Here is a 237,828-nt window from a genome sequence, read left to right on the forward strand (position 1 = left end):
GGTTTCTTTTCCCAGTTGGGGGTCTTACTGCTTGCACCTCAGCTCCAGGAGCAGGCTCTATCAGCATCACTCTTAAAGGCAGGAGGACCTCTGACTACCATGGGCAATATCCAAGGCACATAGGCAATATCCATCCCACAATCAGGCCACGTACAGCGGAGCCATTCCCCGAGCTCTGACAGCATTTAGTTTCCCATTGGCAAGGGAAACAGCCTTGCTAATGACTAGAAATCCCCACAGCACCAAATAATTCAGAGCCAGGCTCCACAGGGAAAGGGAATGGCATATACAAGCAGTTACCTCATCACGATCTAATTGCCCAAATGGAGTTTGGCCAGGATGCTGGGACCAAGAGCAGTACTCTCAGGATAAGGTTGTAGGGTCTCTGGTGAGTGCATGCACTTGGGATCTTGGCTTTATGAGTGGCAAGTGTAAAGGAATAAAAAGCATGCCTGGCACTGGCCAAAAATGCTCTGGGCTAAGCAAATGGTATTGCAGGTAAATTGCTTCTTCATGGCTTCTTATTTCTAGAAATTAGGCTGCCAGTTCTGCCTCCTGCTAGATCTTAGACACCCCAACTATTAATTGGCAGGGGTAGGTCTTGGTCAATGATGGACCCCAACCTAATCTCCTATTGGCTATCCCTGTCATGATCCTATCAGCTCATATAGATGGATGTGGTTTCAGTGCTCATTATGTGAGAAACTGCACAAATGAGAATAGGGAATTGCACCCCAGCAGACCAGGGAAGTTCATTTCCCTCGGAGGATGGGAGGCTAGACCTGAGCTGCTCTCCAAGCCCCCCTGTACACCACTCTGCTTTCCTGATCTCAGTGGCATTACTCTGTCAGTGCCTTTATCCCCAGGGCTGTTGTTTTGATTTTGTGCCCCTTTCCGCAGTAAGAAACACTGGTTACTTGCTTGAGACAAGATGTGTCAAACTCATGCCAGCCCCAGTCATGAGCTGTTTGCAGGCCCTGCTCTGGCTGTAGGTTCTGAGAGTTGCCTCAGCTAAGCCCTTCTCAGGCAGATGGGAACAGAGGACAAAGAAAAGCAGGGAGGGAAATGACAGCCCCAAGGTAATGTGGGTGCTGTTCAGGCTGGAAATGAGGGCTGAAGCCACTAGTGGTTCCTGCCGATTCCCTTTAAATGGGTTTGGATAAGTGTCCCAGGCATATCATGGTATCTTGCAAAGGGTACTGGGCATTATGATGAAGCTTAGGACTGTCTGCCCCACTGCCCCACAGTTACAATCTAGTAATCACGGACTTTACCCCTCAGCTTTTATAGCTTGCTGCCAAGGCAAACCTCAACCATGGCAGGATCCCTGCAGACCCCTTATCACAGCCCCAATGTTTAAACAACCATATCTGGGCCAGGCTATTTTTCTAGAACCTTTGCTGATTTTCCTAAACAACTTTATGTAAACAGCTGGGTTGGATTTCCATTAGTACAGAGCAAAGGCTTATTGCCCTTTTTTGTTGTTTTATGAGGGAAAAGAAATTTGCAAGAGAAGTATTTTTAAAACTTTTAGTCCTTTTTATCCTCAACTCTAAGAAGAGGCTTGAAGAGCTCATGAGTTATGTCTGTTCTGATTGCAACATAGAATGATAATACCCAGCGAAGAAACAGAGGAAATATGGGATTTTTAGCCACAGTTTTGAATTTTGCTTTTGTATTTCCTTTTTAGCCACTAATTTAATTCAGAGGTGTATCAAACAGTATTGAGAAATAGTCCCTAAGTGATACTCATCCTGTTCAAACAGATGTTACTCCAGGATTTCCTGGGGAAGATTTCATGAGGATCCTCTATTTTTGTTATTCTGTCAAAACCCACCTCTCAGACCCACCAGCAGGGATGCAAGGTGAAGTTCAGCAGGATGGTAATGAAGAGTTATGGTCCATAAAAACAACAGCTTTCAGGCTGTAAAGCTACATCTTCTGTGGCTTATCTTCACCTGCAGCGGACTGTTATTAAGGAAATTATGCCCCACAGCTGCCAGGCTGTGCATTATGGACATAAATAAGTAAAATCTAGAGTCCTTAATTTTTATTTTTGTTGTTTAAAAACAGGGATTTGAGGGAGAAATGGGAAAAATTACAATCTGGACAATGAGATGCTTCCTACTTATTAGTTATTCATTGTCTTAAACTGCAACAATCAGCAGCACAGTGCTAGATATCGCATAAGCATTTAATGAAATGGATGAGCTTCTCTTATCTTTGCATTTTAAATTCTTTTGAAAAGAATTTTTCTAAATCCTTTGGGAAAGGAGACAAGGAGAGTCAGAATGAGAACCAGAGAGACTCATGGGTGAGTTGGGGAGGGTGGAATTGCTAAATACTTGCCTTTGCACACCCCTCTGAGAAGGCTGGTGGCAGAAAGTGTTCACAACAGGGCTTTTATTCTGCTATCACAGCTTTGAAAGCTTGATGTGTGTGCCTGGGGGATGGTGAGCCTGCCTGCCTGCCTGCTTTCCCCCTGTTCTTCACGTAGCAGGAAGGCATGGTACACAAGCACGCCACGGGGGCTCTGGCGCCTATGGAACAACTTAGCTGGAAGGTTAAACAGCCTGTTTGCATAGGAAATGTCAGTCACTCGGCCACTTCTAGAAGTCTGGAGGCTCTGCTAAACTGCGAGGTTGGCCTTTTCCTGCAATGATCTTTTTATTCCTCCAGAAGGTAATTTTATAAGAGCACTATAAAAATCCTCTGACAAAACCCTATGTTACTCATAAATACATCTAAATACCTTAGAAAATCACACCGATGGGGAGAAGCTCTGGCAGCAGCTCCACAGCAAATAGAGGGGTCCAGTATGCCCAAGGGGTATCATGGTTTCCCTTAGGCCTGTGATGCTCTTTGCTAGAAGTTGACTGACTCTGTGGCTATTGACTCTGTTCTTGTGATGGTGAAGCAGGCCAAGCAGACAGAAGAGTCCTTTGCAGTCTCACAGTGCTTCTTCCTCAGAATCCATTGCTTAAGCTGTATTTGCCAACAACTTTAACTTTGACAAATAGCTCCTCTTTTATCTCTGACAAATGCTTCTCTTCAATGAATAAAAACTACAAAAGCAAGAGAAAAGCTATCCCCCTAGGCTTCTCTATTGAAGAACAACCTCCTGCACTCCTCAAATGTCTTTTAATATGAACAGAACAAAAACTAAACACAGCTGTAAGGCAGGAAACAAGCCTGGCTGGGGTGAGGGGTTTTGAATCATGCCAAGTAAAAAGTGATTCCTCCTGGAAAGGCAGAATACCTGATTTCTTTAAAATAAAACAGCTATTCCCTCCCTTTGTGATATGGAAGCCATGGCTCAATTTAAATACGAATCAAACGAAGTATGGAATAGCAGAACGGGTGTCACTTATTCCTATAAGTCAGAAGATGACCATTTCCCAGGACTGCATAGGTCTGTGTAGCTAATCTGAGGCATCAACATCAGAATATACTGGCCTTATCCTGAGGCTACCTGCTGTGCACAGTATGTGCCATCCATATTTGAGAACTGTTAAACAGTAAGAGCTATGAATGGAAATCATACAGAGACAGGGGTCTCTGGGCTATTTGAAAAACATGTTTTTTTTTTAAGTCTGGCAAAGCAAAATTACTGAGGGGATGGGGTGGCTGTCTCATGGCTAAATATTTGAAGACAGAAACATTATTTTAGCTGAAAAGTAAAGATGACAGAAAGATGAAGAACATGAATATGTTGGAGATAGTGGCTGCTGAGGGGTTCATGTAACTTACTAGAGCAACCCCCTAGCTGTTTGTGAAAGAGACAAGGCTGGGGAGAATGGGGCAGTGGGACTGTAGGGACAGGGCTTCTGACCCCAGAGTTCTCTTCAGTCCTGTGGGCCCATGTCCCAGGTTTCTGACTGCCTGACAGCAGGCATGGGGATAGTTAAGGGTAGAATGTAGCCAAAGGACAGTATTTCTGCTGATCAGAAAGATCACTTTTCAGCCTAAGGCAGAGGCTTTCAGAGCACCTGAAAATCCTTCAGCTCATGGATATGTTATGACACCTGCTTTTGCAGGAGCAGCAATACTGTGAGCGTCCATGCTGGCCAAGTGAGGGATCACTAGCAGACAGCATCACTCCTAGCATCCCCCTGGGATCAGATCCCAGGGGAATAACCCCTGTGTGGTCTATCCTTCACACAAACTGTGTTGCCAGCTTTGCTGCTCGCTGCTTGGGCAGATAGAGACCCCATGCTGCAAGAGCATAGCCTGCAGTGCAATCCTGTTGTGTTGCTCAAGGACAAAGTGCCCCAATAGGAACAAGAAATGCTGTATTTGGTATGCTAGGGATAATTGCATGAGAAATGGGTTCAGTTCTATCAACTCTGGCATGAAGCAGTTGAAAGACTTCTCTGCAGAGCAGCTGTAATTGAAAGGTCAGTTCCCATGGAAGCTGCCCTCTTATGCAGTGGGTTTTTTCCCTGAGATGAAAGGATGCTTCTCGCCTCTCCAGCCTTTTGAGCATGGATTTGTCATCTGAAAGATGACAAATCCCTTTGTGCTATCTATTTTAAATAGTTATGCGGTGACAGTGTCCAAGCATCGTATCATTGCTAATGTATTTATAATCAGGATACCTCTTATCTTTTATATCTCCTTCCTCAAAGAATTACCACAACCTCTGTTCTGTGGATGGATAATTAAGGCACAAAGACTAAACCCTACCCAAGTGCCCATGCTATGTAGGGAGGAAAGCTGAATGGCTGCACAGAGTTCCTGAGCATTCAGAAAGGAAAGACTCAGTACAGGGACTTCAGTGGCATGGTGGCAGGCTGAACAGGACAGTTGCAGATTCTCTGATTCAAATGGCAATTAAAATTAAGGCACCTTCAGTAAAATTAATGCCTTCAGTTGGCAGAGCACTGTCACTTCCAGGTGTCACCAGTCTTTAGGAAAAGCCAAGATTGAAACACTGGAAAGAAGATGCCCCAAGTTGCAGCCCCAAATTTGTCTGGTTGTTCAGTGGGAGCTGCTGCCCCTCACTGCCCTCTTCATCTATCCATTCCTGGACCTTTAAAATTTCACAGGGATCATGCTGTTTGAGCATTTTTGAGTGTAAAAATGAACATCCTGGTTCATGTGTAACTGAGGGGATTGGAAGCTGCTTTCCCTGCAAGTTTTGGTGCATGTATACGGTGTTCTTCAGGTAGTGCATCGATTATCTGCTGTGATCTGCACCAGAGGTAGCTGCGTTTCAAGATAATATTGAAATATTTACCACACACCAGACACAATGCAGCATTATGAAAAAGATCCTGTGATCCTCTGTTTTGTAAATGTTACCTTTTATTAGCAAGCACATAGACCAGAAATGCCAGTAAAAGCCATTTCAGTAGTCTGTTATCTTTACAGCCAAATCTGAGAGCTGTTTCCCAATATCAGAATATCAATCAACTTAGTCTACATCCAGCACTCAATTCCTGCCAAATGTCATAGGGTAAATTAAAAGCTTTTTTTTCCTTATCTTTAGAGATTAGCCCCAAAAACAAGGTCTGAGATGTTTTTGTTTTTTTTTTTTTGTGAGTTGCATAACAGGAAAATAGTTTAACAGATCTGAACCCTTTGATTTAAAATAAAGCCCACAGGGATTTGCTACATGTCAAGTTTCAGCTTGAGCCATTCTCCAGCTGCAGAAACACAGACCTCAGAAATGGCACAAGAACAAGAAAAGAAAAAAACACCTTTTACTTAAGACTCCAAATATAGCTAGAGTATTGCTCTTTGTGTAGGGAAACTACAGAGAATAGGCAGGAATAAAACAGCTGGCAAGCTGCAGTGAGTGGAGTATCACCCATTCATTACTTTCCTATCCAACAGCAGGTGAACCAAGACCAGTGGCTGGGGTCTGGGTGCCCAGGGAAAAATTAACTCTTTCTCTGCAGAGAGGGAAAACTGGGTATCCCTCTGGATCTGGCAGCATTTCCCTCTTTCTGAGTTTGCAGAGTTCTCTGTTTAGAAAGGCATATAGTTCCAGTGTATGGAGGTTACTCTAGCGGACTCACTGCATTGTATTTTTGCTCTTTAATTCAGTAGAATTCTCCATTAGAAAAAAAAATACACCGCTGACAGAGTATGGTGCCTGTGCTTCCAGAGCATGCTGTCAGCTGCAGAATTTAGATCACGTCTGCTACAACAGGATTTGAGGCTTTGCTAGTAGTTAAGTATTTGTGGACCTGGCATTCCCTTTTGTGGATTTATAGGAACGGATCTGGAAAGATCATTCATATTTAAGAGGTTTAGGACAGCGCAGGAAGTGGTGTTGCGTATGTTTTTTTCTTCTTTCTATTGCAGTGTTTTTAATCATTAAACTATTTTCATATTTATGACAATAGAGGAAGAACTAGAAAAAATAAGAGGAAAAAATAAGAAAGATTATTTTGGGGAATGCCACTTCAGCAGGGAAAAAACGTAAGGAAGTTGATTTCAAGACACAAGCATAATTTAGAAGAGGGTAATTCTACCTTGCAGAAGTTTCTCAGTAGTGGCGTGCTAATTATTCCACGCTATCTGAAATGGAAAGGAGAGGAGGGAGAGACAGACACAGAAGTATCAACTGTATATGGGAGTTAAGAGTTACACAAATAATCTCTTTTGATTTGATAAACACTTGCGTCTAATTAGACCTCATAACTGCAGGGAATTCGTAACATCCATGATAATCCCTACTTTCACAGTTACTGCTGTTAGTAAGATATCTCATGCTAGCTACAAGATACTTGATTGCCATGCTTGCTAATAGCACATTACTATGATCTTAAAACGCATTATGACATCATCTGCCCTTGATGAGATAATTTCTGTATCATGGTAGCATTTTTAAGCTGTGGGCAAGATAGGGACTTGCTGTACCAGGTGTTGTGTGATGCAGTAGGTGAAAATCATGTCCTCAGAAGGCTTTCATTTTTAAATTGGGATGGGCAGAGCTATGAGGCCTGGCAAAGGGAGGGGAGCAGTCACAAAGGGATTGTGTGGCTACAGCAGAGATTAGCTCATGCATAGTTCAGGAGCTTTTTTCTGCAACAAGACTGCAAAGGAAGATGGGAAAGGAAAGGCACCAGAACAGCTCAGGGACCCCTGAGCAGATCTTTTGCTGATGAAAAGCTCTGAGGCTTTGGGGATGTGGTGTTCTACCCTAAGACACATGGGAGATAAATAGTAAAGGACTTTTTAGAGCAAAATACTAATGTCCCCTGAAGTTAACTGAAATCCAGTGTTGTGCCCAGGTAGGGCAAGCTTTGTTGATGTGCAGCCAAAACACAGAGGTTGGTGTGCCAGAGCCCTTAGAGCCCGCCACTGCTACACCTGAACAGAGTATAAAGAAGCAAACCAGAGCTTTTGATGAATTTAGTAGAATCTCAGCAACACTGAAGCCAGTTCAGGGACAAGAAGAGGAGATTCTTTCCGTGCCTGCCTCAGTGTTGGCACTCGCAGCTCCCTGCACTGACAATTCCCATTCACACTGCTAAGTGGAACTGTTCCCAGTCCTTTGAGACTGGCTCTGTTAACACTTTTAGCACACAGTCTGCCTGTTTGTTTGCAGGAACATCGTGGTTTGTCCTTTCAAGTCGTTCCTTTTGGTATCTCAGAGGAGCTGTATGTATATTTTTGACACATTTCCTTGACTGATACACTTCCGTGAAGCAAACATAAGGGCATTAAAACATGCTGTGGTGGACAGGGCAGAAATCAAATCTCTCCTGTCTGAGTTTTGGCAAGGTTGGTTATGTCTTTGAAACACCTAGCTAGGAGTACTCTGTATGTAGACTTTTGAGTTATTCTAAACATTAATACAGTAATAATCACATTGTATCATAGAACCATGGAATGGTTTGGGTTGGAAGGGACCTTACAGCTCATCCAGTTCCATCTCCTTGCCACAGGCGGGGACACCTTCCATTAGAGCAGGTTGCTCCAAGCCCTGTCCAACCTGGCCTTGAACACTGCCAGGGATGGGGCAACCACAGCTTCTCTGGGCACTGTGTTCCACCCTATATGAATCCCTATCCCCATAAGAAACTCAGCTGACGCACAGCAACAGTCACCCATATACCCCCATGGTAGCAAAAGCCGTAAGCCTTCAGGGCAGACCTTACCATCACGTTCCAGTATTTAAAGGGTGGCTACAAAGATGCAGACTCCCATTTCACAAGGAGTCAGGTGGAAAGAACAACGGATAATGGGCACACATTACTCCTGGGGAGATTCCAACGGGACACAAGGAAAAGTTTTCACAATGAGAACAATCAACAATTGGAATAACCTCTGCAGGGAAGTGGTGGATTCCCCAGCAGTGGACTCTTAAATGTTTGCTGTACAAGGTGCTGGGACATCAAAGCTCATGCTTTGCCTTGAAAGGTTGGACCAGATGATCCTCAAGGTGCCTTCCAACCTGGTATTCCCATGGCAGGGGTTTGTAATTAGATGCTCTTTAAGGTCTCTTCCAACCTGTTCTGTAATTCTATGACAAACCAGAGCCTGTCCCAGGGTGGTGGAGTGTGAATGGTGGGAACGGCTCCTGCAAACACACAGGCAGGTTGTGACTTATGCAATAAGTTCTGTCAGCAAACAAAAGAGAGAAAATCAGGAAAAAAAGAAAAACAGGAAAAGAATAATAATAAGAAAAAGAAGCAAAGTACCGAAACCCCCAACCAAGTACAGCTGCTCCTTTCCTGAGGTACGGACACTGCCGCCCTAGCTCCAGGCAGCGGGAGGGGACCCTGTCTGCCTGCCCGGGGCTTCCCACCGGCACACGATGCTCCCCGGTGCCCGGTCCGGCCCGGTCCGCCGCTGGCGAAGGGGCTCCCGTTCCCGCTCCCCCCGTCGCAGGCCGGGGGTCCCGGCCGGTTGCCGTGGTGACGGCTCTGGCGGCAGCGGCGCCCCCTATGGGCCGCCTCGGGGTGGCAATGGCGGGTGCCCCGCCCCTCCCCTCAGCGGCGAGGACCCGCCCCGCTGTGGGTGCCGCCGCCGCGCCCGGCCCGTGGAGCGGGAGGCATGAGGAGCGGAGCCGGGGGCGGCTGCAGGGGCCGCGGCTGAGGCGCGGCGGGTGCCGCCATGTCGCTGCTCTGCGTGCGAGGTGAGTGCGGGCGGCGGCTGCCGGGCGGAGCGCGGGGGGTGCCCGGTGCCCCGGGAGAGCCTGACACCGGCCCCGTGCCCCGCGGGAGGCGGGCAGCACATGAGGTGCCGTGGTCACGGACGGCGGCTGTGGGAGCGGGGACAGGCTCGGGGTCGGGAGCGATGCCAGGGAGCAGCGGTCCCGCCCGCTGCCGAGCCCCGGGAGGAGCCGTGTTTGACTTTGGAGGTGGTTTGGACGCGAGGTGAGGCGCTGCCGCGGAGTGAAACCGCGCTCGCAGGAGCAGGTTGCTGTCACGGGCTGTAGCAGTTGTCACTGTATACTCACCCATCACATGCCTTACTGTTTCACGTACTCTGCTGGTTAGATTCTCATCCTGCTAGCGAGCTTTGTTCCCTTGCAGAACAGGTTACTGAAAGGCAGCACTTTCTGGATTACAGCGCTAGCGGCTGCTCCCTCCTCTGCGGTTTTCAGTTTCTCGCTCTTTTGTGCCAAAGAAAAGAGTAAAATCCCTGGGGAAAGCCACCTGCCCGGACTGACGGTGCTGGGACGTGCCTCCCGTCAGCGTTCTGTGCTGAACACCGCGGTCACAGGCTGTCCCAGGGAGCCAGCCGTGCCCTGCGGCTTTAAAGTGTAGTGTTAATGTTCTCAACGCCTTTCCCAGGTACGATGAAATAACTGGCACCCGTGTGCTGCTGACAGTTCAGCTCTGCTTTCGCTTGCATCAGGTGGTTTGGTAGCACCTCTTCACTCAGCTGCTTGTCACCTCTTTGAATCAAAACCCCTTATTTTGCTGGTGGTGTTAATGGAGCATCCTTCAGTGTGCATTATTCTGGGGAGAGCGCTTTTAAATTAACTTTCAGCCCTTTTGTTAATCATACATCGTGTCTAAGGAGTTAGAGGTGTGCAAGTGTGAAGTTTATCTTAAAAACGCTTTTGATGCAATTCTGTGTACCCTTGGAAGCACAGTTAGCATGTCTGGTCCAGTTTGTTTTGAAGGCTTTGCCAGAATGTCTTCACTGAAGGTAATTCTGACTGGCTCAGAGATTCTTCTCAGTTACAGGTGTTTCTTCACTTTTTTGGTGGCTTACCCTCAAAGGGTTCTCAGGGTGTCCTTTAAAGAAATGTGGTGTTTAGAATCATAGAACGGTTTGGGTTGGAAGGGACCTTAAAGCTCATCCAGTTCCAACGCCGTGCCATGGGCAGGGACACCTCACACTAGACAGGCTGCTTAAGGCCCCATCCAACTTGGCCATGTGAAGCTGACAGTGTTAAACATGTGTACACCATCTACTAAGAGTAGTGAAAGAATGTGAGCTGGAGGATTGAGTTATTGGAACTGTCCTGCCTTTTCAGGTTATTAATTCTTGGTCTGTAGAGTCTTTGGGACAAAAGCATTTCAGCAGCCTGGAGCGATGTGCTCTCCTGTTTGGCTTTTTCTTTGGTTATGTGTAAAGAGCTAAAAAAAGAAAGTTGAGGTGGCTGGTGACCATGTGTGATGGAGAATTATTGTGAAAATTGCGTCTTTCATTTCCATCTGCTGTGCTAAGATAGTAGAAAATACCAACAGTAATTTAGATAGATGACACTGAGCAACTTTATTGTAGGGATGCAGAATGCAGTCAGTTTACTGAACTTGAAGAAATGTGTTTTCTGAAATAGTTGTGACTGCAAGAACAAGCTGATGAGATCTCACAAGTGTGAACTATGGAACATGAAATGGAAGTGTGTTGAGGTAGAGCAGTCTGAAGAACAAAGCAGTTACCAGAAGAATGGATACAAGAAGAAGGCTTAATTGACACTTCTTTGGAAAAAAAATCCCCATCAGACTGAAAGCCATATCTTTTGTATTTTCCCTTCCCACCAAAATGAACTAACCTTTCTGAGAAAGCAGTGCAGCTACTAAAAAAACAGCTGGAAAAGCTGCTTTTTAATATGAATATGTTAAAAGTGGTGCACACTTAAGACTGCATAGTAGCATGGGGTCAGATGCTGTAGACCTGGGATTAAAAAAAGAAAGACAATTAAAAAATCTTGTGAAATAAATGTAGGTGATTGGGGCACTGTTAATAGCCTCTGAATTGCAGTTCAACAGATAAAGGGAAATGTGGAAAAACCCGTAAGTAGCAGTGTAACAAGAAGCCTGGCAGACAGAAAGATAAATTCACTGATTTATTTCCCCCCCTCCCACTTGAATTACGCACATTAATAGTATTTTAATGAATGGCTAATCTAAAACAGCACACACCAAATGTGTCTGTGTGCTGCCTTTGTGCTTGAAAGAGCTGCTAACGTACATGGCTTCTTGATTCATGGTTTGCAGTACATTTCTTTAACATTTTCTTCTTAGAAAACAGGTTGGTTTGGTTTTGTTTTGGGCTTTGGTTGTTTTTTTTTTCAGAATTATTGAGCTGTATTTGCCATAGAAGTACCAGACAGAAAATCTAAGCTCAGAGGAACTGTGAGTTTGGGCTCACCTGCATGTCTTCAGAGGATGTCTAATCCAAACTAGTCATTTAGGATCCTGCAATAGCAATGGAGAGAAATGTGTCACTTGCTGCAACTTCAGAACTTATCTTGGGATAAGAAGGACTTCACTGGAGAGCTGCAGTCTCTCCCCAGTCACTGTAGGGGAAATCTTAGATGAACCAGGACCAGATGCCCAAGGTTGTTGTGGATGCTCCATCCACGGCAGTGTTCAAGGCCAGGTTAGAGAGAGTCTTGGGTAACATGGTTTAGTATGTGGTGTCCCTGCCCATGGCAGGGGGTTGGAACTAGATGATCTTAAGGTCCTTTCCAACCGTAACTATTCTATGATTTTATGATTCCATGTGTGAAGTGAGCCAGTGATAACAGGCTGTTACAGGAGTAAATTAAAGGACTCTTTTGGAGTAGAAAAATAGGGGAGGGCGTAAGTGAAGTGAAGGAGAAAACAAATCCTGAATATTACATGACTGAGGCTTTTAGGGGAAACTTCTCCGTATTTTGATTCTACTGCTAGAGTGCAAAAGAGATTGCATATACTCCTGTTTAGAGCAGCTGTGTCTGGATTATGTCTGGTAATCTTTTCTTGGCATAGCTTGCTTTATTAGTTTGCGTTTAGTGTTGTATTTGTGAAAATAGTACATATTAAATAAAATTGTTCCCGCTGAAGCAGTCTAGTCTTTCATACCAGTCTTGCATTGTTAAATTTCCTTGGCCTTCTCTTGGAAGTCTTGATTTTACCTCAGATTTCAACTTAATGAAATTTATTCTTCTCAGCACAACTTGCAAGGGTTGTAGCAAAGGAGGATCCTGCTGAAGTTGTATCACCCTGTCATGGGTGCTCTGTCATCGGTTCCTTTGCTCTGTTTCTGTTGTTTTCCTGAGATATCAGACCCTTTCAGTTGCCCACTTTTATTACATCTTACTTGGTCCACAGCTCTTGCTCTCTCAAGATAGCGATGGTTCCCTTCTATTTTACCTCCTCTGTGCTTTATAACAGTTTATGCTGTCTCTTCAGTGCTGTTGTATTCCTAACTTCTTGTCTTCCTGACTTCATTTGTTATACAATTCCCTTGTATTCCTAACTTCAAGTCTAACTTGTCTTCCTAACCTTATCCATCTGATAACTGTACTAATAAAAACCATGTTTCTTTGACTGATACCTTGCCTGTCATCTTCACTGTGTCAATGTCTGAAATCCTTTGCTGTTGCAAGGATATTGGCAGTAGGGAGCTTCCCTCATCCCTGTACATGGTACCCGGTTTAATTCCCTGAGGGCATACTCCTTTTGTTTAATGTGCTTTTGTCTTGGGGCCTGATCCGCAGTATCTGTGTGAGATTTGGCTGCCTGAGGTATGTGGGAGACTGAGTTAGGTGACCTCTTCTGGTCTTGCACTCTAAAACTTTAAATTAATGACTGCTGTATGAAATTACACTGTCTGGATGTCTCAGATGTTATATTTTTTTACCTACTGTTTATTTTGCTGCTGCTCTGAAGAGTTAGAAAAGCTTGTTTATGCAGTTATCATTTTATCAGAACAGTTGGAGTGTTGGAATACTACCCAGTGAACTTAGCTGTGCGTCCCTGTATTGCCAGCAAAATTCATGTTCTAGTGCCTGCCACCAGATTCAACTCTGTTGACATCCAAATGAAGGGAGTGAACAGGGAAAACGGAAATGGATGTTAATAGTAACAGAAATATGGGGTCGTCTTGTGGGGTACTTAGAAATACCCATTACTTAGAAGCTTGGTAGTCAAAACATCAGGGATTTTTTTTTTTGTGTTTAAAGGTTTTCTTTTCCTCCCCTGATGCAATAATCTCAGGCTTACTCTGGTATTCTCTGTAAGGGTGAATGCAGTGCCTCCAGCTCTTTCTGTCTCAAGGGTGAAAGTCTCTAGCTGGAGCTCCCTACATTGCACAGAACTGGAAAAGAAACCTTGCTTGTCTTTATGTAGATCAAAATGGAAAAGAACAGAATTAGACATTAAAAGCAGTAGCAGAAGCACAGGTTATAAAGGTGGGATATTAATAAAAATATAATGCTTCATGAATAATTTGCATTCATGTAAATGTTATGAACTCCTTTTCTCTAGCTATAATTAGTCAGGAAGCTACTGGTCTATGTAGTGTTGGAACAAAATAAAATGCATTAGAAATCTGGATAGTAACATGAAGATAAAAGTCTTTGCTACTAAAGGACCTTCTTTTCACTGAGACTTAAATTTGGGGTTTGTAAAGTTGTAATTGATGGCTTAATTGAAGAGAAAACCTTTAAACTTTCAAGTTGCTTCTGTTGTTAAGTAGGAATGTTTAAAACCTACAAACCACGTTTGGCTTGTGATGCATTCATTTCCCTGTTTCAGACCATTGCTCCTTCAGTTTTGGATGCTGTTGCTGCAAAAGCTTCAACAAACAGTGTGGAGTCTTCGTTTTAAATATTTGGGAACTAGGAGGTACTTGACCCTCCCTTGTAATTTTCAGTGGGATGAAGGAAAAGTGCAGGAGTTCCTGAACTTTAATAGCATCTGCTTTTTTTAACTCGCTTGGTGACCTCTCAGTTGACTCCTTTGCTTGGGGATCTGCCAGGTCAAACTTTAATTAAAGTCATTAAAATACTGTTTTAATATGCAACAAAGTGCTGGATTTAATCTAAATGCTGAAAGAGCCTGTTTTTGTACTGTAACAGCCTGAGAGGTAGTTGCAATTTACATAATGGCGTATAAAGTCCAAGCAAGCGAGACTGCTTTTTTTAAATCCAGGACCTTATTTCAAATATTTGACTTGGAGGCATGTGAAATACGTATGACTGGTGGCGAACGATCCTTGTGCAAGTTTCCTTTGAAATTTCCTCCTGCCTTTTTTTTTCTTGCCTTTTTTTTTTTAATGCCTTGTAATCAAATGTTACTCAATATTTTGAGAAATACTTGAATCAATTGGTGAAAGCTGTTCTTGATGCGTTTCCAGGAGAGCTTAAACCAGAGTAGTGTGCCTTGTAACTCTTGCTTCCTCTCCGGCTTTTTCAGATAGTTCACTGTGTGGTATTGCGAACAGATTGGGAACTACCATAGGGTTTTCGTCTGCCTTTTTGGCAGGTTAAAGCTTGTACCTGGCATTCCTGGGTGTGAAAGTGTGTGAAAGCAACTTGCTGTTCTTGTCTCTTGTTACATAGGACTCCTGTATTTTGAAAGGTTTCTCTTTAGCACCTGAGTTTGCTCTTCTTTGCAGTCTTTATTTTCTGACCATATTTATAAAGCTTCTATAGAAATGAAAATTGCTTTTAGTATTCTTGTGCTGATCTCATCATCATTAAGCAGAGAACCGAAACCTGCTTTATTCCTATTGCCAGCTCCTGCTTATCTTTACATGCATTAGCCATCTTTGCCAAGGACTTTGCTGAAATAATATTTTGCTTGTCTACTGTGACCTGTAAAATTTGGCAGATGCTTTCTATGGTATGGATTCCTATCGTGTAGGTATATCCTGGGTGTTTGGATCAGTTCTATCTGCATTTAGCAGGATTTCGGGTGTTTTTTCTTTTCTCTTAGGCCCTCTTTATACCTGACTAAGCTAGTGTGCATAATGCTGCTTTTATTATTTGCCTCCTCATTGGCTGCTGTGTCCTGCTTGATTTTTTTATAAAGGGCAAATGCCCATTCTAGGAGCAAAAATGTCAAAAAAAGGAAGGCATTTGCTATGGGACCCCCCAGTAATCATGGCTGGTATCTCAAGTGGCTAACCATTGCCCTGTTTCACTGCCTTTCCACCATATTATGTCATTTACATGTTAATGAGGCTGTCCTGCACTAGCGAGTCATACGTCTCAAAAAATTCTGCATGTTGAATCTGTGCAGTATAGATCAGCCTTTCCAAATGGGTATTGAATAGTAGGCATTGCTTTGTCTGAACTTTAACTCGTTAGACACTTCAGGCACTTGCCTGGTGTTCTCTGTCGTCTGTAGGTACATCTCCTCCTGTTCTTCTTGAAGCCTGTTTTCTATTCTCTCAGGATGCATTGAAAACAAATGTCACTGGGCTACAGACTTTGCCATCTGAGTAGCAATTATCTAGCCCTTCTGATTTTTACTATTTCCATCTTGGATGTACTGTCATTTCACTTACCAATGGGCTTGGAAGTATTTGGTCTCACAGGTACTTGCCTCCCCATGGGCACAGGGCATGGATGCCTGTTGCTTCTTCACCATTAGCAGTAAAGTCAATTAATGGGATGGGAGGGCAATATCCTTATTGGTGTGTTTTTTTTTTTCTTTAACATAAGTTTTTGTTATATTTAATGCTCTTCCTTCTTCCTGCATCTAATTTCCTACACCCAACCTGTGTTGACACTATTTCTTTCTTGTTTATTTTACCATGGGTTACAGCTATTTGGGGTGGAATGGACTAAATCTGTACTTCTTGGTTGAGGAGTAGTTGCTTTTTGCCCCCCTAGAAAACTCTGAATAAATGGTTCCTGCATCTAATATCACAGTTTCAGTTTAAATTTATTCTTCTCAATCAATTTTTGAATAAATACCCTCAGCTTTATGAAATTCACCCCTCTGAAAAGTCCCTGTTTTGTTACTGGGGATTGTCTTTGGGCACACCATGTTCTATTTGATTTGATCACAGTGACTGCAGGGAACTTTTACATAATTGTTTTATAGAAGTAAATTGTAGTGTGGATCCAAAATAGTTGTTCTCCTGTTAACAGTTTTTGAGTTGGAATGCTTTTTACAAGTTTTAGAGGAACTGAAGAAGTACTTATAGGCATATGAACTCTGCAGCATTTCTCTGTTTAACTGTGTTTATGTGACTAATGCTGTCTTCTGTGAAGAGTTCACAGATTACAGTTAAATACAGAACTGAAAGGGAGTCGGCTACCTGCATCCAACATGGAAGCAGAGACCTTCAGCTTATGGAACTCCTGTGTTGAGAGAGAATTAAATCAAGGTTTTGCCTCACTCGTGTTGTTTGCAGAATTCACTTTTGCTGGCCAGACTTAAATTTGTCAATGTTTTAACATTGCTGGGCTGGGTGAGTGGGTTAGAAACTATGTTAAAGGGATAAAAACACTGGTTTTGTTTTGTTCCCTTTTTGCATTCCTTTCTCCTCTCAGCTGAACGTCCCATATGAATGGAAAGTGAATTGGACTGGATTGGCATGTTTGATGACAGATAAGAGGAGGTGTCTTTGTTTGAGATAATCTCTAGCCTAAAACTGTTGGAGTGTTTTAAAAGAAGTTTGGCTTCCAGCCTTGACCGTGTCCCTTTAAGGAATACTGGTTTTAACCGTATTACTTAAAGCTCCTGTGACTTAACTCTCTTAATGCTTTACAGCTAAATGCTCTGCTAAACAAGCTCCAGCATTTCCACCACAGAGACATAATTATTAGGTTTAAGGTAACTGCAGATTTACACTTTCGATTATTGACACGCTCAATGTTTATTTTCTTAGCTCAGGACAATGTAGTAATACTCAGTTTAAGAAACATCATTTAAAAAAAAGAATAAAAAAAATAAAATTAGTTACATGACTTCTTGGGTCACCCGTCTCTCCAGATGAAGTCTGCTGCATATACCTAACCTGCTGTTGTCTTTATTGGCCTCTTCCGAGGACAGGAGTTTGGAGCTGAGTATGGTGGCCCATTAAAACTTTCATTCTTGTGAGCTTTTATGGCAGCAGAGCGGTACAGGCCCTGTGGCAGGAATGCAGCTTGTTTGAATAAGGCAGTGTGAATTGATGAAGGGACAGCATCACCTGAAACCTGCTCTGGAGGATGATACAGGGCTGTTGTCCAAGTCCTGGGCTGGGAGATGTTTTTTTTGGCTTGGGAACAGACAAGAGTTGTTGCTTGAACTCCTTCTGTGATAGCAGATCTCTCCCTTCATCAGTTTTTGAGCCACTGGATGCCTGATCGAGGACATACAGCCTTATAAACTTCTAGCATAGGGAGCTGTATGCTTTATTCTGCTCTGTACTGATTGTTGGCATCCTGAGTATCACAAGATTACTTACTGTAAGGCTTTTTTTTTTTAATTTTCAGCAAATCCTTGACCAGATTGTTCAACAACTGCTGTGCAAATTGAGTTCTGTCAGAGTGCTGTGGATTTTTTAAATTGCTCTAAAATATGTTTTAAGGATATTTCAAAACTGTTCCATATAGAATCATAGAATAGTTAGGGTTGTAAAGGACCTTAAGATCATTTAGTTCCAACCCTCCTGCCATGGGCAGGGGCACCTCACACTAAACCATGCCACCCAAGGCTCTGTCCAACCTGGCCTTGAACACTGCCAGGGATGGAGCATTCACAACTTCCTTGGGGAAGTTATATATAAGAATATAGTCAGGAAGTGATGGAAAGGCTAGGCATGATGAAACTCTGGGTCGAATCTCACTCTAGCCATGTTGTAAACTGAAAATACCTGCTTAGCAAACATAGCAGTTTCCAAGGAATCAATCCATTCATATCTATTCGTATATATTCATATATGAATATGTAGTTATTTCAGTTTCTAAAAAGAAACCCTTTAGAGACATTTCCCTTTCCTGGGGGTTGTATAAACCTCAGAACACGTGTTCAGGAAACGTCCAGGGACTTCATACTTCCACTACCTGTGATGATTCATATTTAGTTGTCACAAAGTCTTCTTTTGTGACAACCACAGTCCTTTGAAAATGAAGTCCCTGTGGAGTGTTGTGACTGCCATTATACGCTGGAGATCTACAATCTGTAGATTCTGGAAATCTTCAATAACTGCTTTTTCTTGTGGGGCCAGGAAAACCAGGCACAAATTGAGATAATGCCAGGGTAGCTTATCACCTTGTGGGTGAGGAAGGAATCTGACTGCTGGGTAAACTAATACACACATTTTGTACACCTTGCCAATTTCAGGAGTTATTCTTCATCATGAGAATTCTTCAAAGGCAAGCAGACAGTGTTCTTCCTAAGATTATTCGGCGTCTGTGGAAGGCACGCTTCATGTGGCTCCTCTTTCAGAGTCTGAAGGGCCATAAGCTACTAGAAAGCTGAGACTGGCTTCAGTTTCTGACTTTGGAGCTCTGATGCTGCTGAAATCATAATGCATTTCATGATTAATGAGGTCTTGCTTGAACAAAATAAATACTTGATATTTTATAGATCAAACATCCCTCAACCTTGCACTACTGATCCGAACCTAAACTTGTAGCATGTATCTTGAATTTGGCACACAATGTGCATATGGATTGGTGGGGAGGGAGAAATGGATGTGAAACAGTAATTTTATTTCAGCCTTTTCCACCTGCTATAACTTGCTGAGTGTGGAAAATTTTACTAGATTTTGATACATCAAATTGAGTAAGTGGAGTCTATGTATGCTCCATTTTAGTAGGAGATTTTTTTTTAGGAGATTAACTGCTTATAAACGCTATAGTTATAAGGGCAGACTGGATTGTTGTAATAATCTAATACGTAGGACATACTAGATGTAGGACATAGTATTTTTTTAGTATAACTAGATAGAGTCTTCTAGAAAAATATCAGATTCCAAATTAAAATCGATGAAGGATTTTCTGTAGTTTTGGCAGCTTTATGTCATCATCATATGGGACAAATTTATGCTTTTTAGACTGAACTGGTGTTCTAGCTTCATCATCGTAACAGCAGAAGTTGGTTTGCGTTTCCTTAGGTTGGAGAATATAGTATGAAATTTGTGCTACTTGCTCTGCAAGTACTTAAGGATTTGGAAGGATGGAGTTTGGTAGTGTCTGTTACTTGAGTAGAGAGGTACGTGGCTGTTGCATTCTGACTAATCCAACTAGAATGACAAGTGTTTACATATTTTCCCAGGGCTGGAAAGAGATCAAGACATGCCATGCCTTATCGGACTGCAGTGTTAAATCAGTGTTTTGTTAATGCCTTGCCTGGGTTGGAGGAGCATGGTTTAACAGAGCTCTACCAACAAACCTTTTACTTCTGTTGTAAACTTGAGTTTGAAGTTACTGGTTTGACGCTTTTGTCAAAGATACAAAAGTGTGTTCAGGCTTTATTGGAGCAGAGCTGCAGGTGGTAGAAGTCTGAATACAGATGAATTAACCCCATGTATATGCATTGTAGTCTTTTAATCATAGAGCATCAGGAAAGAGCTGGTGTGATGAAATAGGGATTACATGGTCCTGAAATGACAAGTGACACAGTTACATAAAATAAACAGGGAAAAGCAATTTAATTAGTAGTGTTGAATCTGTTTCCAGGAGGGTGCAAACACGTTAATGTTATAAAGCAGAGTGGGGAGTTTGTGACTTAAAGTGGTATGAACGGGGCTGTTGAGGTAGGACTAGGAATGAGCCCTCAGGGTTAGCAGGAGCCATGAGGAGTAGGGGTTATGAAGGGAACAGAGACGTTGGAGGGGATGTCCTGTTCTGGAAAGAGAGGAATAAAGGTGGCTGGGAAAATTCCACTCTGTTGGTAATGCAGAATTGTAAAGCAGCATTAGTGTGGATAAAGGAGAACCAGCTGGGCTGAAATTGCATTGGGAAGAGCTGATCAGAGGTTTTTCTGTGGTAGCATGAGAGATCTGCAGCACGTAGTCCCAGATTTAAATGTGGGTAGAAATCTTGTAATATGGTTATAGGGAAGCACCTCTGGGTATTGTCACTGTGAGAGACTAACTTCCCACACCAGAGAATGAATGCTCTTGATAATGGCTGGGTACAGAGGACTGTTTTATCTGGCAGTTACGTCATAAGATAGTGACTGGAGCCATAAAACTGATGGAGTTAACTGTAGACTTAAAAAAAAACCCCTGCAAAACTGTAAAATGCTAAACTGTAGCTTTAAAAATCACAGAAGATGCTTCAGGGAAGCTGGGCTTAGAAGTGAACTTGGTTTCAGTGATCACAACCTAAAGTAATAAGTTAAACAGATAAACATGTAGACCAGCAGCTGTTGAGCCACTAACGAGACTGAAGAGGCTTTCTGGTGAAGTGAGGAACTTGGATACGGGGGAAGGCATGAAATACAGTGAAGCTACAGGGGTAAATATTAGCATCTCAAATAACAGAAGAGACTCCACCTAGGAAATAACCCCAGAGCTGATGATACACCTGATCATTGCGTCAGAATCTGGTGAGCAAACACAGAACCTCTGACAGGTGTGGGCAAAAATCAGTTTGTAAAGGAAGATGTATCTTGAGGACCAGGAAGTTCAGGGCTAAAGCTGTGGATTTCACCTCGGCAGACAAGGTGACATGTTGCAAAGGGTATTAAAACAAATAACAGAAGGTGCTTTGGTCACATGGAAAGGAGAGACAGCCTGTCTCGCCAATGAAGGAACTGGTACTGCTGTGCCAGGGACAGGGAGTTGGGTAAAGATGGTCAGGATGTGATTCCTGAACTGTAGGAAATGTCTCTTAAGAGGATGACACTGAAAATAATGCATAGATATATATGGGATAGGAGCAAAACTTTTAACACCTTGAATTTGAGTCTGGTAATCTGTAGCCCAGAGTGCTAAAACATGCAGCACTTGGAATCTGAACTCTCTTAGCAGAAGTTTAACTCCTGCTATAAGCAAGCAGTGGCATTGCCTAACTGGAGAACAAGAAAGGTAGTGTCTGTGGGTTGGTGGGAAGATAAGGAGATAGGTGATGATAATGGATGAGTATAGATCTTCCAAAGCAGGCAAGATGGTGATACTATGCAAGATTTAAAATTTTAAAGAGGGAATAATAAAAACTTTATAGATTGGTGAAAGCAGTGTGGAAGGCCACAGGATATAAAATACTGCGTGGGTTTGCAAGAGGACGGCTGTACTGGGACGACGGCTGTACTGGGACGACCTCTTGTTTCTAGTTGAAAGTGTACATCTGTTTGGACTTTCATAGGATCTTACAAATCACCATACCAGACATTTCTTTCTGAAGAAAGTAAGAATTGACAAAACCCATGTAAAGTGTACAGAGAACTGGTGGGAGAAGCAGATAGATGCCTTCCACTTACGGCATGGTAAGAAAAGGAGGAACGTGTGTGTCAAAGTTCGTTTTATGACAAGTCATAATGGCACAACCAGTTTGGAAGTAGATAAATATATGAAGGATTCAATGACCCTGCGGACAGCAATAATGAAAATATGTTTATATTATGTGGAACAGCTATTGTCCTTAAATGTAAATGATAAGAATTTCTGAAAAATGCAAAGCTGAGTGAAAGGAGAGGTGTTGGAGATGCCTGATGAATCAGCACCATGGTGCTGATAAACAGAAACTAATGGGATATGTGACTTCTGTCCATTAAGACCATCAGGAAATTAAACATGGGTGAGGACAGTGTTGACGTAAGGTACAGAAGGTAGAAGTGTGCCATTAATTGAAGTGCAAACTGGAAGTCAGGAGTGATTCTGAATGTCCTAAGTGGTACAGGTGATGAGAGAGCCAACATTAGAGGTGGTGACCCCAAAAGGCCCTTCCAGTCCTATGATCCTCACAGCACTAACTTTGTTAGGATGTGAATTACTGCTATGACAACTATTTGCTATAGATAACTGAATGCTAAGGTAAAGTTTTGATGTATCATCTTGCTTAGTTATAAATTTTAATGATAAAAAACTCCAAACTACATGTAAGGGAACTTGCTCATACTCAGTTGTTACCTAAGGCTGTTTATTTTAGTTAATGGTTTTGATTCTAATGGAATAGCTTGGTGGAATTTTTATGGAGACCCAAATGCAAGCATGGGTTTCAGGAGAATAGTCTTGTGAATAATGCCTGTCGTGAGTAAGACCCGGTTGTGGTTCAGTTCTCTCTATACATGTTGTGTTAAAACAAAAGTATTGGCAGTTGAGTGCTGATATGTTTGGGAGACTCAGCTCTTTCACGTGCTGTATAACTGCCATGGGGAGCAGCCATTTGGGTGCTTCTCCCAGGTGGAGTTAAACTCGTGTACTTGCTTGGGTGGTGGTCTCCAGGCTGGATTTTATAAAACACATTCTGTCTTTACAAACTTAACTTAAAAAATCCAAACACACCCAAACCATCATTTTCAGCTTTCTTCTTGGGGGATATAGTAAGTGATTAATGTCCCACAACCATAAGCAAAGAAAACCCAAAACAACATAAACAATGCAAAAATGCTGCTGCCAATCTAACTACGGTTTCCTATTTCTAATCAATCTGTGTGTGTCCTCCCGGGACCAGTGTTGTGTGAGCAGTCTGTGAATGCTGAGTAAACTCAGGCTGCCAAAGAATTATCCTGCAGTGTTCTGTTAGATCTTCTGTTCCTGTCTGGGACTTCCATTCAGTTCCTCTGTAACTTGTATCCTGAACAGTTCTTTTATTCATTCTTAATGCTCATAGTCAGCTTATTTCTATCTTCTAGATATTAATCTTTTCTCTGGTTTGTGAACTCAAGCAATTAAATATTTAAGTAACACAATATTTCCTTAAAACTGGTTTTCAAACTAGACCAATCCTGCTTCTTTATTTGGTACAGGAAAACACAGGTGCTGTTTTTTTTTCTTCTGGAAGCTTATCATTTGCAGTAGTATGGCAGGATGATTTTGCTTTTAAAAAAGAGTTACTGAATCCACCACAAATGTGCTGTTGCTTTGATTGAGTTTCTCTTTTGGTGAATATGCTAGACTTCTGAAGTTGAACAATGATATTTGCTAATATCTGTTTTTACCTCGATGCTTTTCAGGGCAAGCTGCTTGACAAGCAGCCCCTGTTTCAGTTGGCTGATTGCTTGCAATCCTGTAACTTAAATCAAAACTACCAGAAAATATCCCAGGGCTATGATTAGGTGGCAGTCACCTCTGCTGTTATTAGTCAGCATCTCTTGTTCCAAGGTGCATCTTGTTTGAACTAAATTTGAACAGGGAGTGTAGAAACCTGAGTCATTCAGGATTCTGTACAGATGACTTCAGTGTTCTTGTTGACTTGAGAAGAGAAGCACATGCCAGCCAAACGGAAAGCACACAAGTTGTTCTGTCTGCAATTCCTGTTTTTTATTCCTCGTTTGGTGCCAAGGAATAAACGTGTCTTCTAGCAACTGTTACCTCGCCATGACCAGGCTGTGTGATTTGACCTAGTAACTCTGGCAAGATTCAAATAACTTAACTGACGTTTTACCTGTATGTACAATGCAGCTGCATATGCTTTGTATCTTGGAGGAAATTGTTCTGTAAAGACATGGGAGGTGTATCTTGTTTTCAAAATAAAAACCAAAACAGCCTAAACAAACAAATTTTTCTACTGATCTGGTTTCTGAATGAGGTTTAGGTTTTCTTAATTTATTTTTATTTTCTCCTCTTTGGCTTTTGTTTGTTATGTTCAGTTTTAGTTGTTTTTGTTTTGTGGGGTTTTCTTTTTCACACTGAAGCTTCTCCTATAAACTAGCTGAACCATTGGTTTGTCAGGATAGGCCGGTTAGCTACTCAGACTGGCTCCCAGCAGACTTAATACATTATCAGTCTGTCTCTTTTCCTGCCTTCTGGTGCAAGGATGTGGCTTTCATTATGCATATTTCCTTAGTCTTTGAAAGCTGGGGACATATGTAAGTTGAAGTCTGGTTTGTGTAAAATTAAGTAGCGTGGGTTTTGTTCCCTTACTCAATTAAGGCATTTCCACTCACTTAAAATAATGTATTTCTGAACCTTATGGAGCTTGAAAGAAGGATAATTTATGCCACTGAAAATTTGAAGCCTCCTTTATTCTCTGGCCAACATTATTTATATCTAAAATTATTCTATATTATTCTATATCTAAAAATTCTGAAAGATTTGATGGATGTATATTTTTTTTTCCTATTCAGAAGTAAAGCTGCTGTCTCTCCTGATCATAAAACAGAAGTTTAGGAGAAATCTGTAGCCTTCAGGGAACTCCTTAAAGCAAAGTGAGCAAAGCATAGTCTATCAGAATTCGTTTTCTCAGAGAATCACAAACTCAGTAACTCACTCCAGTCCTCACAATACACTCCAATAATTCACTCCAGAAAACACCCGAAGTGCTCTTTTAGTAATAAAATGAAGGCTGCAACAGCGTATTTGAGGGAAGAGGCAGCTTGGATTACTGCTTAATTCACCTCTTGGTGGGGGAACCAGGTCGCCTGACAGTGCTGTCCATGTTGCCAGCGTCAGGATTAACCTCTCATAATCTCTGTGATTTGAGTAAGAGATTTTGTTCCTGTCCTCACTGCTCAGTTCAAAGCACCTGCTGAGCAAGAACTTCAGTGTGTCTTCAGCAGTGTGTCTGTGTTGGTCAGCCAAGGTGTTAGAAGATTTCTCCTGTCAGTGTTTTTTAGGAACTGGTGTTGGTGTTTGAATGGTAAATGTAAGTAGATGGAGCTGTCCTATAGAATCAGGGAAGTTGCCTACATTCTTGGTTTCTTTTTGTTTAAAAGCTGTCCTGTTACACAAATACTATCAGATCAGGTTCTCTGTCACCATACTCTGCTTCCCCATCCCACTTGGAAAGCAAACTTTGGACAAAGGCATCGTCTCTTGGTGTGTAATCACAAAACAATACCTCTGTGTGTGTACTTGTTTTCCCACTTCTCAAGGAAAATGTAACTGATGCAGACCAGTCAGTTGGAGGTGATGCTCACCTGCCTGTGCCTAGGTGACTCTGTTTGCTCTGTCAAACAGGTAGCAAAGCATCTTGCCTCTCCTTATGAGTGACAGTCCCTTTCTTCTCAGTGGAGAATCAGATAAGTTTGCTTGTGTTGTCTTCCTACTTTAAAACAGGTGTCAGCAAACATGTACAGCAAAGAAGCTAAACTGTGAAACCAGCTATCTGAAGTGTGTGCTTCTCCTTGCTGTTGAAGAAATATCAGAGTGGAATGCACCTTAGGTTGGCTGTTGGCAACCTTAAGTTGTGGTTATATTGGGAGTAGAGGGGATTTGATGGTAAAACAGGCTGTGTGAAACTCTGCTTCCAAAAACACCACCTCTGGGTCCTAAGCTTAGAAGCTGGGGGCATATTAATGTAGGGAGTAGATACTGCTGTCTTGCTGTTTCCTAGGAACTGTCTAGGTGTTTGTATGGACAAGATACCAGGCTAAAGGGGGCTTGCACTGCAGCCTTTCCCATCGTGTTAAGACTTCTTTTAGTGCAGACTCCTGCGGAAGGTATGCAAAGGGCCCCTTGGTCAGCAAGGCAGGAGACATCTGGTTTGGGACCCAGGTGTGGAACTGTCACTGATACCGAAGTGGCTTTTGGGGAATTACAGCATCCAGTTTGAGCAGTGGGACTGTCAGCCTTACTTAAATAAATGACATTTGGGAACAGTGGATTACAAATCTGACTGACAAATCTGTCATGCTGCTGGTGAGGGAGGGGCAGTAACTGCAAAGCAAACATCTGTGAGATGGCAGAAATGTCTCTGTGAGGAGTATCATTTGTGAACACTCTTGTGTGACTTGGTTGCAGTTCTTGGTGGAGAAATAGGGCAGCAGAACTGACACTTCCAGGCCCTTCCTTGGTGAAGAAAACCATCTGAAGATAGCCTGAGTGCTCCACAAACTGTGTCTCAGAGCATGGGCCTTCAGTTTTGACTTGCAAAGAGATGTTGAGGTGGCAGGTAGGAGTGAAGTTGTGTTTTGGGTAGGTGTTAACATGTCAGCGGGGAGGTTATGAAGAAGCAAGAGCACAATACGTATCTGAGTATGCTGGTCTTGCCTCACTAGAATTAACTTGTCAGTTTGCACTGAGATCATGATTATTGTCAGGTAAGTTGGAAGGTGAGTTAGGAAGTAAAGGGCTTTTTGGAGAGCAGCACACAGACTTGGTGTATCTTTGAAGCACCTTGTATTCCAGCTCAGGCTGTGGGGCTCTTGAGAACTGGAGCTTTCTGTGCAGCCTTTAAGGATGACAACAAGGTGCATTGCTAGAGGAAATACTTTTGTCTGGGCACTGGAAGGCTGTCATTCCAGGAACTCCAGCAAGAAGATGGCTTATGGTTTTCAACTTGTTCTAGTTACCTGAAAGGTGACTTGAGCTTAATGGATTGATCTGCTTTGTGTTGGCTGGCAAAGTGTCCTGTGACTGACTGCCAGCCAGCTGAACTGTGGGACCATGCAGGCAGGAGAAATGGACAAAGATAGCCCTGTAGCCTGAAAGAGCATCTGCAGTAATGGGAATTCCTGAAAGAGTGTCCTGGTGTTGGAAATTCCAGTGCAACATGTTCTACTTTTCAAACTGCTGTCTCCTCTCTCCTGTGCAGTGTTTAGCCACACGAACTGCCTGGAAGTGGAAGCTTCTGCAGTTATTCCATTCCCAAGTATATTTAATGTGAAAGCTGGAAAATATTTTATGGGCTGTTGGCACTCTGGATTAACTGGGAGTACTAATCGGTTTCAGGAGGTTATAAAGTTCAAGGCTTGTATGTTCCTACTTTCCTTACTGCTTCCCAGCATCTGTTTCTAGCTTTTTTTGGCGGTACAGTTAATGAATATGCCTTCCCCCCCACTTTCTTCCTTTTCCTCTCTCTCCAGACAGAAGAAACAATATTGTCAGGCTTATTTCAGCTGCTGTTTACCTGAAATCAGTTGAATGCTTCCTACTGTAACGCAGAGGAAGCTTTTCCTGGGATCAGCTGTAAGTGAACTTCTTGCAGCTTCCTTACTGCAAAGCAGAAGTTTCACTAAATGCTGATGCTTAATGTAATAATAATTTGAGCTGTGGTTTACAAAATAACTTGTCAATGTTTTAAGCGTTTTATTGGTAGAAAGCTCCTGAGGCTTTTAACATGCTGGAATCCTTTTGCAGTACCTAATGGTCATGGTATATTGATTGTATTTTTCCTGTGTAGATCCTGTTCTGTGCTAGCTTTTTAGTAGGATCACCGTATCCATTACAAGTTCAGAGATGAGGGAAGTTCTGGGTTTTGGAAGAGCAATCTGGTGTCTATCCTAATGTCAGGGAAGGGACCAGCTGCAGACCTCTTTAGTTTTCCTCTTGCATTTTGTTCCCTGTCACAGTTGCTTTCTACAAGTTACATATATATAGTTTCAGTTCCATTTTTCCGGTCCTATATTCTCCTAGTAAGATGCTTTGTTTTCAGTTTGTGTTTCTTTGAGATACAGGTTCACAGCAGCATTTCCCATGGCATATCTTCTGCAGTACTGTTTTTGTACTTTTTAAAAATTGTTATATCATTTTCTTCATCTGTGAATTTCTGTTGCTGAAATAGTTCAACCAGTATTTCAGGTAGGTGAGTTCTTGAGCTAAGCAACAAACAAGAATGCATACAGAACTCCTCAGTTCAGGAGCTTGAAAACCTGTGTAGTGTTAAGTCAGTGTGTCAAATCAAATCTGGTAACAGATTAATGTGTAAGCAAGGCCCAGATGTCTCTCTAACTGTCTGAATCTGATTTGTCATTGAACGTGTTTAGAAGATTACTTACATTAACTGCCTACTACATTAAGCCATTGCAGAAAGTAAATTGAATAGGCACCCTTTCTGTTGCATGAAGTACCTTTCAGAGAATTAGGATATTTGAAGAGAAGGCTTCTCTTGATGATGAGGACTGGGTTTTACTGAAAAAGAGCAACCCCCAAAGTGTTTGCCAAAGTGTCTCCAAAGTTGGTCCCCTGTTCCAGATACAGTGTGAGAATATAGTTTTGACTGCAGTGTTTGCAGCTGTCAGTAGAAGGGTGTCCTACCAAGGTTTTTAATTTCCTCTGTTTATCTAGTACCTCTGGTAAGGGTGGAAAAAGTGGAACATTATGAATCTTTGATGCAAGCTTAGATGTGCTGTGCACACTTACCATGTTTTATGCAAAATCTGACCTGATTTTACCACGTTTTATGCAAAATTGGAGCTGAGGAGGTGTAAAATTACCTAGTTAACCAAGGTGACCAGACTTGATGATTGAGCAAAATAGTCAGCTGTACCTTTAATTAGACAATTTAATGAGATACTGGTTCAGCACAGTATATTAACTGTGGATTTGCTCAGTTTTATGCAGACTGGCCATCATGTTGTTGTTCCACCTTCATGTGAAGAAAACAGTGGGGAATACTCCAGATACTCTGCCACTATGCTAGTTGCTCTGATGCCCATGGGCTATGGTAGTAATACAGCTTTATACAAGACGCTGATGTATAAAAGCTAGGCTTTTCTGGGTAGATTTCAGCACTTTGCTCACCAAAGTTTGGCCCATACACGTGGTGGGATGCTGAGCCTGGGGCTGTGAAAATCCTGGCAAGAAACAAAGGCTGGGGTGAAGCTCAGCAAGCAGAACCAGGCGCCAGCTGCAGTGATCCATTGAGACTGGAAATGTCTGTCAGCCACAAGTTATGGGGTGTATGGGCTATGGAGGAAAACGAGGGGAGTACTATCTACCCTGGGGTTGCAACACTTCTGTGCATGCAAGCCCTGAGTCTTAACTGATCTGCGAATTTACAGATAAAGAGTGGAGCTTCTAGTGAGGTTTGGCTGCATGGATGGTTATTGGGATGTCTACATATGTACTGCTTTCCTGTATTTTCTATATGAAGTGGTACTGAAGTTAAATGGCGTTAGTATTAGAGTGTGTTTCCTCTTAGCACAGCAATTTGGAAAACCCTTCCAAGCAGCCACACATGTCTCAGCTGCTATCAGTCACTGTCCAGTGGACAGAAATGCTGGAGTGACTGGTAGAAAGCTGTTTGTTGGAAATAGTATTGTAAATTAAATAAACTTAGTAGCTTTGTATGTCTCTGGACAGGGTAATGAATTTGCAGATCATCTGAGCAGGAAGATGCTAATTCATGTGAATTAGGAGGGATTCTTAATTCATTCTCAAGACATCTGGCAGAATGGAAATCCCTTGGGTAGATCAATTCTCTACCACAGGCAACAGAATAGAATCTCCCTCTTGCCCAACCCCTTTCATCTGAGGCATCCAAGAATGATGGATAGATGCTTTTTAAATGTGGTTGGTTGCTGAAGCTAGCATGCCTCCCCTTTGTTTGATGTGGTTCCCAAGGCTTTCTCAGGTGAGTCAAGTTGTCCTGTGGGCATTTAGAGTGGTCACGTTGAAGAAAGCTCTTTGCTACATCAGTGGGAACTGTAATGTAAAAATGGTGGTTTTTTTTTTCTATTTTTTTGTTGTTTTATTTCTTTTGTCTTTTCATTTTGATGAACTATTAAAAATTAATAAACTCTTATTAAGTCCATTTGATTTATTCTGGGCTACTTATTAAAGCAGATCAATCTCTTGGATCAGCTGAGGTGAATTTAGCGGTGCTAATGGCTTGCTGCTGAAGCTATCTGGATTCCTCCTCAGCTGTCTCAGTCAAACGGGTGATGGATTTTTGAAGGGCTGTTTCAGGTACCAAGTCAGAATAATTATGCCCTTAGAGCCTTAGTTCATCAGGTACTGATGGAAATCCGTGCTATGTTCCTGCTCTCTGGACAAAGTGTTAGCCATTTTGCAGTGGCTCTTTCTTCTGGCAGCAGAGGAGTTCTGTGGTCAGCCCAGCCCTCCCTTCACATCAAGCAACAACAAAACGTTATCCTCTGTTTACTGTGAATGCAATCTCAGCTTTTATGTCTGTAGGTACCCGCTGTGTTTCCATCACGTCATTCACTGGGGCATAAAGTGCTCTTTTCCCTGCTTGGAGTGGAACAGCGTTCATATGTAAATCAGTGGTTTGTTTTCCCTGGCGGAAAAACAAAGTATGAAGTACTAAATGTGACTTCAGTCTCTTGTGTCTCAGTGGCCCCTAGGGCTCAATGAATCTCTGGGCTGCATTAAGGACCCCAGCTCAGCAGTGCTCTGCTACCAAGGAGGAGATGGAGCCGGAGCAGACCCTGCATTGGGCTCTCAGTAGTTCCAGCAGAGGCTGTTGAGGTGCTGCTGAGTGGGGCTGGTGGATCCCTGAGCTTCCTGTGCAATTACCCTTAATTATGCCTTCTCTGAGCTAGTTCAGGGATATCTTTACCTTCTGAATGTATGAGTCTGCAGTGGAGACTTCCTTTTTGTACCTGCCTGAGACTGGGTATACCAAGGTGGCTGTAACATGTCAGCTCTTCATAACAGGCTTGGAAAACCATTAAACTGCTGTTTCATCCAGTTCTTTCTTAGAGTTTTGAAGTCACGAGAAGAGTTTCATGGCACAGTCAGTACTGCTGTTCTGCTATGGCACATGCAATTGCATTTAGTAGTGTACCTCATGCTGGTGGGCTTTTACAGGGATCACGTGAAACAAAACAGTGACCTGAGTTAAAATCAGGGTTCAAGTCACTGCATGGCTTCTGTTTCCTCCAGCCTGGAGATGGTGGGAAAGACAGGGGTTCCTCACCCTCGGGTGGGAGGTGAGGATGTGCGGGGGCTGTGCATATCAAATGTATTGATTTCTCGGGAGGGAGAGGTCCCTGTGTGTCCGGGCTGGATCCCCAGGGACACACCAGTCCTTGTTAGATGTGTCAGTCTTGTGCCACATGCCAGCCTGTCATGGGTTTTATAAACAGGTTTCAGAGGTGGTGACTTTGGCTCTGCAGTGAATACATGCGCTATAGCTGTTGGTGCAAGGTTCAGACAGCAAAATGACTGCCAAGACTCAGCTACAGAATGGACCTGAAGGGCTGGAGCACTGCTTAGCCAGTGCTTCCCTACCAGAAGTGATTCCCCTCTCTTCTGTGTGTGTGCTGCAAGGCACAAAGGCCATGAATTTAGTGTGCTGGCTTAGTCTTGGGCAGTATGAGCCGCTTGCTGTGGTCTCTTGTTTATGTTGCTTAAGCAACCTTTGCACCTAGTGCTGCCTATCACTGTGCACAAAAGTCTGAGCACCTGGGAAAGATGGAAAAAGCACGGAGTGAAATGGAAATACGTACTGATTGTGCTGTTCAGCTGGGGTCAGTTACTGTAGAAGTTGGAAGTGCTCTCGAAAACACATTAACAGAGCATTTATTTCACAGGGAAGAGGAAGCTCTTCAAATTGCTGATTGTGAAAGTGCACCTGAATGCTTTCAGCATTGCATTTCTTTAACAGCACTAATTAAACTGCTTTCTTTCATTCTTCCGATTTCTCCCACAGCCCCTCCATGGCACTTACATGTATAAGGACGTAGTTGTTTTGGTAGTGTCACGAGTGACCAGCTCGTAAGTCATGTGCTGGATTTAGTTAAGATGTAATCTTTTGGCCATCTGCTCAGACATTCCCTGTGTCTGCATCCTTCTGATTTGTAGGCAAATGTTAAAGGTAATCTTGAATCTGCAGATACTGAGAACACCCAGGTTCCCTTAACAATACGAGTGTGCTCCTGCTTAGGAGGTTTGGGCAGTGTGTTGTCTGAACCTCAGTAATCTGGCATGCTTGATTTTAATTTTCTTGCTGGTGTGTGGAGTACCTAATCAGGAAAAGATTTGTCCCTCAGATTGAAAAGTAAGTGGATAGCAAGAAGTTCTCTGTAGAACTGAGTTTAAGAATGCTCTGATACACATTGTGCTGTTGTTTTTCCACACTTCCACAATGATTCTGGACCTTTTTTGCAATCTCTGGCTTATGTTTTCTTTTCCTGGTCTTCAGGAGTCTGTCTGACTCTCCAGCCTTTTGTAACTGACAGCTATAGAGCATCTGGAAATCCTTTTTCTTTCAAGTTGCAGGCAACACTTCAACTTAATTTCTCCTTGGCTCTTTATTTAAAGTAACACCAAAATGATGAGAGATTCACAGAGGAAAAAAATATCTCTGGATGAATTGAATGTTTACGTCACTTTTCATTGCTTTTATATCTGTCTGTCTAATTTGCATCTTGTTATTTCAGCATAACCCATCTGCCTTCTAATAGCTCCTTGAACTGAGGTGTAATAGCTGCGTCTCTGATATGCCTGAGTCTTTTTCAGTGATTGAATGAGTCTTTGTGTGCACAGTGAGAGCAGGTGCATCTCTGTGCATCTGTACTATCTATTGCTCGTACAGGGCGGCGCAAAGCCTAGGTCTCACTTTCCTTTCTAATTTTCCATCATATTCATTCTCACCCTTGTGTCCTTCCCATAGGGTGGTGTAAGAGGTTTATGGTTCAGGGTAGTTCAGTGTTTGCCTCTGAATGGATTGACTTTCTGTGATGCCCAGTTTGGAGAGAGGATCCATTTGAAACTGAATGGAATTTAACACTTCCAGATAGCTTAAAAATGCAGCTTGCCCAGAAGTGCCTATGGGATAAATGGGAGTGAGTCAGGAAATCTCTCATCTAGACCTTTGACTGACTTTTGTCTTCAGGATTTTACTTCGTGGCAATGCAGAGGCAGATGTATCTTGCTTGGTGTTGCTGAGTGTTACAGAACTTCTTCCTTTTGTGATACAGGTTTTATTTTATAAGATGTACTTTTCACATGGCTTGATTTCAGCCTCCCACCCTGGAGTAGCAATGAGTTTTCAGCCTTTGTTGCAGCACTGTAATTAACTGTTAATAGGTCTGGCTTCTTCGCGACTTCATTAGTCCTTTGTGTTCTTTCTTAAGCATTTAGCATAGAGGAGGTCTAAGTAGACGGAAGGAGCAGGTGTGGGTACAAAAGTTTCCCTAGGGAAACTACCCTTACTGTGGTCCTTCAGCAGTGGCATGTTGCATGCCGTGCTGCGTGTTACACCCTACCTGTGAATTCCCTGTGCTGGGAAACAGGGTCTTGGCAGTGTCTGACAGCTCCTTCCAGCTCTGAACTCCTGTTAAGTAGGGAACCCTTGTGATTCGCATGGCCAGTCCTGATCCTGCGATATCATGGGAGCTGCACCTTTGCAGTGATTTTTACACACACCCATAGGAAGTGTTTCCGGTGGGCTAACAAAATTAAAACATGTCCAAGTCTCTTTTCTTGGGAGCGTTTTTGGACACACTGTTTAAACATGCAGATAGAGCAAAGGAGTACCGGTGAGATGAGACTCCCAGGTTTGTGATCCAGCACTTACTTATATGCTTCTGCTGCTAAAGGTGTAACTTACTACATGCAGATTGTCCAGAGGCATGGGGTTCATTCTTCATAGTTACTGGAGATAGAACACGTTGTTACCTGAGTCTGTAGCAGGCTTGTGATCGTCATTCATCCTTGATGCTGTCTCAGATGGCATCCCTGTTTCTGTGTGTCGTGGAATGGCCCTTGCTGAAGCCCCTTGCAGGCACCCTTTTCAGCATGCCAAGGCATTGCCGAGTTTGCTGCCTTTCATCAAATGAACCTCAATACTTAGGGGTCCAGACTACAGACAGCATCTGTCTCTTAGTTTGCATATCATTTGTTGCAGAGACATCATCTCCTCTCTGTGTCTAGGAGCCATTGGCCTACTCTGGCTGGGTTTTTTTTGACAAATAATGCTGAGTTTCCACACTGGGATTGCCTCTGCTTCCCTACTAACTTGATATGAACAGGGAGAGGGACTTGCTGAAGCTTACTGGGCATCCACTTCCCTCAAGCACATGCACTGGTTTCTTTGTCTTCTGCCTCTTGCAAAGGAGGGGAGAGGGGAGGATCAGGTATAAGCTGGTGTCTGCCTACTTGAGGACAGTATTTCATGAAATGACTGTTTTTGTATGGAATCCACAGGCACCTAGAAAGTGGGTAAATTGCCTGTTCTCAGTGGCTAAACAGGCTGGTTGATTTGGAGATTAAAAAGGAATCTGCATCTTCAGTCAGCAGGAACACTTGCCCCCACCATTGTCTGTTTTGCTTGCACCATTAGGTTTGGTCTCAGGAATGCTTCAGGCCCTGAACCTGAGAGAAAATGAACCTGTTTATTATGCACCTAAAGGCATGTCGGCCTTAGCAGTGTATATTCTTCTGACTTCTGCTGAGATGCTCCTGCTTCATCCTGTACATGGTACAGTGTTTCCTCCATGGAAACATCCACCAGCACTGAAAATGCTTGCAAAGAAAATGTCTCAAATAGCAAGGGTGTTCAGCAGCATCACACTCCATGGCAGCTCTGTGCATTATTTTATTTTATTTTTTAATGTGTCTTTCCAGGGCATTTGTCTTGGAAGTTAGACCCTGTGAGCCTTTAGTAAATTTTGTGTGCTCTGTTTTCTGGAGGAAACCTCACTACACCAGGTTTTAAATACTTTTGCTCTCTGGTGTATTGTGCTTCCTAGCTTGTTAAATGTTTTCTTCTTAGTGTTGGTTTTCCCCTGGGAAAACTAGCTTTAGCCTAGAGATGCCTTCTCACACTTTGTAAATACCAGTGAGGCTATGGGCTTGCAAAAGAGAAAGGTAAACAAAAGCTCCACTAGACATGGACCTTCTTCATCTGATGAGATAGGAACCAGTGCTGTTTTAGCCATCGTTTTTGATAAATACTGTCCTGGAATTAAATCAACAGAGGAAAAGTGACATTTGAGTTTAGACTGCTACTTGTTTGGCATAATGGGTTAATTTGATTTACAGACAGCCTTCTACAGAGCTGCTATTTAGGCAGTTGTGGTTTGAATTCTGCTCTGCGTTGTTAGGAGAGAATCTTTGTTTATAAAGAAATGTTAATTTCTTCTAGAGTGTAACTTTGTAAGTGAGGTGGCATGAAAGGACGCCTTGCTAAGCATCAGTAACTTCTGTTTGCAAAGGACTGCTTTTGAAATTGCTGTGTGTTTGCAATACGACATTGCTTCCCAAACAGTAATTCTGTGATCATTCCTTAAATGCATTGAGTTAGAGAGGTTACATGGGGTGCAGACGACGTTTTTCTCTGTTAAACTGTTAAAATGAGTGTGGATTTCCAGCTACCAGGACTCAGCTGGGGTGTTGTCCAATTAATGTGATACCCTGTGACACTTTGACTCTGACTGTAGCAGGGCAAATCACTAATAGCCTCTTTTCTTTTTTTCTCTTTACAGTAAAGAAAGCTAAGCTCCAAGGACCACCAGGTAAGCCATGCTCTACTGCTTGTTCACAACTATGGGGATACCTGTTCCCTCTCTCCTACTCATGTTGCTCACTCCAGTTTCATCTACCTCCTCTTGGCTCCTCCATGTTCTTAGGAGGGACAGAATCTACCCTCAGAGTCCAGGCAGCCTGAGTTAATAGAAGGCTTAAGGCTGTGACCTGGTGTCACAGTGCTAAGGACCTACCTGCTCACCTGACCTGTGATGGGTGAGCAAAGATATTCCTTTACTGTCGCCAATTCCCACCCCACCATGTCCTTTTCCTCTCATCCTTCCTCTGTTAAAGGATGTTAAAGAAACCCTGTTAAAACCAGGATATTAGAATGTCTGCCAAGCAGAACTGGTGCATGCCTGTGTGGATTCAGTACTGCCTCGGTCCTGATCGGGATTGCTGAAGGTGTCTCAGAATTGATTCATTCTGTTATGTGCCAGTCCATAATGGCCCTGCTTGGGATTGAAGTCCCATCTGCTAGGTTTTGTGTCTGTGTAATAAAATAAAAACAAACAGCTGGTGACACCCAAAATTTACAGTCTAGGCAGCTATTTCACTGTGGTTCAGTAGCTAGCAAGGAATCCCTTAGGCAGACACGTTTATTGAATGAAATTTGATGTGCAGTTTACAAAAGAATGAGCAGTTTGCCTTTGGAATAACACCTACTCAGATGTTTATATCTGAAGCAATTACACAGCTGTATTCATGACTTATTTGTTCAGCTTTATTATCTTGATCTAGCTGTCCTCAGTTTATAGTGGAAAGTTTTCCAGATCTCTTTGTCTATGCAACATGTCAGGTCAAGATCTGCGTGTGCACCAACCTTGAATTTCCATGCAAGGAAAGCAGAGTGCCAAGACTGGAAGGAAGATAGGTGCACCTTATCCTTTCTGTAATCAAGAAGCCTGCTCATGGCTGTGTCTTGCAGTCTAGGTTCAAATCAATTGAAGCGTGTGATTTCACTGACAAATCCAGTGTCCCGTGAAGATGCAAGTGATGTATCTAGATATGAGGGAATCTACTTTCAATGACTTCCACTTCTTCCTGAGCTTCTGGATGATGTGGTTTCTCATTCCTTGATTTCCATTAGGGTATTTGAAACTATATGCTGGGACATGCACATTTTGACAGTATGGAAATGGACTGTGATCTGTCCTATGCTGGGAACAAATATAGCAGGACAGTGAAGTATTAAAATATGTACAGCGCTTTCCAGCTACGTAGCACATGTCTTGTTCCAGGCTTGATTAAACTGATAAATAGGTCTGGGGTGGTAACACCTCTTAAAAAGGAATTTGTTCATTCTTGGATACTGATATTCAAACTTTGTACATGTCTGTGCTTGGCTGCTTTTGATTTTATTAGCAAAAGATAGCAGCCATTAGGAAAAAATTCTTCCAGGCTTTTTCTTCAGTTTTAAAATAAAAAGCAAAACATCTAAACAAAGCTTGCTGAAATGTGAGTGTAATCTGGTTCTCATCTATATTGCTTAAACCAGCTGACCTATCAGTTTTAGCACATTTGTCATAAATCACTGAATTTTCTTTCTACTGTGGACTGGTCTGTGAAGTTCTTTGTAGGCTCATGGGTGGAAAACCAGTTTGGAATTAGGAGAGCAGCTGGGTCAGAAGGGAAGAGATGGTACATACAATCAGTCCAACTGCTTCTTGCTTGTATGTTTTGCAAGTTTGTTTTTCAGTCTGCATGATGGGCCTTGTTCCTTCAGACTCTTTTCCTGCTGTCTACATTTCAGTTACAGCATCTTTACACACAAAGTGTCTGTGTTCTTCAGGATTTTAGTCTTTGTCCCTGACTTGCTGGAAGTGCTTAACTGAGTGTTTGTTTGTGTGTGAATTTCTAAGAAACTGTGATTGAAAATTTGATGGTAGGTAAAAATCATCCTAACATGAAGTAAAAAACATTCTGGGTCCCCAACTCAGTGTCCATGCATATGGACTTTTCATTTTGGGTTCCCTCAGGTGCAATGTATGGACTGAAAACCTTGCAATGTTGCACTTATGTGAGGAGATAACTTTTTGTTTCCCATTCCCCAGATAAATTCAATACCTATGTGACCCTGAAAGTGCAAAATGTGAAGAGCACGACAGTAGCCGTGCGGGGTGATCAACCCTGCTGGGAACAGGACTTCATGTTGTAAGTATGGTTTCCGCAGTGATGAGGGGTACTTGTGGTTGAGTCTTTCCACAGCACTGATGTTTATATGGAACTGCTGTTGCATTGTATAAGTTGGAGTACTTAAGTAGGTAAAATGCACAGCCTGGTGACAGCCTAAATGCCTTTATATTATACACACTGACCTATGTATCTGATTTGCTTTGGGCCTCATAGTCCTGCCATGTAGCCGGGATTTCCCAGTATCTTTAGAATGGCCTTTGGTTTTCTTTTGAAGGTGGATGAATGACTCATGTATTGCATCTGCTTCTGTTTCTATAACTTTGTAAGACAAAGCGAACTAGATCTAAATCTTGAGCCCCCAGTGATTTTCTCTGAACTTGGCATGGACACTGCTGTTGTGGGGGAATGATGATGTGGTATTCATCTTGTGGACTCTAACATGAGGTGTTTACACGGTATCTGTAGCAAGAGACCCACATGGGATTGTGTGAGTGTGTTTCCAAATTCAGCAGCAGTTGGTGGAAACTTTTGCCCCTGGTTGAGGAGTTCACCTGCATCAGTGCAGTACTGCCATCATAGCTGTACTCCCATTTCCTTTGTTTTCATGGTGCTCTGTTTTTGGAGCAACGCGTGAGGTGTGTGCTCCTGCACAGAGCTTGGAGCCTATCCTTTGTCCGGTGAAATGTGTGCTGCTGAATGGCACCATCTTCTCAGCTCTTCAGTTCCTGGTCAGACAGAGGCTGTGGCTATCACTGATATAAACCATGCAGGACTGGAGTAAGGCTGGGGCAGGGAATTGTATCTCTCTGCCAAATCATATGCCTATGCTCATCCTATGGACAGGAGCAAAAACATGGCCAGCCACAGAGGAGGTTGCTCACCAGGGATTTAAGAATGGCACTTTGTGTTCGATGATGGCTTTCACAGTTGCTCCTCCTCCTTCCCCTCAACCAGGTGCTGGAACTGCTGTCTGATACGAGCTGGGAGCTTAGCATGCTGTAAGGTCACTGTGCTGCTCTGTAATTAGTTGCTAGGGGATATGAAAGCAGAATATTAGCTGAACTACCTTGCCATTATCATCTCTGCTTTAGCCAGGCAACAGCACAGTTCTGATGCATCTTTATAATAAATATGTTGCATGTGGCAGGGAACATGTTTTTCATGATTCTGTGTTTGTTAAGGTGTCCCGGGCAAAATTACACTGATATTCCAATACTACTATTCGCTGCTTTGATCTTTTTCTTTGTGGAGTTGGAAGAGGCTTTTGAGAACAGTGGTTTATCCCTGAGGGAAGAATGCTTTTGCTGTTTGTGTTTGTGTTTATCTCTATGAGGCATATTAGAGATATATTTTCTACAGAGATATATAGAGATATATTTCTATATTTTCTATTTTCTATAGAGATATATAGAGATATATTTTCTACAACCAAGAAAATGCTTTCTGTCTGTGTTTGTTGTTTTTCCTTCCTTGTGAGACATAACACCGCAGAATTTGGGGCTCTTTGGTTGTTTCAGATTTGCGTATTACCAGACCAGTAAAGCACTTTAATGTATTCTTTGGGGACATTTTCTAATTTTGAAGTAGCTTTAAGAAGACTGCACATTTGCAGCAAACAGTTCTTGAAAGTGCAAACTGATGTTTAGAACATGATGGTTAAATCGGTGTTGAAATTCTTAGAAATGTCATTCATTTCAATTCTGTGTGCGTGTGGAAAGGGAGGGACACCAAATTCGTCAGTTCTTTTGTTCTTCGAAGCTATTCTGAGTCTAGCCAGAAGGTGGAGAAAGGGAGACACGAAGGCAATCAAAGCCACTATATTGAAAACCATTTTATTTTTCATTCTTACGTGGTGGCTGTCCTGTGGAGTTTTATACAGAAGCCTGTCGGGTGTCTTAAGAGCAGTATCTTGCTCTGTCAGTTGAAGTAAAAATCATGTTTTTACTGTGTGTCTGAAAATTGAGAATTTCTTCCATCTCCTTCCTTTCTGGCCTCACAGTAGTCCAGCCAGCAGAAAATCAGTCATTTCCGTTGTTACTGCAAGTCAGTGCAATCAGTTACTGTGTCTTCCAAGAGCCAAGTGGTGGGATGGCAGATCAGCGATGGTGCAGGTACATAGTTGTTAGTTTGGCCTTTATGAGTAGCCATATCCAAACAGAGGAAGCTGGAGACTCTATTTCAACATGCTGGCAGTAAACTTATAGTAAGGCTGTGTAATAGCTTTTGAACTATTTAGACTATGAGTCATACAAGTACTGGACACTCCTGACCTCAATTCCAGTGTCTTAAACAAGAACAGAAGCACTCGGGTTTAAAATAGACACTAATGTGCTTTGCTGTAGCTATAGGGTTTGTCTTGAACCTTGTAAATACAATATTCTCTTTTAAAGTTGTAGGAAGTCTCCAGGGCAAAGCTCAAATAGATGCTGGGATTTCCAGCAGTGCTTTTTTTGGCCATGATTGCAGTCTGTAGAAATTAGCCACTAATATGCTTTTAAATTCCCATGATAAACTTAATGTGGGTACATCTGGACAGATAGACTGCAGCCCTGTGTCCAAGATACTACTTTTGGGGATTAGTGGTGCACTGAAGAGAAGTCCTGAGCTCAAGAGGTAGGAACAATAGTCTTTCTTCATGATAAGACAGTTTGTATTAACAGAGAGCTCAGGATTCTTCTCTACTTTGTTGTTTTCACCAGCGTTCAGGCTCTGTGCGTGTGTGTGTTATGTTGTTCTTAAGTGGGCATGGAAGAGGGAGGCACAAATGCTATGAAGCATTGGGAAGAAGTAATTTGAGGTGCATCCTTTCCTTACTGAGAGGAGAGATACTCGTGAAAACCCTCAGATAAGTATTTCCAAGAACTTGGCACTTGGTGGTTGAGTGGCTGCATTGCCACTGGCTTCCAGAGATTCACATGGCTCAAAGCCTTGTGGTGTCCTGTGAAGGAAGAAGCTAGTGCTGGAGCAGAAGCAGTGCAACACAGCCTGGAGCAATAGGCAGTGCTGCTGCTGAAGCTACACTGGGCTTGGGACTGTTACTTTTGGCGTGTGGCAACTCCACCCGCAGGTAAGGATTGGCATGTTTGGACCTACCCGAGCATGGTGGTGTGGCTGTGCTGCCAAGGGAAAAAAGGACACCTGCTTGGTTAGGACTGGGGTGCCTGATGGCAAAGAACAGCTTGCCTCTAAGTTTTGGCGTAAGATACGCTTCCTTCTCCTGTGTACATAGCTACAGATACAATTCATAGTTCAGGGGTTTAGTTTGCAGTCTTTGTGTAGTTAAACTGTGAGAAATCAGTCATTAGAAAATAGTGTTCTGTGTGGGTATGAGCCACCTTGACCACATGCTTCCAGAAGCTCCCTGTAGCTTGACAAAGCTGTGTGGAAATTGTTCCCTGGTATAATCGTGATGCTAATGCAGAACCTACAGGAGAATTTGACTCTATTCTGCTTTTTTCTCACCTGTGCTGCCTTTTCTTTTGTTGCAGTGAGATCAGTCGGTTGGACCTGGGCCTAATCGTTGAAGTATGGAACAAAGGACTGATCTGGGACACCCTGGTTGGGACTGTATGGATTGCTCTGAAGGCCATTCATCAATCTGATGAGGTTAAGCTGACACAGAGCTTTATTTTGACAGCTGCAGTGTTGATAGTAAATGGGTTACAAACCTGGCTGAGACTTTACTCCTCAGCAGAACTTCCACTTGAGAAGTCAGGAAGGCTGAGTGAGGGGAAAGGGCTGTTGGCATCACATTGTGCTTGTTCTTGAAAGAAGTTGCCAATAGTGACACCAAAACTGGGCTTAAGTAGGGGTCTTTGGTTTCACTTCATGCATATGGACTCAGAAAGCAGGGCTTAATCTGTTTAAGGAATACACATGATTGGCAAATGTCTGAAATCTCAAGGACTGTTTAGTTTGATGCTCAAATTTGTATGAGTTCCAGTTAAAGACAGAGGGTGTCCTGATAATACAAGACAGCTTTTTAGGTAGGCCAAGAGCATATGTACAACATCATCTTAAAGATTCTGGTTGTGGTGTTAGAGGGTCTAATGGTGTTAATATGAATTGAAAAAAAGTAGGAGGTGGTATGTGCCAATGTGTGTAACTACCCTAACTTGCAGCTAGGCAGGACATGTTTGTTTTTTCACTTCAAATTTCAGGATATTTACTTGAAAGATTATTGAATTTGAGCAGGGAGAGAGAGCTTATGTGTTCCATAGAAAGAAAAGAGTGGGATGCCCAGCAGTGTGGCTGTAAGGTCTGGTTGATGCTGAGTTCTTCTGGCTGTCCAGGTACTCCTTGATGCCTTGCCTTTGAGGTCTTACTTTTGCAGTGCCACTCGGAAGGCAGTAGTTCTGCTAGGAGGTGTTTGCGGCTTGTTTTGATAAAGGCCTTTTGGGATATGGAAGAGGAGCTGCTGGTGTGTGCTGAATTGATGTCATTTCATGTTAAAATTGATTACCAGGCCTTGAGAATACTGTAAGGCTTTTTCTGGAGTCTTTTAGCAAATGTGTGAGAGTTGCTGCATAGGGACATGGCAGACTTGTAAATTCACCTGTGGCTCCTGATTCACAGGAAGGTCCTGGGGAGTGGTCTACCCTGGAGGCAGAAGTTGTGATGAAACATGATGAAATCTGTGGAACCAAAAACCCGACTCCTCATAAAATTTTGCTGGACACAAGATTTGAATTGCCTTTTGGTGAGTACATTTCAGTAATTTACCGATGGTGCTGGCAGTGGAGAGAAAGTGTTTGAGAGCAACTTGAGTTTTGTAATCCATTTGTCCTCATTCTCACTTCTATCCATCAATTCAGCACAATCAAATTGCTGGTGTTCATTTCTTGACGGGCTTCTTTCTAACAAGATCAGAATAAATAGGAAAGGTTTAAAGGTCTCCAAGTACTGGAATATTTGGACTAGCAGCAATTTAAGAAACTATTAATACTATTTCAGAATTGTGCTGTCACACATTCTGTTCCTGAGCAGGGAACATTAACTTCTTTGTATCTAGACAAATTTGGCTCTAGAAGAGGTCAGGTGTGTTGTTGCAGCTGGTCTGTGGTGGGTGCACTTAAACCCTATTAGAAGCATGCAGTTCAGTTAGTGAAACATTAATGCTTAGTGCTCCTGAATATTATCATTAGCAGAAGATATAAATAACTTGGTGCTACAAAAAGTGCCTTTCTGGCAGTTGCTTGTGGTTGAAAAGTACAGAATGTGGAAAAGCAGCTAATTGGAGCAACCCATCTCAAGTAAAGTTTTGTGTGATTTTCTCTATTTTTTTCCTTTTTCTCTTTTTCCTTTCCTTTCCTTTCCTTTCCTTTCCTTTCCTTTCCTTTCCTTTCCTTTCCTTTCCTTTCCTTTCCTTTCCTTTCCTTTCCTTTCCTTTCCTTTCCTTTCCTTTCCTTTCCTTTCCTTTCCTTTCCTTTCCTTTCCTTTCCTTTCCTCTTTCCTTTCCTTTCCTCTTTCCTTTCCTTTCCTCTTTCCTTTCCTTTCCTTTCCTTTCCTTTCCTTTCCTTTCCTTTCCTTTCCTTTCCTTTCCTTTCCTTTCCTTTCCTTTCCTTTCCTCTTTCCTTTCCTTTCCTCTTTCCTTTCCTTTCCTCTTTCCTTTCCTTTCCTCTTTCCTTTCCTTTCCTCTTTCCTTTCCCTTCCCTTCCCTTCCCTTCCCTTCCCTTCCCTTCCCTTCCCTTCCCTTCCCTTCCCTTCCCTTCCCTTCCCTTCCCTTCCCTTCCCTTCCCTTCCCTTCCCTTCCCTTCCCTTCCCTTCCCTTCCCTTCCCTTCCCTTCCCTTCCCTTCCCTTCCCTTCCCTTCCCTTCCCTTCTTTTTTTCTTTTTTCTTCTTTTTTCTTTTCTTTCCTTTTCCTTTTCTCTTTTCTTTTTCTCTTTTTCTTTTTCCATTAAAAAAAAATCCATCAAAATCCATCAAACAAATGAACAAACCCCAGAAGTGAGCCATTGGCCAGATTGAATCCAAGGCTTACATAGTTTCTCTTTACAGCTCTTAGGTGACTCCTGGGACCAAGAACAGAGATGGTGTGTTTGGGGATCATGTTATTTTTCTCCTGAACTGAGCGCTGATGTCTTTCAAAGGTGTTTGCAAGGCTCATCTCTCCCCCTCTGCCTGTTGCTTATTCTTTGCTGCCAATCCCCTGGCAGTGTGCACAGTTTCTGTCATGCTCCAAGCATGGGTGCAGCATTTGTGCACCCACTGGCATTTGACCAGCAACTGTCAGGATTGGCCATCTGTTGTGGGAAAAAGTTAGGTCATCTGTTGATCTTATACCCCCATTCTGGATGCCAGGGAGGATGCAGGTTTTGGCTCTGCAGCGCTGCAGTCAATATAAATTGTATCTTGTGCTCCGAGTGCACTAATTGGAGTGTGCAGTCCACTTAATGGTGTAATTCAGGGTGAGTGCATCATTTTATAGATGTAATAGGCACTACTCTTAGCTACAGTCCAGCGCGTGAAGGGGAAAAGGTATCTGACATCTCGGCTGTCTTGACAACTAAGCTGTCTAACGTCGTTCAGGAGCCATCCGTCTTCCTTGTGAAAATGTTCTGGTGATTCACTGCTGCTGTCACCCTGTCAGTGGGACATTTATCACTGAAATTGCTTGTAATGTAAGAGGAGGAGCAACTCGCTTATTTCCTTGTGAGCTGAAACACTGGTTCTTTGGGTGAGTGTTCAGGCTTCCGGGAGAGAGAGAGCACAGCACATGTAGCTAAAAGGCAAAGCTTGTAGCTGCTTCCTTCTCATCTAAGTTTATTCTGACATACTTGCTTGCAAAGTCTCTCTGCTTAAAAGGAAATGGAAGTTCTCATCTCTCCCTGTATTCAGAGAGTATCCAAAAGAAAATTTGCTTTCTTCTCCAGTTCATGTTTTGGAGTGCATTATGTTTGTGATTGGCCTTTTGTTTTTTAAATGCAGGAAAACAAGACTCCTGTAAAACATTGTGTTAGAGCATCTGGGTTTAAAAAATAAAAAAAATATTTAATGTAATAGTCTTTTCTCCATACTACTGTACTCAAAACACAGGACTATTTGTTTGTTTTGGTGTTTTTTAACTACTGTTGTAAAATGTATGATATTCTGTAGAGCACAGAATGCTGAGAAATAGGCTTTAATGCAGAAAACTGAAAACATTAAGTAAATAACCAGCTTTTTGTGGCTCTTCTGTTTTTAACACAACTGATCGTTTAAAGCACATCTATTACTTTATTCCTTTGCTTATTATGCTGAATACTAAAATAACAAGAACTCCACTCTGCTGTATTGAAGGTCTTTATTTTAGAGTGTGAAAAGTTGTCTGTCCAGTGTCCCATAACATCCAGGAAAAAATGGGTGCATCAGTTATCTCTTTCAAGGCTTCTGCTGTTCTTCATTTGAAGACTGCTGTAATTTTTCTTGGATCTTCTCAATTTTCTATCATGCCATGGCAAGGTCAGAAGCAGGTTAAAAACTGGTAGGCAGTACGAGTGCGGGATATTCCTCCAGAAGATAGCATCTATCCATACCACTTCTTCAGCAGTGCTTCCCTTCACACCATGACTGAATGTCTCCTGCCATCACTTCTAGGGTAGAGAAGGACCCTGCAAGATGGGTTAGGCTCTGCCTCCCTGCCCTTGCAGTACTGCGAGACTTGGAGGGATGCTTGGAGGTAGCTCAGCTCACAGCACTGCCTCTGCAGCTGTCCTGATGGATTTGTAGGTCAGTTTCCCTGTAAGGGGAAAATAGCAGTATGGACTCCTAGTGCCCCACGTGTTAAGACTGTGTGGTCGTATGAGCTGGAACTGCTGGTTTAAACCTACATGGAGAGCTAAATGGATCACTGATCTGCTGTGGAAGTTCTCCAGTCAGCAGCTCTGTTGCTGTAGAGGTTATGTTTTAATAACAGCATGTTTGGAGTGCACTTGGGAACATTGCGTATCACATTTTGTTTCCCGGGTGAAGATCTCCTGGCTATTGTAGATACATGAGAAGCAGAGCAATACGTGTGTACATGTAGAGCTTGTGCTGCTTTTCAAGTCTAGTAAAATACAGCTGTCTGGGATGGCAGCTTTAAACAAAGAACAGTGTTCTTGTGTTTGGCTGTTCCTCTGTGCTTTTCCTATCGCTTCTGGCTGCTCAGTTTCATTTAGGTTAGTTGAAGCACAAGGATGCAGTACTCCAGGTTATTCAGTCTGTGTATTTAAAATATCTCACTGTATTTAGGTGGAGCTTGAGAACTTTTTAAGGGATTGTGAAAGATTATAAATGAATTTGAAAACCAGAAAAGCTGAAGTCCTTGGTGTAAAATATGATCAATATGCAAAGAGGTTTAGAAACAGGTTTGTTGTTTGTACTATATTTATCCCGGATTAATTTGCTGCTTCTGCTTCCACCAGGATTCTTTCTCCCTGGTACTTTTGAGACTGGCAACAGCTGATGCTGAAATAAGTGCAGAACGTGCTTATGTGGTAGTGGTAGTACATGATGAAGGCAATGCAGATATATTCCCCCCCCCGAAGTTGTTTTCAGGTGTTTACCCGGCTTGGAGTTGGGACGCAGTCACTTCCTAACAGAGTCTGGTGAGAGCTGTAGTCTTTGCTCCTGGTGTTATAAAATAACCTGTCCTTAGGTCATCCAGGAGTTAAATCTTGCTAATATCCAGATTTCTACCAGGACAAAGAACATCTGTGGTGGCCTTGATATATGCTCCATGTGTCCTGTTGCATGTTCCAGATGCAGCTCTTGCATTGTGTTCAGTGGTGTTGTTAGCATGACATTAGCTTGTGCTGTACAGGAGAGAGATTTGTGGATCTTCTACAGTGAGCATCTGTGTGAGATGCACTATGTTGCTGGGGACCAGACTGTCATCTAGTGTTCTCTGCCAGCCCTATGTTCTTAAGTGTTTAATCTTGCAGAAACAGGATGACTGATAAAATCCTCTTCTATAAAAGTGCAGCAAAGCGTGAGCATTTGAAATGTGAAGTGTTAGTGAGAGTTGATATTAACCCCTAGGGTGCAAAGCATTTTTATGCATGGTAGTCTTTTAAAAATGTCAATAAACCAACTGCCTTCTTGATGGGAGGAAGTGGTTGTTAGTGAAGACAGGCTGGAGCAGCTTTCTCCACTGATCATAATCTGTTTCTTTTCAGGAACAAGACAGACATACCAAAGAAAGGAGACAACTATTCTTCTTGGTATTAGACAGTTTGGCAGTAGGAAAAGGACAGTCTTGTTATTATTTTCCTGATGTAGTGAATGTGTGCTGGCACAGACTTTCCAAGATGCTGCTTTTCAACTGTAAAATTGTGCTGTTCAAAAGCAATTTTACTCTGCCCCCCTTTTTCTAGAAGTGCAGTGCCTGTGTGCAAGTTCCTCACAGGATAGAGAACTCAAATATGCTTTTGGCTCCTGAACTACAGCAGTTTGGGTCTGTGCCAGGCTGTTTTTATAGATCATTGGAGTGAAAATGCTTTTAGTGTTCTCGCCACTCCCAGGCTAGGAGCATGCTGATCTGCATCTAGCCATGAGGTGGAGTAAATGTGCTTTGTTGTTTTATTATCCTGGGAGCTGTACGGAAAGGGGAATGCTCAGCACTGTGAAGTTATTTCAGTGAGAACCTCTGAAGATTCCTGTACCTCTGGAAAGGGAGAAATTGGGTCTGGGAAGAGAGGAAAGCAGGTGAAGGCTTGTAAGAAAGTGGGGAGAGAGGGGGTATCACTTTTACTTCCAGCACTTGTTTTCACTCTTGCCAACCTGGAGTATGCCCCAGCCCAGGGCTTGCTGCCTGAGAAAAAACTCAGGTGACACAAGGTGATGTGCAAGGAGTAGAGCATGGACCACCAAGCCTGAGGTGAAGAAAAGATTTAGGGCTGAAACTCCTGGTTACTGCCAAGCTAGAGATCTCTAAGTGGGAATGTTTAGGTACCTAAGGGGTCTAACTGAATGAAGTGGTCTGCACAGATGAGGCAAATTCTTCTCTAATTCCATCCTCAGTCTGCTAAGTCTCTGTACTGCTCTGTCCCCTTTCTCTGGTTCTGTTGTGCATCCAGTTGTCAGGGCCATGGGTGCACTGATGAGTCTTAATTGCTCTGAGCAGTCTTACCTGGGACCACTCCACCCTCTGCTCATGGGCCTAGGAGCCCAGCTTAGCTCTGAGCCTTCAGTCCTGAGTGATGCTATGGGAGTTACTGATCCCCCACCTCAGCCATTGCCAAGTCTGTGCCTGCTTTTGGAATTCACAGAGCCAGGCCAAGATGTTGACTGACTTCCTGGCTTGACCTCAGACCTGCCTGCGGATGTGGGCTCCTGGTTGAACCTGGCCATAATCTCTGTGCTCACCTTCCTCAGGTGCTGTAGATGGGACCCTGACTGGCAAGTCCTCTGCCCTGCCAACCGTGGGGTACCCTTTGCCTCTCCTCCTTTAGGGAGAATCCAGACCTTACTGCTCCCTAGCACCAGAGGCCTATAGAAGACACTGGGTTCAGCTTCCAGCTGAAGATGGCAGTAGGGACAAGGATAATAAAGCTTGCAACACTTCCATGTTGGTATCAAATTAAGCTAGTGAACCTATCTGCTCATCTCTGCTCATCTCCTCTCTGTTCCTTTTCAGCAGTGTTTCACTGACGTATGGCCTTGCTCCTCTGTTTACTAAGCATTATGTCGGCAGAGTCCTGAGCTGGCATCAGATGGCCTCTGTTTGGAGTAGTTCAGCTGTTTATCTCACAAGCAAAAGTTAATGTAGCAGAGTAACTTGCACTTGTAATCAAAGCTGAGCAGTGACGTAGGAGCTGGCCGCTGGACATGGCATTACAAGCAATCAGTCTGTGATCTCTGCCACAGGGATTTTCATTCTCTGCATTCCAAAGAACTGGCTTCAACAATACAGCTGACTGAGATGACACAAAAATGGATGATGAAACTGAAAAATAGTTATAAACTGTTTCCTCAAAAAATAGAGAATTCTGTCTCATTGGGTGTTTCTTCTGAGCAGGTAACTTGACTCAAGTTCCTAGGCCAGTTGCTGTTTTAAGGTTTTAAACTTTCATGTTTAAGATTTGCTTTGCAATAACTGTACTGGCATTTGTATTGATGAAAAGGGTTTCTCTAAGATCAAGAAGATGTCCTTAAGGCAGCCAGTATCTAGACAGTAGTAGATTTTTATTTTACAGATTTTTATCTCTGACTTGCATAAGAAGCTATTTCAGTGGAATAGCAACAATCCTGCACTGAATATGTGATAACTCCATCTATGAAATGGGTGTCTTGGAGGATGGAGCTGTTGTTCCTATCTTGTATCCAAGGAAGATGGTGCTGCTTGGTGCCTGGGCATGCTAAACTGTGGCCTGTGGGGACAACACCAAAGCCTACCCTGAGACAGCTGCATTTCCTTTAGTGTTCATGGTGATCCATTGCTTCATCCCACCTAGATCTATTTGATTTCAGGCTCCAGAGTTGAGTTGTTTTGACTCTGACCTTTAGTTCTCAGTTCGTGAGGTTTTCTTTCATCTTTTAGAGAAGTGATGTCTTTCAGAGATAAAATTCCATATGCTTTGCTTTAATGTTTGGCTTGCTTCAGGTGCTTGTTGGGAGTTTTTTCTTCTAAATCTCATCAAGTTGTATGCTGATAGTCCTTCAGTTAATTGATGTCTTCTTTCTAGTTAGTTCTGTCCAGATTTCCTTTGAATCCCATCCCTAACTTGTGCAGAGTTTATCTGATAAATATGTCCAGCTGTGATCCATAGCCCTGCTGATCAACAGCATGTATATTTTTCTATAACTCCTGTAATTGTGGAAGACTCTCTTATGTTTCTATTGTTTCTTAATAGCATGTAACAACAAAGCAATATACTGTGCATCGGAAAGAGCACCTAGCTCTGCGATATTATGGCTAAAATAAATTATTTTAGTCTCCCTTCAAGGAAGGAGAAATAGGTTGTCTTTTTTCCTACTTAATGCAGGTTTTCTAGAGCCAGGTTCTAATTTTCCAGCTCCCTAAAACTTTCTCAGGTGTGGCCTGTCTTATCCTCTTTGTCTGGGTGAGACTAGCTGCATAAAAAATATAGTGGTGTTTGTGTTACAGAAGTATAGCCATTAATTCATAATCCAAGGAAATCCCTGCTTTTGAAATCTTGAATTCCACTAAATCTGGCACATTCCTTCTTGTTGTGGAAAGCAGTTTATGTTCTAGCATTCTGGCCACTATTATCTCCAGATGTTTTGGGGTCATTGGTTTCATAAGATGATGGTTTATGGGGCTGAGAGAGGACATGTGTAGGACAGGTATACTATTTAAGTATAAGAAGACATCGTAGGTCCCAATGGTCTCGTTCTTACTTCTCTCAGGAGCAAGAATAGATGTAACTTATAGAGCCACCTTTTCATCAGAAGACCATTACAGCCTGCTTCTCCCATTCTTGCCAATGCATAGCTTACCATATGATTACAGTTGTGTTCATGGGATATGGTTCATTGCAGGAAAACAAAGTTGTTAAATGTAAACTTCTTAGCTCCTAATGAGGCACCTATGAGTGTAAAGAGTTAAAAGAGCTGGGAAAACTTGCTAAACTGGTATTATCCTCATTTGTCAGCTTGCAGGGTTGGTGGTGTCTAGCTGGAGCACTCCCTCCACTTCCTTCCTGTTTGTGCTAAGAAGTTCCTGCATTGGTGTATTTTTGTGCCATAAATAGCCAAATTTCAGAAGTCATTACAGTCAGGAGGATGTTGAGTGGCTAAAAAACCAAAAATGCCCAACAAACATAAAAAATCCCAAATTTGTTTTCATCTTTCCAATGATTTTATACCATCCCATTCCTAAATAATTTACCTAATTGTCTTGGATTGAGAGCCTGGCTGATGTGTTTTCTTTCAGTGGGCTATTTCCCTTGATGCTGTGCACCTCTTGCTCTGTTCCTTGAGCAGTTTGTACCTAACTTAACTTGTGTTAAGCTTTCCAAAGCAGTTCATCTGCACTTCCAAGGGTGCACTTTGAGAGATGAAACCTCTTCTTGGCAGAAGTTTGTGCTTTCTTCAAACCATTTAGGACACTCTATTACCTTAAAGTGTGAAACAGAAAATAATTACCAAAATAAAGGTGATAATGTTTTCCACTTGCTGTCAGTCATCAACTTGGCAAATCTTCTGGAAGGTAAAAGGGTGGTTGTGAGTTCATTTCACAATGAATTGCAGTGTGGTGTAAAAATGGGAATGTGCTTTCATGTGAATATGACTGCCTGTAATACTGATCATTGCCTCAAAAGATTTGACTTATTGCCTGCAAAGGAATACAAGAGACCATTTCTTTTTTGGTATTTAATCTGTGTTACAGCAAGTATGTGTGCACCATGTGCTGTTCAGAAGGAGCCGTGTTCTATTGAGGTTATAAAAACCTCCAGAAGAGGCTCTTGATGTTGCTATGTGTTATCAAGCAGATAGCAAGCGTATCAATGTGTGAAATAGCTTTTAATAAACTAATAGATGAATTGAGTATGAGTCAGTCTGACTTACTCCTTCCTACCTTTGTGCAGTGTGCACCTTTAAATAAGAAAGCAATGTAAGTTCTTGAGCTGTTACTGTCTACAATGGTGGGTTGCTTTTTTTTCATCTGTGTGCTAACACAAGACAGTCCTATAACTTCAAACAGTGTGTGGGATTTTTTTGGGGTGTGATCTTGGAATACCCTCTCTGTTTTAATGCAACTGGTGCTAAATGTAAATTTACCTGGTTAATAATATGTGTGACTTACTTTTTTGGTATAGATATCCCTGAAGAAGAGGCCAGATACTGGACCAGAAAATTAGAACAAATAAATTCACTGGGAGAGGATGAGGTAACTATCTAAATTGAAGATGAATGTAGCCCTGAATGCCTTATAACTTGCTTTTATTCTTTGTATTGGATCCCTGTGATTAAGGTAACTACTAAATGTTCATTATTTACAAGTCTTCCGTGAACTTTTTGTAGTTCTGTTTTCTCAAGTGTACTGTTAGTATTAGGAGAGGAACACTTTTTTTGCATGCTGGAAGTGCTTGAGTATTGAGAACAGTTTTGTAGAATGTGTGTACACTCAAAGGAAAGGTAATACTGTATTTTCCTCTCAGAATAGGGTGAAGCTGTTTTTGACAAGCTGTGGTAGGTTCTCATCATTTGTGAAATCAAGTCAAAAAGGACATTTTTGCAGTTGGCCTTTTCTAGGAAGAAGACAAAGCAAGTTACTGAATCTTTCTTGGAACAAAGGACTGTTGAAGCTGTTAGCTTGTGTCCTAATCCAGTTGTTAATGGCTCAGTTTATATGTAACTTGTAGTATGATTCCTGCTGGCTATGGCTTTGCTTTCTTTCCTAGTGTGTACTTGGCTAAACAGCTATAAACTAGAGGTTGATATTTTTTTTAAGTCAGTCTGTTACATGATTTAAAGATTTCTTTACAGTTCCTACTGTTTTCAAAATAATATTTGATATACCACCCCCTGCCACAGGCAGGGACACCTTCCACTAGAGCAGGTTGCTTCAAGCCCCGTCCAACCTGGCCTTGAGCACTGCCAGGTATGGGGCAGCCACAGCTTCTCTGAGCAGCCTGTGCTAGGGCGTCACCACTCTCACAGGGAAGAACTCATCCTAGTATCTAATGTCAATCTCCCCTCTGTCACTTTGAAGCCATTCCCCTTTGTCCTGTCCCTACATGCCTTTCTAAAAAGCCTCTCTCAATCAGGATTTCTCATAGGCACCCTTTAGCTACTGGAAGCTGCTCTAAGGTCTCCCTAGAGCCTCCTCTTCTCCAAGCTAACAGTGACTTAGGAGGTTTTTGTTCTGGGATCCTTCATCTATTTGTTCCTGCTCCTCAAGTGAGTCATTCAGTTTACTGTGCAGATGAAGAAAAATAGGGTGGGTTTTCTTTTTGACTGAGGACACACCAATATTTGGATGGATAAATACGTACCTGCTTGAGGGCAACCTCTCCTGCCTTCCTTAGAAATTTGAGTGCCACTTCGTGTTGATGCAGAGCTCAGTCTGTGATGTGTCCTGTTGGTGATGCTGCTGTGGTGCCTCTCTGCTACTGCGAACTGAAGCAGCAGCCTGTGCCAGGTACTTCAGTGAAGCACAGGTGCCCTCTAGTGCATCCCTGAACTGGTACTGCTGGAAAACACCTGAGTTTTGTCAGACGCCCCTTTCCCTGGAATGCCATCCATCTGCATGCTAAGTGTGTGCTTTTATTAAATCCTAGTAATAAAACTTGATCCTGTATTCGTGACCCAGTGATACCACATTTATTATGGACCTCCCCTGTCACCAGTGAGAAATGAAAGAATGTCAGAGCACCCGTGCAGGGCCTGACCTAAGATTCATCTTGTCCCATGTCTGACAGCGACCCAGAATGGGGATGTCAGCTTCATTGCATATTCCCCTGATTTGCAACGATTTATAACTCAGGAACTTCCATAACAAGAGGGAGTATCTGTAGCAACACTCAGTAGATTTTTCTTCTGTGGATGTCAGCTGCCTTTTGAATGCATGCAGGTCAGTTGTGTTGTAGCAAACACCACAGGAATTCAGCACCTTAATTGTGCACTGCCTGAAGAAATATCTTAATTTGCTCTGACCAAACAAGCCCAATGTTGTGAAACCAGCTGCAGGCAGGTTTATTTGGAGAAATTGAATGATTGATCCTCATTCATTTACTCTGTGCCACTCGGCCTTAGAGACCTTGCCTTCTTGCATGGCTTTTGGGCTGCAGAGTCTTAGTCTGCATGATGGTATTTAGTACAGGACAACTTTGTGCCGTTATCTTACTTTCTTTTAAAAGTTCAGCTATCTTGGTTTGAATCAGTGGACAAACAGAAGCAGGTTCTTTTGGAGCTGATAGGTAGTATAAAAAAGCTTTCCAAGCTCTGTTGCTCAGTCAGAGATCAGTGTGATCAGACTAAAGCCGTTTATTACAAAGCATCTATCCTTTTTATACTGTTGTCTGCATCTGCTTACAATAGCTTGCTGTATTATAATTGGATACATATTCTTGTAACACACAGCAACTACAGCTACATCTACAGTAGCTTGCTGCGTTATATTTGGATACATATACAATAGCTTGCTGTAGTATAATTAGATACATATACAATAGCTTAGTGTATTATGCTTTGATACATATTCTTGCAACACACAGCAACTAGTATACAATTAATCAAATAAGCGAATGGGAACTTAACCTTTAAACTTCTTAGCAGTTCACTGTTTTGTATCTTAGCACATTCCAGTTTCTTCTTATCGTGCTTGCACCCTTACTCTTGCTTCCTTACCCATGTTCTCCTTCATCCTCGGTTCATGTCGAGCTCCACGTAGCCATTTGCTGACTTGGGAATGTGGCCATTCTTTGCTAAAAATCCAGCCACAGTTTGAGTCAATGGACAAACAGAAGCAGGTTTTTTTGGAGCTGATAGGTATTATAAAAAAGCTTTCCAAGCTCTATGCCTACAAACACTTTAATATTAATTCTTCTTTTTGGGACTGCTGATGGCCATTGGGCTGATGCCTGAAAAAGAGTGAACTACTGCTCCATTTAGATCTCTTGAGTATAATAATTTGGAACCTGTTGCTGTACTGCTGAAATTGCTCATCAACAGACTTCTTCTCACCACTTTGACAAACAGTCAGTGCTGTGAGATCCAGCAGTTCTTGTTTTCGTAGTCCTGATTAACTCGGTGAGTTGGCAGTTTGTTGATGATAAGATTAACCACCTTTCAGGATCGCTTGTGCATTTTAAATATCACAGATTGGAAGATAGCCATGACTGAAGTCTGCAGATTGTCACCTTCCATGTAATGAACTGGTCATTAATCTTTACCAAGTCCAGGCAGGGGCTGTCTGGTGGCTCTCTTTGCACAGATTGCAGCACTTTTGACACTTCCTTTGTTATCAGACCTTTTTTTCATAGTGAAGACTGTTCTCATTATTTTGATCAGTTGTTCTGAATTTCTTACATCTCTATGTAATATGAGACAGAGGAGAAAAACAAAACAAACCCACTGGCATTCCTCTAGGGAATGCTTTGATGCTGTAACAAACAGCTTTGTAAAAAGTCAAAGCTAGTTAATTGAAATATGTCTGTATTCTCTAATTAGTATTAAGTGAGATGAAAAACTCTTCACTTTGGATGTACAGTGCATCACAGGAGAGTTTGTAAGTGTTGGCTGGGCAAACATTGTGTTACTGCCCTGCTGGGCATGCTAATTACCTAAACACTTCAATCTCCTACTGCAGCCTTGCTGTGAGGCAAGGTGAGTTTTGAACTGTTGAAGCCGTGCTCAAGTGTCTAAACATAAACAGGCTTACGAAGTGCTGAGCTTCCCATCGCAGTGATGGTGTAGTGTGGAGAACTGTATCTTTTAGCTGTCTGATTTGAGGTTTTAACAATTGAGAATAGGACCTGTGCTTGTAGTAGAACAGATCTTACTTTTACCAGATGTGCACATTTAACAGCTGGTTTTGGCATTAAGAAAAAAAAAAGGGATGCTTCTGGAAGTATGTTTCAATATGGATATTAAGGAGAATGTTTAATGCTTTACTGCCAGGGATGTTTCCTCTGATGTGTGGCATGCTGTACTCTGAAAGCTGTTTCTTGAAGTTATCATTTACGAGTTATTTGTTTTCTTACCTCTCTGTGTTCCCCTTTTTTTATCTCTCTTTTTTCTCCTTTAGTATTCCTTTCAGGAGGAAGTCAAGAAGAAACCGTTGCCCAGTGCTGCCTCCCAGTGTTGTAAGTTAGACTGCATTTCTTCTGAACAGTGTTTTCTCTTTCAGTGTATTTTATTTCCTTCTCTGGTTAGTTATCAAGCGATGGTATCAAAACAGCTGAACAATATTTTCTTGTTAAAAACACGCAGATCTATGTGAAGCCAGTAACTTTTGTCAGCCATGAAAAACTGTGCCACTCAAAATGTTGGTTAAAAGTTTCTGATGCTAGAAAGTGAAATCTGGCCTTGAGTCTTCAATCTGTGTCAAAATGTGTTTAAAATCACCTAGATTGTTGGAATTTTGAAATACTGGTACAAGTAAGAAAACACCAATTTTTATTTTTTTTAAGTCTAATTTAAGTTAGGCTGTGTTCTCTTTGTACATCATGTGTTGAATATTATTTTCATGACATTTTAAGAGGAGGAAAATAGATGGTGGCATACTGCCTGTAGCCCTTTAAAATGCACCAGAGGCTTGTGTACTTGATGGCGGATTTCTTTGATATTACTTCTCAATGCTGTGATGATGGATGAAAAATATTTTTACTAATTTCTGCTTATCTCATCTTGCATTTTTTTTTTATGCTTCTGAAAACATGGATGGAAAAATAACCTAGGATATACTGTATCTGATGGTCTGCAAAATTAGATTCCTGAAACACTGCTTTTAGCGTACAGTAGATGAAAGCTCAGTGATGTCTGTTGTGAATGTCTTATCTTCTTTTAGCATAACATTAATAAAATTCAAGTCTCATAATTTAAACAAATCCTTTATCCTCTACTTCAGATCCTATGAGATGTGCATACTCCACTTTGCAGGCTGTTTATCCATTAGACTGATTATAGGATCTCCACAAAACAATTAACATTAGGAAATGTTAATTACTGCTTACCTTTTTTTGAGTAGAATTTATTTTTCTGTATACTGTTATTATGTTATCCAGAAACACTTCAACAAAACATGGACATGAACCAGTTGCCTAGAATCAGCAATGTGTTGTGTAGCTGGACAGTTATGTGCAAAGTTATGTGAAAGTACTCTGACAGTGGTACCCTAGCTAATACCAAATGTGTCCTCCCTTTTTTAAAAAGGTGTATACATAAAGAACAAAGCACTTTTTTGTTTGCTTGTGCTTAAGTAGTCAGAGGGGTACAATGGGTTTGTAAAGCCTTGTTAGAGAAACTAGTATTTTGCTAAATTGTACTAGTGTAGTATGGAGAGCATCTACTGGCAAAAGCAGAATGGTCTGATATGAAGTGTCTGAGAAATAAATGTATAATTTGCGGAAATGAGTGCATGCCTTGGGCTTTGCTTTGGTTCAGGAGAGGCTGGTTTGATTGACTGTTCAAGATACTGAGATGTATGAGTAAAATAGGAGGAATGTTTCTGTGTCAGGAAGGTATCTGCATCTGTGTCCACAGCTTTCCATGCTCAAGCTCTTGTAGCTGGTTTCTTCTTTGGAGCACAAGATCAGCTCTTTCCCATAGACATAGTGAAGAGTGGAACTGCAGCTGCCCTTTTTTTGTTGCCTGTTAACAGCCTATATCTTGCTAGAAGGTGACCTTTTAAAATAATTAATTGAAGGCCCCTGGTTTGAACAATTAGTATCATGTAAGAATTAATTTAATCATCATGGGATTAAAAAACTCATTAGAATTGATGTTTAACATTCCATAGCAGTATGTGGTCAATGTATTTAAGAATTTTCCAGTAATTCAATAAAGTTTGTGGCACTGCATGTACTTTTGCTTGTCTACTGCCTGCAAGTATCCAACATCTATAAACATCTAATTATTTACATAGGCAAATATAAAATAGACATTTAATGCAGAAGTATTTCTGAAAAATGAACTCTGCCTATATCAATCTGTGCAGAAGATTGCCTGAATGTAGCATAGTCCTTTGGAATTCAAGAACTCTACCCAGAAGATGCACTGATTGCATCTCTGTTGAAAGCTGATCTGACCTTTGCATATGATACAGGAGCTCAAACCCCTTTTGAATAGGGGTAGGGGTGGGTGTGCTTCCCTAACCTAAAATACAATAAGTAAGTGTTCATGTTTACCATGTGGGCAAATGATACATATATTTTCAGATATAATAAATATATTCTTGATGGTATTTGTAACACTCATCCAGTTTTCCATTATGATGAGATGTGATCACTGGGAGCACAGGACACTATCAGCTGGATAACAGATTAAGTATCTAGAAGGAGTAAAAGACCTCATCAGTGTCAGTAGTTTTTGCCCTACGAGAATATCTTCCCTAATCCTGAAAAAGACAAAATTACCTTAAAACCTGATGTGTTATAGAGCAGAAGTGCAGCAAAATGTTTCATACAGTGTACATGCCACTGCTGTCCTGCTTAGCCCTCTTGCATCCCTTAGAAGACTCTTCTGCCTTCTTCACTCTACTAGAAGAAATCCTACTCCAGCAGGCAAAGTCAGGTTCATTAAATAGGGCAATACATGTCCCTTATATGTTAAAATTAGATTATACTTCTGCCCTGTTCTGTTTCTCTATTTTCCACACATCTGTTCCCTTTCCCAAACCCCCTTTTTCGCATGGTTGTTTCCCCATTTCCTGCATAGATGCAATTTGTGCTGTTATCTCTGCCGAGTAGAGAGAGGAAGAAGGACAGAGCGGGATGTGATAGAAGAGAGCTGGGCCATGTCTGAAAGCCAGCATCTGATCTGTGAGGGTGGGTTTTCATCTCTGGTCTTGTGTAGGCTGCTGCCTTGGCATTGTGCCACAGGAAATCTCAGCCCAGATGAGGTGTTCTAATTTTTCATGGAGATTATGGAGCTTTCAACCCACTTTCACAGTCTCAGATGCTGCTTTGTTCATAGATGAGTCTGACCCATGATTTCTGAGGTAATGCAGGATTTGGGCTTCCTACCTACTCTTAAATGAAGCAGGTGGCTCTGTTTTTATACATGAAGTCTCTTCTAAGCCCTACTCATTTTAGCATTTCCTGTCTCTTCCTTCATCATATTTAGCCATTTCATTTTTACCTCCCCAGCATGTGTACTTCTCCTGCCCCAGAAAGATCACATGCTTCCAATTTCGGTGATCCCAAGCAACAAGCCAAGCACAATAGTGCCCATGAATCCAGTTTTGTTTTTATTTCTAGTAAATGTAATTCTTAATTTCCTGATACCTCATTGTTGGGTAACTGCAGCATCCTTATATGGCCTTTTAGTCACAAAATGAAATTGAACGTAAATAAAAAAAAAGAAAGCAAGCTCAATACCCTGAAACTCAGGAGAGGAGACTTTCTCCCCTCCAGGGATTGGCATGGTAAAGTACCATGGGACAAAGCCCTGCAGGGAAGAGGAGACTGAGAAAGCTGGTTAATATTAAAGGATCATCTCCTCCAAGCTCAGGAGCGATTGTCCCAACATCAGGGAAGTCAGGCAAAAACTCCTGGAGGCCTGTGTGGGTGAACAAGGGGCTCCTGAACAAACTCCAACACCAAAAGGAAGCCTACAGAGAGTGGAAGCAAGGACAGGTATCCTGGCAGGAGCACAGAGAAATTGTCGGAGCTGCCAAGGATGAGGTTAGGAAAGCTGAAGCCCCAACAGGTTTAAATCTGGCCATGGAGATCAAGGACAGCAAGAAAAGCATCTATGGGTATGTCGGTGATAAAAGGAAGACTGGTGAAAATGTGGGCCCTCTCCCAGTGGAAAGGGGAGACCTGGTTACCCAGGACATGGAGAAGGCCGAGGTACTCAGTGACCTGTTTGCCTCAGTCTGCACTGGCAAGAGCTCCAGCCAGACTGCCCCAGTCACAGAAAGCAAAGGCAGGGACAAGGAGAATGAGGAACCCCCTGCTGTAGGAAAAGATCAAGTTTGAGACCTTCTAAAGGAGCTGGAGATTCACAAGTCCATGGGACTTGATGAGATGCACCCATGGGCCTGAGGGAACTGGTGGGTGAAGTGGCCAGGCTGCTCTCCATCATGTCTGAGAAGTGTGGCAGCCCAGTGAGGTTTCACTGGCTGGAAAGGGGGAAGGAAACAAGACCTGGGGAACTAGAGGTTAGTTGGTCTCACCTCAGTTCCCAAAAAGGTCATGGAGCAGATCCTCCTGGAATCTGTGCAAAGGCACATGGACAATAAGGGGGTGATTGGTGATGGCCACCATTCCTTCACTAAGGGCAAATTGTGGCTGACAAGTTTGGTGGCCTTCTGTGATGGGGTGGCAGTGTTGGTGGATAAGGCAAGAGTGACTGGCGTCATCTGTCTGGACTTGTGCAAAGTATCTGACACTGTCCTGTACAACATCCTTCTCTCTAAACTCAGAAGACATGGATTTGATGCATGTACCACTCGGTGTAAAGGAATTGGCTGGATGGTCAAAGTTGCAGTCAACAGCTTGATGTCCAGGTAGGGACCAGTGACAAGTGGCGTTCCTCAGAGGTCAGTGTTGTGAATGGAACTGTTCAACATCTTTGTTGTCGACATGGACAGTGGGATTGATGCACCCTCAGCAGGTCTGCTGATTTGCTGATGACACCAAGCTGTGTGGCGTAGTTGGCACACTGGGGGAAAGGGGTACCATCCAGAGGGACCTTGACACACTTGAGAGGTGGGCCATTGCCAACCTCATGAAGTTCAAGAAGGCCAAGTGCAAGGTCCTGCACCTGGGTCATGCAATCCCAAAAACAAATACAGGCTGGGCAGAGAATGGATTGGGAGCAGCCCTTAGAAGGACTTTGGAGTGTTGGTTGATAAAAATCTGTACGTGAGCCAGCAGTGTGCTTTCGCAGCCAAGAAAGCCAGCTGCATCCTAGACCGCACCAAAAGGAGCGTGACCGGCAAGTCAAAGGAGGGTATTCTGTCCCTCAGCTCCGGGTTCCCCAACACAGGAGGGCCTGTGGAGCTGTTGGAGCAAGTCTAGAGGAGGGTCACAAAGATTTTCCAAGGGCTGGAGCACCTCTCCTATGGAGATAGTCTGAGGGAGCTGGGCTTGTTCAGCCTGGAGAAGAGAAGGCTCCAGGGAGGCCTTAAAGCAGCTTCCAGTGCCTAAAGGGGCTACAAGAAATGTGGAGAGAGACTTTCTACAAGGACATGTAGAGACAGGGCAGGGGGGAATGGCTTTAACCTGATAGAGGGGAGATTTAGATTAGATATTAGGGAGCAATTCTTCTCTGTGAGGGTGCTGAGGCGCTGGCACAGGGTACCCAGAGAAGCTGTGTCTGCCCCATCCCTGGCAGTGTTCAAGGCCAGGTTGGACGGGGCTTGGAGCAACCTGCTCTAGTGGAAGGTGTCCCTGCCCTTGGCAGGGGTTGGAACTGGGTGAGCTTTAAGGTCTGTTCTGACCCAACCAGTCTTTGATTCTGTGACACGATTTTGTTGTCTGGAAATTCACTTTAAATTAAGCAGATAAAAAACCCCCAAAACAAAAAAAACGTGATTACTTTGGCATTTACTGAGTCAGTAAGTTCAAAGACATTTATTGTGGTAGATAGAGACTTATTTTCCTTGTATGCTGAAGATCATTTCTAGCATAAAAGAACATAAAAGTCCATTGTAATCCATAAGTGAGTCACACTGTCAGTATTTAAGATGCATCTCTGACTTGGAGGAGATAGCATGCAAAGTCGATTACTACTGTAAATAGTACCCTGTACCTTTCGTCATGCAGTTTAAAGTCTGGAAGATAACAGGTTTGCTCAGTATGATTATCAGGAAAGATAACCTGAGTGCTACTGAATCAGTCAGTTGTGTTTATTCTCTTTGACTGATAATCTTTCTGAGAATGCTTTGCCCTCTCTTCTCTGCATAGGTTTTTATTTGCACTTTGTTGAGTCTTTGGTGTTGCTCTTTTCACAGTAAGAGCCTGATGGACCACAGTTCTGTCTTTCATGTCCTTCGCTCTGTAAAATTCCTGTCTATTACTGCTGTCAGGGATGTTTTATTATTCTTTTTATTGTGGGTTTTGTTGGGTTTCTTTTCTTCCAGAAGAAAAATTTGTTGATTGGCTCTGGCTTGTGAGTTCATGCAACAAAGAAAGAACTTTAATGGTACAGTGCTATACCAGCAGAAAGAACCAAAGCTAGCCTGTGCTTGGTCTGCTAGCAGATCAGAGAGGAAGAAGCAAGACATTTCCTCTAGGCGAACATGAAGGAACCCTAAGTGCTATCTGGAACGCGTGTGTGTGCACATGCATGCAGGAGAAAGATGCTACAGCTTTGCTGTAGATACATAAGCAGTCTTTTAACTACTTAAAAACTGGCAGAATGTTTAATACGTGTTACAGGAATGGGTGTAACTCGGTACCAGATCAGTCTGTGGCTTTGACCCTTCTTTCTCACTAGTATTTGAACAGCTCTCTTTCTGCAAAATATGTAAGGCAAAATTCAGTTAATATCTACGTGTGCATTGCTGTTTCAAAAGCGCCAAAGGCTGGCTTTGAGAGGTTTCATTCCTGATGACCATTAGTTCTCTTTAGGAGATAGGAGATCAAATGCAACTGATGCATCAGAGTGCTTGTGTGTTGCTCTTCATAGGCTGACTCTAATGCTGAGATTACAGTGTTTTCCATGGCACTGATGAGGAACTTTGTTAAAAAGCCAGATGACTCCCTCCACTGCCCCCAGCTCCCCATCAAGCACTGAAAACATCCACAGTGATTTTGTGCTTAGGATGATGCACTGTGTGTGTGGGCATAGCATCTTTATGCTGCTGTTAGTGTGTGCTTGGGTTGGGGCTATCAAACCCTGCTGCTCAGATTCCCTCATCACAGATGATATGGCTGTGGGATAGGGCAGCAGCACTGAGATCTGGATAGGTTGTGGGTCCAAGACAGCTGGGTAGAGGTCTTGCTTATAGAGTTTGGTTGTCAGGATATGCCTTGCAACATGAATGAAGTCATAGCCAACCAGGGTTACACGTGCACTCCTTTGAGCGTGCCATCTTGTGCTGTTGTTTATTTCTGTGAATTATTCTAGACAAAAATAATGTTGCCTGCCACCCACCAGTGTTGAACTGAACAAACTGACCCATGGCAGCAAGTGTGCTGAAATTAACGTCCTATTAAGAGATTTACTTTTCCCTCTCTGGTAACAATATATACAAAAATGATCTGCTATACTAGATCAATGCTAGGTAGCATCAAAATGCTTTTAAGCAAGCCACAACTTGACCTTCTTAATTGTTCATAGAGATGTATGATGTTTAATGGTGCAGTGGTGGGCAGCCTATCGGCTGTGATTGCTGGGCGGTGATAATTGCTCTCTTTGTTCTGAGGTGTATTGTATACTTCTAGCTGTTCTGTTTTGATGGTTACCAGCCTGCTTCTGCACTTAGAAACAAGAGAAGTAGCAGCTACCTACAGCATCTCTAGACCAGGCCATCGAGGAAGAGATCAGTGATTGTTTTACCCTTCTCAAGGGCAGGTGACACCAAGAATCCTGCTGCAGTTATTGGAAAGCTGTGATCCCATAAAACTACTCGCCACAATGCAAACAGTAACCTTACAACAGTCCTCAAAAAACCCCACAGTGTAATTCAAAACAGGACACATGAATGACCTCTTTTTAAAAAATTAGGAAACTAAGCTGGGCAGAAGGGAAGCTACTCTTGTCTGTACAAGTGAAAGCATTGTATAAGCTGTTCCGTGGTAGTTTGCTGATGGGCTGGGAAAGCAAGCTCCTTGGCCTTTCTGCTTCTGGTTAACTGGCAGCTCCTGTTCTTCTTTGTTTTGGATAAATTCCATCTGAGAGACTTGCTTTCTTGTGACTTTGCAGCACTGACTGCCTGGGCTGGCTGAAGACGCGATAGGTTTGCTCAGAGGAACACAGTGTCAGGGTCTTCCTTTAAAATGTCTGCCTGCGTTTCTAGGCTAAAGCTGCTACTGCAGGACTGGGTGTCTGAGGGAAAGTACTCAGCAAATAGAAGTTAAAAATAAAAGTATTAGAAGATTAAACAGTAACAAGGTTTGACTTGCTTCTGAACTCTACAGACTCTACAGAAAGCAATCTGTGGTTTTGCTGCTGATCCTCTAAATGTCCTTTGTTAATTGTTTCTGGGAGTATGTGCTGTATTCTGAAAGGTGTTGACAAGGAAATAAAGCTTTGGCTTTTAAATAAGCCCCAGACCTAACGCTCTTTTTTACTGAAATGCTGAACACTGCTAATAGTGACCTGTGTCTCTATAAGCGGTGATCAAAAAAACTAAATGGCTCAGTTAATCACTCTAGCTTTCATAATTTGTTTAGTCCTCTTTGTGAATGCTTGTTTTCTTTTTTCCTGGTTAGGATTTTTTTTAAGGACCCTGAACCTTTATTATTCATCCTTTAATGTCATAGCAGTAACAGAAAATTAATTTTAATTTTTTGCCACAATGGAATATAACCTTTAAAAAAGTTAAAGGTTTTAAACCGATAGAAAAAGTGTTGCTCAACTTTGTGCACAAGACATAAATATGTGTTCTTGAGCAATGAGGCTTACACTTAAAGTCCAAGATTGAAAATCAGAATGGAAAAAGGCACCAAAACTTTCAGCTGCTCTAGAACACTATATTCCTCTTTGCTATTGCACTTACATGTAATGTGAGGTGATCCACAGTAGTGCAAAATTGTGTCTCATGAGGAGTGTATAAACCTTCAGTTGGTTCTTGTGTTTACATCTGTTAGCCAAATAGTCTATGTGACTCTAGCCCAGAAATTTGTAAGATGAGACAGCTGTGTTAGGTACTAGTGCAGTGATAGAAATGTTCCCATTTTCTCATTGTAGATAAAATCAAGTGGCACTTTGCCTGATCCTTTTTAATTAATGACTTGCACGAGCTTGTGGTAACTTAGTGGATACTCCTGATGGTTTGATGGTGATCCAAGCCCTCCTTAAATTCTCAGCTCTCAATCTGAATTTGTTCAGCCATAGTAAAGGTGGCCAGAAGGGTCATTTCATTTAGTGAAATAAAAGTACTCTGGTATTGTACTCTAGTGCCTGTTCTTATTTCTGTCAGGTCCTTTTAGCTCATTTCCCTCTTGTGCTTTCTTGCCTACTGAAGAGGTCTTAGCCCTCTTCTGTGGTGTTCCAAGACTCAACTGGAAATGGTGTTTCTTGTTATGAAACACTCTTGGTATACTGCTTACTAAAATCTTGGCTTCATTCTAAAAAGCTATTCTACATTTGTTTTGTATTTTAGAAGCTTATTCCACTGAAATACCACATGTTTAATTTTGGGAAATATACTTCCAGTATACTGGAAGAATGTACATTTTTATGGAATCTGAGATCTGTGAGCTCTGTGTTGAGGGTCTTAGTGAGAAGAAAAGGAGGTTTATTAAACCTAGAAGAAAGAACTGACCAGGATCTTCCCAGCTCTGTTTGTATTCTATAAACAGTAATTTATCAGCACCAAATGCAGTCTGATTTCCTGATCTCAGTTTACTTTTATAAACTTGTTTAGATGCCCTTGTCTTTCCTCAGCATGGGATATAACAGGAGGATTAAATAATTTACCAGCATGACTTTAAGCAGCGGACAGCAGTAAATGATAATGTTCTGATGGGGAAGTATCTTATCAGTAGATCCAGCCACTCTCAGAGACATGTAAACAGAACAAAATGGCACGCAGGCAGTCTAATTTGGCTGCATTAAAAACTTGGAATATTCTGCTTTTCTACAGTGTCCCTGCTGATCAAGGCTTGACAGTGTGAAGTGGGGAGGAGGAGTTCCTCCTTGAATAGTTGCATAATTGAGACACAGAGCGAGCATATGTTATGTTCAGCTAACTGTGGGAACTTAGATGTGCTTTATAAAATGTGTTAACGACAAGAATATTGTAGCTTCCAAGGCACCAGGCTGCTGGCATCGCTTAGTCCTTAATTGGAGGTTTATATGAAACCTCATTTTTTGAGTACTGAAACTTACGAATACAAGATAATGTGATAACCAAGACACACGCTGTTGGGTATTTAAGAGCACACGGAGTAACTAGTCTGACTTGTCTGTATCATCTATTCCGGTGTTAGTGTATGTTGTGGTTTTGTGTTTTTAGAATTACCACTTTCCATGTTCGATCTGTCTGGACTTCTTGGTGTTCTCAAGTTCTTACAGGTTTAAATTTGTTCCTAAAGGTGATCCGGAAAGGATGTTTTCTTAACAAATTGGGGTCATGCAAGTTATTTTTATGGAACAGAAAAGCAACTTGAAAAGGCTAAAAAAAAGTTCTGTTTTCATTAACCTTCAAAATATCAAGACTGGCAGCCCAGGTCTTCTGTGATGATGCTGAAGGACCGAGAGATATTCTGTTAGCTCCTGAATCTTAAATGAAGCAGCATATGTGTTGACTCTTTAATAAATCCATCTTTTATCCAAAATGTTAGATGCTGAAGTGAAGTGGGTGTTAGTAAAAACAAACAAAAGCAGAGTTTTGAGATTCTGGCTGAAAATCCCTTTGTGTTACTGCATGTCTTTCTGTTTGCTTCTGCAGCATTACCTTCCTAGTTACTCTCTAGTTGTAGCCAAGACCCAGCTTCTCAATGTAAGGAAACTTGCAGGGTAAGGAGCTGGTGTCTAAAGGCAGCTGTTCTTGTCTCCACCCATAGACTGTCATTTGTTTTTGTCACTTTGACGACTCTTGTCTATTGGAGGTGGTAATGTTTCTACCAGAAGGAAGGACCTTGTATCTGCGAGGCTTGATTTAGCTTTTGGTGGCATTCTCCTTGTTGCAGTTTGAAACTGTGAGTAATGTTGTGCCAACCGTTGGACCATTTTCTGTCAAGGAAACAAGGGCAAAGAGAGTTTGAGGTGGTTTCAGGGGTCAGGCTCCCTGTTTTCCCTTAAAGAAGCACTCATTCCCTCTGTGTGGATTAGAGTGGTTTGTGCAGAGGCTGTCAGTCTTGGGAGTTCTGTCTTTGGGAAAAGGTATAGGACAGGTACGCTCCATTTCCTCCATAGTTTTTCTGGTCTGCATATTGATTTTGGAAATTTACAGAATCTTCTGATATTTCTTATTCAGTTGCTTTGGGATGTTACATGTGCATTCATTTGTGACTAATTACAAGGGTTTAACTACCAAGTAATCTGAGTGCAACAGCGTTGTGCCACTGCAGAATTACTCTGGGTCATTAATAGTAATCTGGACTGCAAATGCCTGAATGGTGGATTACTTTGCTTCTCATTGTTTACCTTAGGTAGGAACCTTTTGATGGAAGGAGGTGCTGAGGTTGCTATCCCCTTTGGTGCTTGCTTGAGGTTTTCAAGAATGACATACACATAAGCTGTTGTTTGACTTACACATTAATAGGAAATGGTCTTCTTTTTAACATGCCCTATTTAATAGGGCAAATTAAAGCTCATTGCAGAGTTCTGTCAACTACATCCTCTTTTTCCTCAGGCCTTTCTCCATGTCTCTCTCTGATGCTCTTGCTCTTCCTGCCTTTTGTTTCAATACCCTTTCTCACTTTCTTCTGCTGTCTTCGCTTCTCATCTCTCTTTGCCACATGTGTTTTGCCTTGTTTGCTTTGCCAGGTTGGTGGTGTGTTCCTCTTTCTCATCTCCTTTTCCCCTGAAGAACACTCAGGCCTCTGTCAAAGCTGACCACTAGGTAATCCATGGATTCTTATTGTAAAAACCAAGCCTGAGATGAGAGCCTGGAGTACAGGGACACTGAAGTACTGACCTATATTGGGGACCTGCATTGCTCTTTGTGAACCTTTTATGTCTGAGAAGAAAGGAGCAACCTGGTTGTGGCTGTGATGTGCCATTATTTCCCACATAGGGAGAGCAGGTTAAAACCTGATTTCCTTTTTTTTTTTATGATTTTGTTTTTCCTTGGAGTAGTCCACATCTGTGCCTATTTCTATTTTTCCTGCCCACCTTTTCGTCCTCAATAGAGTTGAAACAGCAGGAGAGCCTTTCTGCAGTACATGTACATAGGGACTAAACCCTTGGGAAGCCAAGTTACTCACCAGGACCACTTATTGCTTATTTAAGTACTACTCTGGTGGTGATTTTTTACGACAAAGATTTTTTTTCTTTTTTTTTTTTTCCCCAAAACTCTTTTTTGCAATTTTAGCTAAAAGCAAGAAGTCCATTCTAACTTTGTGACTTTTGTTAACAAGGGCAGGGAAAGGGATTTGTTGAATCTTCTGAGCTCCTTGCCTGTAGCTAGAGATGATAGCGAGGACAGAAAGCTCTTCCCTGTTCTCTGCCAGCATGTGAAGGATTTGTTTATTGCTTGCTTTGCGTACGCATCAACACTCCTGGATGTAAACTTCACTTTTTGAAGTGTTTTTACAGACCATTTTCTAGATATGCTGGTTCTGAAGATTTTCTTGGAGTCGCAAGTTGTGTGCATGCCTCCGAAGTGCTTTGAGGGTTGTATGTAGTAGTTTGTTGCCTTCATCATACTGAGAACATGGTTGTTGATAAATAATAACTTGGCTATCTTATCAACTTGTAGTTTAGCTAAATTTGTTGTTACCTTTAATTCTAACAGTGAGGTTTGCTTACAGGTAGTTTTTCATGCTGCATTACTGGTGTGGTGCTTTTGGGTTAACTTTGTTCTGGAAAGGAGGCAGAAATGGAAACGTGAAGCAACTTTGGACATGACTTGCAAAGTTTAGCCTAGAATTGGATACTGCTCTGAAGTTAACTGATCTAGGAAATAACAGTGCTTTAACTGCTCTTGCTTAGTGTGTTGATAAGTGTTTTGTCTACCTGTGTGAATACATACATGATTGCTTTAGAATTCCTAGAGTTTATAGTGATTTAAATATTCAGAATATCTTATAAACTAACTGGACAGTTACGAGTAAGCTCCAAATAAATTTAATGTTGTATTTATAAAGCAAAAAACATCATATGTTTTCAAACTTGCAACCCGTAAGGCATTTTAAATACATGGAAATTATGCTTGTGGTTTGTTTTTTCTAAGCTTTTTTTCCCCATTCCTATTCTTTGCTGCCATTTGTGTTACATGCAGGCAACTGGAGTTATTTCGGATGGGGAGAGCAGCTGAGTACGTAACAGTTTGATTTCTTGCAAGTTTTCTGATCCTATAGTGATGCAGCATGCTCCGGTGTAAGGAAAGTGCAAATATTCATGCATATAGAAAATCTGTTCCATTATATTTTCTTTCGCTGAGTCTTCGTATTTGTGTATGGATAGTTGTTCATTTTTTCACTGTTCAGCTTTGTTTTGGCCATGTTTTAAATGAGTTGTTTGTGCCTTCTACTGGAATTTGAGGATAAGATGGCAGAATTGGACTTTTTTTCCTTTAATCAACAAAGTTGATTCTAACTTTATGCTTATATATATCTTCTGTGTTGGCCTTCATATCCATGTAAGCCCCAATCAGTGTCTGGAGTAACCGAAAACTGTAAGTGAATCAGTAGTAATTGTTTTACCAAGATGCAAGGATATGGAGGAAGTGATCACAGGAATTCCAAATACTACAACTGAGAGTAAATCTGAAAGCAGAATTTTGGTTTCAGAATCTGAAAGTAGAATCTGAAAGCCTGTTCTAGATCAGTGACACAGTACCATGGCAAAACTGATAGGGGTTTGCTTTAGCTGGTTCTTACCAGCTTTGGAAAAGTACAACTCAGATACCACAGCAGTCGGTGATCTGCAGAGCTAATGCCTGCTTCTAAAGACTGGTGTGACAATTTTTGCAGGGACCACAAAATTTTTGTTAATTTTCTCAGAAGAAGGTGCACAAAACATCTTCACTTTGTTGGAAGTCCTACAGGTTCCAACAGGCAAGGCTTCTGCTCAAGATACAGTGCATGGGTTCTACTGTCTATGGACCCGCAAAGATTGACCAGTCAATCTTAAAAACAAAGGTATCTGTTTCCTGTGTCAAAACCAAGAGTGAGGTTTCACACAGGGGGAATATGCTGAGGGGAGCATGGAAAGAGTGATCACTGTAACTACTGCCAGCAGGTAGGAGATTCTGCTTGGTGCTTTTCTATTTTTGACACAATGGAATTTGGAAAGGACACAATGGGATTTGGAGAGGACACTCTTACTGCAGTCAGGTAACTTAAGTTTAATGTTCAGGTGATGCTACAGTGCATTTCATACATGGACCTGCTCTGCATTCTTGAAGTCTTCCAACAGTGACTTCCCAATTTCTCCTCCCACAACGTGTTTTGTTCTCCTTGTTCCCCTGTCTTTGGTCAAACTACTTGTTCTTTGGGCATCGACGCTGTTGACCCATCTTCTCATGCTGTCATTGTTGGTTGTCTCAATTGTTTGGGTGTGATAACTGAGAACTCACTGAAGTTTTGTGTAGTACTAAAACAAAGATCAGTGTCATAAATAGCTTTCTTCTATTCTCTAATTTTATGTGTTTGAGGGGGAATTTGGGTGCTTAGGTGTTGGTCAGTAGGGATTTAGGAAGGTTGTGCAGAAGTTATTTCTCCTGTATACCTGTGGTGTTGGTGTATGGTGTTTTTGTTTTAAATGGTACTTGTATTCATGGAGATCCCTCCCTTCCTCCCTGCCTCTACTTCATCTGTCTTGTGCTGTCCTCTTTGAAATCATGTTAGTATACTGATAAGGAGGCCTGTGCCTGTGCTGATGATGTTTACTAGTGAACTCCATTAGCTTGACAGTGTAATAAAAAACATACTTCTAATGGTAAACTTAAAACAGTGACTGAGAAGGAAGCAGCAGAAACAGCATGTTGGTAGATGGAAGATTTTAGTGCTTCTTGCAAGAGGAGTGCTGAGCCTTACTAGTTGGGAAGAGGGGGAATTAAAAGAAGGACAGCTTTCCTTTAGTTGTCCTCCTGATGAATGAAAACCTCGTGGTTTAATTTAAGGAAAGGCTTAAAGAAGTAGGGTATATGTTTATACTTCAGGCCATCAGTCCAGCTGTTGACTTTCAGCAGCAGAAAGTATTTTCAAGTGGAGAAAAAGGGTTATGAAAGCTCTTAAACTGAAGACTGGATATTGCTAACTTGCTGTCTAAAAATTATGCAAATTTCTAATGTATTTTTAACTGATGAGGGCAATAGGATGGACTAATGAAGTGTAAAGGTGCATTTAAATAATTCCTGTGAATTTTTATGGTAGATACAGAAGATCTTTAATATAAATTTTGATTACAAGATTTCAGAAAGTGCACATGATTGTCGGAAGTGACCAGTGGTTGGGTAGACAATGGAGTTTTTGGGTGTGAGACTTAAGGAGAAAAGTCATTGGCAACTATTGTGAAAAGCAGTTTAAATGGATGCGGAGTGGGGAAGGTGTGTTGCAAAGGCTCTGGTGTGGAGCTGCCAGGGATCTCTTCTGGACTTACAGTGGAAATCATCGCTTCAGTTAGTACACTTTCTTCTACTATTACACAAATAGACAAGAGCTGTGAAAAGCTCGGTGGCTTATTTTAGAGAAGTAGCGGGGATTTTGAGATACAGAACCTTACGTGAACCTCCTTCTTCCTGAGTGTGCTGCACTTAGTGCTTTTGTCCAAGGTTTTGCTTGCTTTTGTGGAGGATAAAGCTTAGGGACTGGACCTCAGCTCCCATGGCTGATGAGGCATCACGTCTAGAAAAGCAGGAGGCAATTTTAGCAGATTGCAGCCTTGAGAAGAGCTCCTGCTGTGCATTGGGACCTTAAAACAACAAAACCACTTCTGAAAGTGTATTCATCCAGCCATCTGTGATAATTTGCTTTCCTTCCTGTCCTGAAACTTGATATAAAGGAAGTTGCCAGAGGTTAAATATGACCAGTAGAGCTAGTGTGACAGGACTGTGCAAAGTCGTTTTGAGGTTAGTATATTAAAAGCTCCATGTGTTCTGGCCTGCAGCAGTGGTGTAATCAATTCTGGAGGCAGGACTGGGGAGGAATAACATGGTTTCCAGGAGGCAGTTTGCTTCAGAGAAGCTATGTCCTGTCTTGATTTTCCCCACTCGTTGTAAAATCCTACTGTGTGATGTGACTGTCCAGTGGGTTTTCTTCTTAGCATCCTATATGCATGAATATTCAATTATTAAATACAAACAGCATGCTTCTTTCCTGCCCCTTCAGCCTTACCCCCCACTCTCTACACAGTGCATCCAGTGACAAAGAAACCGTTTTCATCCCTTGAGAGCTCTTTGGTATATATGAAATTTCTCAGACTGGGATAAACCAGTTATTGACTTTTTATGTTTATTGTTATGTATGTTCTTATTAATTAACTGATATTCAGGGGCTGAGGATAAGCTGCAATTTTCCTTATGGAAGACTTGGTGTGTCATCTGTTTGAAGAAGATATTGCTTGAATTTGTCACACTACAATGTGTGTTGTGAGGGTTATTTTGCTGAAACATGGTCTGTAATAATGCCTGACCCCTCCTTTTGAAGGGATGCTGCATCCCAAAGCTGCTTCTGCAAGTTCTTGTCAGTCTCTAGCTTAAATAAAGTATAAGTGTCAAGTATGTTAATGAATGGGATCATCGCCATGTGCAGGAATTTCACAGTATACTTTCTTGCAAAGGTAATGTGTGCTGTAAGCCACATATGGGCCAGGTTTTGGTGCCTTTAATCAGGCTGAGCTATGTCTTGATTTGTGAATGCTTCTGTTGAAGTGAGATTGCTCATAAAGTAGGTGAAATTCAGTACGAATCAGAGTTTCTAGAGTTGGGCTTTGTTTATGAGTCAGTTGAGGATTTCTGCCTGGTGTTAACGTCTATGGATGTTGTAGGTGCATATATCAGAGAAACAATGTGCTCCTGCCTCATCGATATTTGTGGTAACTGGAGCCTTGCATCCTTCAAACATGTCATCAGGGGTACGTTTTGTGTTGGGACCTCTAAGAGACTTCCTCATGCTAAAAACCAATAAGGGCTGGAGAAATTCTTTATAAAGAATGCCACCTGCTATAAACATACATTCTGTAAATGTTTGATTAACATTTAAGCTAATCTGCTACATAAGGTCCTTTCCAACCCTAACCATTCTGTGATTTTATGATTCTATTTTTACATGTTGCTTAGAGATTCTGTGCTTCACTTGGGAAATCTTCATTTGATAGTGCAGAGGCTAACAAATCCAGATAGTGCTTCTGAAACAGTCTAATTAGGGAATTTGAAGTCTATTGAGCCTATCAACTGGGCATAGTTGCTGACCCAGAGGAGCTGTTTCCTGCTTCCTCATAATCATAATTGTATAAGTCTTTGCACACCCTGACAGTGAGTTTAGCCCAGTGTTAGTGAGTTAGTGCATTCACTGGTTTTCTGACCCAGATAACTGTACTACAGATTTTTACTTGTTATTGCAGTGTTGTGGTGAGATAAATAGTTTCTCTCTAAATCTGTTATGGTGTCTTCTGCCAGATCTAGAACCTAATTTAGGGCTAATTTAAGCTCCTGCAAGTTCTTATAATGACTGTGCAGCCGCAGCTGGAGTACTTTAAATCATACCAGAGTTATTTAGGCTTTACCTTAAATGCGAGTTGCATCTGATGAGAAGAAGAAATCAGACAAGCTCCAAAATGAGGCATTAGAAGGCACTTTGAAACAGTATTTCTGTCCAAATAAAAGCAATTATTGTGGCTTGGACAGTAATCACTGAAGTGTTCAGCAGTGACATTGCTCAGGTGAGTAATAGCTCATTGTCCTTCTGAAGACGGCTTGTGCCTTGTGATCTACAAATAGATCGGTCCTGGGTCCACAGGCTGGAAATTTCGTGGTCCTTTGGCACCTCAAATCATTTTTGTGTAGCACATCTTGAGTGTTTCTTCTATGTGCTGAACTGTATTTAAATTGAGGGACATTGTACTTTTAATACAGCTGAATAAAGCAGTATATGATTGCTATTCATTTATATTCAATTGACTAGAGACTGACAAGAACTCCGCAGCATTTAAACTACTAAAAAGCAGGAGGCTTAACTCCATTTTCAGTATGGACAATTAAATTGAATTGATTGTGATTAAGGGGGTAGAGCCAGGCTTTTTCAAGTGGTTTGTGTTTCGCAGACGTTTTCTGCTGGAGTTGTTTTCTACTCTCCATCTGCTTCAGAGCACTGATAGAATCTTAGTTGGGAAGGAACTGAGGATATTGCTAAGAACAAATTCTACCTTGGATTAAAAAAATCAAAATTAAATTGGAGGTTTGGGAAGTGCCAGTAGAAGAGAGGTGTTTCCTGGTGCTGCATTCCATCTGCTTGGAATTTCTGCAGTTAAATTCAGGTTTCTTTAAGGATCTGGCATGGAACCAGCACTTTCCCTTCATTGTGCAGCCTGTGGTGGATTGCTGTGTAGGACACACACCATTGAGTAACTTACCAGAGTGGGCTTTAATTTGATTGTCCTTTTTACACAGGCTTTTGGTGGCAGAGAGAGTGAATAATGGCTGATCCTTATTTCCCTTTGTTTCAAGCATGTTAATGGTGCACTCCGCTGCCTTAGGGTGTGTGTATTTCACTTTAAGCTTGCACAGATAACCTTGCATCCTGCACAGCCAAACACCAATGTTGCATTTTTGATACCTTTCCTCACTGTAACTCTGCATTCTCTTTCCCTGAAGGGTTAGCAAGCAGAAGTGTTTCTGCAGGGAGAGGGACTCACTGGAAAGGAGCTTTTTTCCTTTGTGAAGGTTGTCATTAGTCTTTCGCTACTAACTTAAGCTAATGTACCTCTGCGTGTGTTAAATGTAGCAATTTTCCTATGTAAGAAGTAGCATAATCAGTTACAAGCAGAGCTACTTTCCCAGCTCTGATTTTCCTACTGAGTGCTTTTCATTAGTTTCTCTTAACTTAAACTAATAGTTAAAGAAAAACCCAAAAACTTGAAAAAAGGAGGCACTAAACAAAAAATAAATCCAGAAGCCCAAAGTACTGGATAAGGATGTTAAGAAGAGCTACTATTACAGATTAAAGTTTGAAAAGTTCTAGGAAAATGCTCCTTTCTGTAAAGGAATATTGTGGGTTGATTTTTTTTTTCTACCCAACATATAAATGTTGATTTTGGCAGCAGCAAAGAACCTAACATTTTGGGTGTTGGGGAACGACTAAAGAGAGATAACCTCCTATAATAGGAAGTGTGAAGAAAGTGTATGGAGGTGATCACTGGAATTCCTTGGCACATACTTGAGAGAACTGAGGGTTATAACCAGCTACCAGATGGAGACATATCCATAGCAGAAACAGGGGGTTTTGTCATTCTTTAAACTAAAAAAAGCCCACTAAAAACTATGTGGGCTTCAGTGTCCCAAGCACATTAACTTGAGGGAGCCATGCCCTTAACTGCTTTTGTTTCTTAGCCTTTGAAGATGCTGACAGTGCTGTGGATGATCGAGATAGTGACTACCGCAGTGAGACAAGTAACAGCATTCCTCCTCCGTACCACACGACTGTGCAGCCCAATGCCTCTGTGCACCAGTTCACTGTGCCATCACGCCTGCAGCAGCAAGGGGTCTTGCGGGAAACCTGTGCTGACTCCTTACAGAACTACGATCTGGATTATCAGGAGCACGTGGCCATCAGGTAGGCGCTGTCTTCTGGGTGGCTCTTCTTTTCCCATTGATTTTTGCCATAGCAGAGCCTGAAGGTGCGAGGCTAGCAGAGGAGGGCGGCTCAAGGGCTCTGAAAGGAAGGTGTTGCGTGTTTTGTTAACACTGTGAACTAGGAAAAACCCTTTATGCAATGTGTTACTCCAGAACTGACAGTTTAAACAAGTCAGTTTTAAAGATGTGCTCAGATGAGCTCATTTAGTCTTGGTCATACCTCCAACTCACCTGTGGAAGGCCGGAGCACTGGGTAGTCGGTTGCTCTGGTACTGCAGCATGGGTGTGCCTCCCAAGCCACTTAAACGCAGTATAGCAGTTATCCTATTAGGAGTTTCTAAACATGGGTCAGATTTATCTTCTGTTCTAGATTAGCTCCTATTCTTCCGTTAGCGCTGACAAAGCAGCATATTCAAGAAGAAAGTCTGTAACCAATTATTTTATTATTTTTTTATTTCCTTACCTAGTTACCATCTAGAACTGTTGAATAGTAGGGTTTTTTTTCTCTTTTGGTTTCCTTTGAGCTGTATGAAAGATAGTTTACTTGCTTTAAATTAGCTTTTTGACCATACATCAGCAGTTTTGCAACTGCTTACATCATCTTTAAGTATTAAGCGTTACAGCACTAACTTCCCAAGATCAGTGGCTGTGAGCTAGAGCTGGTTGTGCTGGGAACTGTGGAAACTTTACAAAACCATTGTTCCAAATAGTTAGGTAAGTGTAAGGGGAAAGCAGAAGACCTTAAAAGGTCCTGGTTGGCTTGGTAATAATGGGTGTGTAGAACCTGCCATGCTGCTGCTTCTGCCTTTGATGTGGGAGGAAGGGGCAGTTGCTTGAACACTGTGACAGTTAGAGATACATGACTAATTTGTTTTACCATATCCCCCTTGGTAAGAATGATCTAGTTTCCTGAAGCTTGAATCTGCATTCAGTTGTCCTCATGGGTGTATGACTGAGGTTAAGTTTTATTCTTTTTTGCCTTATGGTCTTTAATGGTAAAAGCTGAAGTTCAGTGGTAACACTTAATGTTGTTACCGTTATTGAGATTTCAAGAAGCAGAGCAAATGTGCCAGCAAAATGCGTTTACTGCAGTGTAACATGTCATTCTTAGTGCTCTTTTCCTAGTCCACTAAATATCTTATGTGGGCACATTATTCCCTTTCCCATGCTATTCTGTTCTGCTGGTGTGCAGTGGTAAAGTTGCTGAAGATCTTACTGAGAGCGTGGGAAGTTGAACTGAAGCTTTTTGTTCATGGAAGAGCCAAGCCTAACAGCGGTATTGGGGAAGCTAATGAAGGCTGGGTGTTTTGACAGTTATGTGTCTTCTTGGTGTTGACAATACAAATAGTCTTTCATGACTCACCTTGCTTAGAGGCAGGGGGTGAACCTTTAAGTAATGGATAAATGTGTTTGTAGGACCTTCCAAAGAGGCACGTATGGTTTGAATTGTTAGAGAATACTAAGATGCAACGTTTGGATTTGTTGTTGGTTTTTTTTTTCTGATTTTTCTGATTTCCTGGAAGTATTGCTGTGAAAGGATCTAGCCTGATAAAATTTACTTAAAAACTATGAGCTCTGTAGTCTGCTCTGGTCTAAAATTACTTTCATTCCAGGAAGGCAAGTCCTAGATAGTGATTCTCTGAGCATTCCTGTTCCCATGTGCTTTTTCCACATGCCCAGCAAGATTTTCTGCCACATATTTAATCTTAAAACTTAGAAAATGCAAATAAGCCTTCCAGAGAAGCTACGTGGGATTCTCTTTCTTATCAGAAATGTATTTCTAATGAGAGCTGGCTGAAAAGAAGCATGTGGGAGGATCTTAAATATTTTCAAAACACTTAAGTACTGCACAACCAAATTGTGTTTGCCTTTCTCTCCTAGCAGCAATAAGTGCTGTGGACCAGGCAGGACCTCACGAAATCAGTGTTCCTGGCAGGCTGCAGTTGGTAATTGCTGAGGAAATGGCAGCTCGTAGGAGGCTGTCCTGGGCAAACCCAGAGGCAACAGACAAGGTTCTGCTAGAACTGGACAAAAAGTTGACTTATGCCGAAATGCTTCAATTGAAATTGGATGTACTAAACATGGGTGTTTTTTTTTTTTTTTGTTAAAACATTTGAGTTTGGCTGGAAAAGTTCTGATTGTTATTAGCTGCTACATGTGATTGTGTTCTTTTGGTAGAAATACGTATATTTTATTCCCCCCTCTCCTAAGGATAACAACCATTATTCATTAACAACCCTGGGAGTATGTTTTGCTGCCAACAGCCAGTTTGGCTTCAGAATAGCTGACATCTTCCCCTTGGATTTTTTGTTTTAAAGCACTAACTTTTCTTTGCAATGTTCATTTTGTGTAACCATGTGTCCTCCATGTCTCCCTGCTCTTGCTCTATTTACTTCCAAGGCGATATGATAGCATAGATTCCACTGTGAGTGGCCGAACTGACCTAGAGTCCACATCTGAGTCTAGTCAAATGACAAGCCGCCAGTGCTCGATAGGAAGCAGGCGCTCTCTAGATCGGTCTGATAGGTGGGTTAACCTCTTTGCAGCCTGTGTGCCTGTCTCCTTGCTGTTGCTGCTGTGAAGTGGTCTTGTGATACATTTCAGCTGATACTCAACTTGCTGTTTGCCTTGGCTCTGTTTCAGATCTGTGGTAGTTTAATGCCAGGCTGATGTTGTCATCTTTTTCTCCTCTCTGGTGTTGGACTTCTTGTCATCACTTCATTTCTAGTAAATAGCAGGGGAAACACGGTGGGGGAGGTGCTCAATTAGGGAGAAAAGTAATTTCTTTTATGCCTAAATTAGTCAATTGTTGATTCAGCATTTACAGTTAATGGCTCTTCAGGCATTCATGTAGCTCCCATTGCTTGCAGCAGAGATTTGGAAGGGCTCAATTCAGTAACTATAGCGGCCCTGGGAGTCTTTTAAATTTCATTAGCTTTTCAAGAAAATTATTTCAATTACCAGCCTAAAGTTGCAAGCAAGAAGTGTAGTAAGCATTCTAAACTGTGTACAACAGGGCTCGTTTAAAGTAATGAGTATCTTTCCAGTTAGTGTAAATTGTCTAATAGTGGTGGAAATGAAGTACTAAAGCAGCAGTACTGAAAATGCAGTGAGCTATTTCTCTTTCAGGGCTATCCCATCAGTATCTTGAATTGGGGTGCCCCAGGTACCTTTCAAGGTGAAGACTCTTGTATTAGCAGCATCCATACAATGCCCACATGCCGTTTGCCCTTTCCCTTTCCTTGCCCCACTCATGGGGTCAGGTGTGTCCTCATGCTCCTTAGTTCTCAGCAATGAATGATGTGAGACAAAGCTGCAGTGCATCTTTCAGATGAGCACTTGGATTTTTTTTACATTCACTTCCTACCTGTTTATTTTTATGTAGCTGGCAGGAGCTCTTCTCATGAGATGTGTCTAGAGAGGAAGCTTTCTGGCTATTAGCCTTCATGTGGTTGAACAATTGGGATAATCCTTTTGATCAGCATCTGGGAACTAATCCCAGAATCCCCAGGGTCATTTACTTTGGTTTCTATGAAGCTTCAGATCATTTGATAGCAAAACATTAGCTGCTTTAATTAAGTCTCCCACAATGGACAAGTGTAGATTGCTGAATGTGCTTAGATACGTTCTATGTGGGAAGTATAGATCCTGAAAAGCATCTGAGGCTTATAATGGGCTAATATCCATAGCCAATGTTTTGTTCTGCTTTCTGATCAGTAGCAGCTCTGAGGATCTTCATTTTGTGTTGGTAGGAGCCCCCTGAGGGCATTAGCTACAGCAAGAGCCCTCCCAGCAGAGAATCATAGAATCAGTGAGGTTGGAAAAGACCTTTAAGATCATCAAGCCCAGCCTTTATCTCAGGCCTTCCAAGTCCACCACTAAACCATGTCACTAAGGGCCTCATGCACATGTTTTTTAAACACTTGAAGTGTGGAGTAGCTGGAACTCTTCATGTTGCTGCTGTGCACAGTTTGCATTTTGTCCCCCATCCCCACTTCCCTGGAGTCCAATGGCTCCTGAATCTCTGCTCCTTAGCCACCCTTAGGAGAAACAAAGTGCCTGTGTGCTTTATGAATACTGATAAAGCAAATTCTGCAGCCTAGAGTGACCAAAATGCATGCATAGCATAGTGGAGCGTTGTGCGTGGGTCTAGATCTCAAAGTAGTCCTGTTACTGTAATAAGTGACTTTTTTCAGCATGCCTAAAAAAGCAACAGCAGAGTACTGATACAGCCAAGGCTGTGTGCCCTCACTTGATCACAAAAAGCTCTTCTGCTTCAAACAGGCATTTCTAAATTTTGTGCAGCTGTAACTGGTGGATACTAAGAGCATAACCTATGCTGCTTTTTTTTTGACTGTTTGATTGAAATGTAATGGTGGTAGATAGGCAGGTTTTCAGTTTTGTTATCTCTGGATGTTTCTGATTTTAGTTTTTCTTTATTTAATGCATGGTTTCTCATTACTATTTTTTTTCTGTCCTTTCTAGATAGTTTTTTTTTTAAATGTTACTTTCCCTTTCCTTTTTTTTTCTTTTCTGCCCTTTTCTGCCTCTCTTCCTTTCCCTCCTACCCTCTTTATTTCTCATCTTAGACAAGAATCCCTAGCTAGAAAAGAAAGAGTCAGGATCATTCCATTTGACTGCGAAGATGGAGAAGAAGAACAGGAGAGTAACTATGAAGAACTAGGAAAACTGCTAATAGAGGAATTCTTAGAAAAGAGTCATAAAAATAGAAGTTGGCAGGAAACAAAAATAAAAAAGATGCCAACTCTCTCAAAAAGAGAAAATTTCAACCACTGTGAAAGATCAAGGTGCTGCCAAAATGTGTGTGTGGAGTCAGGATCTGTAGATGTCCCTAGGTATCCTCAGGAATATGACACAATAGATAGGAGAAGGAAAAAGAAGCTGCGATACCATTCTGAAGAAAGTGAACAAATAAACCTGCGAAGTAATGAAGGTCTGCAGTTTCCTGGGGAGAAAACAGTTTATTTCAATGGTGTGGCAACTAGTTCTGAACCTAGTGATGATTTCCCAGTATATGATAGAACTGGGAAATATACCAGTAGCTCTGACAGTAAGGAGCAGTTGCCTGCTTATCCCACCCTGCGTCCATACAAAAATGGCTTAATGGTTAAAAGTGGCAGGCTGCTGAACAAGCAGGGAGTGAACCGTGAGGGCTCACTTCACCTCAGTAACAGTGATGACGTGCAAGTCATAGGCATGCCAGATAACACTTTTGTGCCTGTGGATGTCCTTGAGGAATTTGACAGCAGTGCTTCTGATGAGTTCCCGTACTCGCCTGTTTCAGATGATGAAATGGAAGAACTGGCTTCGCTTTCACAAACATGGTCTGATTCTGATATCAGCCATTTGAGAAACTTCACTGTTAATTACACTGCAGATCTGGGCTCCCAGTTGAAAGCTAGCTGTGATAAAAAACACAAGGCTAAAGGAAGCAAGCATGGTCATCCTATGCAAGACTTAACACTCTCTCCTGTTGAAGAGCCCAATGAGGAGTACATAGACACTATGGATGAACTACAGTGTCTGGTAGAATCAGTTTCAGAATACTTGGCTGAAAAGGAGGAAGAAATCAACAAATTTGGTACGTTGACAGAGACCAGGAAAAATGTTGAGAACATGTCGGTGAAGCAGGATAATGCCGATAATTCAGTAGAGGGTAGGAAGTCTGAACAGACCAAGCATCCTTCTGCAGGGGAGAGTACCAAGGTCAAATCTGAATCTCTCCCAGACCTGTCAGGTGTGAAAAATACAGTGAATTCCCTATTCAGCTCTTTCACTGAAAAGGTGGGGTCAAGCACAAAGCAGCTTACAGCCTCTGTTGAAAAGCTTGTTTCTGCCACTCCAGAGAAAACAGAAACCAGAAACTCATCAGAAAGTGGAATCTCAAATGTTTTTCCTGGTAAGTGCAAAAGCGAGAGTTCGTCTTCTGGAGTGACAGCAGATAATAAAGCTGACACCAAGTTCTCCATTCACTCTTTGCTACCATCCCAGGTGAGTGGTGATAAAAAACCCCAGAATATAAACCCCAACAAGTCAGAAACCACTGAGGTGGACAGTAAGGCTTCCACGCCACGTGATCTCCAGCAACCACAAGGAACAACCACTGGCAGCCAGCAGAACAAACATTCGGTTGTGAATTCTGTTCTAGGTATGTTCAATCCTTTAAAGATCTTCTCTGAGAAGGAAGTGCCAAAACAAGAAGTCGTAAAAGAGGAGCACACCAAAGAGGACAGCCATGCTGTGAAAGTTGATGAGGCAAACAGAACTGAGAAACCATCTGAAGAGATGGCAGCCAAGACCAGCAGCATCATTCCAGAGACACGGACAAATGAGACTAGAAGCGAGGCAGAGGTGAACACAAATAGCACTTCTGTATCTTCTATCTTTGGCAGGCTCACAAACTCAGTCAGTTCCTTCAGTCTGAAAGCCAATTTTGATGGTCTTTTGGCTCCCAAGCAGCAGGATATGACACAGAAGCAGTCAGATTTGCATTACGTTACAAACCAGCCAGATGCCACTGTAAAAGAGGGTGCACCCACTGCCAGGGAGCAGCCACCTGAAAATTGCTTAGGGGATCAGCATGCTACAGGTCATGGACCAGGAAACAAGCAAAACAGAGATAATGTGGAACCTCATTCACAGCCTCAAGATCAGAGTGCAGCAGCTGAAAGCTTTTTCAGTCCGCTCAAAAAGTCTTTCAGTCAGTTGTTGCTTCCTTCTGCTGAACAAGGGCAGAAACAAAGTACATCTGGGCATTTTAAAGGCCATAAGTCTGAGGAGGATGTAAGACAAAATAGTTCATCGAATGAACGCTCATTTCCTTTCTCTGGGAAACTTTCTTTTCTCAGTGGGTTGGGTTTTTCGGAAAAGCAGGAACATAGGAATGATAAAGGAGGCTTTATTCCTTCAGTATTTAAATTTTCTTCTGCAGAAAATCTAGCACCTTCACAGGACCAAAGAACTAATCAGAATCCTAGCAGCATTGCTTTGCATGAAGACAGAAACAGTAATTCAGAAAATGCCATTTCATTAAAATCTAGCTCTGTTCCAGATTTATCAGACCATAAGGAGAAACTTGTACAAACAAAAAACGTGACTAAAGGAAACCTATCTAATGCCCAAATAAATATTAAAAACCACCAGGAGAGTGCCTCTGCTACCTTCAAGGCTTCAGGAGAGCAGCAAACAACTAGAAATACTCAGGAAGAACATAGAAATATAAAAGGAGGATTGATGAGGGACGAACTAAATGAACCAGACTTAAATGACAGCTCAGTTGAACCCACCTTTCCAGCCAGAGGACCAAAAGCTGCAAGTGCAGATGACACGCAGAAGAAGCGCACGCCAGGTTTTCTTTCTGGGTTTCTTCACATTCCTTCCAGTGAAAACACAGACAGTAATCGAGACTTGGCTGCTAACAGTGAGAGTGATGGCCAGAAAAGCACTTCTCCTGGATTATTTTCTGGTTTATTTAAATTTTCTTCAAATGAAAACTTGTCTGAATGTAAGCAAGAGAAGGTAAAAACAAACCCTCTAGGCTTCATGAAGCTTTTTGATAGAGGTGAAGATCCTAGCTCAGAGACAAAACCCAGCAACTCAGGAATGACTTCTGACACTCACTGCAGCACTGGAGAAAAGCAGGAATCTTCCAGCTTCTTGAAAAATCTCCTGCCCAAACCAAAGGAGAAACTGGATAATGTGAAAACGATGGAATCTTCCAAAATGACTGACCACCAGTCCAGTGCAAGAGTGGATAAAACACCTGAGCGCCATGTTCCCCACTGCAGGCATCCTCTGCTCCCTGATGCTCTAAATCTTCAAGACAAGGCACAGGACTTATCTGGAAAGCCTGTAAATGGTAGGCATATCCCTTATCAGGATGAAATTTCTAGAGTTTTCCCAACTGTTTTAAACAAAGGATCAAACGAATTTCTCAATTTGACTAACAAAAGCTATAACTGTACGGAGCAGTACTCGGCTTATCAAGAAACAAGAAGCCATTCTAGCTTTGAATGGGAATATGAAGTGGGGGAGCTGGCTGCCACTCGTGAAATAGCAGTACCAGTTTACTATGTGTTAAACCAGAACTCTGTTCTGCCCCCTCAGTTCTTGGACTGGCCTGAAAATGATGCGGTAGTGAATCTCTGTAAGAAGGATGGGAATGCAAATGTGATGGATTGGCAGACTAATGCCAATTTTGATGGACAAAGTTTAGATTTAAGTGTGATGTCCTATGAGTCATTTGACCAGTTAATGTTTCGAGATGTTTGTTCAGGAGAAAATGATACATGGACTGCTGATTCTGTCAATGATAGTTACCATAACTTTTCACCATTTGAAAGAGATGGCAGTTACTCATTAGAAGAGTTGCCCATGGATTTAAGCTACTCCTCTGGCTGTGATGGAACTATGTGGACTCTAATTGACCAAGAGACTTTAAGTATGGATGAGAGCTTTACGTACTCATCCTATAGCCAGGAGTATCAGGAGTGGCTGATGATGCTTGAGCAGGGTGTATGGTGGCCATCAGAAGATGGTGACTGTGGATATTACATGTACAGCGATAACCAGTATGTGTATTCACTACTCACTGATCCCACTGGACAATATGTCTATGTATGTGCTCCCGAAGCATATTCCTATCCGGACTACTGGGGTTATAATTTTCAGATGGATTCCATTCCAAGTGCTGTGCTAGAAGACAACACGATTGCTGTTTGTGGTTTTAAAGTCCCTCTTGGCAGTGAAGATGAGCTGTTTTGGTTTGCTGAAGAGGAGTCTTTTGGTGATTATACAACAAATAAGCCCCTGGACCTGTCAGTAGCTTTGCAGAGGAGTGATCAGCTAATGAACATGAATTTGGAGACCTTTTCACAAATGTTTGAAGAGTCCATTTGTTATCAGAGAGAGCAGCCCTTAGATTTCTCAGGTTATAAACTTCAAAAACTCAAAGTAGATTTTAGACCTGAAAAGGAAACCCTGAATTATTCAGAGGAATCTCCGCTAACCCTTGATCTCCGAACACATTCCAGAGCAGCTTTAAATAAATCACTGAGTAAGGAAGTTCACACTAAGGAAGCAGATAAGGCTGTCCCTTTGACAGCTACAGGGAGTGGGTCATCAGGATTCTTTGGTTTCCATCTGTTTCAGTCTACTCCTAAAACTGAAGAAACTGTGGCATCTAATGAAAGTGTAATAGAAGCAAAAAAGACTGAGGAAGATAAGAAAACACCAGTGAACAAAGTTAGCTCTTTATTTTCTGCTTTGGGTGGACTAATTGGAAAGTCTTCAGGTCCTGACCCTGAGACATCAGGAGATTCTGCCTTGAAAACAAAAGACACACAGTCAGTATCATCTGAAAATAAAACTGATGCTTTATCACTTGCACCAAATAGGAAATTAGAGGAGGCACAAGCAGGGCTAAAGTTTCCTGTTATGCCAGAACCGAGAAGAAATACTTCATCAGAACTTAATTTGGAGGCTGCTAGAAATGAAAAGCCAGACTTAAATCAGAATGAAAACCTCCGTGTTAAAAAAAAGGGATTAACTAAATCTCCTTCTCTGCTGAGCCAAACTGTTCCAGATGGCAGGCCCATACGAGAAGAGAGGCCTGTTAAAGCAACACCATCTTCCAGGCATCTTGAAGGGCATGCAAGTATTAATGAATCGAGTCGGTCGCAGCAAAATCAGAGCCAGCCAGCCACTGAGCCTGAGGAGACGTTATTTAAGAGCGCTCTGAAGTTGTTCAGCCTTGGAGAAGATTCTCCTGCAGGCTCCACTGCCAACAAACCGCAAGCTTCTGGATTTTTTGACTTCTTTAAAACACAAGTAAGCAAAGCCCCACAGCCGTCACCAGATCTGGGAAGAAGTCAAAGTGATAAACCGGAAAAGATGGTACAGCCAGAACAGAAGGAAACCTCCAGCTTCTCATCGTTATTTGGATCCCTTGGAGATCTCTTCAAAGCGGAGCCTGTGCCTGCTCAACCAACCTCAAGTACTCTTCCAAAAACCGGTAGCAGAACTGAGTCGAGACAGCAGAAGGAGAAGTCTGGGGGTCTTCAGAGTGCCAGCATGCCATGTCTGTCCTCCGCCCAGAAGGAAGGGGTGAGAACAGAGGGCACGGATGGGCAGGTTTCTCCTAGCCCTGGGGTGCAAATGGAACAACGAAGCAGGAAAGCTGAGGAGGAGTCTCCTGAGAGTAAAAAAGTGCTTCCTGGGAACATTTCACAGAAGGCAGTGGGTGTACACCCCAAAATTGGCCAGCTGAGTCAGTCAGCTGTGCAGCAAAGCAGCGTACCCACGGTGACACCAAAGCAGCAAGGAGGAGATCGTTCAGGAGGCCCAGTTACTCAGCCAAAACCAAAGCCAGATGAAGCACGTAAAGAGTCAGGCTTCAGTTTGCCATTCAGCTTTTCTGATATCACTGCTTCGAAATCACAGCCAGCACAGCCAGCCAGTAGGAGCATATTCTCCTTCTTCACGGGATCAGATGAGGCAAAGCCTTCACCACCTGCTCCTGCTAGTGGGAAGCAGCAGGAAACAGAGGGGCTGTTTCATCTGCCCTCCTTCTTCTCCAGCGGTCCAACTGCTGAGAGGAGCATACCTCAAAGAAGTACTAGCTTTAGCTTCTTCAATTTGACATCCTTTTTGGATGAGAAACCACAAGCTGCTCCAAGACAGGAGAATAATAGAAAAACAGCTAAGCCAGTGAACTCCAAGCCGTATGTGAAGCAAAATATTGCCACCGACTCTAGTGTCAAAATTAGCAGTTCTGCCAGGCAACAGGAAGCAAACAATAAAGAAGAAGTTGGTATTATTGCAGCAGTGACTGGCAAACAAACGATCCCAGAAACGATCCAAGAAAATAAGCCAGAAATGCTGGCAGTGGAAACAGTAGAAAGTGTTGCTGAGGTAGCTGAAGGGAGTGACTTAGAGAAGCTTCCACAGACTGATGACACTGCAGTAGGCAATGTAGCTGCCTCTGGTCCTTGCCTTCAGACTCCCAGTGTGCAGGAGGGCTCTCCGGGCCAACAGGCTATTTCTTTAGAAGAAAATACTGCGGGCAGCACAGGGAAAATGGAGAGTGTTGCATTTCCTGTTGATAAAGAAGAGCCTTATTCTTCAAAAGAAGAAACTTCTGAAAAGGAGGATTATAGCACGGCCTCAGGGAACAAAATAGATTCCCAGAGTCTAAATGACTTAAATAGCATGGGTGACATTAAAAATGAAGTGATCTCTAAAGAAGTATGCGCACAGAATGAGTTGTCAGAACGTAAATTACCTGATCAAACTCTTGGTGAAGGGTTACAACAAGCACGAGAGCCACCGTCTCCTTCTAAAATGGCAGAGGCTTCTAATTTGCAAAACAAACCTAAGGAATCTGAGAGTGATAAATCAGTCCTGGATTCTTCAGTTGAAATGTTTTCAAGTTTTATGACAAAAATGAAACCACCCAAAACATTATCTGGTTTCTTTTCCCAGCCTCAAGCTACCGCACCTCCCACTGCACAGAAGAAAAGCTCCTCTTTCTTTGGTTTCTCATCCCTCCCAAGTGGCCCAGCACCAGCTTTCACAAATGATCTCTTTGGCATCTTCAAAGGTCCAAAAGAATCTCCAAAAGAGATGCCTCCAAAATCCACCCCTAAGCCTCAGAGCAGTAGTGTGAAAGATGTCACTGTGTCTGTTCTAGCAAAAGACTCTAGAGAAACAGAAAACACAGCTGCAGCCAGAGAGTCTAAAAGAGGTGTCACGAGCTCTCTGAAGGAGGATGTATTACCTGTTCCAGCAGAAGAGAGCTCCACAAAAGAGTCTCCTGTGAAAACAGAAACTGAAGAAAACAGGAACTCTGAAACCTGTAAAGAGGAACCTTTGATGATCACTCCAGAAACAGCAGTGTCTACTGAAAATCAGTCCCTTGAGGTTATGGAGTTGGACAATGATGCACAGCCTTCTGAGGTGGTAGATACTAAGCCATGCCAGTCTGATTTCAGTAATGCCATCGATACAGTGCAGGCTGAGGCCACCGACCAAAGTGATGGAGATACATGGCAGCTTGATGTGGGATCTTCACATATAACCAAGGAACAGGCTGCTCCTACAAACAGCGTAGCTACTGACGTCCTTCAGGCTGGCTCTACTGAGGAGCTTGCAGTGGAAATGGAAGCCCCAGCTAATAGGGAAGACACAAACCTTTCCCAGTTGGATGAGAGTGCTACACTTGAGTCTGAGCCTGTTATTACAGGGGATCAGGCCAATGCGGGCATTGATCAGCAGGACATGATCAGTAGTAATAGTAGAGAACTCCCAGCTCCAGCTGATGAGCCCAGTGTTCATGTGCTCCAGCTGAATGAAGAGAAGACAAGTGAGGTAGAACAGCAAGCTGCTGAACATTCAGCAGCTGACGAGGTGCCTGCAAAAGGCACTGCTTCCAAATGTGACTTGAAAAAACCTAATAGTGTTCCTCCAGATGCAAACAGTAGTAAACCAGTGTTTGAAATACCAAGCATGCCCAGTTTGCCAAAATTCAGTTTTATGTCATCTGCTGATAGTGGAAAGCCATTTGGGTCATTCTTCTCTCAGCAGCCACCTTCAGTTAATAAAGCAGGGGCAGATCAGGGCCTCATGTCCAGCTTTAAGAAACTTTCTTCTACTCTCTTTGAAGGAGGTAGTGAAGAAAAGGTGGGTAAACCAGAGAGTGCCCAAGGAGCAGTATTTGGGAAAAAGCTAGATTTCTCCTTTCCCTGGCAAAAAGACAACAGGGAGACCTCTGCCAAAAGGGAACCACATACACCACCGCAGGCTTTGTCAAAACCAGATGACAAGGTGTTAGGAACAGTCAGTTCAGATGAAAACTCAGAATCTGCAGTCTCAGATCAACTGACTGATGCAAATACAGAAATAAACTTGTCTTCAAATCAGCCTGATGCTGTAGACAATGAACTTTCTGAAGAACCATCTGGTGCAAGCGCTGTTGATGATACATCCAACAAAGAGCTGAGGGAGAAGATTGATAAAGAGTCAGAAGACCATCAGAATGTGATTTCAGGTGAACTGCAGAAAGAAGATCAGGCAGAAGAGCATGCTCCAGCTGGGCCTGAACTGAAAGAAACTGAGCTTGATTCTGCTCCTGAGGGAGCAGTGCTTCATCCTAGCACACAGGCTGCAGATCTGAATAGTGTGGAACAACTGAATCAGAAAAGGCTAGTTACAAATGAAGCATAATAAATGGTTGCAAGTTTTTGACCATTTATAATGCAATACTGCTGCAGTAGATACCTTGGTGCCTGATGTTTGTAGCCAGTTCCTTCTGCTATTTGTTGTCGTTTGTAGCATTATTGATATTTGTCACTGAGGATGTGGCAAACTGCAGTCAGTAGTTACATATAGGCCTTTAGACCATTTTCTCACCTCTTTCCACTCTTTTTTTTCTGTAAATGTAATTGAATTTCCCATGTTCTCACACTGTGTGTGAGAATGCTTTTCTCATGCTGAATGAGATGCTTCTAGTGCTAATTTCATTGGCCTTTCAGAAGTTACATTCCATGCGTGTTAATTCTGCTCAATACAATCACTTTGCTTTCTTGTTTAGTGATAATTATATTGTATTTGCTAAGAAATAAGTAACAGTATGTAGAGTGTATTGGACGGAATAAGGGTTGTTTTTTTTTTTTTTTTCAAAATGCAAGGTAAAGGCTTTTAATTTTAGAGAGAAATTTGGTTTACTGGTGATATATTACACAGCTAATTAGGTTCATTTCACATTATTGAAGATCTTAAAACATTTCCAGAGATATCAGTGAAGGTATTCTAATGCTTTCTCTTCCTAAAATCTGTGCAAAGGTTTTTTTCATGCAGCTAGGAAAGTCACTAAAGGAAATTACTAGTGTTCCATCAGTCTGTATTCGGTCTTTTGCATGCGTTAAGTTACAATTGCCCTCAAAAATCAAAGCAGTGACTTGCTAAACATATCTTTGCATGGTACAGGAAGTGAAGCATATGCCTGTGGTCATACAACTGCAACACTGCACTTCCAAAACTTCCTATCTAGCTTGAAATTCTCCTGAGCGTGCAAGTGAGAGAAACATTAGTGCTACTTAATTCTTTGCTGTAATTTTCCTGACTGCATGAGAAATTTTGATCCACTGTATTTTGTCTGAGGATTCTGGGAATTCAGTCCTGGAAGTGGTGTCCTGAAATACAGAGATCATGCCCCCGTGGTGAATTCTTCAAAAGGCTTTATTGGAGCCACACTTGTAGCTTCCTACATTGCTCTACTTTTGTAAAAGGTTTTAAGTTGATAGTCTTGACAACCTTGATTTTGACTGCAATCTATTTTATCATAAACATATATATATATATGAAGTTAACTTTAAGTTAACTGTACTTCTCATTAATAGTCTGCTTAAAATGGTTAGGGTAAAGAATTTAGCTGCAGTGAATCTCCAGAAGACAGAAACACTTCCACTCTGAATTGCTATGTTTCCATTCTTATTCCTGTCTGGTTATTAGAATATCTTCACTGGCAGTTTCTAGCTGATGAAGGGTGAAGTAGTAGTTAGTTAGTGAAAACAAGACCACAGGCATCTGTGGTCTATATACTGGTAGGCTGTGTATGAAGTATTTCTACTGCCTGTCAGATTTGTGAGGTTCAGAAGTCTAGATCTACTTCAGGGAGCATAATAGATAAATCTGACTTTATAACACATCTTTTCAGTAATGTTTAGTGTTCCACTCCATTTTTTAGATGTGCAGGTTGCTTTGTGTTTCCCCAAGCCACTGTTTTTTTTTCTGATGGACTTTATTATTCTCTCATAGTCCTGCTGGCAGTAGTAGATATGGCTCCTCTTGTAACGTCAGCCAGGGAAGCTCTCACCTCAGTGAGCTGGACCATTCCCATGAAAGTGCCCATGCCTCTGAGCAAGAAGATGATCACCAGGAAAGAGTCTCGAATCATTCCTACCACAGTTCAGGCAGCTACCAGAAGGATGGTCAGGCGTGGCGCAGGGAGCAAGAGGAACCCCATGGCAAAGGAGAGGAGGAGAAGACCTATGAGACAGAGGAGAAACGTGCAGACCGTTCTGTAGCTCTGGAACTTGAGAAGCCCAAGGATGTTGATGCAGGAACCCATGTGAGGTAAGTGAAACTATGTTAATAAGTTCTTTTCAACTAATTCAAAGAGGATGCCTCTCTCTCCTGTTTCCTGGGGAAGTTACTTACTTTTTAGCCTTCTCCAAAAGCTAACTTAATGTTGCCGATCTGTGAAGCATCTTTATGTGCAGTTATTTATGACACATTGGGTAAGCTTAAACCGTGTTTGCTCTGTATGTAAAGAGGAAAGCCTGCTAGTGCCTTGAAGCTCATGTGCTGTATTTTCCATTTCTGGTTTCATGAACGTAGTCTGCCCAAATACCTGCTTCCGTTGCTCATTTGTGATCAAGCTTATGTGTGAGCAACCAAGAACTACTTGTAGTCATGGTTAGAGCTGCACTAATTCCTTTCTTATGTAATAGGCTACCACAGTTAGTGTTTATGTAGGCGCAGGTTGTAGAATTACATTATGAATAGACACGTTCCTTTGACTCAGTGTGGCAGCTTGCCTTGTCCTTGCACTTGGGCTTTCCAGGTTGTCAACAATATTGAAAACAGGCTTCAAAAGTTGTAATGAGTAAAAAGAAGTTGTAACGTGAGTTGTAATTCAAAAAGTTCAAAAGTTGTGCGTTATAATGAGCTGTTTTTTTACAGGAATTTTGAATTTTGCTACTTAACTTTGGGAGTGACCTTTTTTTCCTTGAGGTAATCAAGTCATTGCAGCCCCTAGAGTAAAGATGGGTATACTTATATAGGTATGATATTTTTATCTGTTTCAGTGAGATCCACAGAAAGATGTCTTTCTGTCTCTACCCTTTGGAGGGTACATCTGATGTCACTGTACTTATATGAGAGAATTAACTGCAACAGTTCATGTGTAGGCATCCCTTACACTTAAAATGAAAAAAGGGAAACAAAACTAGCAAAAGTGTTGAACTGTTTCAACTCTATCTCACTTTCCTCTTCTCCTTACAGAGCAGCAGGAGTCTGGTCCCAGAACTGTTGGCCTATATTTGTTCACAAGGAGGGTTATTCACATAGTCTGTTTCAGGCTAATTTAGGCATCTAACTTGGGTACTCCTGCATTATTGGCTCCCTTTCTCTCCACTTTCTGGCAATGCTTTACTGCCTCCATGGAGTATGCATGGAACTGAGCTCTGAATGTTGAACCTTAGAGTTGCATCTGAGCTAGTTGTGCAGCATGGATGCATGATGCCCTCAGCTATGTTTTGTTTTTATACTGTTAGGAGGGCTGGGTGCTTTGCAGACAGAAAGATCTTTGTTTCAGTGTTTTACATCTCAGTAACATATAAAAGGAGTGCAACCAAAAGCCCAATGTGTGATGAGGTTATGGAGTATAAAATGTGCTGTGGGGCAGTGAGATGGAGCGCTGTTGCCAAATACACATGCCCCCTTGAAACGCTATAGGAAAGGGGTGGAGAGAGAAAGGGCCAGTGAATGAGGATAACCACAGCTGAGCCCTATGGCCAGTGTTTCCACTGAGAAGGGCTTGTAAATTTGTAGCAGTAGGGATGATCAGCAAGAGGCAGTGGTTAGAAGGGATCTGCGACAGGCATAGGGATGTAAAGTCTTCCCTCTGCCTCTTTGGTGTGTGCAGTTATGATACCAGTGTGTTGAGCTAGCTTGATCAGGTATCTTGGACTGCTTTCCTGATGTTCTGACCAAAGTCATCTTACTTCTGGAGCTGGATTGTAGCCTATTTTATATCTTTCAGCTCATCAGTTTCCACAATGGTTCCTGTGTATAAGGAAACCTCTGCTTTAGATTCTTAATTCCCAGAACACGTGCAGGCCTGTGTTGCCTGGAGGCTGTTGGTTACTTCATGTTCCAGAGCTGAAACTGTGATTGCACTGTGTAACATTAAATCTTCGCTACAGATGAGTGTATTTCATACAGTGATTTTCTGTTTCTTGCCTTTAAGCTACCACGGTGACAATGAGCCACCACCATTTCCTCCAGCAAGAGCCCATTGGATTAGAGCTATTAGCAAAGTTCGACTGCGGCTTCAAGAGGTAAGATGGAGTATTGCTTTGTTCCTTCTCTGTGCTACCTGAGTTTTAGATCTGTGGCTAAAGGTTTCATTTCTTCTTCCTTGTAAGACACGTCTCACAGTTTTGATGTTTTGCAGAGAAAAATTTAATCAAGTGTATTGTATAGGACTGCAGCCTGTTGTGATGGTCTTAGAGTTGTCTAATTCTACCAAACAATTTGATGAACATCATTGTGTGGAACTGGAGATGAGTATCAGGAAAAATGTAGTAGCAGAGGAATTAGCTCTGAATTTGTAAATAGTAATAATAATGTCTGGGACTAAATGGTTTGTGTTAAATCGTTAAAAATTAAGACTTTCTCTCAAGGCAACTTGAGGATAGCTTGTTAGCTTACTTGGAGTTATCTGTATTATTTTTCATGTGAAAATGTTCCTTGGGAAACTTTACATCAAATATTTTTATATATACTAATTGAAAGTGGGTGTATAATAAGTCTTGGTATTTCCATCTCATGAAAGTATGATTTAAAAATAAAAAATCCTGATTTGGGAAGTCAAAAGGAAAAGGTTGTGACATTTTCTTCAGCAGTATAAACACTCTTGTTTTAGAAAACAGCGATTAAGACCTAAAAAGTTGTTGTTTTTCTTAAAAGAATCTTCTGCTTTCATCCATCTGTATGCCCACAGAAAGATAACATATGGTGTTCATATTCTATAGATGATAAACTATTGCCTACAACCCAAAATGCAGTTAATGTATTTTATTTAGAAATACTACCTTCAGCTATAGCTCCCCTGTTTTGTTTTCTATAAGGAATTACTTGACAGCATCTTGCTACCAATAGCTGGACTTCTCTTTTACAGATTTGTTGCAAGGTGTTAGGAAAACAAGTTTTATTCTTTTTTCCTTGCATCTGGGGAGGTATCTGAAGTGCCACAGCAGAAATGGTTTATCTGGTTTGTAAATTCTTTCCCGTCTAAGAATTACTGTGTTACTTCACTTCTAAGCAGAAGGCATTTGGTTCAAAACTGTCATACTGACATGGAAAGTGAAATTTAAGTACACCCTTAGTATCTAAGAACTTCTGTTGTGGTTTTGTAGCGCATACAAGCAAAACAGTTTAGTTCTGTGCCTTATGGGAAACAAGGCAAAGCATAATAAGAGGAACAAAAGAGTCAATGATGCGTCTCCCTGTGCATATCTGTCCTTTTCTTCTTGAGAGACTACGACGTCCATGAGGTGGTTCAGCATCATTCTTTGTGTTTCTTCAGAATTGGAAGGAACACATGCTTTGAGATGTCTGTTACAGAGACACTGGTTTACTTTTGATATCATAATATCATGACTTGCTTTGCCTTGACCATGCCTGTTACCTTAAAACAAAATCCGTGCGATACAGAGCTTTCCAGCAGCCTACTCCAGGGTTTAGCTGTCTTTACTGTCCAAAGGCTTCCTAACCTCTTCTCTAGATCTTTCTTTTGCCGTATAAACCCATTTCTCATGCTTAGGCCAAGTATTAAAGGAGCAGAATGGATTCCCTCCCTCTGTAAAATAGTGAAGGGCTATTGCAAGGAGAGGATGAAGCCCCACTTACTCTTCTCAAGTTCACTAAATGGCACTTTTTCTTTTAATCAGCCTGTCTTCTTGCTGCCCGCCCTCACCTTTCCTTTCTTCGTGTCCAAAGTTGACTGTAGAAGTTCAGCATGCTCTCAGCTGAGAGCTTGCTCATGTGTACTACAGAACAATGAAAACTTTGTTCTCCAGGATGTGATCCTGATAACCCAAGATACCAGTATCCTGCTGTGATGGTGCGTTTTTATTGCAGACTAGCACTGATGCATACTTTGCCTCTTATCCTTTCCAGGACTGAGCTTCCTTCTGAAGAAGGGCTTTGTCGGTTTTTCCCTAGACTATATTTGGATTGGATTACAGCTGAATATGGCTTTGCACTTTTCCTTATAGAATTGTGTGGTTTTTCACTCCTTAAGCACATTGCTGTCTGTCTCTTCCTAATCTGTTATGCCTACAAATCCTTCACGTTGTGTGTGAAAAGTTGCTTGGTACCCAAGCTGCCAGGCTGTGCGCTACCAGAGCTGCCTGAGGGACCCCTGCTTTATATATGCTTTGAATTTGGCTACCCCAAGTATGACTTTTTCCCAGCGTGTTTGGATCTGTTTTACCAGGTTACCTAGACCTCAGGATATAAAACTTTTGCTGTTCTTCTCCTACACCTAAGGCTAATTTACCTTGTCACAGAAGGAAGTTAAATGGATTTGACACAGTTCTCCTCTTGAAGAAGAGAACATGCTCGCTGTTATTTCTCTCCTTTTTATGTTCTTGAAGATAATAATAATTTATTATTTGTTCCAGTCTGGAATTCCCAGGGGTGTGTGGGAAGAAGTCACGTTAGTGCTTTCATAGTTGTCCAAGTCTTCTTTTTCCTATTTTTAACCGTAAAAGCTTGTTTTGCCCTTTTCAAATCTTCAAGTGCATTGCCTGTTTTTCAAGTTTTTAGTGCTTTGTGATTGCTAGTGTGCAGCCTAGTACCTGAGGATGAAGTTTCTCAGGGCCAGCTGAATTAGAAATAACTACCGTATTGGTTTGCTTTCAGATTTGGTTTTTGGTTATTTTTTTTTAGTGCATCCTGTTTTTTATAACTTGCTGAACTTTCATATTTCTTTTTTTTCTTCTTTTTTTACAAAGAGCAGTAATAATTCTACCAGCTGCCTGAATGCAGTTGTCCCTGCTAGTGAAGACCTGAAGCAATTAAGGCATCAGATGTTACAGCCTCTTTAATGCCACCTGATGATAGCTTTGTCTTTATGAGAAGCAGCCATGAGGGGTTTTTGTCATACTGTGTGTTCATGGCTAGGTGGGGATTTTTTTGTGCATTGGCCTTTTGATTTCTTCCCTGTGCAGTTATGCTTGTCTTTAAAGCTTCCACAAGGAGAGACTTCACACCCTCTGAAGAAAGGGACAGGTCCCTTCCATCCTCTTAGCTGGGTCAGCTTGTGATTTTTTTGTCTCTTAATGCTATTTCATTAACTTAACAGCTTACTGAACTCCCTGTTCCTTCAAGCCTGTTTCTCATGAGTTCTAGCTATGGATTTCTGAGTTTTTATCAGTTTGTGTTTTTCTAGTTTGTCTTAATTCCTTTCCTCGTATGGTATCAGGAAGACTGTTTTCTCAGATGCATTTGCATCCCTTTTTCTCTTCACTTTAGCTCAAATCCAGAAGAACATCTCTGCTTGTTGCTTTCTCACCTTGTGCATCATCATTTGGTTCCCAGGTCTTGTTTGAATGTCAGTGGTATGGATAGAGACTATCTAGATAAATATCAGGATATTAAAGGTCTCTGTGATAGTAGTCGAAACATCTAATTCTGTCGGCAGTTAGAAAAGGTCGTGTCTCATTTCTGTGATCACCCTATTAACATCTTCCCATCTTCTATCATTACTTAAAAGCTTTCAAGAGGACTATCCTTCTCGTTTGTTCCAGTGCTTAGAGCAGCTGCTTATGTCCTTGTTCTTCAAAGCGCTGCTCTCAGCTCTTTTCCATGTTCCCCTTCCTCAATGTGCAATATAATTTCATTAATACGTGTGGAGCTCCTGCTCATGGATCCAAACTACTGGATTCCTCTCACGTAGACTACTAAAATGGTTCTTATGACTCTTAATTGTTAATGATCTGTCTGAAATTTGAAAGAAAGAAAAGGAGGAAAAAAAAAATACACCCAAGAAATTTCCATATCTGATGGGATTATAAATCCCCTTGGCAATACAGCCTCCTACCTGGGAAGAGATTAATATTCACGTGAATAATATACATGCATCCTACAGCACCATGAGTCAGAGAAATGTCGTATTTTAATTAAGACTTGACGGTTATAAAAAGGCACAGAAATTTGTAACTATGCATGTTAAAAGAAAAGAAAAAAAAAGCTTTTTGGTGGCATGCACTCCCCCCCCCTTCAGTTCTGCTGTTTTGGTTTTTTTCTCTTGTGTTTGTGAAGAAGAAACTTAATTATGCCAGAATCAAACTAGGGTTCTCAGCCCTGGAGGAATGACTCAATAATTCTCACCTTCACACTTAGAACTTTGACTACAAAGGGGGATTAATTGATAGCTCATCTGCTGCAGTCCTTCTGTGAGAGCTTCTTTTCCAGAAGAACAAACACACATCTATTGCATCTGCAACTTCTCTAACCAAAATAGCCTTCAGCTGGGGACTTGGCTCTGTGATTTTTAAAGTTACACGAATCTGAACGTAAGTTTTGTAAAACAGAAGGATTGGCAGAGCGGAGAAGAGCAAAAATTCAATCAAATTATCCAGTTGTCTCTCCTACCAATTATTTTCAATATATTTAAGTATTACGAGAGGGTGTGGGGTCTTGGATTATATCCATTTACATTGAATTTGTTTACAGGAGAAGAAACCTTATGCATAGTTTTCCTCTTTTGTGTCAGGAATTTAAATACATCAATTTACTCATTTTCTTTTCAAAACCAAAGTCAGTGGGCAGTGTTTCCTACTTGTTTTTTCTTCTTCTAGATGCGATTTTATAGTAATTATTTTAATTTTTGTCTTTGCCTGTTAAATAATAGCCTGTTCTTTTTGGCTGCTATGTAACTAGATCATATACTGATGCAGTTCATGACATTGTTTTTCTGGAATATGATAAGCACCAGCAGTGGAAGGACTAAGTGTCTGTTCTCCTTTAGCCTTACAGGTACCTAGTCATACCCTTAGTTTTATTTTCCTGTGCCCCATAGCTTCACAGTCAACACTTCTGATCAAGCACCTGCAAACACCTAAAAACCACCAGGGCCTCACTTTTAAAAGCCCTGGTCCAGGGAGGTTGTGTACTGGTATTTTGGAGTCTGAAGCCCAGTTTTATTTATTTTGGGAAAGCAAGCTGTTGGTGTAAACCACCGCTATTTCCATCTTACACAGCTGTAGGATGCTCTCAAGAGCCCTTTGGACTTCCACAGTTAGTGGGGAGACCAGCAAGACACCAGCTGGTTCCAGTTTTGATTGTTAGTTTGGTTTTAACTCACCTGCCTCACCCTACTCCTAACATGTGAATCCAGGTCCTCTGATTTTAAACCTATGTACTGTACATGAGCCCAGATGGCTAGTGGAGGACACGCCTGCTTTAAGCCAGTCACAAAAGGATTGGAAACTACCCTTTTCCATCTCTCATGAACTGTACAGTCCATGCAATAGTTTACTTTTGGCATTTTATTTCTCTTAAGCTTTGTTGCCTAGGTGTCTTTTTATCAGTCCCGTGAAGATGAGTAAGCTCTGCGTTTTCAAAGCCTCCCACGCAGTGGCAATGAAACAAACTGAAGCACTGTGACTCTAACAGAGAGTTGCTAGAAATTTCTCTTCATACAGGAAAACTGCATCTCCAGTCAAATATCTTATTTCTTTTTCACCTATTTTCTTTATGAAGGTTATCTTAAACCTCCACCAAAATACCATCATTGCTAATCGAATTTCGCAGGGATCGGGGTTGTTGGGGACTTGCAGAGCACCCTTGTGGACATGAAATCACTGTTCCTGCATGAGAGATCTGTGTAGGTAAGGCATGACCCAAAGGTCACTGCTAGCTGTAGGTAGAGACTGTTGTCAGGTGGCTGTGCTCACAAGGGCACTCAAAAATGCTTTCTGCACACCTTATCTATAAAACGCGTAAGTGACTTTCAGATCCCTTCTGGACTGCATAATGGTAATTATTTAGAAAGCATTTGTATTTAAAAATGCAAAAGTACTGGAGCTGTTCTACTACCTCTGCATGCTGTAAAGTCTTATTTCACTGTGTTGCATCCGAGTTTGCAGGCTGGCAAGACTTGTGGGACTCCCCAAAACCCATTTTGTCTTTCCCCAGGCAGTTGTTAGTGCATGACTTCCTGATGCTTGAGCAACTTGTGTCTGTTGCCCCCTCTGGTTCCCTCTCTGCAAGGAAAAGTTCAGCCTACATGATTTACTCAGAGGAGGAGAAGCTTCTTTTATCCTCAGGTCTCTTAAATACAATACCTATTCGCATCTATTTGGAATAAAATGCATGTTTATTACTCCTTACTGGGATTCTTTGATACCTACTATCATTTTTTAACCTGCTTTACAGCGAAAGTTCACAATTATGTTACAGCAGAGACATGTTTGTATGCACAGAGGAAAATAATAATGTGCCTTCATTAGCTGCTGTTGTTATCAGAAAGCTACTTAAAAATCACGTTATCTCCAAAAATCAGTAGGCTTGACCTTTTTAGAGTAGTTACGCTAAAATTAAGAGAAATACTCTCTTGTAGGGTAATGTGCTGGTCAGAAACACTTTCCATAATTGACCCCAGCAGCTATGAGCCTGTTAAATCATTAACAGGATTTTCTGCAAGCTTCTCTGAACATAGCACTCAACTGGTAGTTCTGACACTCAACTTCCATTCACCTCTGCTAAAAAGCAGTTTTGGTGTTGATGGTCTGTATTCCACAGACGCAGGACGTCTGTCACCTCCTGCGACAACAGGTTCCTCCATATCTTCCTGTTGTTCATTGGAAAAATAAAACCAAACAAAATTGAGGAGTTTTCTAGCATTAACAGGAGTCTGCAGGGTGGATACCTAACTTTCCTATAAATGCTGTTTTTACTTTTTCACTGCAAACTTCCTGTGGGCTTGCAAGACCAGGGGTAGCCTCCATAAGAAGGCAAAGAATCCTGACACGTTTTTTCTTTCCCTGTAGTTTTATTTAGGGCTATAGCTTTGCTTCTCTAGTTTTGTACTGTAAACTCTAGACACCTGTAAGTCAAAATTCATACGAAGCCTTTGAATGGGAATCCAAGTGCAATTTACTCTTCTTCCAAGGTTTATTCCATTGATTTGCTTATAAAGAGAGGAAACGTTTATGCAACATCTGGAACACAGTTTACAAACACAAGGTGATCCACTATTGGGTGGATCTTGTACTTTGTGCCAGCACTGCACATTAAGTTCAAGTAGATCTGTTTGGCTGAACTGTGCTTTTCTTCTCTGACTTGTAAAGGTCAAAATGATACTACTGGAAGGCGTGTGGGTAGTCTGCCATTATATGTATTTTTTTTTTACTTGAAACGTTTTGTGTGTGAGTGTTTGACTTCTGGAGTGAAGCTGGATGGAAAGTGCCTGCTGGTTTTGCAAAGTGTGGAGGTTTTTTGGGGTGGGTGGGGGGTTAGACTTTGGGATTTTGACTTTTTGAGAGTGACTGGGATATGACAGATGGGAGAGCCCACTGTGGAAGAGCCGGTATTTTAAGCTATACTACGTCTAGAATGAGGGGGGAATAGGACTCTGGTTCCGCATCTAAACTGGGCAATACTGAGATTTTAACCTAGGTTTCCGACAGCTTGTGAATTTCTTCTAGGAAATCACTTTTCCCTGTGCTCCCTCACCTGTTCGGACATCTTAGACAAGAGAAATACTCCTGTTCAAATTCATCATTGTCCTATAAATCAGATTTTTAATTCTTGACAAATTGGTGTTTTCTAAAGGAAAATGTGACTTGGTCACCTTCCTTCCTCCCCATGGAAGGTGGCACCTCTGCTCGTCAGAGAGCAAGATGTGGGTAGCAGCATTGGGCTGGCAGTGGGGATAGATGACCTATGTCTTACATGGCTGCCAGGTTCCCAATCAGACTGCATACCCAGAATTGCTGCCTTTTTGTCTCTGGCATCATTTGTCTTAGGCAGTCTGGTTGCAGCAATGTCTGTTGTTGTTATCTCCAGAATTGAATTACATGTTGCAGGCTGAAGGAATTATCTGTGTGCCCAGAGCACCTCTGAACCAGGGTGAACTGCAGTAAGCCCTTTTCCGCTGCCTGGTGCTGCCCAGCTTGCATTCACATGTGTACCAAGACTCATCCAAATACTTCGTTGCACAAGTGCTTTTCTTTTCCGAAGCCCTGCTGCTGCAGTTGCCTAAAGCTTTCAGGAAAAATGGAAACCAGACCTGTTTGGAGAGTGGACCAAGTCCTCTATATGGTATATTTCAAAGACTGTATGGTAATACTAAAAATGTTGGAGATGAAGTGATCATTGCTGCCTTAGCATAACTCCCCTCTTTGTTTTGGGGGTGTAATGGCAGAAAGAATTACAGAAGTGTGCTCTACTGATAGAGACTTTTATCTGCTGTGGAGTGGGGCACAGAAACCTGTGGTGTCCTGACCATGGCATGCATGATGCTCATCAATAGAAATGGAGAGAGATTCATCTGGCATTGGAGTAAGTCAGTTCTTCCTGCTCTGAATAGGGGTGCAATGGGAAAGGTGGGTGGGGGGACTCCTACCTGCCACATACGCAGCCATTAAAAATAGCATTGGCTGTTGGGAGAGCCAGACTTCACACTCTTATTTTTAAGGCTCTGTGTGGGAGGAGGGGATATTTCCCAGTGTTGTGTATTACTGAAGCAATCTGTGCAAGAAATGCTGCACCGGAGAGATAGCAGTGGGCTTTGGCTTACAAAGCACAAGTCTTGGGGGAGAGATGAACTAACTAGCACAGGCTGAGAGCATCATAAATGAAATGTTAACCCTTCATGAAGTGTTAGAAAACCCTTTGAATAGCATCATAACTTCATAGAAGAAGGCAGTGGGTCAGAAAAAGGGGTTTAGTGCATGACAGTTTTGTCTTTTAGTGTTGTTTTTCCTTGTTTCTTGTTTGTCAGGCAGCATAGTTACACAACTTGTTTAGATGCATGCTTCTGAGCTAATTTCTGGAGTTGTGTAAGGTTTGTTTAACTGGAGTCTTCTCGTATCATGCATCTGTCTTTAAAAGGATTGCTTTTCCTCCCCCATTGTAAAGGTGGCATTTGGAAGTCAGAGTCCTGTTATTAATGCTTAATGTAATGCCTGAAGCTAGCAGGACTCCAGTTCTGGCTGGTGCTACATAGGTTATAGAATAGAGAAGCACTTGAATTTTATTTTCAATTATTTTAATGTATTTAATTTATAGAATTAAAGCCAATTGAAGGTCTTCTGGTACAGCAAGTGAATGCTGCTCATGAGAATGTAATTCTTGGCAGGTGATACAAGAACTTTCTTTGCATCCAAACTCCTTTCTTGGCATTTGGAACAGGACTTTTAAGCCATGTCATGGCCACCAACAAGCTGTCTGCTTGTATTCACAGTCTGAACAATTTTGTGACATTGTGGAGGACTGACCTGGGCCAAGCTGTGTGTTCATTTCTATTGCTTTGATGGTTAATCGCTGGAACTTTCAGGAGGGCTTTTTGGTGGTCTGGTCTCATTAGAAACCAGTGTGTGGTAAAAGTGGGACAGGTTCTTCCCCTTCTTGGCTTTTGAATCTGTAAAATGCCTGCAGCCTTTCCTGGTGACCTGTGAGCTGGGTTTGTAACATACATCCTCTGCTGAAAGGCTCTTGAGAACATCAAGGTACGGCATATCTGTTCTGCAGGGAGAATTTCCTGAACATATTGGCACCTTCATCCTTTCTGTGATATAAAACTAAAGATAATTTAGGCATAAAGCTGGAATGAAATCCCAAATGTAGCTTGGGATTGTCACCTGTTCTCAAGCATGCAGGTACCAGATGCTAGAATGGCTGTCGTAAGTCTGAGTGCTAATTTATTGGGGTGCTGTAGGCAGCAAGTCTCTTGCCATACAGGGTGGCTTGTGCCTTCAGGCTTGCAGGATGATGTGGTACCAGGTGATCAGTGGTGCTACTCTCTGGCCTATGGGACTGTCCTGCTAAAAACAAGAGGATCCTGTTTAAGCCACTCGTATGCGCTGGATGAGGAAGAGAGAAGGAAGGGCTGTACGGGCTGCCTTTAGGCTCATTTAGTCTGCCCTCACTAGCATGGGTGTAGAAACAATTGGGAAAGAAAGTTGCTGCCTGGAAAATGGGGTATTAGTGCAGACAGTAATTGCATGCTGCTTTATATTCAGTGCTACGCTGTGACATACCAGGTGGGCAGTAGGTCTCATCTGCCTGTATTTCCATCATATGTCTAATATGCCATGTAGGAAGCCAGCAAATTTTTTGAAGAAGATGGGGACTATTGCAAAAATTACAGAGTAAGTTAGAGAAGTGGGAGAGGGGACACTGGAGAAGCCCTGGCAAGGGAGATGCTGAAGGTGTGAGATGAGACCAAGTAAGTATGGCTCAGCTTAGCAGACGGGAAGCTGAGAGTGGATGTTGCTGCCATGTACTAATAGAGCATGGGAGTAAACATTGGCAAGCTTACAGCTATTTAAGATAAAGGTTAATGTTAGCACAAGAACAGAAGGTTATAAGCTGGTTATGAACAAACCCAGGCTAAAAATCAGAAAGTGATTTTCTAATTGTTAGTGAACAGCTTCCAAATGGGTTTCTTTGCCCTTTCTGTTTCTAATTAATCTAAACTCTTGTCTGTTTATGAAAGCTATTGTATGACAGTCACTTGTGGGAGCAAAGAATGGGACTTCATCATCCAGAAAGTCTCTAAGTAGGCTGTGAGAAATGCCCATGGACCCACAGCCTCCATAACTATTTTACACAGCATGGCCTCCCTGTGCTTACGCTGTCCACCTCCCTGCCGCTTTGCAGGACCCTGTGGGTTTCAGAGCACAACCAGAGGTGCGTAGGAGAGGTTATTTGCTACTTAGATGCTGTCAGTGATATAGAATTGTGAAAATCACATTGCAGTCCTTCTTGGATGGCTTTTCCATGCAGTTGCACAATAGATATTAACGATGCTAGACAGGGAGAGGGTTCAAGTATTGTACTTGAAGAACAGTACTTATTAGTGACTCATGCCTGGTAATGAACCTGTCATAGATATAATTTTATTTTCTGACAAATGTTCAAGTGGTAATAGTTTTTAGAAAATATAGTGTAGTTTGTAAACAGGCTTATTCTTAAATGAGATTTCTAAAATTCCTCGTGGAATTTCAGTTGCTTATTTAGACAGTAAATTGCAATTGAACCTTTGGTCATTAAAAGTTTTTAAAAGCTAATGCTGGAAAATTATTTTGTAGGAGAGCTTGAAAAGCAAGGGAGTATCAAGGCAGAATTGGCTTTGCGCCCTAAAAAGGAGATACTAGAGCTAGTTGGGTATTCAGATTTAGCTGTGAACTGATAAATCTATTTAGCCTCACTTTGGTTACTTTAAGAAGTTACATATAGAAATAAATGAAAATTGAGATTGCTTTATGTAAAAGACCAGTTTATTTTAACCGTATTTCCATCTGTTTTTTATTTTTGTTAATGAGTCAATATTCACCTTGTATTTTAAAATAACACACATGTTTTGGAGAAACTGTTATTGAGAAACAGAGAGTGCTAAATTCTATTGCAATTTATTTAAATTTTTCTATTTTTATTCAGTGTATCTTGTTAGTGAAGCAGATTGAAATGCATGCAAGTGTTTTTGTGATATCTCATATAACGGGTACTTGAAGGATCCAGTTTTGTCTACACAAAACTGTATAGATTGGCTGGTGTATTCACTCTGAATTTTGTTATGCCTAATTTAAGGAATTTAATTTAAAGCAAGTACAAGTCTCCTTCATATTTAGTGACACGGATACATGTTACTCATCCTAATTAAATCACACTAATTTTAGCTCACAGTAGTAATAGCTAGTTAATACACAACAGTGTGCAGCTGCTAGAATCATCCCTTTTTAACCCTGTCTTTACATCCACCTCTCCTCATTTGGGTGTGTTCTGGTCAGTCTACTTGCCTATCCTGTCACAGTCTTGTTGAAGGGGCTAATTGGCCTCCCAGACGCTGGGCTTAGGTCAGCTATGTAATCAAAGCCTGCCTTGTAGTACAAATTTCATCCCCTTGCAGATGCTTTCTCAATCCAGTTATTCTCAGTTTTTGTTTGCATTAAATTTCCTTCCCTGTCCCTTCCAGTCAGGGGAGCAGACTGACTGGATTTCTAGACACAGTTAATCCAGGACCATTCTGCAGAGCCTGACAGGCGTTTTTACTGGGGGTGTGAAAGCTGTGTCTGGGCTTATTAATACGAGTATGATTGCTGGAGATCAGCTTTGTCAGAGGTACAGTGGGGCAATGCCCCTTTTTTCTTGTTCAGTGCCTATATTAACAGTGTCCTCAGAGACTGACAGAGGCTTATATGTGGACCATAACAATTATTTATGGGGTATTTTGGCTTGTTAATCAACTGCTGCCTTCTGCAGGGAATATAAATACAGAAGTTATTCCTGCCTAAGAGAAAAGCGTATTATTTAAGGCAGAAGTCATAAAAAGGAAGGTAGGGGAGTAAAATGTATTTTTAACTTGCTGCTTGAATGTTGGTGCATCTGTGGCAAATGAGGAAGAAGGTGCTGGTATAGGGGACAATCTGTCAGCAAAGGTAGCTGGGCAGTGCTCCATCAGGTCATTAGTTGTAACTCCTCTGGCATGCTATTACATGATGCTGGACAAGCCATGTTGGCTTTTGAAAAGGGTTTTTCCGTTCTCTCTCCTTCTGATCCAGGAACTGATTTCTGGTTATTTGATCTAAGATTCTGGAAATGAGCCATCAGAGCAGTAAGAGAAGTCGCTGGAAGCCAGACTTCACAGTGTTTGTTACACTCCAAACTTGATTACTCTGAAAAATGGGGGTTTTGTTGTCTTGGGATGGCTGTCCAAACAGAGAAGGTCTTAACCTGACTCTGTCCTCATTCTTCAGTTGTAATAGAGACTTTCTCACTTCACAGGTATGCTATGAAAACACCAATTAGTGCTTGAATTACTTGAGCAATATGGTGATGAGTGCATAGAACACTCCTTAGCCCCCCTGCATTGAACAGTGGTGTAACTGCATGTAATTTTAGGGCCTGGCTGTGATACAGTAAATACTGCGTGCAGTCATGCTTTGAATAACACGAAGAAAACAATATTAAACAGTTTCTTGCTCAGTGAGCAGTAGAATACCCACTCTTCTTCCTGAGAAAGAGGCTTACCTGCACTGGAAAAAGAATCCACTTTTAAGTTCATACTGGGTGCTACCCTGTAGGATCAAGGCATTGAATTCCTGTAGCCACATCCTTGGATGCTGGACCTGTGTTTCTGCAGAATGCATGAATAGTTGTCAGAGACCATTTCCCTGTTCTCACTGTCAAGCCCAGGTAGGAAAACATGCTCAAAAGCATTTGAACTAAGCTGTTATGTTGTGGACAGCTGGGTTGTCATGCAGACCATCTGTGGGGAGCATGTACGTGTTAGCAGGTACATGTGTTACCTTGTGGTTCCCTACCTGAGACAAGCTCTGGAATGACAGAGGTAAGGAGCAATAAAGCCAAGACCCAGGCAGTATGTGAAGAGATTAACTAGACCATCCATCTTCCTCATAAGCATCTCTGAAAAATGCATTTACTCTTTCTTGTTAAAACCTTCTGGGATGGAGATTTTGTAGCTTCCACACTCATTTAGACTTATGATTAAAAACTTTTCTAGATGTCTAACCTAGCTTTCCACTGCTGCAAGTTAAGCCTGTTGTTTATCTGTATTTACAATAGAAATGCTTAATAGTTTACTTCCCTTGTGCTTGTCACAACTAGTTTGTGTTTGAAGGCTGTTACATCTACCTGAGATCTATATTTCACAGCATCTGCAACTTCTCTTTCCCAGGTTTCTTGATCAAAAGCAATTACTGCTCTAACCAAGAGTATAATTGAGTATAATTTCAGGTTTTTCCACCCCCAACACATGCCTATGCTCAGATGCCTCTGCATTTTAGTGATGCTGATTATTTAATTAGATGTGCAATTAAGACATTGATTGTAATTTTCTAATTTCACGAAATACCAAGTCCTTATGTTCTGGATACCATTAGGAGGAAGAGAGATGTAATTTGAAGGAGGAAGCAGCAGAGGGAGAGTTTTCTCTGCTATAGATGCTTTCTCACTGCCTGTTGACCTAAGGTATTCAAGCTGACTCTAGCTTTAAAAGCCAGATTTACAGCTGTTTCTGAAATGTGGGCATCCAGATAGTAAAATTTTTGAGTCAGCTGAGTTGCAGGGCAGGAGCTCAGATTTGCTACAAGTTCATCTGCCTGTACTTCTGGATTAAAAATGGTGAATGGATGCTTCAGTTAGGAAAGGGCTTCCATGCTTTTGGATAGGCAGCCAGAACACAGGGCAAGAGCTCTAGGGGCATTCACTCTATGATTTTATGATCCTATAATTCAGTTGGTTTGGGGAGCATGTTTAAGGAAGGTGTTGTGTCTGTAATTGCTGGGGCACAGGGAGACAATATGCTGCTCCGGAGCCCGTCACCTGAGAGAGCTCTGCTTTTAGTGTCTCAGTCTTGAGTTTGAAGGCTGGTGTGGGCTGTGATGAGCTGGTTTGTCATTGTCTCGGCAGCAGCTTCTGGAGGGAGCGTGGTTCCTGGGAGGTAAGGCTTGTTTGTGCCCTGAAGTGTCTGGCAATTACCAGATGAGGAACAAAATACCCTTTTCTATGAAGTGCTAGGTGACAGAGCCGATAGTATTTGATTTTGTATCCCAAAAGTTCAGAGTGTGAACACATACATGGAGACAAGAAAGGGGCAAGCAGGTTTAGCTTGTGCATTTGAAGAGCTGTCTCACATCACTCAGAAAAGGTTTTGTTGTGAGTGACACTGATGACTGTAAACAAATAGAATGGAGGAGGATTTTAATCTGAGCTTTTCTAATTTTATGACCAACACTCCCTTAAGGGTTTCGCACCTTAAGATTTCCCATTTCAGACTAGATCTGTTCTAGCCCATGGAGGAGTTTTTTGACTGGAGTGTCAGCAGCAGCAGCTGCTGAGGGAAGGGTATGAGAGGTCTCACTGTAGGCAACTCTAATTTAAAGTCTCTGACCAATCCCTACCTGATAAAGATAAGGCTAAACTGTGAGGTGTAAGAGGTTTGTGTCTCTACAAAAACGTCAGTGCTGTGCTAACTCATAACCTTATAAAAATCCCACTCCTTAAGTCTTACTACATCCTTGGCCTTGGAAATACCCGTTATTCTGATGTGAAAGGCTTTGCTTCTGTTAATTCAGGAATGTTCATGTCTTGGGGTCCGGTGGACATCCTTACAGTCAAGTAATGTTAACATGAGTGTAAACATCTTTCCTATGAAGACCAGTCAGCCAGTGGTTTGGTCTCACCTAGGCACAACAAATGGACTTATCTTGACTGTCTTTGGAAGGTAAGCAGTCCAAATATCTCTGATCTATAGCAGGTTTTTCAGCGTGCCAGTGCTATTCTTGTTATCTTTCTGTAAACCAAATAATTCAACTTTTACAAAAAAAAACACCTTCTGTAAGGAGGGAGAACTTTTGAGCCTTGGGGGAAGATTATCTCCTTCCTTTTTTTTCCTCGAGTGTTTCAGGGCTAATGCCTGGCCAGTTTCCCAGGTGCTCGCAGGGTGCTGTAGGAGGTACCTGTGCCTTTGTTCCCCTCTGAGCATACAGGTTGCTCTTGCACTTTGCCTTACCCTTTCCTAAAGGGAAAAGAGAGAATCAGTGCTTTGAATGACACGTTCTTAAAGAAATATGTTCTTTCATCTGAAAGTGACATCTTAAGCATATGTTTCGTAAGTGTGTTCTGGAGCTATTGTAACAACAGAAATGGCATTGACAGGCTAGTTTTAAATGTCTTGGAATATGCAGTCTCTTCTCTTCCAGGCTTCTGTCTCAGCAGCACCGCTTAGGTTGTGGTGATGCACAGCTCCTCAAAGTGTGGTATTTATTGGAGACAGCTGTCAAACAGCAGGAGGTCACTGCTTTTTCATTAACACTTCATCTTTAGACTGCTGATTGACTGGATCTTCTCGAGGCTTTGAAGAAGATAATAAATAGCATGTTTTCACTGCTGAGTCAGTTGACAGGCTTTATGCTGTGTATTTGAACTTCCGAGGTCTAATGCAGCGCTGAACTCAAAATACCTTACTGAGAACTCTGTAGGGAGGGAGGTAGAGTGGGCAGTCGCATTTGGGACAGATGATTCTTATTTTTGTTCCAGTGTTTCAAATGATTGGGTTGCCATTTGTGAGATGAACTAAACCTAGGTGAGAGTTGGACGCAGCTGCTGTTCCAGAGATGCTCTCTCCATTGACTCTTCTCTCTTGTCTCTTCACATTTTTTCCTCTTGTCTTTTTGTTTCAGCTCTCTATATAACATTCTTACTCTCTAGTTTACTTAGCCACCCAATTTTTTACTTCCCCAGGAGCCAGGATGCTAAAATTGTTCCTGCTCGTCTTCCTGCGGGAAGAAGCACTGTGAGTGTGGGAGAGAGAGGAGCAGGACCTGTGCTCGAAGCGTGCTCATTTTCCTTCGGTTAATCCACTCGTGCTCGCGAAGGAATTGCTTACTTTCTACAATTTTATCAGTAATTTAGTACTTTACAGGAAGTTGGAATGAAACAGATAATGAGGATTAAAAAAGAAGAAAGGGTAATGTATACCTCGCAGACATCAAAGCATTTGGCCTATATAGCTGAGCTGGGCTTTATCAGTTTTAATAATTCCCTGCTGGCTCAACCTAAAATTAAAATCTGTTGGTGAATTAAAAGATTTCAATAAGTATTTAAATTTTTAAGTGGGTATTTCTGTAGTAGAAGGCAAATAACTCGGTGCTTTGAGCCTTAAGGTAAAGCACACTCTTTCTAATCGGTTTATTTCAAATGCATGTCGTGTCTATTTTTCCTGATTCTAATCTACATTATTTCCATAAACAAAACATCCCTGAAAAATAGAGCCTGTCTCAATCTTCTGTGTTTAGATGAGGTTTTTTTTGAACGTTTGAAATGTGCAATCTCCCTTGCTTCTGAGGGCACCCATATTTTTGTACCCACATTTTCCTTTCCAGCTCCTTGTGAATCGTGGTGAGGGGTGTGACACCTTCCAGCCCCTCACTGCCTATCTGTCTAGGAGACTTGCTTGTTTTTAACATGTTTTCTTCAATTCCTGTTCTTATAAGGCAGCATGGGAGTATTGGCATTCTATGTAGCAGTGCTTGGAAATCTGCACAGCCTTTTTGGGACTCGGGAGCTGCAGCTGGAGGATTCTGGGGTTTGCCCCAGTGCATCTTTGACTTGGATGTGCTAATGTGTGGTGTTAATGGCTGCAAGGACGGGCAAAGACGAAGGAGGAAAGAGGGAAAGCAGCAATTGCAAGATGAAACTGGCTCCTCTTGTAGTTCGAACTTTTGAAAAAGTAACACGTATAAAAGCTTGAGAGGCTGTTTAATGGATATTTCAGGTGCTCTAGAGCACTAATGTGAATAAGAAAGTGCTGTCTGACAGATGCTTAATTTTTTTTTTTAACTAATGCTGTGAAAAAGACCCCTGGCAAGATCTTTTTTGCCTTATTCATATGCAGAGCTTTGAAGAAACTAAGTGCCGCACAAATCCGGGATTGCATTTTTATTTTCTCAATTGGGCAGTCTTCATCCTTATGTGGATGAATTTGATACGGAGCTTTAGCTCTGAGCTCAAGTGCTACAATTGGTGTGTTTAGTAGCCATCATTTCTATTGCAGTGGAAGCTAGTGCCCTTAGTTGGGTTGGAGCTCTCTTCTCCTGGTGGGGTGCAACCATGTAATGAGAAACTTGGGGTCAGGCTCCTTAAAATCATTTAAAGCTAAAGCACTTCTGAAGATCTGACCTATGGTCCATTCTGCTGCAGCAAGAGACAGTGCAAAAAGAGGGAGGGCTTCCTGGGGGATTGAAGGATATGAGTGACCACAGAGGAACGCTGACCTTGGGGAGGGTCTGAAAGGAGGCTGGTGGTGTGATTTCTGTGCTGGGCTACAAGGGACAGTGCTGTGGCTACACATGGAGAGAGCAGGGGTAAGTGGTGCTGAGACAAAAATATTGTGAACCGTGGCATCAGTCTACTTGTATGAAAACCTTGTGCTTACATCCATCAGAGAAAAGAGCTGATGGGGACACAGCCTGGCTGCTGCCAGCTGAAGCTTCGGGGATGGAGCTGTGGGACCAGAAAGCAGAAGGTGCTGGGAGAATATCCCATGCAGCGAGGACAGGGCTGGAAGCACAGTGATGCTTGTGGGGGAAGTGGTAAATAAAAGATGATATTGGTGTAGGTAAGAGATTGGAGGGGAAGTATCATTCACAGCAAAGCTGGCTCACAAAGAGGTAGGAGGTATTTGAGCAGATGGGAGGATAGCGGCATTTCCACATCTAAGTCATATAGGCCTCTTCAAAATGCCACCCCACCACATTTGTGGGGCAAATAAACGGTGCCTTTGATTCAGGCGCTTCTTGCAGGATGGATGCCTGCCGCTCCTCACTCCTGGGAGAGAAGTGTTGGGAGAACGTGAGTGGATGTGATTCTGTGCACAGCAGTCCTGCAGTCATTCTTTTATGTAACAATGTGACTTTTATTTTGGGGAAACGTGAGATCAATGGGTGTTCAATCCCCCACACTTGTAGCAGAACTCGTACCAGTGTTCCTTGGAAACTGGATGCGATTTTCTTCAGCGAGGGCGTCGCTGAATCTTGTAGGTTAGTCTGGGGGTGAACGGGAGTTACAAAAATAAACATCTATGTCAGAGTTGGGTGAAGAATCTCCTTGGAGCTGGTTGATTGTGTTGAGTCCTGGGCTTTTATCCCTAGCCTGCCTGCTCGGCAATCCTGCAGGATGCCAGGAATCGGGCAGAGTGCTTTTCCAGCGCAGATCGGCTCGCTGCGCTGTACTGCCTGCTCCCGTAATGCCAGAGGAGTGCGTTTTGTCTTTAGTCAGATTGGCTCCATCAGTTCGTGTTTCCTTCTGAATGGATAATAAAGTGGAGAATCATTCCGAGGCGAGGAGTGAAGCGGGGAGGCTGCGTGTGTGAGGAGCTAGGCAGCAAGCAGCTGACGAGGAGGAGTAAAGTAGCAATAGCTGCACAGCTTTCTCTCTGCCTCTGAAGTACAATATTTTCTGTTGAGTCACAACTGAAGAGAAGGATGAAGTTTTAACTGTACTTGGTACTGCCTGAGAAAGGGAAAAGATGCACTGTGGTGCTGAACTAATGAATCTCTGCTGAGGGATACCCCTGGAAGCCGACAGGATTTCTGCATTTTTGGCTTTTACATTCATTGGCTTCTGCTGTTTTTTGCTTTTTGGATTTTTAGTAGCTCTTTGCATTTTTTTTCTTCGCCCTTCAAAATATGCCTTCAACTTTACGTGATTTCTCATCCTACTGCTGCTGTGGAACAGGATACTCTCGGTGCCTTTAACATTGTTTTCTCTCTAACCTGAGATGGGACACCAACAATATGTTTATAATCTCCATGGGGAAAGTTCACTCTCTGGTGAACCTTTAATAAGATTAGGAATCCTTCAGGACTTGTTTTTTCTATGAGAACAAGCTATTGTATTCTGTAGTTTTCTATTAATTCTATACATTTCCTTTACATTTTAGCCTTGTATTTTATTTTGAACCAGCAAGGTAAGTGAATGATTGGATTGAATGGAATGATTGGAATACTTGCCTACTGCAAGCAGGCAGCAACCAAGAACTGTTCTTTATTTTCAGAGTGCACTCTGTGTGTGTGTGTGTGTGTGTGTGTGTTTACTTTAGTGACAGCTAAACAGCTCCATAGGAAGCTGACTGGGTTTAAACACGTGCTTTGTAGAAACAATTTACTCTTAGTACATTTATTTGTATGCTGTATTTCTCAGTTTTTGTGTTCACCCATTAGTCACTAATTGTAGATGTCTTATTGCTGCTCTAATCAAAGTAGTGTCTGTTTACTTCTCATACTTCTCTGTTGGGAGGGTTTGTTTCTCAGCTGGAATTTGACATCAAAATCACTATGTGAAGAAGAGTTAAAGGGAGAGGGATTTGGGGATAAGTTAGATTTGGTCACTTGAAAAGCAAATAGACTTGAGAGTTTTTGGCTTGATTCTTCATTAAATGTCACTTAAAACAGGCTTGCTTTTAACCCACGGTGTTTGTCACTGGCCTGATTTCCTGTGCCGAGAAGCTTGTGAGTTGATGAGATAAAATGACTGGCATGCAGGAGCGATGAGGGTGCTGTACAAGCTCATGAATCAGAGCAGATGGTGTGACTGTTTCAGATATCTTTTCAGTTTTCATTCCTTTTATATGGGCAGCTTTCCTTTGCCAGTGGGGTGAGCCTTTGGGGGATGAACATCAAGACTTAATACAGTATGCTAAGGTCTTCTGTCCTCAAGATGAAAAGGGGAAAGCTTATAGAAGTAAAGCTGCAGTTTTAGCCCAGGAGGATTTTAGTTGCAGAGCGCTGCAGTTAAGCAGCAGGAGCTGGAAAACCCTAATTATTCCATCAGCTGCCTACGTTACCTTCACCCAGCCTGGATGAACGCTGCTGAGTGTCTGCTCTAAAGGAGTCACATCAGAAGCAGTGAGCAAAATCATATAGCACCAGTCCATACCACAGCTGTGCTCGCACTGCCCTGACAACAGAAGTTGGGTCTCCTAATTTCTCACCGTGTGTTAGTACATGTTGCCTGCCCTTCCCCACCCTGAGTGTCCCTGTGAGCTGAGGTGCTGTTAACTCAAAAAACAGCTCCAGGGAGTAATCAGAGTTTTGAGAATATTCCTAAGGATGAGTGTTTCCTGGAGGTCCTTATCAAAAATGTAGCACACCATTGCTTCAGCGCTGGATTGTAAATTGGATTACAAGTAGAGGAAAGGCACAGCATGTTCTGTCTGTCTAGGCAGAGCTCTTAGCATTTTCATAACGGTGCTCTCAAAACATATTTAAACAGAAGTACTGGGTTTGTACTGGCAGTGCTTTCTCTCTGCTCTCTGAATAGGGGTTGCTGAACAATCAGAAACCTTTCCCCAAAGGCTTAGCGTGCATTTCTACAGTTTTGATCCCCAGGCAAACCAACATGTCAGCATCCTCCAGTACTTGTGTTTCAGTTCTTGGTGCTGTTCCCTTTAAACAAAAAGTTAGTTCTTGCTCCTGGCTCATCTGTTCAATATAATGATTAGTCCTTAGGATCCTGATTTGGGAAAGATCTGTTTTAAGGAACAACTACCCCATTAGGGTGTCATAGGAAAAACATTAATTGATTGATTCAGCTGTGTACAAATCCCCTGTGCTCTGGAAGTTAAGGGGGCTGCTGAACTTAATTGCTTCTCAGTCTGCTCCTAATCTGCTGATAGCTGCTGCTCAGATGTGGAGTGGAATGACTTTACATATGAATGATAGAAGGGGTTATGATTTCTTTCTTCTTTTTTAGAAGTCAATTACTCTTTTTGCCTTTTTCTCAGCACAGGATGGTCTCAGAGCTAGGTAGGTGGCTTAGACTTAACTTGCTACTGGTTAGGCATGAGCCTTCCATGGTGAGCAGCTTCCAGCCTGTGCCTCCCTCAGGGGCAACACCTCCTTCTGTTTCTGGATGCCACCTTTTCTTGGCCACCAGGTAATGACAGACCTCATTTGTTACTGCAACTGGTGCATTGCTGTGCCAGCCACTGCTGTTTTTGTCTTGACAGAAGGATGTGGCTTGCAGAGGGAATAAGCATGTCTCAAAGAATGGCAGGGCTGCCTGGTGCCGAGGCACTGTCTGGGCGCTCCCAAGACAGCTGGAGTTAAAAGACCGAAATATCTCAATCCCTCTCCATCTGTGCTTAGAGAACTGATGTTGGGTGGATGATAGTCTCATTTTGCAGAAAGCTGAGACACGCTTACCAACTTTCATGGTGTCCCATACATTTGAATGGGATACTGGTGAGTTAAGGCAGGGTGTGCTATCTCCTTGCTCTACTAAATAGTGATACTCTTTAATTACATTAATTTAATTTCATGCTCTTTTGCAACAGAATTTTTTACTCTGGTGAATGCACTTGCAACACTTCAGTGGGTGTTTTACCCTCATAATTAGTAATTTTCACTGTTTCTTCACTTTGTAGCTACACCAATAACTTGCTGGTGCAGCGAAATGTTATTCAGAGGCAGTTTTTGCCCCTGTTTAATGCCCTTGTGTAAAAGGTGAGAACTGCGGTCTCGGAGGTATAGGACTTTTTAATTCATTCAGCCAATATTCAGTGTTCCCTGCATCAGTTTTCCACCATGAGGATAACTGGCTGGCCAAACCTGTCCTTTTGACACATCTATCAGACTGCTCTGGAAAGACTTTGAGTGTTTGTTTGTCTAAAATGTGACCAGTGTGAAGGCTGGCTCTCATGGATGTCTGCATTGAAGTGTGGTAACGCAGTTTTTGCCCACCTTTATTGAAACAAACCTGTAGGTACAGTTGAAACCTGCAGACGTTGTTGGAAGTACTTAAAATTTCAGAAAGTTCTGCAGGCAGGGCTGGGATGTGGTTTTGCTGTAATTCCTGAACAAGAACCTAGGCTGAGGTTTGGATGCAATAGGACCGTGAAAGGGTTACCGAGCAACTGCGTAGTAATAGTTTCTTTGCTCACATTGTTAAATAATTCTCATCCTTTTGTAACTACTGCATTTTCAATAGTATAGATGTATTTCCTCTTTAATCCACTGTGAAGTGCCATGTATCTCTCTGTACCTTGCTTTTAGTCAAAATGTCCTGAGGTGAATACATTTTTCAAGAGTCCATTTTGTTCTCTGATCCTGTTGCTCTGCCCAAGATCACTCTGCTCATCACCTTCTTGTTCCCATCACTCATGCCAGGACTTAAAAGTTAAAGTTCTTGTTAATTATCAGGAGAAGGTTTGAAAACAGACACATTCTCAAAAGCAAGTGATGATGTCATGTTTAGGTATGTTCCAACACAAAATTAAATCTCATCATGTTAATTAGAAAATTGCATCCTCATGTCCAGAAGTCAGAAATAGGTGAAGCTGGTGGTAACCCTTCACATGTCTGTTAAGCCTTGTTGTTAAGATTCTTTGAGCAATTAATGTGTTTAAAAATGCTATAATACTCCCAGGAAGAGTGGATGTTTCAGCATGCGGAATGCTGGGGCGATGTTGCTATGGCAGCCTTAGCCATGATTTCTGTTTCTTGTTAATGCCAAAACCTTTTTTTTTTCCTCCAGAATGTCCTGCATTTTACTTATTGATATACTTGATGTTTAAATGGTTCTTTACAAAGCAGCAAGACCATTTATCAGTAATTTTACTGCTTTTTACTAACTGCTAGTGCAGGTAATGCAATACCACTTTGCGTGGCACATACTATAAATACAGTCTAATCTAAAAGACTTCACTCAGTGCCATGGTGGCATGAGTCGATAGCCAGAGAGGCTGCTGTGAAATGTTTTTTTTTTAGTCAGAGTTGATAGGTTTTGTACCTCTTTGCAGGTGACTCTGAACATCATGTCTACCCTGGGGTACCAGCGCCTTCTTAACATGGTGCGGGGTACAGATGTCTCAGTATTTCTGTTCATGGCATGAAAACCAGATAGCCAGTAAAAAGGGTTGTTAAGCACTGCAACAGGTTGCCCAGGGAAGTAGTGGAGTCACCATCCCTGGAGGTATTTAGAAGACAGGGAGATGTGGGACTTCGGAATATGGATAGTGGTGGACTTGGCAGTGTTAGGTTAGTGGTTGGACTTAGTGATCTTAAAGGTCTTTTCCAACCTGTATCATTCTGTGATTCTGTAAGATAAACCTACCTCATCTCTGCAGAGGTTTAAAGGATGTAGTGGTGCTGCTCTCACCACCTGTTCTTCCACTTGACTGCAGCTATATCACTGCTGTGCAAGGCAGTGCTGAAGGCATTGCAGTGCTGCCTTGGTTTTGAACCGTCCTTGCCCAGTGGCTCACAGAAGTGAAGATGCTGCTCAGGGGTGATGGGAGCCATCTCTCTGGTGAGAGCCTGATCTTCCCCAGGATGCTATTAAGTGTAAAGTGTGACTGATCCCCAGCTAAGCAGAGATCTCATAATCGCATTTTATTCCTTCATGGGATTTTTCATGTTCTTTTTTGTCACTCATTGGTGCTGGTATGCCATGGTTTTGCTCCTATTATTAGAGCAAATCATATGTAAGGAGGAGAAATAACTGTTACTCATATATTTCAAGGATATTTTGGAAGTGTGCATGGTGACAAGGTAATAAGCTGTGCATTATTGGTCATAGTTCACCTCTTTCCCCTGTTTAAAATCTTAATTTGTCATCCTGGCAATAGCAAAACAACCTAAATATCCTCAAGTAAAGCCAGCAATGTCTTCCTCCTGCTTAGCTTGAGCCTGGCTTCCTTTTGGGGAGTTGGGGGATATAGAAGTGGTGCATGCCACCCTTCAGTCTGCCAACCCAGAGACAACTGGGCTGAACTGAGCATGGAATTCTCCTGGAGAGAAAAGCCTGCTAAAAAGGCAGTCAGAATGAAGATCATGTAGTCAGTGAGGGCCTGCAGTATCTGGCAGGATACCAGGATGCAAATACTTTTTCTTTAAAGACTTGATTTCTTGTTATGTGCAGACTCCAGGATTGATTCTGGAAGAGAAAAAGACTTCAGCAAGGATTCTGCTCTGTCCAGTGCCTAAAGGGGGCTACAAGAAGTCTGGAGAGGGGATTTTGACAAGGGCCTGTAGGGACAGGAAAAAGGGGAATGGGTTTAAACTGTCAGAGGGAGATTTAGATTAGATATGAAGGACAAGTTCTTCCCTGTAAGGGTGCCGAGGCGCTGGCACAGGGTGCCCAGAGAAGCTGTGACATTGTTCAAGGCCAGGTTGGACGGGGCTTGGAGCAACCTGCTCTAGTGGAAGGTGTCCCTGCCTATGACAGGGGTTGGAACTGGATGAGCTTTAAGGTCCCTTCCAACCCTCCAACACAAACCAGTCTGTGATTCTGTGATTTGCATCCAAATAAGGTTTTTATGTTTTTTTTCCTGGCTGAACATGCATTAATTTCCATTGTCACTTTGCCTATCTGTGCTACAAAGGAGTATGACCCTAACACAGGTAACATCAGAGGAGTAAGGGATCTTCACAGGGAGACAAGTGACTGCAGAGCACTTAGGCTAGAGTGCTGGAAGGGGACAGGAGCACATACGCAACCCTGGGTGGAAGGAGGAACGGAGGACCCTGGCAGGAGGTACAAAGGCACTGTGGAGCCAGCCCAAAGGATGAGGAGGGGGAATACCCAGGTCTGAGTGTGTTTCTGGGGTGGTAGAATATGGGGATTGGAGGGAGGAATCCTGTGGGAGAGGTGCTTCTTGCTTCTTGTCATTCTTGTCAGTGGGCAGTGATTTGCTCTTTAATGGAAATGGATATTTCCGTTCACTGCCACCCACTGCATGGGGAGGTAGAAGGCTTCCCTCTGAGCCGGAGCTGCCATCCTCGTGTTCTGCTCTGGCCTTGTTTCCTGGAGGAAGCTCTTGCTGGAAAGATATTGCTGGTATTGGGAATCAAAGATAGTTTTTCAAAAACCTCCAATAAAGTAAGTATTTCTATGTATCTATATATACCTATGCATACATATGTATATACCACAAACACTACATATATAACTAAAAATGACAGCATTGTAGTGTTTGCACTGAGCTGCCTGCTTTGAAACGGCTGCAAGTTAAGTGTTCAGCAGGAATAAGTGTTCTCCTTAACAAACTGCTGCTGGAGAGCTGCAGCAGACAAAGGAAATGAGGGTGAACTCCTGCTAGAACAGATTTCTTTTTTGTTAACACTAAATTGATCATTAAGCCCCTCTGGTGCCTTGAAACCTGCATGCAAAAAGAAGTGTGGAATGTTGAGCTTTCTGAAGGAATCCATGCACAAGCAGGTATAGGCTTTTCTCCTACTGTTTGGGGTACAATATCTTGGTAAATACTTGAAATTAGCATCTCTGTGCTCCCCTCAAGCAACATGTGTAGGGAGCCATAGCTGTAGAGCTCTTCTTCTTGGCTGCTGTTGAATTCAGGTGCTTGCTCCCTGAGGGTTTGCTTCTTGATACTGATACAAAAGTGTGTTTCTGGTGTTAAACACCAGTTAGCCACTCAGTTGGAAGGTAAACTGTGTAAGTGGGAGAAGAGGCGAGCTTGAGCAAGTATTTCTCAGGTCAACACTGTCCCATGAGGAAATAGATGAGAAAGACCTCAAAAAGAAGACCTGGTCTTTATGGACCAATGGCCTGAAAATTTATAGAATCATAGAATGGTTTGGATTGAAAAGGACCTTAAGATTATCCAGTTCCAACCCACTGCCACTGGCAGGGACAGCTCACACTGGATCATGTTGTCCAAGGCATGATCCAACTTGGCTTTGAACGCTGCCAGGGATGGACCATCCACCACTTCCTTGGGCAACCTGTTCTATATTTTATATAGAAACTAAAATATGTTTTCTTTAAGAAGCTGACAATCAAACAGGGAATTTGTTTAGCCTACATAAGGGCAGGTATTATCTTTGTCATAGAAGTTCAGCTTAAATGCTGGATGATGGAGCTTAAACCTGAAGCACAGATGCAGCCTGTGTTATAGCATATTAATTAGCTCTGATTATAGAGAGTGGTATTTGTGAATGTTGCTTCCTCCAGATCAAAACCCACTCTCTTGTTCCCTGCCCCCAAAATGAAACAGCAAAAATGAAAACAAGATGTTCACCAGGATGAAAACGCTCACTGACAGAGAAATGCTGGTGGTAGTGTGAATGGCTGTCATCTGGAGCTGGAGGATGTGTTAGGGAGGGTTTCTGCACTGCAGCAGTTTGGGATTGGTGCAGGTATAGAAACTTTGAGTTAGTGCTTTGAGATTGTGTGATATTTGAAAGAAGCACTAGGTGAAAGCTCCTGTGAGCTCTGGAGCTGGCCCTTGGGCAGTAAGAATGCTTGGAATTGGGAGGCCCAATGGATTGGGCCTCAATCAAGTGCAGACAGAGCTATGGTAGTGTTTTGTCCTCTGCTTACCATGAGAGCATGAAACATTTGGGCTCAGCACCTGGTTCAGCGATCCCCGGTGGGTGCTATTGGGACTACATGTGTCCCGCCCCCCAGAAGGCTTCAGGGTTGCAAAGACCACCTTGGGAGAGCCAAAGAAGGTGCAAATGGAACAGCCACACATTAGTCTTAAACCCGCTAAAGCTAAAACAAGTTTAAACCCCCTGTTTCTGATCCTTTCTACATGGCAAAAAACATGGCGAAGCAGGACGTGCTTGGCAATATTTAAGTTAGGCTGAAAGTTTTTAGAACTAAGGTAATCATAAAAGTGAAAGACAATTACTATAGGTCTTAAACAAGAATGCGAGTCAGAATATCTGTTTCAGCAGGAGGTCTCCAAACTGAATCAGACATTGTCATCCAGTGACCTTGGCTCCAGGAGGACCTCTGTATGGGTGTCTGTCCACCTTACCCTCTGGCTGATTGTTGCTTAGTGAGTGCGGCAGTGAAGAGCCATAAAAGTTTTAAGTAGTTAACATAGGCTTTTTTTGTTGTTGTTGCTCTTTACAGTGGTGATTTAAATTGGGAAAATGATCCACTGCAGAATCTTGGGGGTTGGAGTAGAAGTGACGTGCAGAATCTTCATGCTGTCAGCTCAGCCTGTTCGTACATATGCTGAGTGTGGCATATTTAACTACAGGTTAACTTAGGAGCTTGTAAGCTTTAAGGTTTTGTTGGTTTTTTTTAGTGTTTTTTTTTTAGTGTTTCATAGCAAAATATTAAGATAAAAATATTAAAATAACAAGTTTTTACACTTAAAATCTGTCATCCAGTTTTCCTGCCACTTCACATCACTTTGTGCAATTCTTGTGGGATAGCTGGTACTGTGCCAAGTTAAACTTGATTTCTGCTTTGGTTTGAAGCAAGGAAGGATGAAGACTATGGACTTGAAAGGAAAGGAAATATGCAGGGATAGAAGAATCACTATACTTGTCAGAATTCTCTGTTCAGAGGGGTAATTAAATCACAGTGCTCAATTGCCAGGAGCTCAGCTTAGTAATTTGCAAACCTGGTAAAAAAAAGGGAATGGTCACATAATTGCTCTTTGATTGTTCCTTTTTTTTTTTTTTTTTTACTCTTTTTAATTTTATCTTACTTTATTGGGTATAAGAAGGAGTGAGGAATGCTTATTTTGACAAAAAAGGACCTGATCTGGGGAGGTGGCCAAAACCAAGATGATGTCTGTACTCTTTAAATAGCACATCCTCTTTCTGTCTGCTTTTATGTGTATGCTGTTTTGTTGGTTTTTTTTCCATTCTGTTGCTTAAGTGACTTTGGCTATTTCTGTCTGAACCAAAATGTAATGTTTTCTCCCCTCTTTTGTTAGCTGCTTCGTGACAGAGTAAAAACTGGATGCGAGTTGTGCATTAGGAAGTGATTGATGTGTGCTTGTGCAGCTTGTGGCACTATGAGAAGCACTGGTGCTGATGTTTGCTAGAAGTAGATTGAAAAGGCAAGAAAATGAAATTGTGCTTCTGCTCAGAAAACCTGTTGTAAAACTGTGGGGCAGGAAGCAATTCCGCAAACAAAAACTCCACTTGTTTCTGCGGGACAAAATGAAGAGGTTTCTTCAAGGCCAGGTAGATGAGAATCCAAACCATGCTCATCACTGCCAGCTCTCCCCAGTGGAGATTGAAACGGACATGTTTGTTTGTGGAATGAAGAGGAGCTCAGCGAGCACTGAATTTTCTGCTGCTGGAGGGGACTTTCATCAGGATGGAGGACGTGATTCCAAAGGAGTGAGCGAAGTGTGTGTTGGCGAGGTGGAACTCAACTGGGATGGTTACGTGAAAATACCATGCTCAGTCCAACAGAACAAGAAGGACTTACAGGGAACTTCTTCTGATAGTACAATGCAGACCTCTTCTGAAAGAAAGGGCAGAGTGTCTGAGGGACAGGACCGTTCTTCCCTGAGCGTTACCATGAGCTGGAGCGAGGTAGCTGAAAGGCAGGATTACTTTCTCCAGGAAACCCCCACCACATACAAGAGTCGTAGACGGCAATCGAAAGATCGCTCAGCTGACGTGGTTGATTATATTGTTAAAGAGCTCCAGGGAATAAGTCGCATCCAGACAGAGATTGCAGAGCTCCGGGAGCATCTCACGTTGATAAAAGGCTCTGTGGATGAAGTCTCCAGCTGTGTGGACACGGTCTTGAGTGAGATAGAAGGCCTGCAAAGTGGTTCCGCAAGCAAAACCCAGGGTACACATGCTCGGGAGTCAAGTAAGGAGGCACACAAGGAAGAGCCAGTGTTGTATTTTTATGGCATCCCAGAAGAAGATGGTGAGAACACACTAGAGCTTATCTGTAACTTCTTGTCTGAATATCACTGTTTCAATGGTATCCAGTACAGTAAGTATATAAAAGATGCTTATAGATCAGATATTGGAAAAGGCAAGCCACTAACGCCAAGACCAGCAGTTGTGAAACTTGTCAGTTGTGAACAGAGAGACTTTATTTTACAGAAGTCTGCCCTTCTGCAAAGCTCAGGGGTCCGGGTTGCTACCAGTGAAGAGCAGAAGCATAAGAGTGGCCAAAGGGGCCACAAAACAGATTCAGTCTCTTCACAGGCTGGCTTCAAGAAGAACCATCGCAGCTCAGTGGATCCTGATGGAGGTGGGCACCTTCGAACGGACTCAGGCCAGGTTAAGAATAAAAGCACGAGCAAGAAAACACAGTGTGTAGGGGAGAGACTTGATTCTGTGCAAAAATCAACCTTGACTAAGAAAAGCAATTTGGTGCCTGAAAGTGGGAAGGAAGCACAGTCAATAAGCTGCAGTGAGCATCCTTCAGATGACAGTCATCACCAGGCCCTTCATGAATCTCTGCAAAATCCTCAGGTGAGCAGTTTGACCAAATCAAGTGATGGAAATTACTGCTGCTCATCTGACTCTTCAGGCCATGCAAGCCAGATATCTGCTTCAAGCAATAGCAGCGAGCACAAGCTTGACACTGAAAGTATCACTGAGAATTGTTCTTCCATTCTAGATAAAGATGAAGGGATAACCACAGAAGAGATTGACATAGATGGTGATAACCCATGCAAACTCACCGGTGTGGAGAAAGCTGATATTCAAAGAGAAGATGTTTCTAGTGGGGTGACAACTATTAGCTATGATCATACAACAGATGAAATGGCTGACAGTAGTGACAGTTTGAAGGATATGATCCAAATGGACCTGAATGATCAAGATCCAACTGATCAGGTCTTTAGGGATGTCCTGGAAAATTCCCAGTATTTCCTTGACCATTCCCGGGACAACATTGATCTTGTAGACATGAAGTTTTACACTAATAAGCTTGGGAAAGCTATTCATCACTTCAGGTCTGCTCTGCAGGTGGTGTTTCACAAACTGGAGACAAGCGATTCTGAAGCCCTTCTGGAAGATGATAGTGGCTTACAGATGGATGATGACAATACACTGATGCTGACCAGTTCAGGTATGTGTGGCAGCTCTGACAACTTTGCCGAAACCCCTCCTAGTCAGTCCTCTGAGAGCCAGGCAAACACAACTGCCAACAGTGAAGCATCTGGTCAGATGCAGCTTGTTCCTTCCAGCCTTTCCTCTGTTCCACATGAGCCTCCCGTTTCCAGTGCGATGCCATCTTCCGAGTGTGAAATCCCGGCTGGGCAACGCTTACCTCCTGAGGAGCTGGGGGGAGATGTGAACTCTCTACCTGAGCCAGCGAAGGACTGCAGACCGATGAGCCTCGACAAGGTTTGCGCAGAGACCATCTACCTGAACAAATGCATCAACAATTTCAAAAATGTGCTGAGGGAAAAGAGACAGATGCGTAGGAGACTCTTAAAAGAATTAGCACAGGAAGGAAACTGGATTTCTGCTGAGGAGACAAATTCAGGTAAACCAAAACAATGCTTTTAAGGAGTTGTCAAGGTGTGATATTTGTGCAGCCAGTAGTCAAAACCTCACTCTGTGGGTGGACAGTTTATTAGAAGTTATGAGGACATAGTTATGAACACAAGACATGGTGCTGTGCAATGGTACGGACCAACCTTCTCTTCACTCCCCCCTCCCCCCCCCCCCCCCCCCGAAAATTTATTGTTTAACACACTGAAATGCAAGTTACCAAACTTCACCTCTTTTCTTTCTTTTACTTTGAGGGAAAGAGAGTGATTTGTAGTGCATTTTCAAAATAGCAGGTGTTAAGTTTTTTCGTCATAATTCGTGACTTAGTTTCTTGTTAAATATAATAGTTAAGACATGTGATAACAAAGTGTGCCTCTGAGCTATAAGTAGCCAGACTTGCAGTTTTGAGAGCTGAGTGGATCCAGACTTCAACTGGCTCCATCACGAAGTGGGAGTTCTCAATGTTTCATCACTGCTAGATGTCAACCTAATAGAGACCTTTAAGAACAAAAATAAAGAAGTTGACACCTGTGTTTTTGTATTGTTTCTATAACTTGTCCATGAGATGAGAAATCTTCCATTTCAGTGGAGCTATATCCCTTGCTGCCAGCATAGGTACTGAAGTGTTTGACCGCAGCAGATGTGGGCTTATCCAGCCATAAAAGAGTGCTGGTTAACCCATTCATGAGGATGTGGGAGGTAGAAGTGACTGACATGTTTTGATGAACCATGTTTGATAGGCCTTGATTTGGTAAAATGAAACCTAACCTTGAAGTGTAGGTCCATCTGCCCTCTCCCTCTCCAAACTTCCTTGGTGTCATATCCAAATTGCTGCACAGTAAAGGGAAAAGGCTTTGTTTTAAGAGTGGAAAATATTGGAACTACAGCTTGAAATCTTTACATCGTTATTGTGAACCTCCTTGTATTAAATACTTGCACTTTTCTCCCTGCAATCATGAAAGCTAGTCAGAATAATCAGAGTGCTCTTTTTCTCTCTGAAAGAGTTGTCTCATTCCAAGTGTCTTTTCCAGCAACTGTGCTTTTGATGTGAAGAAACAATCTGTCAATCTATATTTGACTTCTGTACCAGTGACCTTCTCAGTTATGCAGATCATAAAGCTTGTAATCAGCTCTTTGCTTTCTTAACTTTGTATGAGGTCCTTAGAACGGAAGTTGATTCAAACAATAGGTTGTTAATGAGGGAAACACGAGGATTTGTTAGCAGGCTTGGCACAGACACATATGTATTTTTGAGTTTGAAGGGAATGTTTAGATTACTAAAACATGGCTAGTATATGCCTTAAAAAAAAAACGAAAAAGAAAATCGGAAAGCTATTTTTACTTTCTGTTAATTCTTTCCCTGGTTTTAGGCAGTGTTTGCATAGTGCTTAAGTCCTGGACATAAGTCCTAATTTTAGGACCTGAGGAAATGCACAGTGGGTTAGCATTTGCCACAGTGCAGCAGAAACACTGAAATAACCTATTTCTGAATGTGAGAGGAGGCTGCTCATCTCAGCAGAGTTTGAGCAATACAGGCATGTTCACAAGGCGAGAAGTAGCCAGAACAGTTGAAAAGGAGGAGGAGGAGGATCACTGCTGGATCTAGTACCCTAGAGCTGGCTGCAGGGTGGATTGGCATTGCTGAGTCTCCCTGGTTCAGTCCTCCTGAATATCCTGCAGTGATGTGACAAAGAGTTGATTGATGCTTGTGTGACACCAATGTGAAGTTGTATCTGTATGTTAAATATGACAACTGAAGTTCCAACAGTAAGTACGGGATGAAATCACAATGTAAGAAATGTGCTCTGAGAGACAGCAGAAGTCTAAGGGAGTCAAGGGCAGTGGAAAACACTGGTTAAGGGATAAGAAATGAGAGAACCTGGGGAAAAAAAAAGCCTGGAGGAGCTGTCAGGAAGCAAAGCAGCTCAGACCACCAAAGCAAGGCAGGCGAGCTGGGAAGAGCATGCCTGTCCCGAGCAGAGGTTAAGGGATACAATCAACACAGCAGTGCTCATGAAGGATGAGTGAGTGGAAAAGGATCCAGCAGGCGAATAACCACTAAGCTGTAGCGAGAGCAAGAGAAGGGGAAGACAGTATTGCAAAGGGCTGTAGAGCAGGGCAAAATTAATCGGGTACTCATTCAAATTGAAATAGGCTTGTTTTGGCATGCATTTCTGAGAAAGGGAAGCAACAGTTTTATGTGCTTCTTCACTGTACTCAAAGTAAGTTTGAGCCAAGCTTTTATATTCTTCCTTTGGGAAAAAGATCATGCTCCATGCAAGGGAAGGTTGTTGGTTTTGCTTTTTTTTTCTCAGCTGCAGATGAGTATATATATAACCTTCTTTAAAATATGTATTTGTTCTTAATAGGATGTTAAGCTTCTGGGTCAGGTCCATTGAAAACTCAGTTCTGCCTACTGGCTTTTTGCTTCTGAGCCTGAATGATCACTGTTGTTACTCACACCCACTTGAAAGTTCAGTTCAAGGTATTTTATTAAGTGTGTTTGGCAGCAGTCTGCAGCGAAAGAATGGATGATAACTTTGAAGGTGTTGGTAAATCTGTGTATTTTGGTGAATCAGAGATAGGATGCGCTATCATAAAAGTTTAAATTATTTATAGCTGTACACAGATGCAAATTATCAGAACAATTAAGAACTTGGCAGATGCTTATAAGTAATTGTGTTTAATTTGAAGTCCAAAGGGAAAAACTAAAATATCTGCTGAAAATCTAAGCAAGTTTTTAAAGTTTTAATCCAAGAAAAAGGGGAAATAAAGTCCCCAGCATAAGTGAAGTTGAAGACAGTTGGATTTTGTGTACGTTTAAAAGAAGCCCTGAAATGACAGAGATTTTTGCAGATGTTATTTGACTACTCAAAAGTGGAATGGTGAAATAATTCTGCAGTCGGCCTGTATAACTGAATTAGTCACCACTGATGGTTCTGTGAGCACACCTGCTTTAATGAAAGATAATCTGAAGATTTTACATCTGTGTCTGCAGTTGCTCAGAGCTTTACCAAACCTTGTATTTGGCCTGAAACTGTCCCTAACAGCTTTAAAATGAAGGGGCTCAGAAATAAAAGACATGCATGGAATTTATGCCAAAATAATCCTCTTTTTTTATTTTCTTTGAAAAAAAAATGAGTGTAATGCAAGATTTACTGCTTTCTGTTTCTATGAAAATAAGTTTGACCTATATTTCGGAAACTCTAGTGCCCTCAGGCCTTAAAATTTGGCAGTGGTAGTCTGTGTCAAGGATTTTTTTCTGTGGAAAATCAACCCCAAATGAGCCAAGTGAATAAGCTTTTGAAAAATGTGTAGTTTGCATATGCTCACTGGTAGCTTGCTACAGTTGAGCTGTTGTGCTGCCAGAGACTCCATCTGTCCTCAGTGTTTTCCAGCCGGGGGCTAAAGCAGGGTTTTCCCTGCTCGGCATGACTGAGAGCCATGGCAGACCTGAGAGGGGACACAAGTCCAGGTCTTCTGCATCTCCTGCTCTGTGAGACTTCACAGGAGACATCAGGAAGGAATCTGGTTCAAATACAAACACAGGAATGACGGAAGTCTGTATCTGCCTGGGACAAGCTGAAACAACCCCAGGGACCACCTCAGGAGAGATGGGGTTTGAAGGATTTGGGGTGAGAAGGACAAAACCAGTGGAAATAGGTCTGCCCGGGTGAGGTTTTGCCGAACAGAATGGGATGGGCGGGGGGATTGTACGGAAGGTGACTTCAGAGGGGAACAGACAGACATGACAGCGCCCAAAAAAGCATGTTCCCATCAGAGTCTGGGATGGACCCCAGATTTGCTCAGCTTCTCCAGGTTGGCAGGTCTGTGCGGAGCTGACTGTCAAATCACGGCACTCCTGCAGCACCGGCTGTTGCGCAGAGCATGGCAACATCCTTCCGCTTGCGTTTTCTCCCCCATTAGCTCATGAAGGAGAGGCCCACAGGGCAGTCCGGAGGCTTTCCTCCCTGATGAGCATCCACGCAGGCATGTCTTAAGTTGGAAAGTAGGGGTTTTATTTTAGCTACAATCCAGCACTTCATTTGCTGAAGTGATTTGACTTCTCCTCAGTGATTGAGTCAAAATAGCTGCTCTATTTTCCTGTCTTAGTGATTGCATGTGTGTAATTACACCCATACAGACAGTAACTTCAAAAACTATTTTTGCTTTTAAACCAATTTGAGTGGCCCTTGTTGCCATGAAGATATTCCTTCCCCTCCATCTTTCATATGCAAATGAGTAGTATGATTCTCCTATGCAGATATAGAATTATCTGATTGGAAGACTTACTTAAAAAATATCGCGCCTGTACCGGAAGTTTTGAGTATGACTCTCATATAACTTTACTAGCCATGAAATTGCCTATCCATAAACATGAGATTTAGTGTAGGAGGCTTCTGGATTTTTATTTCTTTTTTTTTTTTCCTTTTTCTCAGAGGAGGATTGCCTAGATTTATAAACCCAGAAAGTATTTCTCTGCATTATGGTATCTGCAAAAGCAAAATGTGTTCTGTGGGAGCTACCAGTTTCCTCATAATGGGTAAAATGTACAGGGGGCGAAGAGGGAAGGAGAGGGGATGCTTAAGATGCAGGCAGTGGATGCAGTCAGGGAGGCAAGAAGGGAAAAGATCTGTTCCTCTCTGTAATAAAGACAGGTTCTCTTTACAGTATGGTAAATAGCAGCTCTAATTCTGTATGAAGATTACTTGAGTTTATAGAACAGGAACTGTGACTCTAAAAAGCATCTCTCAAAAGTATATATTCTAAATGCATGTGCAGTTATGGATAAAATTTGATTAGTTTAACTTGAGATTAGTTGCTAGAGATTAACTAACTGGTGTACCTCCCAGGAAGCACATGGGAAAACTCTCCGCTGCACAAGTGTTGTATCAACTTGAGGCGTATGTTTACCCTACTTTCTGAAATCATTTTACAGAGCTCATGGCAGAAATCTGGTCTATTAACTTTTTTTCCTCTCCTTCTCTTTTTTCTTCACAGAAGGAGGTAGAGGAGAGCTCCAGGTTGTACGTGTTGTCCCTTGTAACCAGCCTCTCTTCCTGAAATGCCTGTGTGTGCATGCCTTGTCTTCATGCAGCTAGTTGTTCCCACTGAGGCGCTGAGATTCAGTTTAGCATGTTATGGTTGTTGAGGAATCGCTAACACCGTGTATGCATTAAGAGTCTGTTCAGTGCTTAATACCTTGTACAAAGAGGAAAACAAGAATGCTTGAAGTGATCTCCGTTCGGTGCTCTGTGGGGTGTGCGTAATGTGCCCAGGCACCGTGTTAGCAGAGTACAAGCTGTTTATCTTTCTAGTCGTCCTTTTTATGAATAGTGTTTAAACCAAGTATTTCCTCATTTTCCGTCAGCTGTATTACTTCATTCCATCTCTGTCTGTCTGGTTTGCACATTTACAGCAATTACGGTAAAAAGTACCACTCTGAGATTAAGCAGGACTGTGGATGCTGGGAGCTGTCTGCTGCAGATCCTTTGCCTTTTTAGCTAGCTACAGGCTGCTCCTTGCTTTGAGCAGGGCTGTGTGCCCCACAGAAAGGGCAGGACTTTTCCTTTAGTATCTACAGCTATTACCTCTCCACTCAGGGGGTGGCTGACTCTCTGCTTATCACTCTGTGGACAACAGGTAACTCTCCTAAGAGGATACACAGAATTGTTTTGTTGACTGCTGTGTAACATCCTGTTTTGTGTTTGCAACTGTACCTCATATAGAGAAGTTTCTGGCTCTTAGGTTGTCAGCTGTTGTATTTTTTTGAATCTATGCTATGTGGGTTCAGTGCCTGCAGTGCTTCTGCCTCTCCCTTAGTTGTATGAATCAGCCCAGATCAGCTTCCTGGAGTATGCTGAACGTTGCATGGCTTCTGGCCTCCATGCAGATCTCATCCTTTGAGTTCGATGAATTTGCATTTCTAAGCTTTATTGGCTCATGTATCAGCAGTTTTGTTTCATTCTTACCGGTAAATGTCTGTCCCTTAGTGCTTTTTCAGGCATGCAGAGATACCTGGTGTCAAATATTGGCGTCAAGTTCTGTCCTCTTCTGGCTTCAGTGCAAAAACACCACAGCCTCCTTTCAGCTGCTCATCTGGCAGCTGGAAAATTGGTACTGGAAGATGTATCAGGTGGAAGGAGCTTCCTGTGGGGCTCTTCAGTAATTATCTAAATTGACTTTCTTGCAGAATATGGAATGTAGAATGAATTTCAAATAATCCCTTGGCTTGTTGCAGCCCTGGATTCCATGTAAAACATAGTGTAGTTGGTCAATGAAGACATTGAGCTACAAGTCTGACTAGTGTAATTGGGATGATTTAGTTCAGACTAATTCTGCTAATAACCCTGAAGAAATGTTCTAATTAGGCATGACCAGAAGTTTAATTTAGACAGTGAAACAGATGCTCCTTGTTTTAGCCTGATTCAGATTAATCTATAGCTAAATTGAGGCCTTGAGGTTTAATAATGAAGCATGGTATCTGAAAACAAGCTGGGATGATTTTCAAAACAAATAAAAAATCATTATTAGTATTTTGTTATCTGTTTAAGCAAATCATCTTTCCATGGTTTACATCTGTATTTTATCTAAGAGGGTAATGTGCTCGACACAGTACTTAAATGTGATGGAAAGTTACATTGTGAGAAAGCCTTTTATGCGGAGGGATGGATTTATGTGGAGAGGGCTAAGAGAGCTGAGGATGTTCTTCCTTATTCTTGTGCTGCTCCAGACTTGGTGATTTATTTATTCATTTATTTATTTTATGCCTCTGTCCATCTTATGGAATTCCTCCTCTACAGAAGTATGTGATTGTTCTGTCCATTAAAGCATCATGTGTATGAGATGAACTGTGACATTTGTGAATTGCAGCTTGGTTAAATAATTTCTGAAGTTACTTTTAAGCCTAGCTGCTGCTTTTCCCAACTAAGTGAAAACTCCTGTTTGTTTCATTTTCAGGCTTCATCAAACATTGCCTTCTCTATCATTGAATAATGTGCCTTAAATGATCATGTCTGTTGATGTGTTTAATCCAGGGTATTAATCTTTGCTATTTTGTCACAAGTGTTATTTTGCTAACTGTTTCTTGCCTGAGAAGAAACTTTAATTACATGGAAAAGGCCTTTCAGCCACTCACTGCAGCATGCTTTACTGTGAGTGAATATACTGCATTACTACGGTAACAGGCACTTTGCCAGCTGAAGATACTTGTTGGACAGTAGGTGTAAAACTGTCGTCCATCAGCATCAGAAATAAAACAAAATTGAATAGAGATGTGGTGGGCTATTTTGTTTACATGTTTGCTTCTCCATCTTATCAGTGCTGCTTTATGTGCTTACTTACTAAAAATTAAGATGAAAATTAAGTGATCAAGTGACAGATCTGTTCAGAGAAGTAAAGCATAAGCCAGCAAAATGCTTTCTGTGACAGGCAGCATGGGGATGTCCAAGTGTTCAATGTGTCTACTTTCACAGTTGTTCCAGTGGTGTTCTCATCTGCCTGTTGTTCGCTTGCCCAGGCCCTGAGCAAGCCATGCTCTCATCAGGGGCTGAACTTAAACAGATCCATGGCTGATGACAAGATCCAGAGCACCTACGGGAGCCCTCCTGGGTCCTGCTTTCAGAAAGTGGGGAGCTCCTGAGCTGCAGAAAATCCACTGAACAGCATTGCCATTTGCCTTTTTTAAAGGAGTAGGGATACATGGAGTGTTCCTACCCACAACAGTGGTGTAAACTATGGATTGTTTTGTTTAACTGGCACTCCCAGAGGTGTCTGAACCCTGTTAACACTCATGCCAACACTCATAGGTAATTCAGCCTCTGGTTCTTTGACTACATGAGTTGGTGCAACAAGGACCTGCATAGGACTTCTTGGTGACTGCCACCCCTCTGCCACTACGTCATATATAAACTGCCCAACTTCCTTCATTAAAACCGGTTAGGTGTGGTGTCTCCTTCTCCTTTTGAAAGGCTGTCTGGACTATCATGGTGAGACACCTTCAAATTTTCATCCTCTGTTTATGTTTAGCTGCAGTTCGTCCATACAATATGTCTATTGAATAAGCACAGGAAAAGGTGCCTTTTGTTGGCGTAAGCTGTCCTGGTCTCCTCCTATAATATTGTGTTTAAATCGTCATACTGCTTTGCCATTTTCCTTTGTAAATTCTTTTTACCTTGATATAGAATAAAAAGATTGTATATACCTTTCTGAAGGAGCCTTCCCAGCACAGTACAGAGGCATTTATGGGTTTACTTTTACAGAGACATTCCACTGGACATGCTCTATGGATTATGTTTTCTCCTTAAATGGCTCACAGATTGTCTTAGTGGCTCGTTGCCAGTGTGATGACTAGAAGTAAAGTCTGTTGTCATGTGCTTCTCCACTGAGGAGCACCTCCTGTGTGGTCAAATTCACGGCAGGCTTTAGGGCTTTGACCTTGCCATTTCTACCATGTTTAATCCTCTGTTGTTGCAGTCTTTGCTGCCATCAGTTCTTTCCACTCACCATCTGAGTTCTGTATCAATAATTCTCCTGTGTTTGTCATCAGCAGATTTTATCAGCAGATCCTGCTTACTCCCACTAGCATCCTCATTGCGTTGTCCGTGGCTGGCTCAGTTACAGTTACTTGTTTATCCACCCTAAAGCTCCCCACTCCTTCTCGGCTTATCCGGCCTTATTAACGTCACATGGCATTGCATCAAAAGTTTTTTGTTGAAATGAGAATTCAGTTGATAATTCATTTTACAGTGTAAAGAAAAATAGTTTCTTTGTTGAACAAAACCCCCATGTTTTCAAAAGTGGTGTGCCATGTGTTGCATTTTTTTCCTGTTTTCCAATTGCCTCCATGTTAATTCTTTCCTTCGTGTTTGTTCTGAAGACTTTCAAGCTGCTGAAGTCAATAATGAGCCTACACTAGTCTAGATCACATTTCCCTCCTTCCCCCACACCTTAACTGTGGGTGCTGCATTGGCTTTTCTATAGTCTCAAAGCATCAGCCCTCTTTTGATGGAAGTCAGGTGCTGCTTCTCTTGGCATTTTCTCAGGGAGGATGCTGCCTGGAGCAAATTACCTCTTTACTTTCAGCAGGTGATAACTCCTGTTTACACACAACCATCACCTCCTTGCCCCTGCATCAATACTGTCACTTACTGAAAGCTCGCTCTTTTGGTTTGTGCGGTTGCACCCTAGAGAAGCTCTTTCTCTTCTCTTGTTTTTATTTGTAGGTATAAAAGGCTTGGCAAAAGTAATTAAAAGTAAATGAGAACAAGTACACTTTACCTGGACTGTCAACAATTTGTACTTGGCATGTCTCAAAATCTGGGAGATGATGGAGGTTTGTTTCCTGATAATGTTTTCTGCTCTTCCTTTCATCCACACTCCCAGCTGTTCTCCATTGACTCATGGTTGCCTGTAGGAAATGGTTATTGCTTAATTAAGTAAACAACTCTCCCTGGATCTTCTTCCCTTGAACAGGTCTTCTGATGCTCTTGTGGTCTCCAGGCTTCAGTGTTGCCCATGATATTTGTAGTACTTTTATGTCTCAAATATTGGTCACTTGTACTTTGAGTTTCTCAGATAAACTGATTGAAAACCCTGTCACACTAATTGCTTCTGCCAGCAAATGTTGCCACGTTTGTATTTGTCATTCTCTGTCATTCAGTACAGTTGAACTGACTGGATTTAACCTCAGTCCAGTATAAAACGTTGTTCCATTTAGGTTTGCTTTCTAGCCACAGCTCTTCCAAGTGTTCGAAGGTGAAAGTCCTTCCTTGTGTGCTCTGAAGGATCTGGTTGCATTTCACAAAGTCTTTTGACTCGCAGTTGATTCAGATTCCTCTGGGATAAATGCAGGCTTCAGGCTAAGGGGTTTTGGAAGCACAGCTTGGAATGGAGATGGGTAGAGCCTAGCCCTGGTGTGCTGCTCTGGCTGTGTTGGACCATGGGTCTAGGCTCCTCCTGCATGATAATGTAGAAAAGCTGGGGTGTCCATGCAATTATGGATAATGTCAAGTTGTTCAAACCTGTTTAGAGTAATAAAAACTATGTAGTCTTCAGATCTGCCCAGGCCTGGAGTTTTGGAACTAACAAATTAAAAGTTTGGACTTTTGCTTCTGTACAAATTGAGGCATCAAATAGATGCTTTTTTTTCGTTCTTTTATCTGGCATAAAGCTGGAGCCTATTTCCTGACCCATACCCCTTTCTTTTGTTACAATTCTGAAGTTATAAAGTACTTTGTTTTCCACTGTATACAACTTGCAGTCTTTTCATACTGTTGGCAGGCATGATTATCTGAGGTCGGGGTATTAGCTATTAGCAGTGTGTCTTGCTTAGTCCTGTTTGAAAACAGCTTTTATTTCAGGGAGAGCAGGAGAATTTGTGAATTGTAAGCTGGAGCAAAGAGGTTTCTGGTTATAGGTAAACCTATAAACCTATCTTTCCCTTACTCAAAATCTTTTGTTTCCTTAAGGCATTTTGCAGTTGTTTAGGCACTTCTCAGCCCTGAAGATTCTCAAAGAAACAGAACATCATTCTGTAAACAAACGAACATAATAATGTTACAAATACAAAAGTAAGAACATGGCTTAAATTCATAAATATTCATCCTCAGAATTGCAGACTGTGGTGTTTTCTGTTATAGTGTGAGATCCCAGTTCACCTGCAATCGTCTTGCAAGTGGCGGCCCTTACACCTCTTGGAAAATTAAATACTTGCATATGGATGTGTGGAGCTGCAGTGGGACCTTCCTGCTTAGGGGCTGACGAGTCTTTGCATTTGAGCATGAGCAAAGCTCACCAGTGTCTGTACAAAGTTTCATGTTGATCAGTCATTTGTGCATTTCATAAAGTTGCTTTTAATTCATAACAGCTTCATTATGACCATGTTCACCTCGGTGGTGACCATGTTCGCATGAGTGGAGGAGCTCTCCAATAGCTCATGGTTTTGTTTAGTTGGAAATAAAAAGCCAACAGTTGGTCTTTTGAAAGAAGAAGTGCACTGAACAGGCTCTTCAGGTTCCAGTTTAGGTGTTCAGTCAAATTGCATAGCCTGTCTGTGTCTGTATGACTTACCCTGGTATGTTGGTCATCAGAGGTGCTTAAATAGGTTTCTGTATGCATTTGCCTGCATGCAGCGTGGTCTGTTATCCTCTCCTCGGAATATGATCTGCATACATTTCTTGGCGTTTTTAGAAACTAATTTCATATTGTTCTTTTCCCCCATTTAAGGGTCAAGATGAGGCTGATCCGTCAAAACCACCGTGGCTCAAAGGAGGGTAAGTGGTATTTTGGGACCTTGTTTCCCTGTGTTTATAAGTACAGTGTAATTTGAGGTCTCCAGTTCAATCTAAATAAAAAAATCTGATGTTTTTAATGGCTGTTTTAAGGATTAATCAAGTGGCCACGCCTCACTTAGGGTCAGGCTGCTGCTGTATTTCAGTCTCCTCTTAAACAGCTGGAGGTGGGCTGCGCAGCTCTTGAAGAGATCTGTTTAAGAACATGTTATGTATAATATGAAACCTGATGGTGGCAAGTGCTTATGCACAGTATTAAACATTCTTATTGAGCACCCCAGGGTGGTCTGGATAAAATCCCTTTTCCTGAGTCAGTCACTGTTGGCACCAGGGAAGGGAGAGAGTAGCTCAGAAAGATTGCTGTGCCTTTCTAGAAGAAAAAAGTAGCTTTGGGGAAGTCTTCTGTCTTTGCAGTGATTTATGTGGTCATTGTAGTATTCAAAACATTGGTAAGTCTGGAAATCATTGCAGTGATCATCATGCCTCTTTTGCACAGGTGACAGTGAGAGGCCGCGTGTTCTCTCTGCAACATGCTACTCTCAGCAGATGAAGCAGACAAATTCTGATTGTAATTTCACCATGACACTCTGCATAATAGGTGCCAGCGTGGGAGCTGCCTTCCCTAGAATCCCCTCTGGAAAAAAAAAGACCGTGACACACTGTACAGGCTGCTAGGTTATGTGCATTATACGTGATGAGGGTGATACGCTTTGGTGGTGGTGCACTCATTAGGAGCTGATGTAGCAGCAGATTTGCCCTGAAATCACAGCAAGAGGTTGGCTTGCTACATGCGTAAGTTAATTCTCAAACTATTGAAGGTAGCTTCCTTAATAAAATGCAAAGTTAAATCTGAGGCTTCATTATACGGCTGTCTGGTTTTGGAGTCATTGTTCTATGAGATGTTGGTATTCCCACTAAGCATCCTCCACACCTGCGGATGCTTGGAGCTGCCTAGCAACCCCATGCTTTCCTAAGGAGCCTGGGACTTCAGTGAGCAGGTTCCTGGAGAACTGGCAATTAGCAGGGGCAGAAGAAAGTGATTTATTCTAACTATCAGCAGCACCTTCTCCTGCTTTAACGAGGAGACAATGTACTGAGTTTATTGGTTCACGCACACAGAATGATCTCCCAGCCTGAAAGATGAATACACGTGCAGTCCTGAAATACTTAAAGATGTGTTTTGTCAGTTCAAGGCGAGTTTGCTCTAGTCTGGTAATTTTCTCTTTCAATATGAGATAAAACAGTCTGGCTAATGTAGTTTTGACAAAAGCTCAGCTTATTTGCTGTATCAGCGCATGCAGGGGGTTTACAGAGGAGGTGGTTGTGGGTGGCGAACCTTTAATTGCACCATTAGCTACGTTGTGGTTTATTAGCCACAAAGTACATTAAAGCATTTACGTTTGGTGTTCTCTTTCATATGCAGATTAGGGTATCCTTTGAACGAAGCAATCATCTTCTGTCATTGCAAACCACCTTTGCTTCCTTGAATTTTAAAAATTTAATGGAAGCATCTATATGATATAACTTGTATTAAAAGACGAATACATGCTTCAAGCTGTTTTCACTTCTGGCATAATGCAACAGTAGTTCCCTGTCTATAGGTGCTGGCTTTGGAGAGGTAGCCTCAAAACCAAGTACTGTTGGTATTATTGATCAGTATCTGGATGTAGTATCTCATATCTGTATATTTTATTTACTAGGGCAGATCATCTTTTCTTACAGAAATGCTATTCACTCTTCAATACAGCACTCCATAATAATGCTATAAATATTACATGCATTGCAGAGGAGAGTTACCCTATTAACGTATAAAGCTCCAGTGTGTATATTTGAGGCACTGTCAGTACTTCTGTCTATGCAAACACTCCCAGTTTTGTTAAGTGAAGTAGAATTTGTGTTTGAATAAAGAGACTGAGGTAGCTGAAAGCATAGGCTGAATAATTTTGAATATTATATATAGTGTATAATATTATTTTGAATAAATTTGAATATTAAGAACTGTTGCTTAGAATTCTTTTTGATTTTGATATTAAGAAGCTAAAAGCAGGTCATCTTAGTGTATAACTACATGGGTACTAGGATACAGTAGGTGAAAAAACAAGCACCTTTCAAATATGTTCGTTCTCTAACAGTCTGGCTTACAACTGGTTTTATCATAAAACTCAGTCTATCTGAAGTATTTTGCAACAAGCCAGACATCTAACTAGACATGTTTCTCAAGCACAATAACTTGTTCAGGCTCATCTTTAATTTGTAGACTGTGCAATTTATATGTTTTCCTTTCCTTAGAAATGTCAGAGTATCACAGGCTCCTTTCAACTGAATTAGGATAAACCAAAAAAAGTCATTGGAAACAAAATGTAAATTCCCAGGTGTGCCATTGACTTCTGTCGGGAGCCATATTTTTGCTTGTGACCATCTTGTTGCATCTTTTCAGCGTACAGACTCTCCCTTTGTATCTTGCTTATGCTTTCTATAATAAATCAGAAGGGGTTATTGCAGTTCTTTATTGGAAATGAGAGTGGCCTTTATTAAAAATACCATGTGGCCTTGCTGTGAGGATTTCCAGTGTTGGAAAACTGCTCTCATTCTTGCCCAAAGATTCCAATAGTTGTAATTAACTGCTGTAAATCTCCACCTTTCTTAAGTCCGAGTTTGCCTTCCATCCCCAGCTGTGTCAGCTGCCTGAGGGAGGTTTGTGTTCACCATGTAGGAGCATGGAGAGGCGAGCACAGTGCAGATGTGACTCATGGTGCACGCAGAGCTGACACTGTTCATGCGGTTAGGTATGACTGCTCACCTTCCCACCAGGCTTCAGCCAGCAGCAGCTCTCAGCTCAGCTAAGGCTCTGACATGTCACCCTCCTACAAGAAAGTCTCTTTACCATTCTAGCTCTCCTCCTTCCTGTAGTTGTGGTGTCCTAAAGCATGTAGTTGAGTGTGGTGTACCAAATCAGCAGAATATGCTGGTTAAAAGAGCCAGTTTACCACACAGATGCAAAAAGGCGTAAGCCAGCATGGTATGGGGTGAAAACGAGTGGGTAAGGATAAGAGAGGCATGAAGGTTCCTTTACAGTCTCTGTAGCCAAGAAAAAGGCCTTGGGAACCATATTCTTAGTGGTAGGAATGCATGAAAGGAATGTGGAGATGGGAAGTTAATCCTGGGGAGATTACAACTGGACACAAGAGGAAAAGTTTTCCCAATGAGAACTATCAACCACTGGAACAGTTTCCCTAGGGAAGTGGTGGATTCCCCAACGTTGAAGACTTTTAAGGTGTGGTTGGACAGAGTGCTGGGACATCTAGTCTAGGTCATGCTTTGCCTGGAAACATTGGACAAGATGATCCCTGAGGTCCCTTCCAAGCTAGTGTTTTGTGATTTACTGGGGGGTCTTCAAGCATAGGCTTACATCCGTGTGGTGTTAGCAGTGAACAGCAGGATCCAGATACAGTTATCCAGCTTGGTCACATCGGAAGGTTATAGTGTTTTATTTTAGCAGGTTCTGAGTGTTGCTGGGGGTTGGAACTAGATGATCTTAAGGTCCTTTCCAACTCTAACTATTCTGTGAATCTATGATTTTATGATAATGGCCCTTTTGCTCCACCACAACTACCACCAGCAAATGGCAGCTTTTCTGTGAAGAGGTCTGCATGGCTTGAGCACCACAAATGGTCCCTTTTATAGAAATAATCTATTTTCTCCTCAAATGTGAGGCTTTTCCTAATAATTATGTGGGCCTCAAAGGCCAGGACTAAGCCTAGAATTAGACGATGGGTAGCAGCATCCTGCCACTCTGGCCTTATCACTTTAACATGCTTCCTTCCCAACCACCACCACCAGGCAGGAGCATCTGGATTGTGGTGTGTGAAGAAGATAAACAATTATTTTATTCTTAACTTTACACTTTCTTAAGTGTTATCTTCTGGTTTGTTTTAGTTACTCCAGTAGAGCATCTTGTTCCTCACCCCAGAACCCTAAATTGATTGAATGGAAAGAAAAGGGATGGAGAAAGACTTGGAGACAGGATGTTTTCAAATTAACCAAAGTCTTTTCCTGCCATGGCACTCAATGGCAGGAGTAAACCATAAACTGAGCTCTCATTAAGGAACAAAACATTCTTTTGAAAGCAGAGGTGTGCAGCTTAGTTACCACAGACTAAGCTGCATGTGAATTACTGCCAGGGAGCTCTGGTTCTGCCCTTGGGTGAGTATTTTTGCCAGATCTGTAGCTCTGAAGCACTGGTGCTCTGCAAGCACATCCTCAGTCTACTCTGACCTAGCTCAGGCCTCAGAACTGAAAATAGGAAACTTTTTCAAGTGTGTTAACAGGCTTGGTTTATTTTCAGATTGCATTTGCAGTTAACTGATTCTTCCTGTGCTCATCGACTGTGATACTATCAAGGAGGCTTTTTTGTCGTCTCTTTACTGTCTCTCACTGCTGGTGAGAATTTTAATCTTTTTTTTCTTCTCCTGAATTTCCAGGCCTGCAGGTGGTCTCTATGGCATTGATAGCATGCCCGATCTGCGCAAAAAAAAGCCAATTCCACTTGTCAGTGATCTGGTAAGAGATTTGTTTTTGTTTAGCCACACAACCGATTTTGACATATGGTAACATTCATTGTCACTTAAGAAGCTGAACGCTTCCTGTTTTGTTAAATTAATTCTTACATTAAAGACTTAGAAGTTGGTCTTGGAAAAAACTCAGAACAAGCTATGGTTTTGTAGACAGTTTCATTCATTTGGCAGAAATAAGATATTTTTTTCATGTTCTTTTTATTTTACACATAATATTTGATTATTTTTAGGGCTGCACTATTTTAAAATGTTTTCCTAAAAATCACATACTTGAGGGAAATTTCTGATGTCCGTGTGAGGTTTGTCAACCTTCCAGAAGGTTGGAATTTCAGAGGATAGATAAACGAGCATATGTGCTTGAATTTTTAAAGCTATTTGCAGTATTGCCAGTAGGCTTCTGCACTGACGAAGCAAAAGAACCAAGCGAGTAATGAGGACAAGTTTCATCTGCTTATGTGATGCGGTGAAATAAGGCTTCTGAGGGACAAATGGTTTTCTGTTGGCTGTGTGCAGTACAAGTAGCAATTTCATATACGGGAGAAATGCTGTAACAGCTCAAAGACCATTGTTGCTGTATCCTGTAGTTCGTGTGGAAAGGTGCATGCAAATCTTTCTGCCAGCTTACGCATGGGAAAATTAATACGTGTCTTACCAACTGGTTGTGTCTTAAATCTTTGCAATAATGGCATTAACTTGTGTTACTTCCTTTGTATGCTTTCATTCTCTCTCTCCACAGGCCATGGTAAGTGGAGCTAAAAACTGTCCACCAAGTCTTCACCAAAACAAAAGTCGTTCTACCTTATTTTCCCTGCATTTCTTTGCTTTTTATTTTGTACTTGCAGTTTTGCAGTGCATGTATATCTTAGTACTCCGTTCTGCCCATCACTGATCAAATGAACTTTTGCTGTCTGTCTTCAAAAAGCATAAAGCAGAGCATAAACAGAGGTTTCTGATAGGGTTAGATGATTTCAAAGCAGATGTTGCTAGCTTGAATTTCCTTCTCTGCTTTCATCAAACTGGAGTGGCTTGCTGAAGAAATCCTCTGTACGCCAGTGTGAGGTGTTGCAAAGGCATTGCCCTGGGCTGTCCAGGGCTGCAGAACTTCGTGTTGGCATGATGTGAAGGAGGCAGTTTTGAGGGGAAAATGCTGTTCATTGTGTTCAGTGATGGCCAATGAATGTGATACACCAGCACATTCAGCCTATGCTCCCAGCCCACTCTGTTCTGTTATTACCCTGTATATTTGTAAAACTTTCAGCATCATGGTTGGGGGTGTTGTGCATGTTGTAAAACTGATGAAATAATCTCCTTTTGGATGTGAGCAAAGTTAGATATAGAAGAGTGAGCCCCATGCAGTGACCTTAGGCAATAACAGAGCTACCATTGCTACCAGAACACAGAAGTGGACATGTGAACCCAGGTTTCATTAACAGTTCTTACCAGAGAAAAAGTCCTGCCTGAGTGTGAATGGTTGTGGGCAGATGGGAGCAAGTTGGAGACCTTTCAGAGTATGCATTTGACTCTTCTGGGATGTGAGATGTCATTTAAGAAACCAGCTTAAATGTAATAGACTGATGGTTTGGTGTCTGGTGTGACAGAGTCCCTTTGGTCACATTTCTGGGCAGGTTTTGCCAGTGCACTTCTGAATACTCATAGTGAATAATAAACTTTCTTCCTTCTTAGTCACTGGTTCAGTCCCGGAAAGCCGGAATTACCTCAGCAATGGCCACTAGAACATCTCTCAAAGATGAAGAGCTGGTAAGTGGAAGAGTGGCTTGGCTCCTGTTAACTTTTAGTAGTCAAATTGAGAGAATGTGGCTCTCTGGGACGCAGAGTCAGCTTCACAGATGTCTAAAGATATAGATGCAAAAATTCTTGTGTCATTTGTTTAAAGAAACCAGACATTGTGTGGTACAGAAAAGTAACATTTACTGTCTCAATATGATCCTGAAAAATGTAAACTTACTGTTTCATTATGCAGTATCTACCATGGGGGACAGCGTGTGAAACTTACTTTATGCAAAATATTCCTTATCCACAAACATTAACTTTTTTCTTCTATTTCCCACACTTTTTTATATGCCTGGACAAACATCTTTGTGTCCTCTGCTCCTCCTTGTAGAAGTTTGATAAATTTGATTACCTCAAATGTGTAGATTTGTTGCACTGCTCATGCCTTTCCCCTTATAGCTCCTGTATTAACCAGCAAAAATAGGTTCAGTAACCTTCCTGGGTGTTGTTTAATGTGTGCCCTTGCCTTTCAGAAATCTCATGTCTATAAGAAGACCTTGCAAGCCTTAATTTACCCCATCTCATGTACAACCCCGCATAACTTTGAAGTGTGGACAGCCACAACCCCTACCTACTGCTACGAATGTGAGGGGCTGCTGTGGGGTATTGCACGGCAGGGAATGCGCTGTGGAGAATGTGGAGTCAAGTGCCATGAGAAGTGCCAAGACTTGCTCAACGCTGACTGCTTACAGAGTGAGTAGTGTCCAGTGGAGTGCAGCTGTTCCAAAAGTGTGACCAGAGCTTTTCTAAGTGTATAAGTGATTCCTCAGTGATAAGAGAAGATGCATTTGTTTAAATGACTGTATTTTCTGTGGAGGTGTCATTGGGCTAAACCTACCCCCACTGCCCTGTGGACATAGGCAGCTGCACTGACACAGAAGAACTTCTTTACAGCATTGTGCTTGGTGTGCTTTAAAAGAAGGCTTAATTCTTGACTTTTCACTCTTTGTTATAACCCATGTAACTTCTAATTTCTCTTGTATCAGTTCAAATGGTATGTTTGCTGACATAGCCTGCTTGGAAGGGAGGCAGTGTGTAAACAAGGTACTAGGCTGGATACTCTGACTTTCTTCTGCCTCTTCTGTGCTGGTGTCCTTGTCAGGTTGCTTGTTTCAACCATTAGTCTGTTTCACTAAGCTCTGAAGAGCAGCACTGGGTTCCTGTTTAGACAATAGAGTCCATGGACTTAGCTTGGATTCTCTGTGCCAAATGCAGGTTGGGAAGGCATTTTGTCTCTTTAACAGTAAGGTCTCATGGCTGAATCACTTTGTAGACCTGGGTCTGAGTCAGCAGAGGTGTTGTTGTTCGAGCATATGGACAGCATTTTATTTTTCTACTAGAATTTCTATTTTGTTGTTTCTTTCTTTTTCCTGCAGTGTTCAGCACCTGAGCCATTTCTTTAAGAGAAGAGCTCTTCAAAGAGCTGGAACTTTGCAGAATAAATGAGACCTTATACAAACAATGGAGAATTTTAAGAGGAATTTGATTAAAGAAATTAAAAAAATAAAGAGGGAAAAATTATTAATTTAGGCATCTGGCTGGACCCAGTTATTTGCTTAAAAGAAGTTTCTTAATTTGGTCTCAAATTCATGTTCTTGCTTGAGAGCAAAATATCTCAGTCTAAATGGAATATAAATTTCTGCCATATGTGCTAAATCTTGAGTAGGAATGTGGGGCTGTTTCTGTTCTCTCTGGATTTTCTTAGCATTATAGCTTGATGGACTATGTCTAAGAAATCAGAAAAGTTTGTGAAATACAAACAGATTTATTGCAAATCCATGTCAGCAATTATAGGAATATAAACAGTCAGATCTTGTATCTGCCTGAGGCTCTAGCTGCTCAGGAAAACCAGGCTGGATGATCCAGCAACGGATACCCATGGTTTTTTTATTATGGCTTATCTTAAAACCCCAAATGGATATTTTTATGCTTGTGTTTTTGATATGAGCACAGTTCAGTTGTAATTAGGGGCTATTTGCAATGGTTTACTTGTCAGACACAGCTGATACTGCTGAAAAGTCTCTGTTCCTCGGTTGCTCAGTGTTTCTGGATTTGTCTTTGAGGGTTGCAAGGTGATCTTTACAGTTTACAGCACTCAGGCAACTGCATCATTGCCACTCTGGCTCTGTTGCGACCTTTTTATGACTAAGCGAAGAGCGGCTGTGTTGCATGTGGTTCTCATTTTTTTGACACAACTTGATGAAGAGGGTTGGTTAGACTGAGGATAACTGTATTTGTTTCTACATTTTACCAGAACCCTCTGCTAACTGGTGATTTTCAGTATTTGAGATGAACAGCTGCTGACGTTTACATCTAGGCATGCATGTCCGTAATGTTACAGTATTGAAATGGAGTTGTGGTATCTCAGTATGGGGAAAATGCTATACAAAGCAGAGGAAAATCAGATTTGCACCAGGAGCAGCAGTGAGGAAACAGGCACAAAGCTGTTGTGCAGAGCAGAGGTCATGAAGTTGAAAACAATAGAAGAAAATTTTAGATTTTAGAAATAGCTAATGACTAGGAGAAACTATATTCCTGCAGAGGACAGCTGTGGTGGTCCATGCTCAAGACGGGAGACTCCAGACAGGGATGGGTACTGGAGAAAGTTCAGTGGTAATGGGGAAAATATGAGAATGTTTTGATAGAGGATGGTAGGAGTTTGTTAATCTTTCAAAAGAGGCTTGGCAGCATGGAATAGGAGAGGGATGGGAACGATGCTGCCTAAAAAAAGTAAAACTAGAGAATAGTCCTGTCATGTCTGTCTCAGTAGAATATTTCTAAAGGGATGTTGTGGAGCCCAAGGCCGAGGTGTAAGACGTGCATGTGGATCTCACATGGCTCTGGCTTACGCTTGCTTACAGCTATCCATGGCCTAAAGCCTTTCTGAACAGTAGTTCTTATGTTTAACAGCTGGCAGTGATGGCTCTGTGAATTGGTTTAATCCTTGTTTGAGCCCGTTTGTGCCTGAACCATGTTGGGGAAGAGGGAGATAAACAGCAGGGAGGGAGATGGTCTGTTTGAGCTTACTGTTTACAGAAGAAAAAAATAAACTTGCTGTAAGAAAATAAAAGATGGAAGTAAAAGACAGCTTCACTGATGGGAACAGAGAGTTTTTGGAACAGCCTATGAAGAATAACCATGGGGGCAGGTTTTCTAAACTCTGGTTGGAATTACATAAACTTATGAAATGGGATGTGGGATGTGATGATGGCAGAAGTCGGCGTTTTTGTATGGGATAAAAGTAACAACTGGAAATTACTCTCTTTCTCAGGATAGTAAAGCATTAGATAAGAACTTGGGTTTTGATTCAGGGGATTGCAGATGTTTGCTTAGCACATTGCCCTTCAAAATGAAAACACGAGGTACTTCAGTGTCCAGAGTTAGAGAAACTTAAAGGAAACAGCTCAGAGTACACTGGGATCAAAACTCGTGAAGCATGCAAAAACCAAACAAAAATGTTACTTACAGGGTTATTTTAGAGCTGCCCACCATCAGAACAGGGAAGATACAAAGACTGTGAGCCAGGGGTCAGTGGGGTATCGAGAGTGTGTGTGGTGGGTATCAATATCTGGGGTAGAGATGTCAAGGAAACTGAGGGTGGTAGCTGGGTAATTAAGACAGAGAGGGCCAAGGGAAGATAGTGCTAGGGAATTAAGATGATCTTGGGGCCAATATGTGGATATATTTCTGGGCTGGAGAAACGTGTTATTGGTACTAGAAATCTATTAAAAGGCTTTTACAAGCAGCTGTGTTCTTTGCGTTGGCATGCTCATGCTAAAATCCTTCTAACCAGGCCAGAAGAAAATAGAAAAACTTATTTAATTTTTATATGTTTTAAGGACACAGGCTCTGCTTGAGGAATGAGAAACGCAGGGTTTCTGGGGAACGAGCAACAGTTTAGAGATCCAGTAAATTCAAGACTGAACTTTCAGTGTACTGAACTTAGCAGGGATTTTTTCCTAACAGAAGCTTTATTGCTGCTGTCAGTAAAAAAACCCACACAAACAACATTCTCAGGACATCTTCATTAGGTCCATTTGAGGTTTCCACAAAACATTACATTGAAATAAAAGGGATTTTCAGGCTGGTAGCAAATACAAATCTATTGATTAAACCTCGATGCCTCAGGATATATCTTCACTTCAGTCTGTGTTAGTCTTCCAGAATATGTTGCATTGGAGTAAAATGAATTTTCAGGCTGGTCACAAATACAGTACCATTGTCTTAATGCTTTAAAATTTTGGGCAGGCACCTGGGGTTTTATTCCTTATAATAAGAATATGCTGTTTATCCATCTTCTATCCTTCAGTGCCTTTCCAAGGGAGATAAAAGGATCTCTTTTCCAAATTCTGTTAGAATTGAGTCTGGTTATTTCTTATGAGGGTGTTTTTCTTAACCCCTGCATTTTGAAGAAACTTGAGTATCTGATACAGTCAACAAATCTATGGGACTGCAGTGATGAAACATTCAAATTCAGCAATGCCTTATTGCAATTTGAATCAAAATCCATTTGCAGGCTGATTCAGCAATTCCATGAATTGGCAGTGCCTGCAGTGCAGTAAACTGGAATCTGCTATGGCGTGTGTACTGCAGCCATCTGGTTTATGGCTCTGTGGGCACAAGGTTGTTTCTCTGAGGATGTTTCTCTAATGTAGGTACTTAGAAGATATTAATCTAATGATGGGATGCTCTCCTTTTTAGCCTTCTGCTATTCTTGGAAGTACTCAAAGCCTCTGCTGCATAGGTGCCCTTCCTTTCTTGCTTGGTTGAAACTGGATGGTGGGATGGTCTTTAAAGTCCAGAACACAAAGCTGTTGAAAACAGAGAGCTTTTATCCCTTGCCCTGCACACTGGTGTAGTACTAACTAAGATTCAATGGGTTGGGCAGTGTTGATCTCAACGGATGCATGTTTTGGATACCAAGGAACAGATGTAGAAAAATAAATGTAATTATGAAGAGGGTGGAAGGGAAGGACATTATGTTAGCACAATCCTAGTAAAAGGGGCCTGTGCAGTTCAGGGCTAGTATTTGAAAAGCCACAGTTAAACCTGAGGAAAGAAACTGCCCTGGGGTATCAGAATCCTGTCCTCCGGATATCTTGACAATGGGGAAATAAGATCTCAAGCTTTAAACCACTATTGAACTGGGAATCTGTGTTGTGAGTGTGATTAGCCACATGTCTTTATTAGTGCTTCTTTATGCTGTGCTGGAGCAACAAACCTTGGAGAACTTCACACAAGCTGTTAGGGCTGCATTACTGAATGTCCTGCTTTCAGTACTGTCTTGGCACCTAGTGTCTTGGTTCACCTCTGGAGTTGTTCAGTGCTTTTTGACTCAAGACTGGAAGTCAGGTATGTTTACTGCTTTTTGGATAAGAAACTTGTGTGTGTGGTACTCTGAATTCAAAGACTGCAATTCAGAGACCAGCTTAGTGAGTGGACTGTTAGTGATATCAAAGAAGCAACTCTGGTGATAATCATCTTGGCTTCTGTGTTGAGTGATGATTAGGCACCATGGTGATGAGCACTTGTTTGCTCCCAGAATCCTATGCAGGAAAATATTTGCACAGAAGGAGGAAGGATACCTTTATTTGAAACTTGAATATCTATTTTAAGTTTCAAGAATATATAATTTCTAAGCATTATCCGCCTACTGAACAGCTGTCTTCTATCCTGCCAGTGTTGCTTTCTTGACTTTTTCCTGTTAAAGCACAGGATAGCGGCACTGGTAGTTTACTAATAGCTGTATTGATACAATTCTCAATATAGACATGTTTGCTTTCTGTTTCCAGTCATAAATTGACTTTTAATTCAGGCCTAGAGAGGAGAGAAGGAAAGCACAGTACCATTTGCATGATGCTGTACACAGTACTTCTATATTCCCATGCCTTTCTGTTGCCATTTACAGGACTACAGGAAAAGCTGATCTGCTGTCCAAACCTCTCTTTTTGTAGCGGGATAAATAGGATCCAAGTCCAGCAGCAGGAAAAGCACCCTCTGCCATCCAGTATAGTGACATGCTTTGGGTTTATATCACATACATCATAGGTAATTAGTCCCCCAGTGCCCCCAGTGGATGTTTTGGAATCTCTGGGGGTTTTGTACCAGCAAGCAGGTGTTAAAATTAAGAGTGTACTATTGAGACAGAGAGTTTCTCTGTTCTTTATTAGTCTGTGTTGATAATCAAAGTGTCTGCCTGATTCTGGCTCTTCCACTGTAGTTCAGGTGCAAACTCCGCAGGAAGAGAGACCTTCCCCAGGGAAAGAATAATTGAGCCTTCTTATCTGTGCAAGTTGTTGGGTCAAAGTGGGGAAGAAGCATGGATGGAGGTGGGGGCTTTCCTCTGTAAGTCAGGAGGCAGAGCCAAGCCTTGGAGCTGAATAAAGAGAGGAATCTCTTGGGGTCTGTGTGACATGGCTCGCACATCCTACAACCGCACATGCCAGGAACTGCTGCTAGCCTCAGAGAGGGATACATGCACAATGCAAGGTCTCTGGAGGTGGTGGGGATGTTAATGATGATTTTAACTAGAATTCCTCCATTTTCCCAAGTTTGTGTTCTAAAGCATCATTTGATGCTCCTGGAGTGCTTGCATTAAGGCCGTAATGCAGCCCATGTTATCCCAGAACTGTGGTAAGTCTTGTTCCATCTCAATGATGAACAATGAAACATTTATATTTGCAAGCTGCTTGTGTAGTAAGTTATTTAGAAAATGGTTCTGAAGTAGAGCACTCTGCTCATGCACGAACATAAGCTCTTAATGTTTGAATTTCTACATGTTCTTAATTCCCTTAGAGTCACAAAGGTCAGGGCAGAGTTGGTGTATTTGGATCATGACAGATCGCAGAATTCCAGCTAGGAAAGGCAAATTATTTAGCTTGGCCGTTCCTGATTTCCCAACAATTTTCTGTAGTTCTGTGTGTAATTCAGAGTCCACCTCCGTCCCTAGAAGACCCAGTTCTGTTAAAGCTGAATAGCACTTCTTATCTGAAGTTCAAAGTGTAGCCCCTGGTATCATTTCAGTTTCCCATTCCTTTAATAAACGTTGGGTCTACAGCTGGATGACTGCCTGATACAAGACATCACTTTGGGTGGTGCTAGTTCTTTATCACCGGTAAGTAGAGAGAGCAGGGACTGTGTAATTAATTCCAGTATTTTTATTTCATCTTAAGCCAACAATAGGCAACTCTGGGGCCGATACATTTTATTGTACTAAATGAAATACTGAACATCAAGCCTTTAGCAAGTAAAATGAAAAGAATAATCAGGTAATGTGAAGTTATGGCTTATTTTATACCCAGGTCCTTAATAGCATGCATGGGTATGCAGTGTCCTTAATGAACTTCTGAAATTTCAACAGTCATAGCCTGTTCCAAACTGTGGGTTTTTTTTTAATCTTTTTGGTTTGGATGGTGGAAGTTATAATTGAGTTTTGTTTCTTTATTGAAGTGAATTTAGTAACGATGAAAGGTGTTATATTGAAGGCCCTAGAAATAGACGTTTTCAGGCACTGTTAGTCACTGAGCACCCTTTTGAGCCTGATAAAAGGTTGCCTGTTATGTTGTACTGCTGGGGGTCCTTTATCTGTGTTCATAGACCTTTATTCATATTTGGTCATTACATGCTGAAACTATTTCATATGCAAAAATTATATTAAAGGTGCTGCAGATAATCATATTTGCCCATTTCTTCCAAAAGAAAACAGCTTTATGTATCTTTGTGATTGATGTCTCTCTTTGTACACACTTGCACGTGCTTCAATACGGATTTTTAAGGTGATGTAATATTTGGTGAACACCTGGATGGAGATAATTTTTCTAGGAAAAAGCTTACTTTAATTAAACTATCCCAGAGAAGGAAAACAAGCAAAACCATATGAAACTAAACAGAAATATTATGATCAAATGTGTTCACAGAACATTTATACTGGTTTCACTTAATCTGATTTAAGATCATAGCTTGAAATTGTTGCAGATTGCATGTAGAGACACTGTGTGCAATCTTGGGTTCCTGCTTTTCATTTCATACCCAAGTTTGTCTGCCCTGTTAGCTCATGTCAGTGCTTTCATTAGCTCTCAGTGGCTGAATTCTGACATCAAACATGACTGTATGAATTGAGTAGGGAGTAGCTGGTTGGGGGAGCATTCTTACCTCCTGCTTATATGAACTCTAAATTTTGTGAGAGGTATGCAAGTGACCAGAGGCCTCTCTCTTTCCAGATACATTTGGCTAGCTACATAGTACAGACCCTATGCTTGGCTCTTGTGTTTCCAGCTGGATTCTGTACTAGTGCTTATGATGGGCAAAGTTTGTAACTATTGAATTTGCTACCTTATATTCATTTGTTATTATGTCTCTGGCTTGGTGTCTGATCCAAACAAGGTGGTTCCAGGCAGAATGGGACATAGGTTGTGCAGTAACTCTCTGCTGAATGGGGAGTCATGTAGCACCTATCAGTAAGAAATGCTGACCATGTTGGCCCATCTGAATTTGTGCTCTCCCAAGTTGCTAAGGTGCAGTATTGAGACAAGTTCATAGCTACTATTTGTACTGTCATCTTCTTAGCACTTGCCAAGCAGGAATTTATTCAAGGCAAGGTGTTAAGATAAGGAGGCATCCTGATGTTTGCTGTTAAAGAACCATATTTCTGGGTCTTCCTCAGCTGCAAGGGTATTAAACTCAGGCCTGTTGTCAGTAGAGTAACCTGGTCCCGGGTTATAGAAGAATCTGGGCCTTCTTCTGTTCTATTATCCCTTCTATCTTTTCCCTTGTATTGTCCCCTCCCAGCACTGAGTGGTCCAGATTCTCTTGTATGTATGTTGAAATAGGGGGAACTCCAACTGTAAGAGTTAACAGCAAGAGTCATCATGAGGAGGGTAGCTCATGGCTTTGATCTTCCATTCATATTCAGTGAAACATGAGTTGGTGTTTGGCTCTTTCCGGTGAGTATTGTGTATTTTCTGGTGCACAGGAGCAGCAGAGAAGAGCTCGAAGCATGGAGCTGAAGACCGAACGCAGAATTTCATCATGGCAATGAAGGATCGCATGAAAATCCGGGAGCGGAACAAGCCGGAGATCTTTGACTTGATTAGAGATGTGTTCTGTGAGAGCAAATTGACACATGCTCAGCAGATGAAGACAGTGAAGCAGAGTGTGCTTGATGGCACCTCCAAATGGTCAGCAAAGATCACTATCACAGGTGAGTGATGGATGCATGGGTTCTCTCTGCCTCACTTGTGAGCTGAAGGTAAGAGAGAGTTGGTATGAAACTAGAGAAAACAGAGAGAAGAGGCTTCTCTGACCTGTGTCTCTTTCTGCTTCGTGTAAATTAGCAGGTGGAGATACTCCCAACGCAGGCACTAGTGCACCATGAGCTTCAGATAATCAGAAAAGTCTCATAAGTGATACTGCTATTCCCCTGGCCCTTCTGAGCTGCTGTGTCATGCGTGGACACATTGTCTTGTTGCATGGTGGTGGTAACCCTTGTCTTTTCCTTCCAGTGGTGTGTGCTCAGGGTCTTCAGGCTAAAGACAAGACTGGGTCCAGCGATCCGTATGTAACTGTTCAAGTGGGTAAAACAAAGAAGAGGACAAAAACGATTTTTGGGAATCTGAACCCTGTATGGGAAGAAAAGTTTTACTTGTAAGTACTCTTACAATGACTCTCAGCCCCATATTGTGTGTCTTCTCTGTCAGTGCGTGTTCCTACATTATCTGTAGTGTATGATGGTTTTTATTTCACTGTGTGTGTGCAACTGGACGGTTGATGTCTTTAACAACGTACGTAGTGCACACCTGTCCATCTCATCTGTCTTCTGTATTTATAAATCATTTGCTCTGTGAATAGTTTTATATTGATGTTTCTAGAGAAAGCTAAAGAGAAAGGAAAATCTTTAACTCAATGATTTTGTGTCTGCTAAATAGACATACTTTCAAAATACTTTGAAATATAAAGGAGTAAAGTTTGTAAAAAAGACTAAGCAACTTCCTGTGACTTAACTGCTGTGATCTGCTATTGGTGTTTGAGGTTAAAGATAGTTGTCTGATTACTTGGCTGTGGCACTACCAGTCTCCCCTTTCAGCTCTGGAAAATCAATGCAGCAGTAAATCAAGGGATTATCTGCTTTCAAGATGAGCAATGCATCCCTGTCTGAATTGAAAGCAAAGGCCGTAGGCACAATTCTGTATGTATCAACTACTCTCGAAACACTGAAGAATGTATTATTTTATCCTGCTTTTATTGAATAAGTAAACAATGCCCTCAGTTTATCATTGAACATGTTATAAAGCAAAGTGGAGACATGAAATCCAGCAAGCATTTTCTAAAGATTCTGGGTGATCTCATTTAACCTCAAAGATCTTTATTTCCTTTAACATGTAAGCTCTTCCCTTGTATCTTCTCTCTTTTTCCTTTTTTTTAGTTCCTAAACTGCTTGGGGGGAGCTGTCTGTGTAAACTGAAATTTGCTTGTGTTGTAAAATGGGGCTTATATCATCCCAGCTTTGTATTTACAATGTGCAGTAAAAACAAAATTATTTTTCAAGTAGTTTTGGACTATTCATTAACATAAGAAATTGGTGCTATTTTGAGGGAGTAAGCCCTCGACTTTATTCTTAGTTTAATCCAAGGTAACATTACTGCTTGGTAAGTAGTAAGTATGCTTAGGTGCCATTTGGATAACTCCAGTCACAGTAGCAGTAAGTCTAAGTGGGAGCCTTAAGGACCTTGATTTGCCATGCCAAGTAGTTACCATGGTATTTGCCGTGTGTTCCCTTCTAATTTTAGGAGCTTCAACGAATACTGTGTTTAAAGATAGATAGCACAACGTGATAAATGTCACAGTTTTAACGGTGCCACTGTTTAGATCTTATTGCCATGTCTGTGATTCAGCAGATAATAATGCTGTTGGGCATTAAGAGTTGATGCTGCTTTCTTGCCTGTGTCTAGGTTGTTGTTCTAATTGCCTTGGAATAGCAGGAGGTGATGAAGGAGATGAGCACGGTGTCCAGATTGATGGCAGGATTGATTCCATTCAGTACTGGAGTCAATGTGTTGTTTTGTTACTTGATGTCAAAGCTCACCTTATGCTGGATGAGGAGAGTCATTTAGACGTGTATGCAGCACTGATCTTTTACACGCCCATCTTCCTTTTTTACATTTATGGCTCTTTTTTCAGCCTACAACTCCTAAAATTTCTGAATTTTTCTACCCCATAATTAGATGGAAATCGCATATGCAGGCCCCAAAATACTCATTACATACTAAGCTTTTTTTAGAGGTTGTCAGGACAATCAAGAGATTGTAAAATTTAAAGGGGTGTGTGTGTGTTTGATTCTTAGAATGTAGTTAATTTGTTATAGTGAGAGAAATGTGTGCTGGTAGTTATTGAAAGCCTGCCTTGTGGTAGACATGTGAAAAGCCTGGTGTTCAAAATGCTTAAGTATTCCAATGAGCGGAAGAGATATGTGGGTAGATAGAGGTCAGGTCAGTAACTAATGTGTGTGTTAGCAATTGCTGTTCTTTTCTGTTTGGCTTGGTGGAGAGACTTGTTTGTAGCTGGTGCTCATTAGATGCCCAGTGTCTCTTACACAATCACGATTTCAGTGTCTTTTAAAAGGTTGGATATAGAGCCAGAAATCTGTGTGCATCAGTCATTATAATTATAGCATTATTGTTGTAATCCATGGCATGAATTGAGGCAGACTGTGCACAGCTGAGTGGTAAATTCCTTCTACAGACTCAGTAAAGTTTATTAAAAACAGCTTGAATAAGGTTTAAAATTTTTCAGGCTGCAGTAGCCTATTTCAAATAGTTTCTCTTTATTTACAGTGATGGATGGAAAAGTGTATTAACTTAAATACTTTTCCTTAAATATGACTTTGTTCCTTTTCTACGTATTTTCAGAAAAAAAAATCTTGGTAGGCTTGACCCAATTCGAAAGTCCACATTTAGATCCATATTTTAAAAAAGGCAAGGTTGAAAACACTTTGGGTTTCCATTATAAATGCTATTTAGGTCATTACTAGCCTGTGTAACTGTAGGCATCTGCTGATTAATGACTGGTTCTTGGAGCATATTCACGTTGCCTGGGCAAGTGGTTTGCATGTGAAAATGACCTCTTTGTGTACTTAGATTTTCAGCTTTTGGAAATACATCATTAGAAATGTTTGTATCTTTCACTGGAGTTTGAAGACTTAGGAAAATATAAAGGGGTGGTCTTTCTGCTGAGTTCTCATCTTTCAGGTCGAAGTTTTGCAGGCTTGCTGCAGAGACTGCACCAAGTGGGATGCTTGGTAGGATGAGGATTAATGGGGGGCTCCAGGCACTGGTGGAAGAGATGTTCTATCAGTATGCACTAAGGAAGCCCTGCTTCCCTTGGCTTTACATGCCGATCCTTTTCCTTCATCGTTTCTGTTGTTATGATGAGCAGGCTTATGGGTGGCCTCCTTTACTTGCCATGTGCATGTCTCCTCTGTGCCCTCAACTCTCTTCTCTTGCCTGTAACTCTGGTGGACCAGAAGACAGCACGTGTCCTGCCTGCAGTTGGTTCTGAGTTGTCTACATCGGTTGGTATGTAAGAATCAGGCGGCTGCAGGCTTTCCAGGGATGGCAGCTGGTATGGGATTCTCTTTGCACAAAGCTTGTCAGAACATTGAAGCTTTCATAACAAATCTGCAGAACTCCTTTTCCTTAGGAAACAGCCCAGTAATACTAGAGGGGAGGTATTTTTTTCACTGTTCAGTGTGATTAGAATGGGACATTCCCCATTTAGACATGTTTTAGACTGTCGGAAATTACAGGCTTCCTAGAATCCTTTGTGAAGGCTGAAGCTGAGCATCCATTGGGTTGCAAAAGGAGACGGTATTTAGGGAGAAAAACTTGACCACAGGACAGAGTTTCCATTTTAAAGGAAGAGTTCTTTTAAGAGCTTGTTTGGAGGCTGTTAGTCTGTACCTTTTATTCAGGAAGTGACCCAGTCTTTAATGACTGTGAACAGTGGAAGGTACTGGATTCAGACAGGCCATTGCTGTTTTTCTTGGCCTGTGTGCAGAATGACTCGTTTGTTTTACAGTAATATCTTTTTGAAGTTGTATGGTCTGAGTACAGCTGTGCCTGAAGCTTTGAATGGTGGGTGTGAAATCACTGCCTGGAACAGATTACATCGTCACTGAACAGTTTGCAACAAGCATGTTTATTCTCTCTGACTAACTAAGAAGAGTAACTGAGTTAAAATACATGTGGTGCCTCCTGCTAGCAGATAATCAATTTCACTAGGACATGCAGAGCCCCACATGATACACATTCCTGTTAATCCTTTGGGAATGGTGCTACTGCATAGCTAACCAGTGGGTTGTCACTCACAAGCTTCTGTTCAGTTCCTCGGTTTTTCTTTCAGCTGTTGTCACGCTTGGCATCTTTCGGTTTTCTCTGTGGTTATATATGTCTGTTCTAGAGCTGTATTTTATACTACCCCTTCTGGGACCACTGTGTTTATAAATGTCACTGTAACTGTGTCTCCTCTGCTTCCCTTCACTGCATGGCAGGAGCCATTCAGTTTGTCTTGCTTGCTTTCTTCTCCAGGTACTGCGGATTCTGAAACTGGCACTGATAAAATCCCACTTGTTTCTCTGCTCAGCTACCAATGTGAAACTTAAATTTGCACGCAGAGTTGATGCCTTGTGGCAAGCACCTGTTAGGAAGCTGAGTTAATGTAGCTAAGGATGTAACGCTCAGAATCACTTTATCTGCTCTTTGTAGTTAGGAGAGACGCACCATTAATTTGTCAGCTGGTGTTGTAGCATTGGGTTACAGCAAAATGATTGTACTTGTTCCCCTAAGAAAAGAGCTTCATGCTACTTAGAACAGAAAACTCGTTTCTTTGTTCTTAAGACAGCAACACCTGGATCTCAGGGCATATGTCTAAGCTACTAAGGATTTTAGCTTTGTTCTCTTACCGCTTTGATTTTGCCTTTGGTGTTCTCCCTGCTGTCCTTTTTTCTCACTAATAGAAGAGTCTTGGTATTGTTTAAAAATTAACCTGTCCTGAGGAGTTTCCTGCCTTCTGCTCCCATTGAAGTTGGCCACCACAGAGCTGCCAGTTGGACCCTTCATCTGAACCACATCCAAATCTTCCTGCTTTTTCAGCCAGGCCGTTTCCTGTAGGCAACCTTTTTTCTGCTCCTTCTGTGTGTGTTGTTATAACTCTTTACTAAGCTTCCTCATAGTGATTCCTACAACTGTATCTCTTTCTCATTTTTCAGAAAATAACTTTTTTTTTTTTTTCCCCCAAGCTTTTTTGCTCAGAAGCAAAGGTTTCCTCCTAAAATGATCCCAGGCCCTGAAGCCTTGCTCATCTATTCTCTCGTGTGCCTTTTCCCACCTCCTGCACTCTCACCCATTATTTCTGCAAGCAGCCCTGTGCTTTCTTTCTCTACCATTGCATGAAATGTCCCTTGCACAGGACTGTGAACTTTACAGGCCCTTCTGGAGAGCTGCATCTGCTGTGGTGCGGAAGGGAAACTTCTTACAGAATATGGCCATGTAGATACTCAGTAGACCTTTTGAACCATAAACACTTGTCGTATCAAAACACAGCAAAACTACTTAATTTTGGGCTTGACTGACATACTTTCAAATCTGCAAAATATTGTTGCTTCCTCTGGTCCCTAACTTCTATTGTTTGTTCTTGTTACATCTACTTATTGCTTTTTGTCCTTATTAGCCTGTCTGCTGTACAAGGCAGGGGCTGTCTTCCACTTTGGGAGCTGCCAAACACAGTGGACTCCTGGCTGCATAAGGGGCCTCTGGTCTCTGCTGCTCTTCAGGCAGAAAATAGAAGAAAATAACATAATATAAAGAAACATCTTTATATAAAATGGCCACGTAGAGTGATAGGGATTAGGTATTAGGAAGAAGTTCTTCCCTGTGAGGGTGCTGAGGCACTGGCACAGATTGCCCAGAGAAGCTGTGGTTGCCCCATCCCTGGCAGTGTTCAAGGCCAGGTTGGACAGGGCTTGGAGCAACCTGCTCTAGTGGAAGGTGTCCCTGCCCATGGCAGGGGTTGGAACTGGATGAGCTTTAAGGCCCCTTCCAACCTGACCGTTCTATGACTGCGTAGGCATTCCACCTCTCTAGTCTGAACAGTGCATTTTAGAAATGCACAGTCTAGTCTCTGCACAGCATTAATGGAATGAAGCTGAGGGCCTGGGGAGTCCTGCAGGGTCAACGTGTTAATAACACCTGTGTTGAGATGAGAAATCGATTGCGAAGAGATGTCCATGTGGATGGCATACAAATGGACTTTAAACCTTCCAATTATTTACCAGACTGTCTTCATGAGTGTAGGTTCACAAATGTGAACTAATGGAGACAGAAGATTACAGGTTTTCAATTTGGCACTCTCCATGCTTTAAACTTGTGATCTTTACTGCACGTAAAGATCATTTTGTGAACTGATGGGCACATGGTTTTATAGTATACCTTTATAAAAGTTCTGCTGTTAGAGATACTAACTTCGCCACAGTTTAACAAGGCTTGTGACTTTGGTTGTAGTGTTCCTGTGAAGGTTAAGTGACAATGCTGCAAATGTTGTTAGCACAAACAGCAAATTATTAGCAGATTCAGCACAAATGTCTTTTTATTTACAGATGGGGAGAGGTCTCGGAAGTAAGAATTGCTTTCTACAGTTCTTTTGGTGGAAGTTGGAGCTAGATTAGAAGGGTAAACTTGCTAACTTCATTGTGGGAGGCACTATAGTGTAAATTCAGCAGTTGCTTGTTCTGTTTAGCCACCAATATACCAATTAGCATGTGTGTGGGTATGCTGCTGTGTGAGCAGACCAGAATTAACTACAGCTTCGTGTGCTCGCGTGCTTCCCCTCAGCCCAGCTGATAACTGGGCATGGGAGGAGGCCAGAGTATTGTCAGTGCAGGGGATGTGTGTGGGGAACTGGTGGTTTGGGGTTGGGTGAGGCCATAGGGGAATGTGGCAGAAGAGGTGGGGGTAGAGAGTAGCATAGAGAGAAAGTCAGCAGAACCAGGCTTGGGTGCTTCCGCTGCTCAGGGAACCACTGGCTTCAGGCAGAAAAACTTCATGAAAAAGAAAAGACAACTCCACAATTTATTTGATTTTAAGTTTTCTTGAATATTTGATATGCTTTTTCTTGAAGTTGTCATTCTGTTTGGTAGCTTGACGTGTAGAAGTAAGTTCCTTATAAAAATGGCACCAATACAGACATCAGGACAATATGGACATAAAAGAGACAATTTCTGAGCCGTGTACAAAGGGAACCTGGTTTCCAGTCTCTTGCACTCTGAAATAGGCCTGAAAGCATTTGGTATTTTCTTCTTTACAATGGGGTCACAGAGTGATTCTTCTCTCTGCATCCTCTTGGGAAAGCTGTGGGAGCTCGGCCGTGGGAGACGGGACAGACATATGTGTGCGCACAGTGACATCAAGCTTCACAGGATTGTAGAAAGAAGTGGGGCAAGCATCTTTAGAAATGTTCCAGCTCCTGTATTAATGAAGAGGAAAGTTTCTAGCAGCAGGGCTTGTTAGCCCCAGTCTGCCAGTATTGTGATGCTGCTACAGATTGGAAGCTATTTTCCCATTAGTTAACCTGTAATCAGTCATTAAGCCCAAGTCCTCTAGTATTGATGGTTCTGTTTTGGGGTGCTCTCTGGAAAGAGGAGTGGTGTTGACACAACTGTTTGCTTCACCAAAAGGTCCATGTTTCCTACGGATGTAGCTGGTGATATTTTATGGGTAAGCAATCAGCACAAGGCTTTCAGCTGCTGTGAGGCAGTGATAAGACTCACTGTCTGGCATGGGAGCAGCATAAGAAATATGAATTGAGCGGTGTCTTAAACATAAGGAAAGGTGTGGTAAAATATAAGCTTCTATTGCTCAGTAAATGCTACTGGAAAGTTTCCTATAGCACTCAACAGTGAGTTATGCTATTGTAGCCAAATGAAGGGTGATAGCCAGCACTCCACAAGCCTGGTATCATGCATGTGGCACTGGCTAAGGTAGATTTAGGTCTAAACAGTGAATGTTTTCCTAAAAGAAAGAGACATTTTCAATCCACGGTGGCAAAGAAACAAGATCAGAGCAGTCATTACAAAGAACATGTGTGCCAGAGGTGAGGTCTGAAGAAATGGGGTGATTTTTAAATGGCACATGTGCCAATCTGCGTTCTTAGGCACCCATGCACTTCTGAACACTGAGCCTCTGAGGTACTGACACGACGTACGCTAGTGCGCCATGTCAGGAACAGAGGTTTTCTTTTACATGCTTATGCTGTGTTGCTGGTAGATGTGGCATTGGGCTCAGATAAATTAGAGAACTGCAAAGAGCAGCAGTCCAAGTATTACTGCTTGTAAACACTTTCTGCATGGTTTTGTAAAGGAAGATACCCTTGCAGTAGAAGAGGAGGAAGGGGAGAATAAAGGCAGGAGAGAACTATTGAACCTTCATTCTTCTGATCTCTAAATAGAGCTTTGATTGTACAGCAAAGGCAGGGAGCAGCGGTGCTTTCTGCCTGTGATTGGAGTTGCATGGAATTGCCTCTAACTTTCTTTGATTAATTCGCAGCTATTCTTCTCTACTGGAAAAATCAATAGTAGCTGCATGGATGTCTGTTAAGCAGCCCTGAGTTACAATAATGGCAGTAGGAGCCCAAATAATTTCTAGGTAGAGATCATGCAAATACCAGTCGCTGCCACATCTTACTGACCAGACTTAGCAAATCTCTTCTGACCCATTTCTTCCTTCTCCCTGTTGCTTAGCAACAGATGCAGCATGTTAATGTTAAAAAGGCTGGAAAACAGGCCTTCAGCGCAAGTTGCCTCTTTTCATAGGTTTTATTTCCTTGAGGATAGACATTTGTAGAGGCTGTGAGCATTCAGATTGCTTTATTTTATTCATGTTCTGTAAGTGGGCAGAATTCTTACAATAAGGTTCTTCTACCCACTTCTGACATGTGGGAGCCTGTTTGGATCTACAGAAGGTATCTAACACCTAAAAAGAGGGGAGAAAGCTACAGGTTCTGCCTGTGCTTTAAGCTGATTCAGCAAGCAGTAAACTGCTTTTCTTGAAATGGAAGTGTCCTTACTGATCTGCCCAGATAGCAGATCAGTCTGAGCTGTGAATAGTAGGCAGAATCAATTCTAGTAATTAAATACCAACTTTGTAACTACTGTATCCCACCCTTTCCTCCCAGGCACAGCCAATGTTTATATAATTTGATCATAATGTATTGTACATTGATACACTACTGCTTATGACTATCTTAAGAGAGCTAGCTCCACCTGAGCTATTCATCTTTTATTAGAAAACAGCATGAAGGGTGTTTGTCATAGGCCTTGGCCGTACTGTCGTAGATACTGCGCATCCATAAACACAAGTAGCTTTTAAAGCCTACAGCTGAACAGAAGATCATTGATGGGGAGAGCTACCAGAAACCAGTGAGATGCTCATCATCATTTTTGGGGTGTGTATGCTGAGTTTACCATCCTAGCTATCACTAGGCTTTTGTGGGCTTCACAGCAAAAGTAACAACAATGAAGAGAATTCCCAAGTTCAGGGAACTGCTGCTGAGAGTGAGGACAAGCAAGAGAATCACATATGCTTGGCAAGTCTGAAGCTGGTGGTTGTAGTCAGGGCAGGGTGCTTCTTCAGCCTGCATCTGAAGTACAGTGTCTGTGTCACTGGAGCATTTACAGCACACCTAAATGTTGTTGTGTAGTTCCTATCAGGCGTTCCAGGCATGGTTTTCATTTTGTTTATGCATCCCTTTACTGTTGGGCAAGTGGGTCAAGTGGAATGTGATGCACGTAGCATAAAAACATTAGCTGCATTATGTGCTCTTCAGTGTGACGTTTGTTTTGTTTGCAGTGAGTGCCATAATTCTTCTGACCGAATCAAGGTGCGTGTCTGGGATGAAGATGATGACATCAAGTCTCGTGTCAAGCAGAGACTGAAGCGCGAGTCGGATGATTTCCTGGGGCAGACAATCATTGAAGTCCGTACTCTTAGCGGAGAAATGGATGTGTGGTACAACCTTGGTGAGCAGGGCTTTCGGGATAAAAACCCGTCATGTGTTAGTCTGGGAATGCTTGAGAGAGCTTGGCTGCATATGGACAGTTTGCAAGAAAGGAAGAAAAGCTCAGATGATATCAAGGGCATATGATGGTGTTGCAGAGCGGCTGCAAGGCTTTAGTCCCAGTTGAAGTGAGGAGTGTAACATGTCAGAAGGGTGATGGTTTTTCCCTGTCAGGCATTGAAGAGTACAGTGGGTAAAATGCTTAGAGCAGGGCTGTATTCCATTTGTGTTGGAGATACATTTCCTGTCCTGTGCCTTTTTTTTTGTGCCAACACAAGCATTTTAACAGTCTGTAACACCTGAAGGTGGATTGCACTGGGCTGGGAAGTTGTTGAGACCTTTCCCAGTGACCAAAATAGAACATTGTAGAAAGTACTGGCAAGTGACCAGACCATGCTGAATTGACAGGTATAGTAATAATCTTAGGAGGTCCAAAACCTTCAGAGGCACATCCAGCAGTTCCCAGGGCTAAAGACTATGGTATAAATCAGGAATAAATTCCACATCAGTCAGCCTCGTTCTTGGGAAAGGGAACTGTCCTTGGTGGTTCTAGTTCAGCCGAATGAATCCAAGACCGTATTGCACATCTGTTGGCAGAAAGGCTCTCTTACATCTAGAAATGTACATGGTTCTAGCTAGATGTGTCATATTGAGGGTGTAACACTGCATTTGTTTTGCTGATGTCTATTTAATAGCCAGTGTTAGAAAAAGTCAAAGTTTTCTCCATGGTGACTCTGATCACAAGCTTAGCCTGAGCTTCCAGCAGTTTTTTTTCCAGTGTTGTCACCCCAAGATGGTTCTGCTCTGATCAGGAGCAATGCATGTAATTGCTGATGATTTTTTCTTCTAGAAAAGCGAACAGATAAGTCTGCAGTGTCTGGGGCTATTCGCCTACAAATCAGTGTGGAGATCAAAGGCGAGGAGAAGGTGGCTCCATATCATATTCAGTACACTTGCCTTCATGAGGTAAGAAGTGAGTTCAGCTCAGTCATCACCATGTTCCTTCTGTCTCTTGAAGAAGCAATGTTCTGACCTTTCCTTCCCTGAAATGTTTCTCCTTACACTAGATGTGCTTTGCTTTTCCCTGCTATGCAGGCCTACTACACTGATTCATCAGACCTGCATTTGTCAGGGAGGCAGAGATGTTTTTAGGCTGTTTCCTCCGCACCAGGGGCTGGCTGGCTCACTCTGCTCCACTGTCACAGCTGTGCCATATCCAGAGATAGGGCATTGGTCCACAAGTTTAATGTGGAGAAACGTCTGAATTTTCTTGAGTGATGTTTTCAGCATGTACTGTACCTATCTGTGACTTTATGAGTAAATTCTGGTCTGGGGAGGGCTTTGGCACTTGCTGTTGAGTTATGTGGGTGTTGGTGCTTCTGTGCTGCTGCACTGGTGTGTGTTGGGGAACAGAAAATAAGCTATGGTTACTGACTAGTGACCTGTCTCAGGTGGACTGAGCTGGGCAGGCAGTGCTGCACAAGGTGGGTAAACTCCAAAGATGACTTGTGAGAAGGACTAAAGGGAAAACCCTGTCTCAGGTTGATACATGACATGATAAAGTCTCTCTGTCAAAGAGAAGGCAAGTAGCAGGGTCAGTCTCTAAGAGCCTGAACAAGGTAGAGTAGTCAGAGCCCCTTTCACCTGACATAAAAGAGTATCATGAGATCCAGTGAGGTTTAAGGAAGTTCATATTAGAAAAGAAGGACAAATGTGTCGTAGAGAGGAATGTTCAGCTGCAGAGCAATATATTTATCCAGATGTTGGGCTAGATGAGCCTTGTGGTGTCCTCTGGCCTTACCAGGGAACAGACAGATAGGAAGCTTAGAAAAACATCAGTAGGCTTCCTTTAGTTGGCTGTGTTGTGTCCTTCAATAAATATTTATTGTTTTTCAATTCAGTGGTGGCTTCTGCTTGGTAAGCCATTTCATTTTTTTCTTTCTGAACATACATGATCACTTGCTGCCCTTTTTTGCAAATAGGTCTCCTTTTAAGTATCACCTTCTTTCATTTGTGTATCATAATATGAAGATGATTTACAGCTAGAATAATTCAATCAGGAAAAATAGTAGAGTAAAGCAGAGTCCTCTAGCTCCTAATAAAATTGTTGGACTTTTGTATTCCTTACTACAGGGAGCCAGCTGTCTGAGAGGCTGATGAATCTCTAAGTGACGTGCATACTCTGCACAGCAGTGATAGCTGAAAGCCTTTGCAGTGTTAGATAAAATAAAGGGTTATGTTGAATAATAATGCAAGTGTCTAGTCGGTAGGGGTGATCTTAAGGATGTCCTTTTAAAAACAAAATAAGATTTGTTTGGACTGTTTTGCTGTGTAATAATAGTTACAAAGCCTATATAGAACTGTTACTTCAGCTAGTTTCAATAGCTCATCCATGTTAAGGCATTTCATTCTGAGGACAGAAGTGTGTAGGTTTCAGGAAACTAGTCTGTGGTTTCACTGCATTGAAGCACCTCCTCTGCATCGTTCGCATGCATCGTTCATGCATTTTCACATGCACCTCCTCTGCATCGTTCGCAATGTCTGCTGGGTAAAACCGTAGGTACACATGCAAAAATTTCAGCTAGGAGAACTCAGGAAGAAAAGAAATACATAATGTGTAGGGGAAGAAAGAGGTGGGAGAGCAAAGAGATTTGTGTGAGTGACTTCTTCCGAGCAGTTCCAAACTCTTCATGAAACTTGAAGGCTTCATCAGCCTCACATATACTTTCAATCCTGTTTTGTGTTTCAGAACCTCTTTCACCATCTCACAGATGTGCAAGGGAATGGGGTGGTGAAGATCCCTGATGCCAAAGGAGATGATGCCTGGAAGGTGTATTTTGATGAGACAGCTCAAGAGATAGTGGATGAATTTGCAATGCGTTACGGCATTGAATCTATATACCAGGCCATGACGTAAGATGCATTTCATGTGTCGTCGGGGCGGGTAATTGGTGTAACTGTTTAATGTGACTGTTAATATTTAGAAGATGAAATGTGTAGGTAATGGAAGGCTTGTCAGTGACAGCTGCTTTTTATAGGGCTTACTGTGCAAGGGGAAAGACTGCCCGTTTCTGAATCACTGGTTTCCTCAAAGCCTAGAAATTAATGTCTGACAAAGTGCTGGAATTAAGCATCTATCTGAACAGTTTGTATGCACATCTTTAAAACTAATCTTAAGGAATTGCACCAAGTTTGGTTGTGAGCCATTTATGGTTTAAGACTCAAATCTCCATTTGAGCACTCTCTGTTAAAAAGATACTGCCCAGGGATCCCACTGAAGATTTCTAATGATGTGAGAAGGGATGAGGTTTTGTGAGAGTCTTTGTCCAACTGTTGTGGCAGTTGATAAAGTCCTTTGAAGTTATTAATTTCCCAGGCGCTGTTGAAGGCGTTTATAGGAAGTTTGTATAATGGAGCTACTGATTTGTCCTCTTTGGAGCTAGGCTAATGCAGTTCCTGATCTTCAAAGAGCATTTTCCTTCTCACTATATTTTTACTTGGATTTGGGATTAGCCATTTTTCCTCTTAAAAACTAGCAGTGCTATGCTTTGCTTTTTTATTATTTCAAAGGTGATATTAAATACAGCAGACAAACATGAAATTTTTCATGTTAGATGCTGAAGCTCTTGGGGTCTGAGTCCTTGGGTGAAGTGTTATCTATAATTATGTCACTTGCAAACACCTTTTCTGCCTATTGATTTAAGCCAAAGTGGAAAAGAAATGGAAGGTGGGTCCAGAGGTCTGGTCCTTGCTTATAGCAGGGCTAAATTGGAAGTTGCACCAGACTGTTCAGGGCCTCTTTTAGTGTGTTGAAAATTTCCAAGGGTGGATGTTCACCACCTCTTTGGGCTCCAGACGTCAGGCTGTATTACTCTGGGGAAGAAATCCGTGGTTGAAATCCAAATTGGAAAACCCTGTTTTGAATTTCCTGTGCTGTAACTGCTTCATGTTGCTGCTTATCTTTTAGTCTTCCCTCTAAAAGGATTTTGTCCTGGCTCAATATTCTCACTAACCCTCTCCTCTCTGCTAAGTAGTCAAGACATTGAGTAGAGTCCCACTCCTCACCCCTTCTCCAAGCTAAATAAAGCCATTGTATATGTCTTATCTTTACTTATCAAGTGTCTAAATGACCAATTGGTACACGGTTACCATGTAGCAAGCACGTTAAGATTCAGGCGTCAGTATCATATTTGTCTGAAATACTGATTTGTGAATGCCAGAGAAATTCTCTCACTGTAGCTTTTTTGGTTATAATCATTTGTATGTTAACTAGAACAGAAGCTAATGTTTGTGATGAGTCCAGTGGATGGAACCCCTCAGAGGTCTGAAGCACCTCTCCTATCAGGAAAGGCTGAGAGAGCTGGGAGAAAAGAAGGCTCTGGGAAGACCTTAGGGCAGTCTTTCAGTGCTTAAATGGGGCTTAGAAGAAATATGGGGACAACTTTTGAACATCTGCAGTGATAGATGAAGGGGTAATAGTTTTAAACTAAACTACTCAGTGATTCTATGAGCCCTATAGGGAGAAAGCTACATTTAGAAAGTAGTTCCTAAATTTACTTTGGGAGCTCAGTGAGGATTCCTGCTTAAAAAGGACTGCTTAAAAATGCCAACACTTCTATCTGTTGGGATGAACTTCACTTGCCATGTCCCATAATATCAGACCTCTTAAACTCTGATTTCCCCCCCCCCCCCCTCCCCCGCTTATGTTGAGCAGATTTTCTTTGATTGTTTAATCATTTCACAAGCCCAGCCGCTTCTGGCATAATTTTGGTATTTCCTGCAGGAAGGTTCCATGCATTTTAATGAGAACAGTTAAATGGGAAAATGCAAATGAGTGTGCATGTTTCCTGTGGGCAAAGGGGTTAGCCCTAAGGAATCACATATCAGTGCAGCACAGAAATACTGGTGGGTGATCTCGCTGTGCTTTAATGCTTTCCAGTTACTGCTGCCTCATGTTACCTCAGAACCTGTGGCTGCCTCAAGTGGTGTCAAGCTTAAGTCTAGGAACTGGATTAGGAACACAGGGTATCACCTAAGTCACAAGCTGTTGGCAAGAAATACTTGAGAAGCTATTTTATGATCTGGAAGGGGATGTAGTGAAGGGATTTCCTCTTGTTTCAAGCATATCTGTTGTCTAGATGGCATCTTTCTGAAATAGCTCTGGGATGCTGCAGATTTACAGGAAGGGAGGAAATGACTATCATCTGTTCATGATGCCAGCCAGAGTAAGTGGAATATTAAAGGGATAGAATCAAGTTGTGCTACATGAAAGAGACCAGAATGACTTACAGAGCTGTCCTTTTGCAGGCATTTTGCATGTCTCTCCTCTAAATACATGTGCCCAGGCGTGCCAGCTGTGATGAGCACCTTACTTGCCAATATCAATGCTTATTATGCGCACACCACTGCCTCCACGAATGTGTCTGCTTCGGACCGCTTTGCAGCCTCCAATTTTGGGGTATGTTAGCGTGTTTGGTGATGTTACATTTCAACTTCTGTAACTTGCCTGTGGTCCTGCCTTTCAATATGTAACTAGTTCTGTGTAAAGAATATTAATTCTGTGAGGAGTTGGAATCTGTGGAGCTCTTCTAGACAAGGCAAAGAGCATGGTTTTATTGTCATCACCATGCATTTTAGGTATTAATCAATGTAATGTATTATGATGTTTATTCTTTGTGTTCAAATTATACTGGAGCACAGATGGTATGGAATAAGCAAATAGTCTTAAACTCTGCGGGAGATGCTGTTGATAAAACACATTGTGTGATCTGATCGTTTCAGAACTTTGTTTTAAAAACAGAAACTGGTTTATAAAAATACAAACCAAAAATATGTGTGTCCCCCTAATGGTTAAAATGTTTTTCATATAACGTGGTGGAGTTGAGCGTGCTGGAAAAGTATTTGGAAAAGCTCGTGCTTCTCTTCAGACTGAGAATTTATAGATTGAATGAGGAGGTGTTCACGATGCTAGATCAGAATCCAGTGGAGAGACCTGACCTTGAGAATATAGTCACGAGAAGCCTATAATACTTGTCACTGAACTAACAGATAAGATCTTGGAGCTGTGTCATTGCTCTGAATTAGACCCTTTTCTGCCTGTTCCTTTATTCATCTCTGAATAAATATTTTCTCTTAAATATAAGTTTGGTGCAAATTGCAGGCTAGAAATCAGAGAGGGATTTGTTCTGCTTCTACTTGAGAGTGATAATGGAATATTTTTCTGATGTTACACATGAACAATTCTAATGTTACACAGACTTCAGAAATAATTACACTATGAGAGTAAATCCAAGAATCAAAAGAAAATACTGTTTGCACAATACCATGCATCCATATTGCTTCCTCCCACTCTCCTGAGATTTGACACTAATTCCCTGATACCCCGCTGCTTACACTGAACATCGATTAGACAGTGATGATATGTAACGTTTATTGGTGTTTTCTGCTCAACAGAAAGAACGATTTGTGAAGCTTCTGGATCAGCTTCATAATTCACTTCGGATTGATCTCTCAATGTACAGGGTGAGTGGGAATAAACAAAATCCTTTCAGGCATTCTGGTGGGCAGACAGGAAACACGCTATTTGGATTTCTCTTATGCGTCTAAGTTTTTGGGTAGTTTCTGTGTTACGGAATTGTCATGTCAAGCTTGTTGCATGAATGCACCATTTTGTTTTCTTCATGTATAGAACACAAACCATGTTTTTTTCTTCCATTATAACTTCCTCAAGACTTCTGAAATAATTTAAGGATTGTGAACTGTGCAGGCTGGATTTGAATTAGTCCTATCAGCTGCTTCAGGTGTCATCTACAAACAGAAAACAGACTTGCTCTCCCCTAGTATACAGAAATCTTTTAGAGGAACTGCCCTTGTGTTGTCACTTACTTTAGGTTTGGTGAACTTGAATCACTGACCCTGACTCTGGATCTACAAGATGTCCTTTCAGGTTGAGATCCCCCTGGCCCCCTTGGGAAGAGATGAGTTTCAGATGTTGATATCAGTCCCTCAGTCTCCTTAAAACCACTATTTTCTTTCTTTGCTATTCTAGTCACCATGTGACGTGGCTTTTCTTTCATTTTTTTAATTCCTTGCTATTTGATTTCAATTAGTGACTAATTCATTGAAAAATTTAACAACGGTGGCAAAATATGAGCTTTGATTTCATTTATTTAAAAGTTGAACCTCTTCTGATTAGTGCATTTATATGAAGTACAGTGAAGCATATAGTGTAGAGAAACATGAGCAGACTAAGAGGAGAAGTGCATTAGGAAGACAAAAACGACAAGGGGCAAGTTGCAAAAGAAGATAAAAGGAGTGTTGTATAAATAGCTATTTAAATCTACATCACTAGAAAGAGAAGGTCTGAAGAGAGCACTGATCTACTGAGTAGAAGAGGGAAAATCATCAAGAAGTGGCAATAGGAATCTCTGGTGGTGATGTCTTTTTTGTTTGCTCGGTCTTCACTAAAAGCTGCTTTCCAGTGGCTCATGCAACTAAACCATGGACAAACAAGTAAGCTCTTGCATAAAGGATCAGGAGAGATTTGTATAGTTTAAATAATTTAGATGTTATCTAATTGGCAGTACATTTACAGAAGTGGCTGAATCAATTTGGGAGCTCTTAATAATTATCTTAAGACCTCTGAAGGGCATGTTAAATTCTGGAAGAAAAAGGTATTGGTTTCCAGCTTTCAAGACAGGAGATGGGAATTCACAATTTAAATTACGCAGATTAATCCTCCTGTTTCCCCTAATTTAATCAAGCTATTTGTAAGCACTTTAAACAACGAATAACCAGCAGTGTGGATTTGTGGAAAAGAAAGTGACAAACAAATGTGTGTTCCTTCCATTGGCAGGTCAGGATGGGAGAGCTGGAGCTCCCTTGAGTAGCTTCAAGTCACCCTCTGAATAATTAGTTTGAAAACTGTTTTGCGAGCTGCTTGGTCACTGAGTGGTTACCATGACTTCTTACAGGGAACAAGGACTCATTTTCCCTTCTCAGGCCTGTTTATTTCTCTTGAGAGGTTGCTAATATACCACACCTCTCATTGCCTCAGAAGAGAAACCAAAATAGAAGCAGTGAATGCAGAAAGGAAAGGGTCCACACAAGCAACATCAAGCAAGAGGCCAAGAGCTGCTGGTGACGTGGCTGTTGCTCCTTGCTGGCTCCTCCTGCAGCCAAGGAGAGATCTCCTTCTGCTGAGGGCTATCAGTCTCCTGATATCCACAGATTTTACATTCATACAAGAAGCTATTTAATTAAGCAAACAGATAAGCTCCTGCAGCAAAAAGGCCTTATTTATTGAGCATTGTTTTGACTGGTAAAAGCTTCTCAAGCAGGAAATGTTTCCAAGACACTTTCCTTATTTAGCACATGCTTAAAGTCTTGCATGGATCTGACTGTGCTTTCCAACAGGATTTTCCTTTTTTGTTAACAGAACAACTTTCCAGCCAGCAGCCGGGAGCGGCTGCAGGACCTGAAGTCTACAGTGGATTTGCTGACCAGCATCACTTTTTTCAGGATGAAGGTAGTGTTATGGGTGGGGATGGGAGCACAGCCTCTGCAGTTTTTGCCCCAGGAGTTGGTTTCTTGTTTTCAAATCACTGTTCCATGTTGTTGCTTTAGACATGGAAAATGGAGAGCATCTGCTGACCATGTAATAAACATCCACATTTTGCCTTGTCTTCACTGTATTTTGCATCATGAAGATGAAAGTTGTTGTTTCCCCTGGGGTTTTTCAGTCATAAATAAGGCACAAATAATCAAAAAGAAAAAAAAAGGAGAAAAAAGAAAATTCTTGGTTTGGGAAGATAATTTACTTTTGTTAATTGTGTTAGGAAGGTTTTCCTGTGTACAACATTTATCAGTCACTACCATCTCTTCAGCATCTTTTATCTCGTAAATACGTTTAAATTTATTTCTTGGGGGGTGAGATACTGAAATGGGATCATATCTCTCAGCAGAGATCCGAGAGGGTTGTTATGAATACTAATGTGCTGTTTGTGTAGTTAAGTGTATGGTTCTAGCAGTGTGTAATGAGATTATTCCTGCTTTTTTTTTTCCTTTTTTGTTTTTAATATTGTAGGTTAACACATGTCACTTAGTAATCTTTATCTTATCAAAACCAAAATCTTTAATTTGAGGTATTTCAGGATGCGCTTATAATTTTATTCTTAAGCCGTAGGGTAAATGACATTTTAGAACTTTATTTTGAAAGTGCCTGTTCAGACAATATGTCTGTATTGAAAGTCTGCCTTATAGAAATACTCTGAAAAGTGTAGAGGTAGTGTCAATATCAAAATCATCTCAGGTTCTAGTTTCATTCATAGGGTGATGGCTGTGTATCTGTTTAGTTTAACCCTGCAGTGTTTTTCTAAAGCAATGACATAATGAAAAGAGCTGCTGTTGGAAGAGGAAAAGGAGTATCAGATGGTATGTCCCTAAGGAGTCTGGTGTACTTTAAAATTCAATAAAGCTTGTGATGAAAGATGTCCTTAAAGGAAGTTTTTTGTATTTAAAGGCATGCAAGTATTCGGTTTTCAGCAAGGCTTTCCAGACTGGATGTAATATGCTCCTCTAATGTATTGCACATTCTTCTAGTGTTGGGAAAGATTGCTTGCTGGTTTCTTAGCAAAATCCTATGAATTTAGCAGAAATTATGTGTGATTGGCTCAGATTATACACACGTCAATACACATGATTTATTTATTCTGAAGATCATCCTTGGTGCTTCAAAATCCCTTTTATGTTCCAAATGATCCTGTGGGGACTAAGTGTTGTCACTGACTTTTTTATGCCTGGAGAGAGCAATCCATTCATGGTTTCAGATCACTGATAGCAGAGGTTGCTGAAAGCAGATCCACCAGGTCCTTTGTAGCTCCTAGACCACTGACTTGTTCTTTCCATGTTTGATTTATGAACAGTGCTTTATTTGACAATCTCTGTTGCCTCCTTGTCAGGTCCAAGAGCTGCAGAGTCCACCCCGAGCCAGCCAGGTTGTGAAGGACTGTGTGAAAGCTTGCCTCAACTCCACCTATGAGTACATTTTCAACAACTGTCACGAGCTGTACAGTCGAGAGTACCAGACAGATCCTGTGAGTAGCTGATAAGCGGGCAGAAATTCAAGTTGCTGATTTTCTTTAAATAATAACGAGAATACTAATTCGTGTAGAAAGCCAACACAGACAAAATTATATGACTTGTTATCTTCTGAATGCAAAAACTTGTAATCAGCTAATGAACACTAATTAGTAAGTGGAGGATGATAATTATTTTACACTAATTATGATTCGTTTTGCTAGCTCAGCTATTTTATTTCAATTTGTGAAGGGAAGGTTTGATGGAGCTTTGAGTGAAAAAAGCCAATTAGAAAAGAATGTAGACTGTTCAAGAAGCTGTCTTTAGCATAGATAAACCTCATGTAGTGAAATTTTATCTCGGTTACTAGAACCCAGTGCCCTGCACTGGGTTTAGGAGGTACCTCTAGACACAAATTGTTTTCACATCCATGAGAGCTCTACTGGCCGCTCTGCAGTAATGCACGCACGATGTGTCAGCGTGGATGTAGTTGTTAACCTAGGTCCCTAAAAGGCAAGTATTTCAAACCAGCTTATAGCAAATGATGTCTGAGCAGATCTCCTGGAGCCTGTCCTGCTCTTGGCATGGTAAATAACAAAACAGGAATTACTTGGCTTTAAGGCTACCAGTAAGCAATATGGTTTGGCTTGTTACTGTGTTTTGCATTAGATCATGCAAGTTGACAGCAAGCATTAATAATTTTAAGCTCTTCAGAAAAAAGGGTCCATAGGGAATTAGTGTTTGAAGTTTCTATGGTGATCTACATTTGCCAGCTTTTTCTTTCCCCTTTAAATTTACACTGGTTCATCAATGGTTTCCTTCCCAGAACAAAAATCAGGACCTTCCTCCTGAGGAACAGGGCCCCAGCATCAGGAACCTGGATTTCTGGCCCAAGCTCATCACTTTGATAGTCTCCATCATAGAAGAGGACAAGAATTCTTATACCCCAGTCCTGAATCAGTAAGAATCTTCCTTGTTTTGTGTGTCTAATGCTAGTCTCTGTGTGCTCTGCTTTATTTGTTAAACTGCTTTCTGTCTCTTCTGTCACTTGTGTATTTATGGAAAGTACTTATCTTGTCTGTCTGTCTTTCTGTCTTATCTGTCTCTGTCTATATAAATAACTTTTTGATTGGGATGGAAGAGTTTCAAAAGGTTCAGTTACGATGGCGTTCAAGCTCAAACACCCTGATTATTACAATCCTGAACTCAGGGAGGCACCTGAAAATGGGGTGAGAGTTCTTTTGGTTTTTTCTCATGTTGAGCAGTCTGGGACACGCATTAATGCACACACATGGTGCTGTGCTAACACCGCCTTACGCTGTGATTTACTAATGTGCTGTCCATGCAGTGCTGGGAGCTTGCAGTGGGTGGGATTGGCACATTGGAAAGGAACTTGAAACTAGTCTGTTTAACTGGTGGATACTCCTCCAACAGTCCCACAGGGCAGGAGCTATCTAACAAAGTATTATACACAAAATGCTGGATTATGGCCTAACATGCTTTAACATGGCAATGACACCTGTATTCACAGGTCAGCGTAGTAACCTTAGAAAGAAAGACATATGGACAAGAAAGAGAAAAAAGCTGCAAGGGCACTGAGATCATGTTTCCAGAATTATTGTATGCTTCTCTTCTAGGAGAGACATCCAGGGCTTGGCTTTTTTTAATTGGAACGAGTCTCAATAGCAGTGTTGTTTTCAGGTTATTTAATCTGTGCCACAGAGTCCAGTTCATAATCTCCAAGGTCATTTATCTAGGGTGAAGGAAACGTTTGTAATGTTGAGCTTTTCAGCTTGTAGTTTAACTCAGAGCTGAATAAAGAAGAGAGAGCCTTTTGATCTGATACATGCCAAAGCCTTTCCCTAATGTCCACTTAGGTTTCCTCAGGAGCTTGCTGTTGGGAAGATCAGTGCAGAGGTGATGTGGAGTCTTTTTGCCCAGGATATGAAATATGCCATGGAAGGTAAGAGAATTCCTCCCTGCTTCCAGCTGACTTGTTGCTGATCTTTATTCTTAATTCATTTGGTGTAAATGAGGCTTAATGATGCACATTAGTAGCACCACTGTTCAGAGCAGGGATTTCTAGTGGTTTATTTGTGGACAGCTGCATAATGTGTGAAGGTTGAGGCTGAGATCTGCATGATCTCTAGACCTGTATGTCAGACTTTGTTGCAAGCTGGTTTTTGCCATCCTAGCTGATTTGAAATCAGTTCACTTTGGCAGCTTATTTGTGCAATGTACGATGATAGAAAGGGCTGGAGAAGTAGTGGGTTGTGCCATGGCTGTAGTTCCCTGGATAGTACAGCACAGACAGTCTAAGCCATTGGAAGAATCATACTGTTAGAACAAATCCTCCTTCTGGTATCTTCATTTTTATTTAATCTTGCATAATCCCACCCAACTCCTAGAAAAGGAGACATTTTCCTGTTTCTGAAAATGAGTTAGGCATACAGAGCCCAGCAAAGCCCTGGAAAGGAATTCTGCTGCCTGCAGTACGCTTCTGATGGTTGATTACAGTTTCTGAATTTATTTTTAGTTCTATAAATTCATTTGCACAATGTAATCATCTTACAAAGTTCAGAGAGCATCCAGCTCCCACCAGCTGTGCAGCTGTAGTAGCAATTGTTTTCCCAGTATTTTGCAGGGTCAGGCTTCATGATCATCTGTAAGCTGATACTGTGATAAACCAGATAAGTGCCGACAAGTAAGTGCAGATAAACCAGCCAGTGCTGCCTATGGCATGCTAGCTGCGTTCATATTCCAAAACCAAGTGGAGCTTTTGCTTTTGGTCAGTCACAAAATTACGCTTGATCCATTTGTCTCCAGTTTGATCTCAGGTCACTCCTAGAAGTGACAGCCTATTAAATGCTCATGTCAGACCGCTAGGAAAAACTGCTGTCAGTAAGAGAGTTTCCTGCAGCTTGTTCTTTGGGAACAGCCTGTGGGGTTGCTCTGTAAGCTAAGAAGTTTGACTCCATCTACTTCTTAGTCTTCGACAGTGCAACAGGAGTAGAGATTGTGCTGTGTGGGTACACCGTTTTCTAGCTCTAGGCTTGAATTCAGCAGGCTGCAGGTCTGGGTGAAGTGTTCTCATTTCTGTGTTAGGCACTTCTTATATATACTTGTACCCCACAGTTCCTTTATGTTGTGAGGTCGTGTTGATGTAAGAACAGACACTGGAAAGAAGGACCTACTATGTTGAAGAGTCTGTTTTATAGCGACTATCACCACTTGCTTGTGTGTTAGAGACAAGGCAACTGTGATAATTTCATGTTCACTTTTCCTAGAACTGTTTGCTCCTGCAAACCATTTTGGCTCCCCTTTCTGTTTTGTCCTTATTTACCCGTGTGCTCACTCTCAGGAATTTATAACGCAGTTTGCTCTTCTATATGTTGAAAGTGTTGTATCTTCCTCTTTTATGAGCAGCCACGAGAACTGGATCTTTCCAGATCTAGTTGCTGACTTTCCTAAGATTACTCTTCTCTGTTGCATCCAAAATGCAGCATACTGTTGTGTGAATTTGACTGTCAAAGGGGACAATTTTGTTCCTCTTTTAAATGGCTCTGTTTGATTGCCAAGGCCTTGGTTAGCTCTGCCTTCCAGGTTTTCTCTGCTCACATTTCATACCATGTCCCCTTTGGCTCTGGTGAACTTGGGTTCATTTTAGCTTTTCCTCATCCTTCTGGTCACTTGTTAGCTTCTTAAGACAAGACTTAAGACTGAATCCATGAGTTCACTAGCCCACAGCAAATACTTGCTGAGAGAGCAGCCTTGTTTAAAGTATTTTGTGGTGAGAAAAGCTGACACAGAGGCAGCTGATGGGCAGGGAAGGGTTTGCCTTTTGAATGAAAGATGAAAAACTGTGTAGTATATGTATTTGTACTCTAGCTGTGCAAGTCCTGCAGGAGGATTGAACAATAGTAGAGGTTGTGTTGATGTGTGTCTCTTCCAAATATATATTAAAGAATTCTCAGAGTGCAGAATTCTGTTTGATGTGAGCATGATTCCTCACTGCTTTGCTCTCAGAAATTTAGGAATATAACCTTTAGAACAAGCTATACAATAATTCGTTTACAGGCCTTAGTACATGTGTTTTAAATGCAGATGATTAGATTAGCTCTCTGCATTTATTTATTTATTTATTTATTTATTTATTTATTTATAATGAGGGGATAAAAGGGATTAAAGGAGGCAAATTAAGTCATGTGAAGGATGATGATTAGATCTGCTGTCCTCAGCTCTTGGCTCTGTCATTTCTTAGTTTGTGTAATAATCCTGGGTATGCTTCTGTTGTGCTCAAAAATCTGTATGCATCAGGAGCTCTCTGCAACAAAAGCTAATTGTTTTGTTGATATATGTGCATATGAACTCAGAGTATAACTCCTGCTTCTAACTTTCTTCATGGTGTTTTCCCTTATGTTTTGTTCCTAAGTTCTAGATAACATGAGCTCATTCACCTCACCAAGTGGTAAGTTTGTGCACCTTGGTAGAGTTTATAGTTGCAAGTAGGCAAAGGCTTTCGTCTGATACCCATAGTTCTAGTACTGTGTAAATAGTTGCTAATATTAGCGTTAGTCCCTTAGTTTTATGCCACTGGTGAGCAGATCTGCAAAGGTGACTCGGACGACCACACTGCTGCTGCAGAAATGGAGAGTCAAACACCTATTTTCTGTTTCAGCAGCTGGTAGCAGCAGTCACAGCAGCAGTGAGTTTGACTGCTGGAAGACGAGTGCATGGCAGACCTATCTTATGCCTTCATCACCCCTAAGGAGACTCAGCTTCTGAGACACAGCAAAAACTCCAGGATTTACCCTGCTTGTTTTTTTCTCTTTCTCCCGAAGCAGTAACAACTCAGGACACTGTGAACAGCAGACTGGCCCTTCCCTCCTTACTGTCGAGGCAGTATGCAATGAGGCATTGAGAAGTGTCCCTTGTTCCCCATCAACCTAAGAGAAAAACAGATAGGATACTCTTGTTGTGTGGCTCAGACTTGGCTGGCAAGATCATTCTACCCTGGAGTCACGCTAGTGTAGAGGATGTTTTTTCCAAGTCATACAGTTATCTCCACCTCTGGAACACTGACCAGTGCTGGATAGCCTCCTTCTGAGCCCACTGGTAACTGGGATTACTAGTTTCCTTGCTGTCATCTGTGAAATTCTGCAACCAGAAAACACAAATACCCTGAGCAAAGAGGGCTTCTGTTCTTTCTTTAGTAGAAGATAGTAATAGAAAATCAACATCATCCTTTACAGCAACGTTTAGTCTTAATTTGGACATATCAGCATTAGGAGAGTTGCAAATTGGAAGCATCTCTGGTAGGAAGAGAGACTGAGTAGAGCTGGCGAGCTGGATTGAAATAAATCATTCTGCCACATTCTCATTTCTAGTAAGGGGAGGGGAATCAGATGTACACACAGATGTCAGCTGTCTGAAGTGTTAATGCTTTGGCAGCCTCAGTACCTATTAGAGTTTATTTGCAGAAATTTGGTATTATTAGCTAGAAATTAACCCATGGAAAGTAGGCTAACAATTGAGAAAAAAAAATCCCATGGATTAAGGATGTGGTGGATTAAGGAAGTCCTGTTCTCTGCCTGAAAAACAGAACTAGACGTAACACTAGAAAGTGTGCTGCTAGGGAGTGGTTCCCTATTAATGCCTTAATAATATGGCCTCCGTGACCCTAGAAGCTCTTCTCTGGAGGAGGCTGTTTGCAGATGAAATCTGCTGAGGAAATGTGAGGGACTTAGAGAACTCTGTGGTCTTTGCAGGATAAAAACAGCAGCTGCTGCAAAATATCTGTGCCCTCTTCCACTGTTGCTGCCACTGAGCTCTTTAAAAGCCAGCAGGTGATAAAGCAGAACAGAAATGTGCTAAGACTGATGGCTTCTGTGCTCTACATTTTACTTTTATCCAAAATGGGTTTTCAGAGTACACCTCTGGCTGCTGTGTTTCCATGTCACCTTCAAATGCTCTTAAAGATACCCCTTCACAAAGAATGCGGGTGGTCAAACTGTGCAGGGACTATTGAAGGGGAAAGGCAGATGGAATGAGATGTTTGGGGTAAAGGGGCCTAGGGGCTTTGTTGGCTTTATTTGTCCTCCAGCATGTTTGAGCTCTTACAGTTCACTTTTGTCTTCTCTCTGTCACAAGCCCCACCTTTCTTCCGCATACGTAAAGTTCTCTTTTACGGTGGTAAGACTTCTCCTTCTTTCTTCTGCATTCCTGTAGTTTTATCCCCTTGGTGCCAAGCCTCTCCTTATCTGCTTTAGATGGCTAGGTAGTCCCAGTAGCAGTCCTTGGGCTTACGCTTCTGTGGCTGCTTTGCATCTTCCTTTTCTGTAACTTAATAGCCTTTTGAATGTCATAAGCCCCAGGAAAAGCTTTGCATTACTTGCTCTTAGTGCACTGCTTAATTTTGATGAAATCTGAGTTCTTTTTGCCTCCAAGCCAGACCTTCTGCAGGAGCAGTACTTTCCCCATGTGGAAACAGCACCTGGGTGTCAGCGTATGTCAAAGTTAACGAAGTTATAATTGTCCATTGATTTCCTTGCTGTCACAGGGAGCTAAGCCGGCATGGTTATTGCTGTGTTTGTTTCCAGTTTTGGATCTGCAGAGAGCTCTGCATTTTCTTCCTCAGTTATTGTGGAGGAAGATCAGCAGTTCAGAGAACTGGGTATTTCCATATACTTCCTTAGCACTCAAGAAAGATACTAGGTTTATTAATATATAACAGGAATGGACTTTCCTTGGCTCCAGTACAAGCAAATCCGCTGTGAAGAGCGGTGGATCACAGTACATGTGAAATAGTAGCACATGTAAAGTAATTTGTCCATCAAACCATCACCTCTGAGGACTGTGCCTCTTGGATAATGGGCATTTTAATTTCTTGAAAACAAAAGTTGGGTTTCTTTTTGAGATTGTATCTGTGTGGATCTACATGTTGAAGAAGGAAATCTGTATTACACTGTTAGAGGCTCGCAAACAACTCACTGAAGCGTTCCACTGAATGTTGGCAAGGGTTGCAGAATCGTTATCCATGTAAAGTTCATTGCTTCTTGTGTTGGATAATTCATAATTTATTTGGCCTTTCTTCTTGTACATGTTGTTGAAGCTGAGAGAGATGTGGAAGTTTTTTGATGGCTTGAAATTGTTGTGAGAATTCGTATTTACATGAAAATAGATTATGATATTGTAAGATAAGCTTGTTTGTCAGGTAGAAAGCTGGGGCCATTTGCGTCATTAGGATGTATCCTCTGCTGATGAATATCTGTAGCGTGTATCGCTCTTGTGTGCATATATCTACCCAGTTACTGGATACTTGTACTGAAGTCCTAGATTAAACTCATTCAAAAATGAGAAAAAGATTTCCATCTTTTAACATGTTTGGATCCTGTCTACACACCAGTAGTGCTGCGGCTGGAAAACTCCATCAGTAATGAAGTAACCCTATAAAAGGCAGAAAGATTAGTCTAATGTCAATTTTTTTTTTTTTTTTTGGGGGGGGGGGGGGGGGAAGTCTAACCCAAAATAATGTGTATTTAGTCTCATATCTCACACTGTAGCCGTGGACTAGGAGCTTGCTGCAGTACTAGATTGAACATAGCAGCCTTCCAGTATCTGAAGGAGGCCAATAGGGATTCTGGAGAGGGACTCTTCATTAGGGACTGTAGTGATAGGACAAGGGGTAACGGGTTAAAACTTAAACAGGGGAAGTTTAGATTGGATATAAGGAAGAAGTTCTTTACTGTGAGGGTGGTGAGGCACGGGAATGGGTTGCCCAGGGAGGTTGTGAATGCTCCATCCTTGGCAGTGTTTAGGGCCAGGTTGGACGAAGCCTTGGGTGAGATGGTTTAGTGTGAGGTGTCCCTGCCCATGGCAGGGGGGCTGGAACTGGATGATCTTAAGGTCCTTTCCAACCCCAACTATTCTATGATTCTATGAACAAATAAACCTGGCACAAAGTTTATTCATTTTTGTTGAAGTTTGGCAGAAGAAACAGATGGATATGGACAGGCAGCACTAGGGAGTGGCAGAATTGGACACCTGATAATTCAAGATCACAGTGCAGGCAAAAGTAAGCTGCTGAGTCCTCTTAGCATCATGGAAAAAGGGATTCTTTTTTCTTTTCAACGAGGATTTTGAAGGAAGGCAGTGCACTGGAAGGAGCTGCCTGTGTAAGCAAATGAGGGGTGCCTTGGAAGAAAGCGTAGAGAGTGTTCGGAATAACTTGAGTAGCTTAAAACCAGGGATTGTGGCCTCTTCAGAGGTGGGAATCAATTGCTGAATGATGGTAGTGTGGACGTAGGCTGTGAAAGGTCTTGGAAGCAAAGACATGGAGTATACATTTCTTGTGAAGAGAGAAAGGGGAGCAGTGGCCTAGAAGCATGAGTTCTGCAGAAACATGGGTCTGAATATGGCGAGTGCTTTAGCAGCAGACAAGTATGGGAAGGGTCATGTTGTGGATGTATGTGTGTTACACAGGGAGGAACAGCGTTGTCCCAGCATTGCCTGGGTACAAAACCATAATGAAACCTGGCCGGAGAAGAGGCTCAGCAGCAGGTAGGTATCCATGGGTCACTTCAGTGGAGCATGCTCAGGAAGGCAACACAAGTAAGAAAACTTTTGCCTTCTGGAAGAGAAGTCCCATGAATTTCTTCAAACTGGGGATCGGGGAAGGCTCCGGTTCCTGTGTAGTGTGTTTGAACTTGCTTGTGACTCGCACTGGCAAACTCTAAAGAGCTGGATGCTTTTTACTCTTGTCTTTTAGGGATGTAGTGTAACATGTTGATAATGACTTCTTTTATATCCAAGAATGAACAGATTTGCTCTCCTCGATTTATTTCCTGCAAAGGTGAAATCTGAACTGTCATATGTTAAATGCAAAGGCTGTCAGAATTTTCTATTTTTATTCCTTTGAAAACCAAAATCTTCAACAAATGGAAGTATTAATTAGAGGTACAGAAATAGACTCCAGAGCCTAAATGGTCAACCACCAAGAACCCCTGCCTGCTGCCACAATCCTGTCTTGTGAAGAATTTGTGTCTCTGTAGGTGCTTCACCTACAAAACCATTGCGTACTACAGACATCCTTTGTAAGACACTCCTGTAACTGATGCAGTGATAGGGGTAAATTCAGACCTAACTCTTTTTTTCTTTCCTTACAGAGCATGAGAAACACAGACTGTGTAAAAGTGCAGACTATATGAATCTACACTTCAAAGTGAAGTGGCTGTACAATGAATATGTTCGTGATCTGCCTGCCTTCAAGGGAAAAGTGCCTGAATATCCAGCGTGAGTGTGTTATGTCTTCTGTAGTAGATCCCCAAGATCTGTCTCCTTCTGTTACTTTGAGAGTAGCCATTTGGTTTTCTCCTACGGCTGCCTTCATGATACACCATTTCTTTACTCCTGTGTTTGTGTGCATGTTTGTCCCCTCTGGTGTTTGTGCCACTGTCCCTGTCACAGTTCAGTCCCTTACTGTACACTATCTCCCAAGATCTCAAAAGCTTTAGCAATGTCATGGACAGTCTTTAAACTACTTTGTGTCTACTCGGTGGGCTTTGGTCAATTCTTGAACAGCAGAACTTCCGGATGTAAGCTTACATTCTTTTGTTAATAGATACAGCTTTATCTGTATGTTCTGTATGTATGTCTCTGTGTGTGTATGAATGTCATATGTATACACACACAGTGGGATTTGTAAGTAAAGATAATGCTGAGGATTTTTTGTTTTTCTTTTTTATTTTAATTAAGACCAGGAAGGTTAATTGTAAAAATCAGGTAAGCTGTTGCTCTTAAGCTCTAAGCAATTGTTTGCGACTTTCATTTAACTTTAAGAGAGCAGCAGTAGATTTCAGACCTGAAAAAGGTTTATGAGCCCAATGTTGTCTGAGCAACCTGGAGGGAATATTGTAGCTAGAATCCCACGCTTTGCTTAAGGCAAGAGCTGGTGTGTTGTTTCTGACCAGTGTTTAATTGGTTTTCAGAGGCTTTCAGTGATGGTTGCTCCACATCTCCTTGAATCATTCTTTCCCCCTGTGCTTCACTGTTAACCTTCCCTTGGGTTTTGGAGGTTTAACACAATCCCCTTCTTCCCCCTCCAAATCTTTCCTGCTTTAGTTTGAGGTTGTTATCCTGTCCTGCCAGTGTGGGCATGAAGAACAACTTGTTTCTCTTTTACAAGAGTAAAATTCTTTTCTCATGTCCCTTCCCAGTCTTCTGCTGGTTCCCATTTGCTACCAGCTTTCCTTGTAAGTGAAATTTGCTTGCCTGTTTGCATCCTGTCTGTGTCTGGATATAAACCACCCAACTTAAGTAGTGATGTTTTGCCTAGACTTTGCCTTGAAGGCAGCGCTGCTGTTCTCACACTTTGGATTGGTAGCAGCCCTTTTTATTTTTCTTCAGGGGTATTGCTGGCTAGGGCTGCTTCCAGTGGGCCACAGACCATCCCCTAGGCACCCTCAACAGTCCTACCTATCTGTTCTTCCTGTCTGGTATATGGCTGTTCACTGAGGTCTAAATGCAGTACTTTGCACATGCCCCTCTTGAAAAAACAATCGTGTTGCTTGGACTGTGTTTCTGTATTGGCATTTTGAATTCTCTCTCCATCCTGTGGTGCATGCAGTCCCTCAAGTCTGGTGCTAGCTGCATACTAACAAGACTTGAGGCAGTTGGTGCAATTGGGCTATGGGCCTTGCTTAACAAATCAGGTCAGCAAGAGGCATTAGCTCAGCGAATAGGGTGCTGGAGTGACAGTCTCAGAAGCCCTGTTCTCTTTGCTGTGCCTCTGAGTCAGTGCCGTCTCAGGCAAGCTATCAGATACTCTTAATCTCTCTTTTCCTCCTGTGTAATCAGGATAATGATGCTTGGTTTCATTCTGCAGCCTTTTGCAGACTGTTCTGCTCTGCTGGCCTTTTTGGTAGAGCTTCAGTGCTCATGCACATGTGTAGCTGCTGGCTTTGTTACTTCACTCCTGTGTTTTAGTACAACAGCCACATTGTCAGACATGGGTGATGTTTATTTCAACCATAACCTTCACCTGTCAAGAAATAGCCCCCTCGTATCAATTACAGCAGTGTGCTTTTGTCCTTTGATTTGCTTCCTCACAAGCACTTTTAGTCTTGAAGCTTCTTTAAACAAAGGAGCCCATGCATAGAATCATAGAATGGTTAGGGTTGGAAAGGACCTTAAGATCATCAAGTTCCAACCCCCCTGCCATGGGCAGGGACACCTCACACTAAACCAGGTCACCCAAGGCTTTGTCCAACCTGGCTTTGAACACTGCCAAGGATGGAGCATTCACAACCTCCCTGGGCAACCCATTCCAGTGCCTTACCATCCTAACAGGAAATAATTTCCTCCTTATATCCAATCTAAACTTCCCCTGTTTAAGTTTTAACCCATTACCCCTTGTCCTGTCACTACAGTCACTAATGAAGTGTCCTTCCCCAGCATCCTTATAGGCCCCCTTCAGATACTGGAAGGCTGCTATGAGGTCTCCATGCAGCCTTCTCTTCTCCAGGCTGAACAGCCCCAACTCCCTCAGCCTATCTTCATACGGGAGGTGCTCCAGTCCCCTGATCATCCTCGTGGCCTCCTCTGGACTTTTTCCAACAGTTCCATGTCCTTTTTATGTTGAGGACACCAGAACTGCACACAATACTCCAGGTGAGGTCTCACGAGAGCAGAGTAGAGGGGCAGGATCACCTCCTTCGACCTGCTGGTCCCACTCCTTTTGATGCACATCAGTAAACTCTTTAGATGAAACTAAACTGTTGCTGTGCAGAGAAAAACTGAGGTGTCTGTCAGCTCCACAGACAAGAGGCTATCCACAAACGTGCTTTTTGTGTTGAAACTTTGAGAACCCATGTTTCTGATAGCTTTGAGATATGGTTGAGTAAAGTGAAGGCTCCAAAGTGTTGAAGTTGAAAGCTTTGTACTCCCCTTATTTTGTGAAATCCAGCAGCAGTTTGTGAAACTGAAGTAGCAGCAAAGCTGGGAGTGGCTCTTAAAAACTTCGTCTCTTCACTTTTAGCTGCCAGTTAAAAGCTGAGAAGTATGAGTTTCCAAAATACTGTAGCTTTTTAGATGCGTAAGTAAATGTTTTGTGTTTTGTTTTAATACTGATGTTAGCATGCAGCTGGTGTTGTTGCTGTACTGGAGACTACCTCCTCTCTGATGGGGGAAGGCATCCCCTCCTTTGAAATCCTGTCTTCTTCTTCTGGCTCACTTCATCAAAACCAGGTTTTATTCTTTTACTCTTTGAACCCCTGCTGGCCTTCTTGCTTCTGCATTTACCAAGGCCCACAGGATGTTCATTGGGTACCCACATGCATCCACACTGCAGATGAACAAGATTAATTCACCTGTAGACTGACGCCGCAGGAGCCAGGGTGGTGGCCAAGATGAGGTTGAAGCTGTTTATATTACATTACTGTTGTGCAGCCAAGAGAGGTAAACTTCCATTTAGTCGCAAAGCACCGCTCCCTTTCCTGGCAGGCAGGACTGAGGCATATTCCGTGCAAACCTCGTTTGGAGAGGTTGGCAGTACTGACCCCTGCAAGCACACAGTGTCTCTGAAGCAGCACCGTAAGCCTCTGCTTTGTGTGCTGGTGCATGAGTCATTATAGTTTGTGCTTCTAGATCAATAATTGAAGCAGATTAGGAAGAAGATACTTGCTATATAACAACATTTTGAAGCTATTTCTGCATGAAATCAGATTGGTTTTATTAGTTTCAGTGCTAGATAATTTTTAATATAATTTTGGATTTGTTACCTTCACAGTCCTCAGAGAGCCCCCTCATTTGCTCCGCAGCCTGAGACCTGATAGTAAAACACTGCAGGGAGTATTTGGCTAAAGATAACTCTAGCTTGTGTTACAGCTTCAAACACATTTTGGTCTTGAATGTGCCCAGGGATAGAAATATTTATACATTATTTCTACCTATCTCTTCTGTTTTCCTGCCAGCCAAAAATGGACAAAGTTGAGGCTGTTGTTGCAAATGCAGATACAGAATTTCCTGACCTGACATAAGCTATTCACTTTGCACTTAAACATTCATATTAAACGTCTTTCCGCAGGTAATGCTTTTTTAATAGGAAGGAGAGCAAACACACCACCACCAACAGCCACTCAGCAGTGCCTTTTTCCTTGTCACCTTTGTTTAGGCAATTTGATGAGACAGTAAAATACCTACGTATTCGATTTTGTGTACATACGGTAGCCATAAAAATGGGCAGTGGCTGTTCTCAGCAGTGAATGGCCCTTTCTTATGAATGATAATCAGGAAGTTTCTCTGCTTCTCAGAATGAAAACTGGGCCTTCTGGCACAAACAAGTAAACCCTTCTGTGCATGGACCTATGACACTGAAGCAGTCAGCAACTTCCAGCCAGGGAATTATGAAACAGCTGGATAATGTGTAGCTACTTCCTTGTAAACTGCTTGAGTTCTCTCAGGATTGAGCTGTTGTTTTAAAATATGCTATTGTAGTTCAAAGCAAAATGCTGTAAGCTCAAGAAGCTTGTAGCAGAGTTCAAAATATGCTGACTTTTAGGAGCCTGAAGTGCCATTCAAAGAAATTTTTCCATAATACAGGAAGTCCATGTGTGACAATATTCCACTGTTGCTGTCTGTATTAAATAGGGTTGCATAGATAGGTTGCTGTTGGCATTTAACACTGTGTCAGTTACAATTTCCATTATTAGCATTGATGTTCTTTATGTTTCGAAGTGTAGAGAGTATTTAAGGCTACCTAGTATTCTCTGTGAACTTGCTCTTGATCTTCTCTCATGTCTGGCTTTCATGTTCTTTGCAAACTCAGCCCATAATTAGCACAATCTTTATATGAACACAGCTGCCTGTTTAGAGGGGGCTGTACTCTGAATCTCATGTTATAATCTTTTGTATGGACTGAAATTACACATGGGCACACCTCCCCCTTATTTCTGAATGGTGTTTAGTAACATTTGAAATTAAGCTTTGTTTCAGCTGTGGTTATGTTGGAACTTGTGTACAACAAATGCCAAACAAGACATTTAAATATAGCTGTAGGTGCTATGTTGTTGGTTAAACACAGACAACTCCTCCCTTCTTTTGTCCTATGGGAATATATCCCAAAGGGGGATGATTGGCTGTAAGACCCCTGGAGATCGCTGAAGCCCCTTTTCACCTTGCCTGTTTGGCCAAAGTGGTGTTGCATAGATGCCTTTTGTTCAGTGTAGGAGGTAGCTTCAAACACCGCTTCATGTAAGGCATCTTCCTGAGTTATAGCAGTGGCTGTTTCAGCAGTTTCTTGGATTCTGCTCTACAATTTAGGTTATCCTCCTAAGTGAGGAGGAGGAATAGAGACATTCTTTGCTGTCCTGCTTGTAGGACCTGCCTGTTCTTGGGACTTGACTGTGCTTCCAGGCTGTTGGTTCATCACTTAATATGAACTAACTTTGTGCTCCTTCAAGAGAAAACAATGAAGAGATGCTTACAGGACTGGCCATCTTCCTGGAAGCCCCAGCAGATGTGCTGTGCTGTGACCCCAAGACAATCTTAATCAAGCATCGCCTCAGTCAGAACTAGCAGCCCATGGAGATGAGAGGATGTTCTATAGAAAGCTTGGGGAAAAGAAGAGCAGGATTAAAGTGGAGAAATCTTCTAGCCTTGATTCTTCCCCCTGGCACTCCAGAAATATGTCTGTATCTGCAGATAAAGTAGCTGAAGGGCCCTCGAAAACAGGCAGTGCTTTTCCTCCCTTTATGCTCATTTGCAACTCTCACATGAAAGGTAGTACACCAAATGGGCATCAGGACAGCTATCTCTCTTGGCATGCAAAGAGTGGGTTTGGAAGTCTCCCTTGTCCTGTCTGGACAAAAGGACAAAACCAGCTCAGGACCAACAGTCTGCAGAAGCTGGGCTAGGCTGTGTTCTGCTGGTCCAGCCCAGTGATGGTATAGGCCCTGCTCATCGGTAGCTTGTATATGAGTAGGAGTATTTTCAGGAACTTTGGCTGTACACACAGATCACAGCATTCAGATCACTTCTAACAGTGGCAAGCTTTCACAAGTCTGGCTGAAACAGCAACTCTGTCTGAGTGTGGTTGGATTGCCTGTTACTTGCTGTAATGTGGTGTCTTTCCTGTCCCTCCTGCAGGTGGTTTGAGCAGTTTGTGATGCAGTGGCTGGATGAAAATGAAGATGTTTCCTTAGAATTCCTGCATGGTGCTCTGGAGAGAGATAAAAAAGATGGGGTACGTAAGTCACTCTGAGTGGAGGACACTGACATCTTTCAGTGCCCAGAACCAAACACCAGCACTGTAAATTCAGCTGTCATGCAAATGGAGGGTGCAGCTCTTTCTGCTTACTTAACAACTGGGAAACTCATTTCTTTTAGGACTTTTCTGTGCAGGTCAAAAAGAGCTGTTTAATGGCAAGGTGAATATAATTCCTTTATGTCTGTTCTGTTCTACTGCTGTTAATCTGTCAAGCAGATTAACAGGGAGGTGTTCTCTCATCTCTCCTCTGTTTATGAGAGGTAATTGAAATATAAGGCACTTTGCACATACTTAGTCATGCAGTGAGAAAGTGACCTTAATCCACTGACAGACTGATCTTACTCTTAATTAGCTGAGTATTCCCAGTGGAGAGCAAGAGCTTTCCCATGTGCTCAGTGACTGTTGGTGCTGTAGCCTGTGAAGCTAATGTAGGCATTCACTCTAAATTTTAAGAAGATCTAAAAAAAGCTCTTCACTCTGTCCATCTTTCGTCATCAACTGACAGGCAAGCTGTGCACATTAAAGGTCTCAGCATCATGCTGCATTTCCTTGGTACTTGTCATGTCATAGTTAGTGAAGGACAGTGAACTTGTAATCAGATAGAATTGGCTGTTTAGCTCCTCTGGGCCTTTTTGAGAGTTTTTGACTAAATCTGAGGAAAATGTAGGGTTTGGTAAAGTTGTCCTGCCTCCAACACAGCAGATAATGGAGACATCCATGAAATGGGTGTATTTCAGATCTTTCCTTTTGAGAATGACTCCTTGTACTTCTGTTTTAGTTCCAGCAAACATCCGAGCATGCTCTGTTCTCCTGCTCAGTGGTGGATGTCTTCACCCAGCTCAATCAGAGCTTTGAGATCATTAAGAAGCTGGAGTGCCCAGACCCTGTCATTGTTGCTCATTATAATAGGAGGTTTGCTAAGGTAATACCTTCAATATCCATCTGTTTATTTTCCCTTAGTGGGATGCAAAACAGTATGATGGTTTTTTTTTCATTTTATTTTCTGGAGTTCTCCTGCAGTGATAGAGAACAAGTAACAGTGATCACACCTTATCTTCACAGACTATTGGGAAAGTGCTGATGCAGTATGCTGACATTCTCTCCAAGACCTTCCAGTCCTACTGTTCCAAGGAGAAACTGGTGAGTTGTGCTGAACTTCTTTTCTGCCCTGAGGAATCACATAATTATCCTGATGAAACCAAGTTTCTCACATTGCATCTGACCATGTTGATGGTGTGAATATTTTCATACTGTTTTTATCATCATTCATGTACTTTGCAGATTGAATTGTGTCTTGGCCATAAAATAATACTAGGTCTTGAAGATGATCTGCAGGGCTTGGAAGTTGTCAGGTCCCCTGGAAATCAGCTTCCACTATGCCTGTCTGGGTTGTGTGACAGAAAGATGATTGAAAAAAAAAGGCTCTGTTGATCTGGTAGTCAGCAGCACCCTTGGTTTACTGTTGTCTCCATCTAATTGCTCTTTAGTCCTGAATTCAGTAAAATTCAGTGTATTAAATAAAACAGAGCCTTACATTTTTGAACCTTGGGTTTGTCCTGTGCTGGTTTTGCTGTCTCCCACACCTGTACTGGGGATGTAGCTGCAGAGGGAAGTCTATTGCTTAGGCTGCTCTTGACTATGGCTCTCAGGCTTGGCCTGGGAGGACCCATATGTGTCTCTGAAGCAGCTTTGGCTGGCAGCTCCCCTTCTGATACTGGGTGTAAACCACTCACGATAGCGTATGGCAGAATTAAGAGGCTGAATGTGACACAGCTTGGACTCTGGCAAAGCATGGCAGGAGCTGCAGAGACTAAAACTTCATCCTGACACCCTTTTATAAAGCTGAGGATGAAGAAGCAACAGCAGAGATTTCCTCATCTGGGGTTTCTGGAACTGGCTGTCCCATTTCAAGCTGGATTAAAAAATGACTTGTGCTGAAATCTGTGCATACCCTACCTGCTTTTTGACTCTCAGATCTGGTGGTACTTGGGGAAGGGTGGTGAGGCACAGACTGTACCACTGGTGAAAATATGTCAGCATCCTAGGCAGTAACAGGCACTTGCTTTTGTCCCTTCAGCCCTGCATCCTGATGAATAACGTCCAACAACTGAGGGTGCAGCTAGAGAAGATGTTTGAAGCCATGGGTGGTAAAGAGGTAAGAGCGCTAAGAGGCTGAGAATTACTCATTCCCAATGCGCTGTTACTAGGTTACTTGCATCATACTGGTTTTTGAAGACTGTACTCATAAGGAGGGCCCTGTCACATCTGGCACTATAATAAATGTGAGGGGACAGCCATGCCTGAACACTTTTCAACTAAATTTGTCATAAGATGGAGGAGCAAATGTTTTGAAGCACAGAACAGCAGGGAGTAGGAAAGAGAAGGCTACATACTGTGATTACATGAACTGGATGTGGGCATGGTGGTTTCACAAGATTCTACAGACAGGTCAGAGAACTGTTGACATGGAATCATTTTACATGGCATATAAATATGGAACCTTTGGCACTAAATGTCCAATATCTAGTATATTGCAGACATGCAAATAATAATTCTGTACTCATGTATCTATTTATCCTGAGATGGCCATTTTTACAGAAATATGGGTTTTTTCCCCCAGGTCACTGTTTCTGATATAATCAGTGCGTATTCATTTATTTATTTATTTATTTTCTCTCTTCTTTTTTCTTTGCTTTTCAAGATTCAGGAAGATGAAGAAAAAGCTGCTGATGCTGATGTTAGGAAAAAATAATTTTCAAAGCCTAAGTGCATTTCCTTTATTTGTCTTGTGGTAGAGCCTGTGCTATGACCTGTATGCCAAGAGAAAAGTCAGCTTTGCTGATGGGCAGCACAGTTTTTGCCTGTATTGCTGTTTTGCATCATTCTTGTGCTCAGTGGCAGAATTCTATGAGGTGGCGAAAATCTCAACAAATAGATTTACCCTGTGAGGCAAAGAAAAACCGCTGTCATTCTTTCACATGTGATTCATTTTCTGAGTGAAATTGCTTCCTAATTTCTCAACAATCCCAATTTCAGAGCCCTGCATCAAGAACTAGCATTATAGGCACCCAGCTGTAATAGCAGAGGTAGCTAAATGCTCATTTTTTCTCAGGGAAAAATAAGCTTGTGATGAAATGGTCTTTGAAGTGGTTTATAAAGTTATAATCCATATACACTTGATTTCCCCTGAGGAATCAATTTGCTACTATTTTCCCTACTGGTGGCCATTAAGTAGGGTTTTCCTGTATTTTAAATTGAAAATACCACCTGGTACAGTGTTATGTAGGATAAGAAAAAAAGCATTTATCAAGGCTGATGACTGCTTTTCCTAGCCTAGACCTCTTGTCTGCATTCTGCCCTTCAAAACCTTTTTCAAGAGGTGTAAGTAAGGTAGAGCAGATGTAATGAGTCCAGTATTTCTCCTGTACTGTGGAATCAAAAGAAAAGGGGGAGAGAAACCCAGGCTGCAAATAGTAAAACCCACAGAAACAAATCTGGCAAACATGCTAGGAAGCTGGGTTTTGGAAGTGATTTTTCTTCTTTTCTTTCCAAATGCTGATTGTCTACTTCATTAGGCTGCCGCTGATCACTAGAAATAAATTGTGCTGTGTTAGGCACCTATGTTATTTGCTATCCCCAGGGGTTTCCCTCTCAGTGACTATGTAGTACTTTGCTTCTTGACTTGAAACCTGCCAGGTTCTGTGTTTTGCTAGAGTAAATGAGGTCTTGTCCTAGTTTGAGTAGCCCTTTTTCTGATGCAGATTGAAACTGAGTAACAATTGGTGAAACGACTTTGAAAATAGAACATGTAGGCAAACATGCTGCTGGAAATATATCTGTGGGTTTTACCACACGGTACCTTGCACAAGCGATATCCTGACTGCTCTGCTCAAAAAGGAACTGCTTCCTTGGGGAAGTAAGAAAATAGCACAGTGGTATGTCCTGCTTGTCTTGAGCTGTTCACCTTTTTGTGTTCCCAAAGATGTTGTTGAGAACTAGATACCAAATATTCCGTTGTTCCTGTGGCAGAACGTTAGATGTACCATGTGTGAAGCCAGACCTTGGGGATTGGTTTGAGTTAATGTGTGTTTGTGGCTTCATCTGCTTCTGATTCACAGATCCATCTCCATCTAAAGCTGTAGCTATAGCACTGCACAGCTCTGGAAAGCTTTGAAACACTTCTGCTACCTAGTGCTCTTGGACAGTGGGTCCAAAACACACTCCTACAGAAATCCATTATCACTTATTCCCTTTTGCATCAAGGAAAATGAAAAGACAGGGCTTACCCATAGTCATCCTGCAGTGTAATAGCATAACGTGGAACAGAAGTGCTTGACAAGTACTGTTTCTTGAGATTGGGCTCCTGGGTATAGTGCCTTCCTTTACTTTTTCCTTCCTCCCCAGGTGAGGAATGGTACCTTTGCCCTCACTGAGTTTCCCAACTGTAGTACTTAGAAGGCACAGACAGTGCAAAAATTACCCAGCACGTCTGTGTTTAATGTGTTGACATCATATGCCTGTGAACATTACTAGTCAGAAATGACAGCAGCAGAGCTTTAGAGAGCTCTCTGGTGGGATTCTCTTGGGTCTGTGCTTGAGATCTCAAGGCGTATATATATATCGCACGTGCACGCTCAGAAAGAGGTATCTTAAATGATTTTTAAGATTTATACTTGTTTCCCTTCTGAGCTGTGTTGATCTCACGGGATCAAAACAGCTTTACTGTACTTCAGTAGCATTCTCAGACATTCCTGAAACATGTTTTGAAAAGCCAGTGGTTATGAAGTGGCAGGTAGCGTTAAAAGCATAATGAGCAGTGGAATTGCAGTATGAGTCCTTGATACCTTTTGAAATCTTTTCTTCTTCTGAATAATCTCCAATGCACCCACAGAATGGAGACTGTAATTTAGCTCTGTGCTGATGGGGGCTATGTAGATTTCATTGCTAGTGTTTGCCTGAACTTGGCCCCATTTATTTAATTATTCATACATTATCTAATAAAACCTAATGTGACCTGCATTTTCTACCTACCTCTGCAGTTCTCCTGCAGACTTCACTGTGCTTTGCACACTGTCCCTGACACCAGCATAAGCATTTTCTCATTTTGCTTGAGAGAAATGGCTTTCTGCAATCCATTATTTTGTTTTGCTTTTCCTAAATGATGAACTCATGACACTGAAGTTAAAAGGTGCTGTACTGCATTGCCCACTGCTGGAGTTTGAATGTGTTACGGGAGCCTAGTTTAATACATTTCTGCACTTCCTTTTTTTTCCCAAAGCATGAGAGGTGAGTATCAGAGACAAGCACTGCCTAAGGAACCCAAGGAATTAGCAGCAGATTGTCATCATACAATTTTCATGCCTTTGGTTTCAAGCTAATCTGTACAATTAATGCTTCAGGAGACTGTCCTCTTAATGCTCAGCCGGGTTAGCCCATGTTCTAAATCCTAAGTTAGCCACCTGAATAACAAATTTCAGGACTGCTTAGGAACTGCCAAGACTTGACAGGAATGTTCTCAAAGGATTTGCTGTATCTATTTGATGACTCCTCTTTAGCATCCCGCATACCATGGCTAAGGCCACCATAGTATTTGAGAAGCTGTCAGCTGTTGTTTGGATTCAGTATTTCATATTACTCTTGAATCCTATAGGAAAGTGGGGATGAAAATTCAGTGCAAGTGAGTCCCTAAAGGGAGACTGGATCAGTTGAAGTCCTGCCTCACAGTTGCAGAGAGGAGCTCCCAGGGGCTAGTGGAAGGGGGCAGGACAAGAATCAGCAACTTCAGGCCTGAGGCACATGAACTCTGTAACTTGCATAAAGCTAAAATAGGAGAGCAGGGCAAAATTCTCTAACTGCTGATGTGTCACATCAGACCTGATGATTTCACGGGTTCTCTGGCTTTAAGATTAACATCTTCAACCTTCTAGAAGGCAAAAGCTGTTTCTACAGCTACAGATGAGCATTCCAGTTCTGGTTACACACCAGTGTATGTAGAAACCAAAGAACTAATGACATCTCTTGGGAAGCTTGGAAGCCCATCACAGCAAATTCTAAGACTCATGGGTTCCATTTCATCCATGACTGTAGTGGAAGATCAACCTAAATTGAAGTTCATAGTGCTGTGCACCATCAGATTAGCAAGGAGCTTGAGGTTCCAGCCCTGAATGTGCTTATATGAGACTTGAAGGTTCAGATTCTCTGCAGTGCCAAGTCCCAGCTCTTTTCAGAAAATTAAGAGGGCCTTGCTTTCTTTCCTGAGATGTAAATACAGGGTTACCTCTTCCCTCTTTACCTGCACCTCCATTTTCTGTATCACACAGTTAGTCTCAACCACAGAGCTGCAGCTGCACCAGCCATTGTTTCCCCTGGAATTTAAGCACTTGCTCAGAGATCAAAAGCCACCTTGCTGTGGGTACTGTCCCATGTTTTGCACAGAGAACTTTTCATTAGCTTTCTTCCTCTGAATCATCTCTGATACACCCACAAAATGGAGATCATAAGCCTGCTTGAGCTCCAGCTTCTGATAGAAATGGTTTGGACATGACATATGGCAGTGACCCAATTGCCTAACACTGCTTCCTGCTTTACCAACCAGATTCATTGTGCATTCCAAGTAGCATGTTCTGCTATCAGCAGTAGCTGATATGCATAGAATCCATTGGCTGAGCAGCAACAGCAAAACATACGCTGTGTCATTTGAGCAGTGTTATCAGTGCTTCACTGTATTGGCAAAAAATTGTTTGCAGTTACATCACATGCTGCAGGGAACTCTGTAACTGGCATGTAATTGATATATGTGAAACAGTAGTACACACTTACCAGCACCTTCCTAATGGACTTAAATCACACTCAGGTAATTCCCTGAAATTTACTTTGCTAATGCCAAAGCTTTAATGATCAGTAATGTATTATGTGGACTCCTCCTTTCATTGTAGCAGTTGCTCAGAAGACAACAGCCTTTCTAGGATGACAGATGATTTGGTGGATACTTAATCAGAATTCCTGCCACCAGGGTTTGGCTTCCTGAGGGTGAGGCTGGGCACCTCAAAGTTAAATCTGGGTTGCCAGTCTTGCCACTTGCACCCAGAGAGCTGTAAGTAAGTGTTCTGGAGCAGAGGGTTCCTCACCCCACAGATAACGGAGCTCATCCCCTTAGCAAAGCATTGCTCCAGTTTCTTCGTAAATGAGGGCTATAAATAAGCCCTCGTTTTGCTCCCTAGGCAGTTTGCAGTCAACAAGTACAATAGGAAGGAGAAGCTTAGAGGTAGTTGGTGAGCTCTCCATGTCGCCTCAGAGTAAAGCTAGTCATTAATTGCATGGTTCACGAGCAATGGCAAGTTGTTGATCCTGACCTTAAATATCCTCTAGACCATGCATCTGATAGCTTATAAAGATGTAGAAGTAAATAGTGAGGATTAGGTGTCATACGCCAAATTCTCCTGGCTTTTTTTTTTTCCCCAGCTGGAAAAGAAGTTACTCAAAACATTTTGATGAATCATGAGCTGGTGCTGCCTCAAATCACCCAAAAAGGGCCAAAATCAGAGGACTGTTCAGTGCCATTAATTTTAGATAGCAAACCAGACAGCTTGTGACTCGTTCTCCCTTTACACAGTAGAAGGGAAGGATTAATGTAGGGGCAAGACAAGCCACCACCAACAGATGGTGTTTTTGTTTTGTTACCTAAAAGCTTGGCTAGAATGACTGGTGATTGGCACGTTTGGCCTCCTTCTGCCTTCTTACAGCAAGGGAGTTAGAAAAGTAACAGGAATGCAGATTCACTTTAATAAAGCAAAAATAATCAGAGCTAGCAATGCCGAAAGTTATGAGGCTGAAATAAATCATTTGCTTGGAGATTTTTTTAATTATTTTTAAAATTCTGGTCCAGGAATTTCATTAGCACAGGTTCAAATGCCTAATGGAGTCAGTTTTCCATGCCAGCTTACAACAGGAAAATGAACAGATCAGATTCCAAATCCCTTAAGGGTTGTCTTTCTCTGACAGATGCTGACGAATACGAAGAGGGCTTCTGAATATACTGAATATAGAATACTGAATATAGAATTGGGAACTCCTGTCATGTTCACATCCTGTATATGTGGATATACCATAAAAATCTAAACTGATTTTTAACCACTGTACTGGCATCTGGCTCATTACGTTTGTAAATAGATGCTCTGCCTTAGAGGTAAGGGCTGAAGCTCTGAATGCCAAATGCAAACATTTCTGGAAGGTCTTTGTTTTACAAGCAGCTTGCCTGCTTGCATACAAAGGCAAATCTGTTTTACAAGTTACTTTTCCAGAGCAAATGTTCCTAAAGCATTAAATATGTAGTTTATGTAAACATACAGGTAAGTTACCCAAAAGTGGCTCTTCCGAGGCTGGAGGAATCAGTACAGCTGGAATACAGGGCACCGCTGAATGTAAAAGCAGGTGGCTTTGGGCAAGCACATTCTTACACAATGTGCCAAGGTGTCAGCAGCACCCATGTAGTACTTGGGCACTCTTTTTTGTTTCTTTTGTGAAGTCTCCCCTGAACAACTGCATACAAAAAGCTGCCTTGCTCCATGTGAGAGTAGAGCTGCTTGTGCTCAATACCCATGGCTGAGATTATGCTTTCCAAAAGTGATCAGTGCACAATTCCTGCTGTTATGCTGTGGCCACGTTTTCAAAATAGCTGGGCTCCAGTCTTCTGAGAGCAGTGGCTGGGTCAGTCTTCAGTTTGAACACTTGACAGGAGGGTGGAAGGTGAAATAGCGCCTTTCAAGGCTGTGAATGGACAAATGCACAAGTAAATAACATAACAGTCTGAAAATCCCTCTCTCCTATACTTACAGGAGTGAAGTGACCCATGAGCCCAAGATAATGCACAGTGCTTGGTTCCTCAGCCTGCTTTCTCTGTTCATGTTCACTTTCTTTCTCAACTTTACAAATACCAGTAAAGGTATCAAAGGATATTGGAGACTGGCTGTTGCTGATTTCATAGCTTCTGTAACAGCAGCAGGCAGTGGAGGAGAGCATCCTAGCTAGCAGAGTCCAGTGGTGGTAGTTCACCTGCATATTGAAGTGCCCTGCACAGTGAAGAGCACTGTGAAGGGCAGCAGACTGTCCTCTGAGTTCAAGCTAAGTTCTCCTCTTTATCCACAGTTGGATGCAGAAGCAAGTGACCATCTCAAAGAGCTCCAGGTGAAGCTGAACAATGTTTTGGATGAGCTGAGTGCTGTGTTTGGTAACAGGTGAGTATAATGAGGTCCCTGTCCTTGAAGCATTCCTTTCTTTTGCCTAATCTCATTCAGTCTGATTAAGAAGAGAAAAGACACTCCTGTCAACTGCATTATATTTTTCTTTTTGTCATAAATTCATGGTCTTTCAAATACTAAGACCATCTAAAGAAGTGAGAAATGTTTTATAGAGTCTCTCCTTTCTGTAGTGCTTTCCCCAGAAATGTGACATGGAGATCTCTCAACTGTGAAATGTATTTGAATTACATAGAGTGGATTTTTTTCTGTAAGTAGTGCTTGTCAGTAACAGAAGTGCCTGCTTCTTTATTGCTCAGAAAGCAGTTTCCAGCTCAGCATTTATGGAGCAACATTCCTGTTTAAACGTTGTGCTCTAAGTGTATGAAACAGTTGACTGATTTCTGAGGTCCTTTCCAACCCTAACTGTTCTATGATTCTATGATTGTTAAATGAATATTGGAATAGAAATGAAACAGGTTTAGAATTTGAAATTGACCTGTTCTGTGTGAATGGTGTTTTGTGATGTTTCAAAGGGAGGAGCTCTTTAAAGTATTGCCAGAGTAATTAATGGCAATTAAGTTTTATTGCAAATCATGTTACTGTTTACCTGGGGATAAAAATATACTTGACTTCATAATAATTTTGTAGTGAACCATGAAAGACATCAATTAAGCAAGATCTAGTAATACAGGGCTCCCAAATGATCTTCAAAGGCAACCACTTTTCAAGATAAACCCCATTCATTTCAAGTGGTGGTTTATAACGAGATTAATGCAGGCATGAACCGTAGTGTAGCTGAAATGTGGGCAAGAGGAATAAAGCAAATTGTACCAACTTGGCCTCCTGCAGCCTACAGATTTGCAGTACTTATGACCAAAAACCGCACTGTGGGATTTGTCAGCGACTATTTGTATTTTAGCACACAGGGCTAAGTAGGGAGATAAGAGAGAAGTTCCCATTACCATGGATGCTATAGCAAGAAATTGAGAGATTCAAACTGTAGCTGAATTGAATTGATAAGGTTCATAATTAGATGGAGGACGAGAGAGAAATCGTAATTAAGGGATGGTTTTTGTTATCTGAAACCTGTCTCCATGGTGCACTGTTAAAAGACAATTAGGGTACAATCTTGACATTTGCAAATATGATTTAAAGAGATTATTCAGTATCAGCATACATACCAGCGAGTGTTTAAGAGAGATGTGCTGGCAAGAGATTTAGCCAGTCAGACGGCTCAGATGCTTTGCTTATTCCTTTGTAGTAATAGGGAATGAAAAGCAGAGCTGTGGTTTACTGTATAAGTGGGATCTTCTGAAGGATGTAAATGTGGGGATGTAAGACACATATCCACAATATTCTGTGCAGAGTCTGTAAGCAGTTGTTCTGCCACACTGTGTGCACCTGAAGCTGCAGATCTTAACTTTTCTTCATCTGTGTGAGATAATTGCACCTGCTGGAAAAGCAGCATGTATCTCCAGAGCCTCACCACCCTTGTGCTGAGAGAGGGTTATGTCTGGACACAGGAGCTTTTCCTGCTTTGAAGAATATCATGGAGAAAAGTAGCCTCAAGGTGGTTTATACTACATGCAGTAGCTGCTGTTTTGTTCTTGGCGGCTGTAGGAGGGAAGGAGGGAATTCCTGTGGGAACAGGCAGCAGAAGGCTCTGTCTTGACAGCACAGGTGAGGTTGTCTTTTAACTTGCTGCTGCCAAGGGCTCCTGTTGAACTCTACATCTGCACGAGTTTCACTTTCAAGTGAACCTGTCGCCACAGTAATGGGTTTAGCATTTTTCACTATTTTGCCTCATGTTAACTTTTATCTTTTACGGAATTCTGTTACTTTCCTTCCCCTGACTGGGGGTTTACAGCATCTTGAAGGAGGCCCCTACAACTAATGCAATATGTGGGAGAACTGTGGGGTGATATTAACCTATAACAGAACAGGCACTGTCAGCAGTACAGGAAATACTGTTGGCATCTGGTACTGTTTTATTTTATGTGACTTACACCTCTGGTTAAGCTGTCATTGTAGCCACAACTGGCTGCTGCAAGCCACTCTCCTCTAGAAGTGCAGAAAGTGGAAGCAGTGTGTGGAGACAACTCTGGAATTGCTGTCTGGAATTGCTCTTGTGAAAGGCAGTCTAGAAATGAGCAAGAGGGACCATGAGGGTGGAGGTGGCAGTACAGGAGGGGAGAGAAGTGACTGACTGAGTGGAGAAGGGAGGTGAGAGCTTCAGGACAGAGGGGTTTATGCTAGTACCCAGCCCAAGGATGTCCAAGGTGGCTCACACAGCCACTTATTCCAGTCTAAAGCTGACTTCCAAACCTGTGTACCTGCCCTTAAATCTTTACCCTAGCTGCTAACACTGACTTCTTTTCCTGATTTCAAGCCCCTGTGCTGTTAGTGGATAGCTAAATGTCACTTACAATCCCTGTTGTTAGTAACTGTTCTTCTAAATGTCAAAGCATTTTCCTTTATTCACTGAGCTGATATGTTGACAGCTGTGCTGATCTAGTCATCATTATTAACCATATATTATTTCATTTTGAATATCCTTTTAGCAGTACAAGATAGGAAAATAACTGTGCTTTGATGCCTTGCATGTCACTTCATTACAGTGACGCTGCTCATTGCACAGCTGAGCTCCATATCCCATTTTGACACTTTGATAGAGCATAGATTGTATGGCAGTGGACTGGTTTCTGTTGGTGCCTGTCTTCAGGCTGTCTCTATTATTTTAAAGACTTATCTTACGATGGGTCATACCAGATCGCTGCCGATGGATTCCTGGGTGCACAGAGTCGTGCATGCCTTGTGCCCTTGTTCCATATGGTACCCCAGTCTTTGTGGTAACAAGCTATGTAGAAAGCAAAGATACAGCACAGTGCTTTGAGCAAAGAAAAGCAGTGTTTCTAGAAAACAGGAAAGGAACATTTCTTTTTGCAGGTGAATGAATAAACTCCTCTCAAATGTGAGTGTGTCTCATGTTAGAGGTGGTAGGCTGTTTGTGGATGATGGGCATAGGAACTGGAGACCGTGCCCCTTGGTAACAAATATAGTAAGGAAATGAGCAGCAAATCTCAGGAAGGAAGAGTGTGTAAATGAGTGCGTGGTTTATGGACTTGCAGTATTTTACCTTATGTACTAGAGCTGAGATCTGTTCCACTGATAATCTTGTTTTTGCATCTCTCCTATCTATTCAGCTTTCAGACTCGTATTGATGAGTGTGTCAAGCAAATGTCTGATATCCTCTGTCAAGTGAAAGGGACAGGAAATGTTGCTGCTAATGCCAGAAACACAGTTGCACAAGATGCAGATAATGTCCTGAGGCCCTTGATGGATTTCCTGGATGGAAAGTAAGGGAGTGTTCAAATACATGTTACACATACAGTGCATCAGATTGGGAACAGGAAGGGGGGAAGGAAAAATAGTTTCACATTCTTGAATTGTTCTTGAGATGTCCAGCCTCCAAATTTTCGGTAAGAATTAATGACTTTTCTTCCCATATCTGCCTCTCTTTTATGCCATGGATTACCTCTTCAGCCTTCATTGAGTGTCAGAGCACACTCTGTTCTCCTTTCTCCCTCTGGCAATTATAGCAATCAGCAAAACACACGGCTGATCAGGTAGTGGGAAAGACTGAAATTCTGAATTTACTAGCTATATATTGTTTTCCTATACAAATTGCACAGTATCCTATTAGCAAACTTATTGCAAACCATACTTACACATGAGATAGTTACACTACTCGGTATCCCAGTCATGTAAGCGTGTTTGTTCTAGTCATACCTGATGCTATTCTGACTAGAAAATGAGCTTCTGAACTATGTGATGTATATAAGCTTGATCCATTGCTTTAATTAACTGTTGCTATTAGCACCACGCAGTGTGATTCAGCTGTACAGGGGCTTTTTTTGGCTAACTGCACATAATTCTCATCAGCTAAGCCTTGAACTACAAAGAAAAATAGTTTTTAATCGCTGTAGAAGTTAAACTTCTTGCTGATGCACAGCAATTCTTTATTTTGAAAATGGTGGCCAGCAATTTTCATAATAAATGGTGCTATAGATGCGAAGCTTCATGAGTTTAAAATAAGGTTTTTTCATTGCTCTTTGTATTGATTGTCCTGTCTTTCTTTTGGGTCATTATATTGTAAGTGTCTGCAGGAATCATTACATCTAGGAGCTTTTCATTTGGGTGTTTTCCATGCATGCCTTCACAAATCCTCAGAAACCTCCTTCCTTTGTATCACTGGGAACTCGATATGCTACAGACCTTTCATCCAGATGTGGAGGAAGTAATATTGATTATGATGATCTGAGCTTGGATTATTTTCTTTTCTCCTATGCAGGAGAGGCTTTTTAGATGTTTTCTGCATCCTACCCACATCAGTCTTGTCTCTGTTCAGCTTTGTTAATTTGCTGTCTAACCAGATATGGGAAGAAGGGAAGCCTGGGAGAAGATGTTACACAATGCAGAAGAGTCTACTATTGCCTGTGCACTGCTGCTGACTGCAGAGTTCCTATATCGTAGCATTCCCAGTGTGATTCCCAGTAAATGCCAAAATCTAACAATAATTTCAAAGAAGACTCTAGCATTTCTTGGCCTTTTTGATAGTCTGTACAATAACAAAGGAGGAATAACTAAAGAGATAAAGCAGAACTTCTTTATGTAAAAAGGCATGGATAAACATATGGCAGGCGATTGGTGGTGGATATAATTGGCACAAAATACAGAGAAGTCCAAGAAATACTTCAAGGTGGTTATAGATGTGGGAGATTTAGAGATTTCAGCAGCTGTCAGAAGCTGTGCAAGAACTTTGTCTTAGCAGTCTGGGAAATATTAATTTAAGTATTCAACAAATACTTATTAACAACTAATAAGTATTCAACAAAAATCCTAATAAGCCCTTCAATTTAAACCTTATTATGCTATATTTGTTTGTAATTTTTCCCTATATATGCTGTAAACCCAATACATCAGCAAGTATCTTGTTAAAGGGAACTAGTTCAATGGTACGTGCTCTCATGTGGCATATTCCCAACCACCGTAACTTCGTGATGCCTTCTGCAATCCCAGGCCAATAAATAGAAATGGTTGAGATCATAAATGCCATTAATTCCTATTAGCCAGACATCTTCAGTGTTAGAACCCAAATGGTGAAAACAGGCTGCACTTTATGAAAAGGGAAGATTTTTACCCTTAAAGCAGTCATTATGATGAACTGCTTTGGATGGGACACTGATTCTCCTATACACATCTCCTGTTCCCTGTAAATTGCATTCCTTGAACTTACTCGGTTCTTTCTCTCTCCCTGCAGCCTGACACTGTTTGCAACCGTGTGTGAAAAGACAGTGTTGAAGAGGGTGCTGAAAGAGCTCTGGAGGGTAGTAATGAATACCATGGAGAAGCTGATTGTGCTGCCTCCTCTGACAGATCATACGGTAAAGCATTTTCTCCTTCCTGACTCATAGCAGAAAGTGTCGCCATTGCCTGTGTAACTCATCTCCTTGTCCTAATGAGTCATCTGTCCAGGTAGATTTGCTTGCATGTAGCCCACTCAAGGATGGAAAAATATGTCTGTAACCTGGTGAAGGAAGAGAGCAGCTCTATTTATAGTAGGCTTGCAAAATACAGAGCATACTAAAAAAAAAAACCCAACAATTAAAAATCCATGATCCAAAAGGAGTTGCCATCAAGTATATCAAACCACACTGATTAGGGATTTGCAGTCCTTTAAACAGAGCTGAGGATGTGGGATTATTGGGCAGTTAGTGTTGTCCTCATGGCGTTAGATCAGCACCTGTAAACTTTTTCCTCATTATGTCATCTGTTCAAGTGTCTCTCTGGAAAGATGTGGTTGATTTAGGCTTGCTTTTTAACGACACAACCTCCCATTTTGCCCCCCAGAAGGCTTCCTCATCGGTATGGGCTGGCACGATTTCTGTGTCTCTTATGGTGGGGAATTGGAAGCATGTCCAGATAGCTGGCCTTCAAAAGCAGTCTTTTATATAATTGTTCAGCTGTGTGGATGTGCTGAATGAATGTGTGTTATGAATGTAGTGATGCTTTTAACAATGGAAGATTAACTCTTCCCCAATTTTGAGAAACCATAGAAACTGTTTAAATGTTACTCATGCATGCCCAGCTGCTCTGCGGAATGACACAGTTGGAGGCAGTGTGAAGTCTGGGTTATAGCCTCATTATTTGGAGGTGATCCAGAACTTCTCTTCGTCAATGTGTTGGAGTAAACTTTTGGTCTGTGGCTTATTTATACTGATGTATTTTTTTTCCCCAGGACTGGTTAGAACATCAGTGTTTTCACTGTTCAATAGTTGCCTGTATATTTTGAGTGGACTTCTTGGGTTGCAGTGTCTGGAGAATTGATGCAAACCTGCATCTTGCAGTAGGTGTTTCTTGTTCTGAGAGGGAAAGCCTTTGTCTCTGGCCTTGATGCTGACAGCTTTAAACAAAACTGCTGAGATGCAGTGTGCTGTCATACCTGCTAGGCATAAAATTAGCATGAGGTGTAATTTGCTAAAGACTGCTTGCTCTGAGCTCGGGTTTGGAGTAATCATTTCTGCTTGCCTTTTTGATTTATAAAGGAGAAAAAAAAATCTAAATTTAAGAGGATGAAATTTCTTTTTCTCAGTTGAATTGTTGCAAAATGGAGTCTTTTAGGACAGGTGATAAAATCATCATGTAAGAGCAGCATTAACATGTCGCCTTCACAATTGAGGCACTGAGATCAAGGGCCTTGGAGTGAACCAGGGAGGAGCTGCCTGAGCTTTATATATGCTAGTTTTGAATTTTAAAGGCAGAGTGGGAGATTGATTCAGTGCTTGCATCATGAAGAAGGCAGTAACTGTGAGCAGCCAATTCTCCCAATCTGCAGGACGTTGCTATAAGCCACTTCGATTTTTATGGGTTTTTTTCTTTAACAAAGTGTCTTTGTTCCCATCACTTCAGTTTCAAAATGAGAAGCAATTTTTGTGTAATGAAGTGCATCCTCAGCTGTCTGAAATAATGAAGAATACTCATAGCTGGATTTTCAGCTGTCTAATCAATTGTATCTTAGTGAGGAGGTTGAACAAGTCCAGACTGGAGAAGAGTTGCTATTTCAGAAAGGTGTTTGTGAGCAGCGCAATGATTAAACTGGCCTTGTCTGCAGTCCTTGAGCAGGCTACCTGTGGCGAGGCGCTTGATGGGCTGCAAGAGCAGAGAGCTACTTCTGCTGTCCCCTGAGATGTAGTGATTTATCCTGTCGCCTCCAGATTTTCATCATCCTTAGCAGTGAAGAGTGTCAGGGCAAGACAATGCACATCAGACTCGGAAAGAGCCCCAGGCACTTTAACTCACTTACCCTCAGCCCTCAGCAATAGAAACCCTAGTGTTGCCTCTCCATGCTTGAAGGACACTGAATGGCAATTTTCCTCCTAAAACTCCTCTGCAGGCCTTAAGTAGTGGGGGATATTCATAGTAGGAGACATTCCCTTTTATAGAATATTTGCTCTACTTTCTGTAGAACTGATAGAGGTGCAAAAGCATTTTTGATGGTGGTTGTGGAAAGCATACTTGGGTAGAGGGTTCCTGACACTCTGCAGTGTGTCTCACTTGTTGCTTGCATTGCTGTCACTGCACAATGCTTTAATTCCTTTTACTCTCCAGACCGATCTATTCCAACTAAATTTTCCTCCCTGTATCACACAGGGAAGAAAATCTGAGCTCCACTCTTCTGTTCTCTGCTGCTTCTGGAAGATTTTGTGTAGGGTGGGAGAGCAGTCAGGTACTGCCCAATCCCAATGGGGATGGGGCAATTTGACAGCCTCCCACCCTGACTACCTGAGCTGCAGGTCCCCTTAATGACTTTCAGATGAGGCTTCTCCTCTCTGAGCATTGACTGCTGTGGGTTGTGAGATTAGGAGCAACATGATCTCCAGTAACTCACAGTTCACAGCTAGTTTTAAGTAAAGACCGACATTTAATTCAAGGTCTCTGTCATGGGTGAGTGGATATGCAAACACAGCCCTCTGGGAATCTTTATTTTGGGGTTCTGTGCACAACATTCTGGGATATTAATTAACTAATTAACACTCTGGATTAGTTATGCATTTCTTTCTCCTTTGCTGCTTCGGACAAAAGTATAGTTTTGCCATCAGTGACTAGTCTGGTCAGTAAAGGGTTGCTAAATTTACACTGGAGCCTCTCCTTTATATATCTCACATAGTACACTGCAGCCATTCACGTGAGGCTCCATTTGTGCTTGCTCCTGCTGTGCTTTTTTTCTGCTTGTCAGACTTCACTAAATGAGAACGTGGTCCAAGATAAGAAAATTTTCTTAAAGCTGTGGACAGATTTCACACATGAATTCCGAATTGGCTGTTCTTCAAGCTCATCTGCAAGCAGCACCACTCCAGACCTATTCTGTGCTGGTGGAGAGGGTGGCTTTAAGAGGTTTTCTGAAACCTTTCTTAACTTGCATTAGTTTAAATGAAGCCTCCCCCTTGCGCTAGCTAGGAACAGGAAAGTCTAAGACTGTCTTTGTGATGAGGAGGAAAAGCTTTCTTATCATTAAATGAAATGATGGTCTGTGAACTGCACATGTGCCCAGGTCTCTGTACTGACAGGTAATTATTTTCCCTTTTTCATCCCCCCTTTTAAGCCTGTTTCCTCAGAGTTTAATACAGAGTTCCCAACAGCTAAAAAATAGTCTTAATTCTTAATAGGTTGCAGTGAACATTGCCTGATGATAAAGTTTTTTAAATGAACTTAAATGCTGCTAATGAACAAACACATCTCGTTGTTGAATATAGGAATTAAATCTGGGAAAGGAATGTACCAGATGAAACTAGGTTGGATTGGTATGTCTCAGTGTGTACTCAGCCTGAGTAATAGTATGCTTTCCAAAAAGGATTGGATTTCAAAAGACTTGCAAGCAGGCTTCTGTTTCCTAAGTTTGTCTGTTAGCAATAGGACAGTTAGGCTGTGAGAGTCTGAGCCTCTTGTAATATAAACCAGTGTAGTTCTGCTGGGGTTTAGCAATTAGTCAGTTGATAATCCTCCTCTAAATGCTTTCCCTGAGGGGGGCAAAAGCAGACTATTAACAAGGAATTTGTTATCTTTGTATTATGGAGTACGGTTGTTTTTCATGTTTCCAACAAGATTAGGAAGGTAAAAGTAATTTTACAGGAAGAACCAGGAAAAGCAGCACTGATGTCTGTCCCCTTTTGAGATATGTTTGCCACAGAGCGAGGCAGAAGCAATTTATAAGGACTTCTTTTTTCCTTATATTCTACCCTTGAAATTTGAATCAATTCTGTTGCAGGCAACTTTTCTCAAAACTAACTGGTATTTAAGTTTAGTTGTTTTTCATTCCCTAGGGGTGCACCAGGAATAAATGTTGTCTGTAGAGCTTTATGATATGTTTTGCATGAATAAACCATTTTTTTTGAGGAGGTATAGAATCTTGTTTACAAAAATGCCATTTGTCAGAGGAAGAAGCTGTCCAGATTTTTGTTAGATGTTACTAGCACTGATGACAAACTCAGTATAAGAGTAAAAGAATTTCTCCTTGCAAACACATTGACAGAGATTGACACTGATTGATGAGGATTTTCTTAGTGGGCAAGGAGTGATTAGTAGTTATGAGCAGCTTTGTTCCTTGAAGTGTATCAAGTCACTGGGTATTGCTCAGTGTTACCCACCTGCCCTCCTTACGTGCCTAGGCTAGTTAATGTTGTTCAAATGTATATTAAAAAAAGGTGTCCAATGAACCATGAAAATTCTGTATAAGGTAAGTTAATTGTTAGTGTGTTTTGAGACTACTCACTTTTTCAAAATTCAGGTTATAAAAACTGTTTGGTTTTGTTTTGTTTGGGTTTTTTTTTTGTTGTCTCCTGCTTGGTCAACAGGCATGAAAACCTGCATTTTTAAGACCCATAAGTCAAACCTTGTGACCAGTCATACAGAACAGCAGGCACTGTATTTGGTGTGGCCCACAGTGAAATCTCTGTGTTCATCCTGCTAAGCAGTCATCTTAAACCTCTCTTGCTGGAAATACAGAGAATTTTGTACTCCTTCAGTTTAGAGTGTTGTACTCTTTAGTGCTACCTATTGGGTACTGGCAGCAAGTGAAGCTGCCAGTTTTATTTCAGAAGCTTTCCTTATGGGTGCATTGTCCTTGCTTGCACTTTTCTAGCATCCATGTCATCCCCCCCAAATTGTGAATTTAATCAAGAGTTTCTATTTAGGTACAAAGTCAATAATGTTTGTTCTGTATTGATTTGCATTCAACAAACATAAAAGGCTGAGGAACAGTGAGGGTTAGATGATGGTTACAGATTGAGCAGATCAAGAGATTGTCTGTGATTTCAGGTCACAGAGTCTTTTAATTTGAAGAAATTTCTGAAGCTGAAAAAACTAAAGAAAAAGTATCTCATCTAAAAATTCACTTCTGGATTGCTGTTGTAATGGGCAGAGGGTGTCCAGTGTCCCTAGAGTGGGTCTCAGTCTTTGCAGTGTTACATCTGTAAACTGTTTGCCTGCTTTCCATCTGTAAAAAGGTGCCTGCTACCTCTAGGAGCAGGTATGGTTTTTGCTGAGGGGAACCCATCAATATGGCTGATGTTAACTTTAATCATAGGGGAATAAAAAGAATCATTTCAGCAATGATCTTCGCACTTGAACCCAATTCCCTCTCCTCTACAAATGTGTGTATGGGTAGTTCCTGCTTCACAGAGTACTGACTTAAAAGGCAGCAAGTAAACAAACACTGAGGAAGACAGCAAAGAAAAACCCCAAGCTGAGTGACATAGGCAGGGGCAAAGAACAATATATTAATTCTGGGTTTACATCCTTCTTCATTACAGTTTGAGGAATTTTGGTGTTGGGAGTAGTTATGGCAGTTGTGGTTAAGTGGGATGGTGAAAAGCTGTTGAGATGAGAAGGGATGTTAAAGAAGAGGGAAGAAGGGCTGTGGAAAGGAAAGCTGTTCTTGCTGGAAGCCTGTGGGGAAAAGTGGTCCTCAGTCCTCATGGAGCCAGCAGTACCCAAATAAGATGAGCTTCATCTTCTCACAAGTGTTTTCTTGAGCAAAAAGACCCTAATGGAAAAGTGCTACCAGCAGTGTCTATCTCTGGAAGGTTATTTCAGGTATTTACCTGAGACATCCCCCAGGCACTTCTCAACTGACACTTGTGGTGACATTGACATGTACTTTAATGCTAGCCCCTAAAGACCAATTACAGTGGGGAGAGCCAAAGATCATCTTTGAGAGCTCAGCACTCCTGACATACTGAAGGGTTTCCTGAGAAAGATAGGGAAAGAGGGGAGATCTAATTGGGGAAGGGGTCACCAGTAGCTTTGTCTTGGTCCTAAAACCAAGCCCAGATTTTGTTCCCAGATTCATTCCCTAGAGGTGCACCTGGAATAAGAGCTGTCTGCAGAGCTCTGTGATATATTTTCCAGGAATAAGCAACTTTTTCTGGGTAGGTGTAGCATCTGACCAGCCTGAGAAGGATGAACTGGAGAGCAAAGTTTCATGATACGATAGATTCAGAATTTATAGCCACAATTACAGTAGGTTGGTGTTTTATACCAAATACAGTAATAGGCAGTAGTGTAAAAATCTGTTGTGCTAGAGTATGAGTGACTTGAAGCAAGATGTCTCATCATTGGGGTTTATCTCTCCTTTTTGTTTCTTCACTGGTCATACAGCATCAGTAAGCCACAGTGGGGGAAGAGAGTCATTGGCCAAGCTTTTGACATGCTGTAGTATTCTTCACTGGACTTTGTTTGCCACCCAGTTTTATTTCTGATCTCGTGTGCTTACTCCCACTCCAGTGGTTGGGCTCTACTTCTATAGAGATATTGTCATCAGTTGTGTGATTTTTTTGCTTTGGCCAGTCTAAGCTGTTGTAATGCTTGTGTAGACTTGAAATCCAAAGAAGCACTTGGAGACGAAGCCAGCACACTGACTTCACCCGTAGCCTGCGCCTTCCATTTGAAGGCATGTCCTCCTTAAACGGGTGGCTGCTGTAAGCAAGAGTGAACCAGTTAGCCTGATATTGTGCACCAAAATAGTGCTTGATGTGGTATCCACAGAAATTCCAGGTTTTATATTAGGTAATAAACTGGCAAGGAGTTGAATTGTGACTGGCCTTGGGGTGGTTATGTAAAGTTCTAGCTATGAACCGACTTGATTTGCTCAAAGGAAAAATATGCAAAGCTTGTTTATGATCTTTTTTTCACCCTCCTTTCTTTTCTAACTTCTCGCAATCATAGGGCACACAGTTGATTTTCAGTGCTGCTAAGGAGCTGGGACACTTGTCAAAGCTGAAGGTATTGTTCTGCATGGCTTGTGTTAACGTCCGTGTGTGTAAGTGTGGAAGTTTAGTAGCATGTAGCATGTCCTGTGCTTCCAGTGGTTTGTTGCTGAATGCAGTCATAGAGAAATGCCTTTAAATGCATTACATGTGCATTTAAATGCATTCTGCTAACATTAGTATTGTGTTAAACTGTTAAATTTTATTGTGAGTTTAATTACCCAAGTATTTTCTTCTGTAGCTACAGTATTCGGCATATATCGATTTAAAATTAAAAAGGCAGAGTTCATAGAATCACCGGATGGTTTCTGTTGGAAGGGACCTTAAAGCTCATTCAGTTCCAAACCCCTGCCACAGGCAGGGACACCTTCCACTAGAGCAGGTTGCTCCAGACGCCATCCAGCTTGGCCTTGAACACTTAATATCAAAGTTATCTGGCCAGTTCTTCTGTATCATCTCCATGTAGGAGATAAAAGGGAGTCCCTTATGTGATCCCAGTAATGAGAAACTGGTCAGAAAGATGATTGTGCTAGCTATTAATGAATTATATGAACTGTTACAAAAATAGCTGTTGCTTATGGAAGCGAGCCCGTGTCTGTAAATTCCTTCTGCGTGGGCTGTCTTTGCAGGCAAGCTGGCAATTAGCATGAAGGCTATGTTGATGTGTTCTGACAATGCATGACGTGACAGTGCATGACATGAGCATTACTAAGTGCATGCCACCTCATCTAACCTAATCAAGCATTAATTCATTGGTCACAAAGGGAATGGTATGAAAACAGTGACACCTTACAGCATTCAGATTGCACCGCGTTGTGGTTTGACTTGTGCTACACAGCAGATATTGTGCAAGGGGAGCACTAAATCTGAAGTGTCACAGGGCACAAACTGTGCAAAGTGCTGCAAGGAATACTGAGCTGAATGTGAACTCTGTCTCAGAGTGTGATCAGGGAAATCTTCCCACAGCAAAGGGCATTCTCCAAAGCGATTAGTGCAATTTCAAAATGCATTCATCTTCTCCCATAATTATTTTTTTTTGTCTTGTGCACTTATTACAGCTGTCTGTATAGGACTTCCTATTTCCCTTGCCCAGCAGCCATACATCACATGCATGTTTATGAGCCAGGACAGCGCATAACTCATTTTAGTGCTTATTAGCAATCCTAGTAAGTGATCTGGGCATGCAGGTGTGTCATTAGATGCACACAATCATTTTCTCCAGCTGCATTTTGAGGCTGTTATGTAGCAGCTAACACTGACATGAGGCAAACCTTCCAGTATGGTTCCCCAGGGGAATAGCTGTCACTTGTGCTGGGGGCAGCCCCATGCACTCCCACTGCCAGGCTGTCCTAACTGGTGACTCCCAAGGATTTCACTACCTCCACCATTTCCTGTGCTTGCAATGTTCTGTGTCGTTTGCATGGAAGGAATGGGGAGCAAGGAGCTGTGCAGCCAGCCTGGGAGAGTGGGAGCTGGACCACAGCCTCCAAACATGACTCCCTTTTCCTGTAAGTACCTGCATCCCCTTTAAAAAAAATCAGCAAGAATCCAGCATTTGGGGAAGGAGAAGCCATCCATACCTTCTGTGTGCACACCTCATGTCAAAGGGAGAGAGCTCTGAATTTGCTCCGTTTCCTCTGGGTTACAAGCACAAGTTTGTGCACAGATTACAAGTTCCTGTGGCTTGCTTGCATTCTTGGGCATAGCCAATGACATTCACCGTTATCTTTTACTTCTAATGTATTTTCTCATTACTGGAATTTCTTAACATGTAAAAGGTTCCTTTTGCCAGGAATGAGTTGGAAGCTTTGTGGGTTTGCATTTGCATTGGTCATGAAGGCCATCCCTCAGCAGCACCTTGTCTTCAGTTACTATAAAGCTCAGCTTCAATAACTCTGCACTGCATTATTAGAAATGCACATAATCATGCAAATCAGGCAAGCCCTGGTGTGTGTTCAATCCTTTCTTTGCATATCCGCATATAGGACTGCAGCAGCACAGGTACACAGGATTTTATATGTGGCAAGAGAGCCACATAGAGTGTGAAAACACTCTACCACCTGAATTTTGTAGACGTTTAGCTCAGACAGATGGTGTCAACTAATACTGAGTCCAAAAGTTTCCAGAAGAGTAAAGGTGTTCCAGGAGTGTAAATTGTTTGGGTCTGTGTAAGCATTGTAGATATATGTATATATATTTACTCTTTTGTTTTTGTAGGCACATACAAGCTAACAGGGAAGGCATGAGTAAATGGCTCTGCAGAGCCCCCCCTCTGTGCATTTTGCAGTTCCACTGAAAGCCAGGGAAAATTATGGGGTGGATTTTAAGCTTTATTTGTCTTTAGAACAGGGGGAACAGAGCTGTTGTGAATCAGATAACTCAGATGAAAAACTGAGACTGACAGACACAACAAGGACAGGCTCTTGTCCTGATGATGAATCAATTTCACAGTGTATTTTAAAGCCCTCAGAAAGCCCACCATAAACCTGGCACCTTGGTGCCACATACCTGCCTCCTGTTTATTATCAAACTCTTTCTGCTTGGTTTGGTTAATAGCCAGCTGCTGGAGCAGGGAGCAGCAGCCTCCTCTCCCTTGCACTGCCTCAGGGTAAGCTCTGACCACAGAGGTTCTTCTGAGAGTACCTGTGGAGAACACAAGGATGAGTCTGAGACACCAGGAAAAGATGTTTTAAATTTTGTGGGGTTTTTTACTACTTCTGCTTGAAGTTGCATAATTATTTGACATAAATATTTGTGACTTGCTCCTGGCTGGCAATCCAGGAAGTGCAGGGTCTGTGCAGTCCTTTCTAGGAACAGTCTGGGATTTGCAGAGGGCAGATACAAGGGGAATGACAGTTGTGAGCTCCTCTGTAGGTGCAGGCATTACCAGTCCAGTCACTGAGTTATTTTTACATAATGTATTGAACTATATGGCACTCAGAAGCTCTCTTAGAAAGCAGTGACATGTTGCTGTGCATTGAGAGCGTGGGCACTGGGTGGTGTGACCACTCAAAAGTGGGGCTGAATGAGTTCTGTAGGTGTTTAAAGAGAGAAATGCTGACCACCTGGTTTCTATCACATTGTGGGTAATCTGGCAGGCAGACCTAGAAAGTAATTTCAGCAGACATGAAAGTCACTCTGCCTTGGGGACACAGCTACCCTGTCTAAATTATCCTCTCCCATGAACATGGCCTTGGACTTTGTCTCATTGTGAGTTTAATCTGGCTGTCAGACAGTGAAAAGAACGTTTTACCCTCTGTGTACTCAAGTGTGAAGCCACATCATCTTCAATTGAATTACTCCCAGATCAGAAAGAAGAAGGAGGTGAGCTATTGCTCTGCTAAGGACAGCTTGCTGCAATAGAAGAATCTTTGCAGCTTACAGAGTATTCTGCCTTTGCACATAGGGCCCTAGACCAGGAAAATCCTGTGTGGGGGAAGGAGGCAAGTTGAGGCATGGCTGTACTATTCAAAAAAGCATGGTGCAAACTTGTCTGAGTTACTGCTGACTTGAGAGACATCTTCTGTACACTTTAAAGCAGCACTGTGAAGAGGTGCTAGCTAGATGTCTGTCAGAAGGATGGCAAATGCCTAGCACTGAACCTAGACTGCAGTGAGACCTGTCTCTGTCAGGCAGGAGATGGATCAAGGTGGATAATGAATGGGAACAGCACCAGGCAATGTGTAGAATCACCGGGCAGCCAGATAGCTAGCAGATTTATCAGCGTGGAGCGCGCACATAATGCCACATGCAGGCATGCTATACTGAAAACAAGTTAGTAGCCGTGTTTCCTGGAAAGTGTCTCATATCAGAGGCCATGATGTGTTTAAAATAGGGATAAGTAGCCTTTGCCTGATTTGTCTGGATCTTTTTCAGGAATACTTCAGCACCCAGGCTGCAGTCAGCTGGCCTGACCCTACAGCAGCTCACACAGAATTTGGGCTTGTGCAAAGCTTTTGACTTACTGAGATGTGCCAGTTTTCCCTGAGATCTAGACTGAGCATCAGAGAGAAAGAGCTTAGTGTAAAACCAAAGGATGGCATGTCCTTGTGATCAGGCAGGAGTCTGCTAGGGAAATACACTCACTGCAAGATAAGGAATTCTTTGCCAAGGGATTCCTTGCTCTTTACTATTAGAGATGGTGGGTCTTAATGGGAAAACGTTTTAGCAAAGGGGTTTTCTAGAACATGCTGCTTGTTTGTTTTTCTTTCTCTACACCAATGATATATTACTTACCTTTGCAGGTGAAAGAATTTAGAAAATCCACAAACAATATGTAACTGCTTTGCCCAATATCTGGTTCTGAGAATCTGTTGATTTAAGTGGTATTTTAAAAGCTTGTTGCAGCTGCTCTAGAATGACAGGGTACAGGCAAATTCCTGTTTGGGTTTTCTAAGAGACAAAGTGATTTTAAATTGCCGCTTACCTCTGTCTGTTTCCTTCCCTTAATTCACTGTTCTGTACCTGCAAGAAACAGAGAAAGTGGGTTTATTTTCAAGGCAAGGTATAATGAATGATTCTGAGAGACTTAATTAAGTGTTCCTTAAACAGCTGATTTAATGCCACAGCATGAATCCAGAGAAGGTGATGATAACTGAGGGCTTCTTTTGCTTTAGTCTCTGTCAGCATGCTCATGTCAAATATAATGGTTGTTCACAGGATCATATGGTGAGAGAAGAAACTAGGAGTCTCACTCCAAAGCAGTGTGCTGTTTTGGATCTGGCACTGGATACGATCAAAGTAAGTTATTCCATTTCTGTCTCGATCATTCCCTTGCTCCATCCCCAAATACTGTTTGGGAGAATAGTGCCTGTGCCAGTTCAAGAGATGTCTGGAATCTGTTGCTGCAGTTACAGAGATAAAGACTCTAAGTGAGTGATACTGCCGTGTTTGTGTACACCTGAGTAGACTCAGGTGATTGGTGTACTTGGAGCCAGCATATTTATATAGTGCTTTGGAAGAAGAAAGCCATGAGTCACAGGTATCAGTTGGTCTAAGAGATGGGTTTCCAGTACAGAAGCTGTTTTGTGAATTTCTTCCAGCTCTTTTCCATCCACACACACAAGTAGCATGTAAATGTTGGTTACTGGTTGCAGTTTGTCCTCATTTTCTGCCTGTTCTTTTTACTCTTAGCAATATTTCCATGCTGGTGGAAACGGACTGAAGAAAACCTTCTTGGAGAAGAGTCCAGACCTGCAGTCACTTAGATATGCACTCTCTCTCTACACTCAGACCACAGACACTCTCATCAAAACCTTTGTCCAGACTCAGACAGCTCAGGGTAAGGCTCTTTTGTGTTGTTGGCAAAGCTGAATGGAGCTGTCTGCTCTGTTTGTAATTACTCTGTCTTGTACTGCCAGTTTGTAGAGTGCTTTTGGCAGTAACATTTCTGGAAGCGTGACAGTTCAGAGCTTTTGAAACTGGGAAGAAGTGGAGGAGAAGGGGGTTATTTCCCACTCAACTACATTTTGAGAGAGCAGAAATTTATGAAGCATAGGACCTGGAGTGTTTTTGGTCCTTTTTTCTGCAATCCTCACTTAACAGTCACGTTTCATGAATTAATGTGGGTGGGTGACTGAAGTGGAATTTGAAGTTACTGTACTGAGGCTTACACAGTGGTGTGAGAAACCATTTCAGCAAGACACCACCACAGAAACTAGTTGGTGCTTGTGTCACAGGCCTTCTGCCAGCAGCCCATGTAGTCCTGATTGACAGGGAAGTGATGAGTCACAGAGCTACATGCTGCCTGTAAATGGAAAAGTCTCGTAGGAGAGCAACCAAAGCACTGTTTTTCTGCAGCCAGTACAGGATGTGTGTGAGCTGGATGATTACAAATCACCAGAGCATACTAATAAGCTGCTGGGTTGGGTCACTGGAGTTCTTTGTTAGCTCTCTGGGAAGCCATGAGAATGGTGCTATTTCATTGACCTGCAAGGGGGAAACAGTTAATTGTCTCTATGTTTCATTGCTTTCATGTCAACATCTTGAGATAGTTGTACAGAATGATTTGGTCCCATCAGTAAGGGACTGTTAGTGGCTGCCTGACTGAATCTCACTGATTTCAAGAAGAGAGGACAGAATGCATCAAAGTTTAGATCAAAACTGAAACTGGTATTTCGGGTTTTCAGGGTGTTTAAATACAGGTTTTGGCATTGGACTACTACATCCCAGAGCAAAATCGTTCAGCTCCGTGGGAGTGTCTTTTTACCATCTTTTTGCTTGGGGTACTTTTTCCTTCAGTCCTTCCAAGCATATGAGACCTGTTGACCCCACAAACTGTACTAACTATGTCAGCATACTGTCACACTGATCCCTACATCAAGGGGAAAGCACTTCCAAGACAACACAGTTTTCCCTCATGTGCAAATGACTCTTTGATACTGGCATTCCTCAACCAGTGGAGAAATCACTGAGAGTTCTTGAGCAAAACAAGGTTTGTTTCTAAAGTTAAAAATTTGAGTTCAGTTATGAGGGACTGAATCATCCCTGCCTTTAGCAGCACAATGTATTCTTGCTTAGGCTGATACATACTGCATTAAAACATTGAACTTAAGAGTCAGTACCAGCATTTAAGAGAGTGGTCCTCTAGCTGTGTCCCAGCAGAGCAACGATGACATCCAGTGGCCAGACATGTCAAAGACTGCCACATCCATGGGAGACTCCAGGAACTTGGCTGTTGCTGTTAGAGCTGCACTTTTTAACAGGGAACTTGTGTGAGCATGTATTTTCAATCTCTGCTGCTCTGCGGTGAATGTTTCCCATTATATATCCAGACCATGAATTAAAGCTAGGTTTGTATGTGGATCCTATTGTGTTGTTGTGATGAGCCAAGATATAAGGACATGTGCAGCACTGCTGTTCTACACTCCATCCTACAGTCAGGAGTGTTTAAAATTAGAGGAAGAAGTTGCTCCATTGAAGCTGAAAAGTGGCAAATTCAAAGCTGGTATAAGACAGCAGCTTTATGCAATGTATTATTTGACTGTAAAACTCGACTGAGGGTGAGTTTATCAGATACACAAAGATAACTGAACATGAGCTAAGAGCAACAGGAATATGCAGGGTTGCCACAGAACTGTGTAGGGTTGTAAGGTTGGTTTTGTTTATTTGCTTTGTTTTGTTTTGTTTTAAACTTAGAAAGGGTGAAGCTCTAGCTTTAGGACACAAGATGCACTCATTGCAAGGTCATCCACTGTATCTCACAGCTGACTGATGACATTTTTTTGTGGCTGATCTGAGCCACTTTAGAAGACAGATAATGGGTCTGAGCCAGTCCAGATCATCATCTTCTACATTAGTAGCTTGGGAGTTTTGGACCCTGTTTAGGGAACAGAAGACTTCAGACCTTATTTCTATAGGGTCAATGATGGAATGTGTCTGAGAAAGGCATGACTTGCTCCTGGGATTGGGGCTGCACACACTTCCTTAGTAACCCCAGTTAGCAGATTGGTTTGGAGATCTGCACGTGGGTTTGAGGAACAGTATTTACACTGACATGTGCTTACCAGAGCTCTCTGACAGATGAGACTTGAATAAGTCAAGCTTTTCACAACCCTATGGGGGGCTGCATGTGGAAATATTTAAATGCTGACTGTTTGCCTCTCTTACTTCACTGATCAGTGGTGCATCTTCCAGTTTGTGAGGTAGCTATTGCCCTGCCTTCCTTACTGAGCAGGATTCTATGCTGTTAAATGTTTGCTTTGCAAAGTTGGGTCAGGGCTTGTGGTTCAGTTATGCCAGCACACATTCTATTCTTGATTTAAGCCAGACAATCCCTTACTTGCAGACAACCTTGCTCTCCAAAGCCTGTGTTGGTGTTGAAGATCTAAAAGGATATTTTGTCTATTAAGAGCAAGAATATTTGTCTTTTATTTGTTTAAGTGACAACACTAATTGGATTGTAATTCATACTCTTCTCTCTCTGTCCTGCACACTTCTTGCCTTTTGAATTCATGAATCAGTGCATGATGGGAAAGGTATTAGATTTACCGCTAATGAGGACGTTCTTCCAGATAAGGGTATGTTCAAGACTAATGTTGTTACCCTAACAACATTACCCAACTGCCTTGCTTTTGAAGTCATCCTGCCCATGCTCAGAAACCTTTTCCAAAGAGACCCATTCCCCATAGCTCCCTGTAGAAGTGAACCTTCACCAAATGCTTGCATCCCACAGAGTCACAGATTGCGCTATCTAGAAGTCTGTACCTTGCCTGAGAGCCTGTTCCCAAGCTTGAGATTTATTAATGGGATATGAAAGCTGCCTTGAAAATGGACTGTTTTCTGAGAGATGCTGTGGATTTGTACCCCTACCCTTTACCATGGGCTGTGTAATGCTGTTTCAAATCTTGGACTTGCATGCATATAGTCTGCTGAGACAGGCTACTGTAACACATGGTCATGTCTGATATGCACTCAAGGTTGTGGCCAAGCTTAAACCATCTGGCTTGAAGAGGGGGGTAACTAAAAGTCTGGGCGCTCAGGAGAGCCCTAAAACATTAAGTCGTCTTGTGTTTCATCTCTCAATTTATTTTTTGCTGTCCAAAGTCTTTCTGTTATCATAGATGAAATAACATCTATAACCCATTGCACGAGCTCAGTTCTGCTGTTTCACCTTCCAGTATTGCAATACCTATGAGACTTCCATGCCAAGATTTAAATCAGTTTGTCACTGAATGTGCAAGCATGTGTATGCATGCAGTTGTACAAGCTCAGAATGTTTTTCACTGGCCATCTACAAGGAGTTTTTTTGTCTCTGAGCATTTCAGTTAATAGAACAAGATTTTTGTATGAAAAGACAAGAATGAAGGTAGAAAAAATACCTATATTTTTACTCCCTCAGAGGTAATGCAGTGATTCCACTGTCAGTGCTCTGAAGCATCGGTGTCTCCCTTATAACCTCTTAATTGCATCTTTAGTGTAATTAAGACTTGAGTGTTTGACAGCTTATATTTCTGCAGATGTAGCCTGATAAAGTTGTTATATACTGTTGATAACCTTGTCTGTTCACATGGAAAATGCCAAGCAGTGTGACAGACCCGCACTATCAGGTGGGTCAGGTCACTAATTAAGTTTTCCAATTTCAAAGCTCTGTGCTTATATGCAGAAAAGAAGGAGCACTGCCCTTCTAAGCAGGGAGAAAACAGTGCAGATGTTAGTCTAGAGGCTGTTGTGCTCAGGTCAAGAATGAGAATCTACCCTAAGATAATAATTTGAGGTTCTGTTTTGGTTGCTCAGATCTTTGTATATTAATGTGACTTTCACTGCCTACAGTTCCATGCCATGTAATTCTCTTCAGAGAATTACACAGATTAGCTCTCAACTTTTTTGTTTTTTAAATGACTGGTTTTGCTGCCTGCAGGATGTTCTTGTGAAAGGTGACTTGTTAGATCTATCTAATCTAAATGTTTATTTAATTTTATCCTTCAAGCTCCTTCAGTTTCAAACGCACCAATTCTTTCACTTAATAATATATCTCAGCCTCAAAATTGACACGGTAACATTGCTGTTAGTAGGTACTCAGTTACCCTGTAGGTATCCCAGTTACAACATCATTGCTAACCTGAGCTCAGATGCTTATCAAAGAGAAAGCAAAATCAATCACACTATCTTATTAGCAAAGCTTAATTTTCATTTTGCAAAGCCATCTTCTGTAATTTATGTGACACCTTGACTTTCCTGCACAGAAAAAAATGTCATTTCCACATTTTGCTTGATAATTATGATGAAAAGTTAAAAGGTTGAAAACATTGTGATGCACAAATTGTAAGGTTCATGAAGTCTTCTCCCTCTGTTACAACATGCTATCATTTCCTCTGTGAAGCTACATCTTGTTTTCTCCCTGGCTTATTGATGAAGGGAAATAAATATGCAGGTTGTGAATGCTTCCCTCTCATCTCTTTTGACGCACAACAGGGAAGGGGTTCTTATTAACCTCCAAGGGGAAGTTGACGGGCAGTCAGGGCAACAACTTGTAGCTGATGTACAACATGGAAGAAGGTTCCTGGAAGGTGAAACTGCACAATGGCTCCATATAAATCTCTAACATCTTTGTCTTTTTTTCCTAAACTTCCTCTCTGGTGTATTTTTTTTTTGTTTTGTTGTTTTTTTTCATCCTCCCTTCTCCTCTGAGTGGACAGGAATGCCAATGCCCACCACTGGAATGCCTGCATGTACACGCAATAGCTTGGTGGTTACCTCTGAAAAATCCTTGCTGTCTATGCGGGTCCTTTGTTGAGCTTTAGGTCTTTTAAATTCTGTTAAAATTCTTACTAGTATTCTCAACAGGATGTGATCTTCACGGGAGAGTGCAAAAAATGCTAGTGTTTATGCGTGTTGGGCATGCAAGCCTGATGTTATCTTGCATTAATGTTACCTTATCAGTGTAGACTGAAAAGCTGACTATGGAGGGTGTGCTGTGAAAACACTTGCTGAGGCCATAAACCAGAGACGGGTGCCCATAAACATTAATCCATGTGTGCACAGGAGGTATCAATTTTCTTCTAACAGGCTCTGGTGTGGATGATCCTGTGGGGGAAGTGTCTATACAGATCGACCTGTATACCCACCCTGGAACTGGTGAACACAAGGTCACAGTGAAAGGTATGGCAAGGCGTGTGTTGCTGCTCAGGCTCTGTGATTGTACTGGGGAAAATCTCCAGTTGGCAGTCGTTGTGTTTCTGTGTTAGCTCGTGGGATGTGAATCCAGGATTGTTTTCTCTGTTTTATATCAGGAACATGGAGAGAAACAGCAAATGAACTTGTCCAGCCAGTGACAGCCCAATGTACTGTCCTGTTGTTTATTGGCAGTGATGTATGAAGTAAACGAAAATCAGATGACGCCTGTCACCAGGCGCCACAGTTTAGCCTGTGCTGCAGAGAGCAGGGCAGAAGGACAGGGTGATGTTGCGAAACTGCTCAGTGTAAACCAGGAGATCACAGAGACAGTAAGAGTTCAGAAACTCTTCCTCCCCATCCTGAAGGCCATGTTGGTCCCTGAAGAGCTGCTCTGAAAATAACCCAAGCAGTGATTCATCCCAGGCTTCCTCTTCCTCCTTCATCTCCTTTGCTTGGATACAGCATATTTAACTACTTTAGTTTCCTTTAAAGATTTATATAAATAGCTCTTCAGGCCTCTATTCTAGTTAAATCTACCCTGCAGTGTAAAACCTGATTTTCAGAGCCATTTCCCATGCTTCAGTCTGTTCCCTGCAGTGACCTGAGTGAATGAGAGTTAAAGAGCTAATAATTCTGGGCTCTGGGACCACTCACAGCTTATGGGCTTTTTCTTACCTTCAGTCACGTTTTCCTTTTCAACACAGACTTTGCTATCCTCTGCCAAAATGCCCTCCATCCCCCTTTTTATCTCATTCCATATGTAATGTAGACCTAAGCACTGAACTGGCAGGGCAGCCTGCCCAGAGCTGTGGGAATACCTGTTTTTTTGGACTAGTTTCTTGACTATGCATATGGCACAAGCTAAGTGCTGTCCCAAGCATTTAATGCCCATCACAGAACTTAAATTAGAGCAAAAAACTATATCTTTATATTACAAAAAAAGTCCTGCCCACGCGTGTCGGGGGCACAGTTGTGCCTGGAGTTGGGCTTTGTCCTCTGAAACAAGAAATTAGAATCAGACTGGAAGGGTGTCCAGAGCAATGAGAAAAAATGAGTATTTACTGTAAACCAGGTTGTGACTCTCTTTTCCAGTTGTGGCAGCCAATGACCTGAAGTGGCAGACATCTGGCATGTTCCGTCCGTTTGTGGAAATCACTATGATTGGGCCCCAACAGAGTGACAAGAAGAGGAAGTTCACAACCAAGTCAAAGAGCAACAACTGGGCTCCCAAATACAATGAAACCTTTCACTTGTAAGTGTGAAAAATAGCTTGGGGATCTGACACAGCAAGCGCAGGTGCAGGAGGCAGAGAAGGTTTTCCAGAGTCTACAGACAGCCTGCTTGGGGCCCAGAAAAGTACATGAACCAGTAGCTTGGCCAGTCTTCAACGTCTTGGCAGGAAATGTGGGTAGGATGCTGAGGTCTGTTTTGTATCAGCAGCATCTTCTGTCTGCCTTCTGAAGCGCGCTGCATGATCTATGAACCTACTTTACTGTGCTCCATCATTTTAATGAACTTTTATTGGTAAGAGTTGAGGCTAAAAGTTCATTTTATCTTTTTAGTTCTTTTAATATTAATGTGTGGTTTTATCCCAACTTGACCTGTGGGACATGCTTTCTGAACTTGTTTCCAGGGAACAAGTGCTTCAGCCCTTGGAACTGGTAGTGAGTTGCACTGCTAAAATTGCAGTACCTCTCAACACGGAGTATTGAACTCTGCTTATTTGACTTTCATTATTACAAAGGCATCTTCATTCTTGGAAGGCTCAACAAAGGGAGCTACAGAGTAATGCTCACCCAGCTGTACATTAAGAATGAGAGGAAAAGAGATGAACAGCAGAAGACTGTAAACATCTCAGGGGAGAGGGACCATACATATAATTATTATTTGACAGGCTTCATCTAAGAGAAGGGATTTTTGTTGCCCTTTTAAAATTATTCTTTTAATTTTAGAAACCCCAGAGGGGCTTGGGGATGTATTTTTATTAGTTTTTGCTTTAATGGAAGGCTCTCAATTTTTAACAAAGACTTCATCTAATTAAAATATTAATTATTGAAATGAAGCAACCCTTAAGAGAAGCAAAAATGCTTAAAGTCATCTGAGTTGAAAATCTATTAGCATGGCTTTAATGTTCTCTGCTCCTCTTATTTCACAGTTTAACACACACACATGCAAAGGCGACTTGATAGGGGTTGTTCATTTCTTCATTTTAACTAGACAGGTTGTCTGTATCAGCTGTAAACCAACAAAAATGCCCATATGCATTCTGGTTTTTACTTCGCCGTCTCCGACCAGGGTTTTCTGTAGAAGGGAGTCTTCTGTGGCTCATCAAAGCACTCTAGCCAGCTGCTGACACCTTCATTTTGCAGAGTAATTTATACATTATGAGAAACTGTAAGTAAACTTATGTGTGTTTTTCAGCATATTGGGAAATGAAGACGGTCCTGATGCTTATGAGCTCCAAGTCTGTGTGAAAGACTACTGCTTTGCTCGGGAGGACCGGGTACTAGGGATAGCAGTGATGCAGCTGAGAGACATAGCAGACAAAGGAAGCTGTGCTTGCTGGTGCCCCCTGGGGCGCAGGATTCACATGGATGAGACTGGACTTACAATCCTGAGGATTCTCTCTCAAAGAACCAATGATGAAGTTGCCAGAGAATTTGTGAAGTTGAAATCTGAGTCCCGCTCCACAGAGGAAGGCACCTGAGCTGAGCTGTGTAGTATTCCCTTTTCTCTTCTGCCTTGTGCCAATATGTGCAAGTGTTCAACAATTCTCTTTTATTAATCACAAAAGTTTCTTTCTTGTTGTCTTTGTCAGCTCTGATAGCGCACGTGTGCTGTACAGGAAACAAACCCATCAGTCTGATGTGAGTTATTTATTTTTTAGTAGCTGGGTTAAGGCACCATAGAGAATGAGACAGTCTCTTGTTATTTAAGATGTGAATTCTGCTTTGTATATATAAATTATTTTATATTGGAGGCTGGGTATGCTGGGTTTTGTTGATATGCAGCACTGTGATTTTATCCTCTGAAGTTGGCAGATGTTGAAAAGGTTCTACATAATCACACTACGATACAAACACACAGGTGGGTGGAAATTGGGAGAAGAAGAAGGATTTGGGACTTTGGCAAATCACAGTTATCTCTCATTGAATTTGTGTACTGTGGAGCTGCCAGTGGGTGTTCTGGCACAGATTATACCAATGTCCCGATACGATACGCAGACACCTCAACGTCTGCTTACAAAATAAGTTGCAAATTGCTCTGAAGATGCACACCAGATGCATATGACCATGGATGTGCTGCTGTGAGCATGGGTGAGATCAGTTGGACAAGGGCAGAGGGGCCTAAGATCTCACAGCCAAAAGCTGCAAAGACAATACATCAGGAGCAGACTGCAGCTGCCCTGCTATTGTAATTAGACTGTGTGTCTCGGAGAATATAAATCCCCATGTGCTGCTGGGAAATCTGCATCACCACGGGGTTGCTGTAAGCTGCTAACTCCGCAAGTCACACTTTGGCTACCATGACCGACACGGTAAGGAAGGGAACAACATTAGAGCCATGACAAAGAGCATGGCTGCTATATACTTTTTCCACTTAGATACTCTTTCATTAGTTATTTGACATAGGATTGGATAATTTAATACTTGCAGGCTTTCTGTAGCATTTTGTTATCCTGTAGTAGCTGAGACCATTCCTCACTATGAACCCAGAAATGATGGTTTGCTTGGGAGAGATCAACACGTCTCCTCTCTGCAAGCACTCAGTCTGGAGTGCTGGTCAAAGAGCAGCAGGTCCATTTGGTTTATCTTGAAGTCTCTGTTGGCCGTGCTGCAGCTGATCTGTGCTGTTTGTCATTAATCTGTGTTTTAACTATACCATTGAAAATATTTTTGCACTGTCTTAAAGAAGCATCCTTGTTTTGTTTTCTTGCAAAACAAAACACTGTCCTGAGCAAAGTGATAGCAGGGAGGTCAGAATTTCTGACTGAAAATTCAGAAGCAGGAAGGTCTGGAGAAGCGATTACACCTGAGGTATGTTTGTTAGAGGGTTCCTATTTTGGGGATACTTTGGGGATATATTTTTGCTATTTCCAGCTGCCCTTGTGCTCTGGAAAGGGCAGCTGGAACAAGCCAGTCCTTGCCCATGAAGTACTGTAATACTGTCAATAAATATAAGGACTGTGTATTGAATGACCTTTTTTTCTTTTTTTTTTTCTATTTTCTCTGACACTTGTACAGCTGTGTAACTCCTATTTCATGGGCCTGCTCAAAGAGCTCTGAGATGGCACATCTGCTTTGTTGTTGTCCATGGTGTGTTATAATAGTGCTCTTCAAAACTCCATGCTATTTGTCATGATTTTGAATCATTGTACGTGCCATTGTTATGAGAACTGTTAGTAGTCTTTAATAAAGTCTTTTAGCAGCATTTGGAGTCATCTGTTGAAATGAAATCGTAATTGGGTTTGCTAAATCACACAGGGTGGTATTGCTACTACATCTTTGCAAATTACTCTTGTTTAGTACATAGGTATTTCTGTGGTGCTGTAGATGCCCAGCAAAAGGTCTGAGTCAGAAAATTCCACCTCCTCCATGGTCACTTCACCTTTGACAGCTTTCCCTGAAGTTCTTGGCTTTTGGTAACATGCTGAGACACTGCAGAAAATCATAAAGAATAACTTACTTTCTTTTCTTCTCCTATCTGGCCTTAAGTCAAGTTCCCTCTGCACTCAAATAGCCTCCTGAAGGTGTTGAGTGGAAAGACTCAGGCAGGCAGTAGGATATCTGTAAAGTAGGATACTTTACAGATAGCATGTGAAGAAAAATAATTATGTGTCAAACTTGATTTGTGGCTTGCCATCTGATACGAGCATTAATACTCTGTAAATGGTATTGACAAGAGATGAGAGAATAAACCTTCTTGATGTCAAGTAAACTACTCCCCTTCCTCATTTTTTGGGGCTGCTGCCAATTTCCAGCAGTCAGTCTCAAATAACTCAGAGGCTCGTATTCCATGATAGTGCAGGTCTCTGAACTTCTGTGACCTGAGACAGCTTTTTTTCCTTAGGTAACATGCTCAGCAACACAGTTCCTCGGGAGGCAGTCCTGGTGGGCAAAGGAGTCCAGGGAGGCTGAACACTCTTCAAGAAGGAAATCTCCATCCATATCGGATGTGGGGGTAAACAGTGACAAAGGATGAGGAAAAGCCTGAGGTACCTGATGCCTTCTTTGCCTCTAACAATAAGACCAGGGTACCCAGCACCCTGAGCTGAAAGACAGGGATGGGGAGCAGAATGAAGCCCCCAAAATCCAAAGGGAAATGTTCAGTGACCTGCTACACCACGTAGATACATACAAGCTATGGGGCTGGATGGGGTCCACTTCTAGGGTATTGAGGGAGCTGGTGGAAGTGCTCCATCATGTATCAGCAGCCCTGGCTAACTGGGGAGGTCCCAGTTGAGTGGAGGTTAGCAGATGACACCAAGCTGGGTGGCAGTGTTGATCTGCTGAAGGATAGGAAGGCTCTGCAGAGGGGTCTGGACAGGCTGGATCCATGGGCTGGGGCCAATGGGTTGAGGTTCAACGAGACAAAGTGCTGGGCCTTGTACTTGGGGCACAACAACCCCATGCAACGCTCCAGGCTTGTGGAAGAGTGGCTGGAAAGGTGCTCATGGAAAAGGACCTGGGGGTGCTGATTGATGGAGCTGAACATGAGCAGCTTGTGCCCAGGCAGCCAAGAAGCCAACAGCATCCTGGCCTGTACCAGCAATAGTGTGGCAGCAGGGCCAGGACAGTGATCATCCCCCTGCACTGGGCACTGATGAGGCTGCACCTTGAATCCTGTGTTCAGTTCTGGGCCCCTCACTACAAGAGAGACATTGAGGTGCTGGAGTGGGGCCGGAGAAGGGAAAAGGAGCTGGTGAAGGGCCTGGAGCACAAGTGATGAAACGGCTGAGGGACCTGGGGGTGTTTAGTCTGGGGGAAAAGAGAAGGCTCAAGGGGGACCTTATCTCTCTCTACAACTGCCTGAAAAGAGGTTGTAGTGAGGTGGGGTTGGTCTCTTATCGCAGGTAACAAGTGATGGGACAAGAGAAAACGTCCTCAAGCTGTGCTGGAGGGTGGTTAGGTTGGATATTAGGAAGAATTTCTTCACAGAGAGGGTGCTCAGGCATTGGAACAGGCTGCCCAGGGCAGTGTTGGAATCACCATCCCTGGAAGTATTTCAAGACATGTAGATGTGGCACTTAGGGACAGGGTTTAGTGGTGGCTTTGGCACTGGTTGGACTCCATGATCCTAAAGACCTTTCCAACCTAAATTATTCTAATGCAAGTAACTCAGCTAACTCCCAGTCCAGCTCGTAGTTGCATTTCTGTTTCTGGGCTCCTCACAGGGAAGTTACTGAGTTTGGTGGCATATCCCATGTGATGTGTTGCTTAAAGCACAGCTCTAAAGCCCCACTTCGGTACCAAGCTATATGATACACAGGTTTCTAATTCATCGGTATGCGTGCTTGTCATCACTTCAGTGAACACTGGAGTAGAGAGAAACCAGTGAAAAGCTGTTCACAGTGCAAGCACCGTCTGTAACCGTGGGCAAGAGGCCTGGGCAGGGCAGGAGGTCTGGCTGTTATTAGCAAAGCCAGGAACCCAAGGCTCCTGAGTATGCTGCTTATCCCCCAGTCTAGTGCTTCTTCTGCAAATGAAGTTTGTGAACTTCTTAATCACGGGATCAATTTCCGTAAGCATTGCTTAGTAACATGTTTGTTTACCAGCGTCTGCCCATCTTGCTTCATTTTTTGGGTTTTACACTCATTGTGATGCCTTCAGACTTTGTTTTTGGCCTGAAAAATCTTTCCGTCTCAAGCTACAAATGCTCAGGCTGTTTCTTGTACCTGTGACAACACTGTGTTGTGCGTATGACTATCTTCACCCTATCTGAACACTCCTCAAAAGGACAGCTGGATATAGGATGTACACTGGGTGTATCACATGTACATATACATATATAATAATAAATATATTAAGTAAAAAATAGAATACTCAGTTTATACATACATATATATATGTTGATGTACCTGCGGTGGGAATGGCTATCCTGAATTGGAAAAGGTTGTTCTAAGAACATGGTGTTAAAGATGGCAAGCAAGGAATGGTGTAAGTGGCCTGCTGTGCCATCCAGGAGTCATCTGCATCCAGGAGAGAGGTGAGAGATGAGCTGGATGCTGGAGGCAGGTGGGTGAATTCTGCTGATGGTCTGTCCTTGCCCGGGGGTTTCTGCAGGGTTGGTGGAAACAGCACGACCGTCTCGTGCAAATCTTGCCTCCAAGAGTCATTACACGAAGCTGTCCAGAGAAGAGTAAGAACAAGGTAAACTAAGGATGCTTCCTGCTGATGCACTTTGTGGTGCTGGTAATTTTAGCTTGGAGAATGTTCCTGAATCCATGGTTTTCTCTTCAGTAAGTCCGAAGTTATCCTTCTCCTATCCCACCTTGAGTGCCTTTTCAGGGTGGATTCAGAAGATTTTGCATGAAGACCTGTCTTCTTTTGTCTTGAACCTGGTTGCAACTAATTTAATTTGTTGCCCTCCATTCTTCTTTTCTTTCTTGGGCAATAGGGATTCTGTAGAACTCTATAATATTCCACCTTAGGCACTGCTTTTTGAGGCTGCAGTGTCCAAATTTATTCAGTTGTGCCAGACCTTTGATAATCTTTGCCCTCCTTTGAGCCTTTTCCATTTATATGGATGATTTCTGAGCTCTGAGGACCAGAACAGCATCCAGCATTCAAAATGAGGACCAGCTTCAAGGAGGAAGCCTTTTGAAGGTAGCAGTTTGCTCCTTCAAGAGTAATGCTCAGCAGTTCAGTAGAAGTTTTCAGGCTGCTAGCGGAAGACACTGGGAGGATGCTGGAGGAGCAGCCATAATGCCAGACCTCTCAGCTAACAGGGAGACCTTTTGTAGGAACCCTAAAAGGGAAGTTCAAGAGGTTACTGCAACTTGGAAAGTCGGGGTTCTCAGAGAAAACCCAAGAAAGAACAAAAAGCCACCTGCTGAGATTGGATGGATGGTAGAAAGCTGCTAACAATTCTTTTATTTCTGGCCTTTATTTGAAAACATGAGGTAATTTTCTAAAAATGGAGAGAAAGAAAGCAAGCCTGGCTTCGAACTGAACAGACCTTTTAATCTTTGGGGAATCCCCTTCTAAAGCTGTGACCAACTCAAGGATGTGGCACCATCAGAAAAATGCATTGGAGAAGTGAGATAGCAGGACTCAAAAGGGTTGACGTGTGCTTGTAAGCACGTTATGGAGAGACAAGGGCCTTATGGTAAAGGATGGGTGTGTGATGGGAGAGAGCAGAGACCCAAGGGCAGAGGTGGGGAGGGTGGTTTATCTGTCTTCCTGGAAGAAATTAGCAAACTGATGCATGGAGACAGTAAGGTGAGAAGGGGAATGGGAGGGTTTGGGGAGTGACTGGGACAGGCTGAGAAGGCAGCTGGGCATGGGATTCAGTTTCCCTGCTTCTGAGCAGCATCAGAGAGGGAGGAGGCAGTGGAGAAGGACAGGTTCCTCATGTCATTTCCTCCAGACACGTCATCTTCCTCCTTTTCTGCTCTTATGCTCTCGCTTCCTGCCCTCTAGGGAAAACTCTGGACACAGGCCTGTGAATGTGTGCAATATGGCTAAGGAAGCTGGCAGTATTCTCTAGTGGCTGGTGGAATATACACCATGGGTTTTAGCCCTCCATAGGGGTTGTGCTATAGGTCCACAAATTCCTCTTTTATACCAGGAGTGTGGACACTGGAGGATTTTTTTCAGGACCTCAGTTGTCTGAGACTTAAAACTTCCCTTCTCGGTTATTGCCTATGATTTATGGTCAATACAGAAATCCTTGTCCTTGCAGCACGTTGTTGTTTATCCTAATGAAGGCTCTTCAGTAGCTCCTGATGCTTGGATAACACTGTCGTCTCCACTAATTTTTGTTCTGCTAAACCAGACGAGAGCTAGGTGTCTGCTCATAAGCAGTGCTTTCCCATTTCCAGTCATATGTGCATAATATCGTTATTTATGCTCTAATATGCAGCCTTTCTAGCATCACTTTTCACTAGCTTTAAGAAGAACTCATTACCAGTCCCTGCCTTTCTGGGTGCCTCATCTTTCTCAGCCCATTTCCATTATGTCACCTCATAGTCCTTTCACTAACCCCCGTCTCCTCCCACTTCAACAAGGGTCTCCATCTGATGTTATATGCAATGGGGTTTTTTGAGTCCACCTCAATCTGAGCTGCCAGATTTGTCCCTAGATTTAGGTTTGGCCACCAGCAACCTGTGACAAGCTTCAGCTGATTCCAAAATGAAACTGAATGCCTCTTACTTCCATGCATTTAGTCCTGCCAGCAGCCACTGCTCCCAGGTCATCTCAGAAGCAATGAATCCAGCTTCCAGAAAAGTACACCTTTGACAGGATAGAGCTGGGGCATCATTTATGAGCTAGGGTCAAGTTGGACCTGCACATTCTAGCCTTGCCAAACCCATGGTGACTTTTGTCTCACTTTCCATCCTTCCTTTTATTATTCTTTCCTTTGAGACTTCTCCTAAAGCCTTACCTGCCATTCACACAGCTTAACAGTTGGAAGTCACTTGGATATGTAATACATTTTGCACATTGTTCTGCAGCCACGTAACCGTCACCTCCATAGATGAATTGACCCTTGCAGCCAAGTCTTCAGTTCCACATTTTGGAGCTATCAGAAATGTAGCATGGAAGTGGTCCTTGGGGTCAGAGGAGTTTGAGCCCTCTGAACTTTCTGTGACCATACCGCAGTACTTTCTGTTCCCATGTTTTCTGTTTCAGGCTGTTTTTTTTTTCTCTGTGGGCAGTCTCTTTGAGGTCAAGTTCTTTTGTGGGATATTTTTTACCTGCCTGTCCTTGCCCACCTTCTTCCTGAAAAAGAACATATGACAGAAGGGACCCTAGGGTCCCTATGAAGCCTGTCCCTAAGTCACCCATGACCACAAAACAGGCTTTCAACTCATCAGAGTCCCTGGGAACACCTGCTCTGCTTCTCCTCAGGGCAGAACACCAGAGGAATCCTCTAGCATCATACCCAACACACTCAAAATCTCTGGAAACCATGAGAGCAAACCAGAACCACAGCACTGCAACCGCCTTAGCACATTCTTCACTCCCAAATGTGTCCATAAAACACAGGCAGAAGAACAGGAGGTGAACTGTGCCTCTCTAATCCCAGACCAGGGTGACATCTGTCAGTCCGACCCTAGAGCCTCCATACCCACAACCCTGCTTAATGCTGAGCAAAAGCCAGAGCATGAGGTGCTTGAGCTGATTTCTTAGCACTTGTTGTGCATTATAAAATACCTGAAAATCAGCACAGTGATGCAAGGGGAAAGGAGTGATAGTTTCTGGCAGCCTACAGGTGATGCGCAGGAAGTGTGGCATTGTCTGTTTCAGTAGGATAAAATACTAAGTGATAAATAATGCAAACATACTGAAAGTTCAAGGAATATCAGATAAGATTCAGAATACTTGGAGGCTAAGCTTTTATTTGGAGATACTCATCTCACCCTCAGGCAGTCAGCATGATGTCAGGCCTGGAGTGCTCATCACAAACTGTGTCAAAGACTTCTTCCAGCCCAATAATGTTTTCACTTTGAGACCAAAGTATTAGCCTCAAGTTCTGCCACGACAAAGTACATGGCGTTCTGTGCTCTCAATCTGTGTGCCTAAAAGAACTTTTATATTTTCTCTCCTCCCTTGTCATGGTTAACTTTGATGAACTTTAACACGTTCTTATTTATTCTTACTTGACTTCTCATATGTGTGTTGTTTTATGGTTTTTTTTTTTTGGTGTTTCAGAAATCATCTTTGCATTTAAACTGCAAATAACTATTCACTGGACAGCAGCATTTTTTTATGAGTTGCTCTTTTCAGTATTTTTATTGCTTATTGGAAGCAAACCCAGAATAACGCCTGCTTTTATCATCTTTGTAACTATGTGCTGACAAAATCTGTCAGTTGTCACATCTAGTAGTGCCTTTATTAGTGAAAGCTATTTGCCAATTGCTGAGATGCTAGATTCCTCTACTGACAACTGTCAACCAGAAAGATTTGCATTTATTGGCTGTGATTCCAATAATGTGAGAATACCAACCCTGTGAACTGACCTATGGGGAGGTACATTTGAGTTATGTGGAGTTTGCAAAGAACCACTCACAGGCGTATTTTTTCCTTCTTTCCCCTCTCCTCCCCTTCCTAGGATGCTTTTTCCCAAGACTCCTTCATGTAACCCACTCGTGTTTGGCAAACTAAGGAACATCAGCCTTGACTGTCAGCATCTTCAGAAGTAGAAAACATGATTTACTGTGATTACCTCCTTCCTAATCACAGCTTGACGTGCAGAGAGGTGTATCCCTTTGGCAGCTGTGAGCGGTGATGGAGACAAAAAGCCTTTAATTCAAGTTGCCGCTGAACGTGGTCAGTTTATCCTTCTCTGGAGCACAGCAGCTTGTCAGGCTGCAGAACTTTATTTGGAATTATTTTGACGCTCCTGGAGTCAAGCCTAGGTCAGGTCATCTGCTTCATCAAAGGAGGAAGTTTCTGACAATGACCATCGCGGATGCGATAGACCCGTACAATAGCAACCCAGGTTTTCTCTCACAGCTTGGCAGCAGCAATAGGTTATTCCCTTGGGAGGACGGGGGGAATTCTGAAGACACAAATACCTCCTATGATTCAGGGACAGTTTTGAACCATTTTTCAACAAAACTACCCACCCTCTCACAGGTACCTTTGACCCCCACATGCTGCAGATGAGAAGTCTTTGAGGCATTTTCCTACTTGTCTCTCTTCTCCCCATTGGAAGCAGCAAAGCATCAACCAGCAGAAGCTGGAGACCACATTCAGCGATGGCTGTGCAGCTGTTGTAATACAGCTGATTTCTCCAAATCACCCTTCCTTTGATCTGATAGCACCACATGAGCAATCCTTGCACATTTTTCTGCGGGGGCAGCCTGCATTCCAATCTAGACACTGGCACCAGAAAAAACAGCTGGAGAACATCTGTTTCTTTCAGCTGGAATCCAGATTAACTAAACTCCTGCCGTTACTCCCCAGATGAAGGAGTTGCAAAGGCTTCAGTCACCTGGCAAGTGCTGCGTACTGTCAAATCCATTCTCCAAAAGTGACAATTTATGAAGGAAATGAAAGCAAAACTTCTGCCAGAAGAAGCTCTGTTTCACAGATTTATAGGCCAGTGACATATTTTCTCTTTGGGATCACTCTTGCAAAAGGAGAAACAGGAGGGTGACACCCCCGGCGTGACAAGCCAAACCCCCTTCCACTGGTCAACTCACTAGCCCACACATTAAACCTGGTTCCTACATTTCTGTGCCAGCAGAAGCAATGATTTCCATGGTTGTAAGCCGTGCTTCCCAGCAATTACCAGATGATTTGCATGATGGCATTTCAGTCATCTCCCCCTCAGTTTTCTTTGGGCCCTTTCGCAATAAAAGATGTCTCTAAGTAATAAATGACCCTTAAGCTTCATAGATACAGTGATGCCAGGAAATGCTTTTCTCCACTAAAAATAACAGCAAGCGATATGGAAGGTGATACCATTTGCCTGGGAAGTCTTTTTCTTCTTTGTCCTTGACGAGCCATTCACTGGCTTTCTCTTGTATTTCACGCATCATTTATTGTCCAGACAGACAAGGTGAGTTGTGCCTTTGTCTGTGTTCAACGTTTTCTTTCTTCTGTGTTCAATCCTTTGCTGTGACATTGAGAAAATCTATAGGATTCACCTGTGTCACACGGAGTAACTGTGGCAATCAGGCATTTTGCTGAAATCTGAAGATTTTCAGCTCATGTGCACGAGGTTTGAACCAAAGGGAAATAGAGGACGAGGACAAGAAGGGAACATGGCCTGAGGATACCCCACTGATCATTTTCTCTGCACAGTGTGGGATGATGAGACGGGAGATAAAGAAACATGTTTTGTTCCTCAGCATTGATACTGCTCAGCCTCCAGTGTCTGCCTGGTGCCATCCTCAAACCAGTAATAGCTCAGACTTGGTAATAACTCATGTCTGTTCTGCAGAGCGCCATTCTTACAATATAATGAGCATCAGTAAAACAAGTGCTAATGCTGTAGCCAATTTTGTCCATGCTGTGGGTTCCATCTGAGTCATGCAATGTGGCTTTAAAAGATTGACAGAAAAGCGTGACTTGGCAGAAAGCGTGGCTGGCATGAGTTTTAAAAGCAAACATTTAAAAGCCGTCAATTTCTGTGACAGAAGAGCCCACAAGTTCTCTCATAGTTTACCACCCCACCATCTGCCCAATTCACTATAAACTATTGTGGCCTTTTCTTATATGCCACCAAAGCGGTGATGACTGCAGTGTATGTTAAGTCCATAGGATTAGAGCCAAGGAAAGACCACTAGATCATTTTACCTAATCTACTTCATTGCCCAGACCACAGGGGGTCACCCAGTTCACTCTGCATTGAGCTCAGTGGCTTTGGATGTACCTGTTACCTCCCCCAGAAAGATACTTTTCATCTTTCTGCTAAACCACTCAGAAATGGAGATCAGGTCTTGCTCTGTTGGTTAATGCGTTTGAAGTGTTTATATCCCTAATGCTCACTGGTTTGAGGTTTCCAGGCACTTGTTCTTACTTTATTACACACTTGTGATAGGAGGCCAGGTGTTCAGAGCAAGAGAAGAAAACAGTTTTGACTGATGCTGTCTAGCTGCAGGTTTACCAGAAAAGCATTAGTTGTTGAAATGAACACACATGGACCAAATCAGCTCAGAATTAGGCCCAGAACAAAGAAGGAAGAAATGTCACATAACAAACCATTGGTAGATCACACACTTCAGTACTTCATAAGAGCCCTGGAAGGACCAGGCAGTAACCCCCCATCTCCATCCCGCTGAACAGCTGGTTCGAAATAAGCAAAAACCAAGTATATGTTACTTTCTCCCACCTTTCCTGTGAAGCACCAGAGGTTGAACTTGTCCCTCCTCCACAGATTATGGGTGGCACAAAGCTTCCTTTTTCCTAAATGTCTGGTTGGTTCATCTTGCTCTAATGCTCGAGGTCATACTGGTTATTGGATTTGGGATCAAGCAGAAGTATTCTTTCAGGTCATGTTGACTTGTGCTGCAGAGAGCTTCCAAGCAGCTCTTCTTCACAGCTTCAAATAACTTTCATAGAATCATAGAATAGTTTGGGTTGGAAGGGGCCTTGAAGATCATCCAGTTCCAACACCCCTGCCACAGGACCAGGTTGCTCAAAGCAACTCCCAGTAGACCAGGTTGCTCAAAGAGACTTTCCAAGCTCCTTCAGCATCTTTGTCCCAAGGAAAACTTTCTCAGTGAAAGGACCTTTCCTGCTGGAGGCCTTTCAGTTAATCCTGTTACCTGCTTGTGGTAAATAGCAGCTCAGCCATCTGAGGGCTGAGGTATTTTTGCCAGTCAGTGGTCTGGGCTCTTATCGCTTTCTCTTCTGTACACAGCCAGTTCCTTAGAGCATCTAATCTGACTGCATAGTTCTGTAGAATAGAAATTATCAGTGGAAGCAGGTTTTCTTCCCGTATTAAAAAGAAAAAAAAAGACCCCTCTGAATCTTCAGGGATTTCTTTCTATGTGACTAATATTGCAAATAATGAAGGAAATACAATATGTAGTTCTAGCACAACCAAGAAAAGAACATGATTAATTTATCTTTGTAACAGGAACAATGCTGGAGGACTTGAGTTGCTTTTGGTTAGATTTCTTAGCCAGACTACACAGGTCTCTGGAGGCCCTTATGGCTCTGTAGCTCCTCATGTTTGTCATTTGCATGGAGCGGGTGTTTTGCAACTGCATAACGGACCATTCTTCAGAACTATAAACAGTGTAGAACACTGATGTAGGGTATTTGGTATGAGGATAAAATTATTTTGTTGTCAAATGGTGTGAAAGTTAACCTCCTTTTCTATACAGCATATGGCAGCACAAGCAGATTTCCCACATGCCCACTACATCAGCGTGCTTGAGCCGTGGTCTGCATGTTGAGCTTCAGCCAGGACTAACATCTCCTTCACCTCTCGCTAAGGTCCTGCTTCTGTTAGGGTCCTACCTTGGATTGGTGATACTGCACAATGCGGTGCTGGGCAGAAATAAAGGCATGAGGTCCTGCAAGTGTTGTGGTATTGCTGACCTGGTGTCACTCCAACCAACCACAGCGTTCTCCCTGCCAGGTTAATCGTACTGTGGGGTTTTTGGAGCTAGGGCTAGCAGGAATACTGCTCCAGTATATCACAATGAGTCCATTAATAGGATACTTGGAACAAAAGGTTTATGAGACATGACAGAAATCATAAGGAATCAGGATTGTCTGGGAAAAATAGTTGAAGTGGGATTGTAGAGCATTACAGTAGCTATAAGGTCATTATTAAAATACCATTAAGGTTGAATAATGGCTCTTTGTTTCGGTTATTTTTCATGCTGTGGGCAACCTGACTTTTCCTCTTTATGAGTGCATACAATGGTGGCATGAGCTGTGCAATGACAGCATGTATCCTTGTGTTGACTGCTCAACAATAAATCAATCACCTAAGCTGAAGACATACATGGAACAGCAGCTCTCTCAACAGAGTCCCAGCTGCACCCCGGGTACATGCAAAGGTGTGTGTGAAGGACCCCGTCTTCCTCCTGTTGTCCAGATCAATAACTTGTCCCGAGTGTGCCATGCAACCATCTGGAGTGTCCCCAAGGAGAAACACTATTCACTCAAGTTTCCTCCCAGTAGAAAGAAGGGCATGACACCTGGTTGTGAGAGATTACATGTAAGGACAAGGCCCAGCAACATAGGAACTGGTGTGCAGCCACGGTTGAGGCTTGGAGCCTTGGAAGGGGTTCCAGGTCACCCATTTAGGGATCGTCTTTGTGAGCTGATCACTGCAGTTAAATTAGGTAAGGGGAATCCAAGCCCTCAAAATACTGTCCATGTTTCACCAAGGCCTAAGCACCATGTCCATGGGGTTGCAGGAGAGCACTGGCTTAGTCATGGGCTTGCCTACTGCTTCAGGTAGCTGTTTCAAAGTGAAATGTGCACACGTGTCTATGTGTCTCAAGCGAAAGCCAATAGATCTGATGGGTTGTATTTCACACTGTAACAAGCTCTCACAAGTGTATTTCTTCTTGGATATGGTTTATGGAAGTTCACCATACAGCCTATCCTGAGAAACATCATATCTTCTAGGGCTGACAGCATCGAGAAGCAGCGGAGAGGGAAGTGGAGCAGTAAACAAAAAATGGCTTTCCTCTCCGCTTTGAAGTCTCACAGATGCAGTGCTGAAGCCAGTCCCCTTGGAAAGCACAGCAGCTCACTGGGCTGCAAATGCACATACACTGGGGCTCCTTCAGAAATCATTTCCAACTGCTGCGAGCAGAGAGCTGTGGGAGATCAAAGCCTTAGGTAAGTAGGGCACCTATTATACTGAGCCTTCGTCTCTTCTTGAGAGGAGACGGGGAGAGCAGGAAGTTTGATGATTTTGCAAAGATAAATCAAAAGTTTATTTCAGTAGCTGGAGGATATCACAGGCGTCTTCACTGCAGTTCTCAACATCTGATGTCCCCAGCGTGCAAGGAACATACTCAGGCCTTCCAAAAACATGTAGGGAGAAAAGGAAACGATGCTAACAAGGTAACATCCTTGTTTAGCTTATTCTCCTGTGAATTTAAACTGTACTCGGGTGTGCCATTGTTGGAATTATTTCTCTTGTTCTGATTTGTCAGATGCCCATTTTCAAAAGCCTAGATATTATTGCTGAGGAAAACACAAGTTTTTAGGCATGTTTGTGATATTGGCTTAACTCATACTGTCCCTGGGGCAGAGGGGGAACTATTCATCTGCTCAGAAGAACATGGGAATGTGTGAAAAGTCCTACAAAAATGGAATTCCTGCCAAGTTTTTCCTTTATAAACCTGTTCCAGAGTCTCAGAAGCCTCAGGCACCTCCTGAGATGCATCAAATAACCCAGAGCCAAGACCTGGGTAATATTTACAGTAACGCAAATCTGGGAAACATCTCACCATTGTGGGGTGAAAAGGTGGATTTGAGTGGCAAGGAGAGCCAGGTGTGGCCTGAGTGCTTAGGCTGCTGTTTCCTTGCTAAAGAACAAGACAATCGATTAATGACTCCCTTATAAATTGTCTCTCAGTGAGAGTTATGCTGTAAGAAGGGTACGTCAAGGGAGCAGCTTCTGAGGATGGAAACTGAACCATCCGAAGCTGCTGAGGTGAACACCAGATGGGCATTTGAATAGTGGGATGTATTCTGCAGATCAGTTTTGCTGATGGTCCTTGGCAATTACTGCCTAATGCTGCAGGTTGGAGACATCCACCTGGCCTGGAAAATTACAAACCTCAGGCCAGTCCTTGACCAGCACATGGTATTTTAGCTTCATTTCTGACATGCTGGGCCAGAAAATGGACCTTAATATCTTGTTCCACAGGGGTAAATGGGGTCTCACGTACTCCGCTTTGCATGTTGCGCTCAGGGTTTCATCTGCTAGAATGGGTACTGGCTCATCTGAGTCTCCTTTTGTGGGGGATTTGGAGTCCTGTATGGCTATATTGTTCTTAAAGAACCCTATTGCAATTGTACATGTGATATGCTCAAGAAAAGCATTTTGTATTGTTCTAGAGCTGGCTGACTAATTCAGGTATGTCCATGATCACCTACAATAATGTTTTAAATATTTTCGGTTGTAGGAGTTTGTGTGTGTTAAACAGCGACAAGTTTAATGCATGTTCTGTGATCTCTTCCTTGTTTACACAGCTAGGTGCATGGGGTCACATTCTGGTTTATGATCCTTTTGTAAGTTCAAAGTCCTGTAACGTTAATGATGTTAACTATGGATCACATTAATAATGCCAGCTTTAGTCACAGAAAAAGTGAGCTGAACCTAAGCAGAAATCTTGTACAAGCTTTGACAAGCCTCTAACAAAATGAGCTCTGAACACGCTGTTCACCTCTCCGAGGATGACTTTCACCTTATTAAAGACCAGATTTTATGCTGTTACCATTTTTATAAAGGCATCTCTCCTGCCTTTTAAGTTCTTCTAATGTTTTCTACATGTAAGTGCTAATAAGATAGTTTAGAGAGCTGAAAGGTTTCTCTTTGTGTATTCAGCCATGACTGAAACTTCTCTTTCTCCAGAAGCCTCAGAAATTGTCACTTTGAAGGTTATGTCACTGGTATTCTAGCAGACTGCTGGGAAACTGAGACTTTTCACAGCAGCCAAAGGGAAGTAGGCGCATCAATCTTCCTGAAATTCACTGGAAGGTGACAACTACACTACTGCAAAAGTTAGAATGGAAACTTTGGGCAGGAGTTCTTGTGATGGCAGTGGGCTGTAGTTGATTACGTGACCATGTGCTGCTTTTAGACTAGGGCTGTGACACCCTTTCTATACTTGCACCTCTTATTTCCTTGTTTTTCATCATGGTGGAAGCATCAGGGAGTCTGTGTGACAAACATCTGACATGTCTTAGAACAAATCAAACCAGCACTAGCAACACCACGGCGGGCTGTCTGAATCCTAATCAGGAACAGCAACCCCATTTCTACAGAGCTGTCCCTCCCTGGGGTCTTGTGCTATTCCTTCATATGTTTTGGAGTGAAATGCTGTTTATAGCCTCATTATAGTGTGTTTAGCATTAAATGTCAGGAAGCATCTGCTGGCACATTTCTCAGTAGGAGACTTCTAAATTCTGCAAGTGAGTTTGGGTAGCTGTCGTGAATATACATGGGAGTTCCCTCCAGAGATTTGAATCATGTCTTTGAAGACAAGTTAGTGCTGGCTTGTTGCAAATACACTCCCTAGAAAAGGGTTCTCAGTAAATGGTCAAGCTGAATATTCAATGGTAGGCATTCTCATCTTCCCTCATCTCAGTAACATCCACTCCCTGGCCCAGATTGTAGGCCCCACTGGGAGACCTCTTTTGCTGCTATTATGGCCATGCTTCTATGAGACACTGGTTTCCTCCATAACACTAGCTTAAGAAGTTAACCTCTGCCAGACCTTAGCATCACAGTTCATTGTTGTGACAACATAAGTTCTTTGTGAGACCCTGTTTTGAACTCAGTTGCTGGAAAGATGTATTAAAACAAAAACAAGAAGAATATAAAATCTCCTGTGAATCTGGTTTGTGTAGCAATGACTTCAAGTGGACATAACCAGACCCTGACCAGCTTGTTGTCATTGTATTGTGCAGACATTGCTTTTATACCAGTGAATCAGGTAAGGGAACCGATTCAATAAAAATGCAAACAAACACATGTATTTATGCCAAATCAGCTCCCAGCCTGGGATAAGGGCAAATACGAGCTTCTGGGGGTCATTTTTGTGTTGAAGCCAATGTCCCATGAAAATGCACTGATGGTTTGTAGCATAATCACTCTATTTGCAGGAAGATTTGTACCAAACCAATCTGAGCTGCTGTGTCCTTAAAGTGCTCATTTCTCTTCACACTCAACCAGTACAGCTCTTAGACATTGTGTTATATATGGTTCATAACCTGTATGGTTTTTGTGGCCTGCATGGGGAGTCCTAGAGAATGAAGGAGTGTGGAGTAAAATCATGTGGCTGAGGGATGCATATGTGGTTTAGGGTCTGTCTTCAGTTTAACTGGTTTTGTCCTTTTGTTTGGATATGCAGGAGGGTCAAACCCCAATATCTTATGGTTCATCCATCAGTGTCATGCAGAACTTCCTTATTCCAGGGTGGTTGGTGTCCTTATTGCTGGCGGGATGAGTGTCCTCAGGAAATCATGAGAGATCCGTTCATTGCCATGCCTCTTTCCTAGCACATTACAGCTATAGGAGAAAACCACAACATACCAGGATATTTCTAAAGGAGAAACTGAGGATGAAGAAACACAATTGCTCTGTACAAACAGACTGGGAATTCACAGAGGCAAGAAAATTAAGTTATTCGTCCCCCTCATAGTCTAGAAGGTGGGAGAGAAGGGAAACAGCCTACAATATGTTGCCTTTTGTATGGAGGACAACAAATTTTGACAGAGCTGAGGTTCATTAAGGGAAGAACAGATCACGTAAGCAGCTCTTGCAAAACGACTTTCCATTAGGCAGCAGCATGTCCTTCTTTTCCCCTTAAAAACTGTGTCATTCTTAAGCAGTAGCTTTTTAACTCTAAGCAAAGGGAGTTCTCATGCTATGAAAGCTTTAATCTCAAGCTGTACTCTTAGTTCCATATTGTTAACCACTGTTAATTTGAAGTTATTTTTACTTTAGTCACCAACACAGCAAAGGCAGGAAAGAACTGGAATTTTGTGTATCCTCTGAGACCAGTTCCAAATGCTGTGTAAATGTCTTCCTACCAGCCTACTGACCCGTAGCTCTAGTGCTTGGAGGCAACATGCTAGCAGGAGAGGCTGTCGTATTACTGCTTGATATTACGCCTTTAATCTGCACTGTGTTGCACTTATTTTTTTTAAGAAGACATTCTTCTGTTTCCATAATAATATCACAAACTAATAAAAGAACTGGAAAGTGAGCAGAAAAAAGCTTATCCGTTTGTATCCCAGAAAGGTGAACATTACCTTTTAAAAAAACCCTGGTTTTACCAGAACTTTGGGTTAGCCTGTGCCTTTGTTACACGAGAAAGACTTAGCAATTCTCACATACCAAGATGTCAGTGGTGTTTCTAAGCACCTTGTAGTCACTGATGCCTCCTACTTGGTCTCTTGAGGAACTGATGAATTATTGTTCCCTTTTATGAATAAGAAAATAGAAGTGCAGCAGCAATAACTGACTCGCCTGGAATCTGTCACAGATGTGACAAGGGATCTGAGTCTCATTTCAGTGTTGCTCAGCCTGTTATCCTTCCTTCTATAGGTGTCTGCATGACTGTGTTAGTCATAACCATGGCCCATTGTCTAATGAGAGGACTTTAAATAAAATGGTAAGGTTTTGTTGCCATGTCTGCAATCCTATCTGCTGCACCAAAACCCAAAAATCCCAGATCTTACT

At 42.1% G+C, this 237,828-nt stretch overlaps 1 protein-coding gene and 1 long non-coding RNA gene across 10 annotated transcripts; both read left to right on the forward strand.

The window, feature by feature from the left end:
* The first annotated feature begins 8,941 nt into the window (after positions 1-8,941).
* UNC13B (unc-13 homolog B) lies at positions 8,942-221,704 on the forward strand. 9 transcript variants are annotated; one of them, XM_061477266.1, is made up of 41 exons: positions 8,942-9,094; positions 35,352-35,381; positions 37,446-37,545; positions 41,016-41,133; positions 42,103-42,226; positions 51,270-51,340; positions 55,202-55,259; positions 74,450-74,672; positions 89,528-89,845; positions 91,743-91,833; positions 133,720-133,766; positions 138,266-138,344; positions 140,042-140,116; positions 140,623-140,842; positions 149,121-149,348; positions 149,650-149,791; positions 159,043-159,212; positions 160,101-160,216; positions 162,000-162,163; positions 164,558-164,708; positions 165,704-165,772; positions 167,688-167,777; positions 169,210-169,344; positions 170,154-170,287; positions 171,205-171,290; positions 178,492-178,618; positions 184,469-184,565; positions 185,368-185,511; positions 185,652-185,729; positions 186,667-186,744; positions 187,291-187,326; positions 193,734-193,822; positions 197,029-197,181; positions 199,146-199,269; positions 206,108-206,164; positions 210,808-210,888; positions 211,282-211,429; positions 214,110-214,166; positions 216,655-216,747; positions 217,855-218,014; positions 219,184-221,199. In XM_061477266.1, the coding sequence occupies exons 1-41, from the start codon at positions 9,073-9,075 to the stop codon at positions 219,467-219,469; spliced, it is 4,869 nt and encodes a 1,622-aa protein (XP_061333250.1). In that variant the 5' UTR covers positions 8,942-9,072; the 3' UTR covers positions 219,470-221,199. The 9 variants fall into 9 exon arrangements, with proteins under 9 accessions (XP_061333250.1, XP_061333253.1, XP_061333251.1 ...); XM_061477269.1 differs by lacking the exon at positions 187,291-187,326 and having other exon boundaries at positions 8,943-9,094; XM_061477267.1 differs by lacking the exons at positions 187,291-187,326; positions 214,110-214,166 and having other exon boundaries at positions 8,944-9,094.
* LOC133281561 (uncharacterized) lies at positions 106,169-107,645 on the forward strand. Its single transcript, XR_009747541.1, has 3 exons — positions 106,169-106,297; positions 106,914-106,976; positions 107,440-107,645. It is a non-coding gene; the product is annotated as an uncharacterized LOC133281561 (long non-coding RNA).
* Positions 221,705-237,828: the final 16,124 nt, after the last annotated feature.

Source organism: Pezoporus flaviventris, unplaced genomic scaffold (assembly GCF_033815535.1).
Source record: "Pezoporus flaviventris isolate CSIRO_AGI_PZ_B2104156 unplaced genomic scaffold, CSIRO_AGI_Pfla_v1 ptg000100l, whole genome shotgun sequence".
Lineage (NCBI taxonomy): Eukaryota > Metazoa > Chordata > Aves > Psittaciformes > Psittacidae > Pezoporus > Pezoporus flaviventris.

Bases quoted from the DNA above. Each gene is read 5' to 3' on its own strand.
- UNC13B (XM_061477261.1), top strand. From the start codon at position 120,052: ATGTTTGCTAGAAGTAGATTGAAAAGGCAAGAAAATGAAATTGTGCTT. The intron at 127,518-133,719 runs GTTGTACGTGTT...CCCCCATTTAAG, and splicing joins GAGGTAGAGGAGAGCTCCAG to GGTCAAGATGAGGCTGATCC. The intron at 184,566-185,367 runs GTACGTAAGTCA...CTTCTGTTTTAG, and splicing joins AGAGAGATAAAAAAGATGGG to TTCCAGCAAACATCCGAGCA.